Source organism: Canis lupus, chromosome 2 (assembly GCF_011100685.1).
Source record: "Canis lupus familiaris isolate Mischka breed German Shepherd chromosome 2, alternate assembly UU_Cfam_GSD_1.0, whole genome shotgun sequence".
NCBI classification, from domain to species: Eukaryota; Metazoa; Chordata; class Mammalia; order Carnivora; family Canidae; genus Canis; species Canis lupus.
In genome coordinates this window covers 78,621,542-78,864,623 of record NC_049223.1, presented here as the reverse complement: position 1 = coordinate 78,864,623, position 243,082 = coordinate 78,621,542, and the positions used below count along the sequence as shown (strand labels likewise).

The following is a 243,082-nucleotide window of genomic DNA, read 5'->3' as shown; positions in this document are numbered from 1 at the left end:
CGGCTGGCAAGTGAAAACATTCTGCATCTTGACAGGAGTTATGGTTGCTTGGATATACACACAATATTTGTTCAACTGTATACTTATAATGTATATACATTAGCAGTTAAAAATCATACCTTAATCTAAAAACAAGGAGCACCAGCATGGCTCAGTGGATTAAATATCCAACTTGATTTCAGCTCAGGTCATGATCTCAGGGTCATTAAATCAAAGCCCCCCCCCCCCCCCCCCCCCCACACACACACACACACACTTCCAACGGGGCTCTGCACTGGGCATGGAACCTGCTTAAGATTCTCTCGTTCTTCCCTCCGCCCCTCCCCCCCCTCTCTTAACAAATAAATTAATACATTTCTTAAAAGATGTCTTTAAAAACAAAATGCAAACAATAAGAGTTCATTGTCACTCCAGGAACCTCCAAAGCAAGAAATACTGGCATTTGTTTTTTTAACATTTTATTTATTTATTTCTTCATTAGACACAGAGAGAGAGACAGGCAGAGACACAGGCAGAGGGAGAAGCAGGCTCCATGCAGGCAGCCCGATGCAAGACTCAATCCCAGGTCTGTAGGATCACACCATGGGCTGAAGGCAGGTGCTAAACCTCTGAGCTACCCAGTTTGCCCACTGGCATTTTTATTTCAAAAAAAATTCTATCTGATAAGAGTTGCTTGAAATAATCCTGGTAGGTCTTGTGTGTTCTTCATTCCATGAATAAACTACATGTATTAACTCTCAGGGCTCAACAGAGATCATCCTGTTCTCAAGCTTTTACATCCTGTTCTCAAGCTTTTACAAAGTTTCAAGAACCAACAGTGCATATTTTGTGGAAACTGCTACAAATGAAGAGCAGCTCCTTTTTGGAAATTCACCAATGAACAGAGATTTTTTTTTTTTTTTAACATCAAGACTATAAGGAAATAGATTAGAAGCCTAATTCTGTTTAATAATATGAGTCATTTGTAATCCACAAATACTCATTATTTTTCTCATAATACTGCATTTTATATGGTATGAATTTAAAACAAGAAAAATGCGCCTTGCAGCCTTCTTGCTTAAAGAAAGAGAAGCAATTTTGGCAATTGTACAGGGACTAGAATAGAATGTCAGTTTTACTGAAGAGCAGGAAGCAAGACTTAGAGGAAACTAAGGACAAAAAGATCAAAATTGAAATGAAAATGATAATAAGGTGAACATCCAAATTTGCAATGCTGTTCAGCAATAGCTAATGTGAATTAAATAGTAAAAGCTTGACTGGCAAACTTCTACAAAATGAAGTTTATTAGATACAGCTTAACCCAGATAGCTTACATAACATTGCAAATGTATCAGGAGAGTTTTGTTTTAGGGGCACCTGGGTGGCTCTGTTGGTTTAAGCTACCGACTCTTGATTTCGGCTCAGGTCACGATCTCAGGGTCCTGGGATTGAGCTCCGCCTTGGGCTCCACGCTCAGCACAGTCTGCTTGTCCCTCTCCCTCTGCTCCTCCTCCCGCTTTCTCTCAAATAAATAAATAAAAAAAAAAAAAAGACGAGTTTTGTTTTGTAAAATGATTATTCCTCAGACCTGCCATTGTCATCCTTTAGGGTTTACACTCAGCAAAATCTTGGACCATCAGATTTAGAGATGGGAGGGAGAAAGATAAAGCTAATGTGGTAAAATGTTAATATTTGGGGAATCTGAGTGAAGGGTATCAGAATTATTTGTCCTATTCTTTTTTTTTTTTTAATTTTTATTTATTTGTGATAGTCACAGAGAGAGAGAGAGAATGAGGCAGAGACACAGGCAGAGGGAGAAGCAGGCTCCATGCACCGGGAGCCCGACGTGGGACTCGATCCCGGGTCTCCAGGATCGCGCCCTGGGCCAAAGGCAGGCACCAAACCGCTGCGCCACCCAGGGATCCCTATTTGTCCTATTCTTGTAACATTTCTGTAAGTCTAAATTGGATCAAAATTAAGTTTTTAGGGATCCCTGGGTGGCGCAGCGGTTCGGCGCCTGCCTTTGGCCCAGGGCGCGATCCTGGAGACTCGGGATCGAATCCCACGTCGGGCTCCCAGTGCATGGAGCCTGCTTCACCCTCTGCCTGTGTCTCTGCCTCTCTCTCTCTCTCTCTCTCTCTCTGTGTGACTATCATAAATAAATAAAAATTTAAAAAAAATTAAGTTTTTAAAAGTTTGTAAATACTTTGTGATTCAGAAAATATGATATATATGGCAGGGAGTTAGCAGAAATAAAGTAGTGTAGGTAAAAATCTAGAAAGAGTGGAGTAAAATGATTATATCACATTCCTTCAACCCAGTGAGGGGAGAAGGGATAGGAGCTGTCCTGGTCAGCAGAGTCCTGGTCTCTTTGCAGAAGCGTGCCTGTTACAAAACATGCGTATGGTATCACCTCCTCTATTCTAACTCCAGAATAACCAAACAGGCTTATAATAACATTTTAATGTATTATATAGGCTTTTTTATAGGATATGCATTCCCACTAGCAGACATAAGTATTTTGCTTTTCATGACTGTCGTCTTCATTGTCCTCTATAAACCAGCATTCTGGTTTGTCAGTCTTCTAATCTAGCACAGCACATGAGATACACAACATCACCAAAACTGTAAATAATAATGGCACTTATTTATATAAACGAGGCTTTTAAATGCTCATTTTCAGTTTATTGACTTTCACACATCTGAGTGCAGGTCAGGCAGTAACAGACAAGAGTTTACTTCCATATAAATCTGTGGCTATTTTATAAAGACACCCTCCTAAATGTCATCAGTCTATATACTGGGAAAGGCACCTTCTCAGTATCCTGGATCAGAAATTTACATAAGCCTGGGGGCACCTGGATGCTCTGTTGGTTAAAGTGTCTCCCTTCAGCTCAGGTCATGATTCCAGGGTCCTGGGGTCGAGCCCCACATTGGGCTCCCTGCTCAGTGGGGAGCCGGTTTCTCCCTCTCCTGTTCCCCCGCTTGTGCACGCATGTTCTCTCTCTCTCAAATAAATAAATATATTTTTTAAAAATGTACATAAGCCTCAGCACTCATAGAAAAATGGCTCTAGTCAGTCTCAGGGTCATACTGTAGTGTCTTAAGAGGAGGCAGGCATGCACACATTCTTTACATCATCATAAATCCTTACTGGAAAGATGGTCTAAATAATACAGAATAGACTTGTCTGAAAGAGCATTCGATTGATCTCATAAAAATCTCTAATGGAATAACACTTAAGAATTTCAACCTCGAAAAAAAAAAAAAGAATTTCAACCTCGTGACCATAAAAAAGACGGTTTGGGAGATCCATATTGCTAATGCGGGGATCTCCCCATGATACGTTAAGTGATAAAATCAAGTTACAGGGCATTACGGGATTTGGAGAGATATATGCTAAACTGTTCAGTGGTGACCTCTGGGAAATAGAGAATGGGGGAAGGTTTTATTTATTTTTATTTTAGTTTTTTTAAGATTTTATTTATTTATTCATGATAGACATAGAGAGAGAGAGAGAGGCAGACACACAGGCAGAGGGAGAAGCAGGCTCCATGCAGGGACTTGATCCCGGGACTTGAGGATCGCGCCCTGGGCCAAAGGCAGTCGCTAAACCAGTGAGCCACCCAGGGATCCCCTATTTTTTTTTTTTATAAATAACATTTTAAGGGGCACCTGGATGACTCCATCGGTTGGGTGTCTACCTTCGCTCAGGTCACGATTCTGGAGTCCTGGGATGGAGCCCCTTCCTGGCATCCCTACTCACCGGGGAGCCTGTTTCTTCCCTCCTTCTGCCCCTCCCCTTGCTTGTACTCTGTTCTCTCCCACTCTCTCTAATTAATGGATAAAATCTTTTTTAGGGCAGCCCCGGTGGCTCAGTGGTTTAGCGCCACCTTCAGCCGAGGGCCTGATCAAGTCCCACGTCGGGCTCCCTGCATGGAGCCTGCCTCTCCGTCTGCCTGTGTCTCTGCCTCTCTCTCTCTATCATGAATAAATAAATAAAATTTAAAAAAATAAAAAATAAATAAAATCTTTTTTTTAAAAAAACATTTTGGGCAGCCCTGGTGGCTCAGCGGTTTAGTGCCGCCTTCAGCCCAGAGCTTGATCCTGGAGACCCAGGATCCAGTCCCACGTCAAGCTCCCTGCATGGAGCCTGCTTCTTCCTCTGTGTCTCTGCCTCTATCATGAATAAATAAATAAATAAATAAATAAATAAATAAATAAATAAATAAATAAATCTTTAAAAAAAATATAGTAGGATCAGTGTGTTGTTATGTATAGACTTTTTTTTTTTTTTTTTTTTTTAAGATTTTAAGCAGATAAGCAGCCCCTTGCTTATCTGGCACCACAGAATAGCTATGCTCCAGGAAGTTTACTCTAGATCTGGATGGTCAGCATCTCACTTTGTTACATAAAGCACTGGGGACAGCTGACACAAGGCAAATGATAGATGATAAGATACAATGGAAACCACCTGGGCAAAGAGACAGCCACAAGAATAACCAACAACTCAGAAGGAGATCGGTTGAATCACATCATCTTCTCCTCCAGCTACTCTGAACTTGATCCCTAGCTTAAACCAAGCCAGCAGAGAACTAGCTGTGCATCTAGGCTGAATTTGGAGGTTATATTTTCTCAGACTCCATCCTCCCTCACAAATGGATTTTACAACTCATATTTTAGCCAGAGATGTTGTTAAGGGCATTGTTGATCATGTTACCTATAGAACCATTGAGAAATTTCCCTCTGGTCACAGTATCAGAATTGTCTCCTAAGTCACTTAAAAATAAGTCTCTTTTCCTTGATTTTATTTATTTTTTTTTCTTTTCCTTGATTTTAAACAGAACATAAATATTATAGGTACGCCTGGGTGGCTTAGCAGTTGAGCGTCTGCCTTTGGCTCAGGGCGCGATCCCAGAGTCCTGTGGTCAAGTCCCACATCAGGCTTCCTGCATGGAGCCTGCGTCTCCCTCTGCCTCTGTCTCTGCCTCTCTCTCGCTCTGGGTCTCTAATGAATAAATAAATAAAATCTTTATTTAAAAAAAAAACTACATTGTGTAGGTTTCAGAGAAGTTTATCTCTAACTTGCTCCGCTAGCTATTAAATTGCAGGGTCAGTTGTCTGTTAGAGCACCCATTTACTGCTTTGACAGTAAAACCATGTTATCTGCATGTTAGCCTACTCTTCTTTTTTGCTGGGGGTAGGGGAACAGATGTCACTCTTCCAAAAGTGTTATTAAATCAGTAAATCACAATTTTAAGAGAGAGGAGGATGGAGCATAATACATTACTACTTAACCCCATCCCAAGAGAATAATGTCCCTTATAAATTTTTTTTTGATTTTTTTTTAAGTTTTATTTAAGTAATTTCTACACCCACTGTATGGCTCGAAGTCACAACCCCAAGATCTAAGAGTTGTATGCTCCTCCAGCTGAGCTCACCAGGTGCCCCTCATCTATCAAAAAAAAATTTTTTTAAAGTTCTTACTGAGCTTGAATGTTCTAACCAACTCTGTATTTAATTCATAAGCACTCCCCAATAATTGATTGCAGAGTCAAAGGGTAGGGAAAATTATAACAAAAGCTACAGACTGTTATCCATTATTCCCCACAGGGACTGAGAATCACTAAATACTATTTAGCTGCAAAATTCTGCACCAAGGGGATCCCTGGGTGGCTCAGTGGTTGAGCGTCTGCCTTTGGCTTGGGGTATGATCCTGTGGTCCCAGGATTGAGTCCCTCATCGGGCTCCCTGCATGGAGCCTGCTTCTCCCTCTGCCTGTGTCTCTGCCTCTCTCTCTCTCTCTCTCTCATGAATAAATAAAATCTTAAAAAAGTTCTGCACCAAAAGATCTTGAATATTGCCCAAACTAGGGGGATCCCTGGGTGGCGCAGCAGGTTAGCGCCTGCCTTTGGCCCAGGGTGCGATCCTGGAGACCCGGGATCGAATCCCACATCGGGCTCTCGGTGCATGGAGCCTGCTTCTCCCTCTGCTTGTGTCTCTGCCTCTCTCTCTCTCTCTCTATCATAAATAAATAAAAATTTTTAAAAAAATGTTTAAAAAAAAATATTGCCCAAACTAATTAAAAATTAAAAAATCAGGACATAAAAAATACTGAAGAACTTAATTCAAGTGAAACATTGCAGGGGGCTCCAAATGAACATAATTAATGAAGATGGGGTGAAGATGGCTCGAGGGAGATGCACAGAAAAAGAGGAAGACAAGAAAGCAGATCAGAGCACTGGCAGGCAACAGGGTCAAAAGCCACAGACAGAGGCTGAGCCAAGCTAGTCAGAACCAAGTGTGGCCTTAAGACGAGAGGCAAAGGAATGATACAGGACGGACACAGGACCCTGCCATTAGCCTTAGCTCTCTCAAACACCTGCTTTGAGAGAATTTTTGGTAAAATGGTAATGATTAAAGCCAAAATACAGGGCATTTTACAGAAAGGCACACAGCTTCCCTCCACTTAGCTTGTTCTTTCGGATTCTGGCATATAAGTAGGTAAGTAAAAACTAGCATCTAGCAGATTGGGGTGCTGTGCAAACAGCAGGCAGCAAGACGTGGTAGACAGCTAATGATGCAGTTTGCACATTCTTTAGGACAGTCGAGATTCCAGCCAGGCTTTCTCAAAACCAGGGTGGGATTATTTTAACTTGTATGTATTCCCTTCTCCCAGGACACTTTATTTTTTATTTTTTATTTTTTTTAAACATTTTTTTTTAATTTTTATTTATTTATGATAGTCACACAGAGAGAGAAAGAGAGAGAGAGAGAGAGGCAGAGACACAGGCAGAGGGAGAAGCAGGCTCCATGCCGGGAGCCCGACGTGGGATTCGATCCCGGGTCTCCAGGATCGCGCCCTGGGCCAAAGGCAGGCGCCAAACCGCTGCGCCACCCAGGGATCCCTCCCAGGACACTTTAAACAAACTTGTGCCTTGAGTCTGGATGAAGAGATGCCTGTTTTTTCTGGAGATACTTAGATGTTCATTCACTCATTAAAATCAATTTGACAATTTTATTACTCAAGTAAAATGATTCTCATTTTTCTTCCTTCCTCTGGCATTATTAACCAGCAGCATATATAACGACAAAAAGAGTTCAAGTTTTGTTTTTAAATAACACAATTCTTGGGATGCCTGGGTGACTCAGTCAGTTAAGTGTCAGCCTTTGCCTCAGGTCATGACAGGGTCCTGGAATCAAAACCCAAGGTGGGCTCCCCTACTCAGCAGGGGGTTTGCTTGTCCCTCTCCCTCTGCCCCTAACCCCGCCCTCAAATAAATAAACTCTTTAAAAGTAATAATAAATAATACAACTTCTAGATGATTAAATTGGCATGTTTCCCTACTAAAATACACAGCTTCTGGTTCCCTCTAATGCAGAAGTTGTCTCAGAGTCCCACATCACAAAAAAGGTCAGACATTCATGCCCTTCATCATCCACTTTATTCACACATCTGAGGGAACTGCTCCTCCCCACAGGCTAGAGATGGTCTCCTCTGCACATTTAATCCTCCACAGGAAAAACTCCATAATTCCTCAAGGTGCATAAAGGAAGCCTTTAGGACTTTTTCCATTTGTGGCAGAGATGTCAGCCCAGCCAATCAGCAATGCTCCCTCCACAATGTGCCAGTTTCATAACCCCGGTCCCCTCTCCCCTTTTTTAAAGCTGCAAGGGTTACAGCAGTAACGTTTAAAATCTACTCACTTTAGGAGAAATACGGTGATGCACTCATTAATTTGTATCTAAAAGTAAAAAATAAATAATAAGGTTCTTAAACAGGATACCTGTCTCTAACTAGGTCAGAAGAGGACTAGACCAGCCTGGGGATACAATGAAAGGTTAGGAGGTACCAAGAAATGGGTAGAGTCTCTCTTCCCTTGCAATCCCTTGCAGGTTCAGGCAATTCAGTAGTATTAAGGTGGCCTCGGCTCGGACACACCTTACGTGCAAAGCATGGGCAATGATCAGCAGAACAGGACACTGTGACACACCTAACTTTTGATAAACTGCACCAAGGACTGGGTGGCCCAAAATAATGAGAGACTCCAAACTAGGGGCTTCAAGTGAATTTTGACACCATATATAGATTCTTCAACTCCTGGGAGAGAATCCATGAGATGCTGGATCCATCTTTGAGCCTCAAATAAGCGTAGATCTTCTTTCTCCCCAATATACAACAGCAAAAGCACCTATGAGGTGGAGTTATCAATAAGAGTTCCCTCCTGACTCTGAAGCATGAGGCAAGGAAACAGTCAGAAGGACTTCTAGATGAGCCTGGGAAACAGAAAAGGTGAACCAAAATCATGTGAAGTGAGCTTCACAAAAGAGAACGATCTGTTGGGGGACTTAGTAAAGAAAAACCATTCGCAGATGGGCAGAGGAAGGAAACAGGGCGATGTCCTTCAGACTCTGAGGGCAAGTCTGTCGAGATGCTCTGAGATTCCCGCCTGAGAGAATGAGTTCAGCCTCCATCCACCCCTGATGCTGCAGCAGACATGTCCTGAAAGGAGTCTCCACGAGTGCCCATCTTCCCCACGACTTTGCGGAGATGAGCACCCAGCACACATCCTCCCCCGGCCTGTCACTCTGCAGCTGGAGCTTCTCGTCTGGCCCTTACTTCCCTCAGCTCTCTGGCAGTGGGTCCCGTGTCTTTACCGCCAGGCCCGATTCAGGAGTTTCACCTGTGCTAGTCTCTTAGTGATCATGGTGGCAAAGACCAGGCCAAAGAGGACACTGCTGATCAGCACATAGTCATAGTCATCCTTCAAGACATCAAACTGCTTGGATGGGTAGACTCGAGTTTGGTAAATGTCCAAACCATAGGCCACAACCTGGAAGGCAGACAGAATGAGAAATATGTAAGAGAGGTGGCCAGTGGTCTACCACAACCTCAAACTCTGGTCAGAAAGGAAATGGAATCCTCAGCTGTTTCCCCAGGGTGAAGCAAAGAGCGGCTGCCACACAGGATGGCTGTGAGTTCTACTCACCAAACAAGTGGACTCCAGGCCTGAGGGAGCTGTGTAGATACCTCGCATTCGAGAAACCGTCTGGTTGTAGTTAATGAATCGCTCTGCGTGTATCTGCACGTCTGGGGAATATGGGATTAGGTTCTCCTCTCTGTAAGACATCAGCCAGGACCAGCCTTCAGAACTGCTGCAAGGGGATCTCTTGGCTGCCCTTTCTCAGTCCTGGGAGGCTTTGAGGCCACATGTGTAGCCTCAAATTTTCCTTCAAAGTCTCCTTGCATCACGTAGTTAAAAATTTAGCAGCTTAATGTTAGAAAGGGCTACAAAAGAAAAACCTGTGTGGAGAGTGAGATCTGTACTCCTACCTTGTTCTACATCTAGTAACAGCCACCCAGTATTTCACAATAGAGGAGGAAGTCAGGGCCACTCTAAAACCCACCTGTGGAGCCTCTAGGACAATTCCCACCCCTGGTCCATGCTCCTTGGAAAACCCTGGCCTCACCCCACATGCTTGCCCAGCTTCAGCTGCCCCACTCTCCACACTGCACTCCCCCTTGCCTCCTGTGCAAAAGCAGATCTGCTCTCCCCTGACACTGCTCAGTTCCCCACACCCCTAAATGAACAGAATTCAGAACAAAAGTGAGAAAGTACCAGATAGATGATGGCTGGCAATACAAAACTGAATGCCAACGGTCACAAGCTACTGGCTTCCCCACATGACCCAGCTCCATTAGCTCCCTAAGCTCATCTCCTCACGTCCCCCACCCCCAGCAACAGCTGTAGCCAGCGTGGCCTCCTCCCTGCCTCTGGCGCACCAGCCATGGTCTCAGTGCATGGGCACAGCTCTCCCCTGCCTGGGAAGTCTGCTCTCAGACAGCCAAAGGTCGGCTTCTGACCACCTCCAGTCTTCAGTCACCTTCCCAGAGGGGCGTTTCCAGGTCACTCTCTCAAGTTACAACCCCTCGTACCACCCTCCCAACCCTCCATAGCCCTGGTCCCCTCTTAATTTTTTCTCAGTAGCCTTTACAAGTACCTAACACAGTATTATTTCCCTTGCCTATCTTATTCAGTGTCCGTCTCATCCCCTCACCAGCATGTTAAGCTAGCTCCACGAGGGCAGAGGTTTTCGTCCGATTGTTTCCTGCTACAGCCCGAGCCCCCAGCATAGCAAGGCAGCACGCAGCAGGCTGAGGACCAAACGTAACCAACAGGCCACACTCCTTAGGGTGGGGGCCTTCAGCACTACCTGCAAGCATCTCACCTGCTTTGTTCTGTTGGGATCTCGGGACGGCGGGGATCCAGCAAGGCTTTAGGAAGGGAAAGGATTGCTCCAGAAGGTAGCCCAACTGCACAGAAACAAGTAAACAGAAGTCAGTGTTCACAGTGATCCAAACCAGGACTAGTCACAAAAAATACCATTATCACAGAAATTTAAAATAGAGTTTCAAATCCAAAAAAGTGGGTCACTTACAGTGGCAAAGCAGGACTAAGGAACTCTGCCTACTGATACAAAGCCCTCCTCACTAACGTCCCCTAGTGGTCAAACAGGGTTGTGCCGGCAGCGTGCAGCGTGCCTCCAGCTCTGTCCTGGGCGTGGCACACGGAGGAAACCATCACCCCAGAGACCCTTCCCGTTACTCACTAAGCAGGTGCCGGCTGGTGATGCCACGCTCGGTGATGGTGGCTTCCATGGCACTGATGGAGGAGGGGAAGATATAGGACTGCTGGAGGACCTGGGGCAGCTGGGGGCGGTCCAAGGAACTGAAGGCCGTGGCATTGTACTGCTCGGTGCCCTCGTAGAGCTCTAGCGCAGTGAACTCGTTGCGCCGGGCCTTGGTATTCCAGTACTGGTACTGCAGAGAGGAGGGGTGGCATCTGGGGACTGAGCTGCCAAGTTCAGCTCAAAAGGGGTATTGCACAAGAAGGCAGGAAGGAAAGAAACCACCCAGCACCACCTTCTTGCTACCAACTTTACTAACTCTCAGGGTAGTTTTCTCTAGCTTTACCCAAAGTTTGCCATAAGACAAAGGATTCTCAAGATACTTAGGAGTTAGGGTCTGGGTACTTGTTCCAAGTCAGACCAGAGGACACTCCCCTAGCCCTACTTCACAAGTTACACAACACGGAGAGTTCAATAACCCTTCAAGGTCACACCGGCGGGACAAGGAAGGGCTGCCACCAGCCCAGAGCCATCTAGCTCCTGAGCCTAGCCAGGACCTAACCAGCACCTCAGCTGCCATCCAGGGGTCTAGATCCAACAGAAAATAGAAAGCAGCACCAATTTCTGGAACAAGAGGCAGTGAAAGTATTTGAGACCCAGGGAGACCAGCCACACAGCCTTGGCTGGGTCGCATCCCTGCAACTCCCACCCGTCCACCTGCCGCTCCTTACCACCACCCAGTTCTCTGAGTGCACGATGTGGACGGGGCCCTTGGCCTTCCTCTGCACGGAGGAATGGATGATGCGCCCGGTGACACCATCCACGAGGAAGATGCCAATGAAGGTGCGCTCATGGTGTACGTCTGTGCTCTCTGTCACGACGGCCAGCAGGTTGGGGTTCAGGCTCTGGGGAGGAGGAGGGAAGAGTTCCTTCAGAGCCACAATGGCCAATCACAAGCTCTGCTGTGCTGTAAGCCCTGGGTGGAGAGGCAGACCTGGAGCCCACCTGCCCGGTGGAGGAATCGGGCTTCCTGACCACAAGAGCTTTCTATCGATGTCCGTCGTCACTGTACTCGGTGCCATGTGCCAAGTCAGGTGCTCTACCTACATCACCTCACTGAATCCCACAAACCTGGGAATGGAGCTACCGTCATCCACATGTAATAGGTGAGGAAAGGCTTCAGGTAGTTAAGCAGCTTGCTCACGCCACAGACACAGTAAATGGTTAACTAAAGATACAATCCGGTCTGCCCACTCACTGACCTAAGCCACTGCTCCGGCAATGCTAGTTCTTTGCACCAGTACCCTCCCTACCCTAAACCAATGGACGAGTCTCCATCCTCGTCTCACCTGACCTGCTAGTACAAAGTGACACACATGATCACCCCTTCTCAAAATACTTTCCCCACCTGGCATCCGGGACATGTGTTCCTCGGTTTTCCTCCACCCCACTAGCCCCTCCTTCTCAGTCTGTTCTGCAGGCTCCTCATCTCCCCAGTCTCCTGGACATCATCTACACTGGCTCTCATGGTCAGGCCACTCAGGGGTGCTGCCAACGGCCAAGGTCACGTACCCACGCTGCACTGTTCCGAACTCCAGGCTGACGTCTCAGTATCTCTTCTTAAATGTCCTACCTCAAACCTGACATGCCCCAAAGGGAACTCCTGTTCTGCCCGTGCCTAAAGCCTGCTCCCTGCAGGCCTCCCCAATGTGTCAGGGTGGAGATCCGGAACCTCCAACTCCTTGACTCCCTTCTTGCTCCCCAAACATCCCACCTATCAGCATATCCTACTGATTCTACCTTCAGAAGCACCTGGACTCTGGTCCCCCCCACCTCACCCCCCACCCAACCCAGGTCAAGCCACCACGTCATCTGGCTTACTGCAAGAGCAGGTCAGCCTGCTGTCCCCCAGGTCAGCCTGCTGTCTCCCTTGGTCTTCTGATCTCGACCCAGCAAGCTGAGTGAGCCCTTAACCTTAGTCACTTATGTCACATCTGTGCTCCCAACTTCCCACTGGCACTCCAACTCATTCAACATCAAGGCGAGAGTGGTGGCCATGATATGCCCCGCCACCTTCCAACCTCAGCAGCCTGAACTCTCCTCACTCACCCCATTCCAGTCATACTGCGCCCCCTGGCTGTTTCTAGAACGCTCCAGGTCCACTCCAGCCTTCCTGTCCAGAAGCCTGTTCCTCTATGTTACGCACTATCCTCCCTCCTTCGTTAAGGTGTCACTATCTCAGTGAGACCCTCCCTAACCTCCCTATTTTAAATTCCACCCCCTTCCAATCCCAGCTTCCCACTCCCCTTTTCTTGGCTTTGTTCTTCTGTAGAACTAATCATCTCTCTGATATGCTCCTGAATATATTAACAGCCTCAGTTTTGTCTATTTTGTTCACTGATATATCCCCAGGGTCTAAAAGAGTACCTGACATCCCGTTAGCAAGCCCCCACTCCTACAAAAAAAGTACAGCTTCCCTTTGTGGTATTCCATCTAAACCCCCAACCACAGTCTAACCATGAGAAAAACATCAGACAAACCAAAATTGTCTACAAAACACCTGTCTAGTACTCTTCAAATCTATCAAAATCACGAAAGACTAAACAGGCTGGAGGAGACTTAGAGAAACATGGCAACTCCATGGGGCGTGTGGCCTGGGATTGGGCCTGTGGCAGAAAGGGACCTTCATGGGAAAACCAGTGAAACCCCAAGAAAGTCTGTAGTTAACAGTCTTGTACTGATGCTGGTTTCTTAGTTCAGACAGATGCACCACAGTCCCTAGGGAAAGCCAAGTAAGGTGTACATGCCAATTCAATGTACCATCTTTGCAGCTTTCCTGTAAAACTAAAACTAGGCCAAACAGAAGGAAGCTTCCTGAAAAAAACTAAAAAATTTGTGTGATGTGTACAAATCCAAAAAACCCTACTCTGACTACTATTTTTTTCAATGTAGAAGAATACAAGTACTCTAGTAAATTTTAACTCATAAAGGTAAATTTACATAATGAACACACTTTTTCTAGTACAAATCAAATGTACTTTAGAATTTATGTTATTTTGGCCTTTCTGAATAAGTCAAACTGCAGCCATATGGAAGGCATCCATCAATAAAGATTTCAAATCAAGAGTGATAATAACGTTAACTACACGGCTGGCACTGTTCTAACCATGTTATATGTTGTTGTTAATCTTCAAAAACAATCATACAATGTAGGTGCTCTTAACCCCATTATATTCTTAAAAATACACATTCAGGGGCAGCCCGGGTGGCTCAGCGGTTTAGCTCCACCTTTGGCCCAGGGCATGATCCTGGAGACCTGGGATCAAGTACCATGTCGGGCTCCTTGCATGGAGCCTGCTTCTCCCTCTGCCTGTGTCTCTGCCTCTCTCTGTCTCTCATGAATAAGTAAATCTTTCTTTTTTTTTTTTAAGATTTTATTTATTTATTCATGATAGTCACACAGAGAGAGACAGAGAGGCAGAGACACAGGCAGAGGGAAAAGCAGGCTCCATGCAGGGAGCCCGACATGGGATTCGATCCCAGGTCTCCAGGATCGCGCCCCGGGCTAAAGGCAGGTGCCAAACTGCTGCGCCACCCAGGGGTCCCTAAATAAAATCTTAAAAAAAAAAAAAAATACACATTTAGGAAACATATGAAAATTAGCCATGATGAGCAGCTAGCGTGCGGTGGAGCCAAGTCTGTACCTGGACAGTCCAGCTGGCTTACACCCTGCAGTGCTGCCCCACGCCCAGTGAAGCAGCTTCCCCATAAGCTACCTTGGACATGCTACCCTGTTCCATCACACATCCTCCTCCAACTCAATCCATGCTCTGCAGAAGGTATAATTAATATAATTAATGACCATGCATTACAAGGACTACCTTCTCTCCCAGCAGTTTTGCAACCCACTAGCTCTGTCTCCCTTCCCTTGCCACTAACTAGTGTTGGATCATAGAGATGGAGTTTCTAATGGATTAACTAAGGCTTAACTCCAGAAAGTTCTATCAGCACTATCAATAAAAACAAGAGCTAATGTACTGGGTAGCAGCCATATGCCAGGTACTACCTTAGGCACGAGCATCTATGTGATCATCACAATGACCCTAGGAGGGGATGTTATGCTCATCTCATAGGTGATAAATTAAGGCTCAAAGGAATGAAATGACTCACTCAAGATCAAGTATCTACCAAATCCTAGAGCCAGAATCCAAACCCTTGCCCTTCCCGACCCTGGAACTACAGAACCATACCTTATAGAGCACGCTGCGGTCCCCCATCACTCGACCCTGGGAATGAACGTGCTCACTGCTGCGCTTCCCCTTCACCTTGACAATGCGCTGGACTTCTGGGGGAATAGTCAGCTCCCAACTTAGCTCAGTGGTAAGATCCTAGGGCAAGGGCAAGAAAGCCAGCACTTATAATCTGGTGGGTACACTCAGACCCATGACAGTTATATATCCCACACACCTTTATTTGGGGCCTTTGTACCAGAAGAAACAGAGATCAGAGCTCCTAGGAAAACAGCAAAAAAGGATCTAGTTTGTACAGAAGTTATGGAACTCTTAGTTTGTTGAGGCAAGATACTGAAGCTAGTAAGAAAGGAATGTTCAGTGGTATCCCACTGTTTATCTGAATATGAACTATCCAAGAAAAGTTTACCACTTATTGATAAAAACTACGATTCCTGTATCTGAATCCAGCAATAAATTGCTAAGCTAGCGGGGACACAAACATTACAGGAAGGACACCTGGGTGGCTCAGCGGTTGAGCATCTGCCTTCAGCTCAGGGCATGATCCTGGAGTCCCGGGATCAAGTCCCACACCAGGCTCCCTGCATGGAGCCTGCTCCTGCCTCTGCCTGTGTCTCTGCCTCTCTCTCTCTGTGCCTTTCATGGATAGATAAATAAATAAAATCTTTTTTTTTTTTTTAAAGAAACAAACAAACAAAACATTACAGGAAATGCTTTCTATGGTCAAGAAAACCAATTCGCAAACCTTTACAGTTAAATATATTATTTTTTTAAAGATTTATTTATTGGGATGCCTGGGTGGCTCGGCAGTTGAGAGGCTGCCTTCAGCCCAGGGCAAGATCCTGGAGTTCCAGGATCGAGTCCCACATCAGGCTCCCCGCATGGAGTCTGCTTCTCTCTCTCTGCCTCTGTCTCTGCCTCTCTCTCTCTGTGTCTGTCATGAATAAATAAATAAATCTTTTGAAAATAAAAAGATAAAGATTTATTTATTTGAGAGAGAGAGAGAGAGAGAGAGAAAGAGCGCTAGTGAGAGAGCAGGCAAGCGAGCATGAGCTGGAGGGGCAGAGGGTGAGAGAGAAAGAATCTCCAGCAGACTCCCCACTGAGCACAGAGCCCAATACGGGGCTCACTCTCACAACCATGAGATCATGATGACCTGAGCCGAAACCAGGAGTTGGACACTTAACTGAATGCATCACCCAGGCGCCCTATAGTTAAATAATTATCCATCCATACTATGTATACATGAAGCCTTGGGAGGAAGGGGAGGGGTGACTGGAAAGGGCCCTGGTGCCATGCTGCTTCCTGATCTGAGTGCCACGTACATAGTGCATTCAAGAAGCAAGCCATAACCTCATGATTTTGCATTTTCTCAATGTTCTAAAAAATGGACTTAAAATAATGAAAAAATACATTATGCGAAAGGAACAAATTTTACATTAAAAAATACAGGTCAATTCTGTTTCAGTAAGAAAACCTAAATATAAACCCCATATGTATTATAGTCCATATCACTGTTACTCTGTATCTGTAAAAACACAGAAAGGCCGGGGGAAGGGGTGCCTGGTTGGCTCAGTCAGTTAAGTGGCTGACTCTCTTGGTTTCAGCTGGGGTCATGATCTTGGGGTCCTGAAATATCCCCTGGCCCTGTGTGTTGTGCTCTGCACTCAGCAAAGGGTCTGCTTGTGGACTCTCCCTCTGCCTCTAACCCCTTCCCTACTCACACGTGCACGCTTTCTCTCTCCCCCTACTCCCTCAAATAAATAAATCTTAAAAAAAAAAAAGATGCATGGCCAACCACTTACACATGTTCCATGTGCAGGAGGCAGCTGAGTGCAGGGCTGAAGAAGTCTGTTCATGTCCTACATTTAATTTTTACAGTGAGAATATATTCATGCATTACTGAAATTTTTTTTTAATAAAAATTTTATTAAGAGCAAATTAGGCTTCCTTGATATGGGCTCCTGTGAAACCATTAGGAGTTCCTAAAGCATCCCCAGGGAGGAAGGCCCCAGTAAATGCACTTGGAGGTCAAAGACCCAAGACTGCACTTGGCTTATTTCCCACATAAGCTTTGTGTACTTTGCCCTCCCTTGGCCACTGTTTCTTCCCATTTCCTCAGGATTTCACCCATCATGACACTGGCAGACTTGCTCTCCTCTATCCATAAAGTGCATCTCTTTCAAGGTACACCTCCCCTTCTTTTAAAGATTATTTATTCATGAGAGACACAAAGAGAGAGAGAGATGCAGAGACACAAGCAGAGGGAGAAGCAGGCTCCCTGTGACGGGGGGACTCAATCCCGGATCCCAGGATCACACCTCTTGAGCTGAAGGGCAGAGGCTCAACCACTGAGCCACCCAGGGGTCCCTCAAGGTCCCCCTTTTTAACAACTTGGAAGGGGCAATGTTTTTATGCACAACGGTAAAGAATGTTTTCTGGGGAGACTATTTCCCATGCTGTTTCTGGAAAGGTCAACTGTTACAAAATGTCAAGAAAAGTCACTGCATTTTTAAGACAACAGCAGCTAAAACTTAGATGGCATTTACCATGTGCCAGGCCTTGCTTCCTGTGACTTGCACACATTAACTCCCTGTCTCCTCACAGCAAACTTAGAGTAGGTCCTCTCTCATCTTATTTTATAGATGAGAAAACAGGGCCCAAGAAGTCACGGGCCCAATGTCACAAAGTAAGTAAGTGATAGAGCTTGGCTTCACACTTGGGCAGCTGGAGCCGAGCTCTTAAGCTCTATGTTGTATTGCCTCTCAAAACGCCCCGCGGGACAGGGTGGAGGGCCTCTCGTGAGTACATGCCCAGCTAATGAGGTCAAGGCCAGCCTCCTGTGAGCTCAGGGCTGGCCCTCAGAGCCAGTGTCTATCACGGTTTGCTAGCGCTGGACTCGAGTACGCCAGCATTAGAGCAAATCAATCCCAATCCTAAAAATAAGATTCAAAGCACACGTTCTATCCAGAGTGGTCAATACTATCATCTTCATACAGAAGTACAAGCCATTACTCAAGCCCCATTCCTACCTCCCAACCTCTCCAGAACAAACAACAACATCCCTTCCCTTTGCTAAAGGAAAGGAACACAAGATAAAAACTCATGGGGGGGGGGGGCAACAAAAACAAACAAAAAACAAACAAACAAACAAAAACTCATGGGGAGAGCAGGAGCAGCTGAGAGGCTCAGCCAGTTAAGCGGCCCACCCTTTATTTCAGCTCAGGTCATGGTCCCAGGATCCTGGGATCAAGCCCCACGTCGGGTTCCCTGCTCAGCAAGGAGTCTGTTCAAGTGTGCTCTCCTCCTCCCTCTCCCTCTGCCCTTCCCACCACTCACGCGCACTCTCTCTAAATTAATTGTAAAAACAAACAAACAAACAACAACAACAAAAAACACATAACTCCAAGGGGGCAGAGACTTCATCTACTGGGCACTGCTCTTTTCACAGCACCTAGAACCTTGCCTACCAGGCAGCAGCTGCTCAACATGGAAAGGACTATGAATCAGACATCAGGACTATGCTGACCCATATTTACAATAAATGAACATAATCCACTTCTGAGCCAATATCCAGGAAACACTTATACCCCTCTCCTGAAAGGTCCCCAGGAGGTGCTTTCCCTACCTTTCGAAGTCGGTATCCACACAGCCGTCCCTGTTCTGCATCCACCAAATAGAAGAAGATGGAAGGGGCGAGCTCATGTAGCTGTCTCAAGACATTCCGAGTGGCTGGGAACGCTGTGACCTTGAAGATCCCAGATAGCCCAAGGAAAGAGTTAAAGCTAAAGGATGCTCTCTGTGCACAGTTTCTCAAGATTCATCACTGTTCACCATCAAAAAGCCTTAAGAATCAAACAGTCCATCTGAAAAGAATTAAAGTCCACTGAGGGATCCCTGCGTGGCGCAGCGGTTTGGCGCCTGCCTTTGGCCCAGGGCGCGATCCTGGAGACCCAGGATCGAGTCCCACATCAGGCTCTCTGGATGGAGCCTGCCTCTCTCTCTGCCTGTGTCTCTGCCTCTCTCTCTCTGTGTGACTATCATAAATAAATAAATAATTAAAAAAAAAAAAAAAAGTCCACTGAACCCAAATAGGCTTAAATCTAATTTTGCTTTTGCTAAGAGCCTGAGTTTTCACAAGTGCAGAAGTGCAGAAGTGCCATCGGGTGGCGCAGAGAAGCCCTTCAGGCCCACACACGGGCTGACCGCACAGAGCTCCAGCTCTGGCCACCAGCTGCCTCAGGACCACCTTCCTCCCACCCAACCCACCAGAGGTTCTCCAGCCACTCTGAAATCTCCTACCTTATACTCGTCGTCGATCAACAGCAGCACCTTGGCATAGTCTTGATCCATGATGGGGAGAAGCAAAGACTGCAAGATGGGACGCTTCAGCACTGGGGGAGCCACCTGACTCCACTTCCCAAAGATGGGATTGAAGACATACAGAGAACTCATGCCCGTGTCCTGAAATGGGCAAGCAAACTGTCAGACCCCACCAACAGGAAAAGAATGCAAATGCTAGAGGTAAATTGTCCCTGATTGCTAGGACTTCAGCTCAACTCTGACAGATTCTCTAGACTCCTCTGTATGGATTTCCTATTTGTGCAAAATAAAGTTTCGCCTAAAGGCGAACCATCCTCAAGGCTAATGTACGTGTCAGAAGGTGAACAGTTAAACAGTCCCTGGCTCTGAAGCTAAGCAAGTACCGCACATGCTGAGGAACAAACACAATGGTCAAGTACGGATTCGGGAACCCCGGGCAGCCATTCCAACAGGGACTAACAAGCCAAGAAAGTGCCCCTTTCTAATGACACCTGAATGAATCCGCTAAAATCCAGCGAATTCCAGGAGGCAGAAACAAATAGCTTTGCATCCTGCTCTCCCTTGTCTCAAGAGAAAGCAGCTGCTCAGCTGGGAAGGAGGGCTGGCTCATCCCAGGTCTGGTGACATCACACCCCCTCCAGAGTCAACCCCCATCGGTCCTTGGTGCTTCCTCCACTTAGACAAACAGCTGGAACAAACAGAGCTCTAACTCCTGAACACTTGTCCCTAGCTCTCCCAGAATTCCAAAGGCCCAGGAGAAATTCAACTTACACAACACTAAAAAGCCACCCCCACTTTGGCTCAAACCTGAGAAGGACAGCCTCACCTTGTCCTTTACCAGGAGGGTGCACTGCGGGGGGTGGGGGAAATGGGCAGTAGTCCTCTGGACCATCAGTTTAAAGGAGGAGTCTGGCTTGACATTGGGGAGATACTGTTTCCACAGGATGGTGCCAGAACTGCTCTCAATGCCAAAAAGCTGCAAGATAAACAAATAACTGACTCACTACTAGAAAGACAAACTGAAGAACTGATTCCATCCTTGGAAATTATTATTTTTTTTTTTTTTCCATCCTTGGAAATTAGAACCAGTGTCTACCAAAGGCTTTTTTGCTTCCCACTCACAGAACCTCAGCAGTTTTGCTACTGGGGGCTTAAAACCCTCTACCTCACCTTGCCCGAGGCTGTCACCATCACCATCATCTTCTGGAGATTAAATTCATCTCTGGCTAGGGTGTCAATGTTGATCTCATTCTTAATCTGACTGCGGGGCTTCCGAGCATCATAAAACATCTTCCAGAGGTGAGAAGTCCACGCCTGCAGCAGGATGAGCTGGGACGAGAGGCGTTTCAGGAACATCCCCAGTAAGCCGTCTGGTGTCAAGGAAAAGGTAACACAGCTGAGGCTCACCCCTTATCAGACCAGGTATTTCCAGCAAGAAGCTTTTCCTCATGGGGGATCTCTCCTGCTCCCCTGGAACACTCAAGTCATCCATACATGAAGAAGCAAGCCCAAAGGGCAGTCCTTATCTGAAGCTACTAATCTCACACTCGGGTATAGCCATGCAGGAACTTCCAAAACCTATCTTCCTGGCTCGCAGTTCTCTCACCTCCTGGAATCTTGGAAAGGGAGACCAGGAGGTCAGGAATCAGCCATGCAGGACGTGGCCATGCTGAGCATGTCTCCACCACAGCCCGCATCCAGAATGGCCAGAGGAAGGCTTCTGGGTGCCACAAGAAAGCCAGAAGAGGGGAGTATGTGGGAGCGCAGGATGCAGAGGTAAGTGTGCCGTGGACAGGAATTTCCATTACCCACTGCTCTACCCCCACCCTGTTCACTATTGAACCTACACCCAACAGACCTACTTGCCACCAACTTCCCTGGGCAATCGTTCACCCCTGACCCTGTCAATGAGGGTGCCACCCTCAAGTCTTCCCCACAGGGTAAGTGTGGCCACCAGAGCAAGGTAGCATGAGTAAAGAGATGGTCTCTGGCGTCTGGCAGCCTGGATTAAAATCCTAGCTCTACTACTCACTAGCTGGGTGACCTGGGAAATGTACATAACTTCTGGCCTCTGGTTCCTCATCTGTAAACTTGTATATAGTCCGAAGACCACATGACCTACACACAGGACTTCATGCCATGCAGGGTCCCCAGTGAGTGCTCACTAAAGAGTGGTGCCCTTGCGTATGCTACTTTCCAGCAACCTCAGCTCAAGGAAGTGAGAGGCAAACAGGACAAGTCACAGGAACAGCAGTCCATGCACACACAGTTATGTACCTCATTGATGCAGGTCAGGAAAAACAAAGAATTAACCAAAAGCTAGCCACGTGGGCAGGCAATGAGCAACAAGGCAGCAGGAAGCAGATTTTACCTTGAATTGCTGGATCCGGGCAGCAGAAATAAATAGTAAAGTCAAATTAATCCTCGGCTCAAGAGAACCCACAATGCCTACCAAGGTGCCTGGCCCAGAGTAGGCCCTCAGTAACTACGGCTGCAGAGTGAGGGATGGGAGGGAGAGGCGGGAGGCAGGACTGACCAGAGTGGAATGAACCAAGTCCATTCTGGGGCCTGGGACTGGCCAGCAGCAGAGGACACTGCCAATTACCACAACAACCCCATCAACCCAGTTACACCTCTCCAGAAAGAGGTGGCTGGTGCCTGGGGGACAAAGTATGATACAGTGCCTGGCAGATCTGAGGTACTGAAACAATGGTAGTTACTACTCTACTAAGTTAAGACTCTTTCCTCAGGATCTTCCCATAGAAGGGTTTCCAAGTGGCTCCTTTCAGAGAGAAGAACCGTTACCTAAACCACGTGGCCATGTACGCACTGGAATCTGGTCGCAGAGCTAGTTCCACACACACTGGCAAAATGACTGCACCCAGAAAGCCGGAGATGCTGTGAGCCAGCCATCTCCTGTCGTCTAACTACCAGACTCATTCTTGGAGCAGCCCCTCCAACCACTATGCTGTCCCAGAGTCCCCCGTGCATACCTGCCTTCTTGCCAAATTCTCCTTCCAGCTCAGCCTGCGCACCAGTCAGGGGCAGATCCACCATCTCCAGGCATACCACCTCCGCCAGCGACTCCTCCCGGCCCCACAGCACCACCTTCCCTGCTACAGAAACCCTGGTTACGAAACCCAAGCCTGCCTCCCTCATAGCCCAAAGGCTCTTCTATGTGGCTCAGGGATTCCAGCAGCTCTCATGTCAGGCAGAGAAGCAGCCACAGCAGGGGGCGGCATTTAACAGTCCAAGGGAAGTTCCAGATCCCACCCTGGAATGCTAAGGGATTATTCAAAAACAGATGACATATGGCTCTAAAAAATATTCAGGCCACACTCCCCTGGAATCTTTCCCAGAAACCAGTCCACGGCCCCAAAAATATAGTCTGACTAGAAATCTGGGCAGGCCTTAAAAAAACAGGCTGGATGAGGTCTGCTCACCCAGCTGCTGCAGGAAGAAGAGCAGGTGATCCTCTGTCTGTACCAAGGCCCGGTAGCCCACAGAGTCGTCCTTCTTCAAGAACACCTGGATGTAGAGCTGTAAGCAAAGTCCCAACCACTGCAGTCAGCCACAACCCAAATGTCTCTGAGCACCAGACCCCCAGATTCAAGGTATCAGAAGTTGTTAAAGGCTCAGCACACGAAGTTATTCATCATGTAAGCAACATGGCTTACTGCCTAGACCTCAATGAGATAACAAGAACTTGTCAGAGCCAGCACAGTGCCACTAGGCTGCAGCCCAGACCTCAGAGGAGGAACCGGACTGCCTCTCAGGCACTGTGTCATTCCATATGCTCCAATCACTCCCCACAAAGTGAGCAGAAGGCCAAGATCAGAGCTTCCATTTTGGAGATGGGGAAGCCACAGCCCAGGGAAGCTGAAGAACACCCTAACTGTGCATGGAGGCCATATAAGACGACGACCAAAAGTGCAGGCTGGGGCACTGGTGACAACTTACTAGCCCCGTGACTCTGGACAGGGTCCTGGATCTCACAAGGCACAAGTTTAATTTTAAAATGAGGGCAGTAGTAAGCACTTCGCAAGACTGGTGAGAAAGCTAAATCAATTAGTGTATCAGTAAGTAGCTCAGCACAGTGCCTGGCACGCTCACCACTTTGCACAAATGATACCTGCCTCTACTACTAATCGTGAGGACTTCTGACAAGTCAGCTGTTCAGAGGAACTGAACTCATGTCCAGAGAGCCCAAACACAGGACCCAAGAATTGTGACCTGGCCCTGAGGGAAGGGACACCCACTCTCGGAAGCCCACGGGCCAGAGCCCAAAGACAAAGCCTTTGACTCACCCGCTCTGGCCGAGTGCCGTTCTGTTCCAAACTGAAGGTGATGGAGGTGTCGAGCAACCGCCGACCGGTCTCCACTAAGTAGAGATTAATGGTGTAGGTCTGGTTGAAGCAAGTCAATGAGTCCTATGGGTACAGACAGCACGGGTCAACTAGAGAGATCCCCTAAAGCCAAGTCCCACAAAAGTAGTTCAGGAATTGGGGTTAACTACCCTAATGAAGGGCCACATCAAGAAAGAAATGCAAAGAAAAACAAAAGGAAAAAAGAAAGGCAGAAATAAGGTATCTGAGTAAGCAAACAGGACCACTGTACTTATGTCAGAAGGAAGTCAGTACAGAGCAGCTGACCTCCCCTACAGAGGTAAGACCCCAGCAAGGAAATCACAAAGCTCTTCAGAAGAGCTCAGGAGAGGGGGGCCTGGGTGGCTCAGTCAGTCAAGCATCTGCCTTCGGCTCAGGTCATGATCCCAGGGTCCCGGGACTGAGCCCTGCAACGGGCTCCCCGCTCAGAGCCTGCTTCTCACTCTCCCTCTGCCTGCCACTCTGCCTGCTGGTGCTCTCTCCATCAAATAAATATCTTCCAAATAAAGAAAGAAAAAAAGAAAGGAATTCAGGAGCTGGAAGACACAGCAGAAAGTGTCCCACCCAGGGTCCTGTGTCCTGCTGCAGCACAACTGCACAGATCACCACTCAGCAATACCAGCCAGGGCCCCAGAGGACATGTGCAAACAGAGCGAGAAGAAAAAGTGCTTGAGAGCAGACTCTAGGGATCCTACATCCAATTTCCCAACTACAAAGGATCCAGACAAACATGATTCATAGACTGCAGCAAACGCCATCTGAGGCTGAAAGCTCTGGGAGACCCGCTCCAGCCTTCCTGGACCCTGTTATCCAGGGTCCATAGTGCCCAATGCCACACCGTACCTGGGGACTGGGCTTTTCCGCAAAGCTCCCCAGTGACCCATCTTCAGAACTGCTAGGCTTCTGCTAGGGAAAAGAAAAGGATGGAAGAGAAAACTTAGCCACGGGGTCACTCCCCAGTCCCTGAAATTAAGCCGTCTTTTCCGTGTCATCTCAGAACCCAGGAGAAGACGTCACTCCTCACTACTGCTTACAAGTCTACATAGCTTAACAGCTGCGGATGAAAGTAGGGTTGCAATATTAGCTTCCTGTTCCTGAGGACAAGGGGGTGTGCTGAAAGCACTATAGAGCAACTGAAAACTTACTTCTCAACAGCTTCCTGTCCCCTGGGTTCAAACTGCCCCGACTTTTGGTTCTCAAGGCTCCCGATAGACATAAGGAAGGAACACCCTCCAGTGCTGACCGTTACTCTCGACACTCACCACTTCGCTGCGACAGGTCACCACTGCAGCCACCGTCTTCTCTCCAGTGGTGGCAAAGCTCACCAGCGCAGCCTGGGAATAAAGCAGTGTCAGTTCCTAAATGGGGCCTATACCAGCCAGTGGCCTTACAAAGGAGCATCTCCCTAGGGAGGTCCCTTGGCCTTGGAGCTGAAAGTGCTCCTGACTTTGGAGCATGGCAACCAGGATACTTGAGAACAGAGGGAGGCCCCTGGTGCCTCCACAGCTGAAAACAGGCCCTTCCCCTACTACAACACAGGTAGAGGCCAACCCTAAGTCTCATGCTTTTCTTGGTATCTATAGGGAAGCTTGAATTACTCCCACTCTCCTATGGACTCAGAGGAAGATCCTTTGTTAATTCTCAGAAGAAAAAGTGTTCCATTTCTGCTCTAATGCTAACCCCTCTCACACCACACACAGAGATGTCTGGATCCAGAGCAAACATCTACAGATTCACAAGCAGGACTTACTAGTATCATGGCTTGGCTAGATCCTCCTGAATCCTAGCCCCATACAGCCTGAACTTACCTGTGGGAAGTTTTTGAGCAGACTCAGGGCTCCGTGACGGTAGTGCAGCAGAGCATAGTGGCTTGGGGACAACTGCAGGAAGAACTGGGCCCGAGAAGGATCCACTGGGTTGGGCTGTGTGGGAAGGACCCGGGGTTGGAATCCACTTGCAAATTCTAAATCCAGAGACTGAAAGGCAAGAAGAAAGAGGATTAGGGCTAAAAGCAGGCAAGTCACTGATCCACCGATCAATCCCAGGCCTCTACCTGGGCCAAGTCATATGGTTCTAGAAGAGTGGCCATTCAAGTTCCCTAAAGAGAAGAGTGGCCTACCTATTTCCCTTTACATGAGTTCAGCCAGAGGCCTGACTTTCTTCCAACTGCCAAGGCTCAGGAAGCAAGCAGTGTCAGTGGAAGAAAGACTTTCCTAAGCAGCAAAGGCAAGGCCTCAGGCCAGGGAGCAGCAGCACTACCTCTCACCTGCAGTGGTATCTGCCTCAACTCCCACTCTGTCTCCAGGGCCAAGGTCTGGAGGGACCGTGAGCTTGGGTCAGGGCACACCAGGACAGCCTCATCCACCACACCACAGGCTCCAGTAAGACTCTGAAGCCAGGGGGTTGACACCCTGACCTACAAAAAAGATAGCAGAACGTTTGTGAGAATTTCTACATTTTCCTCTCTGTTCATCAGCAAGGTCACCACCAGGGCCTAAGCTTGAGGGTTCTCTTCATGGCTGGTTCCAAAGGACTTCTTCCCATCCCTCCCAACTTCTCAAGAACTCCAAAGATGGAAAAATCAGAATTTTTTTTTTTAAGATTTTCTTTTCACTGGAAAAATATACTAGGTCATTTTTAAGACCTGACACTTCAAATAAGCATTTCTCTACTGTACTTATCATATGTGGTTCTCTATCACTACTTCCACAGTATTACCTTCTAAGAAACTCACAGTGAAAACACCTACATAATTTTCCAGCCCTCCCAGGAAAGCACCATGCATGAAATGTGAGGGCTTTAAACCAACACCTGATGAGGAGAAAGCAGCCTCCAACTGAACAGAATCAGGGACCATGAATGGCTTTTGCATCTGCCCAGCCAAGTTCCCTGGACCCCAATGCAAAGAAGGGCTCCATATATTCCCCTCCACAATCAATAAGGCTCCTCAAGCCAGATGCCTGGCCATCCATACCTGCTGAACAATCTCTCCATCTTCCACATTAAACTTGACAATGTTCACGTGGCTGAAGGGAACAACTCCAAGGGCCCACACCACCCCAGAACCGTAGGAATACATCATCTGGTAATGGATGCTGTCACTAAGGGAAGAAAAAGCAAGGAGCAACAGCTTCAGCGGCAGGACAGGCCCACTCCCAGGTCCTCTAAAATCAGCCAGGTCCCTGCCCACAGATCACAAATTAGCAGTCCCTAAGGAGGTTTTGTTTGGTTTGGTTCTTTTAAAACAGCCATCAGGCTCCCTGCATGGAGCCTGCTTCTGCCTCTGTGTCTCTCATGAATAAATAAATAAAATCTTTAAAAACTAAAAGTAAATAAGTAAAACAGCCATCAACATTTAAAACTAAAAAAAAAAAAAAAAAACCAAAAAATTTAGAACTGACTTTACATGTAAAAACCAGACTCCTGGCTCTTAAAAAGTAGAAGCATCGCTAGGCAATTCCTATAGGGCGTCAATGAGCTGAGTAAGGCTGCCCCCCGGAGGTAAGTCAGACACACTGCAGCTGCCAGCAATTCCTACTGGGCCTGCTTTGCTCCCAGGTGCCAGGCATTTGGCCACATGCAAATTTGAGTTTTATGCCCTGAAAATAGCCACAGGTCTAAGCAAATCTTTTCCTTTCTTTCCTCCCTCCTGATCCTTCAGAGCTTTAATGCTTTCCATGACTAGGACCTCTGGTAACCATCTCAAACCTTGCTCAGTTCTTCCCTTGAGCTCTTCTTCAGTTGTTCTGATTCATAACATGAATGAAAGGCTCAGTCCGACTTGAATTAGAAATCAAAAAGCCCAGAGTGCTATGACCATAATTGAATAAGCCACTCCCCTTGCTGGACTGTCTCTGGTGCCCAGTTTGAGAATCTTCCACTCACTGCAAAGAAATGCCAGAAGTAGCACGGCCTCTGAGTGCAGGCTTCTATCTACTGAGCCCAACACAAGACACATGAGGCCAACACAAGTGGAGCCTGAGTCAGAATAAATGTTACAACCCTCAGAAACAGGAGCTTGTGGAGAGCAGAACGAGGCAGCCACCACCTGGTGGGAAGGTGGCCTTACCTTTCGGGGAGGTGTTCCACCCACTTCAGGTGTCCGCTGGAGAGATGATGCAGGGCAAGAGTGGTCTTCTTCAGGACCGCAATGTACCTCACTGATTCCTGCAGACCCACCAGCCCAAGTGCCTGGAAACTGAGCACAGGTGCAGGAGTGAGCACTGCCAGCACCTCCAGGGTCTCAGATGAGAGGAGATAATCTGAAACACTACCACTGTAGCTTAGTAGGTAAGAAAATAGGCCTTGGGGTCAAATGCATCAGGATCCTAATATGGGCTCTGCTTCTGGTTAGCTGACTTGGGAGGCTGCGCTTTCAAGCACTTGGCTGTACTGCTTCCCTGAAGCCCTGTGAACCTCCTCAGTCTTGTTACCTCCTTCCCCTAGGAATTCCCAGCAAGTAGATCATCCCTCTACCATGGCATCTGTCACCCCGTACTGAGATTACAGGCTATGTGCTTGCCTCCCCACCGCTGACAATGTGTTTCTTGACAACAGAAATCTTCTCGAGTCACATGTGCATTCCACTGCCTGGGGGTGCGCCAAATATTAATCAGATAAATTATTATCAGAAGAGATATACACTAATGCAAATGACCCCAAAATTGAAACAATCCCAGGAAAGATGTAACAGTTGCCCAAGCTATTCTCTCAATATAAAATTAAAACATTGAAAGATTTATATTACATTCCTATATCTAGGACGTCAGAGTTCTCATATCACAGTAAGGTTAGGAGCAGCATTCAAGTGCAAGGATAAACACTGCACCTAGCACAGAGCTCTGCATCCAATCGGTGCTCAAGAAACACTGGCAGAGTAACCACATGTTCCATGACCTCAGATCATTAAGACACAGGGTGTTTGATGTTATTTGGTTCTTCAGTGGCCTGTGAGGAAAAAGTCAAAAGACCCTAAATTGCTGTCCATGCAGACCTGTGTTTCAGCAAAACCTCAAACCACGGCTACCTGAAATATAGCTTCCAGGGACGCCTGGGTGGCTCAGTGGTTGAGCGTCTGCCTTCGGCTCAGGGTGAATTCCCAGAGCCCTGGGATCAAGTCCCACATTGGACTCCCACAGAGAGCCTGCTTTTCCCTCTGCCTATGTCTCTGCCTCTCTCTGTCTCATGAATAAATAAATAAAATCTTTAAAAATAAAAAAATTTTGGGATGCCTGCGTGGCTCAGTGGTGGAGCATTTGCCTTCAGCTCAGGGTGTGATCCCAGGATCCTGGGACCGAGTCCCACATCAGGCTCTCCACAAGGAGCCTGCTTCTCCCTCTGCCTGTTTCTGACTCTATCATGAATAAATATATATAATATTTTAAAAAATAAAAAAATAATTTAAGTTAAAAAAAAAAATAGAGCTTCTTGCCCTCTACCTGCCACTGTCCAAGGTAATCTCCCAGTTCAGACCCCCAATGTTAGTCTCCCAGGAACGCATGATCCGGCCTCCATTGGACACAGTGATTGCATCTGGAAGAGAAAAAATTCATGGTGAAGTCATCTCCCCAACTGGTACTCTGTTGGGGTATCAGACTATCCTCTGATGGGCTGTGAGCAGAGGCCACACCTCTGATGTATGGATGCAAATAGAAGTTATTTATGATACCTGTCCCTTACCTTTTGGGAACACTCCTTTTTTTCACTAGCAGACCCTGTATGAAGGAAGGAACTGAGGAATGGGGAGATGGACCAACACCACGAGAGAGACCAGGCAGGACTGTGCTTACCCTGTCCGTAGAGCAGCATAGCATCCACTGCCCCTTCTGCTGTGCCCTTGTCAACATGGCGCCACACTGAGAGACACGAGAGTCAGACATTACCATTAACTAGAGAGAGGCGTGCAAAAAGGTAGCAGAGAACCAAAGAGGTCTTTGCACCTTGGTTACTTCATTTTATTTCAAGGGAGAGGAGGATTACACTTAACTGACAATGATCCCCTCACACTCACTGGGTACTGAGGGGAGGAAGGTTTGAGAGGAGCCAGTCCTGTCCCAATCTGAAGTCTCCTCACTTCCCACCCACCCCCCAACCACCCTAAACATACAAATGCATGACAAAATAACAGGATCTTTAAGATGCACAAGAAAAATAGTGATTGTAAATTATATCACCATGATTTTAGTGCCTAAAAAACATCCATAAAAGTAGCAAGAGAAAATGGATTTTTTGAAACAGTATCTTAAGAACTCTTAGAACTCAGGCTAAGGGGATAAACTAAAAAGTCGTTATAGGGAAACAGTTAATATTCAAAGCTAACACAACTGAAAAAAAGAATCAGAATCCAGTAAGAGATGCATCTTTCGGCCAATCTGTCCCTAACCTGGGAAGCAACCAGGAAGGCTACACAGGCCATGGGCCATCCTGGATTCATGAGGCTCAGCCACTCCACCCCAAGCTACGGCCCACACTGGTCACTCACAGATCTCCCCAGTCCGAGAATTTAATGCTGCAATCACATTCTTCTCTGTAGCCACAACCAACTTCTTGGATCCAGGGGAAAACTCCAAGGAGGCAAACTTGAGTTTCCCGACATACTGCTGTCTCCTGAGGAAGTGAGGACAAGAAGTGTGAAGGCCAAAATCATCACTGCGCAAAAAGTGTTTTGTGAAGAGACCACTGCACCAACACGTGAGGTGGTCACCATCATGGGTATCTTAGGACGTGTGAAGAATGTCTGTTAATGAGGAAATCTGATCAAAAGCAAGATTTCTAGGCAATGTAGTCAGAAACCAAGAGAACAAGAAGAGAGAATAGACCCTCATAGATAAGAAGTACAACTCTTCTTTAAAAAAAAAAAAAAGATTTTATTTATTTATTCATAGAGACAGAAAGAGAGAGAGAGAGGCAGAGACACAGGAGAGGGAGAAGCAGGCTCCATGCAGGAGCCTGACATGGGACTCGATCCCGGGTCTCTAGGATCATGCCCTGGACTGAAGGCGGCGCCAACCACTGAACCACCCGGGCTGCCCCCAACTCTTACTTCTAAATGCAAGCACATATTGATCTCAAGGGCCACCCAAAAGAACACCAGGTCTAAATCTCCTACAGGAACAAACATCAGTCCTCTCTGTATTCATTAACGGGACCAGACACTCCTATTACACGAGGGAAGAGACACAAAGTCTGTGTCCACAAGCATACAATCCAACTGGCCCTTCTATTCTGACTCCTGGAGAAAAAAAATCATGCGAATTTTCCAACAAAACTCCACAAACTGGGTCAGGCTTCTGTTCTCTTCAGCCTTTTCGAGCCCACCCGATGTTCAGGATCCATTTGACTCATTACTCACGCTTTCCTTGGAATATTTCCCATCCTTTTCAACACCCCTCTCAAGCATAAAGGGAATATAATTAGCTTTGCATGGCACACTACCAAGTACACGGGAGGTACTTGCACATTGCTGCTACAGGAAAAGTACTCTCATCCCTGGCAAACTAAACACACATGGCATTTACACTAAATTTCTCTTATGTTGTTTGGTCTAAGAAAAAAAAAAAAGGAAGCAACTCAGCAGATAGTAAAGAAACAGGCTTATATGACATAACAGGCTTATATGACCTGTATTTTCATGTACTTAATTCTCTCTATATCCATTGAACGCTCTATGAAATACATAGGACAAATGTTATTACTCTCATTTTACAGATAAGTAAACTAAGGTCTGTTGGGGTCAACTAACTATAGTCAGAAATAGAACACAAAACTAAGACTTTCTGATTCTAATTACCATGCTCTCTTTTAAAATACTGTTATCTGGGGCACCCGGGTGGCTCAGTCAGTCATGACCCAGGCTCATGAGCCTCAAGAGACCCACGTCAGGCTCCCTGCTCAGTGGGGAGCCTGCTTCTCCTTTTGCCTCTGCCTGCCACTCCTCCTGCTTATGCGCGTGCTGTCAAATAAATAAAATCTTTAAAAATAAATAAGTAAAATAAAATATCGTTATCTTTTATCTGGACTGTAAAAGTAATGCCTGCTCAGGGCTCAGGGATGGCTCCATCAATTAAGCATCCAACTCTTGATTTCGGCTCAGGTCATGATCTCAGGGTCACGAGATCCAGCCCTGTGTCATCTGAGCATGAAGCCTGCTTACAATTCTTTCTCCCTCTCCCTTTGTCCTTCCTTTGTGTATGCTCTTTCTCTGCGGGGTGGGGGACAAACTAAAGCAATGTCTGCTCATGATAGAAAATACGAAAAATACATAAAAGCATTTCTTAAAAATTTAAAATGTCTAACATACCACCACCATAAACTCTTCAATGTTTTAGGGTACTTCCTTCTGTTTATTTTTCTATCCGTAAATGACGTGTTTGTACTATTCGGCTAAATTAGAACCATACGTACATACGCAATATATACATTGTATTGTGAACAATTGTCCACATCATTAAAAATATGACCTAGGTTGAATTTATTTATATTTTTTAGATTTTATTTACTTATTCGTGAGACAGAGAGAGAGAGAGAGAGAGAGAGAAGGAGGCAGAGACACAGGCAGAGGGAGAAGCAGGCTCCATGCAGGGCTCGATCCCAGGACTCCAGGATCATGCCCTGGGTCAAAGGCAGGCGCTGAACCGCTGAGCCACCTGGGGATCCCCGACTAAGTGCTTTCTTACCTCTCCATCTACAGCACCCAAAACAACTGCTGACCTCTACAGACACACACACACACACACACAAAAACATGAATCAGTGTATCTGATACAGAAAACACTTCACAGAGGAGGAGCTACCTGAACTGGGCTCTGGAGAATTAACTGTTTCCTGAATAGTCCTGATAATAGGTAATACTTAATTGTACTCCACGCGCCAGACATTGTGCTAACTTAACGATCTCATTCATTCTCACCCCTACTGTAGGTAATGATGAACTATTAATAAGATCATTTTACAGGGACTCCCGGGCGGCTCAGCGGTTTAGCACCTGCGTTCGGCCCAGGGCGTGACCCCGGAGACCCAGGATCGAGTCCCACGTCGGGCTCCTTGCACGGAGCCTGCTTCTCCCTCTGCCTGTGTCTCTGCCTCTCTCTGTGTGTCTCTTATGAATAAGTAAAAAGAAAAGAAAGCAAGCAAGCTGGCACCTCCCAGCTGATGGGAGACGTGCTGGGCCCGTCCTGAGCCCGGGGCCGGGTGGGGCTGAATGACCGGAGAAGGGGCTCGGTTTAGGACCCGCAGGGAGACCCGAGCCCCTGCTCACGCACCCGAGATGCCAAGTCGAGGAAAAGCGAGAGTCCACTGTGGGGCCACGGGCCCCGCCGCCCGGTAGACCCGAGCCTGACCCGCACGGAAACCGGGCCTCCGGCCAGAACCCCAAGCCCGCCTCAATGCCGGGCCCGCGGAGACGGGCTGAGAAGCGGCCCTGACGCTGCTTCGTCCAACGCTCTCCTGCGGCCGTCTCCCGCCTCTTTCAGCTCTCGAACGCGGAGACCCACATTTTCATTTCGCACCGGGCCCCCCGGAGGTGCTGCGGCCGGTCCCGCTGCCCGCGACCCGTCCTCCCCGTAGCAGGCGCGAGGCTGGCGCTGAGAAAACAGCCACACAGCTCCCGAACGTGACCCACACGCACGCACCAGTCGAACTTGCCCACTTGGTCTTCGTAGACCGCGGCCGCAAGGACAAGCAGGGCGGCCCAGAGCCAGTAGCGGAGACCGGCCGCCGCCGCCGCCGCCATGATGAGAGCCGGGCGCCCCGCCCCCGCCCGGCATGCACCGCGCCGCAGGCTCCGCCCCCGCGGAGCTAGGACCCCCGGCGCGCGGGAAGTCGCCCTGGAGCCCGCCTGGCGGGGAGAAGCCGGCTGCGGCGTGAGTTGAGGCAGGCACGCGCGGGGGCAGCCCCCGAGGGCCGTCCCAGAGGCCCCCGCGCCGCCGGGGTCCTAGCAGGCAGCGCCGCCTGCCGCCTGCCGCCGCACGTGCCTGCAGCGCGATGCCCAAATCCAAGCGCGACAAGAAAGGTGAGCGGGGGCCGCGGGGGCGCGGGGGCGCGGCGGGCGGCTGGGCCGCGGGGAGCCGAGCCTGCCGGGGCAGGGAGCGGAGAGCGCGGGGCGTCGGCGGCCCTTCCGCGGCTTGCGCGCCACCTCGCCGTGGCCCTTCCCCACCCCCACCCCGGCCGCGGCCCGGCGCCCCCCGCGCCCTCGCCGCCCGGTGGGACTCGCTCCCGAATCCGGCCCTGGTGCTCGCAGGGCCTCTGCGTGGCTCGCTCGTGCCCGGGTCGCCCTGTAGTTGGGCCTGGCTCCGCCACCAGCTCCTGGGAGGCGGTCGCTGACCACTGCGCCGGGCGGTAGCGCCTCTTGCCTCGCGGCCCCAGCACAGTCGCTGGACGGATGCTTCGGGGCCCGGCGCTCGCGGTGTTGGCGGGGTGGCAGGTGCAGCAAGCGAGGCCTAGGCCCTTCGTGGACTTTAACGATTTGGTCGTGGGAAATACATCCCTCCCCACCCCCACCCCCCCAAAAAAAACACCAAAAGTCAAATCAGGTTACATCACGATGAGTCTCAGGAGCTAAATAAAAGGGAGACAGGGCAGTGATGTTATTCCGTCTAGTGCAGCCAGGGATGGTGCCTGATGAGCCAGTAAATAAGCGAACATCTAAGGAAGGTTAGTGAGCCGTCCTCGGAGCTCCCTGGGAGAGCGACTGTTGCAAGGAGAGGGAAGGTCGGGGGCAAGAGGCCCGTGTGGCTGGAGCAGAGTGTGCAAGGAAGGGGCAGTGGGCAGGGCTTTGGCTTTCACACCCAAGGCTGGAGCACAGGGATGACACACTTGGACTTTTTTTTTTTTAAGATTTTATTTATTTGAGACCCAGCATGAACAGGGCGAGGGGCAGAGGGAGAGCGAGAAGCAGGCTCCAAGCTGAGCGCCAAGTGTAGGGACGCCCGGGTGGCTCTGCGGTCCAGCGTCTGCCTTCAGTCCGGGGCGTGATCCTGGAGACCCTGACCTGGAGACATCTGACCGAGTCCCACATTGGGCTCCCTGCATGGAGCCTGCTTCTCCCTCTGCCTCTGATCTCCCCGTCTTCCTCTCTCTCTCTTCTGTCTCTCTCTCTCTCTCTCTCTTTCTGTGTCTTTCATGAACAAATACATAAATAAACATCTTTAATTAAAAAAAAAAACAGCAAGTGTAGAGCCAGGCACAGGGCTCAATCCCCACAACCCTGAGATCATGACCAGAGCCAAAGTCAGACGCTTAACTGACCAATACCCCCGTGCCCCCCTCCCCTCCCCGCCCCGGACCCCAGCATGGGTCAGCATCTAAAAGATCACTCTAGGGGCATTGGGTGGCTGAGTCGGTTGAGTGTCAGACTCTTGGTTTTGGCTCAGGTCGTGATCCCAGGTTCATGAGATCAAGCCCCACATCAGGTTCCTTGTTGGGTGTGGAGCCTGCTTAAGATTCTCTCTCCCCTGGCAGCGCCAGTGGCTCAGCAGTTTAGCGCTGCCTTCAGCCCAGGGTGCAATCCTGGAGACCCAGGATCAAGTCCCACGTCAGGCTCCCTGCTTGGAACCTCCTTCTCCCTCTGCCGGGTGTCTCTGCCCCTCTCTCTCTCTCTCTCTCTCTCTCTCTCTCATGAATAAATCAATCAAATCTTTAAAAAAAAATTAAAAATGCTTTAAAAAAATATTCTCTCTCCCCATGTTCATCTGCTCCTCCCCACCTCTGTCTCTCTCTCTCTCTGAAAAAGTTTTTTAAAAAATCACCCTGGTTGCTTTGATGATAATAGATTGGGGAAGGTGGAGATAGAAGGCAAAGTTGGAATGAGCGAGATCAGCAGTAATGTAAGACGGGGTAAGGCTGGCTTGGTCCAGTTATAGCAGTGGAAATGGTGGGAAATGGACAAGGGCGTTTGGTTTCCGCTCCTGCGCTGCCCTTGCCCTGACTGGTGTCATTGCCATTCTATGTATATGCCTTGTGAGTGCCAGGCGGGATGAATAAGGAGAGGAGGGAGCTCTGGTGAGATCTCACAAATCCCATCTTTCTGGTTAAGAAGAAATTGAGCCCCTAGCTCTTGGGGAGAGGTGCTTGCCCTCCCCACAGAGACACTGCTTTATCCAGGAGTCCAAACTGCAGAACAGGACGTAGCAGAGGAGACAGAGCCCCCAGATTCATCATGCCACAGCTGAGGCCACCAAAGATTTTCTCTGTGCGCCGTGGTGGAGAGCAGATAGGGAGCTGCCTCAGCCAGCTAAGTCTGCTAAGTGCCCCTGAAAGCACTTCAAGGACAGGAGCGAGCCCTGCCCCCACGCCTCAGTATCCCCACTCGGATTTGTAGTTTAGCCTGAGAGGAGCGCAGGACCACCTGGTTCATTAAGTAATAGGAAATGTGCGAGGGGATCTCCAGGCTCAGGAACACTAGAGAGGAGGCGCTTGGAGGACCCTGGGAATACACAGCCTTGCCTTTCCTTCTGCCGGCTTGGTGCAGCTGAGCTACCAAAGGGGAGAGGGAAATGAGTCCACAGGGCCTCTGGATTCGCCTCTCATCATCTCTCCTTTTCTTTGTATTAGTTTCCTTAACCAAAACTGCCAAGAAAGGCTTAGAACTGAAACAGAACCTGATAGAAGAGGTAAGAGCTCATTCTTTTCATTTTCTTTATTTTTCATTCTTTTTATTGTTCCAGACCTTGAATTTGGTTTCTAAGGGTGCCTCTGGGGCTGCCAGAAAAACTGTTTTAGAAAAAAAACACACCACCACAGGGTGCTGGTTCCCTTTTCCCCCAGCAGCAGAAGCATTAGAAACTCCCCTGGCAGTGATTTCCAGCTTTGACAGAGCTCTTCCTCTGTGCCTTGAACCCCCACTAAGTGCTCCATGTGTGCTGTGTACCCCGTCTTTGCAGTGTGCCTGGAGGAGTTACCACTGTCTTGCAGCTAGGTGACAGAAGCCTAGGGAGATTTGGTGGCCTGTCAGAAAGCTTTGGAGTTAGGGGGGGCCTAGCTGGCTCCATTGGTAGAGCATGGGACTCTTGCTCTTGGGATCATGAGTTCAAGTCCCATGTAAAGTAGATTACTTAAAAAAAACAACAGTGGGGTTATCAGATGTGAGTAAATGCGCCAGCCCACTGTCCACACTACGGCAGGCTGCGTGAGAGGAGAGTCTCCTCCAGCACAATGATTCCTTTTCCTTGAGACCACGTCATCATCACTGCAGCCAGCAATATGGGCAGAGCAGGGCTGGTGAGCCACCTCCCCTTGGGAGTAAATAATGAGACTTTATAGATTTCCATTTAGCAGGAGTCTTCCAAGTGTAGCTAAGTGTTTCTAGGTTGTCAGTTAATGGGCAAACCAAAGCGATCCATTCCACTCCCAGGCACAGGTAAATCAGAGACCTGGAAGACCATGGGATTTCTGCTTACCCTGCACTTTGAGACCACACCTGCCCTGCCGCGGGGGAGCCCCTGTAATCTTTGAGCTTGGCTTCAGTGACAGAAGTAAAGAGGAAACAACCAGATTAGAAGCCTCCAGCTCTAAACTTCCACTGCTGTTAGGGACCTAGAGCAGATTCTTCCCCTTCTGAGGCCCAACCCATGCTGCCCCTTGAACTCCAGAGCCCCATGAATTGTCCCATAGCTTCGGAAATGTGTGGACACATACAAGTACCTTTTCATCTTCTCCGTGGCCAACATGAGGAACAGCAAGCTGAAGGACATCCGGAACGCCTGGAAGCACAGCCGGTAAGTAGGCAATGGGACGAGGGTCTTTCTGAGTAGGGAAGGAGGCAGGATGCTCTCCAAGCACAGGGGTGGTGATTGACCCTCGGGTACCTGGGTCCCACAGATAACCACCTTCGTGAGGACAAAGTGCCACACTCTCCAGAGGCACTTTTTAACTGTTACAGCTGCTCTTGCCTTGAGCTCCTTGCGGGGAGGACTTGGTAGTTGTTTGGGAATGTTGGAACAGTGATCCCTCAGGAGAAGGGGCTCCCTTCCCCCTGGGGTCTGGTCCTTTTAGGAACATCCCATCAATTTTAGAATGTGTACTCCAGGATGCACACGAGGGCAGGCTGCGTGAGCCACATGGCAGGTACCCATCGTTGGACTGAATCTGTGTTGGTACAAGTGCTGACCCTGGTCTGCCTCAGACCAGTAAATGTGCCTCTTCCTTATATCCAGACTGGGAAGTCTAGGGGAGCACGTAATACCCACAGTGGGCCGCTAGACTAAGTATTGTGAATGTTGAAATAATGAAAATAATGAAAGGGGTCCTTGGCTGCGGACAGTGGGCTGGCAGGGCTACATGGAAGGAGTAGGAGCCTCTGGCCACACCTTCTGCTGCGGAACAGCCTGGGCCTGAGTTCCAGCTCCAGAGGACCAGAGCCGGTGTACAGGCGCCTAAGTTGGGGAGGGTCCCTGGGGCACTCTTCACAAACCCCTTTTCCTCCATAGGATGTTCTTTGGCAAAAACAAGGTGATGATGGTGGCCTTGGGTCGAAGCCCAGCTGACGAGTACAAAGACAACCTGCATCAGGTGAGTTTCTGGCCATGTCGCCAGTGGAGGGATGGGGAGAGCAAAACCTCATTTAAGGTTCGGTTCTCCTTAACCCCCAACCCTAGGTAGTCCCCCACGTCCACCCCCTGCCACCAGCTGTGTCAGCCGAAAACATCTGCAGATACTGCAAGATGTCTAACGGGATTGGGCCGGCCCCTTTCATTCTGTAGGTCAGCAAGAAGTTGAAGGGTGAGGTCGGCCTGCTTTTCACCAACCGCACCAAGGAGGAAGTGAATGAGTAAGTGTTTTTGGGATGTAGCAGGGAAGGAATAATCCGGATACTTTGTACAGTATGGAGGCACTGAGTAAAAACTGGTTCCTGGAACACCGCTCCTGAGTCTTCGTTCTCTGCAGCACCGTGCTCCACGCTGATGCCTGTCTCGCAGCAGACATGGACTAGGAGGGGAGGCCAGGCCAAGGGAGCCTGGCTTCATGCGGGGAGGTGGGCCAGTCAGGAACCTCCCCTCCTACCTCTTGTGTTTTCCCCAAGGTGGTTTACAAAATACACGGAAATGGACTTCGCTCGAGCAGGAAACAAAGCAACTTTCACCGTGACCCTGGACCCAGGGCCCCTGGAGCAGTTCCCCCACTCCATGGAGCCACAGCTGAGGCAGCTGGGCCTGCCCACTGCCCTCAAGAGAGGTATGGGGAAATCACAGCTTGCTGCTGGGAACACAAGCTCCCAAACCCGACACATGCCCTCTGGCCCCTGTGGCTGAGCAGCCTATTTCTGCCAGCCTCCACTGTCTCAGGTGAAGATGGGACTAAGTGACCATCTCTTGGTCGAGGCAAGAGTGGACAGTAACTTGCAGCCAGGACACAGCAGCTAAGGGGCGTGAGGAAGGCATCTGCCCCACAGCTCCTCCTGGGCAGCTGCACACTTGTGGATTTAGCCTGAGTGTGCAAGGGAGGGCGGGGGGCCAGCCAGCTCCGACCCAGCTCTGGGCAGCTGGCAGAGAGCTGTGTGGGGGCCTGTTCCCCGCAGGTGTGGTGACCCTGCTGTCCGACCACGAGGTGTGCAAGGAGGGTGATGTGCTGACCCCAGAGCAGGCCCGCGTGCTGGTGAGTACTCCCCCGCCGCAGTCAGTGTGCTGTGGCACCAGGGACTCTGGCCACTTTGAGTCACACCTGCTTCTCATCACTGGTTCCCTGTGTCTCTTGCAGAAGCTTTTCGGGTATGAGATGGCTGAATTCAAAGTTACCATCAGATACATGTGGGATGCACAGTCTGGAAGGTTCCAGCAGATGGGAGAGGACTTGCCCGAGAGTGCCTCGGAGTCTGCGGAGGAAGAATCCGAAGGGGAGGACGATGGCTGACAGGCCCTGGACCAGGACTGAGGGGCGCCACCCACTGGGCAAACAGCAGGGAGGGCGAGGGACGGACTGCTTTTCTGTAAGGAATAAAGCTGTCTGCAGGGTGGCTCCCGTGGACAGCAAAGAGAGAACTTTTCCTAGGAAAAAGGCCTCAGCTTTGGGCTTTTGTTTTGATTCTGGATTCCTTTTGTTTACCACGAGCCAGCTTCCAGCACTGGCTCCTGCTTGACGTGACGGCTGGGAACGTGAGAGCTGCCACCAGAGCCGGGGCTTCTCTTCTGGCCCTTGTGCCCCTGCTCGAAACGGGGGTTTGCCAAGGGATGGAGGAACCCTGGTCACCCTTCCTACCCCTTTCTTTCTCTTCCTCCACCCGCACCTCTGTCCCCACCCAGCCAGCGCTGAGAGTCTCACAGATGGTAAGGCTGGACACTTGTGCTGAGACCAGAGTAAAGTCACTGCTGACACCCGGAGCACATAGGAAAACTGCCCATAACATCTTGGGGAATTTTTATTCTTGGTAGCGACTCATGGTTGGGTTTTGCACAAATTATTATTTGCGTGAGAAACTCAGAGTGAGAAAATCTACTTCAAGACATACGGCCCTCCCCCCGCCGGGTGATGGCATTGTATGTGCCCTGCAGGTAGAAGGACCAGCCTCAGGGGGTGCACATGTCAGGGAAGGGACCCCAAATCTTCCCTGGCAGAGCCTGGAGTTCAGACCCTAACAATCCTAGGACCTTAACAATCCGGGCATACATTTAGTGGAAAGGAAACTTCAGTCATTCAGCCCACACTCTGAGCACCAACCATGGGCTGGACATGGAACTTCCACCCACTGTCCAATGGGACAAGGTCCCTGCTCTGAGAGATTTAAGCCAGGTGGAGCGTCAGCAGGTGTAATCGAGAAAAGAAGCAATCACAGTCCACTAAGTTCTGTGAGCAATGTTTGGCACCAAGTAGGAGTACAGACATTTGTTGGATGAACGAGGAGGTTCTGCTGGGGCATCGGGAAAGGCTTCCAGGAGACGAGCCACCACAGTGAGGCCTGAGCACTTACTTCTCTACCAGGGAGAAGGGGAAGAGTGGCCCAGGCTAACGCACTCAGTGAGAGAGCAGGAAGGAAGGGCCCAAGGAACACACGCAGGCGGCAGGGCAGCCAGGGCCAGAGGGAGCAGGTGCCTCCTGGACAAGCTAAAGGGCTTGCACGACAGCCCCACGGCACCTGGGAGCACCTCCAGGCAGTCAGCAGGGGAGTGGCGGGGATGGAGAGGGCACAGGAGGCCGTCGGAGGGGCCAAGAGAACCCAGGGATCAGCAGCAGCCCCGCAGACGGGCGCCTGAGGCCCTGGCCCTCACCTGGTACACGGTGGGCAGGACCCAGCCATTGCTCCTGCAGAGGGTGCAGATCTCGGCTACCTCCCAGGCGGCATAGTTGGAGAGGCCCAGCTCCACGAACTTGTCCTGCGGGGGAGAGGTCCCCGTCAGAACCCACCGCAGCCCAGGACATTAGAAAGGGGATACAGGGGCGGGCCCCGTGGGGCTGGGGTCTGTCCCCAGCTCTGCTCTGGGACTACCCTGGTGCCTCCCCTCTCCTGGGTGATGACAGGCCGAGGAGAGGAGCAGCAGACCTCCTGGAGCTCGGGGGCTGGCCTCACCTCCTGGTGCAGCTGGTGGCAGGCCCGCAGCGTCTCTTCCACGGGGGTGTCGTGGTCAGGGGCATGTAGGTAGAAGAGGTCCACCCTGGAGCACTGCAGCCGCTTCAGGGATGTGTCCAGCTGGGCCCGGAGACTTTCAGGCTTCCGTGAATTCTCATCCAATGGATTGGCCTTGGTGGCGATTTTCACTGTGGATGGGCAGGGAGTGGGGGGGCGGGGAGTGCGGAGTGAAATGAGAGTTCAGGCCAGTTTACCAAACACTGGAGGGAGTCCAGAGTAATGACTAAGAGAAAGACCTGGGTTCCTATCCCAGCTCTGTCATTACTAACTGTGACCTTGACCGAGCCTCGTTCCTCTCAACTGTAAACTGGTAGTGACAGTGGTACTATCTTGTGTGGTGGTCCCAAGGATGGATCAGAACTTGAATGGGCGTGCTCATTGTCATCCTCACTAGTGTCATCACTATGATGGATTATCTCCCAGACCCTACGAGCTGGTAAGCCCAGCAGTCAGTCTCTGCCCTCGAGGCCTCACTGTCCAAGGGGCTGCATTACAGTGAGCAGGGATGTGCACCAGGTGCTGGGGGCCCAGGGCCTACAGGAGGAAGGCCCCCTGCGAGCTCAGGCAAGGCCTTCTTTAGAATCTGCATCTTGGTCTCCAGCAGGAAGTCAGAGGCTGCCAGCTGAGGAGGGATGGGAAATTCACTCCAGAGGGTGATGACAAGGACAAAAGCCCAGAGAAAAAGAACATGGTGTGTGAGGAGCCATGCCTGCGGTTCCAGGGAGCTAGAGCACCAGGTCCAGGGGGCACACAAGGCAAGAGAAGGGCCACAGACGCGATGCAAAAGCCTTCGAGAGCGCCCACAGAATCTGGACTTTATGGGGCCCTGGGAACCTCTGAACACTCTCCAGCTGAGGAGCTAAGTGGTCAGTTCTGTTTTGTTTTGTTTTGCTTTTAAAGATGATATTTATTTATTCATGAGAGACACACAGAGAGGGCAGAGACTCAGGCAGAGGGAGCAGCAGGCTCCGTGCAGGGAGCCCGATGCGGGACTCAATCCCAGAACCCCGGGATCACGCCCTGAGCCGAAGGCAGACGCTCAACCACTGAGCCACCCGGATGTCCCCAGTTCTGCAGTTTTGAAAGATAAATGTGAAGAAAGCGTGGATGAAGAGCCTCGGGCAGCAGGTCGGGGTGGGGTGACCAGCAAGGAGACCATGACAGGAAATCAGGAGAGGCAGGAGGCCACAGATGGGCCCCAAGGTGGGAAATCCAGAAATCCATCTGAGAACTATCCCAGGGAGAAGGGGCTGGTGTTCTCCCGCCTGCGCGCACCAGGACGGGGTTAATTTAATACTTTGATCTCTGGCCCTCATGAAGGATCCTCGGTGGCGGGACTGATGGGGGGGGGCTCCCCGTGGACTGGAGGACTGCTCGCTTGGAATTGTTCTGTTCCTCCACCTCTTTTTCGTGTGAATGAAACTTCAGATCTGAGGTTTAAGGACCTTGGCCTCGCCAGCCTGACCAGAAGGAGAGAAGAGAGAAGGAGGGCTTGGAGAGAAGAAAAAAAAGAAGAAGACGTTGAGAAATAAGCCAGAGGGGTCAGAGGAGCATCCAGGGGATCTAGAAACGCGGGCATGTTGCCAGTTGTTCCCGGTCCAGCGCGCTGTGAATCCCCGGAGAAACCAAGCGAGACTCTGGCAGAGGAGAGGAGTGTGAGCGACAGACGAGCGGGTGCTAACAACGTTAGTTACTGTTACTGTTACTAAAAGCCTACATTGCTGAACTCCAGGTACCTGCCAGGCGCTGCCCCAGCTTTTCAAATGGCACCAGACTGATGATGGTCGGTCCCCTGCCCTTACACAACCCCCCTTCGCCGTATCTGCTTGCCCCAACACCCCCGGCACTGCCGAATCCCATTGCCTTGGCACACCCACTGGCCACACCCACAGCACTAAGGCCTGTCCTCGTCCCTCTTCCAGCAAACTCCTCAGGTTTTCAATGTCAATGCTCCCTCTTGCGGGCTTGCCGTCCTTGTCTAGCCTCTCAGCTCCGTGGGGTGGGTTCCCCTCAACTTGCCTTCTACGACCTCAGAGGCTAGCACAGGAATGTTAGACACCCCACCACCCCCACACCCATTACCGCCCACTGAGGCTCCCACGACTGAGCGTGGCACCGGGATCCCCGGGGAGCAAAGTCTAGGGCCCAGAGCAAGGAGGAAGCAGATCCCCCACAGGTTCCAAAGTCTGATCGTGGGGCGCCAGGGTGGGGAGCCCGGGAATGCGGGGACAGGAGGGGCCGGGTTCCAGCAGATGGGCCCGCACGGGGCACTTGCCGGGGCCGGGAAAGGGGGCAGGGGCTCCCCAGAGCCACATCAACGCTTTCGGGGGGCCCCCAGAAGACCTGTGACCAAGTCCTTTCCAGACTGGGGTGGGACGTTGCTGGAGGGAGGCTCCCGCGCGCCCTTCCCGGAAGGGAAAAGGAGAGGAAAGGAAGGTGGGGACAAAGCGGTGTCCGGGGCGACAGGTGCACGGGGGGGGGGGGGGGGGGGGGGGGGCGCCCCGGGGCTGCGGGGAACCCGGCCTCCTCTGCAGTCGCCGCCACGCAGCCCGGGGCCCAGGCCGCCCTCGATGCTCTCTGACCGGCCGCCGCTGTACGGCAAGGCCGGGGCCAGCTCCGGGGGGCCGCGCTCCGGTGACCATCTCCGTGCTGCCCAGCACGTGGCGGCCACGTGTCCCCCCTCCCTCGCCTCGCCCTGAACCGTCCCAGGGCCCCGGGGTCCTTCGGGTGGGGGCTTTCCTGGGCGCTGCAGAGCCTGGAACGAGGTCTCGGCTGGGGGCTCGGGCCGCCCCGACCCGCGGCCCCAGGGGTGACCCTGTGCATCTCCCGTGGGGACTGGCCAGTGGCCCCAGCCCGCGCCCCTGTGCAGTGACACGGTCAACTATGCAAACAACTGCCCGCCTCGAATCAAGTATCCCCAAGCGAAAACACCAGTCAAACCTGGAGGCAAGGGACACCCCGGTGGCTCAGCGGTTGAGCGTCTGCTTTTGGCCCAGGATGTGACCCTGGGGTCCCGGGCGTCGGGCTCCCTGCATGGGGCCTGCTTCTCCTCTGCCTGTGTCTCTGCCTCTGTGTGTGTGTGTGTGTGTGTGTGTGTGTGTGTCTCTCATTAATACATTTTTTTTAAATCTTAAAAAAAAAAAAAGGCAAAATAAACACTTTGTTCAGACGAGCAGATGCGAGAGCATTCATAGTAGCAAAGTCACCCTACTAGATAGAAGTATCGTTAGACGGAAGGAAATTTTAATTTACACTCGCAAAAATGAAGTGCTGGGGATGGTCAAGGTGGGTCAACATAAAACATGTTCATTTTCAACCATTGTTTTTAGGTTACCTACGTCAGTAACCTCTACACCCACCGTGGGGCTGAATTCACAGCTCTGGATGTTAAGAGTCACATGCTCTTCCTACTGAGCCAGCCAGGCGCCCCTCATTTTTAACTTTTTAAAAAAATACTGCGTTTTTATTTTTTTTATTTTTTTTTGATACTGCGTTTTTATAGAGTTAATCATAAGCTTACCATATGACTCAGCAAAAACCTATGTTCATACAAAAGCCTATATATATACACCATAGTTTCCTTTTTTTTTTTTTAATTTAAAACATTTTATTTATTTATTCATGAGAGACACAGAGAGAGAGGCAGAGACACAGGCAGAGGGAGAAGCAGGCTCCATGCAGGGAGCCTGATGACAGACTCCATCCCAGGACCTCAGGATCATGCCCTGAACTCAACCATTAAGCCACCCAGGTTCCCCTACACCAGTGTTTTTTAGAGGCCTTATTTGTAGTAGACAAAAAATTGAAAACAACCAAAATGTCCTTCAACTGCAGAATGGATAAACTGCATTGAATTAACTGATACATACAGTCACATGGATAAATCTCAACTGCTGAGCTACATACTGGATAATTCCATTTACAGGACTTCCTGCAAAGACAGGGCTAGAGAGACAAGTCTAATCAGTCCTTCCCAGGCCTTCTGGTAGGAAGACAGAAGGATGGGGTAATGGAGCTCTTCTACATCTTGATTGTGATGGTGATTATGTTGGAACTTTCTGAACTATACCCCTGGGGCACCTGGTTGCCTCACTCATGGAGATCATGTGATTCTTCCTTAGGATCTGGAGTTCAGGCTCCACCTTGGGTGTACAGATTACTTAAATAAATAAAACTTAAAGAAAAAAAAGAGCTATACCCTTAAAAGAGTGAACTTCATAGCGTGTAAATTATATATTAATACAAACATTAAAAAGCTATTGTTTAAAGGAAAAGAATAACAATATGTTGTTTATCATGCAAAGGTAGATGTTTACAACAAATATAAGTGAACTGGTGTACTATTATTTGAAGATAGATTGTGATAAGTTAAAAACGTAAATCATAAACCTTAAAACAACCACTGAAAAAATTTAAAAGGTGTGACTAAGAAGGTAATAGTAGAAGTAAAATCACTCATAAAACATCCTGAATTAAGCCAAAAGAAGGCAGGTAAATATGAAAAAAAAAAGGAACAAAGGAGAGATGAAACAAATAGCAAGATCGGTTTAAGCCCAATCATATCAATAATCATATTAAATACAAAAGATAGGGGATCCTGGGTGGCTCAGCGGTTTGGTGCCTGCTTTCAGCCCAGGGCGTGGTCCTGGAGACCTGGGATCCAGTCCCGCACCAGGCTCCCTGCATGGAGCCTGCTTCTCCCTCTGCCTGTCTCTCTCTGCCTCTCTCTCTCTCTCTCTCTCTCTCTCTGTGTCTCTCATGGATAAATAAATAACATCTTTAAAAAAAAAATGAGGGATCCCTGGGTGGCGCAGCGGTTTAGCGCCTGCCTTTGGCCCAGGGCGTGATCCTGGAGACCCGGGATCGAATCCCACGTCGGGCTCCCAGTGCATGGAGCCTGCTTCTCCCTCTGCCTGTGTCTCTGCCTCTCTCTCTCTCTCTGTGACTATCATAAATAAATAAAAAATAAAAAAAATAAATAAATAAAAAAATAAAAAAATAAAAAAAAAATGATATAGGGACAGAGCCCACGTTGGGCTCCCTGCTCAGTGGGGAGTCTGCTTCTCCCTCTCCCTCAGCTGGTACCCTTGCTTGTGCTCTCTCTCTGTCAAATAAATAAAATCATAAATAAATAAATAAATAAATAAATAAATAAATAAATAAATAAATAAATAAATAAATATCTCAAATCAATGATTTAAGCTTCCACTTTAAGAAACCAGAAAAACAAGAGCCAATTTTTTTAAAATTTTTATTTATTCCTGAGAGACAGAGAGAGAGGCAGAGACACAGGGAGAGGGAAAAAGAGGCTCCATGCTGGGAGACTGATGTGGGACCCAATGTGGGACCTGATCCCTGATCCCGGGTCTCCAGGATCACACCCTGGGCTGAAGGCGGCGCTAAACCTCTGAGCCACCCGGGCTGCCCCAAACAAGGGCCAATTAAATCCAAAGTTGGGACAGAAATAATACAGATAAAAGCCAAAATAAATGACCTGTGAAACCAAAAATTAAAAAAAAAAAAAAAACCACAGAAAAAACTGAAGCAAGGTTTTTGAAAAGATGAATAAAATTGATAAACTTCCAGTTAGACTGATCAGGAATAAAAGATACATATTACCTACATCAGAAACAGGAGGGACACCTTGGTGGGTCAGCAGTTGAGCGTCTACCTTCGGCTCAGGGCATGATCCCGGTCTGGGGATCGAGTCCCACATTGGACTCCCTGTGGGGAGCCTGCTTCTCGCACTGCCTGTGTCTCTGCTTCTCATGAATAAATAAATAAAGTCTTTTAAAAAAAGAAGAAACAGGGATCCCTGGGTGGCGCAGCGGTTTGGCGCCTGCCTTTGGCCCAGGGCGCGATCCTGGAGACCCGGGATCGAATCCCACATCGGGCTCCCGGTGCATGGAGCCTGCTTCTCCCTCTGCCTGTGTCTCTGTCTCATTCTCTCTCTCTCTCTATGACTATCATAAATAAAAATTAAAAAAAAAAGAAGAAACAGAGGAAGAGACATCACTACAAACTTCAGAGAAATTAAAATAATAATAAGCAAATATTATAAAAACCTTCATGTCAATAAATTTCATAAATTAGATAAAATGGAAAAACTCGAGACACCTGGGTGGCTCAGCGGCTTGGCACCTGCCTTCCACCCAGGGTGCCATCCTGGAGTCCCGGGATCGAGTCCCACGTCGGGCTCCCTGCATGGAGCCTGCTTCTCCCTCTGCCTGTGTCTCTGCCTCTCTCTCTCTCTCTCTCTGTGTCTCTCATGAATAAATAAATAAAATCTTAAAAAAAAAATGGAAAAACTCCTTGAAAGACACAAACTACCAAAGCCCATTCAAGAAGAAATAGAGGGGTGCCTTGCTGGCTTAGTCGGTAAAGCATGTCACTCTTGATCTTGGGGTTGTCAGTGTGAGCCCCACAATGGGTATAGAAATTACTTTTAAAAAATAAAATCTTAAAAAAAAGAAATAGATCATCTGAGCCATATATTTTTTTAATATTTTATTTATTTATTCATGAGAGGCACAGAGAGAGAGGCAGAGACAGAGGCAGAGGGAGAAGCAAGCTCCTCACAGAGAGCTCAGTGTGGGACTCGACCCCAGGACCTCAGGATCATGCCCTGAGCCAAAGGCAGACACTCAACTACTGAGCCTCCCAGGCCTCCTGTCTGAGTCATATCATATGTTAAAGATACTGAATTCTTTCTTTTTCTAAAAAGAAGATTTTATTTTTAACTAATCTCTACACCCAACATGGGGCTCAAACTCACAACTCCAAGATCAAGAGTCACCATCTATACCAACTGAGCCAGCCAGGCATCCTGAATTCTTTTTTTTTTTTTTTTTTTTTTTTTTTTTAGTTTTTAGTTTTTAATTTTTCATTAAGAACGGGGTGCCTGAGTGGCTGTTGGTTAAACGTCTAACTGGTGATTTTGGATCAGGTCATGATCTCACAGGTTGTGAGGTCGAGCTCTGCCTCTGGGTCTGTGCTCAGCAGGGACTCAGCTTGAGATTCTCTCCCCCTTCCCTTCCCCCCACTCGTACTCTTTCTCTCTCAAATAAATGAATTTAAAAAAAAAGGAATATAGGGATCCCTGGGTGGCGCAGTGGTTTAGCGCCTGTCTTTGGCCCAGGGCGCGATCCTGGAGACCCGGGATCGAATCCCACGTCAGGCTCCCGGTGCATGGAACCTGCTTCTCCCTCTGCCTGTGTCTCTGCCTCTCTTTCTCTCTCTCTGTGTGACTATCATAAATAAATAGAAAAAATTAAAAAAAAAAAAGGAATATAGATGACATACAATATTAGTTTTAGGCGTACAACATAGTGATTTGACAATTATGTACACTGTGAATTGCTCACCACGGTAAGTGTAGTTATTATAGACTATATTTGCTATGCTGTACTTTTCATCTCCAGGACTTATTTATTTTATAACTGGCAGTTTGTACTTCTTTATCCCCTTCACATATTTTACTCATCCTCCCATCCCCTATCTCATGGCAACCACCAGTTTGTTTTCTGCATTTATATTTCTGATTTTTTGTTTATTAATTTGTTTTTTCTAGATTTCACATATAAGTGAAAACATGTGGTGTTTGTTTTGTTTTAACTCATTTCACTTCCCATAATACCTTTTAGGTTCACTCATGTTACCACAAATGGCACGATTTGTGTAAAGCAGCAGCTGAGATAGTCTCAGTCTCTAAAGGGTGGGTGGACTATTTATTCATGAACATGGCTAAGGTCTTGGGGACCAGGCTCTGTCCTTGACCAGGCTCTGTCCGTTGATTGGATCTTTTTTTTTTCTCCCCTTGATTGGATCTTCTAACATCATACCACAGTAGTTCTTTTTCAGACATGACCTAATTTTCATGGTTTTGATTCAGAAAGAACTTATTAAGGATGGGGATGTTGGGTCAGAGAATTAGAGCTTCCTCTTAAACGACAGTCTATCTACTAAAGCCTAATAATAGAGTGGCTCAGAAGGTACGCATTGTGCAACAGAAAGATCCAGGTCAAAGTTCAGAGGACACAAATACCAGTGATGTCTAAATGACAAAGCCTCTAATGAGCTGTGTTGATTATTATGGACACCTATGATTCTTTGGGGGTTTGAATGGGATAGAGGATCTGAAAGTAGAGCTTGATTTATAGCTGCCCAGACCACTTTCAAAGCTTTTTACTTTAGGAGGCTTCTTTCACGTTTATTTTTATTTTTTGAAAGGATTTTATTTATTTATTCATGAGAGACACACACAAAAACAGAGGCAGAGACACAGGCAGAGGAAGAAGCAGGCTCCATGCAGGGAGCCCGATGTGAGACTCGATCCTGGCACCCCGGGATCACACCCTGAGCCAAAAGCAGATGCTCAACCGCTGAACCACCCAGGCGTCCCTCACGTTTAGATATTTATCTAATTACAGGATACAAAGATTTGATAGAATTTCCAGGTCAGAATGTGCTGTCCTTGGGCCGTAATAATGTTAGGCTTTATCCTTCATGACTCAGGGCCTCAAGCCAATAAATTGTCTAATATGACTTGTGAAAAGTCTTTGGAAGTGGCCTACATAGCCCCACCTAAAGATTACTTGAGGGATGTGGCTTGAATTTTGTCCTCAATCAAGACTTGTCCATTTTTTTTAGCTGTGCTTGGACGGCATGCAATGAGACCATTGTCTTATGTGGGAACCACTATTAGAATACACTCTTAGTTTCATTATTGTAATGGAATATGTGGACATCTCTCAGCAGATATTATTGTGCTAGCGTTTGACTCATTAATGAAATAATCCAGGGGAGTTTTAAATAACTCAGCAAAAGGAAGAGCATGCGTATTTCATACCTTGCCAGGTGAAAGCATATTTGCCTTAATGGATATGGAAAAGAAGACATTGGGGATCCCTGGGTGGCACAGCGGTTTGGCGCCTGCCTTTGGCCCAGGGCGCGATCCTGGAGACCCTGGATCGAATCCCACGTCAGGTTCCCGGTGCATGGAGCCTGCTTCTCCCTCTGCCTATGTCTCTGCCTCTCTCTCTCTCTCTCTGTGACTATCATAAATAAATAAAAAATTAAAAAATATATATATATAAAAAGGAAAAGAAGACATTATCAAATCCAACGTCACATACCAAGTGCCAGCAGTGGCGACAATTCAGTCACCAATGGTCAGTGCTGATGAAGTAGGAGTGGTGACTTTTTACTTAAACCTCAGTAGTCCATGATAATTTGCCAAGTACTACTATCTCTTTTCAGAGATAGGGCTGTTAAACTGGGAGATAGCACTGTAGTAATCCTTGAATGATGAATGTGTTTTCCTTTTCTCTTTTTTTAAAAGATTTTATTTATTTATTCATTCATGAGAGACATAGAGAGAGAGGCAGAGACACAGGCAGAAGGAGAAGCAGGCTCTATGTAGGAAGCCTGATTCAGGACTCAATCCCAGGACCTGGGGATCACGACCTGAGCCGAAAGCAGGTGCTCAACTGCTGAGCTACTCAGGCATCCCTCTTTTCTTTTTAAAAAGATTTTATTGGAGTATGGGCAGCTCCCTTTGATGATTTCTGCTGAATTTATGAAAGCAATCTGTGGGGATTTCGAATCATGACTGATTCTCAAAAGCATGTCAAGGCATTTGCACCTTGCTCAAGTAATTCTAAATGGACATATCAACTATGCAGTCCAGTGAGGGAAATGGCCAATGCACTCTCAACAAAATACTCAAAAGCTCTCATAATAATTTCAGTTCAGTTCATAAGTACTGATCCTTTTATCCAGAAGCCATAGCAACATCACTTTACATGAGCAGAGCCCTTGGGGAGAATCCTTTTTTTCTCCCGAACCTCATTATAAACCTAAACTATTTTCCCAGGCTGTATGTCCAGGTTTCCTCTGTTAAGGCAGGATATACATCAGCACGGAGGAGCTATTATTCTAACAAGTTAGCCAACGAATCAGTCAAAGGAATTGCTAATTTGGAAAGGCCAGATGTCTAGTTAATCAAATAACAAATACTGGATTTCCATTTCTTAAGAAAACTGATAATGAATCTATACCTTATTCATACAGGTTGCCAGCGTTTATATCCACCACAGAGAACGTAATGATCCCACTGGCCACATGACAAGCAGAAAACACGAAACTGAACTGGTGTTACAGACTGAATGACTGAGTTCCCCCCAAATTCCTTTTTTTTTTAAAAAAGATTTTATTTACTTATCTGAGAGAGAGAGAGAGAGAGAGAGAGGCAGAGACCCAGGCAGAGGGAGAAGCAGGCTGCATGCAGGGAGCCCGATGCGGACTCAATCCCAGATCTCCAGGATCACACCCTGGGCGGAAGGCGGCACTAAACCACTGAGCCACCCGGGCCGCCCCCTCCCCCAATTCCTATGTTGAAACGCTACCCCCACAATGTGATGGTGTTAGGAGGTGCGACCTTTGGGAAACGATTAGGTTTAAATGAAGTGATGAGGGTAGAGCCCCGCGATGTGACTAATGTTCTGAAAAGAGGAAGAGACAGATTAGCGCTCTCCACCATGTGAGGGTATATAGCAAAAAGACAGCTGTCTGCAAAACACAAAGAGAACTCTCACAGACACTGAATACACTGACCCCTTGATCTTGGACATTTCAGCCTCTAAAAACTGTGAGAAATAAGTGTTTTAAGTCAGCAGTCTATGGTATTTTGTTATAGCAGCCTGAACAGACTAAGACAGCTGGCACGAGCATCTTGAAATCACTGCTATTTTTTGAAGTAGAATAGTATCTGGAGATTATGATTTAGTCATAACCTTGTGCAATGCAGAAGGTTCAGTTTATTTTTTTTTAATTTATTTATGAGAGAGAGCAATAGAGAGCGCACGAGTGAGGGGAGAGGCAGGAGGAGAGAATAAAGTAGATTCCCCATTGAGCATGGTTCAATCTCAGGACTCACGAGATCATGACCCAAGCCAAAACCAAGAGTCGGACACTTAACTAACTGAGCCACCCAGGTGTCCCTGGAAGGTTCATTTTCTTATTACTGTGACAGGTAACTTTTGATCTAGATTAAGTAGTTATCCTTCTCAGTTAAATTTGCTCATTTGTCATCCAAGTTTCCTTAGGCATGTCCTAAGTGTCCAGCAGTAACTGTTGACATGCTGGTATCAATGATAGAAACACTTCACAAATGGAAAATGCCAATTTCCTATCAGTGCCAGACACTTCAAGTCGAAAATCGGTTCATTCTAATAATCATTAAACTTTTCTTCTATCCACTGCATGCAAAGTAAAGCTTTTGGAAGTTCGTCAAAGGTAAAACATCTGGCACTCGGGTAAATGCTATTAAATTAAATTAATTAATTAATTAAGCAGGCTCCACAGCCAACATGGGGCTTGAACTCACAACCCTGAAATCAAGATCTGAGCTGAGATCAAGAATTGGACATTTAACCGACTGAGCTACCCAGGCATCCCCTGAATGCTATTTTAAATTCAATCACAAAGTTCAGCATCAAAGATGAAATGTCTTTGCAATGAGCACACACAAATTTTGGTGCACCATGGTGTCATTTTAAAAATAGTCCTGGGGTGCCCAGGTAGCTCAGTCGGTTAAGTATCTGCCTTGGCTCAGGTCATCATCCTGGGGTCCTGGGATCGAGCCTTGCACTGGTCCCCTACTCGTGCTCTCTCTCTCAAATAATGAAAAATAAAATCTTTTTTAAAAGTCCTATTAAATTAAAAATCTACTTAGGAGTAGAAATGTACTTTCTCAGGATGCCTGGGTGGCTCAGTGGTTGAGCATCTGCCTTTGACTCAGGGCATGATCCTGGGGTCTGGGATCAAGTCCCACATCGGGCTCCTGTGGAGAGCCTGCTTCTCCCTCTGCTTGTGTCTCTTCCTCTGTCTCTCATGAATAAATAAAATCTTAAAAAAAAAAAAAAAGAAATGTACTTTCTCGTGAGTAGTATGGATCCTTGCATTCCCATTTTCTTTATGGCCTCTAAAAAGTATTCAGAATGCAAATTTGAGGTACTGATGTTAACCCTCACATTCAACACCGCTAATATTAACAAGTAGACCAGATTGGGAAGTAAACACATATATCAGCCCAGATCCCCTCCCTCGAGCTTCTAGCTTCCGCAGTTTTCTACCATATTAGTTTGAATATACAAAATCTATTTCAAATCATCCTCCAGTCTTTTATATACCTTAGTTTGAAGTTAAGTATGTGCTGTTTTCCAGATCTTACTCTGTTCCTCTGTCTTTTGAAAAAAACTTCATTTTAGGTAAAAAACGGGTGAATTCAAACAACCATGGAACACATGAGATGCACTACCCAAAACGTTCTACTAGACGGAACATGACCTAGAGAACGCATCCCTAGTGGGGTTGCTCAGGACTGAAGGTCTCCTGACCAGTCACCTTCTTGACTTGACTGCTCAGGACCACTGCTCCCGTGGCAGAGGTTGTCTTTCAAAGATGACTGTCGGTTCTCTCATACTGTCTTACGACATAATGTTGACAATCACCCCATGGGGCAAGAGTGATGTTACGGATTTCCAAAGATGGGACATATAGGGCATTAAGGCTTCTTCTGGTTTTCTTGGATGCTCACCCTTAGAAGCCAGCAGCCACACTCTGAGAGAGCCCAGGCTACGTGAAGGTGTCACGTGGAAGTGTACCACTTGACCACAGCAGCCGGCCTTCCAGCTGACAATCAGCATCAACCACCAAACATGTCAGTGCGTAGGCCCCCAGGTAATTCTACCTTCAGCTTTAAAGTCACTTCTCAGACACTGGGAGCAGATGAGCATTCCGCACTGAGCCCTGCCCAAGAGCAGATTCATGCTAAATGACTTGTTTTCTTTTCTTTTTTTTTTTTTTTTAAAGATTTTTATTTATTTATTCATAGAGACACAGAGAGAGAGAGAGAGAGGCAGAGACACAGGCAGAGGGAGAAGCAGGCTCCATGTAGGGAGCCCGATGTGGGACTCGATCCCTGGTCTCCAGGATCACGCCCCTGGCTGCAGGCAGCACTAAGCCGCTGCGCCACTGGGGCTGCCCAATGACTTGTTTTCTAAAAAACAAACCAAACAACCCAAAAAAGCCCAAAAGAAAAACCAACCGCCCCCACAAAATCCCACCCACCTTGAGATATAATTCACATATTACACACATAAACATATAACTCAATGACTTTTAGTGTATTTGGAGTTACACAACCATCATAGTTCTGGAGCCTTCCATCACCCCCCGCCCCCCGCCCCGTGAGAGCCCTGACCTCATTAGCAGTCTCTCTCCATTTCCTCCAACACTCCTTCCAGCCCTCGGCAACCGTTAGCCTACCTTCTGTCTCTAGTGGATTTGCCTGTTCCAGCCATTTCATGTAAGCCAAATCATACACTAGGAGGTCTTTGGTGACTGGCTTCTTCCACTTTGCATATTTTCAAACATGTTTCGTCCACATTGTCAATGTTTTTTTCATCTTGTTCCTTTTTAATGCTATTCCACTATATGAATAGGCCACCTTTCATTTATCCACTCATCAGCTGATGGACATCAGGCTATTTCCACTTTTCGGCTACCAATATGAACATCCGCATACAAAGTTTTGTGTGATGTTTTCACTTCTCTTGGTGACACTTAAGGGATGGAGGTGCCAGTTCATATGGCAACTCTAGGTCTTAGCTTTTGAGGAACTGCCAGTTTCCAGACCGTGCCTGAACCATTTTACATTCCCCCCAGCAGTGGAGATTCTAGTTTCTCCACATCCTTGTCAACACTTATTATTGTTCATCTTTAACTATGGCCATCCGGGTGGGTTGGGTGCAAAGCAGGATCGCTGTGGCTTTGATTTACGTTCTCTGATGGGTAATAATGTTGAAGAGCTTTCCATGTGTTTATTGGCCATGTGTACATCTTCTTCAGAATAAAGTTTATTCAAATCCTTTGCCAGCTTTTTAAATTGGGTTTTATCATTGAGTTGCAAGAGTTCTTGTAGATACCAGTTCCTTAGGAGATATAGGACTTTTTTTTTTCAATATTTTTTTCCCATTCTGTAGGTTACCTTTTCACTTTTTCTTAAAAGATTTTTATTTTTTATTTATCCATGAGAGGCACAGAGAGAGAGACACACACAGGCAGAGACAAGAAGCAGGCTCCATGCAGGGAGCCCGATGTGGGACTTGATCCTGGGTCTCCAGGATCAGGCCCTGGGCTGAAGGCAGTGCTAAATCGCTGGGCCACCCGGACTGCCCACCTTTTCACTTTCTTGATGGGATCATTTGAAGCACATACATCTTAAATTTTGATCATGTCAAATTCTTGTTTTCTGTTGGTGCTTTTTTTTTTTTTTTTTTTTTAAGATTTTGTTTATTTTTTCATGAGAGACAGAGAGAGAGAGAGAGAGGCAGAGACATAGGCAGAGGGAGAAGCAGGCTCCATGCAGGGAGCCTGATGTGGGACTCGATCCCAGGACTCCAGGATCATACCCTGGGCCAAAGGCAGGTGGTCAACCGCTGAGTCACCCAGGGATCTGCTATAGTTTTAGCTTTTACATTTAGGTCTACGATCCTAGAGTTCATTTGGTGTGTGTTATGGTGTGAGGAGAGGGATCAACTTCATTCTTTTGCATGTGGATATCCAGTTGTCCCAGCATCAGTTGTTGACAACTACTATTTTCCTATTGAATTGTCTTGACATGCTTCTCTAAAACCAACTGAAAATATATGTAAAGATTTATTTCTGGACTCTCGATTCTATTTCATTGATCTATATGTCTACCCTTATGCCAGCACCACACGTCTTATTATTATAGCTTTATGGTAAGTTTTGAAATAAAGAATCAGAGAACTCAGTCTTTTTATTCAAGATTATTTTAGTTATTCTGTGTCCCTTGAATTTCCACACGAATTTTAGGACTTACGAATTTCTGTTAAAACAAACAAACAAACAAAAAACCAGTTGGACTTTCGGTAGAGATTGCATTGAATCTTCAGATTAATTGCAACTTGGAGGATTTTTGCCATTTTAGTCAATTCGATTTTAGGATGGCTAGTTGTGCAATGGTAACTGATATACCATCCCACTCAGGGGAAGAATCCATTTTATTGTGAAGACAAGGGAGGGTGACCGCTTCTTAAGAGAATAAAATTTTGTTTGCAAGGTATCTCCTTCTAGATGGCAAATAGGACATTTCTTAGAACAAAAACTTTCTGGTTGGTGGTTTGGTCTGACATTTCCAAATTGAGCCCTCTGTCTCACTTCAAGATCTGGAAGCTCCAACTGCTGACCTCTGTTACTTGGCTAATTCCCAACTCCCTGCCCAGGGCTAGACTGATTTTCTGCACTGGGAATGGTCAAATAGCCACCATCAGACCTGAGGTTTTTCTTCTTTAGCCTCAGGTGTCCCCTGCTTGGAGTAGGGGTTTGCCAAGGGAAATGGGGACCCCGGCTGCCCATGTCACATTTCCACTTTCAACAGCAGGAGACCCTGGGCAAGGCTGAGAGTCTTAGAGATGACAAGGCGACAGGAGGCTTTCACCAGGACAAGAGAAAAGCCACTGGTGAAATTGAGAGGCTGTTAAAAATGTCACCCAACATCTTAGGGGTCCCCAGGGGCATCTTTCTGCTTCTTGGTGGGGATGCTAACAGTAGGTTTTGCCCCAAGAATTCTATTTCTATTTCATGAAGTGATTCTGAATTAGAATATTTACTTTTGGGTGTATGGCCTCCTTTTCTTCTCCTATGACCAGCAGAGTGAGGAGACCTCAGTCCTGCCATTGAGAGTTCAGGCTGGTTTCTGGACAGGGATCAGGAGGCACCCTCCTGAGGGCAGTGTGTGCTGCACCTCTGCCCTCTGGAGACTCCAGTTTACGGTCCTGCCTCCCTGAAGCAGGATGAAAACAGGCTGCAGACAGTAAAGGACACAGGTTCGTGGGGTTTACTCAGGGCCTAGATTACAGTCAGGTCAGGTGTCTGCTTTATTCAGACAGGAACTTCCCAAGTGGACAACAGCCCCAACCTTTCCACATTGTGAAGGCAACTGGGAGCCAGATAGGAATCTAGAAAAATAATGCATTGATCCAGACAATCAAAAAAGTCCACTAAATCAGCTTAAGGCAGCCTGGTTGGGATGAGAACAGAAGAGGTGACCTGAAAGAGAGAAACCTCTGGCAGCTGGAGGCGGGCCTGGCCCTAGCGGAAGTAGTTGGGACATTCGTGGGCAACCAGGTGCCAGGCTTGATCGAAGGCCTGCACCACGGCCGGTGCCAGGGGCCCTTCCTCAGTCGCCGCCAAGTTCTGGGCCAGCTGCTCCACGCTGGACATGCCCAGGATGACTGCGTCCCCACGGGCACCCTGCAAGGGGAGATAGCCAGATGGGACCACACTTGCGCACCGTGGCGACCTCGGCCACACTTCCTCCCTGCCCCGCCCCGCCCTCGCCAAGCCTTGAGCTCTGGTGTTTATTTACACTGAATATAGTTCCACAAGGAACCTGAGATGCCTTCAAGGACCTTAACTATGTGACCACAAGCCCTGTCTTCTCTCCCTCTGCTGTAACGCTGCTCATCCTCAGACAGACTTAGGCTCAGAGCCCAGTTCTGAGACCAGCAGCCACATACGGCTGCTTGGTTACACCACCTCCCTGTGACTCCAGCTTCTCGATCTTCAACATGGTTATGGGAACGAGACACCATGGCAGGCACTCTTGGCGCCCGTTTATTGAGAAACTACATTGTGTACTTCAAACACCATGCAACCGAATGGCTGATGCAGGGAAAGGTTTTAGTTAGGAAAACAGAGGATGCCAAGGAGAGGGCAACCCCCAACTCCCACCAAAGAGTGAGGCTATTGAGTTCTGAGAAACTGTCTACCCCCTGCACAGCTGTGTGAACCCACTCCCTCATCTGTAGAAGTGGGGGAATGACACTGCATAGGGCCTGAGTACTAAGTACATGGACGCGTAGCCCTCGTCCTGGGCCTGGCACTCACACAGCCTGGTTGGCTCAGTCAGTGCAGAACACAACTCTTGGTCTCAGGGTTGTGAGTTTGAGTCCTAACACTGGGTGTGCAGATGACTTAAAAATAAATTTCTTGTATTTATTTTCAAGCCCCATGACCAACATGGGCATGAATTCATGACCCTGAGATCAAGAGTCACATGCTCCACTGACTGAACCAGCCGGGTGTTCCCCAAGTAAAGTCTTTGGGTGGGGGGGAGGGGAATGTACTACTTAGAAATCACATAAAGGTAATTCTAGCTCTCCTAAAAGGGGTAGTAGTGCCCCCTCCAGGTAGGCTGGGTTACCTGGAGCTGGGAGTGGTGGTACAGCCACCGGAGGGCAGCCGAGGTCATGCTGGGGGCGCTGCTGCCATATGCAGCCTGCAGGGCCTTCTCCACCAGGGCAATGGCCTCGAAGTGGTGCTCCTTCCAGAAGCTGGGCAAGTGGGGAGGATGGCACAAGGGTCAATAACATGAGGTCACACTGAGGTTACAGCCACAAAGCCAAGCACAGCAGCTATGCCCACCCAACTCTGCAGAGAAGAGGGACCAGTGATCTTCCAGCAGCACGTCTACTTTATTGGGCAGCAGAACCACTGGGCACATAAGGCAGTTGAAGGGGTCTTACCAGAGTCCTCAAAAACATCTTTAACCTTTTCATGAGTTCTTAAAAACTCATAATATCTGCCCTTACTTTACCTAGTGAAGCAAAGGTAACTAGTACCAGGGGCAGGATTGAGGCCTGGGGTCCTGATCATCAATCTGGGATTCACTCTTTCCTTCAGGCAAGTGATAAGCACTTCTCAGGGAAGAGCTATGACTTGGAAGACCCGGTGTAAGATCTACGGATCTCCATTTGCTCACAGAGGTCCCGAGAAAACAAGAAATGCCAGAATTTGGTAATTTCTGCAGGAATCAAGAGACATAGGTCCAGACAGCAGGGAAGACCTGGAACCCCCCAGGAAAGCAGCCTAGAATTTCTCCACTTCACCTTGCACCCCACTCACCCTGACGCAGCCCATCCCCAGCTCACCGATTCCTGTAGGTCTCAGCCCAGTTATTCCCAAAGAAGCGGCCCACGGGTTGTTTCCCATCCTTGTCCTCATACTTGTACTTGCCTGTCAGCAGGCCCCCTGCGGGAAGACCGCCATCAGATCAGCAGGCCCACGCTGCTCCCAGAGGCTGTTCTGGACTGGGCAGGGGATGGTCGGGGGGCCCAGGAGGGATGGAGGACTCAGCCCAGCCTCTCAAATCCCTCCCTGCCTCCACCGTGTCAGGAATAGGCAGAGACGGGACCAGGAATGGCCTCCCACCCCAGGGGGAGCCTGCCTCCCACCCCTGCAGCCGCCCATACCCGCCAAAGGGTTGTAGGCGTAGAACCTCAATCCGAAGTGCCTGAGGCAGGGAAAGAGCTCCGTCTCCACCTGCCGGGTGGTGGCGTTGTACATGCCCTGCAGGTAGAAGAGCCAGGAGAGGTTGCTTGTGTCAAGGGAAGGAACCCTAGCCACCTTCTTTTCTTCTTTATTATCTATTTGAGAAAGAGAACGCGCACACATGTGTGTGAGCTTACGTGGGTTAGGGGGGGCAGAGGAAGAGGGAGAGAAAAACTAAAGCAGATCCCACACTCAGCGCAGAGCCTGATGTGGGGCTCAACCTCACAACCCCAAGATCAAACCTGAGCCATAACCAAGAGTTGGGCGCTTTAACCCACTGCGCCACCCAGGGCCCACTCTGGACCCCATTCCCAGCCTTCTTTTAAAATTATCAGTCAAAAGCTGCCCAGGACTTCAGCAATGATTTCCCAAATTCCTAGTGGTGGTGGGGGATGGGCCCAGGCAGGAAAGCTGGGCGGCTACATCATTCCACAAACAGCTATTGTTGCCAGCTGTGGCTGGACACTGCCTTGCCACACACGAGCAAGTCCAGCCAGGTTTCTGCCTCTGCATCCCACAGGTGTTAGCATCAGACTAAACACAAAGAAAGAAGTCGCCGTCGTTAGTTGAATGGATAAAGGAGTACTGCTCAGCCATGTAAAAAAGGATAAAGTCTTGCCTTTTGTGACAATATGGGATGACCTACAGAGTATGATGCTAAATGAAATAAGCCAAAGAAAATACTGTGTGATCTCACTTATATGTGTAATCTAAAAAACAAAACGCAAATGCAAAAAAGCAGAAACAGACCCATATACACAGAGAACAAACTGCCAGTTGTTGGAAGAGATGGGTTCGGGGATAGGCAAAAATGGGGGGCACCGGCTTCTAGTTAGGGAACCAGAAAGTCACAGGGATGAAAGGTACAACAGAAGGAATAAGTCAATGGTATTGGACTGGCTCTGCATGTTGACCCTGTAGCTACCACGCTGGTGGTGAGCACAGCATAACATAGACTGTTATGTTGTAAACCAGAGACTAAAATAACACGATGTATCAATTATACTTCAATTAAAAGGATACACAAAAAGAAGACAGGTGGTCACTATGGAGGTGGGTTCTGGGATTACAGCAGATGCTCACAAATACTCCCTAAATGCATAAAGGTGATGTCTAGATACTGGAGGCTCTGCTGGGGCATCGGGAAAGGCTTCCAGGAGACGAGCCACCTCAGTGAGGCCTGAGCACTTACTTCTCTACCAGGGAGAAGGGGAAGAGTGGCCCAGGCTAACGCACTCAGTGAGAGAGCAGGAAGGAAGGGCCCAAGGAACACACGCAGGCGGCAGGGCAGCCAGGGCCAGAGGGAGCAGGTGCCTCCTGGACAAGCTAAAGGGCTTGCACGACAGCCCCACGGCACCTGGGAGCACCTCCAGGCAGTCAGCAGGGGAGTGGCGGGGATGGAGAGGGCACAGGAGGCCGTCGGAGGGGCCAAGAGAACCCGGGGATCAGCAGCAGCCCCACAGACGGGCGCCTGAGGCCCCGGCCCTCACCTGGTACACGGTGGGCAGGACCCAGCCGTTGCTCCTGCAGAGGGTGCAGATCTCAGCCACCTCCCAGGCGGCATAGTTGGAGAGGCCCAGCTCCACGAACTTGTCCTGCGCGGGAGAGGTCCCCATCAGAACCCACCGTGGCCCAGGACATTAGAAAGGGGATACAGGGGGATCCCTGGGTGGCGCAGCGGTTTGGCGCCTGCCTTTGGCCCAGGGCGCGATCCTGGAGACCCGGGATCGAGTCCCATATCGGGCTCCCGGTGCATGGAGCCTGCTTCTCCCTCTGCCTGTGTCTCTGCCTCTCTCTCTCTCACTGTGTGCCTATCATAAATAAAAAAAAAAAAAAAAAAAAAAAAAAAAAAAAAAAGAAAGGGGATACAGGGGTGGGCCCCGTGGGGCTGGGGTCTGTCCCCAGCTCTGCTCTGGGACTACCCTGGTGCCTCCCCTCTCCTGGGTGATGACAGGCCGAGGAGAGGAGCAGCAGACCACCTCCTGGAGCTCGGGGGCTGGCCTCACCTCCTGGTACAGCTGGTGGCAGGCCCGCAGCGTCTCTTCCACGGGGGTGTCGTGGTCAGGGGCATGTAGGTAGAAGAGGTCCACCCTGGAGCACTGCAATCGTTTCAGGGATGTGTCCAGCTGAGTCCGGAGACTATCAGGCTTCAGGGACTTCCCTTCCCAGGGATTGGCCTTGGTGGCAATTTTCACTTTGAGGGGAGCAAGAAATGGTTAAGAGGCTTATTATATGACCCCCTAAATTACTTCAGTTTTCTGAGCCTCAATTCTTTAATCTGTAAAATGGGGGTATAACAATGGTACTGCCCTCATAGGGAAATCATGAGCATTGTATAATGACATTTATGTCATCAATGCTCACTGCTGTTATAATCGCTAGTATTAGTCACCAAACTGCTGACCACACCAGGCCTTGCCTAGAAGCACACTTATTCTCTGCCCTCAAGGAGCTCATAGCCTAAAGGTGATATTACACTAAGGTAAGTACAATAGAGAAAAGCCTCCCCGGCTCTAAAGGAGCCCAGAGTAGAGGAGTGTGGCTGTCCTGGGAATTCCAGGGTAGGCTTTCTGTAGTCATGACCCAGGAGCTGAGTCTCTTAAGAATGAGTCCAGGCCGACATGGAAGGATGGGAAGCACATTCTGGACCCTGGGAACATGGGCAGAGTCACAAAGGCAAACACACAGTCCGTGGAGGCCCATCCCTGCAATTCGGAGTTATAAGAGCATCAACTCCAGGCAGAGAGCGATGGGACAGGGGACAAGTAGAGAAGGGTGACAGACCTAATCGCAGATGCTTTTTTTCAAATACTGTCAATCAAAGCTATGCTCACTGTGTCTGAAGTCGGGAGGGAATTCAAGGGGGCAGGCCTGGACACAGGGAGGCGAGAGGCTGCCTCGAGAACTCTGCAGAGATGCAGCTGCCTGAACAGGTGCCGCTGGCAGAGATCAATCTGAGAGGTACAAGGCAAAAGGAGCAGAAGCCGGTTGCAGATGCCCTGCCCCTGCACTCAGGGCAGTGCACGTCTGTGCATCCACAGCTGACACACGATCCCCATGAGGATGGGATAGTGTACTGCCACGCAAGCAGCCCAGAAGGGCTAGAGCGCGCCAGGTGTCTGGATTCTACACTTCTCACACTTGGCAAAGGCAACTCTGCAGGTCAGAGAGGAGGCACATGGCCACTTGGGATGTAGGAGAGAACCAGGCCCACAGCTTCTTGCCCATATTTTCTCCATTTCCCCCCACAATTCTCAAATCCTCTGTACTCCTGGTGTGAACTTTGCCTTAAGTCCAACCTGTGGACTTTGGCTCAGCGAGTGCCCAGGCTCAGGACGCAGGGAAAGGCTGGGAAGAGAAAAACCAATTCAGAAACTAAATCTTCGTTGTTAAGGGGGAGGCAGCAGGGTTAACCAGAACTCGTGGGTCTGAGATACAGCTTCCTCCAGCCCCACCAAGCTATGAACTGAAGGAGGACCCAGAGGGGCTCCCGCACAAGAGCTGGGAAGGACAGAAGAGCAGCAGAGGATGTTTGTAAAAATATGAGTGAAAGTTTACTGGGCCCTACTGATGTGAGAAACAAAGGCAAAAGAAAGAAAAAATTAAATTTCCTTACTGCCTACAGCCTACTGACAGGTCCTTCTTTTTTTTTTTTTTTTTTTTTAAGATTTTATTTATTCATGAGACACACAAAGAGAGAAGCAGGCTTTTTGCAGGGAGCCTGATGCGGGACTCGATCCCAGGACCCTGGGATCACGACCTGAGCAGAAGGCAGACACTCAACCACTGAGCCCCCCAGGTGCCCCTGACAAGTCCTTGAGACAGGCAGAGGGACATTTCTCTAGGGACTCAGCAGCCTCAATGTTAATATTTTGCTAAGGGCAAGAGGCAATCTTGGTCTGCCCCTTGCCCCCAGGATCCCGTAGGTCTACTTTAATGTATAAAAATAAAAATTCCAGGATCCCTGGGTGGTGCAGCGGTTTGGCGCCTGCCTTTGGCCCAGGGCGCGATTCTGGAGACCCAGGATCAAATCCCACGTTGGGCTCCCTGTGCATGGAGCCTGCTTCTCCCTCTGCCTATGTCTCTGCCTCTCTCTCTCTCTCTGTGACTATCATAAATAAATAAAAAAATTAAAAAAAAAAAATTCCTGGGCAGCCCCAGTAGCGCAGCGGTTTAGCGCCGCCTGCAGCCCAGGGCCTGATCCTGGAGACCCAGGATCGAGTCCCACGTCGGGTTCCCTGCATGGATCTCACAGTCAAGGGGAAGAAGGGAATTAGAGTCCACATGTTGAAGGGAGAGTCAGAGTTGGGGTCATATTCTTAACCACTTTATCCAGTCAAGAAGAAACAAGAGGGACGCCTGGGGGCTAAGGAATTGAGCTTCTGCCTTCAGCTCAGGGCGTGATGCCGGGCTCTGGGCTCTTTGCATGGAGCCTGCTTCTCCCTCTGCCTGTGTCTCTGCCTCTCTCTCTCTCTCTCTCTCTCACTCTGTATCTCTCATGAGTAAATGAAATAAAAATCTTTAAAAAAATAAAATAAAAAATAAAAATAAAAATTCCTTTGGAAACTTCCTTGATCTCTACCCCCCTCCCCACAAGATACATGTTAGCAATCATCCAACAAGCCTATGGACCACTAACATACATCTGAAGGGCCTCATGATTGAGTTTTTACTAAAGAGTAAAACTTTTCCTTTAAAAAATTTTATTTATATTTTTTAACATTTTTACTAATTTTTAAAAGAGATTTTATTTATTTATCCATGAGAGACACACAGAGAGAGGCAGAGACACAGGCAGAGGGAGAAGCAGGCTCCCTGCAGGGTGCCCGATGTGGGACTCGATCCCGGGTCTCCAGGATCACGACCTGGGCCGAAGGCAGGCGCTAAACCGCTGAGCCACCCAGGGATCCCAGATTTATTTATTTTAGGAGGGAGGAGCAGGAGGAGGAGAGAGACCTTTAAGCAGACTTTTTCCTAACAAGAGCTAGCCCCCTCAAGGTCCTGGAAATCCAGTGTCCAAAATACCTTGGAGGTTTGTGCTGATCCTAAACCCTTGTCAACTTGAAAGAATAGAACTAGTCACCCATCACAACCCCAGTGCTGCTCTTTCTGCCCACGGATCCTACCGCCACTCTGTGCTTTGCTAAAAACCACCTTATTTTGCACCAAAGAAGTCTCAAAAATTCTTTCCCGGCTGTCGGCTCCAAATCCCAACATTTTCCTACTCACTACCATGTGCCAGGCATCCTCCTCGGCACTTCCAATGGCGTCAGGCTAATGAGGGACAGAGTCCCTGCGGCGCACATCCATCCACCACCCAAGTCGCACCTGTCTACAGGTTGTCCCTCCACATACCAGACGCTGCATTTCCAAGCCTGGTCTGCACAGCTGTGCCCTCAGCCTTCAATGCCCCTTTCTCCCATTCTCTTCCCAGCAAACTATTTTTTTTTTTTTTAAGATTTTATTCATTCATGAGAGACACAGAGAGAGAGAGAGAGGCAGAGACACAGGCAGAGGGAGAAGCAGGCTCCACGCAGGGAGCCCGATGTGGGCCTCGATCCCAGGTCCCCAGGATCAGAACCTGAGCTGAAGGCAGATGCTCAAGAGCTGAGCCACCCAGGGGTCCCCCGCAGCAAACTTCAACTGACCCTTTAAGGCCCAGTTCTGGTGTTCTCCGAACCTTCCCTAGTGCTTCTCCTGGACCCCTTGATCCCCCCCAAAGTGCTTCCTCTTCTGGGCTTCAACCTTTTCCATTAGACTGTAAGGTCCCTGGGGGGTGGGCCGGAGCCACCTGCAGCCCCAGAACAAACCTCCTCACTCCGGATGTTCCATCCCAGCTCTCTCCCCGCCTGCTCTGTGGCCTAGATGCAGCTGTCTCCGGGGTGGGGGGGTGGGGGGCGGGGCACTGCCAACTGCAGGGAGCAAAGTCTAGGGGCTGATGAAAGACCAGGATGAGAAGAGGGGGCTGCTCAGGGAGCCACGGGGTGGGGGGGAGGAGGGCAACGCCGAGAGGGGCGGGTTGGGGCACCTGGCAGGGCTGGAGGGGGCAGCGCCGGGCCTGGAGACCACCGCCTTCGGGAGGGGCCCCGAGAAGGCGAGGCGGGGAGGAAGCGCAGGACTGGACCCGGCTCCGGAGCTGCACCCCCAGGGGAAGGGGGGGACAAAGCGGTGTCCGGGGCGACCGGTGCACGGGCCTGAGGACGGGGGGGGGTCACCTGTGCAGTGGCCGCCGCGCAGCCCGAGGCCCAGGCCGCCCAGGATGCTCTCCGACTGGCCGTCGCTGTACATGAAGGCCGTGTCCAGCTCCGTGTGGCCGCGCTCCAGGAAGGCGCGCACGGCCGCGGCGCTGGCGGCGGCGTCCATGCGGCGCCCCATCTCCATGGTGCCCAGCACGGTGGCGGGCCGCGCCGGGGTCCCCGAGGCGGCCCGCGGCGGCGACAGCGGACGGGACATGGCGGCAGCGGCGGCGGCGCGAAGCTCGGGCGCCGGGACACCAGGGGCGCAGCGCAGCGCACCGCCCGCCACCGCGCGACCCACGGCGCGCAGCATGACGTCGGCGCCTGCGCACTGGGCGCCCGGAGCCCCGCCCACCCGCTTGGGGGCGGGGCCGAGGGAGGGCGGGGCCGACGCGCGCCGCCCCAACGCACGCGCGGTTCTTTCCCGCCCCTCGCGCAGGAGGCGGAGCTACGCGGCTCGGGGGCGGGGCCACGCTGCTCCGGGGCGGGGCTTCGGGTCAGCTGACCCGGGCTGTGCAGTCCGACCCCAGAAGCCGGGCGGGCGGCGGGTCGTGGCGCGGTGAGTCGGGTTGGAACTGGGGGGTCGGGACTCCGGGGCGCCCCCGCCGCATCTCTCCAGGGGCCTCGTGCAGCCCCTGGGCCGTCTTGGGGCTTCCGTCCCCCTCCCCGGGGCGCGAGGTCCTGGGACGAGGCTCGGGGCCGGGGTTAGGTGGCCCCTGGGGCGTCTCTTGGACCAGCCTGGCCAGGGGTCGGGATCTGGGTCCTCACTGCAGCGCCTGGTGCGGGCGGACGGGGCCGACGGCTTTGCGTTCCGCAGGGCAGGCCAGGGCAGGGGCCTCGGCGCGGCTGAGCGCTGACCCCCGCAGCTGCCCTGTCATTATCCCCGACAAACAGGCGGCGCTGGCCTGAGTCACCAGGTGGCCGGGGATCCGGAGGCCTGCAGTGGGGACGCCGTGTTCTGCAGGGAGCCCAGATGGCCCTCTCCCCTCCTGTGCCTAGGACGAGTTTTGGAGTGTGTGGCTGGAGGCTGGGTCTGGAAGGCTGAGGGCTGGCCCGGGCCTTGTCCATTCACCTACCGAAGGCTGCTTCGCGCTGGTGCCCCGGGGAGGGCGGCGGGGGGGAGGAGTTCGGGGGGGGGGGGGTCCCCCCACTAGAGCCATCCCAGGCTGTTACCATGGAGTGGCTAATCTGCCAGGCACCGTTCTAATCCCTTGGCCTGGATTATGTCATTTAATTCTGCAGTCGGTCTAGGGGCTGGAGACATAGGTTATCCCCCCCCCCCCCATTGTACAGATTGGAACTCTGAGGCTCAGTCACTTGCCCTGCAGTTCTGTGCTTGTGGACACCTGGCCGGTCAGTTCTAGAGTGCTCTCTCCTCGAACCTAGGTCATCTGAGCTCACAGCTAGTTTGTTTACTTCCTTCCTTCTTCCCTCCCTTCCTTCTTTCTTCCCTTGCCTTTCCTCTCGGTCTCTCTTTCTCTCTGTCCCCTCTTTCTGGACCTTTACTGTGCAGCCGCTGCTTCTGGCCCTGAGAGTCCATCACAACTAGCGTGAAGGGAGAGGTATGAGCTTGAGGAGCAGGCTTAGCTGAGGAATGTGATAAGCATTCTTCAGATATGTGAATGGGGGGGAGGGGAAGAGGTGACAGGTGTCGTCTGACCAGCCTTTGCAAGGCATCTTTGAGGTAGCATGTTAGAACGAGGTACTAGTGTCTCCTTACCTGGCCCTCCAGGGGGAGAAGGACACACTCTTTTTTTAAAGATTTTATTTATTCATGAGAGACACAGAGGCAGAGACACAGGCAGAGGGAGAAGCAGGCTCCATGCACGGAGCCTGATGTGGGGTCGATCCCAGGACCCCAGGATCAATCACGCCTTGGGCCAAAGACAGGGGCTAACCCACTGAGCCAAACAGGGATCCCCTGAGAAGGACCCTCTTAAGGGAAGAGACCACATGTGCAGAAGCCTGGAGGCTTGCCACTTCCATGGGAAGCTTCCGTGGGAAGCATCTTCCTGACTCAGCTTGGAATCCAAGAGAGGAGCTTGGGTGCGGCCGGAGATGCCTTCTCCAGCGCAGGCTTTCTCCAAGCGTGGTTGTTTGCACCAGAAACAACTGGTAGTGCTTTTTTTTTTTTTTTTTTTTTTTTTAAGATTTTATTTTTAAGTAATTTTCACATCCGATGTGGGGCTTGAACTCACAACCCTGAGATCAGGAATTGCCTGCTCTACTGACTTAGCCAGCCAGGTGCACACCCGGGGTTGCTTCTTAAACCCAAAGTCCCTGATCTGAAGTCCAGAGACACTGAGCCTGAATTCTGGACGTGTGCCCTCTGTGGCACCAAGGCACCCACCCCTGCTGTGGTCCTTGTCAAACCTTGGATGCAGTCAAGCTTTGTTGCAACCCTGGACATCCATTCTCATGCTGCTGTGTGACCAGGAGGTGGGCCCGTTCCCAGAAGCCAGGCCTGGCGCCCAGGCAGGCTCCCTAGCTGGGTCAGAACCTACAGATGATGGCCCCCGGGAGAAGGCCTCTTCGGGTCAGGATCAGGTGTGTCTTAGAGCATCCTGAGCTGTGCATGTGCCCTGTGAAGGATCGGGGACCACCCACCCACTGCTCTGGGCCCTGTGAGCCAAGCTATAATGCTCAAGACACCCCCTTCCCTCACCAGTGATGTATTCACTTTATTTCCTCCCTAACCTGGTGAGAAGCAGGCAAGGGGTGACCTCAGGGTGGTTGAACTCCTGGATTCTCATCCTTAAAATAGTCCCCAGCACACGTTTGGTCACGCATGGGCCGAGAGCCTTCCTTATGTGCATTTCATCTGCACCACAAACCCCAAGGAGCCAGGTCATCATCTTCATTCTACAGACAGGTTCAGGCAGGTTCCTTATTTGGGCAATGCTACCCAACCTTACCTGGAAAATGGGGACAGTATCCCCCACCTCACAGGGAAGTTACGAGGGTGGCAGTGAACTGGATGGGCAGACACAGAATCTGTAAGGGGTCGATGTGGGGGTCTAGTAGGGGGACAAAGGACTTGCTTGGAAATGCCTTTAGTGCAGCAAAGATGACAGTACTTACCCAGACGGTCTGCTAGCCTGGGTGGCCTTGCAGGTGCTGGTGGCAGGACATCAGGTGAAGAGCTCCTTGATGTGCTAAAGGTCATCCAGGTGGGTGGCCAGGATGCAGGAAGAGGCTGTCAGCCACCCTTGCCGGGCCCTGCACATACAGCAGTGACCCTGGCACACGTGACCTGGACACTGTTACCCCCGGCTCGGGGCTTCTGCCCATGGCCCATCACAGTAGGCCTGAGAGTCCCACTTCCTGAGAAAAGAAGCTGACTGGCTTCCTTCCCTCCTCACTTCCAAGAGTCTGGCCAGAGTGACGGTCCATTCAAGGGCTATGACAAAAGACCAAAGACCGGGTGGCTTATAAACAACAAACATTGATTTTTTACAATTCAAGAGGCTGGAAAAGTCCTAGGTCAAGACACCAGCACATGTAGTGTTAGGTGAGGGTCTGCTTCCTGGTTCACAGGTGGCTGTCTTTCTCTGTGTCCCCCTACGTGGCGGAAGGGGCGAGGGAGCCCTCTGGGGTCTCTTGTATAAGGGCGCCCATCCCATTCCTGAGAGCTCTGCTCCCCTGACCCAAGCGCATCCAGAGGCCCCCCCCCAATGCCCTCACACTGGGGGGTTAGGTTTCCACGTATGAATCTGGGGGGCCACAGACATGGTCTGGAGCACAGGGCGTTGCTTTATGGGGATCCTGGGCCGGCTGAGGGCAGCAGGAACTGAAGGTAGCTGGGGAGTCAGTCCGGCGAGGACAGCCTCTGGGCATGGGGAGAGAAGGGCGGACCTGCCTCTGGCTGCTGGGGGGGTTGGGCAGCCTGCCCCACGGGGACAGAGCGCCTGAGGCAGCGTGACAGGGTGGCCAGGAGCTGCGGCTTGGGGTCCCAGGCCCGGCTTTGACTCCTGCCTCCACCGCTTCCTGGCCCGATGTTAAGTCACTTCCCTGGTGCCTGGGGTGTATCAGGAGCCCCCGTGTCCCCTTCATGGAGTTGATGTGGGGACAAAATGAGGCAATGCCTGCAAGGTGCTAGGAGCAGAGCTTGGTGATCCGGGGCCTGGTGAGTCTCTCCTGGTAGAGGTGGCGCCATCGGGCTCCGCTCGCTCTGCCTTGTCTGGGACTGTCGCGCAGACGGTGACTGCCGTGGCCACTGCAGGGCGCCCGGGCATCAGGAGGGGAAATTCCTGCCGCTCCTGGGACCCGCCACTTTCAGGCTTTGTGGGCGGTGAGAATGGGAAGGTGGCTCCGACTCCTTGGCCGCAGGCGTCCCACACGTGCTGGTGGAGAATCGGTGGGGTGCCAGGCTCGAACCCGCGGCCTGCGCAAGCTGCCCCACCCCCACCCCCACCCCCAGGCCGGGGCGGTGTCCTCTGACCCCTGTGGGCAGACAGCCCTACCTTAAATAAGAGAACCTACTGGTTCTCCCTGCTGGTCTAACTCACAAACCAAAGATTGGACACAATGTAAATGTTGGGGAGCAGGAACAAAGTGATTCTGAGGGTTCACTGCCTGAAGCCTTTCAGCCTCAGGGCAACTGTAGGAGGGAGGCCGGGTAATCACCCTACAGATGGGGGACATGACGCCCAGGGAGGCGGAGGCTCTTGCCCAAAGTCGCAGCCTTGAAGAGTTTTGGTAAAGCTGGCATTTGAGCACGTTCGTCCCTGCGCGCAGACCCAGCGCTCTCCCTGCACAGGTGGTTGTCACAGGGGTGCTTTGCTCTCAGTCCTCCAGGCTGAGCCTGTCCTAGGGTCTGGGGGCTTGCCCTGTGCTGGGGGATAACGGGATGGGCGAGGCAGGGGGCGAAGAGCTCAGGAGCCCAGGGGCCGGACCTCCCAAGGCTAAAGGCCCCCTCTCTTTCTCCCTGGACACCCCTCCCGAACTCCCACAGCAGCCATGGTCTGGAAGAAGGTGGGCTCCGGCAACTTCTCCGACTGCCCCAACGGCTCCCGCCCGTGGATATGGGACGTGTTCGGCGAATGTGCCCAGGATGGCTGGGACGAGGCCAGCGTGGGCCTGGGCTTGATCTCCATTCTCTGTTTTGCAGCATCCACCTTCCCGTGAGTAATGGCAGGGCGCGGGGCCCGGGACAGGGGGTGCGGTGGGTGATGGCTCAGGCACTGCCCGGAGGCAGATCACGGGCGCTGGGCCTCTCCAGACTCAAGGTCAAGCGTGAGCCCTCCACCACTCCCACTTGCTGACTTCCAACCCACCCTGGAGGGCCCTGCACTGAACTGCACCCTAGGTCCCACCTTATGCTGGGCGATGCCGACACACAGATAGTAGTAACAACCTTAACACTCGCTGTTTGTTCAGTGCACACTATGTACTTCAGTCCTAAACACTTGAAGTGTTCTTAGCTCACTTAATCCTCGTAACCCTGTGAAACAGGTACAGTTACCATCCTTGCTTTATGGATGGAAGGAATGGAAAGTCAGAGAAGCTAAGTAACTTGCCCTGGGTTGCACAGCTAAGAAGAGAGGAAGCAGCAGAGGGGGGGGAGGGCTCAGATGTCCCAAACACAGCCCTTGTCCTGTGACAGTCTGGTGGGTGGCCGGCAAGCAGTGATTACAAAATAGTGTGATCCCTGCTGCTATTGAGGAACGGAGACGCACTGTGACTTGGGAGAGTCACTTTGCTGCTCCACGGCTCAGCTTCCTCATCTGCAAAACGGGAATGTTGTTCCCTCCTTCCCAGGGTTGGTGTGAGGATGGCACGAGGGAGTGTACGTCAAGCGCGGGGCTCTGGGCCTTGGCACAATGTGGGCAGAGTCCCGGGGCTGGACAGAGTGTGTGGGGGTCAGGGGCACGGGGAGACGTGAGGTCCGAAGGCCCTGCAATGTGAGGGTTCTCTACGGTCAGGAGACGGGCTCTTTATCCTGAGGAAGATAAGGGTTTCATCAGGAGCTCGGCATTTTTGAAAAATAGCTTTTTGGAGAGATAATCCACATATCATATAATTAGCATCTTTACATGTATAATTCGGTGTTTTTAGAATATCCACAGAGCTGCGTATCCACTGCCATAATCAGTTTTAGAACATTTTCATCACCCTAGGGAAAAAAAAAAAACTAAAGAAATGAGTCATTCCTTATTCCCCCCGAAGCTCCCAGCCCCTGGCAACCACCTGTCTACCTCCTGTCTCTATATAGATTTGCCAACTCTGGACATTTCCTGTAAATGAAATCATAGAACATGTGAAAGACCGGCTTCTTTCACTTACCAGAACGGCTTCAAGGCTCACCCACATTGTAGCAGATGTCAGGACATCATTCCTTTTATTTCCAAAGAATATTCTAATGTGTGATGTTCCACATCTTATTCATTCATTCATTCCCAGATGGACATTTGGGCTGTTTCCACTTTTTGGCTGTTACAGTGAAGGCCACTGAACATTCATGGGCCAGTTTCTGTGGGTACATACGTTTTGACTTCTCTTGGGTGTATGCCTACATAGTAAAATTGCTGGGTCATGTGGTAACTGTATTTAATCTTTTAAGGATTCTTTTTTTTAAAAGATTTATTTATTTATTTATTTATTCATTCATGATAGATGTAGAGAGAGAAAGAGAGAGGCAGAGACACAGGAGGACGGAGAAGCAGGCTCCACATCAGGAGCCCGATGCAGGACTCGATCCCGGGACTCCAGGATCGTGCCCTGGGCCAAAGGCAGGCGCCAAACCGCTGGGCCACCCAGGGATCCCCCAAGGATTTTTTTTTAATTTTTTTTTTTAATTTGTTTATGAGAGACACAGAGAGAGAGGCAGAGACATAAGCAGTGGGAGAAGCAGACCCCCCACGGGGAGCCCGATCCCAGGACCCTGGGACCACAACCTGAGCCAAAGGCAGATGCTCAACCACTGAGCCACCCAGGTGTTCCTCTTTTAAGGATTTTTTTTTTTTTTTAAGATTTTATTTATTTATTCATGAGAGACAATGAGAGAGAGACAGAGACACAGGCAGAGGGAGAAGCAGGCTCCACACAAGGAGCCCTATGTGGGACTCAATCCCGGATCCCGGGATCACGCCCTGAGCCAAAGGCAGACACCCAACCGCTGAGCTACCCAGGTGTCCCTCTTTTAAGGATGTTTTTTTTTTTTTTTTTTTTTTTTTTTTTAATTTACTTATGATAGTCACAGAGAGAGAGAGAGAGAGAGGCAGAGACACAGGCAGAGGGAGAAGCAGGCTCCATGCACTGGGAGCCCGATGTGGGATTCGATCCCGGGTCTCCAGGATCGCGACCTGGGCCAAAGGCAGGCGCTAAACCGCTGCGCCGCCCAGGGATCCCCAAGGATGTTTTAAAAAACATTATTAAGCCCTGATTTCATGACTTAGTCTGGTCCTAGTGATGTCATTTTGGGCCTCTGTTTTTTTTTTTTTAAGAATTTCTTTTTTAAAATTTGTTTACTCATGAGAGACAGAGAGAGAGAGCAGCAGAGACATAGGCAGAGGGAGAAGCAGGCTCTTTGCAGGAGCCACATATGAGACTCAATCCGGATCCTGGGATCACGATCTGAGCCAAAGGCAGCCGCCCAACTGCTGAGCCACCCAGGCGTCCCAAAATTTTTTTTTTTTTTAAGATTTTATTTATTTATTCATGAGAGACACAGAGAGAGAGAGACAGAGACACAGGCAGAGGGAGAAGCAGGCTTCACGCAGGGAGCCCGACATGGGCCTCGATCCCAGGTCTCCAGAATCACACCCTGAGCTGCGGGTGGCGCTAAACCGCTGCGCCACCGGGGCTGCCCAGATTTTTTTTTTTTTTTTTTAAGTAAAAATCTCTACCCCCAGCGTGGGGCTCAAACTCACAGCCCTGAGATTAAGAGTCCCATGATCCATCCACTGAGCCAGCCAGGCATCCCCTGTGGTTTTCTTTTTAACAGGGAACTAACTGCCAGACTGTTTTCCAAAGAGGCTGCACCATTTTATATTCCTTTTGTATTCCTTCCAGTCGTGTGTGAGGTTCCAGTGCGTCCATATCCTTCTCAATGCATATGTTTTTCCATCTTTTCATTATAGCCGTTCTAATGGGTTTGAAGTGTTATCTCGTTATAGTTTATGATTTGTATATGGTTTTAGATTATTATTTGCCTGATGGCTAGTGATGTTAAGAAAAGATCTTTTCAGATCCTTTGCCCTTTTTTTTTCTTTTTAAAAAAAATTTAATTTATTTCTGGGAAAAAAAGGCAAAAGATAAATAAATTTAATTAATTTATTAGAGAGCACGTGTGAGAGCACAGGCAGAGGCAGAGGGAGAAGCAGATTCCCTGCTGAGCAGGGAGCCCTATGCAGGGCTCTGAGATCATGACCAGAGCTGAAGACAGACACTTAACCGACGGAGCCACCACAGGTGCCCCCTTTGCTCACTTTTCAATTGGATTATTTTTCATTTTGCTGTTGAGTTGTAAGAGCTCTTTATGTAGTCTGAATACGATAGCCTCATTTGACATGTGATTGATTAGTAAATATTTTCTCCCATTCTGTGGGTCCTCTTTTCACTTCCTTGAGAGTGTCCTTTGAAGCACAGAAGTTCTAAATTTGGATGATGTACAGCTTATCTCTTTTTTCTTTTTTTGCTTGTGCTTTTGGTGTCACATCTAAAAAAACATCGTTGCCTAACCCAAGTAACAGAGACCTACCCTTATGGTATGAGGAGCGCAGCTGGCTCCAGGGGGTCCCAGACAAATCAGGTTTGAGCATTCACCCAAAGGCAGAGACATGAGTGGTGGTGAAATGAGAAAGGAGCTTATCTCCACGAGGCTGACTCTGGGAAGACTGCAGACTAGTGTCTCAAAGACTGTCTCCCAGGTGTTGAAAATTCCTCCAGGTTTATATAAGGAAAGTGGGGGACTCTGGTCGGTGGGAACATACGGGGGTGCGGTGAAGGTCAGATCAGGCATTCTCTTGGGGTCAGTCACTCCGGGTCTTGCTGGCTCAGGGCAGTCCTTGTTGCTTGAGCAGGTACTTTCGTTTCCTTTCCCAGGATGCTTTGCCCACGTGGTTTTTTGCCTGAGTTAAGGGATAAGCTAGAAAGAAGAACTTAATCAAGATTGAAAGTTTAAGGCCAAGGGGCAGGCGCCTGGGGGGGCTAGGTCAGTTAAACCTCCGACTCTTGATTTTTGGCTCGGGTCTTGATCTCAGGTCATGAGTTCAAGCCCTGCGCTGGGCATGGAGCCTACTTAAAGAAGAAAGTTTAGAAAGAAAGTTTGACAGAAGTTTCTCCAAAGAAGACCTACACATGGCCAACAGGCACATGAAAAAATGCTCCACATCACTTGTCATCAGGGAAGTACAAATCAAAAGCACAATGAGATACCACTTTGCACCAGTGAGAATGGCTAAAATTAACAGGACAGGAAACAACATGTTGGTGAGGATGTGGAGAAAGGGGAACCCTCTTGCGCTGTTGGTGGGAATGCACGCTGGTGCAGCCACTCTGGAAAACACTGTTTGTCAAGAAGTTAAAAATAGAGCTACCCTACGACCGAGCAATCGCACTACTGGGTATTTACCAGCAGCTGTAGTGAAACAACGGGTGCCCGCACCCCAGTGTTCGTAGCAGCAGTGTCCACAATAGCCAAACTGAACAGAGCTGAGATGTCCTTCGACAGATGGATGGATCAAGAAGGTGTGGTGTCTACACACAGTGGAATAGTACTCAGCCCTCAGAAAGGACGGATGGAATGGAGGGTTTGTGCTGAGTGAAATGAGTCAGTCGGAGAGAGACCATCATCATGTGGTTTCACTCACACGTGGGATGTAAGAAATAGTGAAAGGGACCATGAGGGAAGGGGGGGAAATCGAGTGGGAAGAATCAGAGAGGAAGACAAACCACGAGAGACTCCTGACTCTGGGAACCAAACAAAGAGTTGCAGAAGGGGAGGTGGGTGGGGGGACGGGGGGACTGGGTGACAGGCACTAAGCAGGGTGCACGATGGGATGAGCACTGGGTGTTACACTATATGTTGTCATATTAAATTTAAATTTAGGGCAGCCCCGGTGGCTCAGCGGTTTAGTGCTGCCTGCAGCCCAGGGCCTGATTCTGGAGACCCGGGATCGAGTTCTGTGTTGAGCTCCCTCCTGCATGGGGCCTGCTTCTCCCTCTGCCTGTGTTTCTGCCCCCCCCCCCCGCCCCCGTGTCTCTCCTGAATAAATGAATAAAATCTTTTAAAAATTTTTACATTTTAAAATGTATAAAAAGTTTGAGGTCAGAATGGTGGTAGTCAAGCCCTCTTTTGCTGTCTTTTCCACAACAGGTTTGTAGATTTACCTGATTCTGACATCAGTGTCCACATGTATATTTTCCCCACACTGTCCAGCATTTAACAGTTCAGACCCTGTTTACCTTGGGACAGCATCAGATCCCACAGGTTAGGGGCTCGGTCCCACAAGGCTGCCCCTCCCCCTTCAGATGTCAGTGGCAAGTCCACGTTGTCACCTGTGCTTCTGATACGTGTAGACCAGCTATAGACTGGAGGTCCTAACAAACCCCTTACTTGAGTTTGACTAATTTGGGAGAACGGCTCACGGTCGACTCACTAGATCACCGACTTCTTACAAAAGGAGGTTAACTTGGGAGCAGCCAGCTGGCAGGGATGCCCAGGGCAGGGGATGCGGACGGGGGCCTGGAGCTGCTGGGTCCTCTGGTCACCGACCTGGAAGCTCTCTGAACCTGTCTGTTCGAGTTCTGGAGGCTTCGCTGCACAGGCCTGATTGGTTACATCATTGGCAGCTGGCGACTGGACCCCATCTCCAGTCCCTCTCGCTTCCCCAGAGGTCAGGGCAATGGGAGTGAAAGTACCAATGGTTTAGTCACATCACAGCCACCAGCCCTCATCTTGAGGTGACCCAGAGGTGTTCCAAAAGGCACCTCATTAACATAACGAATGGCACCTGTATTGCTCAAATCACTTAGGAAATTCCAGGAATTTTACTTAGCAATATGCCAGGGATGGGGTGAAGACCAATTTATTTTCTTTTTTCTTTTTTCTTTTTTTTTAGGGGAGGGGCAGAGGGGGAGAGAGATGCTTAAGCAGGTTCCACACCCAGCGTGGAGCCCAAGACGGGCTCCATCTTAGGACCCTGAGATCCTGACCTGAGCCAAAATCAAGACTCAGATGCTGGGCAGCCTGGGTGGCTCAGCGGTTCAGCCCCGCCTTCAGCCCAGGGCCTGATCCTGGAGACCCAGGATCAAGTCCCACATCAGGCTCCCTTCATGGAGCCTGCTTCTCCCTCTGCCTGTGTCTCTGCCTCTCTCTGTCTCTCATGAATAAATAAATAAAATCTTTAAAAAAAAAAAAAAAGACTCAGATGCTTAATTGACTGAGCCACCCAGGTGCGCCCCTATATTTCTTATTATGAATCACAGTATGATAGAGGAGGTTTTAAATTTAGGTCTGTTGGGATCCCTGGGTGGCGCAGCGGTTTGGCGCCTGCCTTTGGCCCAGGGTGCGATCCTGGAGACCTGGGATCGAATCCCACATTGGGCTCCTGGTGCATGGAGCCTGCTTCTCCCTCTGCCTGTGTCTCTGCCTCTCTCTCTCTCTCTCTGTGACTATCATAAATAAATAAATTTTAAAAAAATTTAGGTCTGTTAAAAAACAAAATTCCACTGGTGAAATTTGAAGACACAGTTTGGGTTATTAAGCCATTGGGCAGCATCCTACACGGCAAATAGATCTTTAAAAAATTCAACAGATTTGTTTTTTCGAGAGAGAGAGAGAGCGAGCGAGCGAGCACATGAGTAGGGTGAGGGGCAGAGGCAGAAGCAGACTCCCCACTGAGCAGGGAACCCAGTGGGGGACTCAGACCCTGGGATCATGACCTGAGCTGAAGACCAACAGCTGACTGACTGAACCACCCAGGCGCCCAGCAAATAGATGTTTTTTTTTTGTTTTTTTTTGCAAATAGATGTTCTAAGGAGCTTCCAAAATGGAAGGTTTTTATAGGAAAGACAGTGGGGCAAGGAATTAGTAGAAAAAAAAGAAGGGATTAGATCCTGCAAGCTCACTTTCCTGCAGGGGGTCTTGGTAGGTGACGTCATGTTCCTTTGTGGGGGGTGGAGACATGTGACATGGGACAGATTACCTCATTGCTACTGACCAGAAAATTCCTGAGCGATTAAGACTACATTTCTGGGGGAGGTTGAAATATGATTAGGTTAGTTTTTAAGCCCCTGTTTGGTGATTTGGCCTAAGTGACTCCACCTTGGGCCTGTGATTTTCTTTCTTTCTTTCTTTCTTTCTTTCTTTCTTTCTTTCTTTCTTTCTTTCTTTCTTTCTTTCTTTCTTTCTCTTTCTTTCTTCTCTCTTTTTTTTTTTTAAAGATTTTTATTTATTTATTCATGAGAGACACAGAGAGGCAGAGACACAGGCAGAGGGAGAAGCAGGGTCCCCACAGGATGCCCAGTGTGACACTCGATCCCAAGATCCCAGGACCAGGCCCTGAGCTGAAGGCAGACACTCAACCGCTGAGCCACATAGGCGTCCCTGTGGTTTTCTTTTTAATGGGTCTTTGGTACAGTTTGCGTCGTATTTTGTGCACGGTATGGGGGAGGAGTCCAATCTCGTTCTTTAGCTTGGAGATACCCAGTTGTCCCAGTACCATGTGTTTAAAAGACCATCATCTCCCCGCTGAATTATCCTAGTATCCTGTTGTGGACTTGGCAGTTTTGCTGAATGAGCTTGTTCTAGGTGCTGTATGTAGTAGGCAGGTTGCAAGTAAACAAAAATAGGTGCCGTCCTTGGGTTTACAGCGCTTCCATTCTGGCTACCCTGAAAAGGCAGTCTGGGAGTCTCAGGGAAAAAGGACTGGTAGGACAAGGAGTGAGACCGGAGGCAGGGGGACCAGCCGGGAGGCCGTGGAAGCCATCCAGCAAGCAGCGCTGTCGGGGGCATTGGAGAGGCCCTTCCAGGCTGACAGGACAGGTGTGGGTGACTCACAGAGGCTGATGGAGAGACGCCCTGTTCCAGAGTGAGCGCATCTCTAGAGCTACCTGGGGAGCTGGCTGAGATCATGTTGGCCCTGCCTGAGGCCGGCTGGCTCACCAGGGAGGGGATCAGAGGCCTGGGAGAGAGCCCCAGGTGACAGCAGGAAGGTGCCTGTTCTTCTGCCCCTCCTTAGGACTCAGCCTTCCTTGGGTGTGTCACAGTCACGGTCCCTGAAATCTACGACTTGCCAAGTCACGTGTGCTACAAGGGGCTGTAAGGGCCATAGGCTAGACCTTACTTAGGGACCTTCTGGGTGCCAGGCCTGCATTGGACACTCTTCCTGCCTTCAGGGAGCTTGCGTCTGGGAGGGACAAGGACATCCCGTGTTACAGAGGAGGAAGTAGAGGACACGGGCGAGCTTGTGTCAAGAAGGCGTGGGGAGGAAGTGATACTTCCTGAGCCACAAAAGACAAAAAGGAAGAGGAGAGAGTCAGCTGTCTGGCTGCTGATGAAGAGTCTGGAGAAAGGGAAATAAGTCCTGGTGGAGGGGGGGGACAGAGGGACAGCTGGCCCTGGGGGCCTTGTGAGGACACGCTCAGGAGGATGCAGGCCCTCGCTGGAGAGCAGCAGAAGGATCCGAGTGACTTCGGCAAGCCTGGGGTTTCAGAAGGGCCCTTGAGAGGGAGGACAGATTCAGGGGGAGCCAGGCTCGGATGGGGGACAGGCAGGTGCACGGGCAGGGGTGGGTCCCGACAGGAGGAAGAGAGGGCAGGGTGGCCGTGGGAAGAACCGGGGCCATATCCGGCTTCTCGGCTTCTGACTTGGGTGATGGGTGGGATGAGGTGCTCTTTAGTCCTTTAATTTAAATACACACAGACGAGGGGCACCCCGGCGGCTCCATCGGTTAAGCGGCCGACTCTTGGGTTTCGGCTCAGGTTATGGTCTCAGGGTCGTGAGATCGAACCCCACGTCCATCTCCGTGCTCTGCACTGACTCTGCTTGGGAGTCTCTCACTCTCTCCCCCTCTATCCCCCACCACCCGCACCCCCACTCTCTCTCCCTCAAATAAACCTTAAATAGAAAAGATTTTTTTTCTTTCCCTCTGCCGCCCCCCTAAAATAATAATAATAAATAAAATCAATACAGACGATTAAACAGAAATGTAGAGTAAATGGCAGTTGTAGAAAGGATCAGAGCGACCAGAGCCTGGGGGCTGGCTCTGACACTGGCTGTGACGCTGGCGCCAAGGCCCCGAGTGACGTGACTTGGCCCGTCCCACACGGACTAGAGCTGCCCTCTGGGGCTTCTGCAGGGCCAGCAGGTTAGCAGCACCGAGGGCGCGGGATTCTGCTGAGGCCTGTCACCTGTGCTGTCACCTCGCACTGACACCGGCCGGAGGTCTGAAGAGAGGGCCTTTGGGAAAGTAACCAGGGGGTCCCAGCCGCCCACCGGGGCATGAGCTCTGGGGGCACAGCCCTGCCCTCCCCACTGCCCTTTGAAGGAACCGGGCTGTGGTTTGGCCCAGCTTCTCCTCTGCCGCTCGGGACACAGCACAGGCCAGGCCCTGGCTCCCGCCACTGCCACCGTCGTCTGAACCCCTGTCTCCCTGTGTAGGCGAGTGAATGTGGGGTCCTGACACCAAACTCCAGGTGCCCCCGGGGAGTCTCCGGGGTGCTGTGGAGGGGAATCTGATGCCCTAGAGACCCCTGGTTGGCAGAGAACCCCCCCGGTGAGCGTCCGCGAAGGGCACAGGGAGGCTCCTGGGGGTTCTGCCTGCAGGGAGGCTGGGCTCCCAGGGGACCACCTGTGCCCCCCGCCCCCGACGCCTTCATCCCCCCCCACCCCCCCGGTCCCCCGCTGCAGCCCTGCCCTCCCCTGAGCCCCTGTCTTCTTCCTCTCCTGCAGCCAGTACATCAAGGCCTGCAAGGCCGGCAACATGGACCAGGCGCTGTCTCTGTGGTTCCTCTTGGGCTGGATCGGAGGAGACTCCTGCAACCTCATCGGCTCCTTCCTGGCCGACCAGCTGCCCCTGCAGGTGGGTCCCGCGGGGGGTGGGGGGTGAGGGTGGGGGGCAGCTGGCAGGAGCATCCCGCCCCCGACCATTGCTCCTGCCGTGCAGCCCTGGTCCACACCCTCTCCGGGCCTGTCGCCCGTCTGCAGAACGAGCACATCAAACCAGAGGGTGCCTCTGGGGTGCTGGGCACCCCGCTGAGCTGCCAGGGTTGGGGTGGCCTGGAGGAGGAAAGGTTTGCCTTCGGGGGGCGGGGTGGCAGGTGCCGGGAACCACAGGCCAGCATCGCATCTTCCCCGCTGGGAAGGCCTCAGCCGGGACCCTCAGTTCACCCCTGAGCCCCATCTGCCCCGCCGAGGCGCGCCCGCCACCTCCCTCCGTCCGTGCAGGCCGGGCCCTCCGCGTCCTTCGGGGACGGGGACCCAGACGGGGCCCCAGGAGGTCCGGGCGGCGGGGTCGTGGGTCGGGCCGCCTGCTGCGTGCCTGGTGCCCTGAGCCCCGCTTCCCGCAGACCTACACGGCCGTGTACTACGTGCTGGCGGACCTGCTCATGCTGTCGCTCTACTTTCATTACAAGTTTAAGAAACGGCCCTCGGCGTGTGAGTGCGGGTGGCCGGGCGGGTGGCCGGGGACGGGGACGGGGTGGCGGGAGGGCCGGGCCTCGGGGGAGGTGGGCTTCCCCCGGCCTCACCTGACCTCACCTGGGCTTGGAGCCGAGGTGACAAGGACTCAGGTCACAGTGACCCCGGGGATTGAGCAGGGGTGACAGCCGGGGTCACTTGCGGGCGGGGCGGCCTGGGAGCGTTTGTTTCTGCGTGGGCGCCCCGCCCTGGAGGAGGGTGCTGCTGCGGACGGCGGGCTAGGTAGCCCCGAGGGGCTGGGGCGCGGGCTGGGGCGTGTCCTGCGTCCTGGTCGCTGTTGCCCCGTGCGACCCTGGCTCCCTCCCCCGGTGCAGTGTCTGCCCCCATCAACGCGGCGCTCCTGGTCAGCTCGGGGGTGGCGTGCGGCACCCCGCTGCTGAGGCGCGCCGGCCCCGAGGCTGCCCCGGCCGAGGTCTTCCGGGGCCGGACGCTCCTGTCCGTGGAGCCGGGCAGCAAGGTGAGTGGGGGGTGCGTGACGTGGCGGCTGGGGCCCCGCCGGCCACGGGTGGGCCTCCCCCCGCGAGGGAGCCCGATGGCACGGTGCACCCCGGCCCCTCGTGGGCGCTGAGCACCCCCGCCCTCTCAGCCCTTCACTCAGCAGGAAATCATCGGCTTCGTCATCGGCTCCGTGTCCAGCGTGCTGTACCTGCTGTCGCGGCTGCCTCAGATCCGCACCAACGTGAGCCGGGGCAGGGGCGGGGGGGGCTCGGTCACCTCGTGCTCTGTGTGCAGAAGGCCCGGGCCCAGCTCGGGCGGGCGGGGCGGGGAAGGCTCCCCCGGGCCTCCGTGTCTGCCTCCGGGACTGGGGCGCAGCGGCAGGTGCGGGGGGGCTCGGCCTGCAGCCCTCCGAGGGGAGGAGGGAGTGGCGGGGGGGCAGCGAGGGGCAGCGAGGGGCAGCCGGGCTCCCGGGGACCTGGGCCGGGTGGTGGGAGTGCGGATGCTGGACGCGGGCCCACGGCGGGAAGCCAGCTCGGGCGCACGGTGTGACGGGGCGGACCGAGTGGCAGGAGCCCCGGCCCAGGCCTCTGACCTCCCTCCCCCCAGTTCCTGAGGAAGTCGACGCAGGGCGTCTCCTACTCGCTGTTCGCCCTGGTGATGCTGGGGAACACGCTGTACGGGCTGAGCGTGCTGCTCAAGAACCCCGAGGTGGGCCAGAGCGAGGGCAGCTACCTGCTGCACCACCTGCCCTGGCTCGTGGGCAGCCTGGGCGTGCTGCTGCTCGACACCATCGTATCCTCCGGGGTCGGGGGCAGCGGGGGGCAGGTGGCAGCCTCCGTCTATCCAAGAGGGGAGTCCGTGTGCCCAGCACCCCAGGGAGCTCCCAGCTCGGTGAAGCGGCCGTCGGCACCCCCTTCTTGGCGGTGGCACTGAGCACTTCGGGGGAAACCTGTGTCACACCAGGGGCTGTCTTGGTTTAGAAGGTCAGCCGAGGCCTCTGCAAGTGCTCCTGGGAGGAGGAGGACGGGGAGGGGGGGCCTTGCCTCAGCTTGTGCAAAGGCCCTGAGGAACGGGGGGGGGGGGGGGGGGGGAGTTGATGAGCCCGTCCAGGCTGGAGGAGTGTAGGCTGGAACCGGGAAGAGGCTGTCCTCGAGATCCTTGGGGGGGGGCTGCAGCTGCGGCTTGGGGCCTTGGCCTCAGGGTGGGGGCAGGGTGCGGGGTGGAGGGGAGAGGGGAGCAGCTCTCCAGGGAGCCGAGGCCCCCAGGGTACGTCCATCCCAGCCTCCACTCAGTTTGGCCTTGACATCGGCGCCTCCAGATCTCCATACAGTTCCTGGTGTACAGGGATACCGCCACCTCCTCGGAGCGCCAGCCCCTCCTCCCCAGTTGACCAGGACCTCCAGAGGCCACTCCCAGGAGGGGACAAGTATGGGCCGGCCCGGCGCTGCTGCCCCCGGACTGGGCCATGGAGGGAGCCGGGGGCACCTGGAGGCCCCGGCCCAGCTGCGTCCCCACCTCCAAAACCTCCTGGCCGCCGCTTCCAGGAACCCGGACTCTGCGGGGAGCGAGGAGGAAGTGGGGCGCCAGGGCCAGCCCCTGCCCCCTTGGGACACCCCCTAGTCTGAAGCTGCTGTCCCTTGGGAGCCTCGAGGGAGGGGTTGCAGCTGCACCCCCGGCCCCCTCCGTCCGCCTGCGTGCACACTCCTCGGAGCGGGGCGTGGCCGCAGCCGGGTGACCCCAGGACCTTGCTGCTGACCCCGGCCGGCCGAGTAAACGGTCCCTGCCAGCGAGGCGTCCTTCTGCTCCTTCCCCGAGGTGCTGGGGTCCGCGCTGCTCTGAGCAGCAGCTTCCAGGTCGGGGCCCGGAGGTCGGGCTGTGGCAGGGCCAAGCGGGCCGCCCGGCCTCGGGGGGACCTCGGGTTTTCTCCCCTGCTCCTGGGTAACAGACCCCATCGCTGGGGGTGAGGACGCAGCAGCGAGAATGACAGGGTCCCGGCCTCGTGTTGTCAGGAAGAAGCAGAGTAGTTAAGGTTCAGATCTTGGGTCTGCATCTCAGCTTCTCTGTGCCTCAGTTACCTCGTCTGTGAAATGGGATGACACTGTTCCCAGTTCATATGTTCTTATTGTTCTTATAAGATGGTGTAAGTAGCGGCGGACGTCAGCCCGGAAGCCTGAACGTAGTGAGCGCGCCGTAAGGTCAGCTTTGATCATTTATAGCTGGAGGAGAGGCACGTCCAGATCGCCCTGCAGATCAGAGACCTTCCTGGAGGAGGTGACCTGCAGGATGAGCAGGAGATAGCAGGGGGAGCGTGGGAGGTGTTGCAGGCAGGAGGGAGGAGGTGCAAGGGCCGGGGGAAGGGCAGGGGGAGGACAGGGGGAGGACAGCTCAGCCCGGAGCTCCACTTCTGAGCCCCAACCTCACTGCCTCCCAGACCCTGTTCTGAGTCCACTTTCTTGTTGGCCATGACCCTGTGGGGCCCGAGGGCTGGTGGGGGAGAAGCGTGTCTCAGGCTCTCCCAGTCTCTTCTGCCCTGGGGGCCGGAGGGAGCTCAGCCGCGGGGTCTGCCCTCTGCCCGCAGGGGGCCCACAGCCCAGTGAGGTGCCGCTCAGATTTGCGGGGCGCAGCGTGCCCAGGCCCAGGCCTCACTGGGTGGCTGGGATTGGGGGGATCCGGCTCCTGTCCTTGCCAGCACGGAGGGAAGGAGGGAAGACGGCTGCGGGGCCCTGGGGGTAAGGGCTTTGACCCGGAGGAGACCGGGAAGGCTTCACGGAGGAGGAGGGCCCTGGAGCAGACTCTTCTTTTTTCTCCTTTCCCTTTCCCTTTCCCTTTCCTTTCCCCCTTTTCCCCCTTTCCTTTCCTTCTTTTCTTTTCTCTTTTCTTTTCTTTTCTTTTCCTTTTCTTTTCCCTTCCTTCCTTCCTTCCTTCCTTCCTTCCTTCCTTCCTTCCTTCCTTCCTTCCTTCCTTTTTTAAAGATTTTGTGTATTTATATGACAGAGGAGACAATGGGCACAGGCAGGGGGAGCAGCAGAGGCAGAGGGAGAAGCAGACTCCCCGCCAAGCAGGGAGCCCAATGTGGGGCTCTATCCCAGGACCCTGGGATCATGACCTGAGCTGAAGGCAGATGCTTAACAGGCTGAGCCCCCCAGGGGCCCCCAGTGGAGCAGAATCCTGGAGGCAGAGCGGGTCAGGAAGGGGAAGGTGTGTGCACAGGCCTGGAGCTGTGGGTCTGGGCTGCTCCCAGGATGGGCCCCCAGAAGTCAGGCTGACGGCAGGGTCGTGGGGCAGGGCCGAGGCGGCGGGAGACTGGGTCGGGGGGACACGACACGACGGGGAGAGCATGGGGGGGTCTGAGGTGCAGGGGGGCAGCCAGGGCGAGTCGGCTCGGCCATTGAGCGCCCGTTGCGTGTGGGGCCGGGTTGGGCCATCCCGGGTCGGGCACTTAGGATGCAAAACCGGCTTTGAGGGCCCCAGCAGCTTTCCGCCCCGCGATCCGACCCCCGGCGGGCTGAGCCTCTGTCCCCCCCCTCCCCCATCCCGCCGGCTCCGCCTGGGCCAGTTGGGGCGTCCTGTGCCCCGTCTGGTCGCCGGTGGCCCGCTCGCGTGGTGGCGGGAGCCCGCGTGCCCATGGCTGGGGACAAGCGGCACAGCCCTGCGCGCGGCCCTGGCCCGGGAGGCGGTGGCTGGCGGCTGCGGTGCCCGGCCTGTGTCCCGCCTTGTGTCCCGCCTCACGGCTCTGGGCTCCGGTCCCCTCCCCTTCGGGAAGGCCCGGCTGGGAGGGCTCAGGCCCCGGAGCGCCCTGCGGACGACGCGGTCACGGCCAAGTAAATGGAGGAGCTTGTCCTCCGCGGCCGAGGGTCCGCCAGTCCCCACCCCCACCCCCACCCCCACGGCGCCGGCCAGGTGTGCAGGGGGTCGGGTGGCTGCAGAGGGTGGGGCCTGCCCTCCAGGTGCGGCCTCAGGCCCTGCCTCCCGCCTCGTGTGTGCGGCCGCGTTCTGCATTTGGGTTTCAGGCCCAGGCTCCGCACTTGTCACTCGCCCTTGTCCGGGAGGGATTGTCCCTCTGGACACTCATGGGGAGCAGGAGGCCGGGCCGGCCCCCCCAAAGAGGCCTAGCCTGTAACTACGGAGATGCCGTGAGTGCAGACGCCTTGGCCTTGCGCAGAGCCTGGTCCCCGTGTCCCCGGAGTCCTGGCGGGGTGGGGGTGGGGTGGGGGAAGCAGGCAGGTGGCGATCTCTGTGGCAGCAGGAAGGGTCCTGCATGTGTGTCCCCAGACCCTCCCAGCCGGGGAGGAGGGTTCCCCTGGGTTAATTCAGTGAACCTGGGGTTTAAGCCACAGCGTGGATGTGGCCTTCAGCCCCCAAAGTGGAGAAAGGGGAGCACCCCACAGCTCACTCCCCTTTCTACCTCTTCTGCTATTGGACTTGGCCTTCACTGTTGCTGGATGGATGGACCGCGGAGGCCCCTGGGTAGGCAGCCGGGTGCTGAGACCTGACTCCCTGCCCCAACTTGCCAGCGCTTACCTGGTCAGGTTACTGTTAGCCCTGCGGCGGGAGTGGGGCTTGCCTTCCGCTCGGGTTAACTCCGGGGGAACTGTTGATCTGTCCTGCAGCCCCAAGGACACAGCCACCCATTGGGATCTCTGGGCCCAGCACAGAAGTGGTCCGTAAAGATGATTTTTATTAGTGGGCACGACCCTACCCCCACCACAATGTGGGCTGACTTCTGTCCTGCTCACCGCAGTACACAGTAGGTGCTCAGTAAGTGAATGAGAGTGACTGTCCCTCCAGGAGCCCTCCACCTGGTGGAGGAAGCAGGCCCATGACGCACAATCACAGCACTACCGGATGTGTACACTTGACACAGGGGAGTGTATGGTGTAGGAGTTCTAGCTCCAGGACACTCTTTAAAAAAAAAAAAAAAAAACAGGTTAGTGATTACTAAATCTGCATGGAAGTTACAGGTATAAGAATATATTCCATCTTGGGTGGATGGATGCGGTAACTGGATGATGGACATTGAGGAGGGCTCGTGACGGAGTGAGCACTGGGTGTTCTAGAAGACCGATGAATCGCCGACCTCTACCTCTGAAACCAAGAATACATTATGTGTTAACTAAATTTAAATTAAAAAAATTAAAACTATATTCTAGTTTGCAACATTTCTACTATTTGATGGTAACCCAAATGCCTAATGTGCATGAGGAATTGTGAAGAATTTCATCACTAGACCGGTCAAAAATTTGCACGTATGTGACACTGTCTTCATTCTGTGAAGCAGGAATTGGACATTGACGTTGAAAAGTTGCACAGAGATGGGGCACCGGACTGGCTCAGATGGTGGAGCGTGGGATTCTTGATTTTGAGGTTGTGAGCTCAAGCCCCACTTAGGGTGTAGAGATTACTTAAAACTTTTTTAAAGGTTGCACAATAGAGAACAGGGGCGCCCGGGTGGCTCAGTGGTTGAGCGTCTGCCTTTGGCTCCGGTTGTGGTCCCGGAGTTCCAGGATCCAGTCGGTCGGGCTCCCTGCGGGGAGCCTGCTTCTCCCTCTGCCTGTGTCTCTGCCTCTCTGTCTCTCATGAATAAAAAAAGAAATCTTAAAAAAACAAAAAAGGTAGAGAACAGTGATAGGGGTACGTGTCTCTGAAGTATAAAGATTTTTAATTGATGGGCAGCCCGGGGGGCTCAGCGGTTTAGCGCTGCCTTTGGCCCAGGGCCTGGTCCAGGAGACCTGGGATCAAGTCCCATGTTGGGCTCCCTGCCTGGAGCCTGCTTCTCCCTCTGCCTGTGTCTCTCCGCCTCTCTCTTTCTGTGTCTCTCATGAATAAATAAATAAAATCTTTAACAAAAATAAATCTTAAAAGATTTTTAATTGAGAGAGCATGCGTGCACTCATGCAGGGAGAGAGAATCTCAACCAGATGCTGCTGCTGAGTGGGAGCCCGACGTGGCTCGATCTCCCAACCCTGAGTCATGACCTGAGACGAAACCAAGAGTCAGGCACTTAACTGACTGAACTACCCAAGTGCCCCTGACATAGTATTCTGAAAGAGAAAATTATAGAAAATTAAAAATACATTAAAAAGTTTTGTACGTTTCAATAGACTTTAGAAAATTTCTTTAAATTGAATTTATAGAAAATATGCTGTGAACTTCATCTTTTAAAAAAGTGAATAGACTGTTGGTGATGTGAATTATAATCAAGGTTTTTATGACACAAAAATAGCACCAACTCGTTTTTTTTAAAAAGTTATCTATTTAATAATAGATCATCTGCTTCCTAAGGGCAGAAAAGAGAATTGCAAAATCAGTAACAAGCCCTCACTCAAAATATTTGTAGCAAATCAGGTAGGTTCCGGCTGAAATGACGACCCGACAAGGTAGGATTAAGTAATCTGGTTTTTGGGCTGAAAGTTTTACAAATGTTAGTTACATTGAGAAAATAATGATGAAACACTTTCACTTCTATGATAGGTAATTCTTAACATTAAGTGGAACGAGATGTACTTTATTTTTAAAAAGCTTGGAGCTCTGGGCACTTGGGTGCCTTTTGATTTCGGCTCGGGTCATGCTCTCAGGGTCATGGGATGGAGCCCCGCGTCGGGCTCCACGCTCAGCGTGGTCTGCTTGTCCCTCTTCCTCTGCCCCTCTCTCTGCTCGTGTTCTTTCTCTCCCAAATAAATAAATAAAATCGTTAAAAAAAAAAAAAAAGGGAAGCTTTTGCTGTAGAGGCTTCATCACCGAGAATTCCAGGACGGACGGGCCAGCAGGTGGGGAGCTGCCCTCCCTCCAGCCTCCTTAGGGTTCGCTGGCGCAGAGCTGCAGGCACCTGTGGGGAGCTCCGGGAGGGAAGGTGAAGGTGAGCGGGTGGGTGGCAGCTGGAAAGTCAGGGGCCGGGGCTGCGCCAGGATCTTGGGAGCAGGAAACCTTCCCTGTGGGACCAGCTCTTTCCTGTCGGAGAGTGTCAGGCGAGAACTGAACTGGTTGGGCCTGGGTCATGCCAGGGGAGGGCCGTGTGGCCGCACTCAGGCGGCTGCTGGGGGGTGGCGGTGGCGCTGGCATCAGCGAGGCCCCGTCCACGCTGCCTGCTTCCTCCGGTGGCTGAGGGTCGAGGGGATGTGCCACGTGGTGCTGCAGTCAGTGATGCAAAGTTTGGAATGGGGTGGGGGTGTGTGTCTTGGAATCTGGGGCCCCAGAGGGAGCTCAGCAAGGCCCAGAGGCTGACTTGTCAAGACCACAGTGACGGGGTGAAAGAGCCTGAGACCACCACCCGCCCCAGGGGTGTTAAGTGGGTGCAGAGCTCACCCCACAGCCAGGGCGTGGGACCCCCGAACTGGCCCCCCAGCTGCCTGGTGTCAGCAGGAGAGCAGGGACCGCGGAGTCCCACACACAGCGGGGGTCTGCGGGGATGAAAGTAGGGGTGAGGGTGGGGGAGGCCATACCCAGGGTGACAGGACGTGGGGTGCCCAGCTCTTCCGGGCGCGTGGGCTGGGGAGCAGAGCAGCAGCCCTGGGCCCCGCAAGGGCCCCTCTTCTCGCCCACCGTGGGGGTCCCCCCTCTGCCACCACCCGGGGCCAGCCCTCCCCAGGCCACGCACGCCGGCGAGGTGAGAGAGAACACAAGGCCGGTGCTAACTGCGTCCCAGTTTGTTTATTTATTTTTTTGTTCTTTTTTTCTTTTTTTTTTTTTTTAAGTATGGAAGCTCAAGTATAAGATGTAGATTTTCTTTTTTTAAGCTTTACAAAAAAACAAAATAAAACAAAAAACTCCTTTTGCATTCCATAAAAATTGACAGAAAAGCACCTGGCCAGAAGAGCAGACGGTCAGCAGGCCCCACTCCGCGCCCCCACCACGTGGGCTCCGTGGGACAGGGGCCAGTCTGTGCAGGACGACGCTGAGGGCCACCTCCTTTCTCCGGGAGCTGTCCCCTGTCCCCCCGGCCCCAACCCCAAGCAACTCCCAAACACACGTGGAATCAGATTTCCAGTTTTTCTTCTCTTTCACACACCACAGTTAGTTCATAAAATTTTTTTGTTTTACATTTTTTACACCAATGTAACAAAAAGGGGGGGAGGGAGGGGAGGCGGGGGGGGCTGGGGCAAACAAAAGCACACGGGCTCTGGAAACAAGGAGAGTTCTGATAGCAAAACGTGGTGGGAAGTAGGCCTCGGAGACAGGGGTGTTTACTGGGCTTTATTCTGGGGAGATGGCGCTGTGCGGTCGCGATGCCGGTGTTACGGGACCTGGTGGGGGCGGGGCGGGGCGGGGGCAGAAGACGAGTTTTCTAAGAAAGGACTCTACCGAGCGCGTGGCGTGTCCGGAGCGAGCGGAGCGGGGCTCTAACACTGCTGCTTTCTCTTCAAGGCCTCCACCAGGTCGTTCTTAAGAGCTTCTTGCTTTGATTTGTCTGCGAAAGTCTGCACAGACCTGCCGGGAGGGGGAAAGAGGGCGTCAGTGCGCGTGGCGGGGAGCGGCGGCCCGAGGGCCGGGTCACGCTGCCTCCTCGGGTGACCGTGGGGCCGCCGGGCTGACGTCGGCTGGGGGCGCTGGAGAGGCGCGGGCCTCCGTGCACGGCCCGCCTGGGGTCACCGAACCCCATCCACTCCTCCGGGCGCGGGTCCCAAGTCAGCCTGAGCCAGAGGGTGGCTCCGGGGCTTCGAGAGCAACGCAGCCGAGCCCCTCGTGCTTCAGGGGCCCTGCCGGGGAGCCTCCCCTCACCGCCCCCCTGCCCGGCAGAGGCGGCCCGCGGCTCACCCCCCAAGTGCAGGGTGCAGGGTGCAGCGAACGCTTAAGAACCTCTGGACATCTGAGCCCCAAAGGGCAGGCGCGGGCAGCCTGCTGCTGTGCGGCACCGTCAGCTGAACTTGGCCGAGAAGCTCCCTCAGCCTGGATTTCAGGAGGCAGCATGGGACGGAGACGAGAGGCCCTGGGTCCCTGCTGTCCGATCCTGGATTTGTGGGGCCGTGTGGACCGGTGCACCTGCGCACGGGCGTTAAGCTCTGCACCGGAGCAAGCGGCCGCTAAGCTCTGCAAAGGCCGGGCGGCGCACACAGTGCTTCCCACACAGCTCTCATTCCCCTCAAAGATCCTGGGGGGCCTCCTGGTGTCCCCAATCCACGGACGAGGAAACTGAGGCTCAGGGAAGTGCCCCCCCTCCAAGGGCCTGAAAGGTCGCTCTGTCAAACTGACCCAACGTGTTGACCAAGAAGTTGCTAAACTTCTTATAAACTTTTCAACAGTTTTGAAGCAGTGACGGAAGGGTGCAGGCTGCCTGGCAGGAAAGCTGTGGACACTGCGGCCCGTAGGAATCTCAGGCTTGAAATGCATCGGCCGTGAAAAGGCCGGAAGACGGGGCAGAAAAGAATCCTCGACTTCCAGAACTGGGAGAACCAAGAACATCCCAAACTGAGCTCTGGCTACTGAATCCCAGAAAAATCATGGCACGTGGCCTCCCAAGTCTGAGGGTGGCACAGATAAGCTGATCCGTAAACCACTAAAAAACTCTCAGGAGAAGTGCCATGGTTTTCGGTGGAATGTTTCTGAACAAGCATCCTGGGCTGCCCCGGCTCAGCGGTAGCAAAGGGAAGCGTCAGACGGCAGCCCTGGTGGCCCCGGGCTTCGGTTCTTGGCCCACCATGTGCTTCTGGAAAAGCTTCCGGGGGGAGGAAGCGACAGCTCGCACGGTTCCCCGGCCTGCGTGGGTGCTGGCTCTTCTGGGAAGGAGCAGCCAAGCACACCAGGCCTGGCCTGGGCCCTGTCCTCAACCTCCACAAGGGAGAAAGTTCCAGAGTTAGAACCAGAGGGAGATTAGGTAAGGCACGGGAGACTGGGCTCAGAATGGCCTGGAGATATAATTTGGGGGACACAGCCTGGAAAGGTCACTGCCAAGCAATGTCCAATCAATGCCCAGAGGAACTGGTGGCTCAGAGTGGGAAGGAGGACGTGTCCTGGACCCACGGAGAGCCCGGCTGCCCGCTGCTGGGGGGGGGGGGGGGCTCTATGCTGGAAATCTTCCAGGGGGTGGCCAAGGGACTGACCCAGGGCAGGGCTCTAGAAGACTTTACACCCCACCCCACCCCCAACAAAAGCTGAGAGGCTGGGGAAGACGCCGGCAGTACCACGGCACGCCTTAAGAAGGTTTCCTCTCGCTGCGATGGGAATGGGATGTCCCAGCGCAAGGCGTGAGGGTGGCACTCAGAGGCCCAGACACACTGGAGTCCCATGAACACAGAGGAGCCTGGTTGCATCAATGCCCCCCGCTCCCCCGAAATCCTGCTGGGCCTCTTCTGGGTCAGGCCTCCAGTGGCCAGTCCCTGGTCTGGGCAGAAATCCCTTAGCCCTGCCCTGAGGGCTTCTGAGTGCCTTGGATTAAAAGTTTCCCTCCTCTCCCAGGACGCGGGCTTTCCCCCATCTGTATCTGTCATGGGCTCAAGTCGGGGTTCACAGCTGTGGTCAACAAGCAACACTTGCTCCTTTCCGTCAGTGTGAGGCGTTTAAGAGGACGGCCGCAGCTTGTTAGGGGCAGAAGGTTATGCCGGTCCAAGCAGCTCCAGCAGCAACCGGTCTGGGGGTGCAGCAAGCCCAGCCGGGGGGATTCTGGCCTCCGCTCTGTGCTCTAGCCTCCGGCTCGGGGCCACACACCCCTTTCACAAGCCACGGCCCCAAACTGTCCATTTCCCATGGAGAAGGCTCATCTGGCCTCTGGGATGCTTGGTGGGGAGGCCAGAGGCTCTGGTGCACAGAGAGGGGGCTCGGGGAGGCTGCCCTGGGGCATGCGGCCGAGCGAAGGCTGTGCCCAGACCCCGGCTCTGAGACCAGAGCGGTGCAGACAGGCGGCTTCTGCTGGAGACGCAGGGTTAATCCCCAGACTGGGCTTCCTCCAGAGCCAGGGCCAAGCCCCGTCTCTGCCCCACACCCACCCCTGCCTAGAGTGCAAGACACACACACAGCACACACGTGATACGGGTCTGGGTTACACGGGGCCGACTCTACGTGTTACCGCGGCCGCCCACAGCCGTGAGCCGACACGGGGGTTAGTGGTGGTTTAGAGGACCGCGCAGCCACAGCTGGTCCGGGGGTGGCGGCGGGTTGGTGAGTCCTGTTTAGTGGGGAGGGTGCTCACGCCTCTCAGGCAGGGTACCTGCGTCGGCTTAGTTATCAGGCTGGATGTGGATCTGGCGCTGGGTCAGCACTTGGGAAAGCTCCCTCTGCAGCTGCTGAAACTTGGGGTGGTCGGGGATTACGTCAACAGATCTACAGAGAGTGGTCAGAGATGAGTGCGGCGGGAGGGAGGGACACGCACCTAGGAGCACGACATGACTGCTGGAGACGCAGGGGCGTGCGGGGTAGAAGGCAGAGCCGTGTCCAAGGGCCCTGCGCTCCGGGGCGCAGCACAGAGGGGGAGCCGCTGAGCTTGAGGCTGGAGGGGGCCCGGCCACCACCCCCCTGCCAGGAGCGTGTCTGCGGGACGGAGCGTGGGCCCCAGGTGACCAGAGGACAGCGATGTTGCCAGAGGAGGAACAGAACCCGCCAGGGGCCAGACTGAGTTCCCCACCGGCAGGTGGAAATGGGAGAGATGCAGATCCAGGGGGCTCCTCGCTATTTCAAACCATACAAGCAGGAGACCAGGAATCTGTCTCCTGGGTGAATCCACAAGTCAGGGCAGCCCCCGGAGCGGCTCCCTGCCTCTGCTGTCGGCCCCAAAGCAGAGCCTGACACATGGAATGGGGCCCTGGGGACTGAAGCTGAGGGCAGAGGCTACCCCACCTGCTCCCCGGGCTGGGGGAGGCCCACGGAAAGAAGCCACCGGCCGAGGGTTGCACAGCACCTGCAGGAGCTCTCAGTTTTCTGACCCCAAGGCCAGTGCTCGTCCCACGGTTGCATCTCCTGCCTTGTCCCCCCAGACTTCGACGGCCCAGAGAACCCTTTCCGCCTTCTTTTGGGCCAGCGCGGCAGAACCGAGGGCACCAGAGGGGGGGGGGCAGCCCAGGACAGGGTCACGGCCACCAGAGCCCCGGGGGCTCCAGAGCAGAGCAGGCCGCCCGACAGGCTGCACTCCCTCGCGGTCCCGAGGGCACCGATGGGCTCCACGTGAGCGCCCCCAGCAAACACAACAGCAGGCAGGAGCCAGGACGACCCGAGGCCGGTGCCACCTCGTGCAGCACGCCTAGGATTCAAACCCACGTCTTTTGGTCGTGAAGCCTGTGCTGTGGGTACGTTACCTCAGCCCGTTGACGATGTCCTTTGTTTTTCCAAAGTAGATCTCATTCAGCGTACTTCTGATTTTATTTTCCATGTCCTGGAAGGGAGGTCGGTCAGGTCAGGGCGGCCAACGGGAGGCCCCAGGCCCACCCTCCCCACCGGCCGCTCACCCCTGCAGTCCCCGCCGCCACCACAGGGGGGAGGTGCAGGACCGCGCCACAGCCAGGCCGGCCCCCAGGCGCTTCCCAGGCTTCGGGCTTGAGAAGCCAACACTCGGGGACCAGCGGCCAACACCGATGGGCCTCCAGGGAGCTCACACCACTGGCAAGTTCCCCGTGTCTGTGCCACGCCTCCACCCCTTGGTCCCCCGACCAGTACAGAGTGCGGCCAAGGGCCCCAACGGGTGCGTCCTGGCTGAGCTGGGGCACCTGCCAGCCCGCGGGCTTGGGGAGGCAAGGCCCGAGCAACACTCGCGCAGCTGGGGCTGCCCCGCGGGGAGGAGCCCGGGGCGCACTCACCTCCACCAGGCGCCCGATGTTGGCTATGTGCGGGGAGCAGTCGCTCACGGTCTCGTCCTTCTCCATCTGCAAGAGATCAGAGGGTCCCTCGGCGTCAGAGGCCCGCGCGCTCCTGAGAACGAGCCCGGGCCGCGCAGAGCCGGCTGCTCCGGGTGGCACCCCCGCGGGGGGGCCTCAGCTTTGGTCCACGCAGCTCGGCCAGCAGAGGACCACCCGGCCGGGCACGGGCTCCGGCTGTCCGCGTCCCCTGTGGGGGAGCCTCCTCTGTGCTTTGATGGCCCTGCGGCGGCAGCTTCGGAGGGAGGGACCAGCAGCCCGGAGCCGGGCTGAGGGGACGCACGGACTGGTGGCGGGGCCGGCCGTCGGGACCCAGGTTCCTAGACTGTGACCGAGTGGGGTCCTGGGGGGGACCCAGCGATCGAGCCTCGCGGGGTCCATTCTGACCGGATAATCGTTACCGTTACAGCTATTAGAGGCGGCAGCAGGTGGGGCCGGGGCTTCGTGACCTGGGCGCTCCCGCACGAGAACCCCCGTCTCCCATGAGGCCGATTCCTCCAGGAGAGGTCCCCGTGTCCACAGCTCGCGGGGTGCCCCAGAGGGTGCTGAGCATCTCGGTCACGGAATGGACAGTGGTTGAAGACGTGGAGGCCGGGACAGGATGAAAAGATCAGAGCGTGTCATCGGGGCAGCCAGAGCTCAGGATGGACTCAGGCGAGTGGAGAAAACGCGGGAAGGTTGGGGCGGCGGGGGGGGGGGGGGGGGGGGGGGGGCTCTGGGGCTGGAGACCTGGACGGTGGTGTGCTCGGAGCCCAGAGGCTTTGCTGCTTCTCACCTATTTTGACTTCTGTATTGGGGAGAATGATCTCGAGGCCAGAAATGGTAGAAAAGACCCAGTTAAGAGCAAGATGAAGCCACAACTGGGCAAGCAGATGGTAGGAGAGACCCATGTCACTTGAACTAATCAGGTTCCCGGAGTGAGTGAGGCCAGCCCCATCCTGGGAAACAGCCATCCCTGACCAGTCAGCACACGCAGGGGCTGGCCCTACCTTCGTGAAACAAGGAAGACACGAGTCTGACACTGATCCACACCATTTTTGATGAGACTGTTAAAAATCATCTGTTGGTGGGACCCCTGCGTGGCTCAGTGGTTGAGCACCTGCTTTTGGCTCAGGGCGTGATCCCGGGGTCCTGGGATCGAGTCCTGCATTGGGCTCCCCACAGGGAGCCTGCTTTTCCCTCTGCCTGTGTCTCTGCCTCTGTATCTCTAGTGGATAAATAAATAAAAATTTAAAAAATCATCTGTTGGCACATCTAAACCAGCTCTCTCAAATCTAGGAATCCACACATGGGCTCACCGTGACCAAGTTCTGCAAGAATCCCTCCAGGGAGCTCACGCCACTGGCAGGTTCCCAGGGGCGGCCTCCCCGGCATCCCGCAGGCCTCCTGCCTGGCCCTGAGCCAGCCTGCCTGCCCGGGCTTAAAGAAGGCACAGCTGAGAGCGCCTTACAAGCATCCTGGTGACAGCACCAAGGGTCCAGATGATCGGAAGCCAGGGCCGTGGGCTGGCCCGGGACACAGCAGCTGCCAGGTGCAGACTCACCTACTCTGTTCAGTCCCTAGAAGAACTCTGTTTCCAACCCAAGGGAATGAAAGCTCGAGGATGTCACGGTATCTGCCCGGACCACAGCACGTTTGCTCTTCCGCCCAGTTGGCTGGGGAGAGTGCAAGTCACATTCTCCACCTCAAACATGAACCTCGCCAAGTATAAAATGGGAGCCCGGTCCCGTGAAGAGACGCATGGTTTTGGGAGGATTTCAAGCTCAGTGAGATTGTGACAAGCAGCCACAAGAGCTTTCACACAACTTCGGGTTACAGGTGGGTTCCCGGTGTCCCCGTCGGGGCAGGGCCTGGCCCGACCACGTGATGGCGCTGCAGCCGCGGGGCTCCAACACTCAGGAAGGTCTGGGCCCGGCCACATCAGCAAGGCTGGATTCAGTTTCCGGTGCCGGAGTTTTAGAGACCCATGGGCAAAGCTGGAGTTCATGCACTAGAAAGTCCGAATGCCCTGACCCCAAGAATGGGCAAGAACGGAGTATCTGCCCTGCCCCCAGCACCCCTGGGCCAGCGATCCCGGGGAGTCTTGATCCTCAGAAGACTACACAGGTCCTGACAAAATAGAAGTCAGACTGCTCCTGAACGGAGATGTGCTAGCTACTCCCCCTCTTTCCAGGTTTCCTAAATACCCACCCCCCTGGGCCACCCCATAGCATTTGCTGGAACATTTGCCCTCAGCCAAAATACTACTGTCAGGACAACTGGAGTTTGTGCATGCTGAAGGGACATTGGGAGCACACTCAGGAAGGATGGTGATCCATCTACCCTTTTTTTTTTTAAAAGATTTATTTATTTATTTATTCAGAAAGAGCGGCACAGACACAGGCAGAGGGAGAAGCAGGCTCCATGCAGGAAGCCTGACATGGGACTCGATCCCGGATCTCCAGGATCACACCCCAGGCTTCAGGCGGCGCTAAACCACTGCACCACCGGGGCTGCCCCATCTACCCATTTAAAAAAATATTTAAGAAAGATTTGTTTGGCAGAGAATGGGAGCGAGAGCAAGCGAGCGTGTGCAGGGTGAGCGCACAAGTAGGCGGAGCAGCAGGCAGGGGGGAGAGAGAAGCAGACCCCCCCCCCCCAGCAGGGAGCCCGATGCAGGGCTCCATCCTGCGGGACTCACTCCCAGGACCCCAGGGATCACGAGTTGAGCCGAAGGCAGACGCTTCACCAACTGAGGGACTGAGCCACTCAGGACCGTGTGCTCCCTTCCCTGACACGGAAAAGGTTCTTTGGGCCAGAGGGCAGCTTGGAGCGCGGCTGGGCAGGGAGAAGCCCGACGGGCCCGACCCCCCCGAGTCTTGTCCTCCCACAGAGTCTGAGTCTCACCCTCCCCAGTCCCGAGCAGGGGGTGGACTCCTGGCAATCTCAGGCTGAGCTTGTGGAGGGGCCCACTTTATGTTATTTTAATTAATTCTTTAAAGATTTATTTACGCGAGAAAGAGAGCGAGTGTGTGCGCAATGCATAGAAGTGGGATGGGCAGCAGGAGGGCGAATCTGGAGCAGGCTCCGGGCTGAGCACAGAGCCAGACGGGGGCTCGGTCCCACCACCTGAACCGAAACCAAGAGCTGAACGCGGAACCGACTACACCAGCCAGGCACCCCAATGGGGTCAGAGCTGTTGGCAAAGGGCTCTGGGCCATCAGGGTAAGTAAAGTCACATCAGCCCAACCTCTTGGGCTCCAGGATCAAACTACTGATTGTCCAAAGGTAAGACAGGTCTGGGGTGGGTGTGGGAGCAGGGGGGACAGGGAGGGGCAAAGTGAGGAGGCCTGGTCTCCCCTAAAGGGCACAAGAAGTCCCTAAGCTCGTAGCAGGGGATCTGAGCCCAAGGAAAGGCCTAGCAGGGACCGGGGAGGGGAAGGAAGACAAGGGCTGGGGTGCAGGCAGAGGTCTTGCAACACAGACATTTCCACGGCCCCCTTGCCCACACCCCTGCTGACTCCCTCCACACCTGGTCAGGGTCAGCTTGCTGGAAATGCTGACCCACCAAAAATAGGACTATTTTTGCAATGCATATATTATTACATCCTTATAAAAGTGGCTGCCAGACGAAAACATTTTTATGTGCTGTGGCCGCACAGATGTTCCACAAGGTGGTTCCAACCAAGTCTGAAGTCTGGGCCCAGCCTGCTCGTCCCCATCAAGCACCCCTCCTCCTCCTCTCTGTGGCCTGGAGATGGGAAGGACACGGTGAGTGTTTGGAAGGCAGGCTGTCTACCTCGGAAGGGGTGTACGTACAGCCTCTCCGGCCGCTCTGCAGCACAGCCGGCGTGGGGGGTCCCTGAGGGAAGCCAGCGCCTGCTCCACGGCTCCGCCCCTGGAGCCCACGGGCCTCTGCTGAACGAGCTACTACACGCAGGATCAGGACGGAGCCCGGGAGAATGGCAGCTCCGTTCCCGGGGCTCCTCCGGTCCTGGCTCTTGGGCAGAAGCCGGCGACGTCCTCCCGATGACTGAACCGGGCTCTGGTTAGGAGCTGGGCTGGAGGCCAGGACTTAACATGGCCAGAAGGCCTCTCAAGGAAGGTTCGGTTTGCCTGGTTTAGGGAAATTTTAATTGAGCCTAAAACTACATGTATTCTAGAAGATGGAAAAGTCTCTGCTTGTAAGGTATGTGGTAGTAGCAGAAATAGCTGTTATTTATTGAGCACAAACTATGTGTCCAAGTGGTTTTTTATTTCTACTCTATAGCAACTTTTCCAAATAAGCATTATTAGCTTGAGGGTAAAAATGCATATTTTGGAAAAGGGAGGAGGGAGTGGTCTGTCCAGGTCACACAGCTGGAAGGCAGCAGGCTAGGACTGAACCAGGTCTGGACGATTCCACAGCTTGTTTTCTTCCACGAGACCTCTCCGTGTGCTCACATTCATGTACATTCTTTACGAGAAAAAAATCTGAGACGGACCACAGTCCAGGGCTTGGAGACTCCCAATAGTATCCATCCCTGCTCGGCCCCCTCCCCACCCCGGGATCTCCAGTCCCTTCCTCTGTGGCCTGGCTGTCCCTAGAAGCCACAACGCTGGAGCCTCCAGGCCACCTCCGGGAACACAGGGAGCCGGCTGCAGCTGTAGCTGTGCCTCCCACAGCAAGAAAGCACTCCCTGAGCCCGTAGCCCTGCTCCCCTACATCCGGGGGAGCCCGAGGGCCTCCTCCCCTCACCAGGATGGACAGCCTGGCCTTGCCTGACTGCCAAGCTCGAGTCAAAGAGGATTTCTCTGCCATGACACCCAGGCAGGTGCCTCTGCTGGAGTTTTACTGCGCGAAGATCTGTCACAGGGCGCCTGAGTCTGAGTGGGGAGAGAGCTCAGCTTGCAAAGGACCAGCCTAATCCCCCCTACTCGACAAAACATTCCACCTTTGTTTCTAAATATTTAGAATCTGAAAAAAATATCAAACGAACATCTGCAGGGCCCATCCCTGGATCGGAAACCTTGGATCTCCTTCCAGAGATTTATGATCTTGCCTCTTTCTCATGTCTCCAGCTGTCACACAGGAGAAGTGACCTCTCAATGCAACTTCCTTTTCAACATGTTGGTACTTGGCTTGCAACATCTCTTACTTGCTCCACAGCCTTCCCTCCGCCCTCCTCCCCTGGAAGGACTGCATGATCTGGCTGTGCGGGGCTCCCACACAGACCACCGCGCGCCCTCCCTCCCCAGACCCCCTGGCTGCGTGGATTTGCCAAAGCACTTTATGTACCTGCCTCGTTTCCAGGGACATCCCTAAGGGAGACTGTGCTAGGTGGGAGTGAAGGGAAGGGCGGGCCAAAGGGGAGGTGATGGGTGAGGGCGACATGTGACTCATCTCATGGGTCATTGTTAGATTTACCAACCATTTGAAGGAAGTTCTCCACGTCCTACACTTACAGCTGCCTCAACTGAGAGAGGAGAGGGCTGGGGACAAAGCCTCTGAAGCTGGGGAGGGACCCCTGGGGACAGAGGGAACAGGAAAGGGGAGGGAGCACAGGGGCTGTGCCCTGAGGAGCGAGGGCGGGGGGGCTGCTCTGTGGAGGAATGTGCCTCATCACTGGCCAGGAGAGCTTGCAGGGTTGGTGCCTGGTGACATGGGTCCTTCCAGACACACACGAGGCACGAGGTTTGAGTGTGTGGCTGCAGCGAGGCCTAGCTTCCAGAGGGACACCTTGGGTCTGGTCACTGCAAGCACTATTTGATGGAGGAGCTCAAATGGGGAAGCCTCCTCTGATCCCATGGCTCACGTGGTGGTAGGTCACCCAAACGTTGCCCGCTCTATCCCAAAATGTGTCCCTCTCTGTTCCCCTCTCCCTGCCCTCCGTCATTTCCTGCCTTGAGGCTGACACCAGCTCACATACTGACCTCCTGGGTACGGGCTTATCCCCTCCAGCCCTCCCAGTGGCCTCCATCTGGCCCGAGTCACCTCACTCCTGGGGGACTCTAACAGCTCCCTCACCCTGCCCTAGCCAGATCATCGCGAGGAAATCACTTCATGGCTCAAATGTCGGTCTCCTCACCTGTTACGTGGGAAAGGTAACACTACCTTGCTTGCGTCTAAGCCCGGAGACAGCCCCCCAAACCACCATGCATGTTCACCCTTTACCATGGGTTTGCTCGGCTCACCTGGGACCCCTGTGTCCCCCGTCCAAGGCAACCAGATGTTTTCCCGAGGTTCATCTGGGACACACGGCTCAACCCGCGACCCGTTTCCCGTTTGCTCAGAAGCCATGCATCACTGCCGGAGATGTGTCTCCCCCGCCGCTGCCCTGGCTCTCCTTTCACATTACTTACCTTGGAAACCAGCCCCGGCTTTAATGCACCTCAGATGAGTTATGTGACCGGCCGCGGGGATGATGACAGAGGCATGAATTTCCTCATCAAAGCCCAAGAGCACCAGGCAGTCCAAACAGTCCTGCAGCCACGGCCCGGTGTGCTGAGGACAGCCCCTCATCGGGCCCGTGTGGCTTGGCAGGACGCTGCTCGCGGCGAGCCGGAACCAGACCCTGGCCATGGGCTGGCCGCTCTGACCAAAACTACCAGGAAGGCTGGGGATGGAATATTTGTCCGGTCGCCGTAAACCAGTGGAATAATAAACAGTTTGGAGCGGTAAGTGGTGCAGGAAGCTGTCTCCGGATACAGATTTAGGATGTTCCACTGGTGCCCAGGTGGCAGGGTGTGGGGGAGGCGGGCTGCGGGAGAGCTCGCTGCCTGGGGGCTCGGCTGGCTGCCCGGCCAGTCGTTCCTGGAGGACAAAGGCCTGTGGTCCATGCACCAGCCTCGGCTCCGAGGAGTGGAGACAGCCCCACCCAGGGACACCCAAGATCCCTGGTGGCTTCAGGCTGCTTAGGCTCAGTGGAGGCGGTGGAGGCTTAGCACGGAAAGCGTAAGGCTCGGATATGTGCCCCAGGCCTGCTGACAAAACACCTGCTCTGCAAGCTTTCAAGTGCACGTCCATGGTTCGTGGCTACAGATGCACTTGAGTCACTGAATTCATCCTTTTCATATGTTTTTTTCTATCAAACAGAGGTATTAAAAGATTGGAATTTTCATCTCTCTTAAAACGACGTCTGCCATCAAAAGGAACCCTTGAGAGCTCAGGCACTACTGGCCCCGGGGTGGGTGGGGCGCTCCCTTGGATGACATTCCCCAGGACGCTGTGCTGTGGCCAGCACCGACTTCGGGGAGACCAGGGGTTCCTGGGTCTGTGCTTTCTCCTCCCTTCACAGAGAGACACCAGGCGAAGGCCGTCCCGGGTCCTACACGCAGATGCTTCAAGAGGCATCTGAAGCGGATGGGAAGACGGGTCTGCTCTGGGGGAAGCAGCACCTCCGAGTCCAGCTCCCAGCTCACCTGAGACATACTTGGAGGGGAGGGACATCCTGGACATGACTGCTAAGGACACTGAAGCAAAAGATGGGGGAGAGGCACGTGGAGCTGGGACAACCTGATTTGTAAGAAACACATATATTCGTTCAGATGACCAAGACACATACATTCCCCACGTGTACTGGTCTTGGTCCACGGTTCCCGGCTCAGGGCTCCCATAAGCCTCGGATTCTCCTGAGCCACTATGGGGCCATCTTTCTTGGCTTCCTGTCCTTGGTTCCTGAAGTCACTTCAGGGCCGTCCAGGTGACTTGGGGGTCTTGTTACTCATAATGAGCCCCTTCCTACCACAACTGGGCTCGTGTTAATGGAGTGACTTTAGAAAACACCTCTGGTGACTGGGGGACGTTCAGTACCCCCCAGTTTCCAGGCAGGGGAGCAGGGGGCTTCAGAGAGTTTCCAGGTTGGGGAACAGAATGCTTCTAAGTGCCACCATGCTGGGCCAGCTCAACTCCAAGACGACGGAAGCTCCTTTGTTTATGACGTCATCTGATGTATCCACTTGGCTGCTGATTTGTATACTCTGATAAACCAGTCTAATGAGTCCCTGGGTGAGCTTCTGTGACCACTCCAGTGAAGTAATCAGACCCCAGGAGGGGGTCACGGAAACCTCAGACACCCAGCTGGTCGGTCAGAAGCACAGGTGGCACCCTGACTTGCGGCTGGCATCTGAAGAGGTCTGTGGGGGAGGGGCGGGGGGCAGGAGCCTGAGCCCTCAACTGGTGGGATCTGAGGCCATCTTCAGGTGGACAGCGTCAGAGGCAGCTGAACTGTGGGATGCCCTGCTAGTGGCCAGAGAAGTGCTGCAGATGGTGTGGGTTCGGGACCACCCTCCACCAACGGTGGAATGGGGTGCAGAACCCAAGAGGAGCACCTGTCGAATGTCAGTGTGCATATAAATTACCTGGAAGTTTTTGCTAAACTGAGATCACAATTTGGTGGGTCAGGACAGGGCCAAAGAGCTCCGTGTCCAACGGGCTCCTCAGTGCTGCTGAGGACGGTCCAGGGACACGGCTGCCTCGGGTGGGTGGCGGCCAGGTGTGGGAAACAGCACAGCCCCGTTCCTTGCAGGAGGAGATGGGCCTGAGCTACAGTGATACAGTGACAGGGTGTGTCCCGGTGAGGAGGAAGCAGCTGCAGCCACGCCTGCAGCCCCCCGGCCTACTGAGGCAGGGAGCCAGACGGAAGTGGCGGGTGGGTATCGGACCACAGACCACTCCAAGGGCATTTCTTTAAAAATGTGAAGCCCTGCTCAGACGGTGGCTTTACAGCCGGTCAGCCAACTCCCCCTAAGAAAAAGCACCTACGAAAGGTGATTATCAGACCGATGCCTCCGTCTGAGGAGGTGTCCGGTAGCCCCGCTGGAGGGCTCTGCATCTGGCCTCGAAACCACAACGTCACAGTCATCCCGGTTAAGGTGCAAATGACAAAACCGAGAGGAACGGCGACCCCCGGGACAGCTGAGACCAAGAGTCAGCTTCACTGCTGAGGAGCGAGCGGATGAAAGTCAAACTGTGAGGACAAACACTAATCTCCTCTTAGGGACCAACCACACGAGAAATCGCTGGAGCCCCCGAGGCTGCTGAGAGAGAGAAGGGGTGGGAGCGACACGGCGCACTCGTGAGGTGAGGTGCTGCCGAAGCGACCCGGGGCACGCTGGGCGACAGGGTCTGTTCCGACGTTTCCCAGAGGCCAGCGTAAAGGGAACGGCGCGCTCCCTGGTCCTGGTCCGGCCGAGGGGGCGGCAGGGGTCGCATCAGGCTGGGAGGGGAGCTCTGAGCTCTTCCAACGTCGGGATCCTGCGACTAAAGCAGCTTTTTCTTCGTGAGGGGGATGAACGTGAGGAGTTTTGAAAGGCTCCCCGCTCCAGCCTGCACCGAGGGATGCCGGGGAGCGTCGCGGCTCCGTCCTCGGCCCGCGGCTGTGCGGGGGCGGGGGCTCAGGGGACACAGGCTCAGCCCCGCGCCGCCGTGACCGGTCCCCCCCCCCCCCCCCCCCCCCCCCCCCGGCGCGCGCAGGAAGGCCCGGAAACCCGCTCAGATGCTTCATGTAGGCACATCCTCTTCCGGATCCTCTCAGCTTTTATTTCGGCCTTTTCTCCTCGTTTTGGAGACGCTGCCTACGGCCCCCAGCAGCCGGCCGCCCGCCCTGTGGCTGTGCCGTCACCCCCAGTCCCGCCCCCCCCTTCTCTGCCCAGGGCCCGGGTCTGCTGCCTGCCAGCAGCCACCCCCCCTCTGTGAAAAGCAGCCAGGTTTTCGTGCAGGAATCCGACACCCCTTTTTCCTTGATACCACTCCCTGCAGTCACGTGCCCCCCCCAGCCTGCCTCATGCCCCTCGGCCTCAGGAGGTGATCCTGTGGTGGACACAAGCAACCGAGGCCAGGGAGACATTTCTGGGGTGAGGGCAGACCTAATTCTGAAAGAAGAGCTCTCCCCCCAGGACTGCCCGGGGCCAGAAGCAGAAGCCAGGTGGTGCCGGGCGCTCCTGTCCTGGGCCCGGACACCCCGAACCAAGCCTGGGCCTCTCAGTTATGCGAACGGCCTTGTTTTCATTTTTGCGTAACGGCAGCGTTTTACTTCTGTCACTCGCAACCAACAGTCCTCCCGAGGGATCTAAGTCACCACAGCGACAGTCACTCATCCTACATGTTATCAGGGGTGTGTCCTAACCGGCCCAGGAGCATTTTAATGTAAACGCCGTGACCCAGACCCAAAGATCAAACCTCCTGGGGAGACCCTACCTGTCTGGTCAGGCTGCCTCCGAGGTTCATGGTACCAGAGCCGGATTTGTTGGTCTGCAGCCAAAGCATCACGGTGGAGGTCAGCTTGTAATGGGCGGTGCGACCGCTGGATTTCTCCTGCGGGAGGAGGAAGGGATCAGAAGCCCAGGAGGGACTCTGAGCTGAGGAGAGCCTGAGGCGGCCCCTGGACCCGGGGTCACTCTAACCTGTCCCTGACTTAGATACGGGGCCACGACGTGACCTTGTAAAATTCCAGCCGGTCTCTAAGGGACCGAATCTGGGATGTGTGCTCAGTTCTTCGGGGATCTTTACTGTCAGTGACTACTGCAATCCTGACTTATCTTTATCTCACGGGCTCCGGGGCATTTTTAGGAGTGATTGGGGGGGGGGGGGGTCTGCACATCACAGCACTTCCCCCTTCAAGAACACCCGCTGGGGAGGCGTACCTGCACTTCCACCACGTGGATGGAATCCCAGCAACCCTTGATCTTCTTGGATCCATCTCCAGCCTTCTTTATGAGGATCACTCCAGCAAAACCATGATCCAGGTCCCAGAGGTAGACAGACGAGACGCCGCCTTCAAAATACCTGCCGGAAACAGGAGCATGAGACGTTAAGCCTGTCAGACTGAAGATCAGCAGCCTGGGGGTTCGTTCACAAAACGTCATCTGAACGTCTGGGGTTAAGGACCCTCCCTCCCTGTGATGGTCCCAGGGCTGATGCTCACATGTGTCCTGAGCACCTGCTGGTTGGGGGAGGAGTCACAGAAAGATCACGGGTGCATGAGTCCTAAAGATGAACCGGAGTGTGAGCTCTGCCACTGACTCTAGCTTTGTGGTCTTCGGCAAACTCACTAAACAACTCTGGGCTCCAGGTTTCTTCCAGAGGAAGCATCCAGCAAAGTGTGTGACGTGGAAAGGACGGTCAGTGGGTCATTACTATGGGATAACGGTCACTGTTCGACATTCCTGTCTTTGGGGATGGCTATCTCACAGGGGGGACAAAGGGGGAAAACAGCAGCACACTCCTCCCCTCCCAGAGCCCCAGAAAGGAAGAGCTGAGCTGAGGGTGGAGCTCCCTACTCAGGTCTGAATCGATATGGAAAAATCCCTAAGAACAAATATAAGAGGCCAGAGAAGAAAAGGAAATCGGGCCAGGTCCCAAATCCGAGACCCAAGGTGACAGTGGCAGAGCGAGGCTGCCGGGGCACAGGCGGGTCACCAGCTGCCATGTGGGGCCTTGAACTCTGCTGACGACCAACGAGATCACTGGAAAACGCACGTCTCTGCGGCCTAGCACGTTCGCTACCAGCGCGCTGCTGAAGCACGTTCTTTACCAGCAAGTCTGTGGCCTCTGTGACCCTAATTAACCTCGGAATCCACGGTGTGGCAGGCACACTCTGGGACCTGCTGGGAGGGCTGGTGTGTGTGAGCATGGGCTCAGGCGTCCAGGAGCCTCGCCAGCAGCACACACGTGGGTGGCGATGAGCATGTGCTCGGGGGGGGGGGGGACACGGGCCCAGCACCCCCCATCACGAGCTGTGGCCGCACATTACCCACCAACTGTTTCTTAAGTGCTAGCAGGTACCCACTGAATTGGGCATTAGCTTTGTTATAAAATAGTAACAGTAATACCTACTTTATGGGACTGTTGAGAAACAAACAAAAAAAAACCCAGGAAAATAAATAATCTGACCAAAAACTATTATTGATTTTAGTAAAAATAAGTACTAAAAATAAACATGTCTGTGATTTCTCAACAAAGTAGTTATATACTAAAAATGTACACAGTTGACACTAATATTTAGAGAATGTGGGTGAAGGGTACACAAGAATTCTTTTTTGGGGGTAATTTTACTGTAAATCCGAAACTGTTTCAAACTAAGAAGTTTTGATCCGAAGATCAGTTGGTGATCTACACCAGTGTGTAACAGCTGGAGCAAGCAGCAGCCTTTCCTCATGAGAATGACAGCCTCCTGCCTTTGGGCTGGAGGGTGCCGTGGCCCTAACCCACTGCAGGCCCACAGGGCACCCAAGGGTCCCTACAAGGTCTGCTACCCTCCCCTCTCCCCCCTGGAATTCCTCGGGCAGAGTGGGGCCGGCCTGCTGCTGCCACCACATCCTGTCCCCACTTCTCCATCCCCGCAGGCTCCACTGTGATAAAGCTGTCAGCTGCCATTCCTAGCACTGCCTACCCTCCCAGGGCTAACGCAGCAGGAGCGTGGTGAGGGTCTGCTGGACAGATGTACGGAGGTGCTGGCCCCAGGGCAGGAAGCGGCTGGCTCCAGGCCAGGGCAACACAGAGCACAAACACACCTGGGGGGGGGGGGGGGGGGGCGGGGCAGAGCTCAGTGCTATCCTAGGTGATCTCCAAGAAATCTGCAACAGTGGGCACTCAGGGACCCTACTTATTCCAACTCACTCTCCACACTCCCGCTCTCCAGGGACGGGAGGGGGTAGAGAAGTATTTAGGTCTGGGACCTGTGCCCCACCTCCTTCTGTAGGGCCATCCTGGTCTGGAGCAGCCCCGCAGGAAGCTGGGCACCCATAGGCTGCCCTGGAATGCACCTGGGATGGGTGGAGGTCTATCGGTCACCTCTAGACCAGACACCCTGTGGTGCTTGGGTGAGCTCAAATCAGGGCCTGGGGGAGCCTTCCTGCCCTGTTCTCAGTCCTGGTGATTCCCTCAGCTCACAAGTTCACTAGGAGGCACTCGGCACTCCTGAAGGAAGAGCAGTCCAGCCAATCCCAGTGCTGCTAGGGAGAGGGCTGGGTTCTAACCCTTGGTTTTCCCTCTGGTCGGCTTGTAGGGAGAGAAGCCCCACATCAAAAGGGAAGAAACAGCTCGACAAACTGTGGCTTTTCTTGTGCTGACATTTAGAAAGGGCCAATAATCCCTTCTTTCCACTGGCCATGCAGGAGTGAAGGCCTGATGCCCAGTGGTCATTCTTACCCTTCCACCCTGATCCCCACGACCAGGGAGCAACGGTGGTCTTGCCAAAGGCCCTGCACCGTGTTAGAATACCAGGGAAGGTGGGCCAGGCTGCCCTAGAAGGGAACCTGGGGAGAGACCCCGGTGGCCTGAGAGCCCTTGGCGACACCACCCGGAGACCAGCTCCAAAGCACCAGGCAGCCTACGGTTGATCTTCCTCAGTCCCATCCCTTAGGTTTGTTTTCTTCCGGAAAATATAACAACCGCATTCATGTTTTATAAGGTGGAACTGGCCGTTTCCACTCTGGCGCCCCACCCGGTGGCCTGGCTCTCGCTTCGGGCAGCTTCTCCCTGGCATCCTCAGCTTCCTTTGTGGGCCGCGCTGACTGGGCCCAAAGTCCCAAGATGTGGGAGACAAAGGAGGTAAAAAAGCAAACTCAGTTCTGACCTCTATGTGAGTAGCTTTTCTCTTCTCCAAAATTAAGTTCACTGCAAGGACATGACAAAACAGGGAGACATAAAAACCAGCTCACGATACCACGTATCAACTTATCCTATAAATCTGATTCTTCCAAATCCCCTCAAGTCTTTGTCCAGATGTGTTAACTTTTACGTAACGACAAGCGCAGCAATGGTGCCGTGTTGAGTTCGGCCTCTGCGCCTGGCACAGAATTCGTTAGCGCTTTTCCAGGGAGCCACACGATCTCCAGAAGTGATTTTACTAGCTGAGGTAGTATTCCACTGGGTAGCAGCCTAACTTACAGTCGATCTGACGTGTAATAAAGGAACGGCAGCCGAGTTGGAGGCGATGCTGCGATCTGACTTTGAGTCCCGTTGGGGTGTTCCCTATCGGGGTGAGGCGGACGTGCTGAAACCCGGCCTCTGCAGGCCGGGCCCCAAGACCACAACAATTCAACAACGGACCTGCATTCCATTCACCAAAAGGCATCTCCAGGGACTAGGGTGGCAGCAAGTCTCAACCTGATGCTCCAAGACAAAGGGAGCAGAGGACTGCGTGATCAGAAAGGGCCGGCTCAGAATCTCCCAGAAACACCAGCCTCTCCAACAAGTGCCGTCAGGACCGCAGTGAGCAGGTTGGTGGCGGGGTAACTGCGGGGCATACAGACAGCCCCCCATTACATGGTTTATGGCTTCGCTCTGTGAGTGAAGCATTAATTAAAGAGGGACCTCAACAAGTTTTTGAAAATTTATTCTTACCTACTGTACTTTGATCATAATGACATGAAACAGGAAAAAAATAATTTTTATGTGGTTCACATTTATGAGTTTTTACATAAAGGCTTTTGTGGGTATTTTAAGAATGTGCTAAAATGTTGTCTGAAACCACATAAAGCCATCTGAGGAGTCGCCCGCCAGAACTAACAGCACACACATGGAAGCACTTTAACTGGCCTTTGTATATTTAATGAGTCAAATAGTATTAATATTGTTTAAATGCTAACATGCCATTTCAATAAGGTGGCTCTACCATCGCCAGCGACCCGCTCTCGGGCCCTGCATGTCAACGTGAATGAACACTCAAGCGTGGCCCAGGACGCAGAGCAGGCTACGGGGGAAGCAACCAGGCCTACCCTGGGCTCTGCCAGGGGTCGATCCTCTCAAAGCCTCCGCCATCCAGGAAGGGAGGGAGGACAGGCCCAGTACCAACTGCCACGACACGGGGTGTTTGAGCTCAAGAGGCAAGGCCCAGAGTTCCTGCGGTGAACCCTCCACCCTCCGGTCAGAGGGCAGCTCAGAGAACTTTCAGACACAGAGGCCCAAAGACAAGAGCATAGGCTTTTCTTGGTTAGGCCTGAAACCCACAGATGGTGAAGAGGGTGAATGATCTGTTAGCTGGACAACACGAGGACCATCGGCAGGGACACCAGAGAAGCCACTCCGGAGAGTCTCGAACCATGAGGCAGTGGGGCCTCTGAAAGCCCCAGGAACACCAGCGGGGGAAACGAGTCAGACTCTGAGCTGGTGTCACTGAAGAGCAAACCCCCTCAACCACACATCGGAGGGTTCCACCAATGGTCCTGGGGGGCTTCTGAGACATTCTCAGTAAGGGTAAACGCTTCATATCTGTTTTCTAAAAAAATTTTAATTAATCAAATATTTATTTTTAAGAAGTAGATTCCATTTCCAACATGGGGCTCCAACTCATGACCTGGAGATCAAGTGTTGTGGGCTCCAGACACTGAGTCAGCTAGGCGCCCCGAGGGTGAACATTTTCTAAGGCAGATGGAACAGAGAATTCAGACGGCTGGCACTAAGGAGACGGAGCCACCGTGCGTTGGCTCCGGAAGTCAGGCCATCTGAAAACGAGTACTTGATGACAACAGGCAGATACGGGTTCCGTAAACTCCAGAAGCTCGGGGCACCATGGGATACCTGTGCCCAGGACGAGCCAGGAGCACAAGGCAAGACCGGCAGGTGGGTTACCTATTTATCAGCACAGGCAATTACAGTGAAGCATCCGGTCACGTGTACTCTCTACCATCAGATCCCTGAACGTGGACCAACTAAAAGCCCAACGTGCCAGTTAATTCTCCTGTCCTCAGAGTTCAGCATTTTTCCCAGAAAATGACCCCTGCACTTGAATCACATCATAGTCACAGACACAGATTCTGTGTCCCTAATTCTTCAACCGCAGGATCTCCGGGGCGGGGGGCAGAATAGAAAAGAGGGAAAAACATAAGACTTCACACTCAAAATGACCAACTTCACAAAAGGAAGTGGAAACTTGTTCTGGGAACCTGGGCTGTAAGTGAGCATGACCCAATCCCCAGTCTTGGCCAACACTGGGCTGCACGTGTATCAGGGAAGATGGGACTGGAATGCACTGAAGGGGCTGTGATTGGCTTGAGCTCCCTCCTTTCAAAACGCCTCTGGGGAGAAGAGCCGGATCCGAGCGTCTCACACGGAGGCCCCGGCGGGTGATGAGTCACAGGCCACGACTCTCCCAGAAGAACCGCAGCCAGGACAGAGCTGCTGGGAGCGGGCCCTTGTTGGCTTCACACAGACATGGTCTTTTCGCCATACGTGGGCTGGGCCAGGAGGCTGCAGCAGACGCAGCCCCTGGCAGCGTGCTGTCACGTGCGATGCGGAAGCCCAGGCCATCATCCCCAAGCTCCAAGGCCCAAGGCCCCAAGCCGAGTCAGGGGCATTATAAGGTAAGCCCCCCTAGATGCTAGAGCGTGTAGGGGCTTTCTTCTGCTGTTGGCTTCATTCAATGCGCCAAGAGGAACGCAAGGAATATCTATTTGGCACCAGTGTGGTGCCAAAGCCTGTTTTCCCAATTACAAAATGAAGGAGCTGGCTCACAAGCTCAGTGGGGTCTTCCCAAGCTCAGACTGCCGGGGATTTGGTGGCTGCATCAGAGAGCCTGTAAGAGGCAGACCCTGAGAACCACAGCGCAGATTACTAACATCGTGATCAAGGTGGTCAAGACTCTGCTTACACGCCTTCAGTGACAGGAAACTCACTACTTGACCGGGGCCACCATTTTTGTTTTGAAGAGTTCAAATAGTTCCCACTGGACTGACCACCTGCACCGACTGCCCGCCAGAACCACACAAAATAAGAACTAAATGCTCTTCTCGCATGGAGTCTTTTTAACTAAAGATGGCTTACATTAACGCCAAGGTTTCTCTCCTCTGGCCTTCCTGTCATTACATTATTGCCCATAAGACATGACTTCAAGTCCCCACGCCTTGGTTACCCTCTACCGTAAGGGTCCGAGAACAGAAGTCAACGCCCTGTTTATCAGCACATCTCTTGTGGGGGGAGGCTACTTCCCCCTCCAGAAAGCCCAGGGCTGAAGCAGCTTTCCTGGCCACCACGTGTCACTCATATTGACACAGACAAGCTTGTCCTCATCCTCTCCCATGAAATTTTTTTTTTTAATCGTGTTGTAAAATTCTCTCCCACGTCCTAGATTTTTAAAAACCTGGTATACTGGACCTAAGAATATGATTTTCCACTCAGATCTGTTATATTTAATTCTCAGAGTCATGGCTTCACCATTTCCATGTATCTTTGGGGATTCTGAGTCTGTCATCCATGTCTGATCCAAGCCACTCTTCCTTGGAGACCCTTATGTGTGGGAACATACACGAAGTAGGATGCCACCCAGATGAGTTCGACCGAGTTCCACACTGTGTGCACCAGCTCTCCCAAGTGGCTCTAGAAAGTCCTGGAGGCTGGAGTGAAGCTTCTGTGGAGAAAGGGATGATCAATTTGGAAGGATGCCTATGGCCTAGACACTTCTTTCAAGTTGAGGGGGCAGTATCAAGGCTGGGGTGGGGGTGGGGGACTCCCATGGCCTCAGATCTGACTAGAGACCGCAGGGTCCATCAGCGAGGAGGAGGGATGGACAGAGCCAACAGATGTGGTGGCACCAGCTGAAATGCCAGGCCAAGGGTTCTGGCTGCACATATTTTTAATGCCAGTCCATTTAAAACAAGTGGAATCCTTCCAGGATCCTGTCCCAAGCTAGGAAGACTGTCCCTTAAAATGTCCCAAACCATTAGATTCCAGGAGGTTTCTCCTTCCCTACTCTGGGTGCCCGGGTCACGTCCGCGGTCCGTTGTGTTTCTGGGGTCTCATCGAGCAGCAGCAAGGCTTGAGGTTCACACTTTACTGTAACTGGCACTTGGTCCTGACAGTGACAAGGAGGTCATGTGGGCACCTGTTCAAACAGAAACTCTTATGCCCGCTGACTGATTTTATGGCAAAGGCAGGGAGAATAAAGCCCCGAGGCAGACCCATTCCACCAGTGGCTCAGGTTTGGCCCCAGAACAATAACTTCTTGTTTCCTCCCAGCCTAAAAAAGAAACTGAAGTTCTCAGCTACCAGCAGCAGTTGGTTTTTCTGATCATCCTTAAACATCCTTACAGCATAAAAAGGCAGCTGCTACCTACAGGTGGGAACAATTCAATTCTACTCCAGGAAAAAAGAAAACCCTCCAATTTGCTTGGAGAGGCATCTAAAACCTGGCCTCCGTCCTGGCAGTGCAGCCCAACGTTCCCTTCTCATTGGCTCCAAACACGCCACTGTTGAGAGGCTAAGCATCCTCCCCATCCGACAGGAGGCGTGGGTGCTGCCCGGTGGGTACAGCTTCTGGAAAGCCTGCGGAGAGCTGAAGACACGCTGACAGCCACAGCTAAGGAGGCCCGGGACATGTGGGCTCTCCTCCGCCACTCTGGGGTACCAGCTTCCATTCGGGTGCATCCCTGAGACCACCTCCTGGAAGCAGCAGGAGGCTCGCAGGAAACAGGAGAGCAGAAGGGCTGGCACAGAGCAGGCACAAACTGGTGGCCGTCGACTTCCCAAGTCTCTTTCTCTCTGGGCCGACAAGGACACATCTCCCTCCTCCTAACCCTGGCCTGTTCTGAACTGCACACAGGAAGCAAGGTCTTGCTTGCCCCGTGAGCACGGTCCCATCCCACTTCCCCGGGGGCTGCATTTAGCTCTGCACCAAATGGAGAAAGGGGGGTACTTGGCTCTGGGCTGGGGGATGTGCCACTGAGATCCAATGGGCCTTGTGTGTGTGTGACCAGCTGTTTCCACCACATCCGCCTGTGGACACAGGACAGGTATTCTGTGGAAACTCCCTCTAGGACACACAGGTGCGACGGTGCCCCGAGCAAGCACACCAATCAGCTTAGGCATGTGTGGCTTTAATGCCAGTTGTGCATTGAAAGTGCACATCTGGATCACGGCTGTTATTCCTTTACAGCCTCTTTATAGGTTTTTTATATTTCTGTACTTGCAGAGACACGATGAAGGCCTCTCTAGAAATAAGGGTGCTGCTGCAAGGGCTGCAGATGTGGCTCTGGGATCTGACTGAGCTGTGCTGCCGCGACCGTCTCCTGGATCTCTGGACCCCCTTCAACCATCCTGCCAGCCCACTCTGCCCACGACTCAAAATGTTGACGATCCAGGCCTTCTGGAGTTGCAGTGTCGCCACTCTCGCCCAAGAGTTGCCATTTATGGGAACCCATTCTGTGTCAAGGGCTTTGAATACGTTATTTCACAGTTAAGAAAACCGAAACCTAGACAGCGACAGAAATGTGCCCCAGCCACTGGGATTGGGACTGGGATTGACCCTTGGGTCTGGCTGGCTCTGTGCGGAGGGGGTCCTGCAGCAGTGCAGGTGGGCACTGGCTCAGCCTGTGTGGTGGAATTTAGCTAAGATGAACACACACACACACAACAGCGCCTCTGCACACAATGCTGGTTCAAGGTGGGGGGAGAACGGTCAGAGGAACAAAGGATCCCACACTGAGCAGCCAGGGGGCTCCTTCACCTCAGTGAGGCAGCTAGGGCCTGCTGGCTAAACCCTCCTAAGACCACCTGCCCTCAATACCTGCACAAAGCAGCATCTGGGAAAAGACGTGTCTCCCGGGAGCCAGGAGCACAGCTCGACCATGGGGGGAGCTGGTCCCTCCTTCCACGTGGGTGTCTGCACCCCAATGCGTGGAACTGCACAATCCAAAGCATGACTGTGTGCCACACGCTTGTAAGCACCTCAGAGTTCTGGAGGAACCACGGTCTCTGATGCTGATTCAGGGGGCCATGTTTGTACACAAAATGGTTTTCTGTACACTCCTTTTTGTTGGACTTTCTTTTAGCAGGTGAGAGCCAGTGCCTGCCAGGGCCACCAACCCCGGAGCTGCAGCTTTAGGATGCCAGATGAAGGGGCCCTGCGGTGGCCGCTCCCATCATGGCTCTGCGGGCTGGGGGCAGCTTGCAGGCTTGTCAAACCCTCTCTTTAGGGGCTGGAGAAAGCACGGCAGAGCCAAAACAGCCCCCTGGGGGCTGGCTGCAGACTAACTAGCTCAGCGCCCCTGGAAAGTCGACTGGCCTCTCTCCACTAGTCAATGAAAATGGCACAACGGACGGGGGCCCAGGTTTCCCCAAGAAGTGCTTCCAGCACTTTCACACAAGCCCGAGGCTGTGGCAAGCCGGAGTCCCACAGCAGGCGGGGAGGGTTCTCAGAGGCCCTCTGTACGCATGGCTGAAGATACAAATAATACATGTGAAAACCCAAGTACCAATTACAATGCCGACAAGTGGAAAGCCAGATGCAGACCCCATCCTCGCGCGGCCATCCCTGGAGCACAGCATGCGGGGGCTGTCGTGGGGCCTGTCGCAGGGCTGGCTGGAGACTGTTCTATCTGGGAAGAGGAAAGGTTCCAGCTCCGGGCAGGAACAAAAAGGTTTATGCATCATGAGCCATTCAGACCCATGTGAAGGGGCAGGGAGTGAGGGCGGATGTGCCAAACCAAACGGCCCAGGCTTCACCCAGCTCCAGAACTTTCCTGAATTATCTCCCACCACTTCATGCCTCCCTGTTCAGTTCTTTCGTGCACTTCCCAGTGGGGTTGTGGTTCTGGAGACTGAAGGTAATGGCCAGCTGTTTCTGGTAGTGAGAAGCACTGGGTGACCTTAAGCTACAGATTTCACCCCAGCCAGACTACAGGACGAGTAGTTAGGACCAAGTAGCCAGACTACAGGAAGTATGAGGCAGGATCTTTCCACTCGTGGCCTCTCCAATCCAGCCTCCAAACTGCTTATAAAGAGTTTCTTAGGACATGCTTCAGAGTTGGCCTGTGCGCCCCTGGGGCCCTCCAGGCCCGTCCTGATGCACTGAGAAGGACACTCAAAGCCCATGCCTGACAAGAGCCTGGGTACGTCTCCCTACTGCTCACACTCTGCCCCGGCCTTCACTCAGTGACCCCACAGCCCAGGAACCACCTCAGGACTGTCCGAGTGACTCCCACTGCTCAGAGCATTACCTCCACCACCCTCCCTGGCTCCTGCCAGCCTCATGGCTGAGCCCAGGCTCCCCATGACCTCCCAAGGGTCAGTGATTCACGAAGAGGCTCACAGGAGTCAGCACAGTCTTGCCACCAGGAGTCATTCTAGTGGAAGGAGACAGGGCAGGAGTAGGCAACGGAAAGGAGAAGTCCTGAGGAAACCAGACACAAGTTTGCAAGAGCTTGTGACCCCTCTCCCAGAGGTCACACAGGATGCACTTAATTTCTCCAGCAATGAGTTATGACAAATGTGAGGTGCCATCTACAGGGACGCTCATGAGACTCAGTGACCGGGGTTTTTACTGCTAGAGCGCTCTCCACCTAGCACATACCAGAAGGGAGACAGGAGTTCAGCATAACCCACAGTGTTTGTGCAAAGAGTTTTAAGCATCATGAGCCATTCTTATCAGGAATGGTAGGAACCTTCCAGAAAGCAAAGTTCCTGGACACCAGGCAAGGGCCAGCCCTCCAAAGGCAGCAGTCCTACGCTAGCTACTCAAACTCTTTCCTGCACAAGGGCAAACCCGCTACACTCCATAGTTCCGCCCCAACCTAGAGTAAGGCCCCCCTGCTGGCCCTGCCTCCATGCCTGGGTTTGGCCCTTCACAGCACTTTGCAACCTGTGCAAGCGCTTCGTACGTTGGCTCCCTCCCTCCTGTGTGCACCCGACCCACTCTTCACTGTGCCCCCTGCTCAGAGCATGGTCGGTTCTCAGTGTCTGTGCAACTCTCCCATCACCACAGATGTGAACTATGTCACTCTGTTTTCGAATTACTCGAGTAAGTTACAGAATTTACTTGAGGTCTCACTGTGGGCCGGGAACAGAGCCCCAAGCAGAACCCACAGCCTTCCAAGGTGGCCGGTGACATGACACCGCCTGCACCCAAACCACCCCGTATCCACAGCCATAACGGCACAGAACCTAAGACACCCACAGGATAACTGCTGCAAAATTACAACAGTCTTGTCCTGGCAACTCAAAGGTCACCACGTGGACACGACAAGTCAGTGCAAGAGGAGCCTTACAAGCTGCACGTCACTGAATGCCTCCCTCAGCCCTGAAGCCGGCAGGGGTCCCTCTTCAACAGATAAGGAAACAGAGGCCAACAAGGTTCACTTACTCGCCCAGGGTCATTGAGCGAGCAGGGCACAAGAGAGAACCAAGTCCAGGTCCTTCCAAGGCCCGGCTCCTCCTGATTCTGCAGCTGGCTGGACGGTGGTGGGCCTGAGCCCTCTCCTGGGGTGTCCTCACCTCCCGTCTGAGCAGCATCTCCTACCATCGCCGACCTGCTGCCCCTGCGTCTCCCATTTCTTCAGAAAAGCCCCCACTGTCCTCTGCAATTCCTACCAGGACAGAAACCCTGAAATTCCCCAGGCCTGATGCTCACATCCAATGATGGTGGGGAGCGGGGTGGGGGGTGGGTGTCGGAAGACCCCAAGGGGCCCAGGGTTCAGGTCTGTGAAGGCAGCTAGGAACACGGGAATTTCCAGGACTCCTGAAGCCACGGCAGCAAACCTTTGCCACACACGAGTATGGATGCCCTGCCCTTCCAGGGCCAGCGCTGCCCAAATGTCAAATGACAGAGGGACAGAGAATGGGAGGAAGAGGCAGGAATAACCACCATTCTAGCATGGCCCCAGAGGGGAGAGAAGGCACAGAGCTGGGGGAAGGCCCATCCACCAAGCACCCTGGCTGCTCCCGGAGAGGCTCGTGGGTTTCTGGACTGCCAAAGGGACGCCAGACTTGTTTCATTCTGTAAACTTCTTCCAGACAAGAAGGGCTGATTAGAAAAGCTAATTAAATCTTTTGAAGATTATCTCAGACCCGAAGCAAGGGAAGAACACAAAATGCCTTCCCGCCCTGCTCCTCCACCCCCCAGACTCTGGCCTTCATTAAGCTTTGATTTCAATCAATTGCACACCCACTAAAATTAACTTATAAGGCCAATAAATTGCAACCGCATGTTTGAAGGTATTGTCTGCTGCAAGCCAAGAGCCAAGGATTGCAGAGCACGGGGCAAGATGTCTGGCACAGATGGGAGTAATCATCTCTGGAAGAAAGCCGTGCCAGCCCCTGCAGTTAGAACATCTGGTCTCAGCAGAATCCAGGCCGACAGAGGCAACAGTGAGACCCAACGTGAAAGCTAGAGCTGGGAAGGTTTCCTTGGGAACCCCCCCCCAAAAATCAAAGCGGTGATCCTGGGGTTCACACCCCAAGTGCGAAGTCTCTGGCAGCAAGTGTCCACCCTACACTGCGGGTCTCACTGCTGAGTCTCTCCCAAGAAAGATGCATCGCGCAGATCCGGTGATGGGGTTCTGTGACTGATGAGCTACCCTAGGCTTCGGCCTAAAAAAGCAGTCAACGTTGCCAAGAACGAGTGTGAAACGTTGAGCCATGAGCCAGCCACCCAAGAGCCTGCCCTTTCTGCTACCTTTCCCACTCCCCAGGTGCCACGTCTGTTCCAGGGACAGTCCCTGGATTGAGCAGGGCCTGTGCTCAGAGGTAGAAAACCACCTTGGGGCTTGGTAGAGAGGACTCGAGTGGCCCGGATGTTGGTGACCAGGGTGGGAGGCTCGGAATCAGGGTGGCCTGAGAGTAGACCCCACCCCGCCGGCCTGCAGAACAGGCTTGATGTCCCCAAGGACGTGCGACACTTTGACCAGGGCCGCTTGCGTGAGGCAATCAACAGTTGTTGGATAGTTACTCCTCCTCGGGGGGAAAGCTGCCACCACAGGCCTTTCTGCCATGATGACAGCAAAAAAGGACATCGATAAATGTCAGAGGGACTCAGGGGAGAACACAGCGAGGGAGCTGCAGAGAGTCAGGCAAGCAGGGACTTGACCTGCTTCCGAGGATGGGCCCCTACTCGCCTTCTGCCCACACCCCAAAGGAGGGCACATTTATTCTGCAAGGGGGGGCGGTTGTGCAGGCAGGGGTGGGGTGGGGGCACCATGCCCCCCCCCCCCCCCCCCCGGGAGTTACACATGGAGGGCCTGCGGGTCCACCCAACCCTGGCCCTGCTCTCCCTGTGACCATTCGGACCAGCTCCGGTTCATAATTCATTCTAATTCCCTGCAAAGTCAGAGCCTTGACAGACCTGAGGACAGAATCCAGGCTTTCCCCCAGGACGCTAATGAGGAAGCTGTAATCTCTCCAGGCAGAGAGCAGCCTCCGGGGAAACAGCGAGCATTTCCTTTCTGGAAAAGCCTGGGTGGCTCTAGGTCTCAGGCCTGGGTCATATCTCAGTTCTAGTCTCCAGCATCCGTCCTTCCAAGGAGAATATCGGGGACAGGAACAAGGTTAGTAGGTCCACGACGAGCAGAGGGAGCAAGGGGTCTGCCGGTTTGCTGGATGACAAAATATTCCTACAGGGTCAGTCTTAAGGCACAGCCAGTGGGGGCGGCAGGGGAGGGGTGGCAAGAAAGCACTTCAGGCCTTTGGCCGCAGAGGGGTGTGTGTGGGGGCCAAATCTCCAGACCTTCAGAGGACAGAACAACAACTCTGCACTGACTTCAGCGGGCCTCCCAGCGCAGGGGGGGGCCTTCCCACCAGCAGTCCACAGGAGCAGCTCCCTGGAGTGTCCACCGCGGTCAGAAAGTCGAGAGGCTAGCCCAGTCCTAACTCAGTGACCCATCAGGGTTCCAAAGAATCTGAAACATCTGGGGTCATCAAGAATCAAGGACCAGGTGAGCACAGGGGATGGGTAGGCTCCTCGCATTCCTCAACTGCCATGGGGCGCAGGCCGAGCTCCAGTTTGGAACTGGGGCGCCCTGGAGACGGCAGCCTTCCTCATCTCGTCCTCCTGGGCACAATGGTGCTCCTGTTCTGCTCTCAGGGCGGCAGCGCTCCCTCTTCTTCCTGGCAGGGTGGGTGGGTCTGGTCTGCCTGGGGCTCTGGGCATCTCTCTCCAGGCCTGGGACGCAAGCCACCCTCCCGGCTCCTCACGCAGCAGCTCAGAACCAGCAGGGCCAGCAGACAGAGGGCTGTGTTGCGGGGAATGAATGCCTCCCCTCAGAGTGACCTTTGCCAACACGACAGGAAGACAGGTGGAGCTCTGCGGCTTCATTCCCTGGGGCTGACAACACATGAGCCTTCCCATAGGAAAGGAATGTGTCTTTGTTACTGTTGTTTTTAAAGGTTTTATTTTTAAGTCATCTCCACACCCAATGTGGGGCTCGAACTCACAACTGATCAAGAGTCCTGCCCTCTACCCACTGAGCCAGCCCCAGTCACCCCAGGCACCTCTGGAATGCATCTTTCCAATGGGAAGGGGCAGAGATGAAGGATAAAGGGAAGACATGACGTGACCTACTGTCCCTTCATCCTATGAAACCATCTGGCCCTTAGAACACCCAGGTAACTGCTGGCCTGTGCACAAGGCAGAGACAAGGCCTCCTAACCCGCAGGCTGACTTCCCTCTGCTCCAAAACCACAAGGAACGAAAGAGGTCACGTTCTGGGCCGTACTAGGGTCACCAGCGTGGCCACCAACAGCTTCAGGGCACTCTGAGAATGGGAACTTCTGGAGGGGAGCAGTGTACCAAGATGTTAAAAAAATAATAATAAAAAAGGCAGGAAAGGGGAATAAAAAGATTTTGTTTTCATAATTTTTAGCTCAGAAATGGGTCTCATTTTAACTCATCATGTGTGGTCCAGCTGGGAAAATGTTCCCCACACATGGTCTCAGGAGAGAGTGTCCTCAGTACTCTGATAACAGTGGGTGGCTTGAAACAGGACTCTGGGTCCCCAGTGACGCTCTAACCACCACCCCCATGGTAGCCTGTAGCTGCTGTCACGTGGGTGACATGGGCTTCTCCGCACCCCCGGCACCGAAGGCCCCGAACTCTCCTCCCCACCAGCAGCAGCACACGGATGCTGCCGGGACAGAGGTGTGCCGTCTGGCTGTGTTCCATGCCTGCAAACTGCCACAGCACCTCAGGGTCTGGGCTGGTCTAGTCTGATCTCCCACCTGGGTGCGGGCAGCGGTCCCGGCGGCCCCTCTCAGCCCCCCAGTGGTCAACTCCCTCTTCAGAGGCGAGCACAGGCTCACAGACATCCGCTACCTGCAAAGTGGACATCTGCCCAGGAAGGAAAGTCTTTCCAGGAGGTGCCCGAAGGAGATGCACCCAGGGAGTCCCACGCCTTGCTGGACCTGGAGTGGTGTGAGCATACTGAGAGGGGGTGACCGCCCCGGTTGATCCAGACCCTGCAGAAGGGGGATGTCTGGGTGGCTCAGCAGTTGAGCGTCTGCCTTTGGCTCAGGTTGTGATCTCGGAGAGGTTGTGATCCTAGAGTTCCAGGATCGAGTCCCACGTCGAGCTGTTTGTGGGGAGCCTGCTTCTCCCTCTGCCTATGTCTCTGCCTCTGTGTCTCCCATGAATAAATAAAATCTTAAAAAAAAAATAGACCCCACAGAAGGGACACACCTAATGATGACCATGCATCACTATGTATGTGAACCAGGAAGATAGGAAGGAGAAGGAAAGAAGTCAAAGATAAGACCTGGGCTCTTCCCTAGGCCTGGCTCAAAAGGGCAGTACAAAGGCCACATGTCTGAATCGCTTCATTCAGGAAGTCACCATTCTAATCCCTAAGTGTTCTGACCCCTGGAGAATCTAAGAGGTGCCCGCCCAGACCACTCTTTCGTGGCTGGGGCATGGCTGGCCCCCTGCGGGCATCAGTCCTCAGCTCCAAGGCCACCACGTCCTGGAGAGGCCTTCCCTACCGCTCCACCTGAAGCACGAGTCAGTCCCCATCGCACCATACATCGTGGCATCCATTCACATGCGGTGTCTTCCCACAGAGGACGCCCCAGAGGGCAGGGATGCCATGATCAAGGCCGTACCCTCCAGTATTTGGTGGGTACCTTCAGCGCTGGGCAAGTACATGAAGATTTTGGACTTCGGAATTGGATGAGGACGGCTTCACATCCCAGGTCCACCACTCACTGGCTTTGGGAGGTTGGGCAAGGTACCTGGGCTGACTGTCCCCTCACCTGTAAGGGGCAATCCTTTTTCCCAACACGCTCCTGCAGGGATCGACGTACGTACGGATGCTCCTGGCCAACGCCAAAGCTAAAGCTGAGTCACATGGGGGTGACTTCAGGGGCGACAGAGACATCGAGGGCCATCTGCTCCACCTGGCTTTTGTACTGCATTCGTCTGCTTAAGTGTCATGGGGTTTTCTGCCTGCAGGTCAGGCTGAGAAGTGGCACTTTTCCTCCCAAGCCAGTTCCTATGAGAAATTCTTTAGGGTGTTTTACCAAATCTGCTAAGAGCCAGAAAGCCATTCCAAGTGCCTGCGGGACGGAGTCCTGAATCCCCACACCACGCGTGCCGCCAACAGTTCCGGACAATGGTTCCAGCACTTCAGGTGCTTTGCTTCTCCTGCTTCCACTTTCTTGCCCAGACCCTAAGTCCCGGTGGGGAAATGACCAGCCCAGGGTCAAAGCCCACCCACCTCAAGGCTCAAGAGGTGGTTTTCATGTTTTTATTTTATTGTCTATTTTTTGGGTTTTTACACTTTCAGAGGATAATACACGTAAAACAAGAAAACACTCAAAGTAAACAGAGGCTCCTACAACCCGCCACGCCGACACTCTGACCACGCTGCCCGGCCCTTCACAGAAAACGACCGAGTCTGTGTGGTGGAGCCGTGCCTTTCACAGCTGTGCTCTGTGTTCAGTACAGACCTGAATTTCCAATGAGATTCTACTGGTCAAGGAAGGACTGTGTCAGAGGCTAAGCTTCTCCAGAGCCCTTCTTTGCAAGGCCAGACGGTAAGTGGCTGCTCTTTTTGGTGCTATGGTGGGTGGCAGGACCGGGGGGAAGCAGGAAAGGGAGGTGGGAATCTACGCAGACCCAGCAAAAACACCTTCCAAGACAGGGACTAGGCCCTAAAGAACTCAGGAGTCAGCGACACGGTGGGTCAGAGCGTGCAAGGGCCTCAGCTGAGGTGGGGGTCTCTGAGCCCCAGGCACGACTGGTCGGGGCACACAGGATGGAAAAACAGAGGGGCCCTGGAGACAGACAGGCTGGGGTCCTCTTGCCTCAGACAAATGCCCGGATCCTCCTGGGCCTTAACTTCTTCATCTGAACGATGAGGACTAAAAGAGCTCTCATGTTTGTGAGGGTCTGAGAGGACATGCAGAGTGTGTGCTGGCCCAGGGGTACCTGCGACCACGAGGAAGCACAACGTGGGACCTGCACACGCAGGTCTGCGCACGAGAGCGCTCCACTGCCGAGTCGCCTCATCCCTGACCCAGTCACCAGGCTAGTGCCCAGCGGCCCGCCGTGAGCGCTCAGTTATCACTGGCGAGGTGAGCCAGGTGACAGGGTTCAAGGAAGGCTGCCTGGCCTGCTCCCACCCTCCCTTGGGACTCACTTATCTAAATCACAAGCGCTGAAGTGGGAAGGGAGGAAGTAACTCACAGGTCTCGATACTGGTCAAAGGCATTGTTGGCTTCCACCTCCAGCTTTCTCAGCCGAGCAGAAGGCATGGCCCCGTCTTCCAAAGGAGGGTCATACTTGTTACTCCATGGTGACCTGAGGGGAGGAAGGAGAAGGAAATAACACCAATCATTCCCGGAGAGGTGGCCTGTGAGCCGTGAGCCTGAGCTCCGGCTGTCTGACGTTTCAGAGGCAAGGCCACTACCCACAGCAAAGATGTTTCCAGGCCCTGCAACACACACAGCTTTCTCGAGGTTTGCCGAGCAAGGGCTCGGAGGCAGACTGGCCCCGGCATGAACCTCCAGTGCCACCTCTCATGAGCCGTGTACCTCCGGCAAGTGTCTTGACTTCTCCGAGCCTGTAAAATGAGGCTACCATGTGCTACCCGCAGGGCTGTTGTGAGGGACAGAGGAGAAAATATACCAAGTGCCAGACCACAGCCTGGTCTGTGCTGTCAATGTCGTGACAGCTCCTCACTCTTCTCCTAAGTTTCCTCTGTTTTCACCATTGTATGGATCAACAGATGCCCCTCTGGCCTCCGGGACCTGCCAGCAGCTCTGGATAAACTCTTACCCCAAAGATCTTTCTATGCAGCTAAGGACTGAGAGCTGCTGGTCATGGAGGCAGGCAGGTAGCTGCTGACTACCTGTGAGAAAACCTGAGGGGTCCTCACGGGGGACGGGACAGCCTTCCCAACACCCGAGACCATGGGCACAAAGACTGCTAAGCTGGGGCGCCTGGGGGGCTGAGCTGCTTGACTGTCCCACTCTTGGTTTTGGCTCAGATCATGATCTCAGGGTCGTGGGATCGAGCCCCGTGTCAGGCTCCGTGCTCAACAGGAGTCTGCTTGAGAGTCTCTCTCCCTCTGTCCTTCCCCCCCCGCCCCCGCTCATGTGCCTGTGTGCACGCACACTTGTTCTCTCTCAATAAATAAATGACATCTTAAAAAAAAAAAGAAAGAAAAAAAGACTGCTAAGTAATGAGAAACAGCCTCTCTTTTTCCAGCCCAAAGACTTGCTGCATTAAAAAAAAAAAATGTATTTTGCCACATGAGGAAAGCATTTAATGACAGGGATACTTGGAAACGGGGTTCTAGTGAAAGTACCTACTTGTTAATTCCTGCGGGTTGAGTTCAGAGAAAGAACGAGAAGGAAAAGGTGAGAGGAATGGAGGGTGGCAGTGGTGCCGTGGGCTGTGGACAAAGTCCTCCCCACTCCTGGATGGAAACCTCTCAGTGTCTCTGCTGCCTTTTCCGTATTCCCTGCTGACAAGCAACTTTTGCCTCACAGAAGCCTCAAAAGAACCTTTCAATTGGGATTCATGTTATGGAAAAAGGGATCATGGTCCTCAGAACCCCAGTTTTAATGAATTCCGTGCACGCACATCATTCTTCTAGGGAACTGGTACACCCCCCTCCCACCCCCGGCACCTACATCGGCACATCACATCACAAGTATGGAACCAGAGAGTGGGCCGTGAGCCGGGTGGTCGCTCCCCCAAGCTGCCTCCACGGAGATCCCAGCTCCTCGGCTGCTGGGCCACCAAGGGCGAGCAGGGAAGGAGTCACTGCGCCTGGTTCCCAAGAGGAAGCAGCAGTAGCCCTGACCACTTCGAAGCTCAAGGAGCCTTTGGAAACCTTTCTTTCCAGGCAGACTCTCTCACTCCACTGCTCTCCTCACTGTTGGTACGGAGACTTTTCAACAATGGGGTAAGATGCTCCCTTCTGCCCCATGACCAGCAGCCAGCCCTGTGACGACCCAGACTGGGCACAGGACATGAGAAAGAGCTGTCCCATAAACCAGGGCCTACGTGGCTTCGGGGGGCAGCTATGAAGCTGACACTGGGCACCCTCGCAACCTCACTGAGGGGCCTCTCCCTTCCAGAGCACGGCTGATGCATCTGTTCTTATTATAACCTGTCTTCTTCATCCTCCAAAACTTTGCTGCCTCAGAGAACTTTCCTCGAGGACAGAAATGTTCTCTATCAGCGTTGTCCAAAATGGACAGGAGGTTCAGGAGGCTACAGAGTATGTGAGATGCGGCTAGGCTAGTGGCTACTTTACTTGAATTAATGCAATCAGTTCTGGAACAGAGGTTCCAAGAGGGCTAGTCTTTCCGGTCTTGTTCTCCACCGTTTGCTTGGCACCCAGAATAGAGCCTGGCACTCAACCATGGCTTCAAGAAAGCTGTTAAAGGATGAAGAAATCCTTACCCCCACAGCCCCAGAAGCTACACCCCGCCCTGGCCCCTCACTTTCACATATGGATGTGGATTCCTGCACCTGCCACAGCTCTTCCCTTCCCTTCTCTAGGGTGCAAGGGTGTGTGGGGAAGAAGCCCACCCTGTCCACACCTGCCACGCCAGCACAGGGCTCCCAGGCCTTAGCCTCATGGCTCAGGGTGGGAAAGAAAGACCCAAGGGGGGGACTCTGCTGGTGGTCCTCCAAACCAAAGAGAAGGAGTCACCTTCTGCTTTTTCTGAGGGACACCTAAGCACTTAACAACAACAAAAAAGGCCTCCTGGCAGCTCCTGAGACAAAGATTCAGTGGAAGGGTACTGATTTGGACACAAGGCCACAGGCTCAGGACCTGCACTTGCCAGAGGCTAGGGGATGAGACCCGGGCCCCCTCCCCCACATGCCCCCTTCAGGACGTCTTAGTACCCCCAGACCTGACCTTTGCTCCCCCAGCTAAACAGCCCTCGCCTTCCTGTGGGCCTGGAAGACCCTCTCCAACTGGCTTTCATTTAGTGGTGACCTGATGAGACACAAGAGCCCATCTCTTCTGCAGGCTGAGGGCCTGGATTTTCAAGAAGCCTGTAACTCACATTTCTCCTGGCTCACAGACGACAGCATTTGAAGCTGTTAGTCCTGGAGCCGGGGTAATTGTAGCTGGGGGAAAAAATCATAACATTACCCAGGATATTCTTAGTGGAAGGGGCACTCAGAACACATTTAAGAGCTTAAATGGAGGCCATTTGAAAAAAGACAGATGGACAGGAACGGGTAGATTTCAAAAGTCAGGGCTTTCATTTCCCTCCGAGAATGCTTTTTGTTTGAGCTAACAGGTTTCAAACAGTGCTGCTGGCAGTGGTCACGCCATAAGGATCTTATTTAAGCAAACGATCAAACACAGTTAGGATGGAAATGTGTGGAGAGAATCAGAAGACCTTGAAGTTTTATACTGAGGAGGGGGGAAAGGAAAGAACAGTCCTGTGCCCTGACACCCTGGGCTCCTCGGTGGCTGAGGCCCCCCCGGCCCCTGGCAGTGCCCCAGGAATGCGGGAGTTGGTGGGGCAACCTAGAGGCGCTGTGGGCACCAAGTCCCCGGAAGCCTGGCCCGGTCCTGGGTACTGGATACGGAAACCATTCCAGCCGTCCACGGGCTGCTGGGGAGCAGCTGCTGTACACGGCCAACTGGAGTTTTCAGGTGGAAAGAAGAAATACGGGATGCCTAGGTGGCTCAGTGGTTGAGCGTCTGCCTTCGGCTCAGGGCGTGACCCTGGAGTCTCGGGATCGAGTCCCGCATCGGGCTCCCTGCAGGGAGCCTGCTTCTCCCTCTGCCAGTGTCTCTTATGAAGAAAGAAAAGAAGAGAAAAGAAAAAAAGAAAAGAAAGAGAAAGAAAAGAAACAAAGAAGAAATACAATGAAGCTGAGTGAGCAAGACTCAGTTCAAGGATCACCTCTCCCTGGATCATGTCGGCCACATGTCGCCTCATGTCAGAGCATCTGGTGCTGCCACAGACCTCTCTCCAGTGAGGACGGGACCTGGCGCTATGCTTGCGACCTGCACAGAGACTGGCCCTCCCAAGTGAGACCCAATCTACCCCGGGGGGGCCTCAGCACCTCCACTTGGGGCCTTCCTGCCTCTGCATCTCCCCCTCGTCCTGCCCTCGCTCCTGGAGCTTGCAGCTACCCACAGCCTCCGGGACACCTCCACTGCCACTGAACGGACATCTCAGGCTTCCAATGGCCCCTGAGCAGGTCCTCCCAGGGTCTTCCTCACCTCAACACACAGTGGCTCCCGCCTTCCGGCTGCCCAGGCCTGAAGCCTTGGGGTCACCCTCCACCACTGAGTCCCCACCCCCGGGACATGTGCGGCTGCTGGCCCTGCTCTCAGGAGGGACCTCCAGTCCGACAACTGCTCGCCATCTCCACTCAGGTCTCTGGTCTGGACGAGGCCCAAATCTATTTTTCACCTAACTTCCATCCGAAGCTGGCAAAGGGACATGATTATAAAACATTCATCTGGTCTCTCTGAAAAGTCAGTATTAATGAAATCTCTGTGATTCACACCCAGTTCCGTTTTGGAACACGTGGTGTGTGTCAGTTCTGGTAACCCCCGGTGACTCTGCTGCATCCTTCACGGCCTGGCGCCACCTGCCCTGCTGCACCTCTGACCTCACCCCCGCTCCGGCCTCCCAGCCAAGCTGGAGCCCCACCGGCTTGGCTCCCACGGGGACCTGACACCCCGACGGTGCGTTACCCGGCTGTCTCATCTCCACGTCTCAGCTCACGTATTACCACTCACAGACGTGCCTTCCCTGACCTTCCGCCCCGCCTCTCCTTCCGACTCACCTTCCCAGGTCCCTATCATTTTGGCATTGCCAGCGACCTGGTGTCCTCACTGGGATGGAAGCCCCACAGAAGAGGGACTTGGACTCGGGGCCAACACGTACAGTGCACGCTTACAGAGAGGTCCCCATGCATTCGCTCAAAGAATGGATCCTCTTATTTCCAGATTGTATGTGAGAAAACAAAAGACCAGACATAACAAGTAATCTGTCAAAACGGCAGTGCTGGTTCGGAGCTGAGGTCGGCTGACTCCACGCATCTCTCCCTACTTCCCCCTCTCAGACCCTGCCCCTGGCCCCCAAAAGAACATTAAGCTGAATCTTTAAGACTCAGCCCAGGTTCAGTGGTCTCTAAATAAACCTAAAGCAGACTGCATTCCTCCACCATTCTCCGAGGCACTGACTACAGCAATCCACCACAGAAATGGTGGCTAGTTTAGGGATTCCTGATCTTTCTTAATAGGAAGAACTCCTAGACACCCTTAAAAACCTAGCTCGGACATCACTTCCTTCAGGAAATTATCCTGGAGCTTCCCCAGCCTCTTCCATGCTACCCTCAAATTCTGAATAAGCTTGGCCCTGGCGGCATGCATCACAGCACACGGCATCCCGCCACTAAGTGCATCCCTGTGCATCCCCCGATCTAGAATAGTGATCGCTCAGGGCAGGGACTAATGACTACCTCATTGTCCAAGCCCTCAGCATGGTGATGGAAGACAAAGAAAGTCGTGTATGTAGTGGACCAAGCTTCATTCCGACGTCCCTGACCCACATAGGCCCTCCTCGTGCTCCAGATCCCCACCTTATGCACACCCTACACCCTGCAAACTTCGCAGGACTTCCTGCCACTACCGTGTGGTAACGACAGCCTTCTCCTGTTAGACTGGAAGCTCTGCCAGGGCAGGGGCCCTTTGTTCCATGCCGAGTCTCCAACGCTTCTACTGGAGGCACTCCACAAACGTCTACTGCTGGACTGGACGGAAGGAAGGATGGGAGGAAGGGAAGTGGGGAGGGAGATAGGGAGGACAGACAGACAGAAGGACGGCCGGACTTCAGTGGTCCCAGGCGACAGGGACTGCGCCTGGCCCCGGCCTGGCAGCTCACCTGTACGAGTCCCCATCTCTGTTGTAGTCACACAAAAGGTAATCCTTTCCCACCACCTTGTCTCTGGCGATTTTCAGGGGCTGGTCAACAGAAGACAGGAGATCTTCACACAGACTGGGGACCTGGCGCGAAGGAAGGAAAAGGCAGAGCCAGGGGTTAAAACAACACGTCGAATCCAGGTTGGCTAATGGCAACCGGAGCCACATCATGGTCAGCACATTTAACATCTGGCCCTTGGTACTCTGCCAGAATCATGGGCCTGTTCTTTTCTTTTCCACATGTGTCTGACACCAACTGTGTCCCTCCATAAAGAAACCTGTTCTTGAATTACAGCGGAGCGTGATTTCCAACACAGCCTTCCTTCCAAATCTGCGTGCAGCTTTAATTACCTGGTCGCCAGGGTGGTCTGGTACGTTTAAGTACGTATGTGCTTGGTATTGGTCTCTGGTGGGCAAAGTACAAGCTCATGTCCTGAGAAGAAGGTAAACATTTGAAATACATAGGAATCCAAAGAACTCTGAGAATAACCCGACCGTGCTCGAGAACTCCCACCGGCTCCCGTGCGGGGTGGAGTTTCCAATACTTTCCAGGCCCCTGGCCAAGCATTACCAGGTTGGCTCGCAGAGTCAACCCTACCTGCTGCAAAGGTGCTTCACACTAGCTTCGCGCAGAGCCGAGCTCCAGCGGGCTTATCTCGGACCCACACGGAGCCGCGTCACTGAGGAGGAGGGCCCCGGGGCCTGGCCAGGCGGGGCGGATTCCCAGCGCAAATCCTGCCCAACCGGACACAGGGCCCCACCAGCAACCAGGCCGCCTCCTCCTAATTCAAACATCCATTTCCACCAAAATATTCCAGGAAGGGATGGCAGCACTTTCAGAAACGGATTCCTTCGGGCTTGAGTCACTTCCACGCTATATTTTCAATGTGCTGACTTATTCGTTTCATGGCCCTGGGTTTACGGAGGCCCCACCATATCGTTTACCAGGATGGTGGCTGCCAACTGCACCAACAGCCCTTCCAAATGGAAAAGTTAAGTCATGTGGCAAAGATACCCAGAAGAGCCGCTCGGCGGGGGGGCAGACCACCGGCTGGAAGACCCCGACCGCCTCCAGGAAGGTGAGGACATGGGGACCGCCCCCTCGGAGACCACCCAGCCTCCGGGGGCTGCTTTCTTTGGGCCCCTCTGCCAGCCCCCCAGGTGCTTCGGAGCAGCTCACACGGCCCTGGCTGCCACAACTGGAAGATGGTCACCTCGTCTCGCATAAACTCTGGCCTCAGTGAAACCATCGGTTTCCTCTACATGGACCACTGCCGGTCCTCTAGCCTGTGAGAGATGTCCACACCACTAACCTCCGGCGCAATCTGCAACGGCCACCCGTGTCCTCCACACCCCCCCCCCCCCCACAGCTATTTCTGTCTTTTGTGATTTTATTTTTTAAGTAATCTCTACACTGAAGATGGGGCTCAAACTTACAACCCTAGATCGAGAGTCACACGTGCTACCGACTGAGCCAGCTAAGGGCCCCAAATGAGGCTATTTTCAAGGTTAGTTTTCGTGATGAGAATATCAAACCCCGGGCAGCCCGGGTGGCTCAGCAGTTTAGCGCCGACTTCAGCCCAGGGCCTGATCCTGGAGACCCGGGATTGAGTCCCATGTCAGGCTTCCGGCATGGAGCCTGCTTCTCCCTCTGCCTGTGTCTCTGCCCCCCTCTCTCTCTCTCTCTGTGTGTGTGTCTCTCATGCATAAATAAATAAAATCTTAAAACACACACACACACACACACACACACATCAAACCCCTAGCACATCCAAGTGTCTGCCAGGTACCAGGGATTAGGCGAGGCCTTTACATATACTTGGCAGACTGCACTTGAGAGCTCACTCTCCTCCTGTAAAGCAGGCAGCTTCATGCCCATTACAGACATCTGTCTGTAAAGACTAGACAGTTGAGGACCAGAGTCCTTAAGCTGCCCAAGGCTTACACAGGAAGCAAGCAGGGGAGGCTGAAATCTCCCCCTCTGACTAACTCTGATTCAACAGACAACTGAGAGCAGGGACAGTGCATGCCAAAGGCACACTGTGGCAGCAAGTAACCCCCTCCCATCCAAGGCGGCAAATAACCTCCCTGCTCAACAACCAACGGCCACAGAGCCTGGAAAGAAGTCCTGGCCAAGGCAAGGAACAGCTTCCATCCAAGGCAGCTGGGATTGGAAAATCGCTTGCTTTCCTGCGGATGGTCCTGAGCACCTATGTGGCAGCTGGTCACCACAAGCCCTTTGCACCACCGTTTGTTCTGTTGAGTGTTGCCTTAGCTTCCCTGTTGGGCCCTGACTTCTGCTTCAAACCCCATTTGAAATGGTTGGGGCCCGATTCATCCTGGACTGTGGCAGAGGCTAAGCAAACAGGCTCTGAAGTGTGACTTCCTGACTCTACCACTTACCACCCTTAGGACCCTGGGCAAGTCATTTTCACTTCTCTATGAAGACCTGATTTCCTTATCTGTAATGTGGGGATAGCAAAACCTATTCACCGTGATTTGGGGTATCACAAAAGACCTGCATTGGGCATTCAGTCCAGTGCCCAACGAGGGGGAGGGCACACACGCTAGCATCGAACACCCACATGCCACCCTCCCTCCTCTGTACTCAGCATTGTCTGCTGTACGTGCTTCTTTGAGGGCAACGTCAAACTGGGTCCCACCTGAATTCACCACACTGCTTCAGGCACTGCATAAAAACAGACCTTTGAGCATCCGGTTCTGATCCCCAGTTCTGCCTGGAGCCAAGCTGTCTCCCCTTCCCCACCGGCCCCCCACATAGGAAAGCTTACAAGATAACGGGATTCAGTATAAAATAGGCTCAGCTGCACCACTGATCAAAAGGTTAATCCACGAATTACAAGTATTTCAGTAATTTCTTGCTAACACGTCTACTGATTTATTTGTTGTCTGTCTCCCCTCCTTAGAATGCAGACTTTGCCAGGGTGGGGACTTCACCTTGTTCAGGCCTGTACTCCCAGCACCTATGGCAGCCGTGCTTGGTGATAGTGAGGGCCGGGTGTATTTGGATGGGAGGGAGGAATTTTACCACATGGAGCCTCCAGAACACCTACTGGCTTTGTTTTGAAGTTAATAAATTGGTGTGCAGTAAGGATCTTTATCAAGAGTTTGCCGTCAAGAACTGAACTCTGATGGACACAAGGACCCGCTTCACTTTGTAGTTCCAACCAGACATTCCCCAAATATGAATCGCGAGGTAGTGGGAAAGCCCTAGACAAAGAGAGCTGGCATTTTAATTAAAGTCCTACATTTTTATTACCATGTGACCCCGAGCAGCACAGCAATGGTGGCCAGACTGGGAACTAAGAGACTGGGTTCTAGCCTTTGCTCTGGTGTTCATGTGTCCAATGCACTGGATAAGCTCTGCTGGAGACCGGCTGCTGCTGGTCTGTAATAAGAACGTCACTGTTGGAGTGCCTGGGTGGCTCAATGGTTGACCGTCTACCTTGGCTCAGGTTGTGATCCCAGGATTCTGGGATTGAGTCCCACATCAGGTGTCTCTCTCTGCTTCTTTCTTGTCTCTCATTTATGAATAAGCAAATTAAAAATCTTAACAAAAACAAAAAACCATCACTGCTGTGGTGAAAATACTTCAGGTAAAGAGAGACTATAATCAAAATGACAAAATTCTTCATGTAGTTAAACATGTTCATCTTTTATTTGGAGACTGCCTTTTGGGGGGCAGGGTATCAAGATGCCCTTAGTTTTATGAAATAATAGGTTTACTTGGTTTTTTATTTAAAAACTGACAACCAGGGCTATCTGGGAGGTTCCGTTGGTTAAGCACCTGCCTTCAGCTCAGGTCATGATCCGAGGGTCCTGGGTTTGAGCCCTGCATTGGGCTCCCTGCCCAATGGGGAGTCTGCTTCTCTCTCTCCCTCTGCCCTTGCTTGTGCTCTCAAATAAATAAAATCTTTAAAAAAATTGACAACCTAATGATCTACTCTTCTTCTGTTTTTCTTTCTCCACCAGCCCCCATCTCGCCTTTAAAAAAAATGTTTCTGGCCTGTGAAATACAACAATGTGGCAGCCACTGGTCTAGAAAATGGGATCCAGCCCTCCCCGCCTGTCCAAATAGATCAGGGTAACTTCCAAGGTCAGTGTAAAGAACCGGAAGGGACTCTACTCCTCCCATTTCGTAACTCATGTTCTTCAAAGCACAAAGCTAAGGCAGCAGTGCAAAGGGTCAATCTGTGGTACCAGCTGTCCCCTAAAGGGCCGCTCTCGTGGCCTGCCCAGCCTACCTTTCCTATCCTGGTCAGGAAGCTTCCCAATCCCAGGAGGTCTGGGCAAAGCTGACTTTCACTCCACTGCTGCCCACAGGCAATTGAACATCAGCCCCCAGGCGACTCACGGATGGGCCTTCTCAGAAGGTTGCTCCAGGGTCTGAGGGGAGATAGATGGCTTATATTCTCTCTGCGAGGGAAGCAGGGGTGTGGGTGAGGGCTCCGGGCTGCAGTGGGCATCAGGAGAGCGCCTGTGTGAGCTTCTGAGCGGTGATATTACCTGGGCTCCCACACCCAGCCACCCCTAAAGATCTGTGAGTGGGCTTTTAAGTCCATGGCCAGGTACTAACCAACCTCAGAAGAACATACATCTACAGTGTCACCACAGTTATGGCAGTGCACAGAAAAGCAGAGAACTCCTGAAGGCGCAGGACGTGCCCTTCCATGAAGAGCATCTGGGATGTGATACAGCCGGCCGATCCTTTGCCCAAGCAAGTACAATTTTCGCCTTTTGGGTAAACTTTCAAGGTGAACCATACCTTTGTATCCATTCTCCTCCATCAGTCCTATTTCTTTGATCAAAGAATCCTCTTTGGTTGTCATGGGGACTGAAAAGTGTGGATGGCATGGTGTGTCCACAGATTTGTGCCAGAGCAGCTGCCCAAGGCTGCATTAGTCACGACCTAGTGCCACCCACCAACCTGTCTTCCATTCTATCCCACCCCCCACTCCTGCTGGCAGCTTCCCAACACCACCGTCCTGTTCGCTGTTCTCTCCACACAAGTTAGCACACGTGTTCTTCTGCCTAAAATATCCTCCCTTTCAGGACTGCTGGAGAAAATACAGGATTGGGCAGTTAATTTTTAATTTCTGATACATGATGAATCTCATACTCAGGACATACATTTTTATTCGCTAAACTTGGCAACCCATCCTCATTCTCCTCTCAAATCCTACCACCCTCTAGAACCCAGCCCAAGTTCTGACTTCTTTATCAGGAGGCCAAATTCTTTGGAATTTCTATAGTAACACTGAGATCAACTGAATTCCAAATGCATCGGGGATGGCTGTTCTAATCCTGCCATCAGCTATCACTTCACTCCTTCCTCGCTACTTTTAACATTCTCTGAGTCGGGGATCCCTGGGTGGCGCAGCGGTTTGGCGCCTGCCTTTGGCCCAGGGCGCGATCCTGGAGACCCGGGATCGAATCCCACATCAGGCTCCCAGTGCATGGAGCCTGCTTCTCCCTCTGCCTATGTCTCTGCCTCTCTCTCTCTCTCTCTCTCTCTGTGACTATCATAAAAAAAAATTAAAAAAAAAAAAACATTCTCTGAGTCTGAGTACTGAGTGTGAGCCCAGGGAGGTACTGAGTGTGAGCCCAGGGAGGTACCGAATGTGAGCCCAGGCAGGTACCGAGTGGGAGCCCAGGCAGGTACCGAGTGTGCGCCCAGGCAGGTACCGAGTGGGAGCCCAGGCAGGTACCGAGTGTGCGCCCAGGCAGGTACCGAGTGGGAGCCCAGGCAGGTACCGAGTGTGAGCCCAGGCAGGTACCGAGTGGGAGCCCAGGCAGGTACCGAGTGGGAGCCCAGGCAGGTACCGAGTGTGCACCCAGGCAGGTACTGAGTGTGCGCCCAGGCAGGTACCGGCTGCGAGCCCAGGGAAGCAGAGCCCAGTTCTCTAGACCCAGCCTAGAGACACGCACGGGGTGCTGGGGGCTCCAGCAAGTCTGCTGACTGATTGGAGGTCTTACTCTACACCCAGAATAAAGGCAGTTTATCTCTGTCGTCAATTAGTTACCGGCGCTCTCCCTACCCTCAACCCCCAAAGCTGCCCCCACTCAGTCCTGTCAAGTGCTTAGAACAGCGGAAGAAATCACATTAAGTCCCAAGGATCAGGAGTTTGCAGAGCAATTTAAATGAAAGGACAGGTCCAAACAAAGGCAAGAGTTCACTCCGGGGTGCGTGTGTCATCGGCTCCACTGCCCCTGAGCGAGAACACGTGGTTGGTGCCGACACCCGAGGGCCGGATGGTTTCTGTCCAAACTGCCCATCTGAACAGCTTAACAGCCTTTGTGAGGAATGTTCGGATAACACCAAAGGTGTCAGATCAGTCCAGGCTGTTAGGGGGACTTAAACTTAATTCTAAGTGACTTGGAACAGTAAACAGCACTGCCCCGGCCAGAGCACCATGCTGGTGGGGTGGGGGTTCAGGACTCCACCGATCAGTTTCTCCTGTGCCACAAACTCCTGAGGCCACACCCCCGGGAGCAGGAGGCACCATGCCCCCTACACCTGAGGAGCGGACACCGTCACCTGGCTCCCCGGGGCCAAGGGGGCCACCCGAGGAGGGCGGAAGGGGAAGAAAGCGAACTGGGACAGGAAGGGAAAGACCCCAGGAGGTAGACGGTAAAAGAGGCTAGGACGGCCTGAGCCACAGCTGCAGGTGATCCTTTAATAATAATGAGGCCAAGGATGATGAGCAGGAGTCACAGCCAGCATCTGGTGGTACACGCCGGGCACTGTACTATAAACTCTCCCGGCAACACCTCCTTTAATCCTCAAAAGGGCCCCAGGCATAGAACAGTTAGAGAATCCTTATTTTAAAGAAGAGCAAAACAGGGCCTTGGAGGAAGACTGCGCCGGAGTCGCAGCGCTATTTGCCAGTGGCCCAAGACAGGACATGTGAGATACAGAACAGCTCGGTTAAGAAAAAAAAATTACATCCACTCTTGCTGTTGCCTCAAACTGAAGGCTCTTCTACTATCTAACCCAGCAGCGGATCACATGAAAAGAGATACAAATCAGAAGTTTCCGGCCACAAGTGAGGTTCGTGTCTGTGCCGCCATGTGGTTCTACTTTGCCTCTTCCCCTTCTCCATTAGTTATTAACGTTGAAAACAATTGTTCAACCAGAAAAAGAAACTTGAGATGAACCCTTAAAAAAAAGGCACAAAAGCCAGACCAGTTCAACCCCATGGATAATCCAATCCACTGCACTGCACTCCCGTCTTTAAGAAGTGCGCCCTTGTACCTCTGTTTCTGGAAAAAAAAAAAAAAAGCTAAACGAACACATTCCATCTTTTGATCTGCCCGCTGGCTGCGAGCCCGCCACCAGAGAGATAAGAATCGAAAACAGACCCTGTTCGCTGGGTCGAACACTCGGATGAGTAATGTTGGGGAAATCAGGGCTGGGCAGAGGCCGCCCCGCTCCCCGCGCCCCCCTCCCCGCATCAGAAGCCCGGCTCCCTGGCAGCCAGGTGTCAGCATGCCCGAGCTCCCGGTGGCCAGCAGAGGTCTCTGCTTACAGTTTCATTTCTTCCTTTCATTTTTTCTAAGGCTACAAACTCTCCCCTTTATTCACTAATGAAAATAAATAAACAGAAAAATGAAATATAAGACTAAAGAGTGTTTTTGGCGACACACATGCTGGTGTCAGAAACAGTCTACAGTGTGGCATTCTGGAAAACACCAACCTTGAAAGCAAACACAACTTCAGATCCTTGGTCTGCCACTTCCTGGCTGAGTGTACCCTTCCTTAACCTCAGAAATGTGGGCTACAATACTGGCCTCAAAGAGAAATTCACGCCACTCAATGGATGCTGAGGGCTCCCCCCCCACCCCCTCAGGGATGTGCTAGGTGCCAGGGACACAGGGGCAGGTAAGGTGGGCACACGCAGCCTGCTCTCCTGAAGCATGCTCCAGCCACTGGACACTGACAAGGCACAAGGGGCCATCCCGGTGGCAAGGGCAAGACTGTGGGGACTCAGTGGTTTAGGAGGTGGCACAGAGATGGCACATAAATGAAGGAAAGAGGGGGGCACTGTGTAGGAGCAGGAGCCAGCACACAGGCTCTGGGCAGGAGGCCCCAAGGTGAGTGTAAGGAAGAGAGGAGAATCTGTGGCCACAAAGCCACCCCTCCCAGGACAGGGAGCCAGCAACGGGAAGGGACTGTGCTGTGGGGCTCCCTGCCCACACGAAGCCCTCCAGCCACACGTGGATCTCGGCAGAGACCCAAAGCCCCCCAACTCAGCGCAGAGCAGGACCAGAAACAAGCATGTCGTTACCTGTTGAACCGAAGGTTACTCAGTCCTCCACCAACCCCAACCACACACGCATGCACGCACGGGGTTGCCCTCCCTCCCATCTCAGATCCAGCCCTCTTCCAACTAAGCTGTCACTTGACTCTAAGAATGATATTCTTTAAATGAAAGTACAAACTATGACCTTCATTAGACGTCTATACGTTGCAAAGTGTATAACAAGAATATCATTCAAGGTACCTGTTAAGTGTAAGAAGCAATTTCCCTATTTTGAAAACATTAAAATATGGTGAACCGTGTGCACCCCAGATTCAAGAGGCTGGTGGTGCCTGTAGTGCCCCCAGTGTCTAAATGAAGCTGGCCAGCAGGGCTAGCACGAGGAAAGCATTTCTGATCAAATATTTTCTTCTACTTAGAAACAAATTTTTCACATGCCATTACAACAAAGAACTTTCTCAAGAAACAAGTCCCTCCCCGCTTCCTCTTCTCAGACAGGTGCCCCAAACCACCCCAGGTAAATAATAAAGGCAAACTTCCTGGGCTGGGTTTCAGCCATTCATACTCAAGACTCCAAAGCTTTGCCTTCTAGAAGCTCACAGCCTGGAATAAGAGGCCAGGAGAGTTTGCTAAAGGAAGGGTCAGGAAGGGGCACAACAAAGAGAAAGCAAATTGAGGGAAAATTAAAATCACTATCTGTGAGTCAACCACAGGCACACACACAAGGCTCCTGTTGTCCACATGTAACCCTATGCTTCCCCAAAGGGGATGAACTAGGCACTCGGAACCTAATTAAATTAACCGTTCCCTGGCCAGGGCCACGACTCCTCCTCTGGTGGAGGAAGTCAAGAGAACCCAGGGCAGTCTAACCTGCCTGCTCCTCTTAATTAAGGCCTTGTTCCTGAGGAACAGAGCACAAAACAAACACCTTCGCAAAGCCAGAGGCCGAAAAGTCAGCAGACACAAGTCACCGTGGCCCCAACGTGCCCCCCAGTCCATCCCGCCCAAGGCTGCCCTGCCCCGGGGACCTAATGACCCCTGGCCTCTCCCATGAAACCCCAAAGCCTCAGAGAGGAGCCGATTCCCCAGCCTGTGCTCCTCGTGGCCACAAGGCCTTGGTTGTGGGCCTCACACATTCGGGACAGAGGTGGGGTCTGACGCCGGCAGGGCTCCTAGTGCTGGTGACATGGTCCCCCGGGCAGAGTTCTGATCTCCCGGAGTCCAAGTCACATTCTGTGGGAAGCAGGTTCCTAAAACATGCTTCAGAGCCTCTCCCAGAGATGGGACTGGGGCCAAGGTCGGGGCATGGGGGTGCTGGCTGGCAGTGAGGGTGACAGCGGTGACCCACGATGGCACTGCGGCTCCATGACCACCGGACCCCCAGGCAGAGGAAGACGCAAGTTCTCAGCCCCGGGGGAGAGGATGACCCCTTGGTGGAGATGGTAGGGGCCGGGGCCGGCCCGTGAGAGGAAAGCAAGTGTGGGCACAGAGCTGTGGCCGCCTCCTGCTAAGGGATTACCGCATTGGCCGCATTCTTATAAATCACGTCAGATCATTCAGGGAAAAGACCAGGTGAAATTACACAGAACAACCGGTTTAGAATAACGATGTTTTCACTAAGGCCCTGTGACTTCAGTGGCAGGACCGGGAACCTCCAGCGTCATCTCCGTCTCCACGAGCTGGGACCCTGGCGGCCACGGGTGTTCTCTGAACCGCTTGCTCACACTGTCTCACTTCCCTGCCGTGGGACCCTGCAGCACGCTGTGGCCTTACTGTCACCCCAAACGAGTAGCGCTCACAGAGGAAGATGCTGAGGCACAGAAAGGTACAGCGGCCACACGGCCTGACAGGCAAACCGCAGCACAAAACCATCTCAGCTGAAAGGATCACCAGCTGGACAGCAGGGCAGAGACAAGGACCCGGCAAGAGTGGGTTTTGCATGATTAGGTCCCTATCACAGCCGCCGGGGTAAAGCAGCGAGCTCTCACGGTGGAAGGCGAAAGAAGAACCAGCCCGCTTCCTCATCACTGGGCATTCAGGTCTGGGCCTGGCCTCGGGCTCTCTGAAACGTGCGTTGAAGCCTCCGTGTTCCAGCCTTCCTGAAAGCTGCGAAGGGGCGCGGAGATCCATGAAACGAGATTCTGGAAGGGAAATCTGACAACGGGCATATGCCGCCCGAATGAGAAGCGAGCTGCCAGATGGACAACGCTGGTGAAATGCAGAAAGGTTCTTTCCTGCTGACCTGGGAGGGTTCACCATGGCTCAAGGAACAGGATTTCCAGAGCGGGTGCGGTAGACCAATAGAAGCCAGCACCACCTGCTGAGGCTCACAGCGAGCCAGGCCTGGGTACAGCTCACCCTCAAGGTCCCTACAGCCACCCCGAGAGGCCAATGATCCTGGGAAGCAGAGGGGCTTGGAGCCACGCAGCCACTGAGTCATCTGCCAGAGTTCCGGCTCTTTTCACCACATATTCTCCCCAAACTCTCAAGACCACAGACTTCTAAACAACCCTAACAGTCTACCAAAATTCCAGGGATGCGGCCGGTTCCTTTCAAGTGGAATTGTTCGTGCTGTGTTTGTGTGTCTGAGTGGGGCTCGAGGCCAACACTGATGTGCCACGTTATGTGAGGCATACTCAGAACAAGTCAGGGCCTTCTGCCCCCCCCCCTTTTTGCATAAAACCGTCTTGGCTGGCTGGCCACAACGTTTCCCACTGGATTCCTTCCATTGGATGGATGTCTCATCAGGTTTTAATTTCACTGAGTCATCCAGAGAAAATGACCACGCATGGACAAAGAAAAATCTATAACTCTTCCTACTGGGGAAGTCAGCTCCACTTAGGAGCCACCGATGCATCCCCTTCATTGGCTAGGCCTTTAGGATCAAGAGCTCCTCTCCACTTTGGCCCATTAAGAGATACAATTCAAATGTATAGCTCCACTTAATCCCACCTAACTGTATGAGGGGTTAAGTACAGTGTCCCCACCCACATGGAGCTCAACGTCTAGGAGGAGAGAGAGGGGCACAAATGACATAGCCACACAGTAGGTGCTATGGACAGGGAGTCCTGGATGCTATGGAAACGGAGAGGAGGGCTGCCCAGAGCTCCTCAGGAAGGCAGAAGGAACAGGGCAGAGTCCAGGCAAGACCTGAGAAGCCGAAGCCTGTGGGACTGAGGCAAAGAAGGGGAGCACCCCTGGCCACAGGAGCAAGGTGTGGGAGACGGATGGCTGCGCAACTCTGTGAATATTCTAAAAACCAATGAAACACACACTTTAAAAGGGTGAATTTAACAGAATGTGGTGGACTCTACCTCCATAAAGCTGTTGTTTAAAAACAAAGGTGAATCAAGAGAGAATGTCCCAGGTGGAGAGCACAGATATACCCAGGGAACTCGAAGTTCAATGCAAATGCAAAAAAGATCAGTTTGTGTTTTCAGCAGAGTATGTTATGTGATCTAAGTTTGGGGTAGTAAGCAGTGACTCTGGGCATCAGGGACCAGAGGCAGTGTTACCTTTTTATTTCACGTTCAATAGCTACTGGACTACTGACTCTTACGACCCAGAGCTTTCCTACGTCAAAATAAATTAATAAATTAGCGCAGCACATTGTAGGGGATGCACTATCAGCCAGGAATTCAGAGCTGAATCTCTAATGAAATGGGAATAGATCATTTGATGGTCCTTTTGGTTTTCCGAGGCAGAGGAGAGATGTCTGGTGGGTGCTGGTGGAGGGAGGGGTAAGAAGGTGGGGGACAGGGTAAGAAGGCCCACCCACCACTCTCTGTTTCATGCCAGTTCTATATAAGATTTAGCTTGAAAAAGGGTTCTACCGATTTAAGAAATGTCTGAAAGTAACTTGACCAGATGACCAGCAAGGTTCATTTGAACCATAGACCCTGCAAAGTCTCACAGTTCGAGACAGACTATGTACTCATCTCTATGACCCTCCAGGAAATGGCTTTGCAAGCTCATCAGAAGTTTGTGATGTTCGTCCTAAAACCAAACCCACATCTACTAAGTGTGGCACTGCTGGCCACCCAAGAGTGATTAAGAGTTGGGCCTGCCTATGAGGGGCACAGCCCGAGGGAGAAGAAACGGGCTCCCGACCATAGGTTCCAAGTCCAAGTCCATCAGAAATTTCTCTATCTGTACACAGAACCTACATTACTCCCTCTCTGCTCTCTTCCAGGATGCTTTCCCACCCCTGAGCCTCCCACCCTAATTCTACTCACTAAAGGGAAGCCCGGGATTTCCTATTGCCCACGACACAGATCTTCATCAACTATGGTGTCCCCTTCATTCGTCGGAGACCTGGTCACTGGCAGTTAGCACGCCACTGGCTTTTTAAGGGCCTGGTGACAGACACATGTCAGAACTCCCAGGCACCCAAAGGATGTGCAGGCTGCTCCATGTCCTAGCTCACACTCCAGACTGACTCTGTCGGGGAAAAGCAAGCCAGGCGGGCCTTACTGCTCTCAAGGACTTTTCATCTGTTCCCCAAACCAGATGTGTGCCACAGGGGTGACCAGGCACTCCTCACCCAGGGCTGGGGCCTGCCAAGCTGTGCTGCCTCAGTGGCTCTCAGAAAGGAAATGCCTTCTGGCTCTCTAGGTCCTGGGGAAGCGGACTCTCTTTCCAACTCACTTTTCTGTCTCACTGTTTCTCATCCACCAGAAGGCAGGACCTAACCTAAGTCTTCAGACCTCAGTGAAAGCTCTCCAAACGTTACCTAAAGCACTGCTTCCTTGGGTCCACCAACAACAGGATGCCACACGCTTCCTATAATGCAGAAGCCAGAGGACCCTACCCCCCACAGGCAAGGTAAAGCCAAGAAAGGGGTCTTCGTGTATTTCTGAGGAATTATGCCTCCCAGCTCTGGTGGACAAGAACCACAGGTATCTTCTTCACCTTGGGACAGCGCAGCCTCCTGCTACCGGACCTGACGCTGCTCTAGGTCAGGTTCCTTCGGAAGGACTTCCCTGATCCTGCAGTACTGCCCACCCACTAACCAGAATCACAGGAGGATTAAGCTCTTTTGTTCATTTTGTCCAGAAGAAAACCAAAGTGCTACTCCAGTCCCTCATGTGTCCAGGAGTACAAGAGCTCGGACGCCAGGAGCACCCACTGCCACCTCCCAGAGCTGTGGCAAGACACACACGTCAAGGCTAACAAAAATGACCACAGAAGAGCACCTGCACGAACGTCCTCAGAGAGACCTGAACTTCCCGTACACACACAGAACAGAAACCAGAGGAGAAAACTTTCCCCAAACAGAAGTGGGGGCTTGCAAGGAGACTTGCTGAGTGGCAAACTTTTTGGAAAGATGGAATTTTAAACACAAACACAAAAGGGCAGAGATTTGAGGCAGAGGAGCTGTGCGCACAGCTGGGCAGCCCTTTAATTAGGGCAAGATTTGCAAAGCCTGTGGAGCGTCGGCAGATTTTCCCCGGATCTCCGGAATGGAAAGAACGTGGAAACCGACGGGGTGACCAACAAGTTCGCATTCTGCTTGACACTCTCGTGGAGAGTGAAGCCCCTGGTCTTGTCCCTGTCACCTTTTCAGGAGTCCTGGCAATCGGTCCCTTGGAGCAACAGAGGACGACGCCCTGGCCCGGGAGGAGGCAGGTGGGACCTGCCCCTTCCTAAGGGCTCTTTCCACAGCACACAGGAAAGCTCTTCCATCAAGGTGTTTTAGGGCAGAAACAGAATTCTAGGGAAAACAAGCAAGCCCCTCGGACCCTGGGGCTGCAGTTCTTGTTTGCATGTTATTATACAGTACCTCACAAGCATTTCTCATGGATTTAAATATCTTGCACATGGACAAAGGATCTGTAATAAAATAGAAAAATGATATCCCCCCCCTCCAGCTCCCTACAGAGGGAACGCATGCCTCTTTGACTCCCAAGTGGCGAAGGAGACAGTGGTTCTTCCCACACAGCCAACACCTATGTCTCTACTCTTCTTTCTGGGACATTGTGATGTCCGATGCAGCACTGTGGCACAGTCTTCTTAAACCGATGCTTTAGCTCTACTTTGGAGGACAGCCTGTGCCCCCTAGCAGTTATAAGATGTTCCCAAGTCTAAGTTAGAAAGGTGACAAGGATCAGAAATAAAGGTAAAGGCTCTGCGCCCCTTTTCTCCACCAAAACCCAAGTGCTCAGGAAAAACAGAAAGCCGGAGGCCTACTTTGGGTTCCTTTGGGAGCAGCAGCTGTTACCAACCAGAGCTGTGAGGAAGACACCAGGTGACAGAGAGCCTGAAAGATCTGACTGGGAAAGACCAAGGTCCCTGTGAGATCAGACACGATAAAGGCAGGTGGTGCTGGCAGTTCCACTGAGCGAGCGCACAGTGTCAACAGGACCAGCAAGGTCACTGCTTCCCAGGAAAGGACCGATGGTGGCTCTTCGAGAGGCAGGGAGGCTTGGGGAGCAATGTAGGGAAGAGACACGTTTCCCAGCTCTAACCTTAAAATCACAAACAATAAATCAATGGCTGTCTGTCTCTTCCATTATGCAACCAGAAAGTCTGAGTGGCAACCAACAGCTGATCCTCAGGAGGACCGCAGTGCATCCCATCACCTACTTCTGGGCAAGGGACTCACCAATGCCCAAGGCTTGACATCCTAATCTGGGCACAAACATGCGCTCCTACTCTGTGTCCAGCTAGCTCCCTTCTATCACCCTGTCTCAGACTCCATCTACTCCAAGCAGCTTTCCTTGAAACCCACCCATCACCAAGGGCTGTGGGCTCTTCAGATACACACAGTATCTTACTTACCACTCTGACCCCAGTGCCTCAGCACAGGCTCCAGCACGCAGGAGGGGCCTGAGCACGCCTTCACTGAGGATACAAAGGTGACCAGAGCAGACAAGATCTCTGCCCTCAGCTTAGCAGCCAGTGAAAGTCACATAATTAATCCAATGGAGAGTACAGGGGACTCCCATGGCTGCGGTGACCAAGGCACAGAGTAGGGGGAGCGAGGCCCAAGCAGAGGTCTGAAAGACCAGCAGAGCTGCTGTGGAGAGGTGTTCCCAGTAAAGGGAGAGTACAAGACCCAACACTACAGGGCACAGGACCTTTGAGAAACCCTAGTGGATCAGTATGGCTGGAGTGGAAGGGCCTCAGGAGTGGGGGGAGGGGGACAGAGGAGGGATGGGCCAGCCAGATCAAGAAGTTTTGCTAAACCCAGAATGTTCTCTGGGCTTGATCCTGATAACAGTATGGAGTCAGAGGGCAGTGGAGGGTCATGATGAAAAGCGCATTTTGGAAAGATGACTCTGGCTGCCGAGAGGGAGATGGGGCAGGTGGAGGACTACAGGCAGGGAGGTCCAGAGGCTGTTAGAAAGATCCAGTAACCCAGGGAAGGGTAGGAGCAATAAACGTCCACCGAACGGCCTTAAGTGATTAATACGCCCTTAGCCGACAGGATGGAGGGGGTGGGAGGCACTCCTTAGAGGTGACACCCTGGGGCATCTGGAACCATGACTCCACCGGCTGTCGAGCTGCTCCCAATGCTCCTGGGGCCTGCCTCTGTGCTAGACTCCCAGAGCCAGCTCTTCCACGAGCCCTGTCGTCATGCTTTAGCTGCCCAGACCCAAGAAGAGGTCAAGCACCACGGGCGAGGGCATTAAAGCCCACTCACCACGCCACCCCCCTCCTGGCTAGAAGACAGCACCACCTCCCAGAGCCTGATCAAGAAGCACTCGCCCACCACCTGCCATACAAGAAAATGCAGGGTGCTCTGAGAGGGGACACAGCCGTCCTTAAGGGACAGCCGGACTGCAACAGGCGAGCTGCTCCAGGTCACGGGTTTCTCCTGCACTCACTACTTGGCACAGAAGCCAAGGCAAGTGTGCCAACGTATTCTTCTCCATCACAGCAGCTGGCAAGGCCCATGGAGCGCTCATCACAGCACCCCACGATGCCCCAGCACACCCTTTAATCCTCCCAGCTGCCCTCTGAGAATGAGGTGAATTCACAACTCCCTGCATGGTACACATGGGGAAACAGAGGCACAGACAGCCCAAGCGGCTTCCTCAAGGTCACCTCAGTCTTCAGGGTGCACCAGACCCAGCTCACTTGCTGGGTTTGCTGCCCCTCTGCACTGCCCCGTGCTGGGGCCGCCAGCACCGACCGCGATCCCTGCGCTGACCCCGTGGGGCTGAGGCCTCCTGAGTTGCGTTTCAGCTTCATGTGGCACTTCTGCCCCGTGTCCTCGCCCCTCCTCAGACTACACAGCTTAGAAGGTATGGACAGAGAGTCCTCTCTCCAAGTCTGGGGCCGGGTGGGGTGACTGGCTCATCTACTAGTTATTTAGCATCATCCATGAGGCCGGGCACCGCGTAGACTCGGGATACGGATGAGCAGCATTACTATTCCACAGGCGCTCCGGAGCCAGAGGGCCCTTGGGCGCTAGCAGTGCAGGTCAGCCGGGCCCCGTTGAGGGACGCGGCCTGGAGATGGGGCTCCCCAGCAAGCAGAGCTCACAAGTGGGAAGGTCAGTGAAACAAGGCGTGAAAACGCTGGGGAAGGAACACTGAGAGACCTTCTAGGGCCAACACCCCCCCCCCCCTTACTCCCTACTTGTATTCGGCATGGTCAGAATGAGGGGAAATCCACTTGTAGGAAGAATAATCATTTCCAGCCTGGGGCAAATCTCCTAAAGGGTTTTGTTCTGAACCCAGACTGTTATTTTAGCTTCCAGTCAGTAGTAATTAAGTGTGCCTACACATTCCAGAAAGAGGAGAGAGGCAGATTAACGATAATTAAATCTCTTCTGTATTTGGCCCCAGATCTCTCCTCGAGCGGCCTGCTGTCAGATACTTCTTCCAAAGCCTCCATCTGACACAACTCCTACCAGCACCATCTGTAACATCAATTCTGGTCCTGGCGTGAAGGTTTCAATTACACACAAGGTAACAGGCCCCCAAGGACCTGAGAGTCTGGAGTTTCACAAGCGCCGTCCCCCCTGCCCGGTACACCACACATCCAGAATCTGGTCGGTGATCATTTGCAAAGGGGAGGGCACAGGGACAGCCCCTTCGAGAGGCCTCTCAAAGGCAGGTTCTATGCCTGTTGTGACTGACAGGGTCTTTAATGAACCTTAATTGTGAGCGCAACGGGCCCAGGAAGGCAGCAACAGATGTGGCAATGCGGCAACCGCAAACCTCCTGACTAATGAATAAAAAGTGTCCCGCCTGATGAGGGCCAGTGACCCCAAAAAAGGAGGGTGGAATCATTCTTCACCCCTGCACCGTTTCTAGAGCGCTGATTCCTTAATGCAAGCAAACGGGAAGCCTCTGGGGGGCTGGAAGGCACCTGCCTCCAACCTCCCAAGAGAAAAGGACCAAGGAGGGGTGCTACTCGGTGGCGGCACACAGACCTGGGGTCACGTGATCAGCACCCGGGCTGCCTCCACCAGGGCTGCCTCCACCAGCAGTTCATCTCTAACAATGGGAGGCTCAAATAGGCCTCCTGTTCAACATGGGAAGGGGAAAGCTCCACTTTGTGAGGACTGAACAACTTCTTACTGGCACTAATTACCGGGGTGATATCTGCATTCAGAGTCTGCTGTCGGGTGAGGACCTGCAGCACGAGGAGGAAACTGCTCCTGGAGAAGCTGTGCACACAGGCAGCATGGTGGGAGGAAACTAGGCCTCTGAGTCCAATGGCCTGACCCTGCTACTCGGTAATTAGCTGTGAGGCTCTGACCACCTAATTAGGCCTCTCTTGGTCTCCTCACCTGTAAGATGTGGTGTGTATTTTAAATAAACATGGGAAGGGTCAAGAGAAGCATCTGACAGTTACCAACTAACCAACAGGTAAGCAGCAGAGCTTTCATTCATCCGCACGATGGCTGCACCAGACTTGGGTGAGAACCCCTTTCTCTATGCCAGGTACTGTTCCAGAAGCTTTCCAAACACCACATCTCGTTTCCAAGGGCAGTGTCATCAGCAGCCCCCACCCCCCATGGCTCAGAAGTCACCCAGCTCAGACATGGTGAGGATGAGAACACAGTCTGGTTGGGCCCTCAAGCTTTCAGGTGCTCAACCGTATCAGGGACCCAGTGTCAGACTCATAGGTGCCCTAAAACTTCCCAACCAAGAACTTTACAGGAGCTCCACCTCCACAAGCATGCTGAAATAGGCTTCTGTGGCCGGACGCATAAAGGGTACATGGGTGGGGGGAGATCACTCAGTAACCAAGGACATGTGCAAAATAAACGGGTACTATTGCAAGCCCACCCCTATCATCCACACTGTGGCTGGGGGCCCCTCACAGGCATGTCTGCCAGGAACACGTGGTAGCAGGCGAGGTGCTCAAGCAGCCTCCCCACCATGACAGACAGACTAGGGAGAGGATGAAGGGGAAGAGCCCTGGAAGGGGTAGGCCCACTGTGGGCTGACCCTGGAGGAGCCACGGACGCGGGGGCTGGTTCTCAGACTGGGGAGGGGGTGCCTGGGGGGTACAACGGCAGTGAGGAATGGGACAGATGAGAGATAGGGATTTCAGGCTGGGGCAAGAGAGCAGCAGCCCTGATGGGACGGAAGGAGGCAGAGGCAGAGAGAGCAGGAAACTGGACCACAGAGAAGGGCCCTGGATGACAGCCAGGGGCCTGCGTGGCACCTCTGCATGGCTGAAGTGACCTAGGGCCCTGAGGATCCGCCAGCCGGTCCTTGGACAGATCACACTCCCTACCTGTCCCACCACCCAGCCACTTTGTGTAGCTTTCCCACCGGGCCTTCCCAAGAAAGGACTGAGCATTATGAATTCAGGGAACTGAAGAAGGGAGCAGAGCGCCCACCCAAGCCACCAGCGTGATGAGCAGAGAAGACTCACACAGGCCGGGAGCCCCCCTCTGCCGGACAGTCCATCACCCCACTCTGCAGAACGACGGCTGCCCTTCCTGGCAACGACACCGGCCTGCCAATCTGACTCTGAGCTGCTCTGCTGGCCCTGGGGTCAATGACAATGGCGTCTTCCCGCTTTTCATCCCGTCAGGAGTTGACAGAAGGTAGGGGAATGGTTTTCAAGACAGATGCCTCAGTGGAAGGCCTTCTCACCTCCTCCTTCCCCCCTGTCAGGTTAAACATACCAAGTCCCTGCAAGGGCACACTGGTTATGACACCCCTACCCCATGAAAATCAGGACTGGGACCATCCACCTGTGTGCACACAGAAGGCAGCCTGGGGCGTCGGGGTGTGGCCCCCAGGCTGGTGGAACCCAGGGGTTAGCAACAGGTCCTGGAAAGCCAGCACTTATTAACCACTTGTCATGTACAGCAGCATGTGACACACATCCCCAAACCCTCCCAAGTGCTCTAGGAATGGGGTTTTCTGACCCAGATCTTGTATGCCGGAGCAATCTGGGAGGTGAAGCAACCTGCCTGCGCTCTCAAAGCTGGAAGATGACGGAACGGGATTCAAGTCCCAGTCAGCCTAACTCCACCCACAGACGTGAGCTGCAGAGGCAATGGAGCCAGCCCAACTCCGGGGGCATCTGCCAGAGGCCCCCCACCTGCTCGGCTCTCTCCACATTTTCACTGTACAAGGCAGGTTATCCGGTCACAAACCTTACAGAAATGTCTCTTATGCCAGCAAAAGGGGTCCTGAAAGTAGTGATGACAACACAACAGTATCCATGGTGATGATCTTTTAGTTCCAGGCAACGGGACTCAGGTTCTGAGACTGTGACCATCTGGCCCTCACTTCAGAGAGGAGACCCTGAGAGACCCACCTATCACAGAGAAGACAGCAGCAGACCCAACGCTAAGACCCAGGGTCCCTGACTTCTGATAAGATTTGCTTACTGTACACAGTGGTTTTTCCCCACCTTCCTCTTTCCTCCCTACTGAAGGAGCCAGAAGTTCTCTGAAGCAGTTCTCTATATGAAGAAACCACAAGGAAAGCTGTGTTCTTTGTATGCCATTTTACCAGATGGTCACCAAAATTGTAAGCTTGGCTAACATCAAACTTATGGCCATTGCCAAAGAGGGTCTGGAACCCAGGTCATCTGATATGCACGTTATGAACCTTTCTAGGAAACCAATGTTTTCCAAAGCAGAGTCCATGAAAGTGAGCTAGAGAAATGCTGGGTTCAAGGAAATGTTGTTGCTGTTAACTGCAGGACTTCTCAGAACCTCTAGTAATGTGGATGGTGAAGCTCCTATGGGGCAGAGTAGGCCATGTTGTTTACCCCATTGCTCATGGTCTTTGTTCCTCAGGAAGCTCATCAAGGTGAGCTGACCAACTTCATGACAGGCACTGTGCAGGTCGCATCCCAGAGGAAATTCAATCCATCCACGAGGCAGAAAAAGCCAGGTCATCCGTGAGGGTGACTTTTCTAGCCGTCCTCTCCTGTTTCATTTTGCACTCCTCTGAGAAGGACGCAGAGGATGTGTACGAGACCCCTGCCCTGCTCCCTCTGTGACTCACCTGTGTACCTGGCTCTCTGTTCCAACAGAGCATTCTCACTTTCCTTATCAACGGCGACAGCACACAGCAGCTGGGAGCCCTGGGTCCAAAGCTTGGCTCCACCATGGCCACCTGGTGACCTTGGCCGAGACGCCCAGGCCCCGCTGCTGCTTCTGTCCAGCGGGAACAACACTGATGACCTCGGAAGGCGCTTTCTCAACATTCTTTATCATAAGCGGCAAATACTTTCCAGAGTTTGCTCTTGGGCCTTTCATTTTGTTTCAGCTTTTAAGTTAAAATCGCATGTGGTCAAAGCCATCCTTTCGGCATTCTTTCTGCGCCTCAGGAACAAGCGTCCCCCAACCCAGCACCGAACACCGTCAAGGCCTTGCCTCTGCTCCTTGCCTGTCCACTCAGGTCGGCCCGGGACGGGGAGGAGCACGTGACGGGCAAGAGCCACTTCACTTGTTGGCCTTCGACATTTTTAGTTGTGTCAGCCATCTGACTGAATATTCCATTGTTTCTTCAAGTGAAACGTAAATGTCACTTATAAGACATCCTAACTGCTTATGTGACGGGCCCGTTGCCATGCGGACCGACTCCGCTGGCTTCCGCCCCAGGTTCTGAGCTCCGTGGGGCCTTCACACATGGCCCACCTGCTGCTCGGGGCACCAGGCTTCCCTGCAGCTTCCACTGTCCTGCTGCCACCAGAGGGATCTTGTCCTTCCACCCCAGGTCCTTCCTGTATCCCAAGTGGCTTGTGCTGGGTTGTGTGCTGATCCTGGTATGTCTGATTAAAAGGGAGCCACGTGAGGCACCTGGGTGGCTCAGTGTGAGCATCTGCCTTGGGCTCAGGTCGTGATCCCGGGGTCCTGGGATGGAGTCCTGCATTGGGCTCCCCGCAGGGAGCCTGCTTCTCCTTGTGTCTGTGTCTCTGCCTCTCTCCTCTCTCATGCATAAAGAAAATCAATCAAGCAAATAAATGTAGCCACCTAATGGACCCATTCCTTTAGTTCTTGCAGTGCCAAGAACTTGCTTTTTCTAAAATTTTTAGATTTACTTTATTAACCGAAAGAAGAAATAGTGGCCCACTCTTGCGTTTGGACAGAACGGTGTTTTAAAGGACACAGTATGTGTGTGTGAGCATGCGGACACAGGAATATGAGCGCGTGTACTGGGAGACAGTTGCTGACGGCGTCACCTCGGCACCGCTATTCCCATCACATCTACTGCTCCGAACAGCCAGGCCCAAACAGCAGCAATCAGGTAGCGGTTTCTACCCGCCCCAAGCTCTGATGGAGCTTCAAATCAGGAGAGGCAGGAAAAGAAGTTAATGAAGGCTTCGCTCCTCAGGCACTTACAAGCTCCACGGCCACTAGCACACCCTCGTCACACATTTCTTTTACAGTTTCACCTGCAAAGATAGTTTTAGCAACAAGACGTACGAGAAATGACATACCGTCATGTTTTCATTTTCTAAGACCATAATCCAGTGGACAAGCACTGGAATTAACTTTCCCCTGGATGACACATCGGGTATGGGACATCCTCACTGTCCTCACCTTACAGAGGGGCTGAGAAGATGAAACCAGGTGACAGATCATGTGTACAATAATGTGGCCCATACATATCAGTGCTTCTGACATCTGATGGGTCTCCATTAAAGCTATTTTCCCACGCCATTTCACTGCAAGCAACTTTAGGAAGAATGAAAAGAGGAGAGAGTCAACTTCTCAATCTGGGCCCAAACACAAAATCTCTAGAACTTTAAAATTACCTCTGAAAAATAACCAAAGTGAACCGGGTGGTTGACATTAGCAGTGACAGGAGACTGCTTTCTCATAACCTAGTTCTGGAGAATTTTGAGCCCTTGGCCATTATGAGTCATCCTCCATCACTGTTCTAGAACTGCTCAGAACCAGTGAACACCTCACTAGTCTCCTGGAAATGGTCCCGGCCCCCCAAGGAACACATGCGCCAAAGGAAAGCAAATGACCCCCGAGTTCTCCTTCACTCACTTGGCTTCCAGTTTTCATTGTCTGGGCTGCTCCTGCAGGAGGCAATCCATCTCATTCTTATTGGATCAAAGGAGAGCCCATTCTTCTGTTGTGTATAACTGGGCTCATCGGAATATCAAAGACCTTTGGGGTGTGTGTGGGATATCTCTGAGGGAGGTCAGGGGAGGGCAGCCCAGGGAGTCCCACTTCCCTTTCCAAGTCCACAATGCCATTCTGCCCTAGTTTACAAGGGCTGCCTAGCTGTCACCTTGGCACAATCAGAGGCCGCGTTGTGAGGTGGCAGGGTCCTCGCTCAGCAACAGGCTGGGGTCATGGAAGGCCGTCTCCCTCTGGAGAGGCCGCCCCAGGCAGGGGAAGGGGCCAGTGCAGCACCTCGCTCCAGGGGTGGCTCTCTCCCCTCCCTCGCTTTTACTCTCCACAGCTGCAGTCCATTCTAAGAGCAAGAACGCTTGCATGAAAAGGCTCACCACAACTTTCCAAGGAATGGAGTTCATTAAAATACTGCTGGAGGCCCTTGGCTGGAATGCTTTTCCCCTTGTAAAATGGGAACTGCAGCTCAGTGTCGCCTGTAGGGAAGCTCAGGATAAGCTCAGAAACATCAGTCCAACAGAAACTGTACAGGGGCTTTTGCATAATTACTAATTATTCGATCTGTTCCCAAGCTCCTGCTCCAGAAACAATATCCGGCCTAGGAGAGAAAACTTCCCAGCAGATCCTAGGCAGACCCTAGGCAGACCCTAGGCCAAAAGGGAGAATGGAACCCAAGGTCCCCCACCCCTGACACAAACTCACAGGGAACTTCCCTCGGTACCAGCGAATGCAGGCTGGCACAGGGCTCCGAAACCAGCATGCCCCAGCCCCAGCCCTATGCATGGTGGCCCCTTACCCCCAGCTCAGCTGATGGGTGCCCAGCAGGGGGAAGATGATGCCCAGCGGGGAGACCTATTCCCCAAGCCCCAGGCGGGAAAGGCCAACTTCTCCAAATCTCAACTTTGACTTAAAGCTTCAGGGCAGAAAGCATTTATTTTATATTAAAATGTCTGACATCATGTGGGCATGTTATGGACTGGAATGTAATTATTTAAAGAGAAGAAACATAAAACCCTCCATTCCAGGCAGCCACTTTGGGCTGTGCCCCCAAACTCCAGAGACGTGCATCTAGGTAACTGCCAGGACTGCTCTCGGGGGAAGAACCTGAGGAACACAGGGAGGGGCCAGGTGAAGGGTGGCCAGCAGACAGGCAGGGGAGAGGGCACCGGCTGGCTGGGCACACCCCTAAGGAGCCTGGGCCACCTTTACTCAACAGCAAAGACCAACAAAAGTGCCGGCTGGGTATCTGCTTGGAAGGCACAGAGTGCCAAGCTGGCCACGGCCAAGTCCTCCTTCTTCCCAAAGTCTTCCCTACATTCTCCACGAAATGCCAGCCCTGTGGAGCCAGGCCTTTCATCCCGGAGCCCCGGCACCTGGAAGAGTATCTGACGAACTGTGTAGTGAAATTCTTATACAGAGAATAACTTAGTTCTGCAGCTTCTGACAGCCCTCCTCGGAGCCAATTACGGGTGAAGAACAATCGGCTGAGAACCCAGCCAAGGTCATTCTCAACAGGGGTCAAGTTTTAGGATCCTGGCATTTTCTGCTGTGGAAGGACGGCCAGGGAATAAAGGCTGCATTTCTTCCCAGGGCTGTGCACAGTGCCCGACTCAGAGGGGCTGCTCAGGAAATGTGGGTCTGAATCCATTAACTTTTCACCGCTTAAACTCAGACCACTTTAGAAAGGAGAAGACATTTTAAAGGTCATCTTTGCAACAAAGGAGGAAGAAATGCTGGTGTGAGACCACTTTTAAATGGGGAAGATCAAAAAATAAATAAATAAATGGGGAAGATAAACAGCAAGTCAGGCAGGAAGAAAACACAAGCCTCCTCATTGCAGGGCACAGATAAAACTGGGTCATCTTGGACTGCAGGAGGGACCCTGGTCCCCAGGCCCAGCACGTCTTCACCACCTGGGGACAGAGCTGAGTTCGGTGTTTGGTTCCACACAAGCTACCACTGGAAGGATAATTTACAGAACTCGTTGGTTCCGCCATTAAAGACTGAAAGCTGAGTAATGATGCTTAGCAGAAATCAGACAGATAATATTAATGAACCATTAAATACAACGTTCGCCTTTATTTCAGCAATCACAAATGTGAGGGTGTGGTCCACCGGCTGCCTCACGGAGCGCAGGTTTTCAGAGACTTAGGCAGTAGGTCTCCACTGGCTCATTTGCCGGGGCCCCCTGTGCACCCAGGCCTCTGACCTGTCAGGCGAGAAGGATTGCACATACCCTGCAGCCCTCATGCTGCTTGAGAGGTGGACAATTTCTAGCAAGTCGTTCAAAGTACAGGTCCGTTTGAGGCTGGCAGGGCAAAACCCTGCACCCAGCTGGCCCTTTCGATTTCTGGAAGGCAATGCCAGCAGCTACAAAGAGGGTATGCCACCACGAAATCCCAGCAGGCTCCCAGCTCCCCCGTCCAACCACCAGGGCACCTCCTCCACCTCTAACCCACAGGCCTGGCCAGCATGGCTCAGGGCTCTTCCCAGCTGCAGTCCCCATCCCCCCACCAAAACCCGGGCCTGGAGTAAGGTCTGGGGACACCCCCCAAGGTGTTCCTTTGGGTGGCTACAGCAGAGAGAGAAAGAGTTAAACATGAAACGACTAATATTTGCACGCAAAAACTCTCCTGCCTGGTTAAAACGATTTAGGGCTATTTTTGGTCTGCTCTTAAAAAGGGCAAAGGACGGATGGCCTGCTGGGTGCCAATTTGCAGAAACAAACTCCTTCCTCGGCTTGGGGCTTAAAATACACGCCAGCCAAGTTTCAGCTATTACTGCCAGTGCACCGAGTAAAGCCCTAGAAGGTCAAAGTGTAAGAAGCCAAGGGAACATCTAAACATCATAGGATTCTTGGCCCACACAGATGAGTGGGTATTTTTGAAAGGGCTTAACAATGGATTTCAGTCGGCTTCGCTCTAGTACAATGGGATTCATATGTAATAAAATGATGTTCTGGCCATGTGCAAGAGAAGGTCATTTCCCATCTATCCCAGCATGCACCATAATCCCAAGGCAGCAAGAGCCCTGATGCTGGAAAGAAAAAAGAAAAAGGGAAGCTCATCTGGCATGATAAATTGGGCTGCCTTGGCCTGGCTGCCAAGCATACGCCACATTTCTCTTTAATACTACTCTGTAACCGGACCACTGGTGGACCGGATAAATTCCCCTACGGTTCTCTGGCTCCAACATCTAAGCGTGGCCATTCCCTTCATGGAGAATGCTGGCAAATCCAAACATTCTTGTCAGTCTTAAAATTGGAGACTTTTCTCAAAAACAACTACCTCCCCTTCATTATTTTAGGCAGGTGAGCATGGGAGGAATGACTGCAATTTGCACCGAGCGGAGCATTCGCTGCTCTGAAAACCTCTGACTGAGCCCAGATCACGTGAAACAAAGGCCTGGACACACTGCTTCTAGATGTGTGAGTTTTCTGAAATCACAGCCCTGGGAAGAAATAAAACTGCAAGTGAACTTCAGAGACACAGGAGTACACTCAGCACCAACTCTTAACGATGGAATTCTGCAGACCCAGTTAAAAACAAAACAGACCCCCGCCCCGTCATTCCCAGGGCAAACAGAAGAAAAACAGCAGCAATGAAAGGAAAACATTCAAAGAAGTAATTTCTAGGACTGGTCATAGGATCTTGTACAAAACCAGCCCAAATGCCCCTCAGACACTACGGTGCATAGCAAGGACCTTGAAGCAAGGCCATTAATCAAAAACTGGCTTTTGAAGCATGTCAGTATAGTTTTAACGAGGTGTGCTTTACCAGATCCCAATTCGGTGAAAAGCCATGCTCCATTTCCATTCTGACATTCGTCATACTTCAAATTAAAAAATTAAGGAGAACACCATTCCCCAGCCCATTCTGGATGATGGGAATCTATTGTGGCCTCCTGTTCAGCCTGAGGAGGTAGAGGTAGAGGGGGCCAAGGCTGGCCTCCACACAACCTTCGAGGGGCAGCTGAGGGGCCAACCCCCCCACCCCCCACGGAGCAGCGGACAAAAGCGAACTGCTAATCCCACAAACTGCTAATCAATCCCACAAACTGCTAATCCCACGAGGCCTGGCCCTAAGGAGGGCACCTCTTTCAGGTCTCTAGCGTTGCTGTTGTTTTCAATTACAGTAACTCTAAATTATTCTCCATAAAACAGTTGTTTTATGTTTTAGATCACTAATGAAATATTTAACAGTTTTCCCCTTAACAGATCAGAGGGACACATCAGGAAGACACAGGGTATTTAATCTCTTGCTCTGGGTGTGAGGGGCTCACCCCCAGGGGCCCAGCAAGTTACCCCACAGAAGGAACTGGGGCTCCTTGTGCTCCTTGGCTTCTTCCTCATAAAATCCAAATCATCTAAAAGAGGTGAGGTGGTGGGGCACCTAGGTGTTCAGTGGTCCAGCATCTGCTTTTGGATCAGGGCGTGATCCTGGGGGGTCCTGGACTGAGTTCCATATTAGGCTCCCCACAGGGAGCCTGCCTCTCTGTGTCTCTTTTGAATAAAAGGAAGGGAGGGAGGGAGGAAAAAGGGTGAGGTCGTCCTAGGTACACTCAAGGGAGACTGAAAATCAGTTGAGGTACTAACACAAACCACAGCATCCAGCTCTGTTCTGGGCACACAGCAGGTGTTCAATAACTGTTAGGGGTGTTGAACCCGCAACCCCATGTCACCTCCATCCCCTCGCCTGCCACGTTCTGCAGAAGACAAAGTTGTAAGGGGAAGAGCAGCGTGGTTCTAACCATAACCGACAGGATGCCACACGGCACGTCCCCTATCAGGGACAGGAACAGGGTGGCACTTCGACCGGAGTCCAAGGAGCGTCCTGCAAACTGGCACGTCAGGGCTGAGCGCTCACACCCAGTGTGCGGCTGAGGGTGAGGTTCTCCCAAGGTTCTCCTTCACTCAGCATCAGTGCTGTGATTTTTCATGCCGAGCCCAAGTACAAGTGCCAGACCCGGCGAAGGAAGCAGCTCACCAGGTGCCCATAAAAGCAGCTCCGTGCACCTCTCTGAAATAAAGAGTGACGAGGGGGATCGCAGAGAAAATACACTTCAGTTGCCATAAGAACAAAATAGCTTGTCGAACACCAAGAAGGGTCTGAGAACAATTCGCTTATCATTTCTTCTCTGGCTGATTTCTAAAATACAGTGATAGCTAAATCGGCACACTAAGTTTACACTCAGCCAAGCATGCTTTCACGCTGAGTTGAAAGACAAAGAAGCCTCTGCCACTGACCCAATTAGGGATCTGATCATACCTTCATCCTTTGCCCACCTCTGCCCCATAGGATCAAACAAAAAATCTCCAACTGAGAGAAACACGAAGCAATACAGCATTGTATGGGTCAGATCAGGCCAAGCAAGCAAACCAAGCACCAAGTGTGGCACACGCCAGGTTCAGTGAGTGGGGAACAGCGGCAATGACCACCGCCTCAAGTTCAAGCCACCCCCCTGACCCTCAAGGACCCCTCGCTACTGTCCAACTGCGCACTTCACCATTTCTCAGTTAGGACTGCTTTTGCTAAACACCCCGCCCAACCCACCTCACCTCCCAACTCGCACTCTGCACAAAATCAGATGTAACCAATTCAATGTTTGGGCCAACGCTGAAAAACCAAGAGGTCTCATGTCAAACTCCAAATGTATGGCTTTTCCAGAAAAGTCTGAAAATAAGTAACAGAGGACCATTGCTGTCCCCAGAGGGCAACAGCAAGCAGCTGGAGCAGAGGGGCCACTGTCCTTGTAGATGGGGCCTGCCACCACATCCCTCACGCCTCCCTGGCTCTGGGTTCTGACCTGATTCTGCACATTTAGAGGCTTGTGTGCCTCCCATTTCAACCCTCTCTTTCTTTCACACTCACTTCACACGTCTGTGTCAGCCAGGACCTACCATGTCTTTAAATCCACCTTCCTCCCTTCCCTCACAAGGGCCTCTGTCGCTGCCTCTCTCATCAGGACCACTGACCTCAAGAAACCTCCTCACTTTGCAGAAGCTCACACCCCCTCACCCAGCTGTGTCACACAGCTGCCTCCTGACTGGGACTGTGGGGGCCTATAAATACACACACGGTGGGACACCTGGGTGGCTCACTGTTTGAGCGTCTGCCTTCAGCTCAGTGCCCTGGGATCAAGTCCCACATCAGGTTCCTCGCAGGGAGCCTGCTTCTCCCTCTACGTCTCTGTCTCTCATTCTCACGAATAAATAAAATCTTAAAAAATAGAAAATAAAATAGCCAGAATTGGCTTCTTTAAAAAACCAAACCAAACCATACACATGGTTGTGACTATGGCCTGCGGACTGCTGGGATGTCCCCTCTATGAATGACACGAGTCTCCCGCAGGAATGTTTCCCCCACTACCATTGCTCTGAATTCATACAGTAGAATTAAGTATCGCTACAGCATACAGACAAGTTTTCAAACCATTACTGTAAAAGACACCTCATCGATGAGCCATGGTTGGCAGCTGGTCATCACATCCAAGACAACAGGGGTGCAGTGTATATAACAGAGGACCTGGTGACAAAGCCAGAACGCACTGGCCAAATAAGAGAGTCACTCAGTTGGCCTCTTGGGCCCGATTTTAGTTTATTTTACTTCTTTGCAATATTTCCCATAGCTTTATAGGTTTTATTTAAATATTTTGGAGTATTTCAAATAATATTATGGTGCCAATTAATCTAGGGCATCATTTTGAGACAAATTATTCTGAATTAACATAAAAGAAAAAAGAAAGATACTTCAAAAACAGGTGTGATGAGCTCTTTGAAAGCTGACTTTTTTGTTTTGTGCTGTTCAAAGTGGAAGTGAAGCCTCTGCAGTATTATATAGGGTTGATTTTGTACTGCCTTGGCTGGAGAAACCTCCGCAACAGCGAACAAACGAAGGAAGCCTGGCAGCAGGCACTGCTGAATGCCCGCTGGGTGTGTGTGGCCTCTTCCTCCCCGTGCTGAAATGCAAGCTTCTAGAAACTGAAAATATGCAGTTGGGGCAAGGGGACAGATGGTGATCAACTTCCAAGCTCCTGTCTTGGGGTTTATGGAGTTTGCTGGCTCTGAGACACAACCACGTGGAGGAATCTCAGAGCTTGGTGGTGGAAGGTAGGTTTCTTCTAGGTTCTGAACGCCTCATGGAAAAAGGTACACAGAGGCAACCAATTATAAGCCACCGGCCAAAAGAAACCATACGAACAAAGCCCGTACCAGGTCGATCAGGTCGCTGAGGTTCTTCTCGATTTGCTGTGGAGGCAGGCGCCTCATCAAGTCCAAGGCACAGTCCAGCTGCTGGTCACTCTGCAAAAAGAAACAGAAACATTTACGTCACTTTGGTAACAGAAGCACCGAAACCCCCTTTTAAAAAGCATTCTTGCAGCTTCAGCTCGCCCAGGGTATTCTAACACCAAGCAGGCCCGGAGCAGGCCCTCTGACACATCTCCTGGAGAGGGGGGGGGGACAGGCTCTGTGATGGCACGATCTGAGGTGGAGATGTCCGAAGATACTCAAAGTAGGAAGCAGGCCAGGATTCCACCCACACCTCAAAGACCCCTCGGCTTTCCTTTTCCAATTCAACAGACTACGGGAGAGGCAGATGTGTTACCTCCTGATCAGCCTTGCAAGGGAGCATGCCCGAGTAGCAAGAGAGCCTTTCTCCTTTGCTAGAGTCTGGCCATGCGAGTCAGGTAATGTCACCAGGCCAGGTCCCTTGAGGAGTTCCAAGCCAGGGACAAAGCCAGGCAAAGAACCAATGGCAAGATGCACGCCAACATTAAAGTGCTTCAGTCATTTAACAAGAGCCTGGGACGTGACCCCAGGTGCTAGGTGCTGGCAAAGGCCACCCAAGACCTGGAGCATGGTTCCAGCTGCAGAGCACACAAAGGCAGCAAATTGGGGTCTCTGCGGCTGCAGGGGCCCATGAGAATAAAGATCACACCGTGTGCTCCCCAGGTCTCGCCTCAATTGACATTCAGGCTGCAAATATTTATTCAGAGCCACCACCCACCAGTCATCATAAATATGTGATCAATAATGGAGGCAGGAAGGAGGAGGAAAAACTAAGCGGGGGTAAAGTGAGAGTAAATTCAGTGCCCGGTGGGCTGTGGCACAGAAGGCTAGACCTCAGGAGGTATGACAAGAAAGGTGAGCAAGGCGGCCCAGGCTAGAGCAGGGAAGACCACCGCACGTACCTCTGAGAAGTACAGCTAAGGCAACCGGAGTAGCCGATGCAACCCGCTGGAGACATCATCTGATGTGCCCAGGCCAATCTCAGAATTTTAAAAGCCTAATCAACACGCTATTGAGAATCTTCATAAAATATATACAGTAATCCTTGAAATGCCATAATTGGCTGTAATGAAATAGAACCTTCAAATATAACCATCTACACCCCAGGTATATGAACCATAAATAGGCTATGGGACAAGGCCTCATTTTATATTTCACCAAAGAACACACACATCAAGTTAACTGGAGGCTATTTCATTCCCAGATAATCAGTAGGACATATACAGTAGGCTGTTTTTAAAAAGAAAAAAAATAAAGCACCAACTTGCCTCCTGCTGAAGATGGTTAGTGACTATTTATTCTGGGATACACAACAAACTGGCTACTACCCTACAAAGACACACACACACACACACACTCTCTCTCACTCACTCTCCCCAGAAACGGTGCAGCGTTGGTTCTGTTCAGTGAAAACCTTCTATCATACCATGCCTTCTTTGCCAGGCAATGCCATGGTGACGTGGGTCTGGTCTGCTGGCATGGGAACACATTTTAACACCACTTCAAGGGTCAAGAAGGCAGATAAACTGAGTTGCCACTAGAGAGATCTATATTCAACTTCCAGTTCTGCCACTCGTTAGCTATAACCTTGGGCATATTTCTTAACCTAAGCCTCTATTTATCCATAAAATGGGGGCAGTATCTACTTCATAGGCTTGTTGCAATGGTTCAGTGAATACCTGTGAAATTTTTAATATACGGTAGTATGTGTTTGGGAGTATTTTCTGTGTGTGTGTATAAATATATGTTTTAAAAACATTTTAAAATATAAATATTTTATAGCATTCACCCCACTCAACCTAACCCTGAAGTCTTTCCTGTTGCTGTAAACTGGAGCTCTGTGCTCAAACTCCATAAACAGCTGTGTGTCCCCACCCCTACCCCCACAACCGTGCCAGAATAGGAAAACCCTAAATGATTCGAGTCAAACTAGTTAAAAAGATGTAAACCAATGAGCCAGAGACCTAAACATACACCTTACTAAAGACGACTTACAGATGGCAAATAAAAATATGAAAAGATGCTCCACATCATTTGTTACCAGAGAAATGCAAATTAAGGCAACAATGAGATCCCATTACGCACCTATTAGAATGGCCCAAATCCAGAACTCTGATTGCTGACAAGGATGTGGAGAAACAGAACTCTGACTCACTGTTGGTGGGAATGAAAATGGTATACAACCACCTTCGAAGACAGTGTGGCAGTTTCTTACAAAACTAAACATACTCTTGCCATACAATCCAGCAACTGTACTCCTTGGTATTTACCCAAAGGAGCTGAAAACTTATTTCCATATAAAAACCGGCACACAAATGTTTATACCAGCTTTATTCACAACTGCCGAAACTTGGAAGCAACCAAAATGTCCTTCAGCAGGTGGGTGGATAAACAACCTGTGGTCCGTCCAGACGCTGAATATTGTTCAGCGCTAAAAAGAAATAAGCTATCAAGCATGTGAAGACACGGAGGAACCTTAAACACATATTACTAAGTGAAAGACGTTAATCTGAAAAGGCTGCATGCTGCATGATTCCAACTATGTGACATTCTGGAAAAGGCAAAACTACAGAGATGGTAAAAAGATCAGGGGAGGAAGGGATTAACAGGCAGAGCACAGCGCGGAGGATTTTTAGGCCAGTGAAGCTACTCTGCAGGCTACTAAAGTGGTGGATATACATCATTATACATTTGTCCAAACCCACAGTCTGTACAACACCAAGAGTGAATCCTAAAGGAGACCGAGGACTGAGTGATTATGACGTGTCCATGTAGGTTCAGCAACTGTACTTGGTGGGAAAGGCCACTCATATGTGGGGGCAAGGAATATATGGGCACCCCCTGTACCTTCTGCTCAACTCTCCTATGAACCAAAGACTACTCTAAAAAATTACAGCTACTGAAAAAAAGGTACATACTAGTGTTTCTCAACTGGGGTTGACTCTGTCCTCCCCACAAACCCCCACGAGACATTTGGCAACGTATGGAGACAATTTTTTAGATTGTCATCATTGGGGGAGGAGGAGCTACTGGCATCTAATAGGTAGAGATCAGCGATGCTTCTTAACATTCTACAATATAGAGAACACACCCCAACAACCTGGCCCCAAATGCCAGAGTCAAGTTTGAAAACCCTGATTTAAAACACTAATTTGGGGGGCACCTGGGTGACTCAGTCAGTTACACGTCCAACTACTGATTTCAGGTAATGATCTTAAGGTCCTGAGATCAGATCCCACGGCTGGTTCCGTGCTCAGCAGGGAGTCTGCTTCAGAATCTCTCTCTCCTTCCCCCTCAACCCTTCCCCCCTGTTCACCCACACTCTCACCCTTTCTAAAATAAAATTTTTTTAAATCTAAAATATAAAATACCCATTTTGGGGTCACCTGGTTGGCTCTGTTAGTGGAGCATTCAACTCTTAATCTTGGGGTTATGGATTTGAGCCCCATGTTGGGTGTAGAGGTTACTTAAAAAAAAAAAAATCTTAAAAAAAATAAGTAAATAAAACAATCATTTTGGAGGGACTGCAGAATCCCAGACTCTGATGAAAGCCAAAGCTCCAGAAAACTGCACATGTACAGAAACATTTTATATGCAATTCTAATCCACAGACCACTCATAACCCCTAAAAACTTCTGGTCTTTAGAAATATTCTCAACTGGGTATTAATCATCTTCCTGAGAACCAAAACCAGATTCAGACAGAAGCAAAGCTAGCTACACTGAAACCTTTGTCCAGAACATACAGGGAGTCAGAGGAGATAAACTAGAAACTGAGCAGCGTATTATCTAGGAAGAAAAGTTGTAACCTGGCCGGGAAAGATCAATATGAGATACCGTGTCCACGTTCCATGGAGCCTGCTCACATGCCCCAAACCAGCATGCTGCCTGTCACAGCCTTGCCCCCAAGGGTGCCAGCAGCATAAAGGCTCCCTTCCCGATTGTCCTCTGTCCGACTATATCTATTTGAGCACTGAAAACATACCACGGCTAAACATTCTAACTCCTATTTTGTATTAATCCCAATGAATCCTAATTGGAAATACTGCATAATAAATTTCTAGGGCTAAGGATGTCTATCAATACATTTGGAAATGACTAAAGATTTCCCAGAACATGAGGACGCTTAATGACAGCTTGTGAAAGTTAATATTAGAGTGAACCGGAGCCCTTCACCTGGGAGTCATCCCAAACCCCAAGGGGTCCAGATAGGACACAGCTCTGGAGAGTGGAGAAAACACAGATGGCCCGCAGCCCCAGGTAACAACAGGAGTGACCCCAGAAAGACAGTGATGGCAGGGGTGGGATGCCAGCCCTGGTCCCTGCCCCCAACCGGCTTTCTATTTATTGTGTGGACAGTCATCTGGTGACTAAGGACTCTCTCCGGGATGGTCCCTTCAGGCAGTGCGCTTCACCAGGAGTACCTCCCACTGGGGGTGGTGTCCAGGCTGCAAGGTAAATAGTCAAAGAATGACCCCTTCCACGTCACTCTCCAGAGTTCGCTGCCCACTCCATTAGTCATTCAATCATTACCTGAGTGTTTCCTAGGTGACAAGCACCATTTCTGATACTGAATGGTGAGTAAAACAAAGTCTTCAGGAACTTATGCGGTGGTTAAAATCTACAGATTTTAGGTCTTGTTAGGATGTCAAAGACTAAGGAGGGGCAGTTATCCCACTTTAGGCTGGTGAGGCTCGACGGGATCGGGTTAAGTGTTCTGTGTGTGTGAACACATAAACCAAGTTAGAAAGGGCTTCACTTACTGCTAGTTTTTCCCATAACTTAAAGAAAAGGTGCAAAACTGCTTCAATCACCGACAACAAGTAAAACAACTGTTAACACAGACGAGAACAATTTTTCAGAATAGTAAGTTGAATAAAACACTACAGCTTAAAAAATCTCCTACCAAATTCAGACAGCTGCCAGTGTTGCCCATCATTTACATGCAGTAAAACTCAGCCCCATTAAATGAAGTAAAAGGGCACAGACCAATTTGGAAATCATCATTAGTTTATTCAGCCCTAGGCAGAAATGAAAGGACAGGACATGCTCCAACCTGTGATGAACTCAAAGTCTAACACAGTGAACACACCAACCCACAAGAATGAACGAAGTTACAGTAAAGGTGACACTAAGTGGCACAGGAAACCTGAAAAGGCTTCTCAGGAGAAGGGTACCTGAGCTGGTTATCACCAGCTGCATGCACCCAGCAGTGCAACAGGAGACACAGGGTGGGGGGTGGGAGGCACCTCTGCAGGTGCAGCGGGATGAAGGATGGGTGTGCAAGAGCACAGCACGTGCATGGTGCGGTCATGCAGGAGGAAGGTGTGACATGAGGAGGTAACTGGGGCCTTGTCCCAAGGGGCCTACAGTCGGGCTGGTTTCCCCTCAAATGGTTCAGAAGGCAGCAGTTTCCTAAGTGGGTTCCAGGCCCAGGCTCCAGACCTGTCTCCCAGCAGTTAGTTGTGCGGTTGTCTCCTTTGTAGGTAAGGCTTCTGTGCCATGTTCTCTGGCCTTGAAAACTTTAATTTTTATTTTTTATTATTTATTTTTTATTTTATGATAGTCACAGAGAGAGAGAGAGAGGCAGAGACATAGGCAGAGGGAGAAGCAGGCTCCATGCACCGGGAGCCCGATGTGGGATTCGATCCCGGGTCTCCAGGATCGCGCCCTGGGCCAAAGGCAGGCGCTAAACCGCTGCGTCACCCAGGGATCCCCATGGCCTTGAAAACTTTAAAATCTATGTCTTCAGAGGGATTAGTAGCCCTAAAGATTCTTCCATAGACAAATGACAGGAACAGCCTTGGGTCTCAGAAGGTAAGAAGATTATCCTGTCCAAAAATGGCCACAAGGCCATCTCTCACCCGGCATGCTCCTCCTCCAAGGAGTGACTGACATCCTCCCAGTGAGAGGCAAAGTCTATGCACCGCCCCCCACCCCCGCCATAGGAGAGCTTTGGCGACTGTTTCCACTGACAGAGAATAGCAAAACTGATCATCTGTGATTTCTGAGGCCAAGCCATAAAAGGCTACTCATTTTTTTACCTTGCTTGCTGGACACTTGTGCTTGGAGCTGCAATGTAAACAGCTGGAGCACCCTATGGAGGCCATGCTGTGAGGAAGCCCAAGCCAGCCGGCACAAGGCAGCCACATGAAGGGACCGTGAGACTCTCAGCCAACCCTCGAGATGCCCCTCTTACAGCTTCAGGTCTCTGACTGCAACATCCCGAGAGCCCAAGCCAGAACCACGACCCTACTGAATTTCTGACCCACAGAAAGCACCAGCCAAAAAGACTACTGATGTTTTAAGTCACCTGGTTCGGGAGTGATCCTGTCAGTTGGCACTTGTAACTGACATCTCTGGTGACTGTGGGAGGACCAGGGGCAGGAGAGTCAGCAGAGGAGCCTCTGCAGCCACAAGGGCGGTGGCTGCCTGGCTGGAGAGGAGGGGAGGGCCAGGGCCTTTAAGAGACAGGACAGACAGGAGGAGAGTACTTACTGGAAAGGGCAGGAAGCCCAAGAAGTTGGAGATGACTCCGTTTCCTAGCAGGGACCACCTGCTAGAAGACAGTGCCGAAGCCTCGTTAGCGTGCGTATGGTTTGTGTGTGCCCTTTGCAAGCACACTGTTCATCATCTCAAGGACAAGCAGTAACTCCAACTTCGGGGATTTCTGAGCAGAAGTCCTGCCTGGCCAGCTCTAGTGGCTGGCTGGGGCAGATCTGCACTTCACAGCATCTGTCCACACATAAACAACCGCCCAAAGCTTCAAGGTCTGGACAGTCTGTTGTCAAGTTCACCGAGACCTTCCCTCGTTTACATTCCCGAGAGCCTTAGCAAATTCGTACTTCACTGACAGCACGAAGGTAAACTTCCCAGGAGCCCAGGGTGATCTCCCACACACTGATGCAGTCTAACTTAACCATGGCTTGTCTTGTATCCTCTGTGACCCAAGCAGCAATTCTGTACAAGCTGAATCTGTGTCCTGCCACCAGGCTCACAGGAACACGGGGTGTGCGGGGGGGCCCTGGGGAGAAGGAGGCACCAGCCAGCCCAGCCCACACTCATCTTGAAGGTCTCTGCAGGTCCCTGCAGAAAGCTGCACATCTGGATTAATACAAAGAAAACTGTTTCTTCCATTGACTGACTGCCCTCAGGTCGAATCTTCTGGGCGGGACACGGTAGTGATGGCCCCCCCAACACAAACACAAGCATCATCCCCCCACCCCCCGACTCTTCCTTCGCACAGGAAAGCCCAACACCCTCTACTACACCAAGAAGGTCAATGCCACAGTGCAAGCCAACCGGGCAGATCAAACCTCCTTCAACTGTCTGGGGTCTACTGCACTTCAGCACAGTGTCCATCACTGTCCTTTAATAAAAACTGAGGAGGGATCCCTGGGTGGCGCAGCGGTTTGGCGCCTGCCTTTGGCCCAGGGCACGATCCTGGAGATCCGGGATCGAATCCCACATCGGGCTCCCAGTGCATGGAGCCTGCTTCTCCCTCTGCCTGTGTCTCTGCCTCTCTCTCTCTCTCTCTGTGACTATCATAAATAAATAAAAATTAAAAAAAAATAAAAAAATAAAAAATAAAAAATAAAAACTGAGGAGAAAACCACACAACCTAAAGGAAGCATTTTCAGTGAACGGATTCAGTGGCGGGGCCGATGTGACCTTGACCACGCTGGAAACACCATGCCTTCTTCACAAGCAAATCTCTGCTCCAAAAAAATTCTATTAGGGGACACCTGGTGGCTCAGGGGTTGAGTGTCTCCCTTCGGCTCAGGTCATGATCCCGGGTCTGGGGATCAGTTCTGGGGATGGAGTCCCGCATCGGGCTCCCTCCGCAGGGAGCCTGCTTCTCCCTCTGCCTGTGTCTCTGCTTCTCTCTGTGTGTCTCTCATGAATAAGTAAATAAAATCTAAATTAATTCTATTAAGATCACAGGACAGAATTTTCGAGTTCACGCAAGTCCTGCCCTCTCATCTCACAGATGAATGATTGAGGTTCAGAGAACGTGTGGCAAGGTCACAAAGTCAGGGCAAAGTCAGTACGTGAGCCTGTTATCTTCACTTTGACAGGTTTTTCCACCATGTTCCACGCTGTCTTTCCGCTTCATTCAGTCACTGAAGCCTGTGAGTGACGGGCACACACTGGGTACACAGGGCTGCACGAGGGACATGGTCCCTGGCCTCAAGGAGCTTGTGACCCAAGGAAGGTGACAGCCAGGGAAAAAGCAGCAGGAGGACACTACCCGGCTCTATCCTCAGAACCACCAGCCTGCGCTCCCCGCACTGTCACTGAAGGGGGGGCCCCGCAGGGGAACTGATGTACCAACCCCGTCTTAATCCTGCCTTCTGGGGAGTTTTACAGGGTCCGTGTGTTTACAAAGAAGACAAAGCAGTGCACACAGGCCGTTTCTCCCTGGCAGAGGGACGCCATGGGGAGGAACCGCTCCTGGAACACGGCCCAGGTCTACTCTCTACCGTTTTCTGCTCTGCTCTTCACTACACTACCTCATCTAATATGTTGCTTCTAATCTCCTATGAATGTGGAAACTGGAAACCTAGTTTTGTTTGAAACAAAAAACAACCAAAAAACAAAATCAACTTTGATGGAAGAAAGAAATCCCAGGTTCTTAATGGGGGTATAGAATCCCTCCTCACGGCTGTGAGCACCTAGACAGTTTGTGGAGGGGTGTGTGGTGTGGATCTGTGTGTAAAGGCAGGGGTATGTATACGCATGCGTGAGAAAGTAGGGGTCTGTGTAGGTCTGGGTGTGTATGTATGTATGAGAAAGAAAGCAGGTGTGTGGGATGTGAAGATAAAGGTGTATAAGGATGCAAGAGTGTTGTCCAAGTGTGTGCATGCACACGAGGGAGGAAGAATTGTGTGTGCGAAGGTAGAGGTGTATATGTATGCATGAAGAGTGTGAAGGGCTGTGTGTGTGAAGGCAGGTGTGTGTGGTGTGTACTCATGCATGAGAGAAAAGAGTGTGGTGTGTGTGTGTGAGAGAGAGAGAAGATACAGGTGTATCCATGCGTGAGAAAGTAGAGGGATGTGTGTGAAGGTAGGGTAACGTATGTGTGAAAGGGTGTGTATGAGGGCAGGGGTGTGTGTGTGTGTGTGTAGGTATGTGAAGGTCGAGGTGTACATGCATGAGGCAGGTGTGTGTGTGCAAATGTGCGCACAGTTTTCCAAGGTTAAGGGTACACAGCTTTTGTCAAAGCAGTCTAATAAGACTCCGAAAACACAGATGGGCTCTAATAACAATAAAAATTCCTATTCTCCTACTTCACCTGCAGGGTGGAGCTACATCAGTCACCACTTAATCCTGGGAGCCTTGGCTTGGCTTTTGCAACCCTGAAGCACAGGCCTAAGGATGCTCTCCACGCTGCGGGCTGCCACAAACGAGGTGGCGAGTGTGGCAGCCAGAAGCTCCCCATGGCCCATCCTCCGTGAGCGGCAGGGGTCTTCCCAGAGTGTAAAGCATGTGGCTTGTACACTAGGACTTTTACACGACAGTTTGTGGGTGCTCAAGGGCCCTTTCCTCCCTGATTTTTTTGCTCACTTGACGCAGGTTTTCCATTTAGGCTGCCAGGAGTCTCCAGCAAGGCAGGCGGAGTGTTATTTCCGTTTCCAAGTCATGAAGCACCAACAAAGGAGGGCAGATTCCCACAACTCCCACCCCACACATGCCCCCCACCCTGTCTAGGAGGGAGCACAGGGGATCCGTGGCTCCCCTAAAGCCAAAAGACAGGAAGAGTGGATCAAATTCCATATGCACCCCAAAAAGATCTTTTTTTTTTGCACTCTTCTCTCCTTGTTCGGCTTTCTTTCTGAAGCCCTCTGGCCAGGAGAGCATCAAGGAGTATCTCTACCAGTTCTGTATTTACTGCTGTTCCCAAGCCCATCTGAGGCCGTCGAAAGCAGACAAACGGGACAGCCCTCAGAGAGTCCCCAAACGACCTCGACTCCCCACCCAGCAGTGAGAATTTCCAAGTGCTTCTCTCCCTGGTATATTTATTCCGGAGCAAAACTTAGCAACCTCTATATAGGCTCTGTGTCAAATACTACAACAGCCATCAGCTGATGTTTCCCTTACACATCCCTTCGGGGAGTGAAAGATCCAAAAGGAATCACGCTCAGCAGGTGGAGCTGTATCTTTGCCATAGCGTGGGTTAAAGAAAGGTTTGGGACAGCCAGTTCAGTGTTTACAGCCCAAAAACCTCTAACTGCAGAACAGAGGATGGCTTCTCTGCGGGGATGCATCAAAGCTGACTTGGTAAACTTGGTGGGATGGCAAAAAATTCTCAATAAGGAGTCAGCCACCGAGTCCCGAAGGAGGCACAGCTGTGGGCGCTCGCTCTGGAGGGCACCGCGCGTCCCAGCCCCACCAGGGGAGGGAGCACAGGTGCAGCTGCCCGTCTACCTCCCTCCCCTGCAGGGCAGAAGCCTTTTACCTCCTGCGGCCGCCACCTCTACCCACCCCTGCCAGGGCTCCAGAAAGCTTCCTGACCCCTGTTCCAGGCACTGAAACTCGGCTCGTGATGCGCACTCAACTCAAAGGCAACTGCTGCTCGCCCTTTAGGACTGCCACGCACAGAAGAGGGGATGAGTTTACGCAGGGAAACACCCCAGGTCAGATGACAATGGAAAGGAACGTGTCTGCCAGATTTCTTACGTACTGCTCTTGGCTCTGCTAATGAGCCAGCTGGGGGAAGTGGAGCATTTTATCTTGGGTGTGCCTCCCTCTACCTCTCCAGATTGTAAGACACAGAATCAGGGACATGTTTAGCTAAAGGGAGCCTTAGAAACCATCTAATCAGCAACTTCTTTTAAAAATGAGAAAAACTGAGACCCAGGCTTACAAAGCTTTTTAATTCCAACTTATCACATAACTAAAAAGCAAATGAACCAGGACCAGAAACAAGTCTCTTCATTATACAGTTTAGTGCTGTCTGCTTAACTAAATCAAAATTCAAGTCTGGGGATAGAGTCACCCCCCAAAAAATCCCCCCCTTTTTTTGTTAAAGATTTTATTTAGTTATTTATGAGAGACACAAGAGAGGCAGAGACACAGGCAGAGGGAGAAGCAGGCTCCCCGCAGGGAACCTGATGCGGGACTGGATCCCAGGACCTCGGGATCACGCCCTGAGCCGATGGCAGACACTCAACCACTGAGCCACCCAGGTGCCCCAACAATGATGTTTTAAAGAACTTTTTAAAAGATTTTATTTATTCATGAGAGACACAGAGAGAGAGAGAGAGAGAGGCAGAGACACAGGCAGAGGGAGAAGCAGGCGCCATGCAGGGAGCCTGATGTGGTACTCGATCCCAGGACCCCGGGATCACTCCCTGGGCCAAAGGTGGCGCCAAACCACTGAGCCACCCAGGGATCCCAAAGAATACTTCTTTTTTTTTTTTTTTTTAAATTTTTATTTATTATTTATGATAGTCACACACAGAGAGAGAGAGAGAGGCAGAGACACAGGCAGAGGGAGAAGCAGGCTCCATGCACCGGGAGCCCGACGTGGGATTCGATCCCGGGTCTCCAGGATCGCGCCCTGGGCCAAAGGCAGGCGCTAAACCGCTGCGCCACCCAGGGATCCCCCAAAGAATACTTCTATATCATCCATATACTTTTATTTTCCAAACTAGTCATCCTTTATCAAGAACACTAAGAATCCAAACTTAGGTAGGTGCCTACTATGAACCAGGCCCTGCACATTTGGGTTTTGTGAAAGCCTCACCACGGCTCCATGAGATAGGTACGCTCATCCCAGTTTTGTAGATGCATAAACCATGTCTCAGAAAAGTTAAGTGACTGGTCCCAGATCCCCAGCACTGCCTCCCAGGACCAAACACTCTCTAAAGAATGTTAAAAAACCCAACCTAAAGAGAACTCATTTCAAATGACTTTTGGAGACAGCTTGCCAGCTCACAAAATCAGGGTGCGTCTCCTCTCCCAGACTGGGCCAATTATGAACAATTCGATCTACAACCAAATTCTGAAATCTCTGGTCACCTTGGATTAACAGACCCTGTTCTCACAAACACATCACTGATGGGTGGATTTCTTGAAAACACGAACCACCTTTTCAGGCAGTTTCTCTGGCTGATGGTTTCCTGGACCTGTTGGGAAGATGTGCGGGGCACCATTACCTACTGTCTGATTATTAATGCTTCACAGATGTCTATAGCCACCCGCCTCGGCATGTTCCTGACTGGTGTCACGTAACAAGCTTCTAATCCTTCCACTTTGTCGGCTAGTAGTTAGGCACGTAATTAGGGGCAATCCTGAGACATCTTCCATGGAAGTCATACATGCTGTCCATTACTACCTCGATGGCACAAGAAATTCAAGATGTCATGTTTCATGGAAGTGAAAGACGATTAAAGTAGAATGCTACAGTATTTCAAACACAAATTAAAAAAAAAAGTTTGGGAAAAACATCACCCACATGTTCACTGAGGAAGGCTAAGAAAAGCAGACTCCTTTTTCATAGCAGAAGCAGCCAATTCACATAAGCCTCCTCCCATATGGATTTGTAAGACGGCCCAGGTGAAATTTAACATTGGTTTGCACCAATGACACGAATACACGGCTTCCAAAGAGGTGGGAGAGAGCTTGAGTGTCCTGAAAACAGTGCAAACTGACAAATCTTGATGGAAAAGCAAGATTTAAAGGATTGGCTCCACCAATCCAAGAATTTCACTTAAAAGGGGGCAGTGCAGCCTTCTGACTTATGTCCAAAGGGAGGCTTGAGGAAAAGAGGAACACAATGCTAATCCATCAAGCAAAACACTCGGCCCACTTCTCTCCTGGGTTCCTTATGTCCCATTTCAGATATGAATAAATATGGAAAATCTTCCAAGCCCTGCTTGTCCTCTGCAACTCAAGGGCAGCTCCTTATTAGGGGACTACCCCCTACACTGTTCTCCACGGGCACAACACACCACAGTACAACGGAGTCCTGCAACAATGACCAGCCCCCAGCACTCTCAGATACATCACACCAACACTTTCATATGCTTTAGTGATGGTAAAGAACAACGCAACATTTTACCAAACCCACGAAAAGTTTGCAAATCCAATCTAGGACCTGTCTCAAAGTTCCTCCCTTCTGGTCATGAGGACAGGCTAAGCAGAGAGATGCCTAAAAATCTATGGTCCTCCTGGCTTCAATATCCAAGACCTACGGCAGACAATATGCCTGTGAGTGGCTGGCGCAAAGGGTCTTGGGGGTCAGACGGACAAGAGGGTAAATCTCTCACCTGCCTTTTCTAAGCAAAGAAGATGTGAACAAGCCTCCTCCCTGAGCCTCAACTCCCCCATCTGTTAAATGGGAATATTACTAGCACCTACTTTGCAGTAATGTTTTGAGGACAACATCAAAGAATCGGAAAAGAAACAAGCATGGTTCTTGAAATATATGAAGTACTCCACAAAGAAAGATATCATCACCATCCTTTCACATGGCATTTAGTTCCGGAAGGCACAAGAACCAAACGTTCCTTCATGGAATTAAAACACACGCTGGCAAGTGGGTAAGCCCTCCAACGAGAGCCTGAAAATCCAGTCAGGGCCAGGCCACTTCTTTTTGGCTCTTTTGGGCTACATGAAAGTGATCTTTAGGAGTGAAAACTACTCTGCCATCAACACACACGCTTCCTTAGAGTGCTGGTGTGTCTCTCACCAAGAAGACCTTTTCTTGAGCTCAAATCTTCTTTCCCTTCCATCCTCAACTGAATACTCAGTGCTCTGTCTCAAGCAACTTGGATGAGTAAAGAGCTTAGCGTCCCTAAATGAGCAGAAAGAATCAAAGAAAGGGAAGCAGCAAGTTCCAAATACAAAATATCTTTCTGACGATGAGGAACTAATACACCCCAACAGTGTGCGCAACTGTGACTCCGTCTCTGGCGCCAGCACCGCCGCAGGTCTGCCCACCACAGCCCACAAATACAACCACCTTGGGAACTACCACTTTCCACTGAGCAGTTCCGCCAGCGGGCTCGGATCCACGGACTTCAAATGCTTTAACAGTAGCAGCAAAAACGTATTAAGGTACTGTTCTCAGTGATTATATGTCGATATCTTCTTTAATCTTAAAACACAATCGTAGAAGGTCACTACAAGTATTCCCATCAGACGTGGAAATTCTGCCCCAGGGAGCATGGGAGGGGTGACACGCGTGAGTGTGCTGAAGCAGAGGTTCAAAGACAGGTCTCTCTGGCCGCAAAGCTGCCGTGCCTAAGCACCACCCTGTACCGTTCGGCAGCCAGGCACCTGCTGCCACCTTGCCCTCTTTGTGGCCTAAGAACCGCTGCTAACCTCTTGGTTTTCAAGTCTTCCAAAAGAAGAGAAGCCCATTATTTCTCACCCACTTTCGCCAGCTGGGCGGCAAAAGAGGATGGTGGTGTAACACTCTCATTAAGGATACAGGTTTGAAAGAGGTTGTGTGCATTCAAATCCTGAGTGCATCAGATTCTAGCTGTGTGACCCCGGACAGATTACCCTCCTCTTCTGGGCTTCAGGTTTCCTAACCTGTAATGTGAAGGTAGTAACAGCACACGCTTCATCCTGTTATTTTAAGGATCAAGTGTGGGGGGGTATTCCTTATACAGCACTTAGCACGTACATGGGATGTAGTCACTGCTCCGTAAATTTTACATGTTAAGTCAACAGCGAAGGGGAAGGGGGGAAAATAAAAGGATGTAATCTAAAACTTCAAAATAAAGGTCTCTCTGGCCTTCTGTCAACCTCTAGAAAACTGTGCTGGACTCTGCTTCTGCAGCACGGCGGCGACCGTGAGCACCAGGGAGGGCTGGGGCCTGCAGAGCCCGACGGCGTCCCTGTCAGATCAAAGGAGGGCCGGCCCAGGCTTGATGCTGTGAGCGGGGCCTAATTCAGCACAGACCTCCACGAAGTGGAAACCCAAGGATGGCTTGTCGGATGGTTCTTTAGGAACCTGAAAGCTCGATTCCTCAGGACAGTATTTCCCCGCCACCACCACGCCCGTGGCAGATAATGCGGTTTCTCATCTGGATGTATAAATCCACCACGAGCTTTCATTAAAAGCAGAGAGTCTTACCATAAAAGACCGGAAGTCGGTAAGGTCTTTCATGAATATAAGAAATGCCACCATGTGGCTCAGGTCAAAGGCCCTCACAACCTGCTTCTAGAACAGGCTAGGGAGTGATCTGAGGCCAAGTGCTGAGTGACTCGAGGGTGAAGGTGTAGCTCCCCTCACCACCTCTAGTCACTGCTTGTGCCTTCCTCACCTGCAGACGAAAGTTCCAGTCACAGCCATGCACGACTGACGTCCAGGGAACAAGGCTTCCAGTGGGGTGCTCGCTAATTTCTAATAAAATAAACGGTCATGTTGATCACTGCCTGTCACTTGGTCACAGGAGTGAGCACAGAATGCAGAGTCAGCCAGCTGAAGCCACGCAGGCCCCCTCGGCTGGGCCTGACAGGAACCTGATATGAACGGAGGATCTCTACAACCGGAGAAGTGATTAGGAACTGGCCCAGCGGGCAGCGGGACTCAGTCCAGGCACAGTCACAGCAAGACACCCTCCAGTGCTCCAAAGCTTGGAATCCCCGTGTTCCCACCAGCCCGGGGAAACTGAAGGAACCCCCTACCTGAAAACTCACCAGTTAGTTGAGAGCTTCCCAACACAAAGAGAAAGCATCTTGGCTTTAGTTTGCCAGTTTTCTTTTCAAGAAAGAGGAACCCAACACGGGGTCTGGACCCACAATCCTGAGATCAAGACCTGAGTTGAGATCAAGAGTCGGATGCTTCACCGCCCGAGCCACCCACACATCCCAAGTTTGCCAACTCTCTTATACTTAGTTCGTAAGTCCCGTGACCAAAACGAATGGGAAGCACCAAAGGAAAGCTCAGAAAAGTAGAGGGGGCTGTTGTGCGAGCTGTCTCTGCTCTAATGTGAAGGCAGAAATCAATTCGCTCTCCCCTTCTAACCCTGGGATCCCAGGAGAACGACAGTGTTTGGATGGCCTACAAATGCTCAGCTTTCCGGCCGTGCCCCAGACGGGGAGCGCAGCCACCCCAGCCCTCCCAGTATTGTTCTTACCTCCCACCTCCTCCTACGTCAGGGGAGGGGGGCCGGGCACATGGTTCCAAGGTCACGCTCCTCACTTAAAGGATCGTGGGAATGCTTATGGAAACACTTGTTGCAGCTCTGCCAGCTGGAATCCCTGCTTCATGAGAGGCTTCTGGAAAGCACAGGAGGAAGGCAAGCGCGGGGAGGCAGATGTTATGTGTTATCATAAAAGAAACAACGATGATCAAACTGTCCACTCTAACCATGTGCCATTTGGTGTACCTCAATTATACCTCAATCAAGCTGGGAGAGGGAGAAAAAACAGAGAGCCAGCCACTCTTCTATCAACTCAAAAGGACCCTGCTGCCCGACAGCTTTGGGAAAGCAGGTTTTATTTTTTTATTTATTTTTTTTTTCGGGAAAGCAGGTTTTAATGAGAAAATTCAATTAGGAAGTGAGCTTCAGGAAACCCAGAGCATGCCGAGGGAAGAGAGACGTTCCCAAGCATCTCAATGCCGAGTAGTGCACCAAGGACCCTGGAAAAGTGACCACCGAAGCTTCCTACTGCCCTCCGGGGAGCTGAAGCTCAGAGAGGCACAGGGCTGTGCTCCCTTCACCAGCGAGACTCAGCGCAGGAAGCGGCGGCCCTGTAGGCCTGTCCAAGCTGGGATGTCAGCCCTCGAGCACACCGTGTTGTTCAAGAAGGGAGTAACAGGGTATCTGCCCGACTCCCCACAGAGGCTGACAGGCCCTCAGTGGCCTTCACGGTCATCAGCAGGAACGGCCCGGCCCCTCTCTTTCTCGTAGTTTCCCTTAGAACCTACCGCAGGCAGCTGGTCAAGGTTGGGACGTCCTCCGACTGGGGAAAACAGCCTAGCTGATTCTCACAGGAAAATTAAATGCAGACAGAGCAAGGGGGCAGGGGTAGAAACCCTTTCCAATCAGGGATGGAAAACGGAACGACTCAGCAGCCGGGATGCATGCTTGTAGGATGTAAAAATCGGCAGGTTCCGCCCAAGACTACCAAAGTCCAAAGAGAAGGGGAACATGGTGACACATCCCAGGTAAGAGAGTCCCCATGGGGGAAGAGGTCTCCTGGCCTCAGGCTAGCCCACTGGAGACAGGAAACCACAGATCTCCCCCCAAAACTATATATCCCCAGAACTCCCACATCAGAAAAGTGAGATAAAGCAAGAGACTGCCCCATTTTACAGGAAGAAAAGTTGTAAAACTAGGGGCGCCTGGGTGGCTCAGTCGGTTGAGTGCCTTCAGCTCAGGTCATGATCCCAGGGCCCTGGGATTGAGCCCCACATTGAACCCCCTGCTCAGTGGGGAGTCGGCCTTCCCCACTGCCCCCCACTCATGCTAATAAACAAAATCTTTTTTTTTTTTTTTAAAGGCATAAAACTAACTTTAGGCAACCTCCTTCCCGTACAGCACAACCATCCACATCTGTATGAATGTGGGAAAAGATGGCATCAAGTAGTAAAAGTCTTGGTGCTGAAGGTCTGTTGTTCTTCAAGCATCCAGAAGGTCAGAGTTCGAGTGAGCCCAGGGTGCCCCCTTCTCCTTCACAAAACCTCTCCGGCTCTGGGCTCCTTAGCCTCTGCCTGGTCATCACCAGAGGGGAGAATTCACCCTCCCAGAGCAGCCTGTTTTCACAAAGCAGCTCTTACACCCGCAACTTCCACCCACCTACTGGCCTGCTCACCACCCCCCAGATGCGCCAAAGATGCGCCAGGTGCGCCGGCCCTCGAGTGCCTGTGTCCCGGCCCACAGAGCAGTGTGCCCCGCCCAACGCTGCCAGTTCTGCATGTGACACAGCTCTGAACCCCCCCTGCACCCGCGTCCCCCCAGAGTCTGCCCCACTGACTCAGGCCGTGCCTGCTACTCGCCACTCGCTGCAGTCTCCTCGGGTTAGACGCAGCACCGGGACTTGTTTTATTGTGGTGCTGTTTGTTGAGGGAGTCCAGGTCCCTTGTACTTGGGCAGTCTCCCTCCAGCTGCTGTCACATCCTGTGGCCAGACAGGAGAGAGCACAACAGGGTCGTGGGGGGGGGGGGGGGGGGGCGCTACTGTCAACTTTTCCCACAGTTGAAGTAAAAACCACATGTTACCAATGAGTCCAATAAACCACTTAGAAAGTACCTGGAGGTATAATCATCCTGGAAACACTTGAATAAAAGATACGTGTTAGAAACAGAGGCTGGGAAAGAGGACGTAAAAAACAAGTTGCTCTTTTATGTACATTGAGCATTTCTCCTGAAATCCAACCCTGGCAGCTCAGTCCTCCCTTCCTCGCAGTGAGAGGGTAAATTCCAAGCCAGCCTCAGGCCAGCTGTCCTGGGTGGCAGCCACTGGGCCAAGCTGCCACGCTGCTAGGAAAGGTCCACAGACACGCAAGGTGAGGGCCCCTCGGCAGAGTGATTCAGAAGTAGTGTCCCAACAGGTATTACTGCATCCAACTCGACTCTAGTTCATCCTTTAAGACAGGCTAGTATATTGGAAAGCCTGGGTGGCTCAGCAGTTTAGTGCCCGCCTTCCACCCAGGGCCTGATCCTGGAGATCCGGGATCAAGTCCCACGTCGGGTTCCCTGCATGGAGCCTGCTTCTCCCTCTGCCTGTCTCTCTCTCTCTCTCTCTCTCTCTCATGAATAAATAAATTTTAAAAATCTTAAAAAAAAAAAAAGACAGGCTAGTATATTAAAAACTACGCTTTCAAAGAACAGTTAATGAATTTAAAATACACAAAATATAAACAAGCAGGTTTGCAAACTCTTAAAAGACTGAAACGGTACTTTGCCATGCATTTTCTTGGTTTTGTGCAGCCTGCGTGTCCAAGCCAGAACCTGGGGTCTGTCCCCCACCCCCCGCATTCAGAGGGTAGGGACACATGGATGGCACACAGGCAGCCTGGGCCAACCAGGAGTTCATCTGCTTGAGGACTTTTCTTGGAAGTAGAGGGAGTGTGGGAGGTGTGCTCAGGAGCACTACATTTCCTCTAGGACTCGTTTTTTTCGCCCAGCCAGCCCGGGTAGAGGTAGGGTTCAAGGCAGACGCAGAAGGCTTTGAGGGCCCAGGGGAAGTGGGGTGCAGCATGTTCATTTAACTCCATTTGTTGGGCACCCGTCATGTGTAGAAAGAACGAGCCACCAACTGCCGGGTGGTGATGGGCATGCTCACCCCTCCTGCCCAACATACACACAGTGTGTCACCAACACACTAGGAACTAGAGCTCTCGAACTGCTCACTTCAGACCCTCCCCGGGCTCCAGAGTGTCAGAGGCAATGGGAATGCTGGGTGAGGGGCAGCTTGACAGGGGGCCCCAGAGCAGAAGGCAAAGGAGACGGCTGCCCCACGCTGCACAGGAGAAGCGAGCCGTGCACGGGGGCCCTCCTAAATCATCACGTGGGCTCTCCAGATGAGGCCTCACTAGCGCTTCATTATCTTTGTAAACTCTGTGCTTTCCAATTATAAGGAGCATGCATTATTTTTTCATCACAAAAAAAGCTAAAAGAGTTTTTAAACTTAAAAATAAGGTTTAAAACTGACAATTTAAAAAAAAAAAAAAAAGCCAGCAATCACTCACTCTTTGTTCAGACTTCAGTACAGAGTGTAGGAAAATTTTGTTCTCAGAATGGTTGCCCAGATTGCTCATTAAACTTAAACCAGACGATCTGATTCGAACTAATTTAAGCTAGGGGAGGGTGGAGTGGGTGGGCATGGAGGATACAAGATTGGCCATGGCGACAGGTAAACGGAGGTTCGTTATATTATATGCTTGAAATTTTCCATAATAAAAAAGTTTTTTGCTTTTTGTTTTATACAAATTGAAATCAGGCGACACCCCAGTGCATTTGCCCCAGGTGCCAACGAAGCCAGGCTCTTACAGCCACCAAGGACTGTTTATCCGTCCATTAGGCAGCTTTCTCCCACTTGCATTCAGGCCAGGGAAGTTCCCCGCTCCTCCAAGGAAGCCCTACAGGACACTTTGCAGCAGCCAGGCGCTTAAAGGACTGAAAAAACACAGGGTCTTCAAAAATCACCAGAACTCTTCAACTTGGTAAGCTCTGCTTTCGTTGGTTTCCTGCAAAGATGCCACCGGGCGCTCTAGAATCTCCAACTCTGGTTTGTTTTAGGAAAGTTCCATTGCTTCTGGCTTTACCTTGGCTCCTTCTACACATTACAAAAATACTGCTCCCTTGTGCGGCAGTAACTAAGTCGACACCAACTGCATGGAAGAAGTCTTCATTCAGGGCACAGAGGGGTAAATGTGTATATGGCTAGCAATGGTTTGGTTTCATGGCCTTCCTCCCCTCAAAAAAAAAAAAAAAAAAAAAAAAAAAAGCGCCGACAATTATATAGTTCTCTACAACGAGTACGTCTTTTATAAAAGGATTTTAAAATATATATATATATATGTTCTTTATTTTAAAATAAAACACCGTATAACAGAATCACATTGGAAGAGGTACATAAGGCTGCTCGGAGCAATTTCAGGTCCATGGCTCCCTTAAAAACTTTACAAGCCCAAATTCAAATAAGAACTCTGATGTGACTGAGTGCCTCCAACATACCCAGCACTTTGGCACCTTCATAAAGAGCAAACTGAGGTGCAGGGGCTGCAATAGGGGTGTCCCCTGTTAAGGAAGACACCAGTCTCTCTGGAACATTCAGGGTTCCACCCCTCGCAAGGCCAGAGATGCAATGATGAATGCTGTGCGCACACACACACCGCAGTGTGGACAGGACAGCTGGCGGGTTCACAGATCCCTCCCATCCCCAAACATCCTTCTGGATCACTGAAGGGCTTGTGCCACGCCTCTCCTGGGGTCCCTGTGTGCCCAGAGCTGCTGTTGCCATGCTGCCATCTCCCTACCCATCTCCCCACCCCTTGGCAACTCCGGTTTGACTATGACCAAAAATCTCTTTAGACTGAACCCTCTTAAAACAACTAAGACATTTTCTCACTCATACAAACAAACCTTTACTGAAAACTAAAGATGAACAAAAAGGGACTGTTTACAGAAAACCCTAGGTGCCTCAGCCCTGTTTAGATTATAAACACTAGATTTTGTTCAGATAAACTACATCCTGGCTCCCAAGGGCACTGCCTTCCTTCCTCAGAGGCCCCAGTTTGGCTTTTCCATTCACTTCCCTGCCACTGTCCACCTTGCACCTCAAGCTGCCATAAAGGGCCATCTTTTAGAAATCTAAACCCCATCCCTGGAGCCAAATAAATAATTTCAAGGAGTAGGTGAAGCTCAGAGAAGAAATTTAGAAAGCAATTTTGCAAAATCAGCTGCCAACTGGGAGAAAAATAATTTTTTTCAGGTGAGGACGTCCCTGACCCAGGGATTTTGCAAAGGTCAGACACCAAGCTTTTAACACATTCATTCATTCCACATTATTTACAGTAGCAAAAAGTAAAACCGACCTTAGAGCTCAGTGTACTTAAATTATGGTGAATCATAAAATGAACCACTACACAATCATCAAGAAGTTTGTAACGGTGTTTTCAGTTAGGTGAGAAAAGGGCTTCTGTAATGCCAGTACAGGGAGCAGGATGCAAAGTTTAAAATATGAGAGTTATATTTTAAAAATACGCTCAGAGAAGAATGGGGGGGGGGAACCCCCACACCAAAGTAAAAGCAGTTTTATCCGGGGCGGGGGGCGATTCTCAGGACTATTAGTTTTTCATCCTCAGTATACTATTTTGTATTTTCCACAAATGAAATATGTGCCTTTTGCCCTTTTCTCCTTTTCTTCTGACTGTGAATGTGGTACAGGCTCTCTGTAAAAAATTCAATCATCACAGAAAGCGCAAAGCCCCCCTATAATCCCACCACCCAGAGGACATCACTCCCCAAAGGTAACTAGCACATGATTAACACAAGCAAGACTGCAAGAATCTAGTAATTTCTTCAGAAAACAATCCATAGGATTCCATATATACAAAACATCCAGAAAGAAGGAAAGATGAGTGGTTTGCCTGAGGCAGGAGTGGGGACGGGGAGCGACCGCAAATGGGTGCAAGGGATCTTTCTGGGGGCGCTGGAAATGTTAAATTGGATTGTGGTGATGGCTCTGCAACTCTGTAAATTTACTACAAAATGTACAAAATTGAGTTGTACGCTCAAAACCAGGGAGATTTAGGATATGTAAATTATACCTTGGTAAAGCAGTTGCAAAACCCCAAAGATACCAGCAGCAGAACTAGAGCCTTGGCCCCGCGCTGGCCCGCCTCTGCTGGGTGGGGGTGCACCCTGCTTCTCTCAAGAGCACTTGCCAAGACCACAAGGAAGAGGCAGAGGAAGCTGGCGGCTTCTCAGGAATCACTGGACAAACCTCCTGCACACAGAAGCTCATCAGATAATGTGTGAGAGTGAAGAGTTGCGGGGGCCAGAGGTCAGCTCCACTGCGCACGGGGCACAGCCATTCATGAGGCTTGCCCTTAATGACAAGTGGCGGTGGACACGGAGCACTGGCCCAAGGGCCCAAATACCACACAAGGTTCAGGATGTGCTGCGTGCACGAAAACTGACAACACTGCTCTCATCCAACAGAAACTCTAAAGCTGCCACGACAAGATGTTACTCCCTGGAAGTACTCAAAGGTGAATACAAATGGGCCAAAGTGAAAATGAGCAACAGGCCAGTGAGCCATGTGGAAGAGAAGGTGAGCGGAGAATCACGCATTACATAAAAGGCACCATGACTACAGAAGAGAAAACCAATCTGGGCGCCAGAAAGGCCAGAAAATGGGTAGGATTCCCTTAAAAAGCAACTGGGAATTATGTGTCAAAAACTTTCAAAGTGTTTGTACCCTTCTAAGAAAATCTACCCTAAAGAAATCAAAGATGTCCACTGATAGGTTACAAAAAGCTAGAAATAACCTCCCCAAACAACAGGAAAATGATCAGTCTGTAACCATTACAATGTTGCAGAGAAAGTCCTTTAAAACATGAGAAAATGATCTATATTATGTTAAATTAGCACAGTTGGATATAAATATTTAATCTCAACTAAGGAAAAAAAAAGCCAAAATCCTGGAGAGAAACAACATGAAAATGGTAGTAGTGTTTTGCCCTGTGTGGGGAAATTGACTCTTTCTTTTTTACCTGTTTTTCTGAAATTTCCAAAATTTTTATTGAAGTATTCCTCGGGGATCCCAGGGTGGCTCAGTGGTTTAGCACCTGCCTTTGGCCCAGAGCGTGATCCTGAAGTCCTGGGATTGAGTCCCGCATCGGGCTCCCTGCATGGAGCCTGCTTCTCCCTCTGCCTGTGTCTCTGCCCCAACCCCTGTGTCTCTCATGAATAAATAAATAAAATCTTAAAAAAAAAAAGTATTCCTCAATCTCTAAAATACCCACAATCCATCTGCCAAGTGGATTTTGTTAACTTTACCCTCTAGGGTTTGTATTTGTGTAGAAACTAGGTTTTATTTTCCAGACATAAAATTCTAATGGTGAATCTGCTTTCTGGAATCACAACCCCATGCACTAAAAAATGACAACTGCCACACTCCAGATCACAGTGGGCCCCCCAGGAGGCGTGTGCCACCTATCCCAGCCCTCACTGGGAGCACATAAAACTTCTGTCACTCTTTTGGAATAAGGATTTTGTCGTTATTGCTGCTCTGTTTTCAAGTGGGAGAGAAAAAAATACAATGACCCATCAGGTGGAACCAGGCCTCGTCCTTGGGGGACCCCTGTACCACCTGGAAGGAAGCTGGAGCCACAAGCCCTTCGTGCCTTCCCAAGAGTGTTCTGCAGACACAGCAGTCCAGTTACATGATTCCAGGTGGCAGGTTCCCCAAGAGACGTGCCTCCAGGATGTCACCCCAAGGTCAGGTGCAGAGCAGTCCGGAGTGCAGCCGAGAACTGGCGGGACAGGGCACAGTTCAGAGCCCCGAGGGGCTCACAGGCCCTCCGCTCCTCTGCGTGGCGGCTTCAACCAGAATGCTGTGCCACGGGAGCAAGGTGCAATTCACCGTAGTTACACCACAAAGTTCATCTTACGGTTAAGAATTGGAACAGGTGTGACGTTAGCGCCCTAATTAGGGCACTCTCACTTGCATATCCCAGGAGGTGGGGACGGAGCTAACAGGCAGCTCCGGGGGCACACGAGGGCCTCCCCTGGTGTGGGTGGGCTTTCCTTTCGGAGAGTTAATAGGCAGCCAACATGGGAAGCCAATAATCGATCTCCAAGTAATCAAACCTAAGACTGCGGCTGCAGAGCCTGTGGTTTCAGCAGCAAGCCGTGCTGCTGGCGAGGAAAGGCACGCTGGGGAGGCTCCTGAGGAGAAAGTAAACATCCAGAACACCCTTCTCTCTCGGCTCTTTCTATCTCTGAGAGGATTTTTCCTTTCGAGGCAGAACTCTTACTCCTAGCTGTAAATCAGTCCGAACAGGCTTATTGCCTCTGCCTCTCCCTGCCTCCTCCCTCCTCCCCTCCCGCCAGGGTATCTAATTAATATTTTTCTACTCTTTCTGCCCCCAAATACGAGTGTTTAGACACTGAAATGAACGCATCACTTTCCACTCCGGCAACCTCCTTAATCCATAGAGGTAAAAACCTCCTCCTCTTTTCCTCTCGGAATCACGAATCAAATCCTGGTGGCAACTGGGACAACTCAGACCAAAGGCAGATGCAAAGTGCTTCGCTATCTCCTGCTATCTCCTACCTTCCATAAATGCTTTTCTCCTTCACTCAACTGCAAATACTTCATGCGCATGAGAAGCGGCCTGGGGAGCAGACCCACTTTATTCCCCGGTCTGCAGCAGGTTGTCACTGAGCCAACACATTTCCTGGGGGGCTGTTTTCACGTCTCTCGGTCTAATCACTGGCCTTGCTCACATCCAAAACCATGTGCCATATGGAGTCCATTAACTTTGCTATTTACTTTCCCTGCCGCCTCCCTTCAGCCTGACAGTTACAGTTTCCACCCCAATGGCCACTTAGCCACCTGTTGCTCCTCTTCTTCCGTCTGATCTGACATGCGTGTCACCTCTGTAGGTTCTGGGTCACATCTTCCAGGCTGGCCATGGCCCGGGACAGGGGAGAACCTTGCACCCTGGACCCATCTGGGCGCGGGAGAGACACCCGGGTTACAAACAATCCCCTGCAGGCTGCGGAGGCCAGGGATGGGCGGAGAGGACAGGACAGGACACTCGGACTCTGCTCCAGGCCGCCCCGGGGGGGCCCCCTCCTCACTTCCCCCATCTGGCTTCCACCTGACCCGAGCAGCTGGCCAGGTGGTTTTCATTTGCGGATGAAACCCCAGCAGCTCCACCGCCACACACCTCCTGACCCTGGAGTCGATGTGCGGCCGACGGGCACAAAGTCTGCTTGTGTATCACGGAGCGGGACTGAAAGGCCACACTTTCCAAGGCCGGAACCGGGGGTAAGAGAGCAAAGTGGGGGTCTTGAGGCTTGGAGATTCTGACAACAGCCAAGAAAAAGAAATGCCCTGGTCTGACAAGATGTGAATCAAATCTGGCACTGGAGCTGAGGAAGCAGGGAGGGGAGTCTTCGGTGCTCCGCATCTGGTCTCAGACTGGAGACACCGGGACATCGGGCCTCGTTCCTAAGCTCTTCACTAGCACGATCAGGGTAACAAAGGCAGTGGCAGATCTTCAAGGCAAATTATGCTAGGTCTACATAGTGTGGGTTACAAAACAGCTAAAATCAGATTTATAAAGGCAATATAGCGCTACACAAAAAATGGTGATTATGATTTTAACCACAGTTTTACTGACAAAGGATTTCTGTGTGCCAGACACCGTTCCAAGCGCTTAGTGGTAATTCATTCGATCCTCATAATGGGCCTATAAAATAGCTTCCACTATTAATCCTATTTCTTAGACGAGAGGACTGAGGTACAGAGAAGCTACAGAACTCGTCGAGGGTCACAAAGCTAGCAAATGGCAGAGCTGGAATCTGAACCCAGCCTGGCTCCAGAAGCCAGGTTTTTAACTGCCACCCAGAACAGAAGAGAAACACAACGGTACCTATTTATATATACACCAGAACATTAAATAACAGTCATAAAAGGCCAGAGGGAAATACTCCAAAACAACAAATATTTTGTCTAAGTAGTGGGATTAAAGTGATTTTTATTTTTATACTTTGCTCTTTTTTCTAAATTTCTACAATTTATTACTAAATCAGGAGAAAACCATGACTATTATCATTTTTGAGTCCTTAAAGAAAAAAATCATTCTGTGTGCTAACACTCAGGGATCGCCAGTAATCAGTCCTCAGCAGTTCTCATGAAACTTTCATGCAAGTTACTTAAATCCTACCTCCACGTGTGCAAGTTTCTTCCATCTGTGAAATGGGAATATCATTACCTAACCTCAGAGACTCCTCAAGATGAAATGAGAGCAAGGTAGATCTCTAGGCACAGGACCGGCATCGAAATCATCACACCCTTTCCAGGAGGCCCAAATACTATTCCCCACAGCAGCCACCACTTTTCAATGCTCACTCCACTAGGCACATTAACATGTACTGAGTCAACTGCTTCTAACTCCTTGGTAGGTGAAAGGAAGAAAATGAGGTTCAGGAGCTCACCCCGAGCCACCGTGCCTGGAAGAGGGCAACCCAAGATTGGAACCACATTTACCCAACTCCAGGGCCCTCACTCTTTCCACAATCCCCACTTCCTTTTCAGATCAAGTTCCAGGTGAAGACAGACAGGGTATCACCATGTTCCTCTTTCTCGGCAGCTCCCTTTCAACTATTTCAGCCTCCTTAAAGGTCCAGGGAGAAGGGAGCATGCCTCACATTGAAATGATTACAAGGTAGTTCTCGGTATCTTTGTTCACACTCGAAACCTGATCCACCTGGTTCAATTATCCCCTCAGCTGTCCCTAACTCGGTCCAAGTTCATAGACAGATTGATGCTGACAGTCTTGGGAGCAAACCTCCGCTCTCTCCTCCTGCAGCCATACCTAGGAGCAATCTACTTTTTGGAATTGACTTCAGAAGGCTGTGGTTGCCATTTTGGCATATTAGATTCTAGACAAGAGTGGTATGGTGGTTTTCAAACACATGCTCTGCCAGGGGATGCTAGCCCCAGTTCTCCCAAATGGGCCAGAACTCAACTTCAGGGGGGTCAGGTGGGTGACAGCGATGACTTTGCTGCAGATTACAGTCTGGACCAGTGGAAGACAAGCATGCATTCACAAAATGAGGCTGGAGCCCTTCCGAAGAGGCCAACAGCAAGGCATCTCAAAGCAGGACCACGTCTGACTCACCAGCAGGGGTGGGCCCTGCTTTGGGAATCCAAACACATGAGCATTCTAGGCCTTTCTGACCTCCAAACAGACTTCCTGCCAGGGTTAATCACACAAACAAGGATTGTTTGTTTGTTGTTTTTTTAAAGATTTTATTTATTCATGAGAGATAGAGAGAGAGAGAGAGGCAGAGACACAGGCAGAGGGAGAAGCAGGCTCCACGCGGGACTCGGGTCTCCAGGATCACACCCTGGGCTGATCATTACCCAACCTCAAAGAAAGTTTCTTCTGTGAAATGGGAATATCATTACCCAACCTCAGATTCTTTAGCCTGCAAGCGGCACTAAACCGCTAAGCCACCAGGGCTGCCCGGAATTCTTATTTTTAAAAACTTTTTAAAAGTTCATTATATAGTCCTTTAAGTGTGAATCTGATCTACACAAAGTCCATTTTACCTACTATACATGTCAGGGGCATCTCTACAGCCTCAGAGCAGAGGCCGCCTGGACTGGGTGCATTGTGAAGCAGGAGGAAGATCACTTGGAGATGAGCGAGGTTCAACTCGGTTGTTTCATAAACAAGAAAAGAGAGTCCAGAAAAAGACAAGCTGGCACAAGAACCCTTGGAAGCAAACACCCTTAAAAACTATCCTTTGGGGGATCCCTGGGTGGCGTAGCGGTTTGGCGCCTGCCTTTGGCCCAGGGCGTTATCCCGGAGACCCGGGATCGAATCCCACATCGGGCTCCCAGTGCATGGAGCCTGCTTCTCCCTCTGCCTGTGTCTCTGCCTCTCTCTCTCTCTCTGCGACTATCATAAATAAATAAAAATTAAAAAAAAATATTAAAAAAAAAAAACCTATCCTTTGATACTTCTGCAATGTCGACTGATAGTGAGGCCTGTGTTGGAAAATCTCATACTTCTGAAGGATAAAGGGGCAAGGGAAGAGAAGTATCTCGAATGCAGACAACTCACCACATTTGTTTTGGAAAAGACCAGTCAAGAGTCCACAAGAGGTTATGAAAAACCCTGGTGACCCCAACTCTAATGTTTATCTTTGGATAATAGAAAGGGATGTTTATTATTTGTAAGAATTCTCTTTGCTATTACAAGACTCATTCCTGCATGCCAGGACTGCTCTCATCTGGAGCCAAGGGGACACTGCTGAATCATCAGGTTTGCAAAAATCATCCCTGCTCAGTGCGTGTCACCGTGCAGGACAGGCTGACAGGCACCCGTCAGCTCTGCGCGTGGACTGTTACTGTTCCTTTCATGATTATTACCAGAGGTTCCTGTTTCACTTTCAGGCCTTAACAACGCTTCAGTCCGAGAACGCCTCAACCTTGGCAGCGGAGTGGTTCGGAAATGCCCACCGAGTCAGCACCGAGTTCCCCAGGACAAGCCCGCAGGAGATCCGGCGCCGGATCATGGCCCAGGGGGCCCGGCAGGCGCAGAAACAACGGGAAGGAAAAGCGTGGGTGGGAGGGAGGGCGCACCGCCACAGGCGATCGAGAAGCCTTTAAGGACGCCAGGGGACAAAACATGACAGCTTTGTTTCCTACCCCCAACTAACACGTGGCGGAAGGACGGAGAGGACTAACGCTGGATAAGGAACCTCACGTGTATGCAGCACAGAGGAGCCTGCGAGGCGCCTCCACCTGGGCCAGCAGCCCCTCCGGCGAAGCGGCAAGGCAGGTGCCATCCCCCACCTACACAAGACCAAGCGGCCGCAGCTCCCCAGTGACAAGGCTGGGACCGGAGGTGAGAAGCCTTCTGCACACGACAGTCTGGGCAGAGGGGCAAAGGACGCATCCCTCAACCAGCCAGTTACTCCTGCCTCCACTGCTCTGAACAACTCTAAAGTACGAGGCCTCTACATACCCGAAACCTCAGAGATTGCCCGCACCAAAGCCTATCCGTTATGCAAACAGCGAACATTTACTGAGCATCTACTATACGCCAGTCATACGGCTACGAAGCATTTAGTACGAGTATGATCATTACTCCTCTCCATCCCCAGTGCCAACCCTCCCCCTCTTGCCCACGGCACGTCTCCCCTGGCCTGGCACGTCTCCCCTGGCCTACCACAGTGGTCTCCTGACCGACCCACACCCACCCCAGCACCCTTCCCCCTTCTCCACACCTGTGGCAGAGCAAACCTGAAGACTCAAACTTGATCAGCCCCATGGTCTACGCCCTTCGAAGCCTCCTGGGAAACCACCCCCACCCCACCACCCCCAAACGGTGACTAGGAGGAGCGTCCTGCCCATCTCTCCATTCTCGTTTCCCATCCGACTCCCTGCCACCACTGTCTTCCTTCCACCCCCCTATGCTCACTAAGCTCCTTCCTGCCACGGGGCTTCGCACACTGTGGTTCCTTCTGGCCGGGCTGCTATTCCCTCAGCTCAAGTCTACCCCTCCTGCAGCCTCGTGGCAGCATGCCTCCCTCTGGGCGCAGTGACTACCTGGTTGGAGGTGGTCTGGAGGCTCCAGGGGGGCAAGGGCAACGTCCTTCTTCGTCACCTTTGTACTGCCCAGATCTGACACCGTGTCTGACCCACAGTCAGTGAATAAATAAATATCTGCTTGAGCACCAAGAAGAGAAAAGGTTGCGAGCTGACTCCCAGTCCCTAGCGAGCCATGTGAATGCAGCCAGGATGGTGAGAGGCTGCAGGGAGGTGTGGGAAGAGCAGTGGACGTGGAGTCAACACGTCCTGATGGGGTGAGGCCTGGTGATGACCAGCCCTGGGGCGAGCAACACCCAGCCGCCGGCAAACTCCAGGTGCCTCCAGGTTGGCGTCAATGTCAACCTAGCCATCCTGTGACCCTGACCCAAGCCCAATTCTGCCCATATCCACTGTACCACCGTCTCTCTCACTGAGCATCCCACTGTCCTCACCCTGCTTCTACCCTTGCCTCTCACAATCCTTCATTTGTGCAGCAGCTGAAATAACCTTTTTTTTTTTTTAAGATTTTATTTATTTATTAGAGAGAGACAGACAGACAGGCAGAGGGAGAAGCAGGCTCCATGCAGGGAGCCCAACGTGGGACTCGATCCCGGGTCTCCAGGATCACACCCTGGGTTGAAGGGAGGCGCCTAAACCGCTGAGCCACCCAGGCTGCCCACCTTTTTAAAAAATAAATAAATAAATAAGATCACAGTATTCTCCTGCTTTAAACCCTAAGTCTCTTTGTTACCATCACAATAGAACCTGATGCACAAGGCCCCGTGTCATCAGGGCCCTGATGACCTGACCTGGCTCAACTCAGCAGCAGACCCTGTCTTACATTCCTCCACCTTGATGCCCCTACACAGGCTGTCCCCATCAGGTCCCCTGGGGCTGGCTCCCTCTTGGCACTGTCGCTTTGCCTGGAGGGCCCCACAGGAGGGGGCCCCACCGTCCCTGCCTGCCCACCACCTGCTGTTTCTTATCACAGGAAAGGCTTGTGTTTATGATCTCCCTCATCCCAACAAAGCAAGGATTTTCTGTTGTTCACTACTTGGGTGAATATCTGCTGAATCAATGCCTCTGACAGTGCTAATACAAACAATTACTGTACCCTTCTGGGCACCAGAGCAAGAAGCATGTGAGATGCATTAATTCATCCTCCAAACAACTACCCCATTCCCATTCTAGAGGAGGAAAGTGAGGAACAGACATGACATGTGGGATTCAAACCCAGGCAACCAGCTCCAGCATCTACACTAGTGACCATGACCCCATGTGAGCTGCTTCTCGTCACACTGGATTGCAGACTCATCTCCCACAGGGCTGGCGCTCTCACAGGAGGTCCTAGATGAAAGCTTAGAAATAAATGAAGGGGGCAGCCCCGGTGGCTCAGCGGTTTAGCGCCTGCCTTCAGCCCAGGGCCTGATCCTGGAAACCCGGGATCAAGTCCCACGTCGGGCTCCCTGCCTGCTTCTCCTTCTGCCTGTGTCTCTGCCTCTCTCTCTCTCCCTCCCTCTCCCTCTCTCATGAATAAATAAATAAAATACTTTTTTTAAAAAAAGAAACAAAGAAAAAAAAAAAAAAGAAACAAAGAAATGAAGGAAAATAGAGCTACCCTACGACCCAGCAATTACATTACTGGGTATTTACCCCAAGGGTACAGATGTAGTGAAATGATGGGACACCTGCACCCCAGTATTCATAGCAGCAATGTCCACAATAGCCAAACTGTGAACACACCTGAGATGTCCTTCAACAGATGAATGGATCAAGATAATGGCAATACACACACACACACACACACACACACACACATATATATATTCAATGGAATATTACTCAGCCATCAGAAAGGATGAATTTCCATCAAGGTGGATGGAACTGGAGGGTATTGTGCTGAGTGAAGTAAGTCAATTGGAGAAAGGCAATTATATGGTTTCACTCATATGTGGAATATAAGAAGTAATGAAAGGGACCATAAGGGAAAGGAGGGAAACTCAATGGGAAGAATTAGAGAGGAAGACAAACCACGAGAGTCCTAATTCTGGGAACCAAACAAAGGGCTGCAGAAGGGGAGTAGGTGGAGGGACAGGGTGATGGGCACTCAGGAGGGTGCATGATGAGATGAACAGTGGGTGTTATACTATACGCTGGCAAATTGAATTTAAATAAATAAATAAATATATATATTTGTGTGTGTGTGTTATGAACACTTTATGTTAAAGTATGAACAGATACCATATCTACAAAATTTAAGTTTCTATTCCAATAAACACTCTGTTTTGTTAAAGCTAGAGAGATACGGAATGTCATGACCTGCACACCAGCCTGCGAGACTCTCGTGTTTATACGGGGCAATCATAGACATGGATTTCCTGGTCATCACCCATGGACATAATCTTTGAGCGATTTCCATTGTATTTTACTCCCCACACCTGATCCTGGTGATCGAAGAAGGTGTGAACACAGGTTCTTGTTCCAACATCCCAAACTTTCACACTTTTATCAGATGAACTGGACACAATGTGAGTGTCGTCAGGACAAAACACAACATTCAACACCCATGATGCATGGCCACTCAGTGTGCCAGCCAAATTGGCATGTTGTACATCAAAGACCTTGATGTAGCCATCATCTGATGCAGGGACCAGGAGCTGAGAACCTGGGGAGAATGTCAGGGAACAGATAGGCATAGCACGGCCTTCCAGGGTGTGCAGAAGTCTTCCAGTTGCAATATCAAAAATATTGATGATCCCATCTATGGCTCCACTGGCCAGATACTTCCCATCACGGCTATATGCAATACTAACAATGAATTTTCCTCTCGTGTCCAGAGAATATTCCTTTTTCCCACTTTCCACACCAAAAATGTTCACTTTACCCACATGAGTTCCTGTGGCTAGATACTGGGAATCAGGAGAAAAGGCCAAAGTCCAGGCATCCACTGCATCTTTAGATTTTATCTGTTTGCCGTTATCCAAGTCCAGGGACGAATATGAGCGTCAAGAGAACTGGACACAGCGATGGGCAGCGTGTGGCTGATGTCCACAGACACCCTGCCCAGTTGATGTCCCTCTAGACTCCACTGTAGGTTCAGCCTCTCATCACACCACTTCCAGACCTTCACCAGGTCATCCAGGGACCCCATAACCACCGTCTCAGAGTTTTCTTTCTTGTTTGTCCCCCAGGCAACTGACCAAATGGCATCATCACGGGCTTGTTCTTATTTGAAGAGAATACTGTACTGGTTGATCATTTCCTCAACCAAGGAGGAAGGCTACAGGCCAGACAGTTCGCCGCCCTGCCGGCTGCACAGCCGCCACACTTGTTGTCTAAATAAATATATTTTTTAAAAAAGAAAGAAATGAAGGAATCCGAGAAACCTTGGAGAGGAAAGCCATACAAAAGACAGCATGCTTACAACTCACACGAGCACTAGGGGATGAGGCACCCCTCAGGTGGGATGAGGAATGAGGCACTGGCCACATGAGACAGACCCCAGAGAGCAAGTCAGTTCTATAATGTCTCCTGTAATAGCTACACCCTGGTCTTTAGAAACTCTCTTCCACAAAATATCACACAAATGACTTTTGGAGAAGGTTTCCTACTGCTTTTATTTTGGAAAGTTATCTAAGATTACTAAGAACTACTATTAGTCGTTCTGTCTACCTTACACATTTATGTCCAATCTCTATCCTGGTGAACCTGTGGACACACATTCATCCCAAGCGAGCAGGGAAGCTCAGTGATTTGCCCACACAGCAGTGGGTCGGGGGATCCAGGCGCAAACCTGCCCTCTTTACCACAACACCAAAGCCTTCAATAACATGTGTCAGGAAACGGTCCCAATTTTCTCCAACAGACTTCAAATGATGGTTCAAGTAGTGGAGCGTAGAGACTGCAAGGCAGAGGCAGACCATTTCTGGTGAAGCACTTCTGCTAAGCGGATGGTTTAAAAGGCCCCACCATAGCCTAAAGCTGTGAAACTGCAGCCGTCAGCAGGAGCTGGCCCGAAAAGATAAAGCCCTGGTACAGGAAGGAGGGGCTGAGGGGCTGTGTGCACACTGTGAATTCACGGAACCAGCCTGCAAAGAGGAAGCTGAACTGCACACCAAGCAGCCAGGAAGCCCGGGGCCCGTGGGGCCACCCACTCGAGCCTCCCGAGCTGGTTATGGGCGGCTCCGAGGGACGGAGTGGCAGATGGAGGCGACCAACACCTCCTGAGGGGCAAGCAGGCAGGGCTACCCAGGCGGAGAGGAAACAGGTGCCATCTGAGAAATGGCGAAGGCCAAAGCTGGGCTGAGTCCCTGCTAAGGGGAGGGGAGCGTGGCCAAAGCACCCACTACCAGCCAGCAAACACCCATGAGGATGCCTGGGGCTCCCAGGGGCTCATGGATCTGAGACTTTGATGATAGTCTGCTTCCATTTCTATGATCTAACTCAACAAGCAAGCTTTATTCTCTGAAAGGGGCCAATTTCAAAGGCCCTCTACATGCCAGCTGATGGGTGTCCCCAAGCAGGTAATGGGAGTCCAGACAGGCAGGAACCCCTCACTGATCCCCAATGGCCATGTGACTGCTATTTTTCAACATACTACATCGGCAGTTTACTACCAGTAGCACACCCACACCCTGGCCAGGTCACTCCCATCATCCACTTGCCACAGCTGACCTTTGGATTTGTGATCCTGTTCTGTAAAAGTTGCCGAGGAGCTAGAGGGAGAGAAGAGAACAGCCCCAATGCCCACATGTGCCACTCATCTTAAAGCCTTCCAAAAGGGCAGGCTGACTCCAAGGTCCACGGACACGGTCACGTCCCACATAACACGGTACCGGATTCTTTCTCTCCGAGCCATGGAGAGAGCACAGTCTCAGGGCAGACTGTTTTCAGAAGAAAAATAAAGATCCATTTCCTGTATTTTATAGGTTCTTAAATGCAGGCGCATAACTTTAAGAGCAACCAAATAATATGCTCCCATGGTAAATGGAACGAGCTGGAGTGAGAAGAGCTTTGAGAAATAAACGAAAGAAATGCAAAAATAATCTTTGAATACTAATAAAACCTCTCGGAGGAGGGTCAGCTGCGAATCCAAGGCAGGATCAGCTATTCCGCAAGAAGCTAACAAGACACGCACACATGCAATAGATAGATCTCGGTTTCATACTGAGGCTATCATACGGGCACATCTTTCCAGCAATGCCAGCCTCAGGATCCCAGTCCGGTTCTCTTAAATGCAGGTGCCCTTCAAGGGAACTGTGGCTAAACTGCCTCGTCTTGGATGGAATGCAGATCCACCATGCCGACTAGGACTGCACTGTACAGAAAGGCTACTCCAGCTTACGGGCCTGGCCAAGTATCAGCCCAACAAAGCACATGACATCCTTAGAGCATCTCACACCATCTCACTTGGGCTGCCCCCACGGGCCACCGGAGGAGGGGGAAGGAGCAGACTACCACCACACAAAACTGCTCAGACCACAGGAACCTAAAACACAACACAAACCACCAATGTTTCAAAGGGACAAGGAATGGGGGTGCTTATTCTCAGACACAGCTTGCACAAGGGACACTACTGCACAGGTCGCTCCTGCTCCTCCACGTCACAGGAGGGTCAAGGGGCCTGGCTGGGGTCATGACACTCACCTTAACTGGGCTCAGGAGGATTTTCATCCAGGAAATGGAACAATGACCAGCATTCCAGACTATTACTTGGAGATTAGCTCGGTGGTATGGGGAGGGAAGATGAGAGGTTTAAAGGGTTCCATTTAACCTCAGAAAGGGAGGAAGTTCCAGCAGAAAAGCTGTCACTCTATCCAAGTCTCATTGGAGCTAAAGCACAGCAGGAAAATCAGGCAAACCAAAGGGGAATTGGAGCCCTTCACCAAAGGAGGGGCCTAGGGATTAATGGACTCTTTAATTTTCGAATTTCCTGAGGTTTCCGGCTAATTAGGCCCCTTAACCATACTGTAATGTGATCAAATTTCAGCTGAGTTCACAGAACAGCTGAAGGTGGAAGATGCCACTGAAGTCACCATTGGGCCCCAGGGACTGCAGACAAGGCCCACAGTGCTGGCTTCCAGCTTGATCCGCACTAATTAGGCACCTCTAATTCCCCCAACAATGGCTCAGGGGCCGGCTCGGAGGGCACCGCGTAATCCACTGTGTACACTCGGGGAGCTCTGGCCTGACACGGCTACCACCGGTAATATACAACTTACCGGTGTGTACGAGCACATCGACACACACGACTCCTGGGTGGGGAGAGGGGACACTGAGTGCACGCCCAGCCAGCACGTGTGTGAGCAAACACAGTCAACCCCACTAACCAACAAACAGAAAATGAGGTCCTGTTCGTTGCTTATGAAATCAGAAATTTAGGGGGAAAACACCCAAGGCCAGCAAGGAAGGAACACACGGACCCTCATGCCGTTGGCGGCGTTATGACTTGGCCTGACCCCCTGGCAAGGCAGTCTGGCAGTATCTAACCAAGGCTGTGAAAGTGTTCCCACGCAGACACATTAATAGCACCCCTGGGGGTCTATCCTACACGAGAGCCCAAATACAGGGAAAACCACATAAGGGATCCCACTCTAACACTGCTCAGAATGCAAAAAAGCCAGAAGCAGCCTCAAGACGGACAACGGGGAGGTTAGCGCCATCATGGATGGACAGCTAGGAAGACTTCTTGCTCTTGGGGGAGAAGTCTTAGGTCAAAGAAGTTATTATTAATGGACTTCACCTTTTATAGAAGTTTTAGGGTGGCAGCAAAACTGAGAAGGTGCAGATTTCCCACCCGACTCTTGCACAGCCTCCCCCATTACCAATGTTCCCCAGCAGGGTGGTGCAGTGGTTCTCAGTGATGAACCTGCACCGACATAGCCTCCATCACTATGGACCAAAGTCCATAGTTTTCCACCAGGTATCTGCCACAGAGTCCTTCCACTGCCCTATAAATACTCTGTGCTCCACCTGTCCCGGCCTTTCTTTTCCCCAACTCCTGACAACCACAGGTCTTCTCACTGTCTCTACAGTGTGCCTTTTCCAGAAGGTCCCCCAGTTGGAACCACACAGAACGTGACCCTTTCAGACTGGCTTCTTTTACTCAGTAACACGTGCATGTAGGGCTCCGTGTCCATTCATGGTTCGACAGCTTCCTTCTCTGCAGTGCTGAATACTGTTCCACTGGGATGGACCACTGTCTGTTCATCCACTCACCTGCTGAGGGACATCTTGGTGGTTCCAAGCTTTGGCACTTATGAATAAAGCTGCTCTGAACACCCCTGTGCAGGTTTCTGTGTGGACATGAGTTTTCAACTCTTTTGGGTAAATTCCAAGGAGCATGGTTGCCGGAATGCATATTTAGTTCTGTAAAGACCCACTAAACTCCTCCAAAGGGCCTGTTCCATTTCCACTCCCAGCAGCAACGAACACAGGTTCCTGCTGCTCCATGTCCTCGCCAGCATTTGGTGTTGTCCATGTTCCAGATTTGGGCCGTTCTAACAGATGGGGGGAGGGGACGGCACACTGTCTGGTCATATTAATCTTTAAAAAAGGAAGATAAAAGACTACACGTGGCCTATGACCATCACTACTCAAAATCCACAGGCACAAGAGAAATGAAAGGACTTATTAAAAAAGGACAATTAGCAAGTAATTTTTCCATCTATGATCCAAACTTCTCACAATGAAGTTTTAAGAGACTGAACCCTATGAAACTGCCAGTAGCCAACCACTGTTGGCCCACAAAGATCGCAATTTCGTATGGTTCAGATTAACAGTTTTATAATTAAGTTTTAATAACTTCAGACATTCACAGCATCTGTCGTTGTCCTATGCCACCACTCCCTCTTAATGTAGAGAAACACCTCCACACATGTGGGAAAACAAGTTGATGGGTCTGAAAGCCTATGTGTACAGTGCTGTAATCCAAAAATGTGGAGATCCTTCCAAGAGGATCTCCACATGAAACAGCTAACAGAGAAAAGAGCCAATAAAGGTCAATTTCACCAAATTTAGGTCCAATTCTGAAAGACGCAGGCGGGCTCTCCAACTACCACTGTGTGGAGATGGCACTCGGGGAGTGGCACTTCTAAGCTATAAATCCAGAGAGCGAAAGCCTCCACTTGGTTAGAAAAAGCCAGGATGCAACCCATGCACAAGGGTGTGTGAGTGGGTATAGGGTGGGGGGACAGGGCTGCCCCTGCTGGGCTCCCCACTTATGCCCAGCCTTCCACAGGCCTCCATCTCTAACCAGGATCCCCATTTCACGCCAGAGTCACAGAGAACGTTTGCTCCCTTTTACTGGCCTCAGGACAAGACCAAGGCTGTTCAAGTAAAGGACCCTGATTCCTTGTGCCCAGAAAAAGGATCTGAAGGACAAGAAGACACACTGAAAAAGGCAGACTGAATGGCGGTCTGTAGAGGTGGAACAATTTAAAAAAAAAATGTTTAAGCACACACAGAAAATCTCTAGACAAATATGTATCACTCCTAGCACTATCAGAGGGGTGGAATTAAGGGACAGTTTGTTTTCCAAGTTAATGGAGTATTACCTTTGTAGTGAGAAAAATAGGAAATTAAAGTGTTTTTAAAAAGAGAATGAGAGATTTGCTTTGATTTACTTCTTTTTTAAAAAAAAAAAGATTTTATTTATTTATTCATGATAGTCATCACAGAGAGAGACAGAGAGGCAGAGACACAGGCAGAGGGAGAAGCAGGCTCCATGCACCGGGAGCCCGACGTGGGACTCGATCCCGGGTCTCCAGGATCACGCCCTGGGCCAAAGGCAGGCGCCAAACTGCTACGCCACCCAGGGATCCCCTGATTTACTTCTTTTTGAAACATCCTACCACTCCTGGCTCAGCTTCCCAGCCCCTACTTCAGAGTTCCCACATGGAAGGATTTCTTTGTCTAACAAAGGGAAAAGGTGTTGGGAAAAAGAAACATCATGTACTGGAAGACTACCCCAGTCCCAGCACTATTCTAGGGGCTTCATCTACACCATCTGCCCCCTGGATTAAGCTGAAGAGTGTCCTGGCCATTCATTCATTCATTTTTTATTCATGAGAGACACACAGAGAGAGGCAGAGACACAGGCAGAGGGAGAAGCAGGCTCCCTGTGGGGAGCCCGATGTGGGACTAGATCCCAGGACCCCAGGATCACACCCTGAGCCAAAGGCAGATGCTCAACCACTGAGCCGCCCAGGTGCCCCATCCTGGCTCTTTAGACAGCAGGCAGTAAATGACTCTAGCTCAAGATGCTTGAGGAAAGCCAGCCATCTCTGAAGAAGGGCACCAGGAGCTGTATCAGTCGGGTATCTACTCTTCAAAACAACCCCATGCGGTAGTTTACTGAGTTCAGTGCTCCTATTTCAAGGATGAGTAGGAGAGCTCACCATCAATCAGAACGCAAGCTTCATGAAGGCAGAACTCTATTCACAGCCACGTCCTCCACACCCAGAACAGTGTGTTTCACAGGACAACCTCCAGAAGGACTGCTGGTGGACGTAGGAGTGACACCTCCCAGGCATGGAGAGACAGTGACCTGCACAAGGATGCCCAGCCAGGAAGCAGATGGGTAGTCAACTTTTCACTCCCAAACAGAAAGCCTTCCCATGGTTGTCTATTGCTTCATGGCACAGGGGGCAGGGGTGAGGGGTAGCAAGAGAATGTTGGAGGACCAAGCTCGGCCCCCAGCCCACTGCCATTCCCCAGAGATCCTGGCTGAAGCTGAGCTTCGCCTGACCTGCGCTGAGCATGGGCATCCCAATGGGAGCATGTTCAAAGCAAGCCTTTCACGGAAATGCGTGGAGGAGGACACAAGCTTGCCAGATGGGCTGGCCTCTGCTTATACCACCTGCTTACCCCACTCCTAAACCCTCATAGCCACTGACCCCTAACTTCAGCACTGCTATAGTCTCTCTTAAAAAAAAAAAAAAATCTAATTGAAATTTTAAAGAGTTAAAAAATTTTTAATGTTTAAGAAAACAGATCTATTTTTAACATAGCCATTGCATAAATAAAGCTTTCACTAAAAATGAGCTTAGAACGAGGCAAATCTGAACGAGGTATCTGAACTCTACAGTCAACTGGCGACACAGCTACAGGTAAAGGACTTCACCAAGCCTCCACGTTCTCATCTAGGAGGCTAGGATAACAACACAGATTAGTCTCCTTGGTACAAAGATGAAATCATTCCATTGAAATGAGACAATGCATTTATTTAACGTCTCAAATACCACTCCCGGCACATGGCGCTGTTCAATAAATGAGTGCTATTTGCTATCAAAGATAAAATTTTAAAAAAATCTAGCCCATCTGGTCCAACAGCCTCGGTACAGATGGGGAAACTGAGCCCTAAGGAAGGTAACCTCTGATTACCCAGCATGGTGCCTTATCAACAGAGGGCGCCCGCAAAGGTGCTACACAAACAGTACACAGGACATGTAAGTAGTACTGTGCATGAAACAACATAATCACCCAATCTGCTCTTTAATCACTTAATGGCATTCCCTACAGCTATAATCTAGAATAGTTTAAGAGTATTTTTCAGTGGGAGTCAACCTTCACCCATACCTGCACAGCCCAATACTGTAGCCACTACACACCTGGTTATTTAATAAGTTCAGAAAAATTAAGTAAAATTTAAATATTCAGTTCCTCAATCACACTAGCCAGTGAAGTGCTCAAGAGCCACATGTGTCTGGTGGCTGCTGGACCACAGATAGAGAACACTTCCAGTATCACGGAAAGTTGCAGTGGACAGCACAGCTGTAGAAGACAGAAGACATCCTTAAGCGTATTTCCTATACAGTGCATCTGGTTTCCTAAATCCTACTGCCTGCTAACAGCGCTACCAGAAGATCAGGAAAAGATCCCATTAGCCTTCCTTTTTTTAATGCAAATTTGGATATTCTTAACAAGCCTAATCTCCCTCAAAAGTTACAATTTATTACTGGGGGAAGGAGGGTGTCAGGATCTAGAAGGCGATGAAGACCAGAGTCAGGTAAAAGTAAATAGGAGTTTAATTACATCTGTTCCGAGCAAACACCTAACTTATACCAGTGTCCTCCACCCACATCAGTAAACTGAACATGCTTCAAAATAGGTCAGTGGTCCATTCATCAAGGCTCACTTACACAGAAAGACCATAAAAGGCCCAGTAGTTTGCCTCTGCTAAACGCCCGTGTTCTACAACAGGATATGCTCAGTGCACAAGCTAATTTCTTTTACAATTTAATTCTAATGCCAAAATACGCATGTGACCTCATCTAAGCCCAGCACAGCCTCCCACTCGCCTCTTCCAATGGTCCAGGGAGCAAGCAGCTCTGCAACATGGAATAAAACCCAGAGGGTGATCCTCTCTGAACTCCTACCTCCATCACGTTCTCTGAAGTCCCTGCAGGCTGGCACCCCCTCCAGAAGCCAGGAAGGCCACTTGGCACCCTAGGTTCCTGGGATGTTAGGATATATGACCAAATTAAAGATTCATCTGGGGCTTCCATCGGGCAGTAAGGCCCTTTCAAAAAAAAAAAAAAAAAAAAAAAACCCACACCAGAGTGCTGAAGCATTTTTATAATACCTCACTTTTTTTATTTTTTTTAAGACATTTTATTTATTTACTAATGAGAGACACACACAGAGAGAGAGAGAGAGGCAAATACACAGGCAGAGGGAGAAGCAGGCTCTATGCAAGGAGCCCAACGTGGGACTCGATCCTGGGTCTCCAGGACCACGCCCCGGGCCAAAGGCGGCACTAAACCGCTGAGCCACCGGGGCTGCCCTACCTCACCCTTTTATATTTACAGAACGGGGGGGGGGGGGGGGGGGGTGGACAGTAAAAAATTTACTTGTATTTATTTGTTAATGTCTTAAAAAATGAGCTAAGAAACATGTCTCCACATAAACTTACCCATGAAGATTTACAGCAGAATTATTTATAACAAAAACTTGAAAGCAACCCCAGATGTTCAAGAACTAGTAAATGGACAAACTGTGATATACCCATACCATAGAATCCTACACAGCAATAAGAAGGCACAAAATCTCAATATATGCATCAACGTGCATGGATCTCCCCCCCGCCCCCCCCCCCCCAAAAAAAATCAAGCTAAATGAAAGAAGTCAAACACAAAAGACTATATACCGTGATTCCATTTCTATGAATTTACAGAAAGGAAAAAAACCAAAGTGACAAGACTTGGAAATATTACCAGCGTTGGACCATGGATTTGGGGAAGGAGAGGCAGGTTGGAGGAGATATGCCCATGAGGGCAAGGACAGAAGGGAGACAGTACTTTATGCAACAATTTTTATTTTATTTATTTTTTTATAAAGATTTATTCATGAGAGACAGAGACAGAGGCAGAGACACAGGCATAGGAAGAAACAGGCTCCATGCAGGGAGCCTGATCCAGGACCCAATCCCAGGACCCAGGGATCACACCCTGAGCCAAAGACAGACACCCAACCACTGAGCAGCACCCAGACGTCCCAACAATTTTTATTTTAATCTTGAGGTTATATCGCCCACTCCAAAGCTGAGTTACTCTTTCAAGGTCGGACTCAGAGGAGAGCTCTGGGTCCTGGCTCAGCTGGGGTGGGGTGATCTGATGGATGTCCAGTTCCTGTCGGTGAGCTGTAGGCACAAAACCTTAAAAGGGTAGTGGACTGGCAAGTCTCTAGGGCCAACCAGAGTCCAATGCAGAAAATCATCATATCTTCTCAGCCCAGAGTCCGGCACTGCCCCTCCCACCCCTCCAGCTACTGTGTTACTAGCAAATCAGCAGTGACCATTTACTGAGCACTTACTATGTACCCAGGTGCTACTTACTACTCATCTGACACGTGCCACACATTATTAATGATAATAACACCAGAGCCACCAACAGCATGCCTAGAGCCCTTACTGCATGCCAGGTACGATGGCAGGCGCATTACCTGTTTTATTTGGTGTACCCTCCAACAGACACTCTGACGGGGGATCAGCCCCAGGGTTAAATGACACCCAAAGCTATGTGTGCAGCTGAAAATGGAGGGGCAAGGACAGAAATTCAGGGGGCCTGGCTCCAGGAGCCGGGCTTTACATCTGTGTCCAACAACTACTCTGTTCCCGGACCTGACGTGACACTACCGCTGCACCGTCACACAACATGGTGCTCTGCCCTCCCAGCCTCCTCCACAGTGTGACAGGCCTGCCACGAGGGCCCTCCACTCCCACATTTAAGAAGGAGGCCTGGGTGGAAAGATTCATGATGCTGCCAGGCCCCAAGTCCTTATTCTTTGCACTAGACCAAGCAGCTTCTTTGGCTAATAAGCCACAAGGGCTGAAACCCAAATAAAAATAAGAAGCACGTGGGAAGACAAAATGTTCCTGAGCTGCAATATTTTTAAATCTCTATTTCTCTGAGTAAATGCATTACAGGTCCAGGTCAGAGTCCCGAGCTGCTAAGGGCTGGGAGACCACAGAGGTAGAGCCTGGGATCCTTGAGCCTGGAGGGCCCCCAGTGCTCTCATCAGTCCAGTATGAAGAAAGGAGGAAGAAACCCCCCTGCCAGAGATCACACAGCCCCGCAGGGTCAAGACGGGGCCTGTACTCGGGGCTCCACAGCCCCAGAGCTGTGCCCTCCACCCCTGCATCATTTCCCATATGGTGTGCAGATCCCTGGGGTCTGAGAGGGTTTTAGAAGGGTACAGACAAGTGGGATCCAGTGCTTACCTGTTTTTAATATGCACAGAAAAAATGTAACTAGCACCTCAAACATGACCTTACGGATGTTTCTGCTTAGAAAGAGGCAAAAGTAGACTGAGGTGTTAGGCTCAAGGCAATTTAAAGAAAAACATTATATAAGTCATGATCAAGGTAACATAAAAATACAGCACCATATGCTGGCAGACAGCTGGGTAGGGCAACTCTACCCTGGGCTCACCCTGGCAGCCGGCTAAAGGGAGAAACCAGAGGAAAGGGTGAAAGCGAGAGACAGGAACAGAGGTGTGGAGCCCCTCTTGGTAAGCCAGCTCTTACCAGGAAGTGAGTGCCCGCAGCTGAGGGCATGCATCCCTGTTCCTAAGTTCATCCAGCCTAAGCCAACCGTTTTCCCACCCCAAAACTGCTGTCCAGACAGCCTTACTCCACTCCGGATACTTGAGCCAGTTGTGAAATGTTTAATGTGGGTCTCTTCCCTCAGTGAAGCAGATGTCACCATCCAACCCTCCTCTCTTTTTTGCTGCATGCCTTCACTGAACTCCCAGCAGGGAGAAGGCCGGAAGCCCCCCCAGAGCCTCCCAAATTACCATGGCTGTTTTGGTTTAAAGTACAATTTGGGTTCCCGAAATACCTGGTTATGCTTCCCCTTCTCTGTTTCCACACCAGTGTCAGATGCTGGATCTGCAGCTGGAAGACACTACAGGGTGGCAGGCTCTCAAGAGCTGTGCCCACCCACCCCCTGAAGGTCCTAGGAATGAAAGGCTCATCTAAAATCACCAGAGACACAAAGGGTCTTATGATCACAGTAGAGTCAGACTGTGTCCAAGAGGAAGCAGTACCCAACCAAGCACTCGAGTCTTCTCAGACTTGGAGAAAGATTCACTCATTATGAGAAATCTATGTCTCCAACACTTGCAGGGATTATGGTTTCCCCCACAATTCCCCTCCCAACAACAACAAAAATCAAAATTTGTGGAAGAATTCTATTACAATCTTCTTTTTTCTTTTTTTCTTTTTAAGATTTTTATTTATTTATTCATGAGAGACACACAGAGAGAGGCAGGACATAGGCATAAGCAGGCTGCCTGCGGGAGGCCCGATGCGGGACTCAATCCTAGGATCTCGGGATCACACCCTGAGCCAAAGGCAGATGCTCAACCACTGAGCCACCTAGGTGCCCCTAGTTTTTATTTTTCTTAAAGATTTATTTTAGAGAGAGAGAGGGTGAGCATGAGTGCGGTGGGGAGGCACAGAGGGAGAGAGAATCCAAGTAGATACCACACTGAACATGGAGCCCAACGCAGGGCTCGATCTCACAACCCTGAGATCATGACCTGAGCCAAAATCAAGACTGCAACACCCAGGCAACCCTGAATTCTTGTTTTTTTAAAACATCATCACTGTAACCACCTGTGTCACCAGGTGGATACGTGGCCACACACTAGGCTTATCCAGCACTTTGTGTGCACAGTTGGTTCTTGCTGTCTATGGATTCCATGTGTGCAAATTCACCTACTCACTCAAATTTATTTGTAGCCCTCAAAGCAATACTCGTGGCCCTTCCACAGTCACTCCCAGACATGCACAGAATGGCAAAAATGGAGTTGCCCAACCCGCACGAACTGAGGTGGAACAAGGCAATGCTCCTGTTTCGGCTCTTGCGCTATCAAGAGTCCCTCTCACAGTCTCTTTAGTGTCACCTTTCCCACATTTCTGTGCGCTCTGTTGATTTCACGGTCTAAAATGGCCCCCAAGCACAGAGCTGTCCAGCGTTCCTAAGCACAGGAAGGCTGTGTGTGCCAAGGAGAGCATGCGTGTGCTAGAGGAGCTTCATCCAGACATGAGTTAAGGTGCTGCTCGTCCAGAATGAAGCACTAATGAACTAACTGTATCAAAAGGTGTCCTTAAGTAGAAACACATACAACAAGGTTTTTTTATGTTTCATTCATCTTGTAGCTGAAAGTTTGTGCCCTGTTACCAAACTCTATTTCCTCCATGCCCCAGCCCCTGGCAACCACTGTTCAACTAAGTTTCACTTTTATTTGTCTAGATTCTACATTTAAGTGGTACCATGCACAATCACACATGAAGGGAGAGAACTGATATCTCAAGATGCAATCACACAGGCCAGGAAAGAGTTCATACCTCAAGGCACAATCACATGGGTGGAGAGAGAGTTCATACCTCAAGTCACAATCACATGGACAAGGAGAAAGTTCATACCTCAAGTCACAATCACATGGACAAGGAGAAAGTGTATACTTCAAGTCACAATCACATGGGCAGCGAGAGAGTTCATACCTTAAGACACAACCACAAAGGCGAGGAGAGTTCACACTTCATACAACCTACAGGAACAGTCATAGCATGCAACAAGCAAATAAGAAGGACCCAAAAAAAGTGCTGTACAAAGACCTCCACTGCATAACCCCTACCTTCCAACAACAGGGGAACAGTTAAGCAAATGAATCTTAATCAGTTGAAATATTAAGTCATCCAAAACGTTCATGAAATTTTTATAACAAAGTTATTGTGAAAAACAGTATGACATAAATAACATAAAAATACGAATGCAATCTATGAGAAACCTTTAAAAACCATGCAGAGACAAAGACAATGAAGCAAAACAAAAGGTTAACTGGAGTTGCTGGCAGGGCAAGATTACAGGCCACTTTTCCCCTTCCTTTTTTATATTTCCCAACTTCTCTATAATGAACACATTACTTTTTACAATAAAAGGAAAAACATTACAAACTTTAAAAAATAGTACTGTCAGATTCCAAAGGGATCCCTTATATAAGGCAAGGAAGGGGGTCAGGACACTTGCCAAAGTCCCCGTCACCGGCATTCACACCCAAATAGATAGCCATGTGTCTCCCCGACCAGGCTGTGAGCTCTTTAAGGCAGGGTCCTCCTTTCATTCGGCCAAGTGCCCCAGGACTTGGCACAGAGCAGAGGAGGCACTCGGCAAATAATGATGGGGGAGGAGGACGGGTAACAAACCACCAGCAAATACTACTCAAGGGAAGAAAGACGACTGGTAAATCACATGGGGCAAGGCTGTGTTATAGGTCAGGTCAGGGTGTGGAGAGGGCATGAAAATGGACAAGGGTGAAATCGGAGCCTCCTTCATGAGTGACCCCTGCCAGGTGGCATCAAACCCTCTCACTCCTACCCTTATGGCTCCAACAACTAAATTATTGCCAGTCCCTCTGAACATGCCACGGTTCTCCTACACATACTGTTCTCTCACACACCACCCTCCCCGCCGCCTCCCTCGCCCATGTCTCCACCACTTGTCCTCCTGGCAAATCAGTCCTTTCATCTCCATTCCAACAAGAGCCTCTCCCCTGGGACCCCTGCTGTGCTGCCCTCTGCCCAACACCCTCTTTCACTGCACCTGCACATACCCCCCTACACAGCAATTATCTTCCACTCAACAGGTTCTTCTGACTGTGGCCCCCCACCCTGAATGGTCTCTGTGTAGATATGGAGGGTACCCAATCATGCCCACCTCCAAGCAGAGGGCATTGCCGAACACCTGCATGGATGGGTGGAGGCACAGACGGGATGGACAGGGCTGTGGTAGTCAGAGAAGGCTTGGTGGACACAAGGCGCCAAAGCCAGGCCTGGAGGGTCAGCAGGATGGACAGCGGAAGGCAGGAGAAGGCCAGGAGGGGACGCTGCACGTTGAGGCCCAGAGGTAGGAGGCAGCCAGGATCTGGTGGCCACCGATTTTAGGTGGTCCCCTGATAAGCATCCCTCTACCAGTCATTACAGGAGTCTACCTCCATGTATACTTGGGGCATCGGATACTGGTTTCCCATTTACTGTAACGACAAAGTTTCCCTCCTAAAGAACTTCTGGTAAAAAAAAAAAAAAAAAATTGAGGCAGCTTAGGGAAAAATTAAGAGAATGCATGGGGAAAAAACGCTGGCCCTCCTTAGCCCTACAACTCACTGCTAAGGATTTATCGTAAGGAAGTGACTCTAAAGAGGGGAAAACATATATACATACATATGTGTGTGTGTGTGTGCAGGTAAATAATCAATATCTACTGTAGATACAGTAAAGGGCTTGCAAGCTGGTCGTTTACTGAATCCTCGCAAACCCAAGGAGGCAATTCTAACATGAACATTCTAGAGAGCTATGAGGACAGAATTCAGAATTGACCCATTCAGTGCTTTGCTTTATTCAACACTATTAAATACACTTTTTAAAGTAGGCCCAACATGGGGCTACTCATGACCTTGAGATCAAGGCTTGACCTGATATCAAGAGTCAAGCACCCAACTGACTGCACCACCCAGGTGCCCTCGACACCATCACATTTTAAGGGCTGTATTACCTACTGTTATGCTGCTGTACCACCATTTGTCAACCAACTGTTGGACATCCACTTTCCCCAGAGCCTTGCTACTGTAATCCCTGCCTCTTACAGACATGGCAACAAAGCAGGGGCTTAAATCAAAGGCACCTGAGTTTGAATCCAGCCCTGTCCCTAGATTTCTTCTTTAAGGGCACTGGCTTTCTGGGCAGGTCCACCCCACTGCCATGAAGCTCACTCTCGCAATGTCATTTTGGAAAGTGTGGTCTTGGGACGCAGCACTGGGGAAGCATATTCAAAGATGAGTTTTCAAGTGTGCTAAAGTTTATGCAGCAGAAAAGATAAGAGCCTACTGGCAGGGTCCAGCTTCTAAGCGTGTCAGACACAGGACCCTTGTCCCAACTGCACTAGCGATTTACTGTAGGATTTGGACAGGCCTCAAGCCCTGCGTGAGCAGCAGAATTCCATGATGGCAGAGGTTACGTCCAAAGGCTGTAAGATCAGAGCAGCTAGGTTTAAGTACCAACTCTGTCATTTATTAGCAATTTACATAAAGTCTCTAAGCTTCCATAATTATGATTCATATAAGATCCTAAATTCACAGGATCCCATGCTTAGGAGAAATCTGGGAACTAAAGAGGATAATGCATGTTAAGTGCTAAGTAAAGTAGGTAGCAACAGATGCTAGTGCCTTCCTTATTAACTCTGAGGGCCCGCTGAATGCTTCAGCTGACTCGGAATCTGCTGGTACTTGTTACAACACACAGCCCATCACCTGAGGCTTAGAAATCCTTTCTTTTCTTTCCTGAGAGATTCCAGCAATGTTAAGGAATTCAACGCCTGGGATTTTATCAGTTAATTCAATGGCTCACAAGGCACTCTGAGCTCATCATACAGAGGTCCAACGCTCTATTTAAGTGTCCATGTTCTGCCAATTAGTCACATGATGGGAGGGCCCTTCCTTGGGGACCATGGCAACCAGTTCTCACTTGTTATTTCAAGAAATGCCTCCCCAACAATCAATATGTACCAAACAGATACTGTGGAATCAAAATAAAAGCAGGATCCTGGGGGAAATTCCCAGGATGCTCCTGGGTGCTCTCCATCTGGAATTCAACAAGCTCAGAAACCAGTCTGTGGCCAAGAGGGGAGAAAGCCTTATAGCCTTGTGGTACCAGTTTTATGGCAGGCAAAAGAACAAGGGAATTCTAGGTAACAGGTGGATACTCACTTCTGGAGGAAGTGATTTAAAGGAAGAATGAAGGGATGCCTGGGTGGCTCTGTGGCAGAGCATCTGGCTTCAGCTCAGGGTGTGACCCTGGGTCCAGGGATCAAGTCCCACATCAGGCTCCCTGTGAGGAGCCTGCTTCTCCCTTTGCCTATGTCTCTCTCTCTCTCTCTCTCTCTCTCTCTCTCTCATGAATAAATAAAATCTTTAAAATAAAATATAAAGGCAGAATGAAGAAATAAAAGTTAAGAAAATGTGAAGACTGGAACCATTTTCCAGGCATATCACCTAGTGCCAAGTAAGACGAAAAGAGAGGCTACCACAAACAGAGGTCAAAGACTCTGTCCATCTTGCAGACAGGTGGGGACATTCACAGCCCAGCGCTCCCAGCTGAGGTCAGAAGCCTCTTTCAGTATCTGATTGGTTTTACCTCTTGGGGTTGGACTAATTCCACTGGTTCTGTAGGTAGGCAGACAACTATAGCCTCTCTGCTTGGTCTGGCCCTAGCAGCAGGTGTAACACAGCCAGGAGATGGAGTACATTGGGCCCAAATTCAAATGCCACCTTAGTCACTAACAACTTTATACCCCATACTGCATTATTTCAGAGTCCACCTGAGTGTGCACAGAGGAGACAGAGGCCTCAGAAATAAAGATGACAGCATCAGGGTGTCAAAAGTGATTCCAAACCCTGACTATAGGTTAGAATTTACTACGTGGAAAACAGGGCTCCCCTTTAAAAGAAGAACCACAACCACTGCAAGCTCATTCCTGTAGTATCTTAAAAATAAAAAATAAAAAAATTATGATTTATTTGGGGGGGAGGGGGGTAGCGGGAGTAGGGGGAGGGGCCGGAGAGGGAGAAGTAGGCTCCCCAGTGAACAGGGAGCCTAATGTGGGGCTCGATCCCAATACCCCAGGATCATGAACTAGGATGAAGGAAGACGCTTAACCAACTGAGCCACTCAGGTGCCCCGCAGTCCTGTAGCATCTTAAGATGAGCTCCAAGTCATCAAAGCAGAACTGGGGGCAGCCATCTAATACAGTCTGTTTGGAGCTTCAAAATATATAAAAGCACTCAAGAACATTGGTTAGAACCTCCACATTTTAAAGACTTCCTCTGTTCATAAAAACAACATCCTTGGACCAGCCTTCACTGAGTACTGAGAGCCGGAATCTGGAATCAGAAGAGAGAAGACCGAGTTTCCATATATGCATAACGTTTTGGGGAGCCATGACCAACACGGGGCTATGGTATAGATTACGTGAGATGGCATCCACAGGATTCAGCACCCGGGTTACCCTGATCCAAGTCTCCTGGCGTGATAAATCCTCTAAGCCGATGTGCGGAGGGCAGTCCAGCTCAAGAGCAAGGCCCCTGGCAGCCAAAAAGTCAGGGCTTCCCGTTAGTGTGATCACTGGATCTGCTTTTTAGATGTATGGTATTCCTCAATACAGGGATTTTTTTTTTTTTTAAGATTTTATTTATTTATTCATGAGAGGCAGAGAGAGAGAGGCAGAGACATAGACAGAGGGAGAATCAGGCTTCCCGTAGGGAGCCTGATGTGGGACTGGATCCTGGGACTCCAGGATCACGCCCTGAGCCAAAGTCAGACGCTCAACCATGGAGCTACTCAGGTGCCCCACCAATACAGGGATTTTTAGGTTCAGCTCAATTCTCTTCCCTGTGGAATGGTGTTAATTTACATGATGAATGATGAAGTTCCTACAGATGATAGTGAACCTGTATTAAATGCTCACACAGAAGGCCTGAGCTACAGCACTTCGTGTACACTGTTCTTAATTAATCCTCTAGCTACCCTGTGAAGAGGCAAGTGTTATGTGCATTTTACAGATCAGGAAGTTGAGGTCAGAGAGGCGAAGTAATAGTTGAAGCTCATGCAGTTCACAGGCAGCCACAGTAGAAATTAGAGCCAGGAGTCCCCTTCCACTCTATCTTACCAGGCTGCTTCCAACAAGGGCTTCCTCTGCCCATTTTATCTTGCCTCCCTTCTCCCTAAACTCCACTCTACAAGCCTTAAAAATCAACCCATGCCCTTAGGGCATTCAGCCCGAAGCAGTGGAGTCTGCAGGTCTGTGGCAGTTCACAAATGCAGCCGTGGTCAGTAGAAGCTGGGAGCACCTAGGAACACCTACCATCTCCCAAAGAGAAGAAAATGGCTCAGAAAATAACCACAGTGTGTAGGGACGGGGGTGTGTGTGTGGGGGGGTAGGATTGACAATCATCATTGACTAGCACATGCCTCACTCTCCTCAAAGGCCCTGGATACCAAATATGACCGACACTCTACGGTTGGGCCACTCATGCTATGCTGTGAGAAAGAAAAAAACTCAGCCATTTTCCAGAAGAGTGACTTTTATTATAACCTGGAACACAAGCACCATTTCCAACACCTTGTTCGTGGACAGTCAGGTGCATCAGGGCAAGGCCCGTAGCTGACAAGTCTCCAGTGAGCAATGGGCAAAGGAACACTTCCCTGCCAGATAAGCAGCAACACAAAGTCTAAACTCCTCCCAGCACAAAGCAAGAGTTACCACTGTGACATCTCTTCCGGCTCTAAGAGCAGGTGAGGAGTCCACATCACAACACCACCACTAATTTAAAAATAATAACAAAGTCACCACATCGGGCTTCACATGTCAACTCGTTTAACCCTTTTTACCAGGTCACAGACAAGGAAACTGAGGCAGGGAGTAAAGGAAGCCACCCAAGTCTGCAGGCTTGGGTCTGAACTCAGACTCCAGACCCCGCCCTTCCCCACCCCTGCACTCCGGAATCCAGACTGCCTGGGATCACCAGGGAACTCCACGCCAGGTGTGCGGAGTGCCACCGGGGAAGGTCAGAGCCATGAGGATCACTGTCCCACCAAGCCCTGAGCCCGCCACTGCCAGTGCCTCCAGGCAACCTCCACCGGCAGGGTGGCCTAAACAACTAAAGGGCACACTGAACCCATCTGAGAGGCAGGCCTTGCTGGGTTCTTGTCACCTCTACCTAAAGTGACACTGACAAGTAGGACCCAACCTGACTCCGCCCCGCCAGGAAGTCTCACACCAGAAAGCAGGAGGAGCACTCACATTTACTAAGGGCCTAGCAGACATTCATTTATTCATTCAACAAACACTACAGAGCAACAGCCGGCACACCAGGACAGCATGACGCTGTGATGGCACTCATACTCTGAGGGGGCACTTATTGTTCATCTTCCTTCCTAAGGATGACAAACAGCTTGAGGCCTTGTGAGGGTCACCAACTGAAGCTGCTCAAGGTCAAATAACTTTTGGAATGGGCCATGATGCTCGTTCCCCTCAGAGGCCCTGCAACCTGCCACTGCATGTGGCACCCACGGCTGGGCTAGGGCTTCACCGGAAAAAGCCAAGGGAATCCTGCCAGGTTCTGTTCAACCAACAGTTGTCACTGGGGGCCTGTCACAATCACTAGGATACGCACAGTAAGAACTACTGTCCTACCTCAAATGCCGAGACGTGACTCTACATGGCAGGCTAAGACGCATCTACCACTCGAAGGCTTAGCAGGTAGCTTCCCAAAAACAGACCACAGCTCAGAAAGATCCATCCGCTTTCATTTTAACAGCCTGAACCAACAAAACCTTCTAAGGTCTAAACCCAGACTTCAGCCATCATGGCCAGACCTGCAGGTGAACCTCTCGACCTCTCTGCTTCCTCATCTATAAAATAAGCATCCTGTGAGTCCACATGGGCTAGCAGAATTCACTGAGCACGCACTCTGGAGTGGGATGGGCCTGCAGTGGAACATCAACTCTGCCACTAACTAGGTGGGGGCCTTTCGGCAAGCCCCTAAACCTTTCTGAGCTTCAGTTTCCTTATCTGCGCAATGAGGAAACCACCCTCATAGAGTTGGGTCGAGAGAATTAACGACAGCGGCTGTGTAGAGACAGCGTAGGGACAGCGACAGAAGGCAGACACTTTCCAGACTCCTGGGGAATCCAGGAGGGAATACCTAATAACCTACAGGATGAAGACTGCTAGCTCAGGCACCTCCAATTCTCGTTGAACAGGGGAACTCCTGTAGACCAAGTTAGAGGCCTCAAATCTCAGGATGACCAGAGGTCCACACCCCCTACGGCCAAAAGCGATTCAACACGGGAGCTGTCAGGAGGATACACAAGGAAGCAAGGACAGCCCACACTGGAAATTCTCAATGAGCAAGGCACATAAAGCAGCCAAACCTGGCCCCCCGCCGTGGAGGGGTGTGCATTCCTCAGTGAGGGGTCCACATCCAGCCCCAGTGGCTATACACTGTCGAGGAGACAAGCTTCTCTGCTCGGCAGAGAAGGAAAAGGACTGCTAAAAACAAAGCCAGATTGGTCAGTAAAACATGCGACTATAGATCTTAGGGTTGTTAAGTTCAAGCTCCATATTGGCTGTAGAGATATCTTAAAAATACAATCTTAAAAAACAAAAACAAAGCCAAAGATGAGACAGAGAGAAATACAAGAGTAGCTCCTTCAGTGGCCTCAGTCTCTAAAATCAGATTTTTCATTTGAGGGCGGGCGGGGGTGGTGGTGGATAAAGCTCCCTGGCTTAGTCTGTTAGCACAACACTATCTATATATGCAGGAAGCCCAACCCTGGGAAATCAGACACACCCCTTCAGGGCCAAAGCCTCACCACGGAAAAGCCTTGAATCGCAACATCAGATGTGAGCAAGCCAACCCTGAATCCTCCATCCACCGATCTCGGCTACAGATAAGGACAAGGGCATCTGGTACCACCAGAAAACAGAATTCCACTGGGAGGTTGCTTGCTACTCACTCAGCCCAGGAGCAAAAGCATCTTTTCATAACCTTAATATTTTAAATTAAAGAAACTTTACCAGATAAATGTTGAAAAATCCTCCGCCTGAATCTTAAAGAAACCTCTGAAACAGTAAACCCAAATAATACTAACATCACAGTCTCTTTGCAGGTCCTAGCTCAGAAGGGCCCCGAGGAGTTCAGGGCTGGAACAGGAAGCCTTCGCAAGCAGTTCAAGTGGTGGGGGAACGTCCAGGAGCATCACTACCGGCAGTCTGCAGTGTGGTAAGATCCTCATGGCCACAAAACACCAGGCTGCAAGCCCTTAAGATTTGCCAGCCTTTGGCAAGGGACTCTACTTCTCGGGCTCTCGGCAGAACGGGGCACTACCCTTGCCTTCCGGGCTGGCTGGGAGGTTCTGTCAACCACCACCTAGCAAGCATCCATATTAATAAAATGATCAGATCATGGCCTGCACTCCTGCTGCGCTTACAGAGTGCCAGGCACTATCTACACCTGCCATACACAGACTCACTCCACCCTCACAATAACCGACCGGTATGGGGCACATCCAGGTGGCCACTGGGGCTGCTGTCTTGGAAGAAGTGGGACTGCTGGACTGGAGACTGGAGATTCATCACTAGAAAGTTGCAGAGAAAGGCTCCCTTCCCCAGGTTTGCAGACATGCCAGAAAGACCTGGAATGTGAACAGGAGGAAGCAGGGAGAAGGGAAAACAGAGTGGCTCCCTTAAGCTTCAGGGACTTCGGTTGTGGACTTCCACCAAGCTTGGCTCTGCACTTGTGCCCCACACTGTCAGAATCGGAGACTTCCCTGTCTCCACCTGCCTCTTCCATGTAAGACTCCTATTCTACTAGGTCTGTCTAATGGCTCAGTGAGCATCCACGGAACCAACAGTTGGATGGAAGGAACCCTAGGGCAGCAGCACCGAGGGTCCAGAGCACGGACTCGGGTCAGACTGCCCAGGCAGGCCTAGGTTCCCGCGCCTGCGTAATGAGGGTAACGTGAGAACCTGCCTCAGACGGCTGCTCTGGGTATTAAAAAGGAGTCAATAAAAACTAGCTCCTGTTATTACTACAGCCAGCATGCAGAGCCTCCAACCCCCTCAGCTGACAGTCTTAGGTGGTTGTTTGCCCAGAGCCTAAGGCCGCGGAAGCGGAGCAGAGCTGGGTGCCACTCGCGGATCCAGAAGGCTGACTGGGCTAACCAGACTAAAATCCCTGCTCGGCTGTTAACAGGATACCAAGGCTTTGCAGACGCTACTATCTAGGATTTGAACTGACCAGAAATGGCAGCCGGATCAATGACAGAGCATCCTATCAGGCTGCCTAAGCAGGGAGCTCTGGGCGCAGAAGCGCTCCCCCTCGGCCCCAGCGGCGCTAAATCACGGCATCTCACTCTGCCTTCCTATCTCCATCTTCTTCCACCCTGTGTTCCTTTCCATGCCCATGGCCTCACAGTGCCTGGGACCCTCATCACCCCACAGGCTGGTGCTGGCGAAGGCCTCCCTCCCGTCTCTCACCTCCCGGGGCCTTCCTGCACACCACGGCCAGATGACGCTTCCTAAAATACCACGACTCTGCCAGCCTCCTCAGATTTCTACCTGCCCCCGTCAAATGTTCAGCTGGCTCCACCATGTCCCAGATCAAATACAGTCCTTAGCTTAGCAACTGTGGCGCTCCCCAACGGACTCCTGGGACTGCGGCACCCCCACTCGTGCGGTCTACTCTGGCTGGTCTCCCAACTTCCAGGCTGACCGTACCCCTGAACTCTGCTTTTGTTCCAAGCACCGCCTACAATGGCCTCTCCTTGACTGCACCCCACCCTGTCCTCTCACCCTGGGCAAGGTCTCCCGGGCTTCACACCCAGCCCCCACCCAGGCTGCCTGTGGGTTGAAGTGGTCTGCAGGACTTCCTGGAGGAAGTGGAATGCAGGCCAAACAGACATGTTCCCCTTGCTCGTTAAGCCTTTTCTATACTGGGTCCTTCCTGCTGCACTAAACTTTTTGGATGCATCCAGTGTCCCTTTCTGGATCAGACGACAGGGATTATATGGCTTCTATTTGTGTCCCTTACTCTCCAGTACGCAGAATAAGACAAATAATAATCACAGCTACCATCTACCGTGTGCCAAGCCCTGGATTAAATACATGCCATTTTCCCTGTCTTTCTCCCAGTATCCCTAGAAAATGTTATCCTTGTGCTACAGATCAAGAAACTGAGGCCAAGGGAGATTAGAACCCCAACTTCAGATCACATGCTGAGTGGCAGATGCAGGACTGCAACCCACACGCACCCAGCTCCAGAGCCCATGTTCTGCAAGGCAGGCAGCAAACAAAGTGCAACCACTCTCAACTCTCACCACGCACTCACTCGGCGTTGAAGAAGCACCCGCCAAGCACCACGCGACTGGTGCAAGGTGTGGGGTGGTTAGCAGGACCAAAGAGGCAGGGCTCTGCTCTCACGGAGCTCACATGCTGTGTCCCCAGTGCTGACCCTCTTCTTCCATCCTGGGAAGAGGGTGAGGACCCAATTCTTAAGGGGCTCCACCAGGCACAGACAAGGCATCCAAACCAGAGATGTATAGCACCAGGCTATGACAGCACATGGTGTCCCCTGTACAGGGAGCCTTTTTTTTATGGTGAGGTGCCATAGGCTCTGTAACAGAAGCTCTTCATTCAAGGCATAGCCCAAAGCCAAGCCAACTCCAGCAGGCATCAGGAGTGGAGGACAGGGGTATATCTCTGGAGTCAGAAAACCCAGTGCCTCCGCTTAACCAGCTGCAGCAGAGGCACTCACCACATACCCCTGTGAACCTCATCTGTACTACAGTAATAATAATAATGATGAGTATTATATAATTATGTGCCAGATGCTGTTGGAAGTACTTGACACATATTATCTCATCTAATTCTCAAAACAAGCCTTACGAGGAGGTCCTGTTATTATCCCAACGCAGTCTGGCTCCAAGTCCTAACTGCTTATATTATGCCGCGTCCCACCTAAGGCTGAGCTGTTCTGGTGGGGCTGACACATGGATCCAGTAAGCTAAAGCTCCCAGCGGAGTGCATGCACACGGCTGGTGCCCTATAAACATACATGTCTACTTCCTTCTGCTAAAACACAACTCTCTAAAAGCTTAGGTTTAGAAATGACATGACTCTAGCTGGTCCTAGTGTGGGTGGCCTTGCAACCACACCCTCCAGCCTTCCACACCCCACTCCACTGCTGGGATCTGCTGCAAGAAGCAATGGGCCCAGATACTGTACTGTGGGCCCTTCTGCTTACAGCTTGAGACAGAGAGTAAGCGTCCAGCACAGGAGTGAAGGGGACCCAGCTCTGAGTCCCAGCCCTGCCACTCACACAGGTCACTCAAGCTTCAGGTTCCACGTAAATAAAATCAGGGATGAGGTATTACCTAAGCCATGTTTCTGGATCACACTAGATCCTCCATCCATGGCAGCTACCCAGGTTAGAAGAGCATGCTTCCACGGCGCCACAAGATTACACCTTCTGGGTAGGAGCTTCTGGTGTGCAGTACAATTCACGTCCACAGTTATGGCAGAGAAGGTCTGGGAGTGAAACAGGGCACACGCCCCAATATTCTCTTAAATTTCCCACCAAGTCTCATGCAAATGGCTTGCCCTCATATAAAACAAGGCTCTTCTCCCTTAAATTTTAGGTAAGAGTGACATCCCCCCTCCCCAAACAATGTAAGCTATGAGGGAGAGACCCCTGTCTTGTTCATCATTGCATCTTCAGCACATAAATTTGCACAAGGAAAGCAACTAATATTCACAGAATTTTTAAAAATCAAAAAAAATTTTCACAGAATTAACATCACCCTATAGCTTCAGGTACCCCCTACGGCACCTCCGTATTTGCCTACTGGCAATCATTTCCCGGCCTGGGAAGCAGGCCTCGCAACAGTCTATGTACCTGCCCAGGTACCATCTCCCCGGGCTGTCATCGGTCCTCTTCTCTCCTCCATGGAATATAAAATACAGGACTTCTGAATTATCAATAGGAGTATCTGCTCTCAAACTGTGATTTATCATCTCAATCTCAAGCTATCGATTGTTGGCTACCTTTCTCAAGCATTCTACCAGAGGCCAGTTGGGTTCAAAGGAAAAGGGCTGTATGTGATGTGGGATCTGGGCTGAACTGTCTCTGATCCCCACCAGGAGCGCAGCCAAGACACACGCCAAGACACACGCCAAGACACACGAGTGTCAATGCTATTGTTTCACCTTGCAACAATGTGACAGGCTTCTATCAGCTCCTGTCAGGCAAAACCAGCTGTGAGCTGGAGGGACAACTCATGAGGGGCCCCTGTCAGTCCTTGCACTGCTACAGCCCCCACCATCTAGCACCTGAATCACAACTCTTAAGTTAGAATAATCATTCCTGAGTTAGAAGCTACAGCTGTGTAAGGAAAAATGCTCCGAAACCATAGAGTTAGGGTGGGGTGGTAAGATTGTTACCTACTAAGGGAAGGCATGCAAATAAATTTCACTTGCCTATGCACTTAACTGATGCCAACAAATATCTTGGAATTTACTTCAAAGTCCAATGTATTTTAGGTTCTCAAACTATTTCCCTTCCATGGATACACTGAGATCTGGCTGTTTTCTCTACCACCAAACCTACTACGAAAATAAGAACCACAGTGGTCTTAATTCACTTACCTATTATACAACCCCACACCATCACTGGTATCGTAGCCCAACTGCCTAGTCTGGATTATTAGAGTATCCATGTAAGGGACCAATTTGACAACAAGCAGTTAGAAATTCCTTACAACCATAGGGGATACTAAGAATAAGCTACTGAGAGAGTAAGTATGAAAATCCAAATGGCTGAGTTCATGGACACAGACACATCCCAAAAGAGAACACTCCAAGCCATTTCTTTTGGTACCAGGTGTTTCCTTTGGTACCTAGGCCCCAGAGGATGAAGCCATGGAAAACACTAGAGAAAAATCCCTGCCCTCAAAGAGCTCATGTCCTGGCCTATGCCAGATATGGCTGTACCACCATCCGACTATTGCACCGTGAAGTGTCAGCGAGGTCTCTTATGTAAAGGACCCAGAACACAACCAACAGTCAGTAAATGCTGCTCCTCCCTTGCCATCTCTGAGTACCCCATTATTCTGTTTTCTAAACAGTGTCCTTTATATCTTGGCCACAGAAGCAGCGTGGGACAATGGGGAGGATGGAGGTCAGAGACCGCCAGATATGCTTCCACTGACCGAGCCAACACCTTGAGTAAGTTACTGGACGTCCTGAGCGGCAGCTTCTTCACCTGTAAAATGAGGACAGCAACTACCTCAAAGGACTGTGCAGATTAAACGGGCTCATACAAGAGGGCTGCACAGCACAGTGCCAGGCACCTCGTAATCCTCAAGAAACGTTAGCCCTTTCCTCCACCCCCACCCCAGTTTTCAGACTATCCAAATAAAACCCAAATACAGGACTTGTGAGAAGCATCCTGTGTCACTGCGCTCCTCCTGGGTCATCATGGGCATTTCCCATTACCTTTGGAGAATCAGGGCTAAGCCAAGATGCCCCTCCCTGCCAGATACCCTGCCTTCAGCAGCCCCCACCTGGCCACCGGATCCACATTCCCCTGCTTTTGTCCTGAGAGCAAATTTATAAAGCCTCACTCCACTTGCACAGTCCTCACCCAAAACTGTCCGGAGTACTTCCCCACCCAGCCCTGGGGTGGGGCCACCTCCAGGCAACACACACATTGGAGAAGTCCAATAGCATCAAAAATGGCATGAGCCACATTTTTAATCAAAATACAGCAAGGCAGCAAGAAAACTCCTAGCCACTCTTTATTAGTCATCCTGGTTCAGCAGCCACATCGCTTCATTAAACAAGAAACCGAGATTCTCCAAAGTTCACACGCAGGCACCTGCCAGCACTGGGCAGGAGGAGCAGGTGGATGGGCTGAGCTCTGTTAGCCCATCTCCAAAGGTTCCTTGACCATGTAAGGCAGAAGCCCTCTGGCCCTTCCAACGAGCGGTGAGCCTGCCCTGCAGAAGGCTGCAAAGTAGAGGGGCAAGGCAGGCTCACTTGGGGGGGGCCTTAGGCGACACCTCGGGCCATCCCAACAACCTAGGAGCACCTGCCATCGTTATCAAAACAAACACCACGAGTGGAACTAGCTGGCTCGCTGGCTCGCTGTCTCGGAGTCTGGCTCACCTGATCCGAGGCACCTCCATAATCAGCAGTTCCAACCCTCACGAGCTGACAGTTCAGGGGGAAAGGGAGGCTGCGCCTGCTGGGGTGCATCGTGTCCAGGCCGTATGTTGGCCTCGGGGCCCGCTGGGCGCCCCCCCAAAAGGGCCTGCAGCCTCACAAGGGCGATTGTGCGCTCATTCCCGTCCTGCCTGCTCCCCCCACCCTCAGCCCTCCGCTCGCGCTCAGGCCCCGGCACGACGCCCCGCAGGCACCGCACCCTCGGCCAGGAGGCAGCGGCCGCGGGAAGGGCCCGCAGAGCAGAGCGCGGCGCTGCCTTCCTGCCTTCCGGGCACACAGGTGCCCGCCCTTCCCTCGTTGCTCCCAGTGGAGGCAGGGCCCCCCCCCCCCCCCCGCGGAGGCACAGCCCGGGACCACCACCCTCCCCCGCGGAGGAGAGCGCCCCTCGCTCCCTCGCTCCCCCGGGGCCGCAGAGGGGCTCCCGGGGGAGGGGAGGGGCCGCCGGGGTCGGGGGCAGGCCAGGGAGCAGGGAGCAGGGCCCTGGAGGGAGGGAGCAGCCCGGGACGGACCGGCTGACGCAGGCTCCGCTAAGAGCGGGGAGAAGTGCGGGGAAGGGGACGGCGGGGGAGAGGGGTGGGGAGGGGAGGGGGTCCCCACGAAGGGCGAGCAGGGAAGAGAAGATTCGGGCTGAAGCCACGGAGGAGCGAGGCTGCGGCCCCCGGAGGGGGGTTGACCCGGGTCCAGAGGCCTAGCCCGGCCCTGGGGGGGCGGGGGGGACGGCGGCCGGGGAAGGCCGTGGGGACGGGCCAAGGGGGCCCAGCCCGGGCCGTGGGCGGGAGGAGGCGGCCGCTCCCGGGTCACCGCAGGCTCCGGGGAGACCCGCTGACCCAGCGGCGGGGGGCGGGGGGGGGGGGGCAGAGGCCGGGGGCCGGGCGAGGGGCGCAGGTCGCCGGCCGAGCGCGCAGCGCCGGGGCCACCTGGGTCGGGCCACCTGGGCCGGGGGCCCCGCCCCTCCCCCACCCGGGGACCCACCCTGCCCGGGCGGGGCGGGGCGGCGGGGGCCGGGGAGGCGCGGGCGCCGGCGGGGCCCGGGCCCGGGGGAGGCTGACGTCGGGCCTTTACCATGGCGGCGGCGGCGGCGGCGGCGGCGGCGCTCCGGGTCCCGGCGTCTGTGCTCTCCCCCCCGCGGCAGGGCCCGGCGCTTCCACTTCCCCGGGTGCCCAGGAGTGAACATCCGGGTCAGCGCCCCCTCCCCCCGCGCCGGCCGCCGCCGCCTTCCTTCCCCGCCCCGGCCGGCCGGGCCCGCCCCCACGCGGCCGGCTCTCGGCCAATGAGCGCGCGGGGCCGCGGCGATCGCCAAGTATGGAGCGCGGCGCGGGGGGAGGAGCGCCGGGGGGAAGGGCGGGGCGGGCCGCGGGGCGGGGCCTCGGAGGGCGGGGCCTGCTGGGGGCGGGGCCTCGAGGGGGCGGGGCCCGCGGCCTGGGCGTGGGGGGGGGCTTCCGCCCGCCGCGCCCGGCGCCCTGGGGCTGCTGCAGGCGGGGGCGGCCGGCCTCCCGGGCGGGGACGCGGAAGGCGCCGGCCCTGTCCGCCCCGCCCGCTGCACGCGCGCTCTCCCTCGCGGACCCGGAACTGGCGCTGCCCCGGGGCCGGTCCATCCCGGAGAGAGCGGCAGCGCGGGCCCGGGGGGGAGGGGGGGGCAGTTGGATCGCCGCGCCGCCTCCTGCAACGTGCGCGACCCGGAGCAAGTGGCTGCACCTGAGCCGGATCTCTAAAAAAGGGAGTCTCGGGCCACACGCCTCGCTGAGCATCCCAGGCCCTTTTGGAGGCGCCGAAAGAAAGCAGAGGTGCACGGGACAGGAGGATGCCCCCAGAGCTACCTGCTGCAGCGTAGCTGTGGGGACCACACAGGTAGAAAATCAGATCCATAAATGCTAGGAGTTTGCGAGCATTTGTAGAGGTGCTACAGAGAACCAGCCCACTTGCCCGGTGGGGCTGCCTTGCTCCACAGAGTGACTCAGAAAGTCTTTTTCTTTCTTCTTTCTTCTTCTTCTTCTTCCTTTTTCCTTTTTCCTCTTTCTCTCTCTTCATGCAACAGCCGTTGAGCTTAGTCTAGAAGGCAGGAGAACTGGGACTCTAGCCTTGCTAATAAGCTAATAATACCTGCCCTCCCCGGCTTGCTCACTCTTTTTTGTGAAAACCGAATAGGTCACCTGTGAGGGGATTGTAAACTGTAAAGGGTTGCACAAATGGCGGAATGACCCCACGCCAGGCCATATCCTAGGCACCCCCCTCCTAAGGGAGCTCATAGTCCAATAAAAGCTACCAGTGGCATAAAAAAAATCGATACAAGTAAGTGTTTAAGGCCTGTGTTACGGGAATTCAGAGAAAAGAGTGGCACTTAGGAATTCTTTCACTTGGTCAACATTTATTGAGCACCTGCTGTGTACTGAGCACTGTTCTGGGCCCTAAGGTTAGAACAGTGAACAGTGACAGTCCCAGCCCATGCTTTTGCAGAGAATGGTTGGAGGGGAGACCATCAGCTACTAAGTAAACATAGTGTCAAAAAAAAAAAAAAAGTAAACATAGTGTCAGGTGGTGATTAGAGATGTGGAGGAAACTAAAGTTGAGGGAATTGGCAGGCAGGTTAGTAAAGTGGGGCCTGGGAAGAGCTAATTTAGAAAGTAACAATCAGAGGGCGGCACAAGAACCAGCAAGGACACAGACCCAATGGGGACAGTCCCGTCCCTGGTGTGTTCATGGACCAAGGAGGCCAAGGTGACTGGCCCAGACTGAGCAGAAGACCAGTGGAAGCTGAGGTCAGAGAGGTGCCAAGCAGTGACAGGATGGGGCCCTAGGCTTGAGAAGGATCAGGAGGCTGCTGTGTCCTCAATGGACTGTAGGGGGCTAGGGCCAGGAGAAAGCTACTTAAAGCGTGTATTATTTATTTAAAAAGCACTTAAATGGGGCTTCCTATGTGATGAACACTGTTAAGTACTTTACAAATAATAACTCATTTAATCCTCAAAACAAAGGCCCGAAGAGGTAAACTGAGAGTCACGCAGCAAAGAACTGAAGGTGCTTACACCAGGGCAGTAGCAGCAGAGGCAGCAAGGGAACATCACCTTCTGGATATTTACTGATGGCTCGGTGGTGGGTGTGAGAAGGGAGGAGTCAGGGATGATGCTGAGATTTTTAGCTTGATTAACACCAAAAAGATTTGTCGTTTATTGGTCTGTGGAAGATTGTAGGGAAGCAGGGTTTGGGTTGGTTTTTTTTGTTTTTGTTTTTGTTTTTTGGTTTCTGTTTTGTTGTGATGGGGGCAGGATAAGAATGAATCAGTTTGGGGCAAGTTATGTCTGAGATGCCTATTGGAGAATTGAATGGAAATGTCTAACAAGTAATTGGACATGGAAATCTGGAGCTGGGGAAGAAGTTGGAGTTGCTATGAGAACTCTCAGCTAATAAATGACATTTTAAAGTACTTAAGGGCACAAGACATCTAGGTGAGTTCACTTAGAAGGTGAATGTAGAGAGAAGAGGTCAAGGTGGTAAAGAGGAACCAGCAAGGAGATGGAGAAAGTGTGACCTGGGACGCGGAAGACCAAGAGGAGATGGTATCCCTCCTTGTAGCCATGGGATCAGGGCATGAAGGAAAGGTTTGTGAAAGAAATAACACTTGAATTGTTTATTTGAATAAAAGATTGATAGGGAACCTTGCTGTTCCAAATGCATTACCTGTATATTCTCATCTAATTCTCATTGCAACCCTGTGAGGTCAATGCTATTAGTCCCATTTCACAGATAAGGGAACTGAGGCACACAGAGGTTAAGTCATGTGCTCAAAATCATATAACTAATAAGTTCAAAGCCAGGCAGTCTGGGACCAGAGCCCACATTCGTCACCCAAGGCCTGATCCTGTCGCTTCCCTGCTCAAAAAATCAAGTTCTCTGCTTTGAAAATTAAGTTATATCATAGAGGGCTCGGAGGACAGGCTATTCCATCTCTCTCAGGCAGCCCCATTTCTGCTTTGAATGCATCTGCTGCATTCCATCTTTACGGTCCCACATCCTCAGCTTGCATATAGCGCTATTCCCTCAACATTTCAGCCTGTTTGGGGTCCATACTGGTGGTCTCTGTCCCTCCTTTACTCTCTGCATCAGCTTGCTCTTTTAACTGGCAAACTATTTTTATGTTTCATAGTTCAAATCCAATGGCCCCATCTTTTGCTTTAACAATGACACCTCATTGGACAGGTCCCCGGCTGGTCCCTAGATTGGGTCCCCACAGGTTGGATTCCACCCATGACCAGTCCACCATTGCCATAGACATGAGGACCATGGGCATTAAACATGACTGCCTACCAGGGGTTGTGGGTTGGCAGGCAAGCACCATAGATATTTTTAGTACTCTTTCCCTTCCCCTCCTCTTTCAAAAGCTCAGCCCTCCTTAAAGTTCATGCTATTGTATTTTCTACCTACCACCCCTCCTTTTTGCTCTCATGAACTAACCTCCTCCTCTCCTGTACCAGTTTTTATGACTTCAACCTCCATAAGCATAATCCATCAGAAATCTTATTGATCCCTCACTGACTTCTTCCCTATCAATGAGTTTTTCCTTCCTTCCACCCTGGGTACCCCGGGTACTTGCTCCCATCCATAATTGCACTCAGAAAACACAATCCCAAATAATCTCAAGTCTGACTTTAACCTCATTACTGTCGTACCACACACAAGCATTTCTTCAACCTCATCAAGCCCTGCAAATCTTGAATCTTGCCAGATCCTTGTATTTATCCTCCCTCTCATGCTCCCCTCCCTCCTCACTCAGTAATAACCACTACACTCGGCTCCTTGCAAAAACCACTAACCCTTTGCTCTCTGTTTTCCTCTAACTTGTGCAAACATAGTTAAGCTCAGCTATTCCCCTACACTCCACCTGCATCGGAACATCTGAACAGTGCTGGAAAATTGAAAGTGACTGTTGTCACTTTAGTTTGATGTCCCCAAATTTCAAATGAGCCCTGGCAAGCAATCCTCCTCTACTTCCCCGCCATTTTCAGTTCCCCTTGAATTGGACATCTTCTTGGATTACTAACAGTGGTTTTGGATGTTTTACTATGTCTTTGGAGACACAAGAGAACCCTAGAATTAGCCAGCTTCGAAACTCTCACCACACTGAATCCTAGAGACAAGGGGTTTAAACCACATTTCAACGTTCTAACTCCATATACTATAGTTTCAGTGGGATTCAAGGGTCTTGTTACCAAGAGTACCAGAAGGAAGGAACTCTTCCTGGTGATTCCATCTTCCCCACCATTCACCTGGTTCAGAGGTCACTTCTGGGGTATCTCCCACTTAGGCATACTCTCTCTTTTCTACAGCTCAACCATTCTCAGATCTTTAGTTTGACAGAGTTGAGCCCACCCCCAGCTCCAGAGGGGAGGATCCTGATTGGCTGAAGCCAAAGTAATGGTCTTGGCCATACTCATCATTTTGGGGATGGACCCTTACCCTGAGTTGGGCTACAGTGCTTTCTGCAGAACAATAATCAAAGTAAATTCTGTGGGACGCCTGGGTGGCTCAGCAGTTGAGCATCTGCCTTTATAAAGCTCAGGGTGTGATCCCGGAGTCCCAGGATTCTCCCATCTTATGTTTAAAGGAAAAAAAAAAAAAAGAAAAAAGAAAAAGCCTACATGAATGCCATAACCCCTCCAGTCTACTGCCCATCTTCTGCCTCCCACAGCTACACAATTGTCAGAATTTCCTCTCCCCACTTCCTAATTTCCCATTCTAGTTCATCACTCCTCCACTGAAATGACCCCAAGGTCACCCACACCTCTATGTCAAACCACATGGGCTTCACTCAATCCTCACCTCCTCTGACTCCCCAGGATCATTTGACATTGTTGGTCATTTCTTTCTTTCTCCTTGAAGCCTCTTCTTCCATTGGCTTCCATGACATCGAGTGACTCTCCTGGTCTTAATCCTACCTCTATACTGCTTCTTCTCTGTGTTCTTTCCAGACTTACTACAGCCATGCATTCTGCGTAAGCTCATGCAAAGCAATGAAACAGACTCCTTTTGGGTCTCAGAAACTTCTAGTCATTGGGCCCCTAAGCAGGACTGGGAACAGGCAAAACAAAATCCTGATTTCCTTTGAAGACAGAACACTGTGTGGTTTGTAGAGGAGGCGGTCTTGGCTAGACAGCTTAGATCAACTTTTTCCACCCCTTAGCTTAGCATCTTGAAAGAACATGTAATAAGAAGCAGGGAGGTAAACAGGCCACTAGCAATCCACTTCTTTTTAATACATCCCCAGAGTCAGGGCCAGAAGACATCTCTGTCTGAGGTTAGACATCATCATCTCAGGGCTTTTGTTGTGGCTTTTCGAGTAGGTACCTGGGAGAACTCACAGCTGCCTTCTGCTGGACCAGAACTGTTTGTATCCTGACCATCTGTGGGGTCTTGCTTAGAGTTACAAAAAGACCTCTCACATGTGGGCCAGCTGTTGGAGTTTTTATATGCATATTTGGGAGAATTCATGTTTAGTTTATTAAGCTGGCCAGCCAGCCGCCCACCAGGCTTGGGATGGGCTTCTTCAACATGTCTGAGGCTTACCCTTCGTCCATGTAGTTTTCTCTGACAATTCTCCCTCAAAAGCTGAGTTTGGGGCCTCCCACTCTGTGTTCCTCTGGAAATCTTGTACTTTCAACACCTTTACGGTTGCAATTTGCCCCCACTACTTTCTGGGCTCCTCAAGGCAGGGGCTGTTGAGTCCTCTCACTAACAGCTAGCATAGCCCCTGGGATATGGTACTCTGGGAATAAAGCCTGTCGGATGGTGAGCCAGAGAACTTCCAAGCACAGTCGTCCAGGATGCAAGCCTCAACTCCTCCAGAGTGCTCATCCCTCATTTCCAACCAGTGTTGCAAATGAAACTAAACCAGATGCAGAACTGACGTAGGAGCTGGTATTGTGGCAGGACTAAGGGACCAGTCTAGTAAAATGTTGGAATAATGAATCAGAGCAACAAACAACTGAAAATCAGATGTTTAAAAATACCGTTTACCAGGGCACTTGGCTGGCTCAGCCAATAGAGCATGTGACTCTTGATCTTAGGGTCATGAGTTTGAATCCCACTTCATAGAAATTATTTAAATAAGCAAACGACACCATTTACTGGTGCGCCTGGGTGGCTCAGTCATTTGAGCATCTGACTCTCGGTTTCAGCTCACATCATGATCTCAGGGTTTTGAGATCCAGCCTCCTGTCAGCTCTGTGCTTAGTGGGGAGTCTGCTTAACTTAAGATTCTCTTCTCCCTTGGGGACGCCTAGGTGGTTAAGCCTCTGCCTTTGGCTCAGGGTGTGGTCCCGGAGTCCCAGGCCCAAGTCCCACGTCAGGCTCCTTGCAAGGAGCCTGCTTCTCCCTCTGTCTATGTCTCTGCCTCTCCCTGTATCTCATGAATGAATAAATAAAATCTTAAAAAAAAAAAGGGGGGGGGGATCCCTGGGTGGCTCAGCAGTTTGGCGCCTGCCTTCAGCCCAGGGCATGATCCTGGAGTCCTGGGATCGAGTCCCACGTCGGGCTCCCTGCATGGGGCCTGCTTCTCCCTCTGCCTGTGTCTCTGCCTCTGTGTGTGTGTGTGTCTCTCATGAATTAAAAAAAAAAAAAAAAAAAAAAGATTCTCTTCTCCCTCTACCCTCTACCCCTCTCCCTGTGCTTGCTCATGCTCATGCACACTCTCTCTCTCAAGTAAATAAATAAATCTCTTTAAAAAAATTTACATAAAACATAAAAAATGTTTTACATAAAACATAAAAAATTTGAGCAGCCCCGGTGGCTCAGCAGTTTAGCGCCGCCTTCGGCCCAGGGCCTGATCCTGGAGACCTGGGATCGAGTCCCATGTCAGGCTTCCTGCATGGAGCCTGCTTCTCCCTCTGCCTGTGTCTCTGCCTCTCTCTCTCTCTCTCTCTCTCTCTCTCTGTTTCTCTCATGCATAAATAAATCTTAAAAAATCTATATATATATAAAAAATTCTTAGGGATCCATTTAATAAAAGATGCACAAGTCCTGTGTACCCTGAAAACTAGAAAACACTGCTGAGAGAAATTAAATCACTAAATAAATAGAGGTACCCTATTCATGAATTGGAAGACTCAGTACTGTTAAGATGTTTATTCTTAACATCTTAAGACCTGGTGGCTCAGTGGTTGAGCATCTGCCTTCGGCTCGAGTCATGATCCCAAGACCCTGGGATCGAGTCCCGCATTGGGCTTGCCTCAGGGATCCTGCTTCTCCCTCTACCTACGTCTCTGCCTCTCTATGTTTCTCATGAATAAATAAATAAATAAATGATTTTTTAAAAAAGATATTCATTCTAATGATCTATAGATTCAGTGAGATCCAATTTAAAATCCCAGCAAGTTTTTTTTCGAGAAATTGCAAAACTGGTTTTAAAATGTATATGGAGGGGAACCTGAGTGGCTCAGTCTGTTAAGCATCTGACTCTTGATTTTGGCTCAGGTCATGATGTTGGGGTTGAGGGATCAAGCCCTGCTCAATGCTCAATGGGAAGCCTGCTTGAGGATTCTCCCTCTCTCCCTCTAACTGCCCCATTCATGCTTGCTCTCTCTCAAATAAATCTTAAGAAAAAAAAAAAAGAAATACACCTGATTTTTTAAAAGATTGTATTTATTTACTTATTTGAGAGAGAACACAAGCAAGGGGAATCACAGAAGGAGAGGGAGAAGCAAGCTCCCTTTTGAGCAGGCAGCCTGATATGGGCCTCTATCCCAGGGCCATGGGATCATGACCCAAGATGAAGGCAGACACTTAACCAGCTGAGCAACCCAGGCACCCCAACCTGATTTTTTTAAAAAATGCATACAGAAATGCAAAGGCCTTAAAATCTTGAGGAAGGAAAATAAAAGTTTGAGGACATACATTACTTGATTTCAAGACCTACTATAAAGCTGCAGAAATCAAAACAGTGTGTCATTGGCAGAAGAATAGATACACAGATTGTTGACACAGAAGGGCCCAAAATTAGACTCACACATATACATTCAAATAATTTTTGATGAAAATGCCAATGTAATTCAATAATTAAACTGGGAAAGAATAGTATTTTCAACAAACAATGCCAGAAGAGCTGAAGATCCATATAGAAAATAATGAATCTTTTTCTTTAAAAAAAAAAAAAAAAAGATTTATTTATTTGAGAGAGAGCACAAGTTGGGGGAGGGCCAGAGGCAGAGGGAGAAAGAAAATCTCAAGCAGACTCCCTGCTAAGCCTGAAGCCCAAAATGGAGCTCCAACTCACAACCCTGAGATCATGACCTGAGCCAAAACCAAGAGTTGAATGCTTAACCAACTCAGCTACCCAGGCGCCCAGAAAAAAATGAACTTTGACCCGTACCTCACACCATACATAAACATATACTCAAAATGCACCGTAGATCTGGGGTACCTAGCTGGTTTGGTTGGAGGAACATGTAACTCTTGATCTCTGGGTTGTGGGTTTGAGCCCCCCCATTGGGTGTAGAGATTACTTTAAAAATCTTAAAAATGAAACGAACAAGGGGTGGTAGAAAAGGAGGTGGGGGGGGTGGGGATGACTGGGTGACAGGCACTGAGGGGGGCACTTGATGGGATGAGCACTGGGTGTTATTCTATATGTTGGCAAATTGAACACCAATAGAAAATAAAATCTTTTTTAAAAAGTTAAAAAGTATCAAACTTATGGAAGAAAGCATGAGAGAGAATCTTCACAACATTGGGTAGATAAAATGTCTTAGGATATAAAATACACTAGCTACGGAAGACCCAGTAACTAGAACTTGATTAAAATAGAACTATCTTCCTTTTCCAAAGATACCATTTAAGAAAAGGATTTCAGAGCCATGTAAAGCATTATTTAACCTCATATAGGACTTTAAATCTTTTTGAAAGAAAATGACAGTTTCTTCACTATGCAAGCTTCAATTCTTCTAAATAAATAAACACGAATATTAGTTTCTTTTTTATTCAAGGAAATCAATGGAGTGCATAGCATAAGAGGACCCTTACTGAGATTGTTAACTCCCAGGACCAGGCGAGACCCGGTGGGTGACCTATTTATTTAAGGCAATTCATGTCATTACAGTCAGAAAGACTCCAGATTCTGGACAAAAAGGTCAAAGGCGGAGTAGTGTCGGCAAGTATCTGGCCCAGCAGGTAAAGTGACTGTAAGCAGGGAAAATGAATCACCAAATCTGAAGGCAGGCCAATGGGGAATGCAAAGGAGAAAAGCAGAGGGCATGGTGGGTCAGGTTGACTCAGGGCAGAGGCCCGGAGCAATGCCAGTAGCAATGTTGCCCATTTCAAACATTCACTGGTGTTGCCTGTTTGACAGCTTAAAATAGCCAGATAGGATCAGATATACTTGATCTAAGATCCTATAAGGTCTGGCCCCATTTAAAATCTATATGGATCAAAAAAACTGATTGCCAGATTTCTCTGTCAGGCACCCCTCCCTGGACAGCTGCCATTACACTTCTGTTGGGCTTCATCTGGATGACTTTTCATCCTCTGCCCCACACTACCTGTGACTGCTGCAGGTATGCAGCACGGGCAGGTCACACATCCACCTTTTCCACTTCTTCCTGGGCGCAAACATAGTCTGTATTTCCCAGCATCCCTTGAGGTAGGTTGTGGTCGTATAACTGGCATGTGGGAGGAAGTGACCTGAACCACCTCCAGGTATGGCCATAAAATGCCTCTTGTGACCTGTGCCATACTCTCAATCTCTCTCTTTGTTCATCAGCCAGTTGAAAGCAGAGGATGTGAGGGAGGACTCCAAAGTGGAAGAAGCCTGAATCCTCTCCCAGGACAATCCATTGAAGTATCCAACAAGACTGTCTCAGGGAGAAAATAAACCTGTATGGTCGTTAGCTACTAAGAGGTGGGGGCCGTTTGTTTCAGCAGCTAGCATTATCCTAACAAATAGAGGTCTAAAGAGCTCCCCATGATAGCTTCCAATATGGCAGGAAACGTTTGGGGAGACCAATTTAAGCAGGATTTCCACTAAAGTATGAAGGTTCCATAGGTATCTCAAGGTAGAGCCAGGAAGGCAGGACAAAGATCCCACAGCTCCAGGATGGTTTGGAGAGATCTGTCTGACTCCAAAGCCTACGCTTTTCTCACTCTTCCATATCACCCCAAAACAAAGAGGTACCTAGATATTTTGAGTGATGATCATAATGAGGATAGACTCTAGGGTTCTATATAATTTACTCGCCCACACATTTGTGCTATATATTATTGCAGGGCTTCCACCACTTGCCACAAGCGAGTGAGATTGAATATAATGACACCCTGGAATCCTCATTTTTTTTAAAGATTTTATTTATTTATTCATGTGAGACACGCAGAGACATAGGCAGAGACACAGGTAGAGGGAGAAGCACGCTCCCTATGAGGAGCCCGATGCGGGACTCGATCCCAGGACGCCAGGATCACGCCCTGAGCCAAAGCCAGATGATCAACCGCTGATCCACCCAGGTGTCCCTGAGTCCTCATTTTTGTATCAACATCATCTCCAAGGGCTCAAAGACCAGTAGTTAAAATTATTATCAATTTCCCTAGCCCGCAAACTAAATGTTTACCATTTAATCTGGTAAAAGGCTCTTGGGACTATGCCATAAATGTAGAGGTCTTCCTTCTCTAGCCACTTCTTCCTTTCTACCTCCAACATTCCAGTCATAAACTGGGCTCTTTGATGACTAAATGCATCTTCTTTCTCCCTGGTGATGTTGAGAGGTCAGGTGACTGAACCTCCATATCCTGGTTTCCGCATCTATAACATGGGGGTATCATACTTACCACACACAGTTGTTACGATATTTAAATAAGATAATCAATCAACTGATGGCATATAGCATGCTATTCATATTTATCCCCTGCCCCCCAACAATCTTCACTGTTCTCACCAAACATCAAACGAGTCTTGGCATTTTGTAAACACATTTGCCAGTCTTATTAGGGTGTGCATGCATTTTACACCTATGTATATGTCAGCCTGTGACCTTAAACTCCAAATAGAGAGAAAATCCATGGTTGCTAAATATTTATGGATTTCATGACCACGGAGTGAATTCATTATTCCAACCACAATAAGAGATCATTGAGGACTTCCTATCTCATGAGTTTTATGCAAGGAGGCTCTGGGCATACGACTGTCTCTGCCCACTAGGACCATCAGAGAGATGATTTGAAAAGGCATGACAGCTTATCATTCTTCAAAATAGCATTTTAAGCATCTGGCTACAGAAAAACCCGCTCACCATAGAAAAATTACAGATAAAAGCACTGCAAAAAGAGAAAAATACCCAAGAAACCATCACTGTTGTCTTTTTAGAACCTACCCTTCCCATCCTTTTTGTCTGTTGCACATATATAAATATTTTACAAAAGTGGCATATTTTTGTAACCTGCTTTTTTCCACACCTAATAACACATCATGAATATTTCACATGTTATTTTTTTTAAAGATTTATTTATTTATTTATGAGAGACGTAGAGAGAGAGATAGAGAGAGAGGCAGAGAGAGAAGCAAGCTCCATGCCGGGAGCCCGACGTGGGACTCGATCCCGGGTCTCCAGGATCAGGCCCTGGGCTGAAGGCAGGTGCCAAACCGCTGAGCCACCCAGGGATCCCCTATTTCACACGTTATTTTTTTTTTTTTTTATTTCACACGTTATTAAAGAGACTCCTATGGCATAATTTTCCGTGGTGCCTTAGTATCCATAATATGGATAGGTCACGATTTTTTTTAAAAGCAACCCCCTCATGTTGTATGGTTAGGTCATTTCTGATTTTTCACCATCATTAGCAATGAGCGTCTTTGTGTGTACTCCTCTCATCACATCCCTCATTATTTCCTTAGAACCCACAAGTAGGGATCCCTGGGTGGCGCAGCGGTTTGGCGCCTGCCTTTGGCCCAGGGCGCGATCCTGGAGACCCGGGATCGAATCCCACGTCGGGCTCCCGGTGCATGGAGCCTGCTTCTCCCTCTGCCTGTGTCTCTGCCTCTCTCTCTCTCTCTCTGTGTGACTATCATAAATAAATAAAAATTAAAATAAAAAAAAAGAACCCACAAGTAGAAGCTAGCATCAAAGGAAGGGCACATTGTCAAGTTTTTTCCTACCCATTGCCATGTTCCCTATTATGAAAGTCATACAAATTCACAACCCCACCAGCAGTGCATAAGAATGCTATAATAAAGGCTTTTGTCCACGATGATGATTATAAAAAAAAATAATCAAGAAGATAAGCATTTGCTAAAGGCTCACCCCACGCCAGCTGTGTTTATTTGTTGAACTCTGTAGCCATGTTCCTTGGACCAAACACTGAAGGTCCTTCAGACTCTTAGTTTATTTAGTGCCTCTTTCAACACCCTGAAACTTTGACCCAAGTTTTATCTGAAGGAAAGGAGATTTCTGGTAAATATGGTTTTCAGTTTGGAAACTCAGCTCAAGCACTTCCTCCCCTTGTCCCAACATGGACCACCTCTGTGATTTTAACTGCTGGGCATCAGTCGGGAGGAGCTGCTTCTGCCTTGGAGTGGAGACCTTAAGTGCTTATAAGAAATGAAAGAGCTGGTTTGGGGTGAAAAAGTCGTGTTCTGAGGTACAAAGGAAAAACCAAGAACAACCCAACGGTTTGGAGTTTCATTTGACCTGCTCTGATAATATCGCTATGGTGATGGTCTCCATAAACAGTTTGCAAAATAGCAAGATGAAAAGGAACGAACAAGTTCCACCCAGGAGATCTGGAGTTATTTTAGGGATCAAGGCAATGTCGTCTGGGGTAAAGATGGAATGCAAAATCTGTTCTTTTAATAATCATCCTCTTCTTTTGTGAGGCTGAACAAAGGCCCAGCAGATCGGTTCGTTTGTGCTGAAAGAAGCACTGACCCAGCGTCTTCAGGGCTGAGGAGGAGGTGCGGCCAAAAGAATGGAAATAATGGTTAATAACAGATGCTGAGATGATTCTTCTCACACCCTTGGCCTCTGAGACTCTGCTGAACCCGGTGTGGAGTCCAAGGGTGGAACACGGGTGATGTTGTCGGGAAGGGCTGGCCTGGTTGAGAGGCTGAGATTGGGACCCCGGGGAGCTGAGCTTGGTTGTCTGCCCCTGACCTTGATTCCTGGGCCAGAGGGGGTGGAGGGAAGCATCTTCAAGGCCACAGCCAGTCTCTGGGGCATCACCATCTGCCGCAGATGACATCTGCCACTCCCATCCTCATGCTGTTCTCTTTGAACCCCTGACTCAGCGAGTCCCAGTCCAAAAAGCAGAACTAGCTATTTTTTGCACCAAGAAAAAAATGTCAGGCAATACACTTGCTGAACTCCTTCCTGACCCTGAAGCTCTTATTCTTTGCACTTAACCCCTTGCTCTTCCCTTATTCTTTTTGGTTCCTTCTCATTCCCTCCCTCCCTCCCTCCCTCCCTCACTCCTCTTTTAGACTGCTAAATTGCAAGCTCCAAGGAAAAGGGTCTTTGTGCAGCCACGGAGGCAGGAATAGTGCCTGGCACACAGAAGGTCCTCCATAACTGCCAGCTGGTAGGAACTGGATTGAAAAGCCCATGCCTACCCTAAAGTGGGCATTTCCCCAGCACACCTGGCACAATGGCTGTTTGTTTATTCACTCATTCAACAAATATTTATTGAGTACCTACTAGGAACCAGAGCTTCTGGTGGGGACTGGAGCTACAGGGATGAGCAAGAACTGGGGGCCTGCCCTTACAGAGATCACCTTCTTGTAGACTCTAATGCCTTGCTGGCGACCACAACTGTCGTCCTATCACAGAGCCCTCTCTGACCATTGGACATAAAGTCACACTCAACCCCCTTCTCAGTTTAATTTTGCTTCCCAGTACTTCTCACAGGACATGATATATGTATAATACGTATGTATCATATATATTTGACATATCAAATATATATATTAAATTTTTTTTTTCATTTTTGGTTCATTTGTTAGTCTTCCCAGGCAAAAATATACCCTTTGAGGGTGATTTGTCTGTGGTGTTCACTGCTGAATCCCTAGCACCATGCCTAGCACACAGCAGGTGTCCAACAAGTATAAGTCAAATCGGTTTGTTCAATGCCCTGTGCAGTCCTCTACAACTTTCTAGCAGAAATCTCCAGGGAATGAGCTGAGAAGAACTCCAGAAGATCTTAACAACAAATTGCAACAATCCAGGACTTTACAGTTTATAAAGCAGAAAGGAATCCAGGGGTAAGCAGTGGCCTTCACCCCCATGATTTCCTTTATATTATTGTAAAGTAACAATAATGATGCCTACCTTTGGGAATTGCCGTGGCAACCGGATAAGGGGATGTGTGCTAACCATATGCCCCTGGAACCTGGTACCCAGCAGGTGCTCCAAGCCTGGGGAGGAAAACTGTTGTTTCTTTGTTATTGGAGCTTCATCATTCCGTATGGACATTATTCTCCTTTGTCATTTAGCCAACAAGGAAAATCACTCACAGAGGCTTAATGATTTGCTCACAGTAGCTCAGGGGAGACTAAAATCCCCAGAGGGGCAGGATTCCAAATGCTGTGCCTTATCTGTATGCCCACAGCTGCCAACTCTGGCAGTAAAGTGCATTTTACCAGCACCTTCTAATTCCTCCTCTGCCCTTAATTTGACGTTCCTGTTTTCAGTTGTCACACCACCCTTGTCCCTGGGAAGAAAAGAGCTCCAGGAGGTAAGCCTCAGGGGGAGGATGTGCATTTGGTTAGTTGGCGAAGGACAGATCTCCCTCCCACCCACCTCCCCAGCCTGTTCTGCAGCTTCTCCTCGCCATGCCTCCCCGATTCCTCACAGCTCCCACTTTGGGACCCATGGCCTCCCAGCATCTAAGCCCATGGGGTTCTGGTCCTTCTGGTCCGACGAAGGGAGACCAGCCAAGAGACTCATTAGCATAAACAAATCAGGAAACTTCTCGAAATTTGGAGATCCTCTGACTAGACTGTAAAGACTACCAGTAATTGAACTTCCTAAAAATAATTATATATATATAATTTTTTAGAGGGGGAAAGGGCAGAGGGAGAGGGAGAAGGAGAATCTCAAGCAGATTCCATATCCAGCAGGAAGCTTGATGCGGGGTTAAATCTTATGACCCTGAGATCAGGACCTGAGCCAAAATCAAGAGTCAGTGGCTTAACCTACTGAGCCACCCAGGCATCTCCAATAATTATATTTATTTTATATTATACATATTATATACTTATATGCTTAATATATACTTGTTATATATATTTTAAAATATACAACAGTATTTAATTCATTGAATATCTCAGTGTTAGGTGGTATGGGAGGCAAGTTACAAATATCCAACTCAGAAAGGCAGATATTATTGTTCCCATTTTATAGATTAAGAAGTTGGAAAAAAAAAAAAAAAAAAAAAGAAGTTGGAGCCCAGGGAGATGAATGATCTCATTGGATGTCATGTAGCTACCAAGGAATGAAGGCTCAGGATTTAAACCCAGGTCTGCCTGCCTTCAAAACTAATCCTCCTCTGCCAGGCAGAAACATGGGGGGAGCACTGGGGAGTTATGTGCACCAGGATACCTATCCCAGCATCATTTTGAAGGAACTTGGAAACATTCTAAAAAATACTGAAATAAGGGGATGGTCCTATGAATTATAGTGAGTGTAGCCAGTAGAATATTTTATGTTATTGAAAATGATACAAAGACTGTGATGACACAGAAAAGTCTTTATGATAAAGGGAAAAGGTGAGCTACAAATATATGTCCATAGAGCTTATAGTTTATAAACATACATGTGCAGAGGACCGAAAGAAAACCTATAAATATGATCCTCACTGTGTGGGGAGATTCAGAGGGATTTTTCCCCCCTCTAGAGACTAATCTTTCTGCAACGTGGTTAAATTACTTTACAATTTATAGATTTAAAAAGTAATTATCATGGGATGCCTGGGTGGCTCAGCGGTTGGGCTGAGGTCGTGATCCCGAGATCTGGAATCGAGTCCCACATCGGGCTCCTGCATGGAGCCTGCTTCTCCCTCTGCCTATGTCTCTGCCTCTCTCTCTCTCTCTGTCTCTCATGAAAAAAATAATAAATCTTAAAAAAAACAAAAAAGCAATTATCAGACATGGTTTTCAGAAGTCCTGTAGTTTGGCGCACAGAGCCCAGAAACCAGTATGCATTGTTTGAAGTTGCTAACTAGATAGATGACTTTCCTTTACCAACTGCTCCAACCCTGGAGACCCACCTGCTCCCAAGTGTTAGCTCTTCTTGCACAAGCTCTTGCCCATGCAAACAAGGGATATCATCCTCACCTACCTCTGTGTCTGCCAATTCAAGGCTTCCATTTGCTCTGACCAACATGGCAGCCATTGCCACGTGTGGGCATTTACGTTTAAATTAATTTAAATAAATAATTAGGTGCGTTGGTTTCAATGGCCATATTCCAAGTGCTTGACAGTCACACTCAGCTAATGGCTACTATAGTGGACAGCACAGATACAGCATGTTTCTAATGTAGCAGAAAGTTCTATCAGGTAGCACTGATCTAGCGTCTAGACTGAAGATAATCTCTTGAACTTTGGACCCCAGCCACCTGTTACCAATGGATTGGCTGGACCGTGACTTACTTTTCCATCCTAAGATTTTACTCTCTCATCCCATCTATATACTCTAGAGAGTTCAAGAGTCGGGGAAAATTCAGGATGGCCCCTCCCCACTAAAAGTTGGGATCTCCCAATTATAGCTGTTTGGAAGTGCTTTACAGAGTGAAGATCGATCAGGCAAGATGGTATTTTTATTATGAATGCTCTCAACAGAAGCCATTCATCGATGTCCACCATGTGCCAAGCTCTGTATTTTATCTTCGTTAATCTCACATTGTGTACCAAGATGAAGACACTGAGGCTCAAAGAAGTAAAAAGCAAAACAAAACTTGCCCAACTTCATGATCCAGAATCCATGCCTTCAGACACCATGGCTCACCTTCTTTCTATCTCACAAATACACCTCAGGGGAAGAGGACGAGTCCAAATCTCAGAAAACAATTCTCATTGGCCCTGCTTGTGTGACATGCCTGTTCTGGGACCAATCACATTGGAAGGAAAGATTATTACCCTAATTGGCCTGGCCTAAGTCATTGTCCATCACTGTACTAGCAGGGAGAGTGACAGTCCCATTGAATTGTCTAAGGTTGGGGAAAGGTGGTTGCCAAATAGAAAGGATGGAGCACACAGAAACCATTGCTATTTGCTACTTTCACCCCATGATTATAATTGCCACAGGGTTTCCCCACATAGTGATCTCATTCATTTTCAAAATTATTTCAGTGAGAACATGGATAGCAATTGCTATCTTTTTTTTTAATTTTTTATTTATTTATGATAGTCACACACAGAGAGAGAGAGGCAGAGACATAGGCAGAGGGAGAAGCAGGCTCCATGCACCGGGAGCCTGATGTGGGATTCGATCCCGGGTCTCCAGGATCGCGCCCTGGGCCAAAGGCAGGCGCCAAACCGCTGCGCCACCCAGGGATCCTGCAATTGCTATCTTTTATCCAGAACCTAGGAAAAGGCATATACTTTTCCCATGCATTACTCTTGATCCTTATACTTGCACACGTTATTCTTCAATAATGTGATTTGTTTTCTTACTTTGAGTAGAAATAGTCGATTTGATTTCCTGGATACTCAGACCTGATCTTCCTAGGTTCTCTGTGGTCTATTTCTCGCAGCTGGCCCACCCCTGCATTATACGCTAGACTAATTCAAGTCATCCACATATTAAGCATCAGATCCTTTGCCCTGAGGCCTACACCCTCTCTTTGAGAGTTAAATGAATAAGACATTCACACACAGGATTACTCATTAGGTTGGGCGCCAAGGGGCCAATTCTAAAACAGAACTCAGTCTGCAAAGTCCAGCCAGGGGACTGGACAGTTGACCGGAGGCTGGACTGGATGCCCTCCAGAGGGCCCTGGAGAGCTGAGAGGTCTGAGTTTCAATGGTCAGGGGAGAAGGAGGAATGTTCCCGGGCCATGGCTTCTCCTTGGATTGAATCCAGCCTACACAAGAGCCGCTTGGGGCCCTAGTTGTCTAAGTAAACACTGATTCCTTGACGAGTTTCCAAAATCAGGAACAGAGCAACTGTTTGGTTTGAACAGGCTGTGCTCTGTAAACCACCGCCTGCATATCACCAGGGCCCCATGTAAATATTTTAGCTACAGATTGGAAGAACATGACTTTTTTTGAAATCCCATCACTTCATCGTTAGACTTACAATGAATTATGTGTTGTCTCTGTTGTTAAACTTAAAATGAATTATGTGTTATTTCTATTTATTGGGAGGTCCAATTCTCTTATTTGATTATAGGCATCTTAGATGTGTCTCTACAGGGACCGTTAAGGGTTTGGGAAAAGCCCGGTAAATAACATGCCACTTTTTCCTGCTTGAATCTGGAACCAAATGAAGAGACGACACAGGAATCGAGTTGGTAGAGACGAAAGTATCATTATCTATAGAGCTGATTATGGAGATGTTGGCTTTAGGGGTATGACTTAGGGTCTTTGTAATTCCTCCCTCCAGAACGAGGCAGATGTAGCCACCCAGTCTGAGACAGCATTGGATGGGGGAGCCCCGTGGAGGAACAGAGAAAACATTTGTGTTGCCAGAGGGAAGAAAGGAAGGACAGCACTGAGCCATCAATCAATGAATCCTCCTTCTCTGGGAAATAGCGAGACGGGGGACAGAGAGCAGCTGAGACGTTGGTGTGGTGGATCTCCTGCCACATGGAAACGTGAAGGCAGAAAAAAAAGGATGTTCTCCACCAATAGACACCTTGACAAATGTGAGGACCTGGTCAAGGTTCCTCCCCCAGACACAACTTTTTGGCAAAGATGACAATTCTTTGAATTGGAAAGCAGAACTTGATTTTGAAGGAACGTTTACCATCAGGCATAGCTGCAACGATACTGATAACCCTCGGGCCACATTAGAGGTAGATAAACGGAGACTCAAATACTGTCCCCATTATTGCTTGGATCACCACAACGACATCACCTGCCAAGAACACGACACCTTCTGTCCAACAGCAGACAAGACCTGTGTCACTAAAGGACAGTGCATTGAGGGGCGATTAGCATTATGAATTTCAAACCTGATCCTTTATAAGTTTCCTCTCTTGGTTATGTGGCAGACTGGGTTTCTCTGGGCTCTGCACTCTCTCTGCTCCTTCCCATTGTCAACCCTGGAAAGAGATGAGAAGGTGGGTCTTTTTTTTTTTTTTTTTTAAGATTTTATTTATTTATTCCTGAGAGACACACAGAGAGAGGCAGAGACACAGGCAGAGGGAGAGGCAGTCTCCCCCCATGGGGAGCCTGATGTAGGACTCGATCTCAGGATCCCAGGATCATGACCTGAGCCGAAGGCTCAACCACTGAGCCACCCAGGTGCCCCGAAGGCAGGTCTTTTAATGTAATGCCCAAAGATCTGCAAGAACCTATCGATATTGGTTGGACGGAAATAGGTGGTATGGACTCAGTCGTAAGGGTTTGCGGTAGATGGAGCCTAAGGCTAGATGAAAGAGAAAGGCCAAGTGAGAGAGAGAACATGTGGAGAGCACAGGAATAGTCTAAGATGTCTTACATCATCCTCTTGACTGGGAAGCTGTTTGTGATTAGGGGGCTACGGTAGGGTGGGCAATCCCCTTGGAGTAGACACTAGCTGTTTGCTTTGCAGAGGCTGCCGGGCATAAGGACAAGGTTTTACTTACATGGCTTCACCATCCTCAATTATCAGTGGCCTCTCTACCAAATTCTTTTCTCCACATTGATGACCAAGTCTTGTCCTTCTTTCTCTGCAAGATCTTTCTCCCATCTGTCTTGTTTCTATTTTCACTGCTCACTGACTCCCAATCGAACTTAATGGAAAAACTTCTTACCTAGACTTCCTGCCTTCATCACCTCCTGTCTGCACCTCCTGTGCATTTCCTACCAGACTGATCTTTCTGAAAAACAGATCTGATCTGCTCAAGGCCCTCTGTTATTCAAAGCTCCCTGCTTGCTCCCCATTGCCCATAAAATAAAGTCTGAGATCCGAGGTCCTCAGGCAAGCATCCAACTTAACCCCCGCTGTTATCGTTCATACATCCTGCACACTAAGCTTAGAATGCTGGATTAGAAAGAAAGAGGTTGGGGGTAAACTGGACAAATGAACCAGATTTGCAGGAAACTCGTAGGAAGAAGAGAAACCATTTGGTATTTTTAATATTTACTGGATCTTCTTAAATGTCCAGCCAGAGGGGAATGGTGATTTATGAAATCTCTGCTTATGTTATATCCTTACAGTTTAAATTATGTTTACAGTTCAAAAACAGGGTAATTTGTGTTGAAGAGAAACCGTGGTACATTTATATGGTACTTTACTCTGAAGCGATCTAAAAATCAGATTTTGAAGAACACTTTTGAAGTATACTCTGAATGAGATTGTAAAGTTAAAAAAAAGTAGAAAAAAATTTGTTATTATAATGGTTTCCACGAAGAGAAAGTAGACTAGAATGTACTACAAAAATATATTGTGTGGTAGGATTATAAGAGACTTTTCATGCATTCTTTATACTTTCTTATATTTTCAAATGTTCTGCAATAAGCATGTACTATTTTTATTTTACAACCAGAAAAGAATGTTTACAAGGTTAGTCATAAGGAAATGCAATTTGTTATGATATAAATTTATTTATTTATTTTTAAGATTTTATTTATTTATTTGAAAGAGTGAGACAGAACATGGATGGGGACAGGCAGAGGGAGAGGGGGAAGCAGACTCCCCACTGAGCAGGGAGCCCAACGGGGAGCTTGATCCTGGGACCCTGGGATCATGACCCGAGCCAAAGGCAGATGCTTAACTGACTAAGCCACCCAGGCACCCCAAGAGGTCTTGTTTCTTAGAAATACGTAATGTGAGGGACGCCTGGGTGGTTCAGCGGTTGAGCATCTGCCTTTGGCTCAGGCCGCGATCCTGGGGTCCCGGGATTGAGTCCCACCTCGGGCTCCCCACAGGGAACCTCCTTCTCCCTCTGCCTATGTCTCTGCCTCTCCCTCTCATGTCTTTCATGAATAAATAATTTAAAATCTTTAAAAATAAATTTTAAAAAAGAAATATGTAATGGCACTTACAAATGGAAGGATTTGACATCTGAGCTCTGCTTTAGGATAACCCAGCACATTTCAAGCTTTGGTACAGAAAGGGTCTTCCATAAGTTGACAACGGTTGGTGTTGGGGAGTGGAGGGAATCATTATATTATTCTTTCTACTTCTGTGTATGTTTAACAATTTCCATTAAAATGTCCAACTTTTCACCCCTACTTCCAGCCAAAAGAATGAGAACTCACCGTCGTAAGTAAGCCTCCAGAATTACCTCTTCTGGAGCATAGACGTCCCATAGTCAGTGCTCGCACTTTCCTGTAAAGGAGCACATGGCTGAGATTCTCCAGTCCACAAACTTGCAAGTCGAGACCAGCGTTCTCCAATGGAAACAGAATGCAGACCACATACGTAATTTACAGTTTTCTAGGCCATTTTAATGAGCGTAAAAAGAAACAAGTGAAATCAGTGTTAATAACAATTTTACTTGAACCAGTATTTCCAAAATATTATCATTTCAACATGCCATATAAAATTATTAATGAAAAAATGTTTTTAAATAAATAAAAATTTAAAAAAATAAAATTATTTTTTTTTCATCCTACGTCTTTAAAATCCGGCATGTATTTTATGCTTACAGCATATCTCAATTTGACCTTGCCACGTTGCAAGTGCTCAACAGCCGCATGTGGCTAGCTGCCACCGCATTGGACAGTGGAGGCTTGCGTACCACGTGGTCAGAACTCTGGATTTTTCTCTATCCTACTTCACACACATGGTCTAGTTCTTGGGCTGGCTTCTTCATGGCTGTGTGAGGACTTCCCATCAAAACCAGAGCGATGTATTTCTAGCTCGCGATGAACAGGACTGAGACTCTGGCAAACATCTTCCAATGTCTCACTGACCCATATCACCCTAGACCTGCTGTCCTTGAACCAATCATGGGCAAAAGGCACAAGATTGCCGTGATCGCATAGAATAATCAGAGGCTTGGTGCTGGCATCACTTCCTTGAGTCTCACAGCTATTAATCAGTAGGGGAGGAAGGTAATGGAAGTTGAGGCGCCAACCCCAAAGTCTATATTAGGGTAGGTTCTGGCCCCCAGGACTACCGTCCAGAGTGCTCAAAATTTTCTCCGTGATCCCCGGGAACAGCGAACACAATTCCTTGGTGTGGCACCTTTAATGACCTTCCCCACAAAGGAGTGAAAAGCTCATTAATAGGCCAGCTCGGGTGGCTCAGTGGTTCAGTGCCTGCCTTCAGCCCAGGGCGTGATCCTGGAGACCTGGGATCGAGTCCCACGTCGGGCTCCCTGCATGGGGCCTGCTTCTCCCTCTGCCTCTCTCTCTCTCTCTCTCTGCTTCTCTCTGTGTCTGTTGTGGATAAATAAATAAAATCTTAAAAAAAAAAAAAAAAAAGTCTGTGTCCAGGCCAGCCAGCGTGAAGTTGAGCTACTGACATAGATCAGTAAGATTTTCCTGAGGAAACAAAACCCCCAAATCCCATTTTCTTACAGCACAGCATAGATGAAACAGCCCTGCCCTAGCCTCTCTGCCTTCCTCTCATTAGCTGTGGGACCTTAGGCAGAGCACTTAGCTGTCCGGGCTACGTTTCCCATTTGTAAAATACGGGGTTATATTACCACAGGGGTGGTCAACCTCTGTTCTTCCTTTTAATGACATTTTACAAGAAAGCCTGACATATAGAACAGATAAAAGCAGAGCTTCTCTGCCTGCAGTGAGGACAGGGACCTGGCCTCTCCATTAGTTGGGACACTGCGTCATTCTTTTTTAAATTTAAGACTTATATTGCACTTACAGTACGCCCAGCTCTGTTTTAAGAGCCTTATATACATAAATTCATTTAAAATTTCATTTAAAGCCACCTAATGGCCCTAAGAAGTAGGCATTATTCTGATCTACCATTAACATGAGGCAATCAAGGCCCAGAGGAATCAAAGGTCACACAACTAGTAAGTAACAGAGCTAGGATTCAAAGCCAAGACCATCCAGCTCCGGTTCCTATCACCTCAAAGCCTTGTGACAGGACGTCTGGGTGGCTCAGTGGTTG

The 243,082-nt window shown here is 51.1% G+C and overlaps 7 protein-coding genes and 4 long non-coding RNA genes across 25 annotated transcripts; 4 read left to right on the top strand and 7 right to left on the bottom strand.

Annotated features, from left to right (window-relative positions):
* Nucleotides 1-7,405: 7,405 nt before the first annotated feature.
* On the bottom strand, nt 7,406-33,327 carry EMC1 (ER membrane protein complex subunit 1). Of its 7 annotated transcripts, none has more exons than XM_038531803.1 (24): nt 33,196-33,327; nt 30,048-30,172; nt 29,356-29,421; nt 29,005-29,098; nt 27,636-27,764; nt 26,541-26,667; nt 25,833-25,982; nt 25,375-25,542; nt 24,829-24,900; nt 24,410-24,472; nt 23,489-23,611; nt 22,625-22,721; nt 22,175-22,297; nt 21,553-21,561; nt 20,352-20,551; nt 20,008-20,157; nt 19,161-19,322; nt 18,487-18,606; nt 14,859-14,996; nt 11,340-11,513; nt 10,591-10,801; nt 10,210-10,294; nt 8,970-9,099; nt 7,406-8,813 (listed from the first exon to the last, which is right to left on the bottom strand). In XM_038531803.1, exons 1-24 carry the CDS (start codon nt 33,294-33,296, stop codon nt 8,634-8,636), a joined length of 2,997 nt encoding a protein of 998 aa, XP_038387731.1. In that variant the 5' UTR covers nt 33,297-33,327; the 3' UTR covers nt 7,406-8,633. The 7 variants fall into 7 exon arrangements, with proteins under 7 accessions (XP_038387731.1, XP_038387733.1, XP_038387732.1 ...); XM_038531805.1 differs by having other exon boundaries at nt 22,175-22,294; XM_038531804.1 differs by having other exon boundaries at nt 24,410-24,469.
* A 129-nt stretch (nt 33,328-33,456) lies between these two features.
* On the top strand, nt 33,457-39,580 carry MRTO4 (MRT4 homolog, ribosome maturation factor). The gene is made up of 8 exons (XM_038531797.1): nt 33,457-33,575; nt 36,116-36,174; nt 37,175-37,278; nt 37,990-38,071; nt 38,263-38,330; nt 38,583-38,734; nt 39,078-39,154; nt 39,257-39,580. The coding sequence occupies exons 1-8, from the start codon at nt 33,548-33,550 to the stop codon at nt 39,407-39,409; spliced, it is 723 nt and encodes a 240-aa protein (XP_038387725.1). The 5' UTR covers nt 33,457-33,547; the 3' UTR covers nt 39,410-39,580.
* Nucleotides 39,581-55,960: 16,380 nt separating this feature from the next.
* On the bottom strand, nt 55,961-66,089 carry AKR7A2 (aldo-keto reductase family 7 member A2). Of its 2 annotated transcripts, XM_038531795.1 has the most exons (7): nt 65,756-66,089; nt 61,547-61,734; nt 61,031-61,135; nt 59,462-59,558; nt 59,141-59,240; nt 58,414-58,543; nt 55,961-57,461 (listed from the first exon to the last, which is right to left on the bottom strand). In XM_038531795.1, exons 1-7 carry the CDS (start codon nt 66,087-66,089, stop codon nt 57,300-57,302), a joined length of 1,116 nt encoding a protein of 371 aa, XP_038387723.1. In that variant the 3' UTR covers nt 55,961-57,299. The 2 variants fall into 2 exon arrangements, with proteins under 2 accessions (XP_038387723.1, XP_038387724.1); XM_038531796.1 differs by lacking the exon at nt 61,031-61,135 and having other exon boundaries at nt 65,756-66,022.
* A 152-nt stretch (nt 66,090-66,241) lies between these two features.
* SLC66A1 (solute carrier family 66 member 1) lies at nt 66,242-83,969 on the top strand. Of its 3 annotated transcripts, none has more exons than XM_038531792.1 (8): nt 66,242-66,335; nt 70,731-70,899; nt 80,673-80,802; nt 81,290-81,377; nt 81,734-81,876; nt 82,006-82,098; nt 82,464-82,649; nt 83,176-83,969. In XM_038531792.1, the coding sequence occupies exons 2-8, from the start codon at nt 70,736-70,738 to the stop codon at nt 83,245-83,247; spliced, it is 876 nt and encodes a 291-aa protein (XP_038387720.1). In that variant the 5' UTR covers nt 66,242-66,335; nt 70,731-70,735; the 3' UTR covers nt 83,248-83,969. The 3 variants fall into 3 exon arrangements, with proteins under 3 accessions (XP_038387720.1, XP_038387721.1, XP_038387722.1); XM_038531793.1 differs by having other exon boundaries at nt 66,282-66,335; nt 70,734-70,899; XM_038531794.1 differs by lacking the exons at nt 66,242-66,335; nt 70,731-70,899 and adding an exon at nt 80,347-80,496.
* Nucleotides 83,970-89,531: 5,562 nt separating this feature from the next.
* Nucleotides 89,532-220,109, bottom strand: CAPZB (capping actin protein of muscle Z-line subunit beta). 4 transcript variants are annotated; one of them, XM_038531786.1, is made up of 10 exons: nt 218,835-218,977; nt 158,721-158,810; nt 128,667-128,788; nt 122,974-123,087; nt 105,233-105,374; nt 104,787-104,903; nt 94,574-94,639; nt 94,076-94,152; nt 92,995-93,107; nt 89,532-90,281 (listed from the first exon to the last, which is right to left on the bottom strand). In XM_038531786.1, exons 1-9 carry the CDS (start codon nt 218,922-218,924, stop codon nt 93,005-93,007), a joined length of 921 nt encoding a protein of 306 aa, XP_038387714.1. In that variant the 5' UTR covers nt 218,925-218,977; the 3' UTR covers nt 89,532-90,281; nt 92,995-93,004. The 4 variants fall into 4 exon arrangements, with proteins under 4 accessions (XP_038387714.1, XP_038387715.1, XP_038387716.1 ...); XM_038531787.1 differs by lacking the exon at nt 92,995-93,107 and having other exon boundaries at nt 218,835-218,924; XM_038531788.1 differs by lacking the exons at nt 89,532-90,281; nt 218,835-218,977 and adding an exon at nt 219,954-220,109 and having other exon boundaries at nt 93,005-93,107.
* LOC119870469 lies at nt 98,848-103,993 on the bottom strand. The gene is made up of 2 exons (XM_038531791.1): nt 100,952-103,993; nt 98,848-99,065 (listed from the first exon to the last, which is right to left on the bottom strand). Exons 1-2 carry the CDS (start codon nt 101,613-101,615, stop codon nt 99,055-99,057), a joined length of 675 nt encoding a protein of 224 aa, XP_038387719.1. The 5' UTR covers nt 101,616-103,993; the 3' UTR covers nt 98,848-99,054.
* LOC111093771 lies at nt 101,348-118,457 on the top strand. The gene is made up of 3 exons (XR_005356116.1): nt 101,348-103,670; nt 108,001-108,140; nt 113,497-118,457. It is a non-coding gene; the product is annotated as an uncharacterized LOC111093771 (long non-coding RNA).
* Nucleotides 131,962-134,196, bottom strand: LOC111093776. Its single transcript, XR_005356117.1, has 2 exons — nt 132,970-134,196; nt 131,962-132,274 (listed from the first exon to the last, which is right to left on the bottom strand). It is a non-coding gene; the product is annotated as an uncharacterized LOC111093776 (long non-coding RNA).
* On the bottom strand, nt 150,401-151,269 carry LOC111093772. Its single transcript, XR_005356115.1, has 3 exons — nt 151,180-151,269; nt 150,965-151,099; nt 150,401-150,816 (listed from the first exon to the last, which is right to left on the bottom strand). It is a non-coding gene; the product is annotated as an uncharacterized LOC111093772 (long non-coding RNA).
* Nucleotides 190,899-191,809, bottom strand: LOC100687895 (WD repeat-containing protein 61-like). Its single transcript, XM_038531790.1, is given in 2 exon segments — nt 190,899-191,542; nt 191,545-191,809. Coding segments are annotated over 2 exon segments (909 nt in total).
* A 384-nt stretch (nt 220,110-220,493) lies between the features above and the next one.
* Nucleotides 220,494-242,248, top strand: LOC111093758. Of its 3 annotated transcripts, XR_005356112.1 has the most exons (6): nt 220,494-220,739; nt 229,636-229,773; nt 232,735-232,902; nt 233,993-234,114; nt 238,457-239,135; nt 241,241-242,248. It is a non-coding gene; the product is annotated as an uncharacterized LOC111093758 (long non-coding RNA). The 3 variants fall into 3 exon arrangements; XR_005356113.1 differs by lacking the exon at nt 238,457-239,135; XR_005356111.1 differs by lacking the exons at nt 233,993-234,114; nt 238,457-239,135; nt 241,241-242,248 and having other exon boundaries at nt 220,498-220,739; nt 232,735-233,322.
* Nucleotides 242,249-243,082: the final 834 nt, after the last annotated feature.

Bases quoted from the DNA above. Each gene is read 5' to 3' on its own strand.
- SLC66A1 (XM_038531792.1), top strand. From the start codon at position 70,736: ATGGTCTGGAAGAAGGTGGGCTCCGGCAACTTCTCCGACTGCCCCAAC. The intron at 70,900-80,672 runs GTGAGTAATGGC...CCTCTCCTGCAG, and splicing joins TTTGCAGCATCCACCTTCCC to CCAGTACATCAAGGCCTGCA. The intron at 82,650-83,175 runs GTATCCTCCGGG...CGGCGCCTCCAG, and splicing joins TGCTGCTGCTCGACACCATC to ATCTCCATACAGTTCCTGGT.
- CAPZB (XM_038531786.1), bottom strand. From the start codon at position 218,924: ATGCACCCCAGCAGGCGCAGCCTCCCTTTCCCCCTGAACTGTCAGCTC. The intron at 104,904-105,232 runs GTACGCCTCCCC...CTCCTCCCGCAG, and splicing joins TCCACGTGGTGGAAGTGCAG to GAGAAATCCAGCGGTCGCAC. The intron at 94,640-104,786 runs GTAGGGTCTCCC...GATCTCTTGCAG, and splicing joins GAGGCAGCCTGACCAGACAG to ATGGAGAAGGACGAGACCGT.
- LOC119870469 (XM_038531791.1), bottom strand. From the start codon at position 101,615: ATGGACGTGCACTTGAAAGCTTGCAGAGCAGGTGTTTTGTCAGCAGGC.
- EMC1 (XM_038531803.1), bottom strand. From the start codon at position 33,296: ATGGCGGCGGCGGCGGCGGCCGGTCTCCGCTACTGGCTCTGGGCCGCC. The intron at 24,473-24,828 runs GTGAGTGTCGAG...TCTTTTCCCTAG, and splicing joins TGACCTGTCGCAGCGAAGTG to CAGAAGCCTAGCAGTTCTGA. The intron at 9,100-10,209 runs GTGAGATGCTTG...GATGTCTTACAG, and splicing joins ATCCCAACAGAACAAAGCAG to AGAGGAGAACCTAATCCCAT.
- MRTO4 (XM_038531797.1), top strand. From the start codon at position 33,548: ATGCCCAAATCCAAGCGCGACAAGAAAG. The intron at 36,175-37,174 runs GTAAGAGCTCAT...ATTGTCCCATAG, and splicing joins AACAGAACCTGATAGAAGAG to CTTCGGAAATGTGTGGACAC. The intron at 38,072-38,262 runs GTGAGTTTCTGG...TTCATTCTGTAG, and splicing joins ACAAAGACAACCTGCATCAG to GTCAGCAAGAAGTTGAAGGG.
- AKR7A2 (XM_038531795.1), bottom strand. From the start codon at position 66,089: ATGCTGCGCGCCGTGGGTCGCGCGGTGGCGGGCGGTGCGCTGCGCTGC. The intron at 59,241-59,461 runs GTATGGGCGGCT...GTCTTCCCGCAG, and splicing joins CGCCTACAACCCTTTGGCGG to GGGGCCTGCTGACAGGCAAG. The intron at 57,462-58,413 runs GTAACCCAGCCT...CTCCCCTTGCAG, and splicing joins ACCACCACTCCCAGCTCCAG to GGTGCCCGTGGGGACGCAGT.